We start from the raw sequence: 280,093 nt of genomic DNA, 5'->3' as shown, positions 1-280,093 counted from the left end.
GGAATTTTGTTTTTTGACAGAAATGGTTACCAAATAAAGCATGGTTCCAAATAACAGAATACATAGATATTTAAATCTCCAATGAAAACCTACTTATTTCTCAGTTACCCTGTGGTCAGTGTACCGGTAATTACACCCAATACATTAATATATTATGACAAAACAGAAAAGTCCTATTGGAGTTTGCTTTCCATTGCTTAAAATATGTCACCGACGCTTCATGGCAATATATGTATTGGGACTTCACCTGAAAAAGAAATCTGGATGGAGGACGTTACCAATGAAGAGTTCATATCAGTCCATGTAACGTTCTTGAATGATAGCAAAATAATCATCTGATCAACTAGTCTTACATTAATTTCCATTTCTTATAAAATTTACAAAAGAATGTTTTATTCTAAATCAAAATGTAACCATACAATACTTTCACCTACATCCAACATACATAGAATTTCATTACTTTCAAATGGAAAATTCTTCAGACTAATTGTATCAACATCATATGATAAAAAATATGATGCAAGATCCTATATTTAATAGAGAAATTACTTCAAGTAAAAAGACACTAATGACAAAACCTGATCAGATGATCCAGTCTTGGAACATGACAACAGAAGGAATCCTGATCTGATGATCCAGCCTTGGGACATGACAACAGAAGGAATCCTGATCTGATGATCCAGCCTTGGAATATGACAACAGAAGGAATCCTGATCTGATGATCCAGCCTTGGGACATGACAACAGAAGGAATCCTGATCTGATGATCCAGCCTTGGAACATGACAACAGAAGGAATCCTGATCTGATGATCCAGCCTTGGGACATGACAACAGAAGGAATCCTGATCTGATGATCAAGCCTTGGAACATGACAACAGAAGGAATCCTGATCTGATGATCCAGCCTTGGGACATGACAACAGAAGGAATCCTGATCTGATGATCAAGCCTTGGAACATGACAACAGAAGGAATCCTGATCTGATGATCAAGCCTTGGAACATGACAACAGAAGGAATCCTGATCTGATGACAAAGCCTCAGAACATGACAACAGAAGGAATCCTGATCTGATGACAAAGCCTCAGAACATGACAACAGAAGGAATCCTGATCTGATTATCAAGCCTTGGAACATGACAACAGAAGGAATCCTGATCTGATTATTAAGCCTTGAAACATGACAACAGAAGGAATCCTGATCTGGAGATCCAGCCTTGGAACATGACAACAGAAGGAATCCTGATCGGATGATCAGGCCTCAGAACATGACAACAGAAGGAATCCTGATCTGATGATCAAGCCTAGGAACATGACAACAGAAGGAATCCTGATCTGATGATCAAGCCATGGAACATGACAACAGAAGGAATCCTGATCTGATGACAAAGCCTCGGAACATGACAACAGAAGGAATCCTGATCTGATTATCAAGCCTTGGAACATGACAACAGAAGGAATCCTGATCTGATTATCAAGCCTTGGAACATGACAACAGAAGGAATCCTGATCAGATGATCAGGCCTCAGAACATGACAACAGTAGGAATCCTGATCTGATGATCAAGCCTTGGAACATGACAACAGAAGGAATCCTGATCTGATTATCAAGCCTTGGAACATTACAACAGAAGGAATCCTGATCTGATTATCAAGCCTTGGAACATGACAACAGAAGGAATCCTGATCTGATGATCAGGCCTCAGAACATGACAACAGAAGGAATCCTGATCTGATGATCAAGCCTTGGAACATGACAACAGAAGGAATCCTGATCTGATGATCAAGCCTTGGAACATGACAACAGAAGGAATCCTGATCTGATTATTAAGCCTTGAAACATGACAACAGAAGGAATCCTGATCTGGAGATCCAGCCTTGGAACATGACAACAGAAGGAATCCTGATCTGATGATCAGGCCTCAGAATATGACAACAGAAGGAATCCTGATCTGATGATCAAGCCTTGGAACATGACAACAGAAGGAATCCTGATCTGATGATCAAGCCTTGGAACATGACAACAGAAGGAATCCTGATCTGATGATCAGGCCTCAGAACATGACAACAGAAGGAATCCTGATCTGATTATCAAGCCTTGGAACATGACAACAGAAGGAATCCTGATCTGATAATCAAGCCTTGAAACATGACAACAGAAGGAATCCTGATCTGGAGATCCAGCCTTGAAACATGACAACAGAAGGAATCCTGATCTGGAGATCAAGCCTTGGAACATGACAACAGAAGGAATCCTGATCGGATGATCAGGCCTCAGAACATGACAACAGAAGGAATCCTGATCAGATGATCAGGCCTCAGAACATGACAACAGAAGGAATCCTGATCTGATTATCAAGCCTTGAAACATGACAACAGAAGGAATCCTGATCTGATGATCCAGCCTTGGAACATGACAACAGAAGGAATCCTGATCTGATGATCAGGCCTCAGAACATGACAACAGAAGGAATCCTGATCTGGAGATCCAGCCTTGGAACATGACAACAGAAGGAAACCTGATCTGATTATCAAGCCTTGGAACATGACAACAGAAGGAATCCTGATCTGATGACCAGGCCTCAGAACATGACAACAGAAGGAATCCTGATCTGGAGATCCAGCCTTGGAACATGACAACAGAAGGAAACCTGATCTGATTATCAAGCCTTGGAACATGACAACAGAAGGAATCCTGATCTGATGATCAAGCCTTGGAACATGACAACAGAAGGAATCCTGATCTGATGATCAAGCCTTGGAACATGACAACAGAAGGAATCCTGATCTGATGATCAGGCCTCAGAACATGACAACAGAAGGAATCCTGATCTGATGATCAGGCCTCAGAACATGACAACAGAAGGAATCCTTATCTGATGATCAAGCCTTGGAACATGACAACAGAAGGAATCCTGATCTGATGATCAAGCCTTGGAACATGATAACAAAAGGAATCCTGATCTGATGATAATGTTTAGGAACACAACAGAAGAAAATCCTGCGCAGATGATAATGCTTAGGAATATTACAACATTATAGTCCTAATTAAATAGATAAGATAGTCTCAGTAGTGAAATACAAACAAGTATAAAAAAAACCCTCATGTAACACCAAAATAAAGAGCCAACTTAATCTGACCTGACATAACATGTATGGTTTGGTTGGACACGAGACATGCCCAGTGGACCCGAAATGACATTTACGGTTTGGTTGGACATGAGACATGCCCAGTGGACCTGACATGAGACATGCCCAGTGGACCTGACATGACATGTACGGTTTGGTTGGACATGAGACATGCCCAGTGGACCTGATATGAGACATGCCCAGTGGACCTGACATTACATGTACGGTTTGGTTGGACATGAGACATGCCCAGTGGACCTGACATGACATGTACGGTTGGGTTGGACATGAGACATGCCCAGTGGAACTGACATGACATGTACGGTTTGGTTGGATTCCATCTGGAGAGGAAATTCAGCATGTTTTGGTGTAGGAGCTATACTCTTTTTCAGCAGAGTAAACATAGATTACGAAGGGGAAGCATTAGGATTTGAGAAGAAAGCAATATATTTTAGACAAAGGATAACTGTTTCATTGTTCTGCAGTAAGCCCATCCAGTGACTCTACAAAGGATAACTGTTTCATTGTTCTGCAGTAAGCCCATCCAGTGACTCTACAAAGGATAACTGTTTCATTGTTCTGCAGTAAGCCCATCCAGTGACTCTACAAAGGATAACTGTTTCATTGTTCTGCAGTAAGCCCATCCAGTGACTCTACAAAGGATAACTGTTTCATTGTTCTGCAGTAAGCCCATCCAGTGACTCTACAAAGGATAACTGTTTCATTGTTCTGCAGTAAGCCCATCCAGTGACTCTACAAAGGATAACTGTTTCATTGTTCTGCAGTAAGCCCATCCAGTGACTCTACAAAGGATAACTGTTTCATTGTTCTGCAGTAAGCCCATCCAGTGACTCTACAAAGGATAACTGTTTCATTGTTCTGCAGTAAGCCCATCCAGTGACTCTACAAAGGATAACTGTTTCATTGTTCTGCAGTAAGCCCATCCAGTGACTCTACAAAGGATAACTGTTTCATTGTTCTGCAGTAAGCCCATCCAGTGACTCTAAGTCAGAATTTGTATACTGGTCCTCTGGCTCACTGAAGGATAACAACAACAAGTTTTAACAATAAACATTGATTTATTTACATTTACAGTACTAGACAGCCAATGTAATGATAATACTGTAATTGTAACAGGTACTTCCTGGACTGAATCAATCATATAAGGTGAGGAATAACCAAATACCAATTAATACTAAATGTTTCTGGTAATTATTCCAACATATTTTCTGGCAATTCTTTCAGATTCATAAGATTTGCCAGATCACTTGCAATAATGTCAAATTAATTTACATTCAGAAAGCACTTTACCATTTAAATAAATAATATAGAAAAATAACCATGGCTGACCAAGTACTGTTGTTACAAAGTTTACAAAAACATGGAAATAAGTCACAATTTGAAATCGTCTCTGGAGTTAACAAATCTAAATTTTTCACTATCACAATCAAACCTGCCACTGCTTGAAATCTGAGTCCTGATTCAATTGAAGATTTTATAATTTATCATGAGTATTAACAGTTTTAACAGTTTTCTGCTATCAACATGCTCTTGTTTCATAAAGATCCCGATAGATTTGGTAAACCGCTGAATCAGGACATCCTGGGTGGATTCATGGTGGTTAATCATTGTGCTAATTCGATTCAGCACTACTATCTAATTAATATCAGTTAATCGGTGTGCTAGGACACAGGGGGAGACAACTCAGTCCTTGGTGTGTTGATCCTTGTTTGGTCAGAAGAGCTATACAGTATAGGACGACCACTGCCCAGCAAAGACTGTCGCTCTTCCTCTATCTCCAATTGTCTTCTCCTGCGATTTTTCCTGGTGGATTCTGGGAAATCTGGCTTGCCACGCTCTCTAAGTAACTGAAATATTGACCCTCCAATGAATAAAAATCCCCATAGAAATGTCAGTGCGATATCTGAAAAAAAAAAACCCAGATAATTTGGTTATGTAATAAGAACTTGAATTCTATTAATCATGTTCTTCATACTTCAGTCCATTCAGTGAGAGCTGCTAAATTCTGGAGCATATGGAAAGGATGCTTATATATCATTAAAAACTGGGTGCTAATGATGATTAATTATTATTCAAGACCTCATGATCATTGTCAAAAATAAATGATAGATTAAATTGTGCCTTTGTTTATTTTTTTCCTTCACACATTGTTTCCTTTTTCCTCATTATGACCAATAAATATCCATTAACTTTCTCATTATTTGATCATCAATAGTTTACATGTATTGTCACTGGTTTTTCAAAGAAATATTGAATACATTCAAACGCCTAAGGTCTTAAAGTAACAATGGAGCTCCATTTTAAACACATTTTCAGAGACTAGAATAAGAATTCTTTTTTTTTTAAAGAAAATCAAACTGAGTTTCATAACGTCAGAGAAAATTTATAAAAACAATAATTTGAAACATCAAAAGAAAACAGACACTGTATTACCTGCTGTGAGATAGGGCCCTGTTACTATCACAGACAGGTAGTCTGGAGCTATGGCATGTCGAACAGAATTTAAAATGATGTATTTCAAACCACTCTCCAGGAAAACATCCACAGTGATACAAACCAAGTAGCCTCCCAGAAATGTACACGATAGGATACTCAGCTGAAACATACAAGTTACACAGGATGCTCAGCTGAAACACACAAGTTACACAGGATACTCAGCTGAAACATACAAGTTACACAGGATGCTCAGCTGAAACACACAAGTTACACAGGATACACAGCTGAAACATACAAGTTACACAGGATGCTCAGCTGAAACATGCAAATTACATAGGATACTCAGCTGGAACACACATGTTACACAGGATACTCAGCTGAAACACACAAGTTACACGGGATACACAGCTGAAACATACAAGTTACACAGGATGCTCAGCTGAAACACACAAGTTACACAGGATACTCAGCTGAAACATACAAGTTACACAGGATATTCAGCTGAAACACACAAGTTACACAGGATACTCAGCTGAAACATACAAGTTACATAGGATACTCAGCTGGAACATAAAAGTTACACAGGATACTCAGCTGAAACACACAAGTTACACAGGATACTCAGCTGAAACATACAAGTTACACAGGATGCTCAGCTGAAACACACAAGTTACACAGGATACACAGCTGAAACATACAAGTTACACAGGATGCTCAGCTGAAACATGCAAGTTACATAGGATACTCAGCTGGAACACACATGTTACACAGGATACTCAGCTGAAACACACAAGTTACACAGGATACACAGCTGAAACATACAAGTTACACAGGATGCTCAGCTGAAACACACAAGTTACACAGGATACTCAGCTGAAACATACAAGTTACACAGGATATTCAGCTGAAACATACAAGTTACACAGGATACTCAGCTGAAACATACAAGTTACACAGGATACTCAGCTTAAACACACAAGTTACACAGGATACTCAGCTGGAACACACAAGTTACACAGGATACTCAGCTGAAACATACAAGTTACATAGGATACTCAGCTGAAACATAAAAGTTACACAGGATACTCAGCTGAAACATACAAGTTACACAGGATACTCAGCTGAAACATACAACTTACACAGGATACACAGCTGGAACACACATGTTACACAGGATACTCAGCTGAAACATACAAGTTACACAGGATACTCAGCTGAAACATACATGTTACACAGGATACTCAGCTTGAACACACAAGTTACACAGGATACTCAGCTGAAACATACAAGTTACACAAGATACTCAGCTGAAACATACAAGTTACATAGGATACTCAGCTGAAACATACAAGTTACATAGGATACTCAGCTGAAACATACATGTAACACAGGATACTCAGCTGGAATATAAAAGTTAGACAGGATACTCAGCTGAAACATACATGTAACACAGGATACTCAGCTGAAACACACAAGTTACACAGGATACTCAGCTGGAACATACAAGTTACACAGGATACTCAGCTGAAACATACACGTTACACAAGATACTCAGCTGAAACATACACGTTACACAAGATACTCAGCTGAAACATACATGTAACACAGGATACTCAGCTTGAACACACAAGTTACACAGGATACTCAGCTGGAATATAAAATTTAGACAGGATACTCAGTTGAAACATACATGTAACACAGGATACTCAGCTGAAACACACAAGTTACACAGGATACTCAGCTGGAACATACAAGTTACACAGGATACTCAGATGAAACATACATGTTACACAGGATACTCAGCTTGAACACACAAGTTACACAGGATACTCAGCTGAAACATACAAGTTACACAAGATACTCAGCTGAAACATACAAGTTACATAGGATACTCAGCTGAAACATACATGTAACACAGGATACTCAGCTTGAACACACAAGTTACACAGGATACTCAGCTGGAATATAAAAGTTAGACAGGATACTCAGCTGAAACATACATGTAACACAGGATACTCAGCTGAAACACACAAGTTACACAGGATACTCAGCTGGAACATACAAGTTACACAGGATACTCAGCTGAAACATACACGTTACACAAGATACTCAGCTGAAACATACACGTTACACAAGATACTCAGCTGAAACATACACGTTACACAAGATACTCAGCTGGAACACACATGTTACACAAGATACTCAGCTGAAACATACAAGTTACATAGGATACTCAACTGAAACATACATGTAACACAGGATACTCAGCTTGAACACACAAGTTACACAGGATACTCAGCTGGAATATAAAATTTAGACAGGATACTCAGCTGAAACATACATGTAACACAGGATACTCAGCTGGAACACACAAGTTACACAGGATACTCAGCTGAAACATACAACTTACACAGGATACTCAGCTGAAACATACACGTTACACAAGATACTCAGCTGGAACATACAAGTTACACAGGATACTCAGCTGAAACATACAAGTTACACAGGATACTCAGCTGAAACATACAAGTTACACAGGATACTCAGCTGAAACATACAAGTTACATGTTACCTTTATAGGATACTCATTTTATGAGGGCACAGAGTTGAGGGGTACTATGTTCTGTATCACAACCTCTCTCACCAGGTTTTTAAAAGATCTGGTCAATATTAATGCAATTATAATATTCTCTTTCCTTAGGAGCGAACACATTGTCTTACAGACATTTTCTAGTTTGAAGGATATGTTGATACTTTGATATTGGTGGCCCACAATGCTCCAATCTACTCTATATACATTTCTGTAATACATTTGGGATGCTGATGAATTTACTATGATAAAATACAATACTTACATGTTTGGTGAAGTAGAGCAGAAGTACGGGTATGATGAGCACTCCCACAGTGAATGTCATTCCATAGTTAAACTCACGATTCCAGTAGTTCAAATTTCCTGGTGAGAAAAAAGATTTCTATGCCTACGTAAACTAATTGTCAAGGTTAAAGTGGAAATACAGATTTCTAAAATTACACATAAAGGAAGTCAAGGAACATGTTGGAAGTACAAATTAAATTACATACACCAAAAGGCAAGGCTCATGTTAGAAGTACAAATTTCTATAATTACATATCTCAATAAGCAAGGCTCATGTTTGAAGTACAAATTTCCATAATTACAAACAGATGTAGGCCAGGCTCATGTTAGAAGTACAAATTTCTATAATTACATATCTCAATAGGCAAGGCTCAAGTTAGAAGTACAAGTTTCTATAATTACAAACAGATGTAGGCCAGGCTCATGTTAGAAGTACAAATTTCTATAATTACATATCTCAATAGGCAAGGCTCAAGTTAGAAGTACAAGTTTCTATAATTACAAACAGATGTAGGCCAGGCTCATGTTAGAAGTACAAATTTCTATAATTACATATCTCAATAGGCAAGGCTCAAGTTAGAAGTACAAGTTTCTATAATTACAAACAGATGTAGGCCAGGCTCATGTTAGAAGTACAAATTTCTATAATTACATATCTCAATAGGCAAGGCTCAAGTTAGAAGTACAAGTTTCTATAATTACAAACAGATGTAGGCCAGGCTCATGTTAGAAGTACAAATTTCTATAATTACATATCTCAATAGGCCAGGCTCATGTTAGAAGTACAAATTTCTATAATTACATATCTCAATAGGCCAGGCTCATGTTAGAAGTACAAATTTCTATAATTACATATCTCAATAGGCCAGGCTCATGTTAGAAGTACAAATTTCTATAATTACAAACAGATGTAGGCCAGGCTCATGTTTGAAGTATAAATTTCTATAATTACATACAGATGTAGGCTTAGCTCAAGTTAGAAGTACAAATTTCTATAATTACATATCTCAATAGGCCAGGCTCATGTTAGAAGTACAAATTTCTATAATTACAAACAGATGTAGGCCAGGCTCATGTTTGAAGTATAAATTTCTATAACTACATACAGTTGTAGGCTTAGCTCAAGTTAGAAGTACAAATTTCTATAATTACTTACAGCAATGGGCCAGACTCATGTTAGAAGTACAGAAAATAACTGATTTGATGCTGTTATGTACATTATATTATCCATGCCTTATATTTATATGCCCAAGTTACGGAATGCGTCTATATATATTTATATGCCTAAGTTACGGAATGTGTCTATATAGATTTATATGCCCAAGTTACGGAATGTGTCTAGATATATTTATATGCCCAAGTTACGGAATGTGTCTATACATATTTATATGCCCAAGTTACGGAATGTGTCTATACATATTTATATGCCCAAGTTATGGAATGTGTCTATACATATTTATATGCCCAAGTTACGGAATGTGTCTATATATATTTATATGCCCAAGTTACGGAATGTATCTGTATATATTTATATGCCCAAGTTACGGAATGTGTCTGTATATATTTATATGCCCAAGTTACGGAATGTGTCTATCTGATACTGTTTACAACACATTTATTTCCATCATTTCTGAAACAATATGAGTTTGGTATGTGGAATAGAGAGGGATTGGTATTGGGAATTGCCTACTACAACAAAGAGAACATCATTCTGTACATCACCATTAAGGAAGTGATTAGTTTTGAGAAGAATTGATTTATGGAAGTTTCCCTGTAACGCTAGTTGATGTATTTGTTGGAAGTACAGATTTCGGTAATTATTTGCAGTTAAGACTTTTGTGTATTACTAACTCTTTAGGTCTACACGTACCGCTTAACTTCACTTGAATATCATTATCATAATTTGACAGTATCCAATGTTTCTAAGGTTCGCCCACCAAACTTGTCTGTTGACCATGTTTAATAAGCCCACACCTTGGTAAAGTACCCGTCATTTTCAGTCTGCACATTCTTACTATCTGAGCTCAAAAACTGGTACATTTTCAAAACTGATCAAACATCATCAATTTTATCATCAGAATAAAAGGACTAAGTTTAGTTCAAATGGTGAAGGTTAAAGTTAATTATGAGACACAAATGAAATCTACAAATTTGATTTATAGAGCTCATTAGAGTTTGTATCAGAATTACTGTACAGAAGGGGAAAAGTCTATCATACGTTCATAAGAGGTAATTTTACAGCAATCTGGATTAAGACGCCAATTCAAACCTTCAGACAGAATTTTCCAAAGATATTTCCATTTAAGATCAACAAACATACAAACCCAGTGGACTGAAGAAAACAATACTGGAAATGATGTAGCCACAGGTCAGACTAGTGAACAAGACAGTTATTGTGTGGATTCCGTGACACCACCACAGCGCCAACCATCCTGTAGCCATGACAACTCCAATCACAGCACTCAGAACCATCACCACTGTAAACATTCAGTAGAACCTTTTGATTTTACAATGTCAGAGAGTAAACTTGGTTATCAATTAGATAGTCAATTCTTGCATCTCATCATGACCACACTCCAAACTTAGAGTTTCTTATCAACATAAAATGATACAAAACATATGGGTATTCATCAAGTTTTCTGATTTACTCCAATATCTAATGATGCAATTTCCTTATGTATCAATTATCTGTGTTAATAAGTATATCAAAACCCCTATTTCATGTGTCAGTTCCTTAACCGACTAATGTCAAACCTTTTTAGGTCATTTTTCTCTCTTTTTTTTCTTCTAATTTCTGTGTTTCCCTTGATACTAAAGCCATCAATTTTATATAACCTAAACTTCATTGGAGATTTGATGAGTATAATATCCAGATTTTAGTTTAAACTGGTGTTGGTTAAGTACTGAGAGCTGTGAGAATAATGTCAATATTTCAGTATAATTTGGTGCTGTTTTAATGCTGTAAGTGGTAAGAATAATGTCAATATTTCAGTATAATTTGGTGCTGTTTTAATGCTGTAAGTGGTAAGAATAATGTCAATATTTCAGTATAATTTGGTGCTGTTTTAATGCTGAGAGCTGTGAGAATAATGTCAATATTTCAGTATAATTTGGTACTGTTTTAATGCCGTAAGTGGTGAGAATAATGTCAATATTTCAGTATAATTTGGTGCTGTTTTAATGCTGGGAGTTGAGAGAATAATGTCAATATTTCAGTATAATTTGGTGCTGTTTTAATGCTGGGAGTTGAGAGAATAATGTCAATATTTCAGTATAATTTGGTTCTGTTTTACTATGTCTAACCTACAATTTTTTACAATAGTCAGGATACAGTGGTATACCATCACAGTTTACAACTACACCATCTATTAAAACAAACTTAGAAATACCTCAAACTGGTATCATTGTCATATCTAAAACTGGTATCTATCTAAAACTGGTATCATTGTCATATCTAAAACTGGTATCAATGTCATATCTAAAACTGGTACCAATGTCATATCTAAAACTGGTACCAATGTCATATCTAAAACTGGTACCAATGTCATATCTAAAACTGGTATCATTGTCATATCTAAAACTGGTACCAATGTCATATCTAAAACTGGTACCAATGTCATATCTAAAACTGGTATCATTGTCATATCTAAAACTGGTATCATTGTCATATCTAAAACTGGTATCATTGTCATATCTAAAACTGGTACCAATGTCATATCTAAAACTGGTACCAATGTCATATCTAAAACTGGTATCATATCTAAAACTGGTATCATTGTCATATCTAAAACTGGTACCAATGTCATATCTAAAACTGGTACCAATGTCATATCTAAAACTGGTATCAATGTCATATCTAAAACTGGTACCAATGTCATATCTAAAACTGGTATCATATCTAAAACTGGTATCATTGTCATATATAAAACTGGTATCATTGTCATATCTAAAACTGGTATCATTGTCATATCTAAAACTGGTATCATATAAAACTGGTATGTCATATCTAAAACTGGTATCATATCTAAAACTGGTATCATATCTAAAACTGGTATCATATCTAAAACTGGTATCATTGTCATATCTAAAACTGGTATCATTGTCATATGGTATATATCTAAAACTGGTATCAATGTCATATCTAAAACTGGTATGTCATATATAAAACTGGTATCAATGTCATATCTAAAACTGGTATCATATCTAAAACTGGTATCATTGTCATATCTAAAACTGGTATCATTGTCATATCTAAAACTGGTATCATTGTCATATCTAAAACTGGTATCATTGTCATATCTAAAACTGGTATCATTGTCATATCTAAAACTGGTACCAATGTCATATCTAAAACTGGTATCATATCTAAAACTGGTATCATTGTCATATCTAAAACTGGTACCAATGTCATATCTAAAACTGGTATCATATCTAAAACTGGTATCATTGTCATATATAAAACTGGTATCATTGTCATATCTAAAACTGGTATCATTGTCATATCTAAAACTGGTATCATTGTCATATCTAAAACTGGTACCAATGTCATATCTAAAACTGGTATCATTGTCATATCTAAAACTGGTACCAATGTCATATCTAAAACTGGTACCAATGTCATATCTAAAACTGGTATCAATGTCATATCTAAAACTGGTACCAATGTCATATCTAAAACTGGTACCAATGTCATATCTAAAACTGGTATCATATCTAAAACTGGTATCATTGTCATATCTTAAACTGGTATCAATGTCATATCTAAAACTGGTATAAATGTCATATCTAAAACTGGTACCAATGTCATATCTAAAACTGGTACCAATGTCATATCTAAAACTGGTATAAATGTCATATCTAAAACTGGTATCATATCTAAAACTGGTATCATTGTCATATCTTAAACTGGTATCAATGTCATATCTAAAACTGGTATCAATGTCATATCTAAAACAGGAAAAGCTGAGAAATACTAAAACACTTACCTACAATAGATTGGGTGGTAAGACGTTCGAACAGAATGACAGATATAAGTCCAAAGCCAAGAAATGCTGCCAGGAAGGTGGCTACAAGATAAATGTATATATTACCATAGATACTCATACTCCCTGACAGGAAGGTGGCTACAAGATAAATGTATATATTACCATAGATACTCATACTCCCTGACAGGAAGGTGGCTACAAGATAAATGTATATATTACCATAGATACTCGTACTCCCTGACAGGAAGGTGGCTACAAGATCAATGTATATATTACCATAGATACTCGTACTCCCTGACAGGAAGGTGGCTACAAGATAAATATATATATTACTGTAGATACTCGTACTCCCCGACAGGAAGGTGACTACAAGATCAATGTATATATTACCATAGATACTCATACTCCCCGACAGGAAGGTGACTACAAGATAAATGTATATATTACTGTAGATACTCGTACTCCCTGACAGGAAGGTGGCTACAAGATCAATGTATATATTACCATAGATACTCGTACTCCCTGACAGGAAGGTGGCTACAAGATAAATGTATATATTGCTGTAGATACTCGTACTCCTGATAGGAAGGTGGCTACAAGATAAATATATATATTAATTATAGATACTGGTACTCCCTGACAGGAAGGTGGCTACAAGATAAATGTATATATTACTGTAGGTACACCATTATCACTGACATCACTCAGTGCTGTTTTATGACATAAAGTACTTAATTCATATGATGTGATATTGTATCTCTTATATTAAACATGTTACATGTATTGTGATTAACAAATGACTGTATGTACCATTTTTTCCCAAATTTATCTCAAGTATTTCATAGTCAGATGCAGGGTGCCCTTTTTCTCTTTGGTACCCTTACAACTATTTATACAAAAATGCTTTTATCATTGGGTAAAAGTATTTACATAGAGAGAACATCTAAAATAGATAAAGACAAAAGATAAATCATGAGATAGGCTTCCATACAAAAATCTCCATATCACAAGTTGATATGGAGTTCCAAAAAGTTAATTTTGATAACTTTGTATTTTTGTTTTACATTACTGACTCACATGTCCTAAAGAATCTGTGTCCCAGTATAACCAGGAACAGGCCCAGCATTCCTCCAAATACAGCCAACACTTTCCCTCCAGTTCCTGATAACAAGTAAAGGAGGAAAGAAATATAAGGTTAATATCTTGTGTAGCTTCATTATAAAAAATAATTTATTCCATGATATAAAAAGAAAGTAAGCTACACAAGAGGAAGTAAGTTGTGTGTTTAATATCCACCATAATGATAAATGTCCTAATTTAGAAGATAAAATGAGTAATTATCATGACAAGATACATATAATGTTGACCTAAAATGTCCTATGTAGAGCCTGTAAGTAAATAGAACCACAAACAAGGCTACTGTATTTGTCTGTAAATTTGTTCTGATTTTAACAAACCTGTGATGTCACGATTCATTGATTTATCTATTTATTTATCTATTGATTGATTTATCTATTTATTTATCCATTGATTGATTTATCTATTTATTCGCCTGGTTTTACATCTGCTATTACAGATATAGCAGTGCTACCTGGTGTATTAATGTCATGTTTTAACTATCAAGAGGATTGTTGAAATGAACAATAGAAAACATTTACCACTGTCAAGCATCTCAATTCGTTAACAAATCTTCAAGAAAATTCATAATTTCCATTTGAAATAGTAAAATCAGCATCTGTTATAAAATCTAGCGGAAGTATTTGTAGAAATTTTTGTTATTCATTAAAATGAAAACAAATTCAACACTAAATGCCACATGGAAAAATGACACATGGTAAGATTTAAAGGACATTTTTAATGGCTTTGTACAAACATTATTGCTAGTTTCTTACTGAAAACTGTACCTATCATGTGACACTTGTCAGTATTGTCTAGATCACATGCATATGTGGCGACTGGAACATAGGCTGCCCTCGAATCTGGTCCCAACTTGGTATCTGTGACAATGATGTTGTATATTGTGCCCTGACCAGTATAGGATGACATTGTCAAATCAGAAATGGTCGTTGTTTTGTCATCTGTTAGGCTTCTTAGCTGGAACAAAATATTTGACCTAAATTGATGGATTGACCAATCAGTTTAATTGATTTTTGCCCATTTATTTATGTGAGATACTTCAAAGATATCAATCAAAATATAAATGTGAACATGTTTATCAGAGTGAGATAGATATGACCAACAGATACAGCACTCAATATTCTTATATTGCCAAATCATCATATAGTATCACTATATGTGGAATGAGTATAAGAATGTTTGAGGACAGACAACAGACATCATGAAAAATTTATACTAAATACCTGGAATTCATTCAGCTGAGTAAATTTCACCCACACATATGAATTTGTGATGTATTACATACATATTAAAATTTACAACTGATATCGCAAAATATCATCAGCAAGTACAGTTTGTCAATTGAAATCACAAAATTCACACACACAAAGGATGAATGTGTTTACTTACTGTACTACCAATGCAATATACAACCATTTAAATCTTTGCCTCCTAAGATCCAACAATTAAGTGATAATGCTAATATTTAATTTGTCTTCACACACTGAAATCATTTCTTTTTCTGGACTCCCTATTACAGTATACTACAGTGGACCCTTTATAATCCAGACACCTTTATTTGTTCAGTCAGCAGGCTAATGTATTCAGAGTTATCTCCCTTAACCATATTTAAAAAAAAAAGTATGATCAGTGATTTTTGGGATTCTGATATCTGTGTCCTGAACTCATTATCTCCTTGTGGGACTCACTTAAGAACCCACTATATTTCTTAGTATTTGGCCTCATCAAAATTCTGGAAACGATGTTCTACACTCGTCTAAAAAATCCTACAAAAATGAACATGTAATTTACATTTATGGTATGAAGATCATTATAACCTTCAGGTGGGAGATTCATCGATTTCAAATCACATAGAATAGAGTAATTGAAAAAGTAAAGATACACTGTTTTCTCTCAATTCAACTTCATATGCAGAATGTATTCCTGTAATACAGAAATCTGTGTTATGTTTTTTTTCTGTGTTAATTATACGAAAGTATTGAGAGATGGTGACACCAAATTAATTAAATTTCTCTTTTTACATCTACATCATGTATCATTCATATCAAGTATTAACTTGATTTTTTTGTCCTTATTCACTATTAACTTACTTACACGTAGAAGTTGCTCTATAGAATATTGAATAATTCAGAATTAACTATCAAACATTTGAAAATAAGATCAAATGTTTTCTTTACCTTCATTTCATTTGTCCTGTGTATAAGCAATGATCTGGTAGTAGACACTCTAACTACATACAATGACTAGTATTATACTGAACACCTCTGACAGGTAACAAAACAAGTCCTGACTACTGCGATATACCAATATCAAAAGACATTCCATTCCATTATCAAAAGTCTCTCTGAAACCATTATTCTAATTTTCCAACTCAATAGTACAATAACATTATGGTAATCCATTTTCTAACATATGTATCAGGACTGCAAGTTTTCCATGATGACTGGTATCAGATTATTGCAAGAAATATATATATATTCGAAAATGACACTTACCTTCTTACCATTCTTTAACACATCTGCCACAGTCATCATTTTCTGTATTCCTGCAAAGTGTTTCTGCTGAGAGAAATCCCCACCAGGAAGGTAGTAGACATACATGTCATATTGTAGTGGCTTTGACAAGTGTTCACAATCATCAGGGTCAGGGGCCCTAGATCGACTTCTCCCATGACTTGACCACTGGAACCTAGTCAAAGTCTTAGTGGAGTCAAATGTTAGGTGAAAATTCGGATCATTTTCATACTTAAATTCGAAGTTACAGCCACCTGGAATAGGACCTGTAAGTAAAAAAAGATTTTCTTGTATATGTACTTGAAAAGCTTTCTAATGGTGAGTGATCATGTTCTTATTACTTGTGTGGGAATATCACCAGATCTATTCTACAATAAGTCAAGGAATCAACATATTACCTTTAATTGATAGTAGGCAGGTTTGGCTTATTACAGGACAATAACGCATTTGTTGGATTCTATGGGCCTTATAACCGATAGGAGTCGATTTGGGGATTATATGGGAATTTTAGTGATATGGGAATATGAAGACACTACTGGCGTCGGGATGTAAGCATGTTAATGGTATTTGAATATTGGGATATTAAAAGCCATGTTGCAATATTGTATTATAGGGATGATCCTTAGATAGACTGATGTAGATATAACCTGGTTCAGGGTTAAGCATATACGTACATTCTACATATTATACACCTGAAAAAACAACTTACTTTTCAATGTATACCAGATAACAGTCACTAAAGCCTGAACTGTATGATTGTGATTTGACTTTATGTACCAAGACATATCTGTCTGGCCCATTGACAGTACTGTAGTAACACCAACATCAGTTCCTGTTTCTGTGGAGTCAGGAGACAAGGATGGACTCAGAGATAATGCCAAGGCATCCTTGTGGCTGTGTATTTGACACACAATATGAGTTTTGTCATCTGGAATAGACTGAACTGCAAGATTTACTCTGCTGTTGCCTGGTACTGAGATAGAAGATGGGTTCCCTGGCGTCAAATCTAAAAATACATTTATCAAAACAAAAAAACATATATTTGATATATGAAGGTTCATTGATAGCGAATATAGCCTGCACATACATGTATGTTGTGCCATTTGAAATTGTGAAATAAACCCCCATGGAAATGACTACCAATACACTACCATTTCATTATGTCCCCTTGCTCAATTCATTCAATCATAATTCAATAAAATCAAATGAACCTATTCCTACCGCCCTCGCTTTCAAATCATAATAATGTATTTCATCAAATCCAGTGAAATCCTCTGATCCTAGCATATTTAAATTCTGACATTTGAAGAAGCTCGGAACATTCTTGGATTTCCAAAGATGCACTGAGAGTTCAAGTAATCTTCTCTTTAGAATGGATTTTTATCTTCCGAAATCAAACATTTATGTAATGTTAGAGATCTCAAAAATATATTGTCTACTGTTTACACAAATTGATAATCATACAACTACTTAATATTGCCAATGAAAACAATGAAACATTTTTGTCAGATAAAAAAACATAGGCGTGATGTTTCTGTGCTTTACAAACTTTATTTTAATCTTTCAATGTTGTTCACAAACTTAGTTTATGAAATGCATATATAACATTTACATGAAATACATTTACTGTGAATAACCAACTGGTCGGGTTATTTCTGAAAAGAACTTCAACTTTATACGACTTTTAGCCTGGTAGCAGCGTACACACAGTATCAGTCACTGTCGGTTGTAGAGCAAGCTTACCTATTTCTTTTTCTTCGCTTTGACGAAGGCTTCCCGAGACCGAGCAAGTCAAAATCAGGATGATGACAACACCTGCACTGTGTTCCATTCTTTAAACAGTAACTACCACTAGCTTTTCATCATCCCCACACGGCTGATTTACTAACTACATCAAGGATATAAATAAGACGGATATATTGTTTTCTATTTTGACCGGAAGTAATGTGACCTAAGGGAGATAACGCTGTACGGATATTATTAATCACAGTCCGGTACTGTCTGGGTCGCACGGATTGCCTGGTACTGCCCGATACAGTCATGGATATATAATCCTAGATGTGCATGTGACTTGTCCTGGGAAGGTATTGTACAAGCTGTCAAGTTACTACCATGTACAAGTTGATGTTCTACAGAATGTGTGCGTAAATCCTGGGGTATATTGTTCATGGTTGGGTGGGTGATTATAGGTCAGTTTATTGTTAAGATTATCCTATTCAAAATAAATGAGTATATATATCTTTTTTAAAAATAATTTTTACATTTTAAATATTTCCGTTATTTTTGCTTTTATTTTGATTCCCGATAACTCCACTTTGAGATGACTACAGCATAAAACTTTTTCTCAGCTTTAAAATGAAGTATTATTTTTGTTGAAACGTGGGCTAGTGACCGAGCTACACTTTTTTAGGTGTGATTTCTAGCATGAGGCCCACTGTGTAGCTATGGGTTGGTGCTAGCGGCAATACCTTCCCGAGATGGCGGCGCTGCAGACACGTTGCGCCAACAATCGCGGATAAGCCGAGCGGCATCTAGGTTAGATATTTATGGATACAGCCCCACACCGCCTGGTCTTTTAATTTCATGATTTGAAGCGTCCAAAATGCCTCATGTGTAAATATATTCACAAAATTGATATTGTTTCAGCTATTTGAAATAAGTGATATCGCAACAATGCACTCGGATCGTGTTATTTGCGATACCAGCTGCGCCCGAGCTTTCATTTATATTTATGTGTCAAGAAATATGCACTATATACATAACTGTAAATGAAATTAATATCAAAATCCAGAAATGATGAAAAGATATAAAAAAAAAACCCTGACAGAATCATTACCATTTGATATCACCGATATCGCTACAATGCACTCGGATTATATCATTTACAATACCGGCGGTACCACCCACACGTTTAATGTCTATTCACGCATGAATATCGAAGTCCAAAATGGATTACAAAATATTATAGATTGACCGAATTATCTGTTTAAATTATTATAATTTGAAATCACCGACATAGCAATATTGGGACCTCTTGGGCTTTTATTTCTACCCCTGTATTGTTAAATCTGCATTCTATAAATATATAAATATCGTAATACATAAATGGTGAAAAGATATATTATAAACTGATTGTTCGGTTTTTCAATTTTATTCAGATTTAAATAAATAAAATGGATATGAAAATTCAGAAGTAAAAATAAAGGTCTATTGAACTGTATCAATCTCATAAATAATAACAATGATAAAACATTATCATGGGAAAAAATGACCAAAAAAAAATCTTTCTAACAAAACAAAAAACAAAACAAAAATTAAAAAAAATAGGAATCATGGGCATTTGAAATCAGTATGATTGCAACAAGGGATTGGATCGTGCTATTTGCTATGTCGGGACCGCCATGGGTTTCTTTCTATCCTTGTATCCATTATATTAACAACATGAACACAATGATAATGAAATCATGGATATCACAACGATACGTTTGGGTTGTTATTTACAATTACGACCTTCCGGCCTTTTGATTTTACTCCCGTATCTATTTAACTTTTATGTATTACAACTGGAATATTCATATGTACAAATCAAGAAATGACGAAAGTCATATAACAGCGACGGCGAACGGAGCGCCATCAGAAGGAAATGACTTCACTTGTTACAACCGGCCGTAGTTCATGCGATAAATGTATGCGTTCCTCAAAGATCAATTCTGGAGTCACTTCTTTTCGCAATCTATATTAATTATATCGTTGAAAACATTCAAGTAACAATAAAGTTGTTTGCAGATGACACTTTTAAAAGTTTCTCGCATTTTACAAAACGACCTCTTCTTGATTAAAGAATGGTCTTCTATTTGGATGGTTGATTTTAACCCTGATAAAACGGAGTGTCTCGTAGCGAGTAAAAAAGTAAAAAAGTAAAAAAAAAACCTCCTCATCCGGTTCTCCATTTAAAAAAAGCACTTTTTTTCTAGTGTTACTTCTCGCCAACACATTGGTGTTACTATCTCTGACAAAGCTGATTGGAAACATCACGTCGACATTATTGTTGAACTTGAAGCTATTAGAATAAAATGTGGAGACACTAAACTAGGTAGTCATGATTCCCTTTACCAGGAAACTGGAATTGTGTCATTGTCTGAAAGGAGACGTAAACATAAACTTATCCAGCTTCAGGCCCTGACTGACACTTATTATCAGATATACTACCCAATCGAATTAATTGTATGATCATAATGTCTGCCAATCTTAAAATATTGCTAGTACACAGGCTAGAACCCCAATCTTTAATTAACTCTTTCTTTACCCGTACTATAAACTTACAGAGTAAATTGTCTCCTAATACAAAAAGGAGAATCCTTCCATTTCATTTCTGAAATTACGTCTACATCCTGGAAAATTTAATGTTCCCACAAACTACTTAAGTGGCATTCGTCAATATATTAATTTTATGTACAAACATGTCCATATAGCATACTGCACAGTCAATATATTAATTCTATTACAAACATGTCCTTAGACCTTCTTAACTATGATTCATTGTGTATCGAAGCAGAAACTGCTGATATATATAAAACTATTCAATCATTCATTGTTAAAAAGTAAACGCTTTGATTCTTTGATACTAATTCTCATATACAATTATTTTACAGTTGTCACTTCTTTACGAGGTTAAATAGTGTAATGTACTTTGTATATTAATTCAATAAATCTATTCGACACCACTACTAACCTTCTCTATCCTCTCCCCTCCCTTTTCTTTATCTCTCCACCCCTTCTATATACCATATCATTTTCTCCTGTTTAACCGAATCATTGCTAACTTTTTAATATTACTACTTAATTAATTGCTATCACTACATATATGTAGTATTACTATGTTGCCTAATATTACGACATTGTTACAAATTCTCTGTTGATTTATACAACATGTTGCCTACGGACTGGGTGTTGAGCCCTATACGTACGTCATGTATCTGTCACTCAGTATAACATCAGTTCTGTGTGTTATGCCTTTTTCTAAGAGAAGACGGATTAATAAAAGTACGCAGGTATTTCTTTCTGAATTCTCTCTTCATTGGTCTTTATATAATGTTGTATATGTTTATTTCAACTAATAAAATACTGATAAAACCAATGCACCTTGTTACATGTAAATACCCCAGTGTGAATACAATGTCCCATAGTGCAATAACCGCTCCACTTCAATGGATCGATTGTATAACAGCATCCATACGCCCCTGTCCATGCCGCGATACATGTATTGAACAGGCTGTGAACACAGTTAAAAAATAGACAATATCTAACAATTTCCGTCCTCAATCAAGATTACAAATTCCGCCTACAATCATTGATAAGAAGTAATGTTGGGACCTTCGAACATAGATTACCATACTGACATTTTATTGATACGTGTAGGGAGAGCATTTCGCCTTGTAGCCTACATAATTTATGATGTAATAAAGTTTTTATAAAATGTGATAAATGTTACTTTCACTTTATTTAAGGTTGTTTTATCTATAACCGTTATAAGCATCTTTCGAACTACACCGACGCTTCGCATTGTAAGTTATCATTACCCTATTGCGTGCCCACATATACGAGTTGGAGATAGGACAATGACGGGACATACGAACTAAGGACTGTCACATGATAAGACAACTTCGGTCTGACGTGATATTTCTCCAGGTTGGATCCAATAATAATAATGACATATGTCTTTCTAGAACAGCCAAGAGTGTGGTCACGGAGCTGATTGAACTGGCAACCTACCTTCGGCAGTTGGAGTTCCACAAATGTTGTAGGGTCCCTTTTCACCGATTAAATACAAAAACAACACCATAGACAAGATCGACTATCTTAAAGCAGTCCAGAGGTAGTGATCAGGATGATTTCCATTTTTTAATCATGACTTTATGAAGAACAGTCTTCTTTTGTGAAAACGGGGTTCATCTGAAAAGAATTCAGTTAAGTGATAACTTCTGGATAAAACAAAAAGGCTCTTTTTAGGGCCACCATTTCTCCCAAAACAGTCCGTTTGACGCTCTAATTACGCTTCCCGCCACTTATCCCTTTCTCAGCAGTAGTTTAAGTTCATTTCTAATTCGAAACACTATACAAAGAACGTTAATTATCATCTGAAATTAGTACAAATCCACGTGAATATTTGCAGTTTAATTCAATTAAAGTTATTATCACTAACAAAAATCGACGCAAAAAATGTTATATAACTGACAAATGATTAAACCTGGTATTGAGATCACATGAATTTAAAATGATTATATTTTTTTCAATTTTGATAGTTTTTCGCCATTACAATTGATTTTTATATCATTGTTGTTAATATCCGTCCAAACAATTCATATTAATTTAAGTTAGGTTCTCAACCCTAACTTTATCAACTAGAAGAACCACCATTTAAGACCACTCTCTGTGTCCTGTTGGAAAGATATTTTTCGAACGCAATTAATATAGATTTCCACGAATTCCTACTGAAGAAAGTTTTCATATAAGACCGCTATGCCACACGCGGTCAAATGCCTTATTTACATCACAAAAAACGCTATTATCTCTTTACCATTGTCAGTAGCTTTACCTGTGTCGTGAGATGTACCTAACTATTGGTTTACCGTAAAGTCACCTGCTACAGAACCAAATGGGTGACTTGTAATAACATTATTAGTAATAAGAAAATTATAGACACAGTTTTCATCAATTTTCCAGATTCACACAATAATGATATTAGGAGTTTATTCTTAATATTACTATTAGTTTTTGTAAACAGGAGTAACATTACCTTTTCCACAATTAATTGATAAAGATTTGTTAAATAACATTAATAGAGGATAACAAAGGATGTGTGATACTGCTTTGAGTAGGCATGGACACATGAGACCAGGACCAACTGCTTTGAGTAGGCTTGGACGCATGAGACCAGGACCAACTGCTTTGAGTAGGCTTGGACGCATGAGACCAGGACCAACTGCTTTGAGTAGGCTTGGACGCATGAGATCAGGATTAACTGCTTTGAGTAGGCATGGACACATGAGACCAGGACTAACTGCTTTGAGTAGGTGTGGACACATGAGATCAGGACCAGCTGCTTTGAGTAGGCTTGGACTCAATGCATTATCGTAACTGTTGTATAAGCCTTAATTAAATTAGAATAATATGTAGATATGCTTATAGAATAGAAGTTCTTATAACACATCCAGTAGAGGATTAAAATGTGATGTTTCAACGACTACACCGTCACCATCATCAGATAAATGACCAGAGTGGAGCGTACTAGCACTGACGTAAGTAGTGTACGAGATGGTACGGAATCGACCAACTTTTTTGTTATACTATAATCCTACGTACAATAGGGTCGAAAATAGTGTGACGAAATAGTAAACAGATTATAGAACAAATTACACAAGAGGGTAACAATGCACTGTTCTGTTTAGCACTTGGTCATAGATGTGCAAGAGTCTATGTCTCCCTTCGTCCCTGTCTAGTACTGACCGCTGCGGCGTATCAAGATGGCTTTTTCGAACAACTGCCTCAAATGGTTGTATTCCCTATCGAATATTTTCGAATTTTTCCAGTCAATGATATCATTTTGTTGTGAGGAATGAATACATATTTATTAATCAGGGACTGAGAATGTTTTCGCTCTGATCTAATGAATTTTTTTTCTGCTTGAGATCCCGCGTCTTTCTGATGTTCATTAAGTCGGACCCCGAATGTCTTGCCTTTTCTCCGATATATGATGCGTTGCAGTTTTTAAATTTGATTTTGTATACACATTCTGCTACATTATCTTTGTGTGTTTTATCCTTAGGATGGACAAGGAGTCTCTTGTAAGGTTTCATGACTGTTGCATTGCCATGACCACAGTAAATCCTTTGAATGGTTTCTGACAGGCCTCTGATGTAAGGGATGACAATTTGTCCTTCGATGAAGGTGACCGCGTAGTCATCGAAACGTCACATTCTAATCCTTAACTGGTTGTGTTTTTAGAACTTCTGTTCTACTGACATTACCAACCCGAAGAAAATGTTAAAAATAAAAAGGTGACTATAGTTCAAACGCCACGAACAAATGAAGATAAATCCATTCATCTTGTCATACGTTTTCAATCATAGCGCTATAGCAATATTGACGGTTCTGTAGACACAGTAGCTTTTGTTGTTATATTCATACAGTTATTACCTCAAATAATCCTACGTCAAGGAAACATTGATGATATGGAATGTTTGTACATAACGTATCTTAAGTCACAGTCACAGAGAAATGCTCCGGCGTTTTAGACTCAAAGATATATTTTCCTAAATTAGTTCTTTAGGTATTTAACAGCAGAATAAACTTAAAAACACTGGGACATATATAGTAAAAAGTATAAAAAAAATTGTAAACCTTAAATCAGTATAGCGTTCACAGTTTAGAAGAAAATGAAATTGATCCTCAATGTTATTTGTATTACACACTTCACGTAACCTTTAATTTCTCTGACGGTTTCTATAGCTTCTTTGTTCAATATTTCGACTATGCGAGGTAAGTCTAAAACCACCTGTATTATGTATGAATTGTTAGTAGTCTTTCTGAGATAAAATTGAAGAATAAAGTTATCTATAAGATTAATTGCACAAAAAGCTTTATTGCACTGTTCTGTGACATGGATTTGTGTAACATTGAAATTGTCATTATAATTTTTTAAAAAAAAACGCCCCAATGTAATTAAATTTGTGTACAGTATATAGTTCTGTATTTGATCACTTACAAGTCGGATTGCTAACACGGAATGTATCTGGAGTTGTTCATGCTGAACACCTCATGCTGTTATACAACATTCACCACGTTCAAGCTCCTTGTTATTCTACAAATATGTCTTGTGGCAGTTGTTCTCAGTTGACCTTTCGTGTTGGGTTTGAAGACTACTTTCATCAAGATCAGCTATCTTTTCATCGAAAGGATGGAGTGTTCAATTTAAACGAGATGGAAACTTGTTAAGGTAGTTTGGGTAATGTTGACACAAAGACAGGTGGTTTGTAAGGTATGGATGTCTTAAAGAAGACGGTTCTGGCCACATATTGTTGTTAGAAAAATGTTTTCTAGCTTTCCTTGGATACCGAAGGCAAAGCTGTGTGGTAATACTGGTGGTGATGAGGGCTGTTCTTTTGGTCTGTTTGCTTTTCAGAATTATATATAATACATGTAGGACGCGCTCTATCACACCTGACCATGCATTTAGGAGATGAGAGTCTCCAATCCCGTCTCATTCCCAACGTTCACATTTCCACGCATGGCTCAGTCACATGTATAAAAGTCATGTCTACAGCGTACAACACAAGTCCCCTCCTTCAGAAACATTGTTGCATGTCCGTTAATACTAATAGATTCCACAAGCCTCTTTCCAAGAATCATTGTTACATGTCCCTATGATCAAAAGTCAGATAAGATTAGTACACCAGGTCCAGGTTTGGTGATGGTGACAAACAAAAACAGTGTAAAACACTATCTATTTAACCTATAATTGTACATATACGTATTGTGGTTTTTTTATTTGGTTTCCAGTCTCCCAATTAATATTGAAATCACCATGCGAGGATGTGGGAGTCGCGTCACTAGTTGTCTTGGGGTACACGACATTGTCTTTCTCACTACCTGTTTTTTAGGTGTCAAACTGCCTATAGCATGCACGGGAAAGCTGGCGATTGTTATTGTATTTTATCATATGGGGGCTTGTTCGTGGTAACCTGATTCAGAGTAGTCCGGCAGATGAGAAAAGAGTACAATGTAGCTCCGCCCTCAATTCAAAGATCACTCGAAGGTACTGTCTGACCAATCGGCGAAATGCTTTTTGTGATTGACATTGGTCTGAATTGACGTGTGATCAATGACAAAGTGCGTGTTTCTTGTTACCACAAACTCAAAGGTAAATCTGGACCGCGTGTATTAAAAACATTGCATACTACCATAAATTCTCCTTCTTTAAACAGTTTCACATCGGCTGTAAATTATATTTTGGATAGTGTTTAAACACAAAAAAATATTGCGATGTTTTTTTTATGAATTTATAAACACCTAATCAAACGTACACATACTGGAACTCCATATTACTGACATCAGGACTTCACATAGAAATACGCTCAGTTTATTGTAGTTAGACGACAGCATGGTTACCATGGTGAAGTTTTAAGATGCTGCTCTACATTCTTGTTCGGAACAAATGGAACACTGACGCTCTGTGTCACCAAATCAATGTTATCTTTCTTAATCAAATTGGTAAGCACGTCACGTTGTGGCATATGCATTGCGAAGATTGTTCATCGATTACATCTGAATATATCGGTACAAAGGAACCGTTGTTTTGTGAGATGTAGTAATATTAGTTGTAGACGACAGGAATATTAAGCAGATTTACAAAAGACTTCAGAGTAATCACTACAATCTATCAACATCACTGTCGACAACTTAATCTCATTAAATGTTCTACACGTAGCACAGGGTGCTCGTCGAGGTCGATTTGAGATAAAAGTTCAATTTACTGATAGAATGGTCTTAGCATTCATGTACTGGAAGATTGACGTTATAAATGACACTCATGATGTTGTAGAGGCCTGTGGAAAATCAAGGAATCCGTATTACCAGGGTAAGACGGCATTAAAACAAAGACAACCATACTTTCCATAGTGATGTTCCCCCTGGTCAGAAAGTTCATGTTATCAACAGACACTAACCAAATGTGTAACAGTGGGTTAATTGCCCCACGCTTGCTTTCCTCTCCATATGACTGGTGCACGCTGGTAGTAGCACGTGTGACGTTCGATTCGTGTACACATTACTACTTTCTTCCTTATCTTTGTTTTCGTGAAGGGATTCCAAAATATTTCACGTGTAATGTATTTCAAGACAGAAGTGGATGTGCATTTTAAAAATAGATATCAAGGAAGAAACATATATAATATATATCTGTGACACCCATGTAGACAAATACAATCTGCGGCCATTCTGAGTTTTTTTACCATCGAAAATTCAACAGGACACATGTAGTCAGAGTACATATCTGAGGTGTTCCTGAAGTCAGTGATGTTGTGAAAGTACAGATCTGATGTGTTCCTAATGTCAGTCAGTTGTAAGGGTAGAGATCTGTGGTGTTCCTGATGTCAGTCACGTTGTGAGGTTACAGGTCTGAGGTGTTCCTGATGTCAGTCATGTTGTGAGGGTACAGATCTGAGGTGTTCCTGATGTCAGTGATCAGACATGTGTTCAGTTACATTGTAAAGTAATTGATTACATTACAATTACTTTCAATATTTATGATTACAATTACAATTAAATTACTCATATTTTTCAAATGTAATGATTAAATTATAATTACTTCTAGTATGTAATCATGATTACTTTTGATTACTTCTGATTACTTCATTTCACTGAAATTTTATGATAGGTTAAAAGCGAAATGGAAATCTAAGAAACAAAGCAGAATTTGTGGAATAACTGTTTACTTAAACTGAAATTTCAAATTTAGGTTTTAGATATATATTACATATACATGCTGTATTTTTCTGGTCATACACATTAATGATGTAAATATTCTGATAGGGAAAGTCAAGTTCATCACAACAACAAAATCAAACTGTTCACTAATATAACATGACTAAGGAAGCAGGTTAAGTATTTATTTCAGTATTGCACTTAATATTCATAAGTTTTTCAAAATTGTCGTCCTTTAGACGACACTTCTCTGAAATGAAAACCTTCAAGTGTTTTGATAAGTTCTCACTTGAAACTAACATATACCACCTACCTGTTCAGTGTTCTTAAAAGTTCTCACTTTAAACTTACATATGTATAGCACCTGACCTGTGTTCAGTGTTGTGGAAAGATATTCCTTTTCTGGGCTGCAAAACCCATGTCCACTGTGGTTATAAAAACTCATTATCTCATATTTATCAACTGGTGACCATAGCCCTAGGCACAGGTACAGTCAATTTAAAGGTCTGAGTACAGGTAAACAATTATTTATTAATATAAATGATCCAGTTGCCTTTAAAAATCAATATATTTTTTGTTCTACATTGGCTTTTAAAATCTTTTTGTTGTAGTTTGCCTACGAAGATATAACTTCATAATCATGGTAATGTTAATTGGTCCTCAAGTAATTTAAAACCTGAATTAAAATACAACTAAAACACAAATAATAAATAAATATAGGGAAAAAAATTCAATACATTTAAAGCTATTTTAGACATTCACTAATTTAAATGTAATCATACTTACGTAATCAGAAAGTAATCAAAAAGTAATCAGAATTACAGGAAATTCTAGACCTGTAATTGATTAAATTACATTACAAGTAATCAGATTTTCCATGATTACTGATTACATTTGATTACATGCAAAAATGTAATCAATTACAGCTGATTACAATTACAATTACCACATGTCTGTCAGCGATGTTGTGAGAGTGCAGATCTGAGGTGCTTCTGATGTCAGTCATGTTTTGACGGTACACATCTGAGGTGTTCCCGATGTCAGTCATGTTGTGAGGGTACAGAGCCGAGGTGTTCCTGATGTCAGTCATGTTGTGAGGTTACAGATATGAGGTGTTCCTGATGTCAGTCATGTTGTGAGGGTACAGATCAGAGGTATTTCTGATGTCAGTCATGTTGTGAAGGTACAGATCTGAAGTGTTCCTGATGTCAGTCATGTTGTGAGGGTATATATCTGAGGTGTCAGTAAATGGGTGGGATGTCCTGCAGGAGACCTGTCGGTATACGTTAGTGTGATATAAAGAAAGCTTTAGTCATAAAGAGATTTTCAACGCGTGCACTTTTTAAGGCCGTTATTAGATAATTAACCTTATGTTGATAAAACGTACTTTTTATCCTATTCCACACTGATGTAGTGTTTCAACAACAGTAATATAGTCACAGCCATGATATTGCTTTGTATTTGGAAAACAATACAAACTTAAAATCATACAAGAAGTTAGTTAACGAAATAATGACTTTCTATCAAGTTCTTTTGGTGTTTCTATTGATGGTATATTAAGATGGCGTGTAATGTAAGAAACAAGATGTTCTGAAGTAGGACATTAAAACTGTATTGTGCAAGGCATGTGCTTATTGCATGTACACTTGATAAAACACTTGTGTCTTCATTATGGTAATGATTTATCTTGCTTTCAAATGTAGGTTAAAAAGTTGTTTTTTTTTTTAAAATACCACCAGAAAAGTCTTGTCACAAGGAGCGCACGTGCCATATATGAATGCCCTATGCAGTAGTTGTGGGCAAGGTTAAAGTTGACAACAGACAAACAGACAGCACAAAAACAATATGTTCCCGATCTTTCGATCCGGGACATTAAAATAGAATAATTCCATTTTCTGCCAATTTCGAAAAGACATTATATGTTAGAAGAGGGAGAAGAGATAGGTTTAGATAATGTCGGTACTGATGTTATATAACATTGTTTACTCTTTAGTAATAGGAATTCCTCTCAGTTAAGGTTTGGAAAACAGCCAAAGGAAACTGGCGGCGGTATCATCCGGAGGTTGAGGGGTGCTGGTAATAATTCCTCTGATGATGTAGTTGTATTTATATTATACAGGAACATGTGTTGTTATTATTTATTAATTCGATATCTTAGTAGCATTAACAGACTGAAAGTATTCACTACTTATATATATATATACACTCATATATATATATATATAAAATGACAAATAACGGTTAATCATTTGTTTGGCTTTATAAGCAATATAGATCACAAAGCATGTACAGTTAATTCAATTTTCACAGGTAAGCTCAAGAATACACGTATGTTATAATTAATGACAACATCCATACCACCGAGTCAGGTAGCGTACTTAACACAGAGACTGGTCTAACGAGACACGGTTGTTAACAACTAACAAGTGTCATCGAAAGATTAAGCTTGTTGTAATTGTTGTTACGTAAAAGGAGTATTTTCTATATTAATACATATTTTATTTGCAAAAATGTTTTCAAATTGCACGCATGCTCATTGGTTATCAACAGAACATAAACACATTCATTCAATACAGCATGACACACGTAAGCATCCCTGAACACAATAACTATTTAGCATATAATCACACCACAATATGTAAAACTTCTGCGAACACGATGTGCGGTAAAAAAAATGGCAGGTGTAAAAATTGATAACAGGTATAACAAAAGTACGGTTTTAAAAAATAAAAATGTCATAAAATTAATTCTGTCTATTGTGATTTTTAAGTTTCGTATGAGTATCAGGTAAATTAAACTCTGCTGTGGTCTTGGTACGGTGGGTAAAGCTACATGGCCGTCTTCGGAAAGACATGTTGAAATATCAACTATTGGAATTCATTACTTCGCATGTTTCTTTAGCAAATTGGAAAGATTAAAAAAATCTATGAATAAAAAGAGAAATAGAAAAAAATGAACATCGTCATAGTAATAATTTTCTAGCAGCAATTAACAGAAAAAATCAGATAAAGTATTTGTAATAAAAGATATATAGATAATAATATATTAGAAAAGATTAGAAATGACAGACGTTCTGAATATATTAAGGGATTCTACAAAGTATCAACTATGTTGTATGTAAGTGTTTGATATTTTCAACCACATATTTATGTGGAGATAAACATGTAGATAATAATACATAAATATTTCAATCATAACAATGCATTTTAAAGACAGGAACAGTTTTTAACGGTATAAATGTGTAAACCCTAACACTGAACTGTACGATCAATTCCTACCCTCGTGACAATATTCCGAGTTTGCAGACAGAACTGAAACCCTGACATGACCCGGATTATGTTTAGAGTCTGGACTGAAACATGGAATTAGTTATTTTTGTTTCTAATCGTAACAAAAGGACAACAATGTACAACAATGTTTTGTTATAAGTATATATCTGTAACATAATTAACTCTGTGATTCAGCCGTAAGTGATGTGTCCGCGGTAGTATTCTCTTGGCCATGTCTTATCACTATTTCTACTGATTCCGGTTCCGTTTCTTTAAGAACTCCCTCCGGCTGTTTTTCTGTTTCAGTTTTAGAGGTTTCATCGTTAATATCTAACGTTCTGTCCTCAGTGTTGGACACTGTGTTCTCCGTGTTAGTTTCTACGACTTTGTTTTCAGTTTCATTTGAATTTAATCCGTTTCCTTGTGTGTTCTTCTCATCTTTCGTCCCACTTTTATCGTGTTTTGGCAGATCATGTGTTTCAACATAGTGTTTCAGGAATGCCACCATGCTTCTTTGTCCTTGCTGTAACACGTGAAAAGAATGAGAATTACTTTTCTTATCTGACTCCGTCTTCATCAATAATTCGTTCCAAGAAAATGTGTATATATTTATTTTCTTCCTTTACACATAATAAGCAATATTCTTAGAATTATTGTAAAGTGTCAGTATCATCAGCTAAAAATAAATGTGTTGAAAAACGGAGTATAGAACTGCAATTAATCACTAGTTGATATCATACCTCCACCGTGAAGTCCTTGTCTGCTACCTCCATACCGAAGTCCATCACTCCAACGTGTCCAGTATTTATCCCAACTGACCGGTCGATGTCCTTTTCCTATGAAATTAAGCCATTTTGACGATAAAGCTAATAAGACAAAACTTAAGTCGTACTCATAGGTATTGTTACCCTTCAGAGGAATATATCTTAAACTGGTATAAACGCTCATAAAAAACTGTTTCTGTTAACAGATGATATAATTGATTCCTTCTACAGCTTCACGTCTTAAAAAAGTGGGTTCAAAGACACATAAGTAATGGCCGAGTCTAGAGCGATGAACGCTACACAGCAGTACTTATCTTTTCCACACTGTTGCAAGGGCATTAAACATAGCTATATAAGGAATAGCTGAATCTAGAGGTAAAAACAAATAGGTAATTTCTTCTAGTGTTTCTCAGTACTTAGAAGGGATTCAAATACATTCAGCTCTATAAGTAATGGCCGAGTCTAGAGGGATACACAAATAAGTAACCTCTTAGGCTACTACTTCATGGCTCCTGTAAGGGGATTCAAATAGCTTTATAGATATTGAATAAATACAGAAGGATTCCAGTATATTTTCGCTATGCTCAAGGATGAAAAAAATGGAAAATTGTAGTGACCCAACAAAAAACAAGAATATGAAATAATGACGAAATCCGTGAAATCAAAGTGTTCACCGTTACTATTTCATAATTGAGCAGTGAAATGTACTGATTCCATTTAGTTCTAGTGTTAAACATGATGAAACGATATATTTGATCATCGGGATGATATTTTAACGGTATACCATGCCTATCGTACCTCGACATATCGTCTGCTTCCATTGACGAGTAAAGCATTCTGTAGCGCATGCGTGAATGATTGGAAGTCGGTAATATCCTGTCTGCTGTAACCTAGGTAGCGTTCTAGTAGGTAAACGCCATTACTCTGAGCGAAATCCATAAGTTCTTGGAACTGAATCTGCAATGACAATATTATATATTCAAACTAAATCAACAAGGACTACTCTTGCTGATTGCAACTAGGTAAATGCCACAGAACAATATGATTACGGTCAATAATTGCTCACTGAAATGGATATCACAGAAAACATCCTATCAATATTTACACCTGTCACGAAGGGGCACAAGTGGGACAGTTAATAGCTTTCTCACCTCGCCGTCTTTACTGCTATCCAACAGTTCGAACGCCTTGTCCGCCGTAATGTCAGGACCGAACAAAGTTTCCTTGATTCCGTCCGATAGCTAGGATAAGTAGAGAAAAAGACTTAAACATTCTTCTGCAATATTGCTGGATTTAAAACTGATACACAGGGACGAATTTTGAGAGGCTACCCATATACCCATATACCCCTGTTGCTTTCATCCTTAAAGCAAACGCTTCGCTACGTAGATTACTAGAGGCGGTTTGAACAAAATGAGTAAATATTCCTCCTAGAGTGGTAAAAAGGAATGACTGCAGATAATTCTATTTCTAGCGACAGAAACATTGATTATGAAGGATCAATGAAGGTCTGGTGGTCAGAAATTCTAAACCTTAACTTTTATTCCTGATATGATTGTTTGAAAGGCTAGATTCAACATAGTAAAAGCTTCTTTTCCGCTACAGGCGCGAGAATATGTTTAACAGAAAATATCCATTTCACATACCATTTTTGTTTTTTTTTTCATGAATAACAGGCATTTTTTCTTACTTTCTGTGCGATTTTAGTCAAAGAATAATTTTTGATTGATAAAACAGCAATCTTTATTTCTTCAACAATTGTATGTACATTGATATCTACTGATATCAGTATAAACATTTATTTTTAAATGAGGTCGCCGGAGTTGAAGAGCCCCGGGTTCAGCTCTGAGCAATAAGTTGTCTTCTTGTAAGAGGGCTTGTATACGTCACCCCATTCCATTTGTACAATTATGAATATAAATCACAATTTATATTAAAAAGTTCGATATACAAAAATGTATTTATATATATATATTGCATGATTTAGAAGTATATATAAATACAAAAATCGGTAGATTGATATATGTATTCAAGATAGCTCTAATTGATATGGAATGTCTATTATGTTTTGTGCTTAGTATTTTTTATTTTTGCTTTTTTTTTCAATAAATTCATTAAATGTAATATTATAATACTTATACAATCAGAAAAAAAATACGTTAAAAATAATTTTTCAGTGATTTCACGAGCTTAATACAGCTCGAGAACAAAAGGTTTTGAAGTATTGACTTGGATCCCGTATTTAACACTGTACTAAAATGACTTTTTAGTACTGTGAAGCAAAACATGCGGACGGACTGGCAAACGAAACATAGAGTAACATAGGGATACAACAGTTCTATAAAACGTCCAAACACACGGTGTTTTTGTGTGATCCAAGTCAAACAAACGTAGCTATATGATGTCTAGATAGACGAATCAAAGATGACAAAACGAAAACATTTTATGATAGAACTTTGTCTATTCAATTACCATAATAGACAAGAACCATCTTCAATTAATCTGGAAAAAACAATGGAAGTATGCATTTCATAGGTATGTTAAAATGATTCTAGCCTGGCTATGGATACATACATCAGTGAAAGCTGCCTCCAGTTCGGATTTACTGATACATCCGTTTTTGTTGAGGTCATGTCGCCTTAGAATCTAAACAAAAATAAATAAATAAAATGAATAAAAATGGCCATCCTTAATTTCTAAAAATGATATGTAATTCTACGCCATGTCTATAACCCTGTCTATATTTGTTATTATACAGCAAAGGCAGTAAGATGTTAACTATAACACAATTTCCAGCCGATTAATCTTTTCTTTAAATTTGTTTAATAAAGATAAAAGACCTATGTAATGACAAAACTAATTACCAAAATACATCATAGTCTCTATTTATCTAAATTACTGTAATTGTTTTTGTTGTTATAGTGACACTATCTTTTCTAAGACGCATAGAACATACATGATTACGTTTGTTCTGAATGATTATATACAACCACAAAAATAAGTTTTGTTTATCTTTTTTCCCATATTTGTCTTTAAAATAAGTTTCAACATACTTCGAAAAATTCCGTAAAAGCTTCCATAATTTTCTGGTGTTCTATCTTCGCAATGCTTTGTAACGCTTTCTTCTTCAGTTTTCGCCTAGAAAAAAGCTCAGTACATACAGCTTTCAGTTTCTCCCTACCAACTGCTTTGAGGCCACTCTCAAAATAGTAAATGCTTACGATTTCGCATACTTTAATCTTTAAGTTAGCTCAACAACTCCTTTCTTGATTTCAGTACTTGGTAAAATATGTCTTTTCATTGCAATCTAGTGGAAATTCGTCATATAATAACCAGAAGTAGGTTTTTTAACGGTTAATAAATCTTTTGATGAACTCGGAGGTGATATCAGCTAATACAGATTTTTTATTTTTGAGATTAAAAGGGTTTTCACTTTAAACAGTAACCCACTGGTAATGATACTAATTAATCACTTACAAAATCCTATATAGTATTAAGAAACCTGTAATTTAAACTCGAAATCGATACAGGAAGGGTACATTTCAAACAAAGGAAAGATTTAAACTGATACCCTAAAAAAAAATCCATGGAGAATAAGATCATGCTCCTAAAGGTATTGCTACTTACGACCGGTACAAAACAGATAAAATATACATTAAGTTCGTATTGACTATTAATACCAAACAAAACCAATGAAATCATTTTTCGATATTCCCTATGAACAAATCATACTGGAATAATTACAAATTGGTGTCATAAATTGTGTGTGTCTCGAGCCTTGGAACTTGCCAACCTTTTTACACAGCAGGTTTATCCATTTAACAATCTGGGCTTTTTTGTTTAAATTATTTTGAAGTGAAACTATTTCTTTTGTAAGATTTTGATTACAATGAACATAGTTCAAACTTTCGATAAATATTTCGTAATTGAAATCAAACACGTTGTATCTTCATGTCACACATGGATCACGTTTTTGTTTATCTCACTGGTGAATAACATACATGCTTTGAATTCACCGAAACGTTTGCTGTTTATGTAAGAATGAACTGTATCATCAGCGCTATGATACATTAACAGATGCCAAGTGCACGTTATGAGAATTGCGCAGTGAAATAGTTAAAACCTACTTGGATAGAGAGGTTTTAGGAATCTTTCCCATCTGTTTCCCATATCTCTTTTCCATACTGAATCGGAATAAATCCTCCTCCAGATCCTCGTACTGAAACATACCAAAATTATAAAACGCCAGAACCAATTTTTACATCGAATTACCTTAATGTCAAACAGTCGGATATGTCTTGTCTCAAATATCTAAAAACATAATTAAACAAGAAAACATTGGTGCTATTTCTATAAGAATGATTTTGTAGCTAACCGTTCAGTGTTGTTGTAAGAACATTTAACTGTAGACTCCCCAATCTTGTACATACCACTAGAAATCCTAAAGTTTTAGAGTTCCTGCCCTCAAATCTCCCATCCCGAGCTAGAAGTCCTGGCAATTTGTCCAGAGGTTTGAGTCTCTCCAGAAATGTGTCACCAGGTTCCATTGATAGCCACCAACCTGCAAAACGTTTTTCGTTTATCAGCACTTGTTTAAATACAAAACAAGAAAACTCCTACATGTTAACAAAATTTTAATTGGAAGCCTTTCAATACGTAGAATAAGACAGGTGGGCCTGAAGGTTAGACGTTTACTGCATCATTAATACCTACCATACAAGTATTTGTACGTTTTGTACAGCTATGGTTCTCGAATATATAACTTGTTCAGTGTCAGCAAAAACGTACCATGATAGATATACCAAATTATAACAATGTATCTTTTAATATTTATTGCTTGCTTCAGAAATAATATAAAGTAAAAGTTCACGCTCCAAGGCTAAGTAATCTTATCCTATATTGCGTAATCCCCTTACCGACTTCTCCATAACATTGATATTGGGGCCTTAAAAATTGGAATCGTTAAGGCAGCAAATGTTCAGACAATGTTTAGGAAAGCTCACAATACCATAATAGCAATGTAGAAGAAAGTTGACATTAATCGTAATAACATATAGGAAAGTTAACATTAATCGGGACAATGTATCAGAAAGTTGACATTAATCGTAACAATATATAGGAAAGTTTTCATTAATGATGACAATGTATAGGAAAGTTGACATTACCATCGTAGCAATGTATAGGAAAGTTGACATTACCATCGTAGCAATGTATAGGAAAGTTGACATTACCATCGTAGGAATGTATAGGAAAGTTGACATTAATCGTAACAATGTATAGGAAAGTTGACATTAATCGTAACAATGTATAGGAAAGTTGACATTACCATCGTAACAATGTATAGGAAAGTTGACATTACCATCGTAGCAATGTATAGGAAAGTTGACATTACCATCGTAGCAATGTATAGGAAAGTTGACATTACCATCGTAGCAATGTATAGGAAAGTTGACATTACCATCGTAGCAATGTATAGGAAAGTTGACATTAGTCGTAACAATGTATAGGAAAGTTGACATTACCATCGTAACAATGTATAGGAAAGTTGACATTACCATCGTAGCAATGTATAGGAAAGTTGACATTACCATCGTAACAATGTATAGGAAAGTTGACATTAATCGTAACAATGTATAGGAAAGTTGACATTACCATCGTAACAATGTATAGGAAAGTTGACATTAATCATAACAATGTATAGGAAAGTTGACATTACCATCGTAACAATGTATAGGAAAGTTGACATTACCATCGTAGCAATGTATAGGAAAGTTGACATTAATCGTAACAATGTATAGGAAAGTTGACATTACCATCGTAGCAATGTATAGGAAAGTTGACATTACCATCGTAGCAATGTATAGGAAAGTTGACATTAATCGTAACAATGTATAGGAAAGTTGACATTACCATCGTAACAATGTATAGGAAAGTTGACATTACCATCGTAGCAATGTATAGGAAAGTTGACATTAATCGTAACAATGTATAGGAAAGTTGACATTACCATCGTAACAATGTATAGGAAAGTTGACATTACCATCGTAACAATGTATAGGAAAGTTGACATTAATGATGACAATGTATAGGAAAGTTGACATTACCATCATAGCAATGTATAGGAAAGTTGACATTAATCGTAACAATGTATAGGAAAGTTGACATTGCCATCGTAGCAATGTATAGGAAAGTTGACATTACCATCGTAGCAATGTATAGGAAAGTTGACATTACCATCGTAGCAATGTATAGGAAAGTTGAAATTACCATCGTAGCAGTGTATAGGAAAATTACACATGATCCCACCATCCACAAACACATCCTCGTCACCGGCTTTGTCGTATTTCACTGCGTGAAATAAAACTGAAACAAAACAATGACGTTAACTTATTCCACGCACCAGTTTGTATATCTATATATACGACTAACAATACTTGATTCGGTTAACTATCTAGTTTCCTAATGTACATGACTTCCTACCATTTTCAATAAACAAATGTCGGATTTAAATTTAACCAATTATAATTCTAAAGCTAGGAGGTAATGATAGGCAAGTGAACAGTAGTGTGATTACTATAATAAAAAAAGGCAAATACATACGAAGCAATTTTACCATCGAATGGTACAGAGGATAGTGTAATCTACAGACACGATGATTTATTTAAAGGACCAATTAAGTACGAATTACAGACTTAAGGCAATCTTTGCGTGAATCATATAGCCAGTACCTGGAATGGACATTGACATGCGCACTGCCGTTCGAATCGGCATGTGAGGTGTAGTCTTGGGATGACAATATTCCTCAGTCATGCGGCTGACATTGGTGACGACAACACACAGTTCTACTCCTCTTTTCTTGTATAACTGAAAAAGGTTATAGTTCACCATCAACTTAGGTGCCTCATATAATTCAATGAATAAGACTCTTAGCATCACTGACGAGTCTATGAGGGACAGAACAGCTGTGTGATCCACTAAGCAGCTGTATATTGTGTTCATCATTTGATTATCTTGCGCCGTATACTATAATCATCAACAAACGAGTCATTCACCCGACTCTGTGTATTTATTGGATCTTTGGTGTTGTGGTGGGTGTTGTTTGAATTCCTGTATTTCAGTGTACTTAATTCAAAATTTGTATTGAAAAGAGCAAGTTACTTCCGTGTTCTTTTGTATGATATTTTAAAACTTAAATTATGGTTAATAATTTATGTTATTCTCAACGACATCCAGCGTGTTTACTGCAAATGTTGTTATTTTCTAGGAGAGGATGGAATTGCGAAAGAAAGGAAGTTAAATTGATAGAGAAAAAAATGTACAGTTTCTGACTCTTGAGAAAGAAATAAAACAGCGAGAAGGCAAACTGTACACCATATGAAACACTATTTATTGTATATATTGTATTAATTATATGCTTACAGGTAATCTGAAAAACTAGTATATTTCGAACAACACCCAGAATACTAGAGAGCAATAAAACAACACGGACACAAATTTTGATATGAAATTACCAATGTCTATCGTTATTTAAGTCGCTGGTAGTATGTATCAATACAATTTAGCATCATTTTCTAATTACAAGGGATAAAGTGTTGTTGATTGAATAATGCAGCTTATAACGTGTTGTTTGAGAACGCCTTCCAAAAGAGAAAGGTAGCCAGATGTATAGTAGGCTGAGGACATGGCACTTATTGCATGAGTGGCTATCAGAAAGACACATTTTATTGAACGAAACAATCTTGATTGATTCTTAAGACATCCTTTTTCTGTTCTTTGCGAAATAGAAAAACGCACAAGAGATCATCATTTTCACCTTCACATCTATTTCTCTGCGACTCTATTTCCTTTCAATAAAAATAATGTCATTTTCATATCTGAATTTGAAACTTTGTGATTAAACCATGGCTTAATCATTTTTAACGTATCTGAAAAAAAAATAGATAGGATTGCAATCCAATACTTGCATATTATATAGTTTAGCAAATGCAGAACATCAATATAAAAAAATGCATGTGATGGTAACATTTACCGTAGCTGTCAGACAAAGTGATATTTTCTCAACTAATCACTGTTGGTGTTCTAGTTGGAAAGGCTGCATTAATGTAGTTATATGAATATCTCGACTATCTAATGTATTTTTGATGTGAAATTTTCTTTCCTGCAAGAAACTCCTGCATGTGTTCAATACTCTTTAGAAAGCCTGGCGTGTTAGTTATCTTGTCCTCATTTGAGAACGTGACATTACTTACTAGGATAGAGAAAGATTTACATGTTCGGTGTCGTCGATTAATCAGAAAGACGCTCACCCTTTCGGATGCATGGTCTTATTCTCCTTATAAGGAGTCTCTCTGTAAATCTTTCTTTTATTTATATTTTGCCTACGTTATATTGATTTTGAGTTTAGGTTAAGAATCTGTTGACATGTCTCGGTATTTTCTTGTCGTTCTTGGGTGTTCAAGTGAAATATCACTTCGACAATAACACACTATTTTGCTGCATCTCATCCAAGAAGTTAAATGTTTTTGATACATTAAGTCCGAGAGTCAACTACCACATGTCTATCCTGACATATTCCGGTGTTCTCACTAGGTATCATAGATATGTCACAGACACATGTAGATACAAACGATAGCGAGTGCTGATAAAAACCTATAAAACATTTTCCAATACTTCCTGAAGATCAGACAGATAAAGACATGTGTCTGGACTCTTAGGTCACGAGGGAACACTGTGCAACAGTCAACCCAGTCTTGTGTAATGGAATTATCCATAGAGTAGCAATTGATGATATGCTTAAAATTATTTACCTAAAATTATCAATTCATCTACTCTTCAATTATGACAAAATATGTTTCACATGCTTATTTACACACAAAAGAGATGGACGTCGAATCTAACAAATCTATATTAGTTTTGTTGATGTTATGTATTAAGGTCTTTTGGATATCATATTCTGAACAGTTTTCAATATGTGCGGGTTATAGATTTGTATGATGTGACTACCAGTTATTGAATGAACTCGCACAAAGCTATATATATAAATATGAATACTGCTGTGATGATGTCATTATCCGCATGTGTAGTGTTAACAGATTGTAAATTTATATGTTGGAAGCATCGTTGTGTGACATTTGAAAGTCCCAGTGATATCAATAAGTTTTAGAATATTTCCTTGAATTGGTTTTTCTCGCTTCGTGTCAGTTTGGAGATAGAAGTAATGATTCAGTGTTACCAGCCCACACCATACAGAAAGCTAGTTTATTGAATAAGAATCACATACAAACTAAAATAAATGTATCCCTTGAGAGCGGTGACTCTGAGAGCAACGTAATAGACGAAAGCGAGGAACGAATTTTATCTGTTATCGACCGACAGGAAATTTAAAAAAAAAAAAAAAACTTTGAGTAGGTTTTAGCACGAAAACTTATTCATTTTTGACAAAAGAAACCACATTGTTGAAATTCCTTGCATACAAATATGTATCCTTCTATATATTGTATAAATGTAAGATTGATGACGGGGATATTTACTCACGTACCTAAAACATCAAGTCTGAATAAATAGATGGATATCTTAGACCAGGAATATCGACCCTTAGTTGAACACGGTGGATAAAGAAAGCTGTCATAACGTCAAAAATGTTTTACAGATCAAACTTTTCACATAGCATAGACTAATGGAGACAAAATGTCATATCAACTTCTTACTGAACAAATAATGCTGTTGATAGAAACTGCGAGTCTAGTGAGTGAAAGTAACTGTGAGTATAGTGGTTGATAGTTACTGTGAGTCTAGTGGTTGATAGTTACTGTGAGTCTAGTGGTTGATAGTAACTGTGAGTCTAGTGGTTGATAGAAACTGCGAGTCTAGTGAGTGAAAGTAACTGTGAGTCTAGTGGTTGATAGAAACTGCGAGTCTAGTGAGTGAAAGTAACTTTGAGTCTAGTGAGTGAAAGTAACTGTGAGTCTAGTGGTTGATAGTTACCGTGAGTCTAGTGGTTGATAGTTACTGTGAGTCTAATGGTTGATAGTAACTGTGAGTCTAGTGGTTGATAGAAACTGCGAGTCTAGTGAGTGAAAGTAACTGTGAGTCTAGTGGTTGATAGTAACTGCGAGTCTAGTGAGTGAAAGTAACTTTGAGTCTAGTGGTTGATAGAAACTGTCAGTCTAGTGGTTGATAGAAACTGCGAGTCTAGTGAGTGAAAGTAACTGTGAGTCTAGTGGTTGATAGTAACTGTGAGTCTAGTGGTTGATAGAAACTGCGAGTCTAGTGAGTGAAAGTAACTTTGAGTCTAGTGAGTGAAAGTAACTGTGAGTCTAGTGGCTGATAGTAACCGTAAGTCTAGTGAGTGATAGAAACTGTGAGTCTAGTGGTTGATAGTAATTGTGAGTCTAGTGGGTGATAGTGACTGTGAGTCTAGTGGGTGATAGTGACTGTGAGTCTAGTGGGTGATAGTTACTCTGAGTCTAGCGGTTGATAGTAACTGTGAGTCTAGATGTTAATAGTAACTGTGAGTCTAGTGGGTGATAGTAACTGTGAGTCTAGTGGTTGATAGTAACTGTGAGTCTAGTGGTTGATAGTAATTGTGAGTCTAAATGTTAATAGTAACTGTGAGTCTAGTGGTTGATAGAAACTGTTGGTCTAGTAGTTGATAGTAACCGTGAGTCTAGAGGATGAAAGTAATTGTGAGTCTAGTGGTTGATAGAAACTGCGAGTCTAGTGGGTGAAAGTAACTGTGAGTCTAGTGGCTGATAGTAACTGTGAGTCTAGTGGTTGATAGTAACTGTGAGTCTAGTGGGTGAAAGTAACTGTGAGTCTAGTGAAAGTAACTGTGAGTCTAGTGGGTGAAAGTAACTGTGAGTCTAGTGGGTGAAAGTAACTGCGAGTCTAGTGGGTGAAAGTAACTGTGAGTCTAGTGGCTGATAGTAACTGTGAGTCTAGTGGGTGAAAGTAACTGCGAGTCTAGTGGGTGAAAGTAACTGTGAGTCTAGTGGTTGATAGTAACTGTGAGTCTAGTGGTTGATAGTAACTGTAAGTCTAGTGAGTGATAGAAACTGTGAGTCTAGTGGTTGATAGAAACTGTGAGTCTAGTGGTTGATAGAAACTGTGAGTCTAGTGGTATATAGAAAAGGTGAGTCTAGTGATGGAAAGTAACTGTGAGTCTAGTGGTTGATAGTAACTGTGAGTCTAGTGGTTGATAGTAACTGTGAGTCTAGTGAGTGAAAGTAACTGTGAGTCTAGTGAAAGTAACTTTGAGTCTGAGTGAAAGGTGAGTCTAGTGGTTGATAGTGAGTGAAAGTAACTGTGAGTCTAGTGGTTGATAGTAACTGTGAGTCTAGTGTAAGTCTGTGAGTCTAGTGAGTGATAGTGAAAGTAACTGTGAGTCTAGTGGTTGATAGTAACTGTATTTCTATTGTGTCATTGATTCTTTGAGTCTTGTGGGTGATAGTGACTGTGAGTCTAGTGGGTGAAAGTTACTGAGTCTAGTGGTTGATAGAACTGTGAGTCTTGTGGGTGACTGTGAGTCTAGTGGGTGATAGTAACTGTGAGTCTAGTGGTTGATAGTAACTGTGAGTCTAGTGGTTGATAGTAAGTGTGAGTCTAAATGTTAATAGTAACTGTGAGTCTAGTGGTTGATAGAAACTGTTGGTCTAGTGTTGATAGTTGATAGGATGAAAGTAATTGTGAGTCTAGTGGTTGATAGAAACTGTAAAGTAACTGTGAGTCTAGTGAGTGATAGAAACTGTGAGTCTAGTGGGTGAAAGTAACTGTGAGTCTAGTGGGTGAAAGTAACTGCGAGTCTAGTGGGTGAAAGTAACTGTGAGTCTAGTGGCTGATAGTAACTGTGAGTCTAGTGGTTGATAGTAACTGTGAGTCTAGTGGTTGATAGTAACTGTGAGTCTAGTGGTTGATAGTAACTGTGAGTCTAGTGGTTGATAGTAACTGTGAGTCTAGTGGTTGATAGAAACTGTGAGTCTAGTGGGTGAAAGTAACTGTGAGTCTAGTGGTTGATAGAAACTGTGAGTCTAGTGGTTGATAGAAACTGTGAGTCTAGTGGGTGAAAGTATAGTGGGTGAAAGTAACTGTGAGTCTAGTGGGTGAAAGTAACTGCGAGTCTAGTGGGTGAAAGTAACTGTGAGTCTAGTGGTGATAGAACTGTGAGTCTAGTGGTTGATAGAAACTGTGAGTCTAGTGGGATAGAAACTGTGAGTCTAGTGGGTGAAAGTAACTGTGAGTCTAGTCTAGTGCTGATAGTAACTGTGGTCTGATAGTAACTGTGAGTCTAGTGGTTGATAGAAACTGTGAGTCTAGTGGTTGATAGAAACTGTGAGTCTAGTGGTTGATAGTAACTGTGAGTCTAGTGGTTGATAGTAACTGTGAGTCTAGTGGTTGATAGAAACTGTGAGTCTAGTGGTTGATAGAAACTGTGAGTCTAGTGGTTGATAGAAACTGTGAGTCTAGTGGTTGATAGAAACTGTGAGTCTAGTGGGTGAAAGTAACTGTGAGTCTAGTGGTTGATAGTAACTGTGAGTCTAGTGGTTGATAGAAACTGTGAGTCTAGTGGTTGATAGAAACTGTGAGTCTAGTGGGTGAAAGTAACTGTGAGTCTAGTGGCTGATAGTAACTGTGAGTCTAGTGGGTGAAAGTAACTGAGTCTGGTGAGTGAAAGTAACTGAGTCTAGTGGATGATAGAAACTGTGAGTCTAGTGGGTGAAAGTAACTGTGAGTCTAGTGGGTGAAAGTAAATCTAATTTCAAATCCTGCTATCAACAAATTACAAAAAAAATTGCAGTTTCTGACATTCAATTTCTGTCGCTAATGAGCAATTCGGGACACATTCTGATATCACGACCAGTTACTGAAACAAACTTTATCGATAACCATTTAAGCTGTTTATAGCATACATTAATTTCTGACATTTCAACTTGCTATTTACGTTTTAAGATATGATTATCAAAATTTTGTTCACAGAAGTCGCCGAAGTAGTTCGAATACTTCTTTTCTTTGTTGTTGACTATCAAGCTGGCTCTAAGGTATATATAGCGATTCACGTACATTTCGTCAGTCAACAATAACTCGTCAAACTGCGGCCACTTCATCATTATTTTTTGACATAATACCAATAGAACAGTTGTTATTGTAAATCTAAATGTAGAACGTACAATAAGTTAACTACTTTGAACTTTCCCTAGATAAATGAAGCTGGCGTCGATATTACAGCTAATGAGGAGCCATGCTCTAAACTCATCATTTAAAGTTTGATAAGCATTTTATGCATGAATAGAGAGTATTCCAAATTCTAAACACGTCTTACTTTTGATTCGAAATACGTCAGCATAACTGACAGAAGTAACATTCAACAATGTGATTTACTAAGGCTAGAACACCTCCGCACTAGTTGTCATGATCAGTATTAATGGAGGTGCAATTTGACATCGAGTATCGATCTTGTGTTTAGTTCTCTTATGCTTTATCATCAGGACATTACCAGAACAGACTTAATTGGATTCGTTTGTTTAGTATCTACAACGTTTCTTAAGAATCCTATATCTTTTCATTACCATTAACACTGAATAAATGATCGACAGTACCATTACAGTCAGTCATAAACAACACTAGCACTTCTCTCAAGATAACTAGGCAGAAAAAGATCTTTGACGAAGATCAATGACTAACCGCAGCGAGTACAATGACGAAGCATCCCCTAGAGAACTTTGATGTTTAATGGCAAATCATTCAACTGCTATATTTGATCAAATTTTGTCAGTTCAATAGTAATTGGAAATTGCTCTGAGGACGTTATATGATCCCACACAATTATGCCAGAATGCAATTACTTTAAAGATGGATTTATCTCTAACTATTAATGTTAAGTTCAGCAAGGGAAGGGTTAATTCTTCACACCTTAAAAATCCTTAGTGTCACCTTTTCACAAGGATTCGCAAGTATTAATAACAGACCAGCGGAGCGAAAACTAGCGTTGCTTATGACTTGGGAGCTGCGATTTAAGTACATCTATATAACGGAAGTTAATAGTGTTATCAAAGTGAAATATTATAGGGTTGAATCATTAGTCATGTTTAAACAATCAACACTATTATCCAGATATGTGTCACAGTCCTTGTTTATCAACTTGTGGCATGAAGTGACGATGATATCTGTTGAACATGTATAGTTGAATTCGTGCTACATCAAATATTACCAATTAAAACTATTGACCGGTAAATGGTCAAAATTCAATGTATCCCCTTGGGTATATTTTCAACTTTTGACCAACCTGACCGACTAAATAGTGTTTCATTGTCCGATGATATTTCTGAGCGTGAACAAAGGGCTTTTGTAGAGAGTAAGGCAACTATACCAAATATCTCTTAACCGACGACGTACTTTACATTAAAATAATGTTATACTAGTAGTAGCCGAGAAAATGTTTGTTTAATATCATCATCCTTAATATATTAAAGATATTCTCAATGTAACCATCTTATTAAAAAAAACATATTTCAGTGTCAATACACAAGGATAAATCCGGAACTTGATATAAAATGCAAGATGACACTAACGTAGGGGTAACATTTCGAATCTTTGTCCATCGAAGGGGGAAAGTCAAGTAGAAATGATACGGAAAGAGTGGGCCCGTAATAAGCACCTAAGTGTGTCAACCGGGTACAAATATATAATTTGCTAATAAGTATGACTTTCTTACTTGTGCGAAGGTGACGTCTGGGTCTCCAGCAGCCTTCGCCAGGACTCCTCCAAGCCAGTTAGAGAAACGATTGCCAGGGTTCCAGCCATAATCCTTTCTTAGATTTGGTAACAAACTAAGAACTCCCCATTTATGATCTGAAGATGGAAAACAAAAAAATGGCATATCTAGATATATGATTCATTACATTGTACGTCGAAAGATTCCCAGCTGTTTCCAAAGAAAAAAAAAGAGAGGTAGCTAATTCGAGGGCTAACATATCTATGAGTCAGGGTAAGACGGTATGTCATTGCAATAGTAATTATTCCTGGCTTATTTAACACAACTCAGCCAACTCGGTTAGATAATTTTAACGAAGTGCAGAAATGAAGCAATCAGTGAAAACATTTATTCAATAGTATTTAACTTTGCTGTTGTTGATTTGGACAGACACTTATGGACGAAACTACTTCACTAGAGCTTGAATAAGAATGATCTGTCAAAAGCAGAATCGGTATCAGCGGATCTAATTTTAATTTATACTAATTTGATGTCATAAGCAATTGTACAGTCATCTACAAAAAGAAATTCGTTATTACCATTTCAATGAAATGAATTTCATCAAATTTTGTTACTTTTAATGTCTTTAGAAATACGATAAAATGTTCAACCATTAGATATTGATTAGACCACATTACACGATTCTCTGGAGACACCCTTACCAACACAATGTGATTCGTTATAATGAATATACCTTATTATTAATATAATGTAGCTTCGTGTTGTAACAATTTGCGTACATCTATCTATCTGAAATAATAATATTGGAAGTTGTATGGTACTACTGGAGAAATTTGAAATTCTATTTGCTCAGTTGCGATTATTATGTTCCTGGAAAAAAATCCCAAAGTAAGGAATTGGAATGGAGGGAACTTGTAAAAGGGAGGTCAACTGCAGTCAAACTACTGTAGTGTCAATACATGATAATTGATTTTCCACAACTCGCGCTACAAATGCTCATGCCATTGATCAACATTAACATATTTAATTGATCATCAATACACATGTTCGAGTTATCACTTAATTTCACTAACCTAACAAGATGTTATTTAAATCTTGACTGAGGAAGTCATCTACTTCTTTAGACGTGTAACCAACAGCCACTAAAGCCGCTGTAATTGCCCCGGCACTGGTCCCAGCGAATCGCTTCACATTCTGCATGATCCCAAGGTCCTCGATTACCTAACAACAGAAAACATTACGTTACATAATTGAAGCTTGGCTAAGAGACATACAACAATAACTTATGTTGGCTGAGCTTATCATATGAGTAGTACACTCTCAGATCATTACATCTTGGGAATACAACAAGCATATCGCATTTCTTGCAATTATTATACATACCAATTGTCTCGAGACAAACACGTGTTTTAACAATGCAGATAAAGCAACAAGCTTCCGTATTGAGAACATAACTACCAATTTCATAGAAATGAAAAAATACAATCTACCTGCATAATGATACTTTGTTTTAGAATAATGACAATATTGGCTGTTTAGATTCAAATTGTCAAAACAAACCTTTAATGCACCGCAAAATCCGGCTCCTTCAGCCCCACCGCCTTCAAAAACAAGGTTCTCAAACGGGAAAATGTAATCGCCCAACCCATCGTACTCATCCACGGGAACGCTGTCTTCAATGGTAACTATAATATAAAAACAGAAATTTTAATTATCTGTATCTGTCTGATTGAATGTAAATCACTTCATATGTGTTTGATTTCTGGCCGAAAAATGTTAGATTAGTAACCAAATCCGAAGTGTATATTTCACGTGATATTTTAATTTGTGGGCGTTCTGTATTCTTTTCAAAGCTGTAGCTACTAAGTAAACCACCATAGGTCAATCACATTAGATCCAATAACTACTAAATGTTTATGTTAAATAATGATATCATAGAATACTTAAACCATTGTGCTGCTGCACATTCGATCAAGTTGCCTTCGATGCAATATGTAAAAGCCTGGAGAACGAACAAAAATTAGAAATGATAATTCTACTTATATAGGTTTTATTTGTTATGGTCAATCAAAGCACATGTCGACACTAATATGAGAGGAAATGCCTGAATTATTCATTCTGATTTGCAACACCAGCTAAAGCTGAAATGAGATCAGGCATAACTTTTGAAAGCAGAAGATCGATACCTGTACCTACTGCAACAGAGAAACGATAGCTTAGTTAACACTGTAGGCGGGGAGCTTATTTATGCGCCGAACGGTATCTGTTGCAATTCAAAATGCGTCGACATGTACTCGAATACGGTGTAAGGATGTATCTTGCAATGGTACATTTGTTATATACAAGTGTTATAAGATATAATTACAATGTTGCAATGTATCCTTATAAAAATAAAAATATGTATCCTGAAAAAATATGCAGAATATATCTATGTTTCCTTACAATTACAAAATAAAACATCGCAATACATCAGGTATCCTTTAAAATATCAAAATTTCCTAATACATAACAACAAAATACTACTATGTGTCCTTACAAATGGACAAAATATAACAACTTGTCCTTATAAATGGACAAAATATCCAAATGTATGCGAGCAATATCACAATATAATTAAAATTAAATTGATTAAATTATATTACATCACCATGTACCATAACATATTGACAAAGAGTGTACCCATACAAAAATATTATATTGATAATAATTAGAATATAACAATGCTTGGCTACACAATGACACGAATCACAATGTATCCTTAAGAAATGTAGAAATTTTACTTTGTCTTATAGAATAATCCTACTGCATGTGAACTCACCAGAATCTGGTTCATCTTGTGACGTCACTGATTCCATACGCTGTGCCAGTAATTTGGCATTTTCCTTTTTCTGTTTATCCAAGGCTGTTGATTTTTTATCTCCATGACTCTTTTCCTTTGACTTTTTAGCCTCCTTGCTGGAGTTTGTACCCATAACTGAATTTATCCACCAACAACTAACTGTGAGACAACAACAAATGGAGAATGGATCAGTGCTATTGATTTCTAACAGACTCGGAATGAAAGATTTGCACTTTAATTAGGTTTTCTTTTCGTTATAAATATGCATCAGCTGTAAAAAGAGCCGGTTGTCCTGTGATGTTGTCATACAAGGTGTACACTTCCGTGGCTGGTACTGGTCGGTACACGTCAGTCTCACTTTATCAATGTAATCACACCCTTTCCCTGAACAACTACTCATCGCTTCCATGCTATTCTATCGATTCCTAGCTTCTGTTGGACAAAATTGTTTGTGTTGGCGTCGAAGCCTAATTTGGCTACGCAAATGCGATTAATTATACCCAGAAATCAGCTCTGAACATACAATCGCTGGTTAATAGAGCGAAACATTGTTGATAACGAACTTATTATCGTCGTAATCAGAAGGGCATTCAGATGATACGTACTACGTACTATCCAAGGACCATCTCAGAGTAATTAAAACCTGGCCTTTTCACAGACAGAAGTAGCACCTTTATTCAAATATTGACTTAGTTAATGTATCAGACCAGACAGCTTGTTCCCACCTCTCCAAACACATTCCTACACCCCTATCATAACAAACACAATTGTGTGCTTCCCATATCATCATCATTATACTCCTTACAGGCACCCATCTTCTCAATACTACTTACAGACTCCCATCTTCATAATACTCCTTACAGGCATCAATCTTCTCAATACTCCTTACAGGCATCAATCTTCTCAATACTCCTGACAGGCACCCATCTTCTCAATACTCCTTACAGGCATCAATCTTCTCAATACTCCTGACAGGCACCCATCTTCTCAATACTCCTTACAGGCACCCATCTTCTCAATACTCCTTACAGGCATCAATCTTCATAATACTCCTGACAGGCACCCATCTTCTCAATACTCCTTACAGGCACCCATCTTCTCAATACTCCTTACAGGCATCAATCTTCATAATACTCCTGACAGGCACCCATCTTCTCAATACTCCTTACAGGCATCAATCTTCTCAATACTCCTTACAGGCACCCATCTTCTCAATACTCCTTACAGGCATCAATCTTCATAATACTCCTGACAGGCACCCATCTTCTCAATACTCCTTACAGGCACCCATCTTCTCAATACTCCTTACAGGCATCAATCTTCATAATACTCCTGACAGGCACCCATCTTCTCAATACTCCTTACAGGCACCCATCTTCTCAATACTCCTTACAGGCATCAATCTTCATAATACTCCTGACAGGCACCCATCTTCTCAATACTACTTACAGACTCCCATCTTCACAATACTCCTTACAGACACCTTTCTTCTCAATACTACTTACAGACTCCCATCTTCATAATACTCCTTACAGACACCTTTCTTCTCAATACTACTTACAGACTCCCATCTTCATAATACTCCTTACAGACACCTTTCTTCTCAATACTACTTACAGACTCCCATCTTCATAATACTCCTTACAGACACCTTTCTTCTCAATACTACTTACAGACTCCCATCTTCATAATACTCCTTACAGACACCTTTCTTCTCAATACTACTTACAGACTCCCATCTTCACAATACTCCTTACAGACACCTTTCTTCTCAATACTACTTACAGACTCCCATCTTCATAATACTCCTTACAGACACCTTTCTTCTCAATACTCCTTACAGACACCCATCTTCACAATACTCCTTACAGACACCTTTCTTCTCAATACTCCTTACAGACACCCATCTTCACAATACTCCTTACAGACACCCATCTTCTCAATACTCCTTACAGACACCTGTCTTCTCAATACACATTACAGACACATGTCTTCTTAATAACACTCTCGTACACGTATGGAATTGTACCTTTTTAACACACTACTTCTGGTAACTAAATCAACTGATACCACATGACTTGAGTAAAAGCACGTGGTAGTGTAGCTATTTTTCATTACACAATGTACACACGACAGGACATTTAATCCGAGAAAGTATGTAGGTCACCAACCAGTGCCGTTTTGTCGTGGTAGTAAAGAATGAATCATCATTGATCTCAAATCAGATGATAACTGACAACCAAACAATGTCAGTATGTCCGACAAAAGCCAATTAAAATAAAATGAATATCTGTTATATAATTAATCAACAATCAAATGGCTACATTGGAGGATAAGATGTTACTTTAGGACACATGTGGATGATATTTCCGTGATTGTATTAAAAATCAACATTATCATTTACAGTAGATATATCTTTGTATAAATGCTCAGAAGATAATTGTTGATACTTATTATTGACAAGTTGATATCCCTAACTTGGCGTCTGCATCTTACGGTGTGAGAAGGGTCTGAGAAATATCGGGATCTATGTATCATCCCTCTGTCTACCACACATAGATAAATAGTTTTTTTTTTTTATAAAAACCTATACAATGATTGATTGCTGAAACGCGTTCTAATGAGCTTTCGCATGTATGAGTGTGGGATGAAAAGACAAACTCTTAGCCAGTTTATGTGCACACATAAGTGGGCGTGTACTATAATGGGGTATAATATGACTCATGTGTGGGTAAACAGGCTGTTTAATCAATGGATTAGCAGGACGAATTTTATTATTTTATTTATCTCCAGTGTAACATTCTGACATAATAATCTAATTCTGTACCAGGCTGATACTCAGTGGGAATACGTACTGATAATTACACACAAAGAAAAGGTCAGAATGATTACATCGGCAGTACTAGTGAACGGAGATAGTAGTAGCGACAACGGTCATGGTTTACTATCATGTACTGAAACCATCAGAGCAAATCGTCTCAGATACGGTCTAATTAGAACAATTGTCAAATAACATATGAGATATAGCCATGTGTATGTTTGTTATTCAACAAAGGGATACTCATGTTAAACCCACTGTTCTTTTTCACTTGTTTGTAATACGGAACTATATACACCCTCACTCTACGGGTAGGATATATAGACGATTGGCATATTGTTTAATAAGGAAAAAAATCTTACCTGGCTAACGTCAGCGGTGTGTGTGTACTTATCTCACTCCTTTAAACAGCTGACTCGAGTAATCCAGTCTATCAACAGGTATGCATAGAGTAAAACGTACGGAAGTATGTCAAATACCGCACCTGTATCATACACACCTATAAATAACTTTATCCAGAATATTACAAAATAACACGGATGTATTTTTTCTTCCCTATTATCTCCCCTATGCGATTCCACACATGCTTTAAATTCCTGTGGCGACAGGATGCATTAACAAGGGTAAGTGTCGACTGTCATCCCAAGCCCACAAGCCAGAACACCTCTGCTTGTGGAATAATGTAAACCTTCTCTGCTTGTTGTCCTTTTCAGAAGCCCGCAAGCCTGTTTAACACCAACGCGAACGTAGTCATGCGAGTCATTTTCAACTATCCAATTCCCTCGATAAAGTTGATACATTCGTTACGGTGTGATCCCACTGTCTGTAAGGGATGGAGAACAGCGCTTGCCGACCACTAGTCAGAAGTCTGAAGGCTCACAACTTAGTAACAGACACAATTTGTTGTACAACGTTTGATGCTAATGGCTATATAAATACTCCATCGGGGAAGTCAGTATATCGAGCCAAAGTACATTGTATATGTGATGACATTTCCATAGAACAAATTACAAACAACTCTCAGCTTGTTTTACTTGTAACTCAAGCGTTTCTAGACTAATGAAGATATCAATTTGTATTGACTTACACATGTGGAAGGAGTCCGGAGGTGACGTGTTAGGATATTTACACTGCAGCCAACGTGTATTTATACTCACCATGGTATCGTCTCTGGAAGATATACATTTTATAGTATAAAGCTGTCAATGCGTGCAACATCAACACTAATAGACTGTAACATATTAAAATTAATTAATGTCTCATGGGCAATATAAATGGATAATGCATCTTACTAGGCATTAGTCAATATCATTTGTTGGAGTATTTGATAAAGTTCCAAAATAAATAACGTCATGGATTAAGTCTGTTTCATTTTAATTTTAGAAGCATTTATTCTCTTCTAACATGAAATGGGAAGTATACTTTTTAACACATAGATATTGTATGATGTCTTTTGCGAAAATTCACGGTATGCAATTGCATTTTCAGCACAGCAATCCATTACTGTTGCACTTTTTCCACACAGCAATCCGTTATTGTTGCACTTTTTCATCACAATAATTCGTCACTGTTCATTTTATCAGCTCAATAATCCATTAATATTACACCTTTTCAACACAGCAATCCGTTACTGTTACTTTTTTAGCGCAATATTCCGATATAGTTACATCTATTTAAGCACAATAATTAATTACTGTTACACTTTTTCATCACAACAATCCGTCACTATTACACTTGATCAGCACAACAATCCATTATTGCTAACTTTTTCAGCACAACATTCCGTTTTTGTTACACTTATTAAGCGCAACCATCCGTTACCGTTTCCTAAGTGACGAAGATCATAATTAGCAGTACAAGGTGCTTATTGACTGCACTGTTTGAGCAACTTTTCTTGCCTAAATTGCACAACTGAATTAAATTGATAATTATAAAGTCACTGTACCGAAATGGATCATTGAATATGTCCCGTGCAACGTCAATGGGGGTTAAAATTAGTTTGCTGAAAAGAATTGATTTTTCCCAAAGAGATGTCCCCCTCTTCTCCACCTCTGCGATACTCATAAAAGGACTAGATAATCACAAGACATTGAGTGATTCAATCAACCACTTAAAACATATTCCAAATACAACTTGATATCTTATCTAATCTTAACAATACCAACATGGCAGCATAATCATAATCCAAATTCAGATTCCATAAAACTACGGCAAAATATGCGAGGAAAATAAGGTGGGAATAGTAAGCGTCTTCAGTTTCATCGATGACACTCTTCATGTAAACCTTGCTCAATCTAATTAGTAATGTCTCTTTCTCAAATAAGAACAAGGGATACAACAACGGAACCAACAAGCAAACTAGCAAGCATTCAAAACGTCCAGCTACAAGTCTCACAAAGAAATCGAATATTTCTCAATGAAATCACTCATGGCAAAAATCTTGATGATGAACAAGCACTTGGAAATCGAATCAATTGTGACATGTAAATAACATAGGTCGGAGATGCAGGAATATAGCTATCCAGAAAGAGAAAATTCACATTAGAGAAATTGCAATCTCACGTTTGTCATACAGCTTGGTGGAAAGCTGTCCATGTTCGTTTCGTTGGACGAAAAGCTCACCTAACTTAAATCAACAGTTACCATAAACATAGTTGGACCATTGTTAGAGTAGAAGAAGAAAGAGAACTAGTTCTAAGGCCATTTATATTCAGCTGCCGCTGTGTTTGATTGTAATTGATGCCATGAGCCACGAGTAGATGTAGGAAAGTACAGGGGTGTTTCTGTTTTGAAAGTATGGTGGATTGTTAGCTTGAATAGACTTTTGGAGTAAAATATTGCTGATGCTTATAGCATCCACTCCCTTATTTACACCCTAAACTCGAATTGTTGAAGGATCACGGCCATCTGTACAGTTAAAAACCCTGATTTGTGTCCCATCATAAAAAAATTCATGAAGTCTTCACGGAAGTTTCAGGTCTTTAGAAGCAGATATAGATAATATTCATAAACACCAGGACTTATTCTCCCTGTACATTTTAGGAGTACCATATGCTATGTCCTTTGTTAATATCTTGCATATTAAAAGATTGACTAAATGAAATGACCAACATGTCGTAATCAAATTAAACACATATTTTTGTAATCCAACATATCTTAAGAGTAACTGGTTCCTTCTTCACTTACCCTCTATCAGTGTCAGTTTTAATTTCTGTGCAAACGTTCTAGTAGAAAAAGATTAGTGTATTCCTCAATCATGTTTATAAATCCTTGTTACTACTCAGCTTGCACTGCTTTTTTTAACCAAAATGATATATAAAGGGACTATACTATAAATTGAGGCGAACACTTGCTTAATTGGATTTGTTTATTGTCAGAAATAGAACTTAGCTAGCGACTGTAATATCAAAACACAATGCTACCAGTCTTAAAACTTAAAATTCTAAAATACAAAGATCCTAACGAAGCAAGAAGATTTTTTCCATGAAGGCAAAATGCAACATATATAATCCGTATTCAAACGAACAAACAATTTTCAATCCTGATTTACACTAGTAATTTACAAGCATCATGCGAAATAAAAGTGACGTGTAAGTGATAAGTGACGTGTTATTGTTTACAGGATGATAATGTCCCTTGATAGGATAAACATAAATAGTGATTATAACGACTCTTAAGTGTTAAGACATCTATATATACACACCAGAATCTAAGCGTGTTTTTTCGGTTTTTTCAAAAAGATCATGAAACCCAAAATAGCACTAATATAACGACTTCCCACAGTTATTAACACGAGGATATTACTGATATAGAGTTCCTTCGTATGCACATCTGTTATCTATCATATTAACAGTTATTTAAGTTGATCAAGAAGCATATTAATAAAAGTTTGAATTGCACCATGACTTGGTTATACTTAAAGTGTATATGTATCACTAAACATCTGTAGCCTGATCTAGAAACGACTACGCGACTGTTAGCATTAAACAAACATTAAACCAGCCACGCCATGCTTTGAAGCACACAAATATTTGGAACAGACAATTTGTGAATGCAATCACCGTATGCATAAACTGAGAGTACTGTATATCCCACACGAGTGTTCTGACATCACTATCTGTGTCATATTAATATAGGTTTTGTACATTCTCTGAATGTATTTCATTCATACCATAGTCATGTAAGTGTTTAGGTATAAGGGTCTTAATCCCATAATACTCACGCCGATGTTAGTATTCAATTAGTTATCATCTACGACATAAAAACTAAATATATTAAAAATACAAGGATGAGTTTATAGTTCATCCTTTAGCTACCTGCCTGATCTTCCAATGTAATCAAAGTAAAAATGGAACGGTTGAGAAATAAAGCTTGTAGAGCTGACGTAAAACGTTTTCTTTTAAAACTGTCACCAAGCAAAATTATGCGTTGCTATTCACTATATGATTTTTTCACCAGAGAAAAACTTTCATAAACCTAATAAGTTTCATGCAATATGGTTGAAGATCGATGTTATCTTTACCGGAATAAGGATTGAAAAAAATGCTTTTCAACTCCTAATAAAATATCCTTATATTTTATTTCTGGTCGATACAAATGTAATATTCCGGAACACCTGGTCTTATTCTCCTTGTACTTTTTCAGAAGTTTCTGTGTAAGTCTTTCTTTCGTTAATATTTTGCAATAGTTTTATTGAATTCGAGATTGGATTCTGATTATGTTGATTATGTTGATATGATGGTATTTTCTTGTTGTCATTGTATTCTTTGATAAGAGAAAATGATTTGTGGAAACTCCCTTTATTGGACAATTACGATTGTTCTCGGCGTTATAGATTTAGATTTCATATCTATAACGCGGTTATGTGTTTGAGACCAGTTTTGACGAAAGTGGTGCATATGTAGGTTTTGATGTGAGTTATATAGTTTCGTGTTCGAGACTGGTTTAGGCCTAAATGGTTTTATACGTTTTACGTTTTGAGTGAGGGACATGGTCATATGTAGAGATATGCTTTAGAGTGATGTGACAGCTTTTGGTGTAGTCATACATAAAAGACTATATTAAGAGTCAGCAGCAGTTTTGGTGTGGGGAACAGTATTAGAGACTGGTAGTTAAGGCATCAGTGGCAGGTTTTTGTGTGAGAGGCGTTAATGGAACGGTGTCAAAGGCGCTTTCACTGTTAATTCTTCGTTCCCTCTTCTCAACGAAGTACTTCAAGTAGGCCAAGGTGCTTTGGCGTCCTTGCTGCAATGGAAAGTTTGTAATTTTACAAGTGGTAAATATTTGTGAACACAGAACACATTCCAACCAAGTAATAGGTTTAGCTCATGTTTTGTACATCACCCAAATAGCATAAAATACAAGCTCTTTTACTGAAAACCATTGAATTAGTAAAACTCACTCAACAAAATATTGGATGTTTGGGAATAAGTTAATGCCGAATAACATCTGTCTTTTATCTGCCGTACAACTTAGTTATGTAGACTTAATATTTTTGTTAAGGATGCCAGCTCACATTTTCGACACATCTTGAGTTTCCCTGATAGGCTAAGGAAACATGAAACTCTAAATAACGACAGACAATAGACCTTTCTAACCGTAAACAAGAAGTCGATGTCCTTTTCTTCCAAATCGTAGTTATTGCTTCCAACGTACCCGGTGTTGATGCCAACTGTTCGGTCAATATCGTATCCCTGTCTCAAATATAACATTGTTGTGTTTTTATATTGATAAATACTGTTGTATCACGTAACGTATATTATCACATTATGTTATTTCTGTGTGAAATTTCACCACTGTTTCTGCACTTTTTAACGTTCGTAACAGTATGTACTTTTAGTTTATTGAGACTTTAAATTCCGAGTAATATTTATAAAGAAATATTTTTTACTCAAAAAATAGCTAAGATCGAAGAAATACTGCACTTCCTTCAAAAGCTAAACTTTAACAATATAAAGTATCTCTGATAAAAGCAGATTCGAATATAACGATCTTTCAAGTCACTGCATTTGTGAATTGTAAAGCGTTCGACAGGCATGGCAATTGGAAAAAGGATAACACCATGGCCTCAAGCAGCACAAATTTCTTTACAACTTCCATCATCATTACAAATATTTAAATATATCTCATTCCTTCCTTTAATACCTCCATAAATATTCGGTTTGCATTCAGGAAGACGGCATTGAGACAGTTGGAGAAGAAAGAGGTGACACCATCTATTTCCTGACGTTCATAGCCTGTATACAGTTGTTGTAGATCTATTCCCTCTCTTTGCTCCACAAAATTAACAAGCTCGTCGAATGTCACCTAATCATAACAAAAACTAGTGTGAAAGCTAACTACAAGCACGGAAAGTCTGTGTTATACCGAATTAATTATCTTTCTGAGAAATTCGTCATCTAAGACTTGTAGTTCATATTTTTAAGGTTTCCGTGTAAATTTTCATTTGTTTATTGCCCATGTTTAATGGATTTGGAGTTTGAATCAAAATTTTGTTGAAAAGTCGATATTTTCTTGTTGTTTAGATACATAAAGGTTTTTCATTTTACTAATGTCAGTGAAAACGAATATTTGCTGTGAGCTGCAGAAAATACCAGTACAATGATTTGATATTTTACCTGGCCGTCGCTATTAGCATCTAGGAGATCGAAAGCTTCCTTGGCGCTACATCGCCTCCCATTACCAAATATAATCCGCTTACTCTTGTTAGAGAAATCCGACTGTTAAAGAAATATCCCCAATCGATAACATATTCGGTTATTGTGTTTGGATATTGACATTGTTATAATGATTTATGTGTAATAATACATGCAGATATGACAGATTGGTTGGTAGGTAGTAGGTAGATAGGTAGTAGGTAGATAGGTAGATAGGTAGGTAGGTATGAAATACTAAATAGAAGCATGTACTATCAAAATATGACCATCATTACATAGTTATATGGAATAATTCGCCACAATTAAATATATACAAAAACAAACGTTTGGTCGCTCGAATTCTAGATGTTCACATTTCTAGTTTCGACCGAGGCTGTTGTTGGTCGCTCTAATTCTAGATGTTGACATTTCTAGTTTCGACCGAGGCTGTTGTTGGTCGCTCTAATTCTAGATGTTGACATTTCTAGTTTCGACCGAGGCTGTTGTTGGTCGCTCTAATTCTAGATGTTCACATTTCTAGTTTCGACCGAGGCTGTTGTTGGTCGCTCTAATTCTAGATGTTGACATTTCTAGTTTCGACCGAGGCTATTGTTGGTCGCTCGAATTCTAGATGTTCACATTTCTAGTTTCGACCGAGGCTGTTGTTGGTCGCTCGAATTCTAGATGTTGACATCTCTAGTTTCGACCGAGGTTGTTGTTGGTCGCTTTAATTCTAGATGTTCACATTTCTAGTTTCGACCGTGGCTGTTGTTGGTCGCTCGAATTCTAGATGTTCACATTTCTAGTTTCGACCGAGGCTATTGTTGGTCGCTCGAATTCTAGATGTTCTTAAAACGACCAAGCCGCGGTATATAATTCAAATGATTCAAATTGGAAATGGAAAGTAGTATACAATTACATTGACAGTCAGTTCTGTATATTGTTATACATTGTATCTATTTCCTCTAAATATTAGATTTGTTATTTACTCTTCGTTAACCAAAAACATCTATTTTAGTAAGCGTTTAGATTTTTCCAGGGCCATTTTTCTGCATATAACTGTTTATAAGAAGTTTGTTGCCTACATGAAAATACCTCGTGATCTTACGGTGTTTTAGAAAATATCAGTATATATATATAAATAAACACACCTGTTTCTGTCTGCTACAGAAGAAATGCTTATATCGACCTGACATGCTATACCGAAACATTAATCACGGTTAACTTACGTCGGCAAATACGTTTTCCATTTCTGCAAGGTCAATCTTACCATCCCCATTGAGATCATGTTTCTTTAAAACCTGTTCATGCGCAGGCAGTTCCGGTAGTTAAAGAGACAAACGGATCAATATTACAAACATACATACATACAGTACATTAAACAATGTTAACAACAAGCAAATAATGGCCTTCAGTTACATTAGTTGGATTTTTCCCAGAACAGGATTGACTTTTTTTTGGATTTTTTCAAAAGAGAATAAAATGCAACAAAGCGAATTGGAAAACAATAGAACCGATTTCTGGAAGCCGATGGTACAAACAACAACATTAACGAGGACAATAAAACAGGCAGATTAAATGTACTGCCAGGAGCACCATCCGGGCATGTAACTGTTTATCACTTATACCGTGACATTGGTAGGATGATATCGAGGGAAGTAAACGAGTTCTTGTTCATTAGGTCAGTAGTGATATTGTGCGGTAGATGTAACTATTAATGTCACAGACAGGAAAATTACACGTTATTCCCTACAAGAGAAATAAATCCCATAAAAGCATCTCAACAGAGATAGATCGGTAGCGAGTGCACTACTAACCGCCTTCTCCCCTAAACTGGCCGCCAAGTATCAATATTTGCGGGAAAAATAAATTGTAATAGCATTTCCCGTGAGCAATTTCATCGACAAGATGTTACTACAAAAGGACAACATGTAAATGTTACATACAGGTAGGATGGTATGTGGGTGGGTGACGTATGGGTACATAAGCGGACGAGGGCTTCTAGGTGCGTAGCTGACTTTACACAAATACACAAATTGTTTTCCACGTCATAATTTCTTTCGATCATAAATCTCCTGCCGTGGCTTCTTATTGTACATGTAACTTCGCTTAATCAAAAAATACTGGAAAAGATTAGAATCGGAGACGGACACTACACTAAAAAGGAGAACCTCTAATCCGAAATCCTAGACCCTGTAAACATATATGAGCCACTAAGCTTTAATGCTCTCTTGAGGCATGAGGAAGTCATGTTGGATAAATTGAAAAAGCCAATGGTGGTTTCATACCTTAATAAACTCGTCCACGGCCTTGATGATACATTCTTGTATTTTTTCTCTCCTGATTGTCTTTCTCAAGTCCTCCCTACAAAACATATATCAAACAGCTGACTCTGTCAAAATTAAGTGAATGGTTCTCTAGAATAGTTCAAAAAGCCTGAGCTATGTATTTCTGGCATTGTTGCCATGGTAACAGAAAATATCAAATGCGAAACATCGCCAGTAAAAAATTACAGAACTATCATGAGATCATACAAAGTTGCGTAAAGATCAGTTGATTTGTTTTACAAGTTGTAACCAAGAAAATCTTGTATAGCGTAAATTTAGAGTTTCTGGTATCATTACCATGGTAACAGAAATTTTCTGAAATTGACAACTCATAGCTAGGGCATTTACAAGATATGTGAAAAGTTTCCAAGATGTTGTCCAGAAAAGCCCGTCAGACGGATTGTAAGACACAATCTAATATCCCCCGCTATTGCGTTTCGAGTGGGATAAATGTGTATGTTTACATCCATGTACAAGTGACCAATATGCTGTTTACCTGTCTCAGCTGTACAAACTTTATAGAATGCACCAGGTCTATTTACAGTGTTAACAGGTGTGTACCTCCGTACTATGTAATATTGAAAAACTTGGCTTTACAATGCATATCTATGTTATACTGATTGTGAGATTTGTCTACCTAGCAAGCTTGGAGTCTGGTAATGGTGTCGTCATGATTCCAAACTCGTCTTCAGTTCTGTCCTCAAGGTAGTACTTATACAAATCAGGTCCTGCATCAGACGTCTGCAACATATATTAGTATTTCATTTTTGTTGCAATGCCTATCAGAAATACCAAAAAGCTTGAAAAGGACCCTCTTTGCGCCCCCACCTGCCCAACCCACTCCCATTTGGTCCATCTCTTTAACCGTTAAGTGTAAGACACACATAAGAGTAGGCCACACATAGCAAAGCATACAATAGCAGTTTAGTGACATGGAGAGTTCTGTGTAGATATACCTCACATACATCCTTATAATTCATCAAAATTACGAGAACAAATTACATGAACTACTTAAACATTTCCAATTTTAATACAGATTAACATAAATAATATAAGCGGTATGAGCTTATTTCATTCACTCGTGGTGGCAAGGTGACCCATAGTTATATTCCACCAACCAAAAGTTTTACACGATGACTTCATTAAAGGAAAATGCAGGGCTCCAAGCTCGGATTTATTGACAATCAAATCATTTTCCGAAAGCACAATGAGAACAGGACAGGGTGTCTTGATACGACTAAGTTGGAATTTATCGGCGACAATCAACATGTAAATCTGATGCCAAATTCCAGGTTAACACAGTGAAGAAAGATGACACTACCAGACCTAATTCTATATCCACACCATCCTGACATTACCTGACCTAATTCTATATCCACACCATCCTGACCTTACATGATCTAATTCTATGTCTACATAATACAGACCTTACCTGACCTAATTCTATATCCACACTATCCTGACCTTACATGACCTTATTCTATATCCACACCATCCTGACCTTACATGACCTAATTCTATATCCACACCATCCTGACCTTACATGATCTAATTCTATGTCTACATCATCCAGACCTTGCCTGACCTAATTCTATGTCTACATCATCCTGACCTTACCTCACCTAATTCTATATCCACATCATCCAGACATTACATGACCTAATTCTATATCCACATCATCCTGACCTTACCCGACATGATTCTATAACCACATTATTAATTAAAACATATTTTGCCCTAGTTTTATTAAATATGGGTTTGAATTAAGATTATGTTGGTATTTTCCTGTTGTTTTTAGTGATGCACTCATTTGATAAAATAATAACATCCCTCAGAGAATTGAAAAACGAGTATATTTCTCACATGTCCACATTTCATGCCCCACTGTATATTGCTTAGAATTGTTTTATGTGGGAGACTTGTGCGATAGTAACTAACACGAATCGTCGAGTAAGTTCATTTAACTAAAATTTTAGGGATGGAATGTATAATTACGTTTTTTATCGAAGCAAAAAGATAATTCGGGGCTTCGTGATTTCATCGCCTGTTGGTGACGACGGACTGTCTTGGAGATTCGTCTTAGCTATACACACTGGAATTAGCGGTAGAACGGCTTGGGTCGAAATGAAAAGGAAACAACAAAAAAAAACTGCCAGACAGTTATGAATAATTGATCTTTTCCTCAGTTAGTGTCACTTCCATTGACTCTTTGTATAGATGCGTGGTTGTTATCCTTAAAATGGCACCTATTTCGGTGATGTGTTATCGAGACGTCACTTAACAACAGCTGACGCTCAATTCCCAAGTCTCCCAAACGAACTGCTTCAAATATCAAACCACAATGTCAATTTCCCCTTTTCTATTCATATGATCGAACACTACAGCAAAATCGATAATGAGTGACGTCTGTAACATCCAAAATGACGTGGAGAAACACTGATTTTTTTTTTATTAATCACTTTATTGACATTATCAATAAAACTATCAGTTTCCTTTGGATCGTATGGTCAGTTTTACTATGATTTTGTAGGCGGTAAATCGTGTTATAGAGATGTTATTTACTTCCATAGACCAATTAAGTAGAATATAGTATCAACAGGCAATAATACTGTAACAAAGACTGGCTAATGTCTGGAATACTATACAAAAGGTTGTGTTAAGACGTATTATAATTTTGTATAATGATATGTTAAAATACTATTCTAGGATAAATAGCTGTTGATATCTGATAAAGTCACATGTCTCTCTGACTGGACATGGCTGAGTGGAGTTATCTGTCCGGTCATGTCTCTGAGTAATCCGATTTATTGCGAAAGTCGCCAGGTGGTAGTGATAACACACTTGCCTTTCACATCAGCGATTCGGGTTCGATTCTCCGATTGGACGTGAAAAGGCAAACGTATTACCTGGGGTAATTCGGTTTTTTCTCTTGGTAAGACATATCGCGCGCTTGGTTTTGAGCCAACAAAATGATATATGTTCCCGATTAAAGTAGATTAAAACAAGTTATTTGTAATCCCGAACATCATACATCATACCATCCTTACAATTAGAGTTAAAGCTTAGTGCTCAAGCTTAAACTTTTCCCACATAATTTTGAAAAAATGAAACCATTCTGACATAGTAAGAATATCTAGGTAAAGGGAGACAACTCGTATTAACAATACACCATCAATATGTAACCAATACATACACTGTTATTATGATAGTAAATCAGGAGAGTAACCAGTGAGAACACAGGACCTTTACATAATCTGACATCACACAACAGAACACCTTTGGCTGATCGGTATAAATCTTACCAGGAGAAAGCCTAAAGTTTTACAGTTCCTTTGTCCGAATCGATTTCCTTTACTCATCAGTTTCGGAAGGTGCTCTATACTCTGTATTTTCTTCAGAAAAGAATCCTGTGGTTTCATCGATAACCACCATCCTATGTCAAACACAATATATAGAGAAAACGAAAAAATAACAGTTACAACATTTCTCTAATGTGGTTTTATATAAATAAATCCGGGTATTAATTTTTTCTAAAAATTATTATTGTCTCAATCGGAATGTCAATAAAAATGAGTCAAATATTTTATTCTCCAACTGAAAACGACGGAAAATTATAAAACTTCGCACTATCAAATATCCGTCGGATGAAATAGCTCTTATTAAGGCAATGCAAGGACATTAAAAGTAGGCACCGTACCGTCCGAACTATAATAATTCCGAAATGTGACATTAAATCTACGTACAGTCGACTAAGTACAGGTACATGTTCCTCATCAAAAACGTAGCATTAATTAAAGGTGACAAAATACGTACCATCGAAACAGTGCAGTGGGTAGTTACAGAACAACGCACCATCCACAAAGAAATCTGTGTCACCATTAGACAATGTTTTTTTGACTGGTTCAAACGCACCTGTGAACAAGTAAAGGTCATTATAAGATTGACAGTTTGTAAATTACATCACTACCATCTACTTATTTCTTAAAATACAACTTAAGAGTTAGAGAATTTTAATTTACTGAGTAGTCAGAGAGGGATCTAGCATACATTTTTGTTAATATGATATGGTAGTTAAAACGACGGCGTTCTTGTAATTTCCGATTTAAAAAATGGTACTACCGTTTCCACTAATATACCCAGGTTCAAAAGTCAGTAAACAGATAGGAAAGATAGTATTTTACAAGAGTAAGTAAACAGATAGGAAAAATTGTATTTTACAAGAGTAAGAAAACAGATAGGGAACAATGTGACAATACAATGTATTTTACAACTTATCGGTGTTTGTTATTTCTATGCTGGAAATACACTATCAAGAACTTTAAGGTAAACTAACGTTAACATTATATTTAGTTATACCATTGAAATACATAATCTACATATGATCTTCGACAGAAAACGGGCCCCATTAATTCTATATATAAAGGTATATATAATATATTATGTAAATGATTCGTTAGATCTTCTTGATGAATGGTCACAGTTAGAAAATACTGCTATTTTAAAACACTGTTATTTGGATTTTATATCGAGTGCAAAGGATGAATAAAAGACAGATTTACACTGGAGACTGGAGATATCATTATAATAAAATTATATCGTATGTATTAAATGATTATGACAAAAGTGCTATGACTCGGAATTATAAATTAAAAAAATTGTGTCATCTGCGATTCAAAGGTCAGCAATTTTATTGTAGTAAAGATACAGAATTATCGTTTGCTTGTCATAATGTGATTAGTATTTAATTTTTGCCACAGATTTTTTTTTGTCCCAGCGTGAAGTAAATGTGACCTTGATTCAGTTATGATTACTATGTTAATTTTGTTGTAATTAATTAATTACTGCTTTGCGTCCTCTCAACAGCCAGCGTCATATAAGGACGTGTCAGGTTTGCATGGTAGGGGAAAGCCGGTGTTCCCGGTGGGAAAAACACCGACCTACGGACAGTACCTTAAACGACAGTGCTTGCCTTTACCTGGATAAGAAACAGACATGCGCAGAGCCAGACGTACGCTCATTTTAGGGGTGGTTTTCGGGTGACAATACTCCTCCTGCATATTATTAACGTTGACCATGACAATACACAGTTCCTTCCCGAATTTTTTGTATACCTGAAAATAGTGGTCAACAACTTAAACCGAATGTACAGTATAAATATATGTGACGAGATGGTAAACAGGTTAAAGACCAGATGGAAACAGTGTACTGTACAGATCATTCCACACAGGAAAATCATATCATTGACTGGGAAATTCCCAAAAAGTCGACAGGGAAAATAACCATTTCAGACTGTTGGTTAAGGAAGCCATCTGGATACGTTGTAGTGGGCCAGTACCTAACAGTGTTACCTAACATAGCTAGATCGTGAAATGGTATTACAGGGTGATCTAACATAAAATGAAGTATTTGATGAAGAACCTCTTCGAAGGTAATATCAGGATTGGCTGTCTTCTTCTTCAGAACGTCACCGAAGTATTCAAATAGTCTGTTCCCCGGATGTACACCGAATCGACGTAAAAGGTTGGGAAGGAAGCTCAAGTAGACACAGCGTGCATCTGTAAGGAAATATATCGTAACCTTTATAAACAGCCAGGATTTCCGTCAAATCATTTTATTTAATTCACAACAACCTTAATAAACAGCCAGGATTTCCCCCTCAAATCATTTTATTTCATTCACAACAACCTTAATAAACAGCCAGGATTTCTCTCAAATTATTTTACTTTCATTCACAACAACCTTAATAAACAGCCAGGATTTCTCTTAAATTATTTAATTTCATTCACAACAACCTTAATAAATAGCCAAGATTTTTCTCAAATCAGTTTACTTTTATTCACAACAACCTTAATAAACAGCCAAGATTTTTCTCAAATCAGTTTACTTTCATTCACAACAACCTTAATAAATAGCCAGGATTTCCCTCAAATCAGTTTACTTTCATTCACAACAACCTTAATAAACAGCCAGGATTTCCCTCAAATCATTTTACTTTCATTAACAATAAAGAGTAAACTCACTCCTGCATTTCTAAGTCAGACGAAAAAAACTTTCATGAGTTGGAAAGTAAAAAGGAAGCGATTGAAAGACAACAACCTATGAAATGTATCCTTTTTGTATATTTTCGTATATATATATTTACGTCAAGTACGTGTAGATATTCTGAACAGTGCCAGTATTCTAATGAATTAAAACGTGGCATGCAGGTTACTGCAAACCTCGCGGGGGACCACGAGTATTGTCTTGCCCCTGTTATCTCAAAGCTGGCACAAAAGACACAAAGTTAGAGTTTGACAAAGTAAAGCCAAATGATGAATTAAACTGCATCATACAGCTGTTTCGTTTGATAAGTTTTTTTTTCTTTGTAAAAGGAACAGTTGTCACACATGTTAGTTTCCATTCACAATATCCAATATACCTTAGTGATACTTACCAAACAGGAGACTGCTACTTATATCCTCTCTCACCATGCGTTCCATTTCCTCCACAGTAAGGCCAACAGCCAAACATGTGGCAACTATTGCTCCGAAGCTGGTGCCAGCAAACCGTTTTATATTCGGAAGAATTCCCAGTTTGTCTAAAACCTGTTAAATATAATACGACAACCAATCCTCCAGTGGTTAAAGTTTTATGTCCTACTATCACATACAGGTCAGTTTAAGATGATAAATACTTCAATCTGGTAGAGTTAACAGTGTGACATAGCAAGTCCATGTCATTATGATAGCATCAGAGCATTCCTGGTTTACTTCTTTAAAAATTCTATTCACTGCTGACAGTCAAGCTAGGCACACCATGTCACGACTTCGGTCGTAGTTTGGAGACAGATTAAAAGTTTTTCGTAAATGGATGAAAACTCAACTTGAAGGCCAAAAAGAAGGCAGTCTCAAAGAAGCAGGTTGCTTAGGAAAAATCACAATGTGAACAGCGAGCAGTTGTTACGTACAATCTAGAAGACAGTCTGGAACTTGTCCGCCAGACGTGAATGCTATAGATATACAGTAAACCTCGGATAAGTCGAAGTCGATGGGACCAAGTAAAATATTCGACTTATCCGATGGTTCGACTCAACCGTGCCTGTAATCGAGACATCGTATATTTAAACTGACCCTATTTTCGCCGATCGTGTCTGATAGCAAGGTATACGACATTCGTGTTTTCATTGTACATCGAAATTTTCGCTTTCCTACCTTTAACAAACTCGACATATACTGAGTATTCTGACTGCAATCAGTTATCAAAAGAAAAGGAAATGCTTGGGATGATGAAGGTATTACCTTATGGAAATCAATATCACGTTATCATGTTATTTTCTACGTTACCTTCACACCACCGAGATGAGCAGAACCTTTACTCCCTCCGCCCTCGAACACCAAATTCTCAAATGGGAAATCATGCTCCTTGAGGAAGCCAAAACGCGCCTCCTGTGCACATGCCTTTGACTTCAATGTCCGCTGCTCTGAAAAGCAAAGAGGAACTGTGACTTAGGTTTGAAGCAAAACATATCATAGTTTCAATGATTTGTAAACGAAATTATTAATAAACTTGTTGAGTGAACGATGACAACAGTCAAATCAACAAGCACGACACAAAATACAAACTCCAATCCTAAACCAATTCACTTTGTGTATTTTGAGGTTTACTGTGTTATCCTTCAGGATGTGTATGTAAAGAGTGATGTTTATTTGAGTACTTACCAATTTGCTTCTCTATATCTTTTTCCTCTTCTTCCGTTAGAATTGAATCAAAGTTGAGCCCAGTGTCCCCTCTTGTCTCAGTGCTGTTACTCACGCCCATGTCTTCAATCAGTACAAACTTATACAAGACTCTCAAATCCAATATTCGATACAATATATACGCTGACCAACCATACGGCTATCGCGTCCTTCAAGGATCCGTCAGTGCCAGGAGTTTTAAGAGCGGAAAATCCGCCAAGAAGAAAACAGAAGAGGAATTAAGATGTCCTGATGACTCGATCATTTCCTTCAATTTCGATATTGATATAATTTTGGAATGTCAAATTCATGTCGATACTCTGAACCGTGTCGACATAAATAGGAATAGGATTATCGTACATTCAATTGCCATCTGTAAGACGACATAATCTCTATCTTGATTGTCTTTCATTCATAACTAATGAAATCTTAATAAATAAATGATAATCCAAATTATATATATGATAAAATATATGTAATACGGATACATTTATACAGGTAGCCATCATATATATTTTTAAACAATACAGACGTCAGAAACACACCTTACCTTGGTGATATGTAAAATACAGCTGATACAAATAAATGTACTACAATATCGACTAAGTATTTCCGTTATCAAAAGGAACCGGTTCATGAATCACAGAGTCACTGTATTCCGGTATATGTTTATCGATAAGAAATTTTACAAGATACACCAGTCTATTGCTAAGACATCCTGGGACATAACTTACCAGTACATTCGTGGCAAAATAACCCTTACAATGTACGTGAAAATTAACTTTGTTGTATTCATTCTCGATTTGTTTTGGACGAGATTTCTCATTGCTTATTGTCCTCTCCCCTTTTTGTCTGCAATCAATTTGTTTATAAGTATTTGCATTATAAATCATTGCAATGTAGACAAAAATAGATGCAAAATAAATTTGAAATTCGCATTTTTGAGTCAATTTTGGACGTGGCGGATAATTCAATGATGCAGTTGTCGTTTTTATCATCTTAATCTTACATCTGACTAAGACTGCACAATATGTGTAGTTTAATATGAAAACAAATTCAGTAAATGAAATATCCGGCTTATGAAACAATTGTAAATGGAATGCCTTTTGTTATTAACAACATATCTATGTTGCGATAACATTCCAAAGTCTGGTAGTTTAAAAGGATATCAGATTCTCCAGTAATCTTTAATTGTTTTCCCTTTTGAGGGAGGATGTACATTCCCTGATCAATACACCATTCGTCCAAAAGTATATGTCATGATATCGCTGGAATTATGTCCCTATCTTTGATTGATGCCTACTACATGTATGACTGCAATCTAAATTTAATTATCAGGGATGAGGGGGCCCATAAACTCTTGAACATCTATGACCAGGTTTTAAACAAAACTTAGACGAATCGACTTTTATGGGATAGTATGCATTAATAATATATATATATAATATACGTATGGAAGGCCACCTTTTTTCTGGTCAAACTTTTTACCACTTATACTTGAATAGTTGTACCTGAAAACAAAATTGCTTCACACTGGTCATTTACCTCATGAAGGTGGGATTGTAGTCATTAAAACGTCATATAAATGTTTTAACTGGTTGTGATATAAGAACTTCTTTTCAGCAAAGTTACAAACCCAAGGAAAATTTCCTCCAAGATAGATAATGAATATAAACTAAGTAAAAGAAAGCTAGATTATGGGTATGTATTACTCGTGGTACCAATCCCCAGTGGTCGAGCGTCCGTTGATAATCGGCCGATTTCCCTGCATTAAAGTGTTTATAAGCAACTCTCAAATGTGATATTGTGACCAGCCATAGTACCGTTTCTTGTTTTGATGCATGGTACGGTGTGGAGGTAGGAACACTAGTTAAGAAACCTCCTGGAGACTTGTTGGTTTATTCCTTGTTAGCTTTTGAGATATATTATGGAATCCCTCTAGACGGATGACCTCTTTAAAAGACGCCTCCTCCTGTGAATATGTTGCGCCATTTCTTTAGCTTGGCGTTTTGTGTATAACCAGAAAAGTATATATGTGTTATATATGTCTCTGGTATAACATATTCTCCTACCAATGATGTGTCACGCCATTTCTTTAGCTTGGTGTTTTGTGTATAACCAGAAACGTATATATGTGTTATATGTCTCTGGTATAACATATCCTCCTACCAAAGATGTGTCACGCCATTTCTTTAGCTTGGTTTGTTGTGTATAACATATCCTACCAAAGATGTGTCACGTCATTTCTTTAGCTTGGTTTGTTGTGTATAACATATCCTACCAAAGACGTGTCACGCCATTTCTTTAGCTTTGTCATTTCTTTAATATCTCCTGTTCAATCTGTTACAAGTAATTATGCAAAATATATTGTAGCTTCTGTGAGCAATCTGGCATTGTGTGTTTTATACAGCTAGGTTACACTGTACATGTGATATTTGTACCTCCTGGGGATCTCTTGTGTCAGTCATTTTATTGGTTATGTCTCTATAGATTATGGACTGTTGCTCTGCATTAAACCATGTTTGTGCAATGGGTTATTCCATCTCGGTTACCAACATCACTTCTGTAGTTAACAGAGGCAGTGGCATGTCTTTACGAAAATGATGTTTGTTATCTTTGAAGACTTTTAAAAACAGGTTACACAGCAAGTGGTTATTGTATGTGGTATTTCTTTCAATGAGCTATCAATTTTTCCAAAGTTTTAAAAAGGACGATTTGAAGAGAGTGGGTTTTTTAACTAACGAGAGTGAAGAGAGTGGGTTTTTTATCCATGTGTGTCGAGTGTTTGTAAAATGCCGATGTCTGCACAGTATTTTTTCACATGATATAACGAGTAAAATTTTCACACCTGAGCTATCAATTTTTCCAAAGTTTTAAAAAGGACGATTTGAAGAGAGTGGGTTTTTTAACTAACGAGCAATATGTTGAAATTATTTCTCTTATTACAAATCATAACACTTTACTAATTTATGATCTTCAAAAATTAAATGAATATATCTCCGTTTAAAAATCAAATTATTACACAAACAATCCCGAAGTACTTTTTCATTTTTGTGAAGGTGTGAAATTCTGTCTAGTATCATAATAAACATTCAATATAAGATTGTTTTTTTTCAAGAACCAAAGGCCTTATTGGGAATGAATTTCTGTCAAGAACCAAATTTCTAAGGGTTAAAGGTTTGTCAAGGATTTCTGTAAAGAACCAAAGGCCTTATGGGAATGAATTGGTCAAGAACTGAAGGTCGAAGGATTGAACGTTTTATGACAATAAATTTCTGTTATCACTTAAAGGTTTAAGGGATGAACCTCTAACAAGAAATGAAGGTCATGTAGGGGATGAATTTTTGTCAAGAAAATAAGTACACATGTATTACAGACAGGTAACAATGAACATATAACTTTGTTGACTTGTAAATTGTGTATCTCTACAGACAGACTGATGTGAAATTGAAAAAAAAAAGAACATACACTGGATTCCATTGCTTTATTTTTGTGTTTTAGCTAAAGAAAATGACATGTGCATAAAGAGAGGTAAAATGATTAGAGACTACATCCCGAGGGACTTACTGACCATATATAGTACTTACCTACATATGTAGGTATACATATACAGTGTTAAGCACAGGTGTCAAATCCCTGTGGTGTTAGGGAAAAAAATCTTCAAACTTGTGAAGATGGATATATTAACGAAATGAACAAGACAATACACATTTTTACATTATGTTTCATTCAGAAATACAAATGTCAAAACACCTAAAAAATTTAATACAGCCATTTGGGACTAGTGACTTTAACGGTCTGATGGACCCATACAAGTTTGACCATTATATTCTAGCCAGGTACAATAAACTAGATGTAATGATGTTGCCATAGATAGTATGTATGCTATTTTAAGTCATATTTCTTGAATCTTCATCAAAATGATAAAATAATGGATGATACAAAAGAGTCACATATCGTTCACTAATTTCAGTGAATATTTCAAAGTCTTTTAAAGATGTTTTATGATAAGAGCATTAATTTAACAGTGAACAGAGATTTAGATCACAAAACTTTTGAATTGATTTATAAATGTTTGACTGTTGTATAGTTTTAACAATAGATGTTCTGTGCAAGACCGATGCTGGAAGATCAGTCTCAAATAGTTATTACTGCGAAGTTGTGAAACTGAGAACGGAGACAGCATTTTTATCTGAATAAGAAGCAGTGTCCACTTTAATCATTGACATGACTAGTAATCACATTAGAGGGCCAGTGTTTAGGTACTGCCAGGCATTTTCTGGACATCATCCATTTTTCTTTCTGTCTTTAGGAATTTTCTCGGAGAAATTCAAATCAAATTATCCATTAAAAATTAAAGGTGAGTTTTAAATATACGATCTCAAAATAAGATCAGGACAATATACGGGAGCATACTGTGACTAGTCTTTTATCACTCAAAATAACCGTCTCATGTTATAATCTTGACAGGTCTTTAAGGTGAACCTCTGTATCACATATAAGTTTGATTCAGACTACACATACACACAAAAAATGAAACATAAAACAAAAAAAGTGTTGTTGTGTAGATTTCTGTAAAATAGCGATGAAAATGCTTCGCAATCTGGATCTACATAAGAAAATCTGCAACATTTTTCACATAAAAACACATAAATAAATAAATATGACAAAATCATTGAGGACATTCCAAGTTGATGAGAAGATTATTCTCCTTATCCTCTAAATAAACTATTGGTTTCCTTAGTATATTACACATGTATTTTCTAAGCACTTAATAATTGCGTTGTTTTTTTTTAAATACAAGCCTGATTACACAAGAGGAAAAGTAGTAATTATTTGTGAGCCTCTCATTTTAGGAGAGATATTTAGGTAGTATATACTTGTACACTTACAGCTTGGTCACAACAATATAATGACATTGAATGGCCCACAACAAGTTAATATCAACACACAATTGTACACTGTTACAGTGATCTACTAGCGGCAAAAAGCTCTACAGGTTACTATGGATACATACTTGTATACACTGTTACATATGATATACTGATGAGAAAAAGCTGTATAAAACATACACTTATACAGAGAGCACTTGGTAACCTCCTTCTTCTGTACCATATAATTAAAAATGTTAATATTTCAAATTGAAAATTAAATAGTTAATCTTACGATGCTGCTTAAAACTCAGCAACTTCTGTTAATGATAAGCTAATTGTGTACTGTCAGCTATGTTGACCTTATAGGTATACAGTGTTCTTCAAATATGACTGCCTGTGAGAAATTCAAGATTCAAAATTCACATTTGTCTCATTCTCATTATAAGTATATTAGTGTATAAGTATGATCATATTCTACACATAAATCTTTAACTACTGATAACACACTACATTCTACATTACAACATTAAATGTGGAAAGTTTGAGTGATATTACTTGCCTAAAAATTTACTGAGTTATCGTACTACAGTAAATCTCACTTGCTGGTTTTAATAGGCAGATCAAACAAAAATGTAAGATTTCAAGTTGGATCATTCTGCCCATGAATCAAAAATGTCCTTTCCTAAGATTGACTGACTTGTATTTCAAGCTGTTTAAACGCTTAGTGTCAAATGTTACACAATATAGTCACAACAATTAAGAATCCATCAAATCTGATGAAGAACTATCATTGGTCAGAGTTTCCTGTGGCTCCGCCCTCCTGACTCTTCAGAAACTTGTTATAGGTCTTTTCCTGAGCTTCGTACATCTTATTAAGTTTTTTAATTGCAGATTTTGCGAGTTCCTTTCCCTCAGCATCGTGAGTAGGAATACCCTGAAAAAAGGGATGATTCAGTCAGATAGCTGGGGTTCTCAGACCTGCATAACTCACAGAAACTGGAACTCTACGTTACTAACAACAAAAATAATTATTCCCTTCAGGTTTATAACAGGTACCCCTCCATAAGTTCTTCCTTTATGATTCATTCTCTCATTAAACAAAACAGAAACCCAAATTCCATCATTTTGTTTACCATGTCCTTCATTTTATGAACTCTTTATTTAGCGCCTATACATGTTTCTTTAAAAACTCACCTTGTCATCAAATTGAGAGTATTTACTGGTCTCCTTCCTGAAGAGTTCTGATGGAGGAATTCTCGCTTGTGCCTCTTTAGCCGCCTAATCACACAAAACATACAGGCATTGTAAATATTTTAAGAAACATGCTGAGATAAACAGAAGGAGGAATTCATATGTTGTTCCTAAGCACACAAAACATCAATCTCTTGTGTGGTTATATCCTACAACTACAGATATACCATTCAATGAATTAGGTAACACACAATAAACTACGGCTACAAGTGACTTAGTTGTATTAAAACACAGACAATCCTGTCTATAAAGGTCATTGGTGCATAACATATTCCTGATAAAAGCCATTGGTTTATAACAAATACCTGTCTATTAGGACCACATGTTTATCACAAATACCTGTCAAATAAGACCACATGGTCATAACAAATACCTGTCTAATGAGACCACATGTTTATAACAAATACCTGTCTTAAAAGATCACATGTTTATATCAAATACCTATCTAATAAGACCACAGCTGTAACAAACACCTGTCTTATAAGACCACAGCTATAACAAATACCTGTCTTATAAGACCACAGGTTTATAAAAATACCTGTCTAATAAGACCACAGGTATATAACAAATACCTTTCTTATAAGACCATAGATTTATAACAAATACCTGTCTATTTGTTTTGGTTCCCATCATACTACCAACAGAAGTAAATGTTTTCCCCTCCCCTTGATATGTTACACATTAAAAGTAATTTTCAAAAATCTCAATCAAGATCCATACGTTAATTGTGTTATGTTGGAATACTTTTGATCAATCCTTGTCAATACACTATGTGAAGAAATTATTGAATATTTACTGAAAATCGCGATCATAAAAAACCTATAATTAATTTATACCTTTGCTGCTTCCTGTTCCTTCTTCTTGCGTTCTTTTTCCTTTTGCTTCTGTTCCTGTTGCCTGAGCTTTTCCTCCCTCTCTTTTAGGAGAGTTTCCCGATCAACCAGTTTAATAGCTGTAGGTCTGTCTTCATGGTCCTCTAGTCTCACACCCAGATTTGGCAAAGTATCATCGCGGACTTGGTCACAAATCTTCAGGATGTCAACCACTTTTAAAAACACAATCAGTTAAGCATTACTACAATATTGTTTTTCTAATATAATCTATATAAAAACCCACTGAACATATCTGTAAAGTTTCAAGGAGATCCCGGAAGTTCTACTGAAAGTGATAACAAACTTTAAATGTTGTAATCTAATATGTCACTTACAACCAATGGTTCATGATGATTCAGAGATAACTTGGGCAGTTGTTTACAGAAGTCCCCAAGCTTTAAATGACAAAATTCTATTTTAGCTCAAAATGCTGCACACACAACTTTATATTCTTCTTCAGATTCAGAAAAGCATGGTAAAAAGAATTCAAAATTGTGTACGTGGATATATGAATCAGCGGACGGACTGATATGTAAGACCACAAGCAATGAGCAATTTGAAAAGGCCCTAATCTATAAGCTGTATATCTCTGACAGAAAAATCTGATGAATTACACAAACTACATAGTGAAATAGTAACCATGTACTTTTATACCAACCTTTCTGTTCTCGAGAAACTTTCCTCACATCATCCCGGAACTGAGCGAATGTTTGAAGGTAAGGCATTACGGTTTCTTCCAACTATAGTTAACAAAAAAATGGAAAATACATGTATGAAGGAACCGACTTTATGTGAAATAGACAATATGGCAGGAATTAATTCTCATTTTATTTTTGCATTTGTAATGGAGGAAACTTTTGACGGAAGTTTCCTGAGTTCAGATTAGTAATTCCTGTGAACCGAGTACCGACCTGGTAATAACTCCCATTCTGATAGTTCACTCAGATTTACAATGTCCAGGCAAGAGGAAGAAGGAGGTTTATGACTGATATTTCTACAGACTGGTTGGACCTATTATCACACATCTGCTTATTGCATGAATAAAAACAGCATGCAATTTATTAATCATTGCTTATTCAAAACAAGGCATTATTGAATCAACCATAGCTCCATTTGAATGCCAGTTGATTAAACAGACAATAAAACATAAAACAGATCTATTAATATTTGATATTTAACATTTTTATTATCAAACTTACATCAGTACCAGCCTTTCCACCCTGGGGAAATCCTATTGTTGTATCTGTATCAATGGCACCAAAAATCTGAAAGTTCACCACAAAAGTTCAGCACAATGTTTATCAATTGAAATGTACTTTAGCTTCACTTAAATGTCAAATGTACTTGTTGTTAAAAATATCCTTTTTCTTCTTGCACCTAAAATTTCAGTTTTTATTTTTTTGACTTTTTTGTAATTGGTTATTAATTGTATCAAGGTTAGATAGAAGTAACTCAAACTCTAAGTTAAAGTTTCCCTCACATTCTGGAGAAGGTAAGTAACTATCTTTACTAGCTCATAGGCATAAAAGAAAGGAAAATACAAAAACAGAAAAATAAAAAGAAACCAACTATTACACAAAACCAAAGAAACATGATGAAAGATATAAAGTTTACCTTGAGCATGTCTGTGATGTAGCTTGCCATGTTTTTCAGCAGCATGCGATTGGGGAGGCGTTTGTCCACCTTACATTTGGTGATGTAGATGTTACAGGCAGATATTGCGTCCCTCATCACTTCCATTGTCTGACGAGTGTTGATAGAATCTGTACAAACATAAAATCAACAATCCTGATGAGTTTCTAACATTTATACTATAGAGGTTTATCATGAAACTTGCCTGTTGTATCATGTCATATAGCAATGTCATAAACTTTGTAAAAAATGTGTCATAACAATATTGTGATGTCATAAATAAGTCACTTTTGATGACATCATATAATTGTCTTAGTAGAGTCAAGATAAGTCTGTCTTAATTAATTTGAGAGTTATTGCTTAATTTTTCCAAAATTGCAGTAGATGCAGCATGGAATTGATTAAACTTGTAATATATTTCAAATGACTGAACTTGTCTTATAAATTCTATATCACACGGACACTAATGTAAGGTCCTCTAATTCTAAGTAAAACACCAGACAACAGACTCCACCAGCAATTTTTGCTAAAAGTCTGCTAGAACATTTACAGAAAAATTTCCTGGTACCCCCCTATATTACTAAAATAAACAAAATATATACTATTTACAGGACAACCAGTATCTAGATTTGTTACATTTAGATTCCGTATCACACTGAGGTAAAATCATATTTACAGGATTATGGAATTCTGAAAGCAGACTGTTTTGTTTCAAAGACCAATCAATTAATAGATTTAAGTAAACCGTTAATTCATGCGACGCATACTCACCACACAAGGCTAAGTGTACATCATGTCTCATGGCAAGGTAGCTGTATTTAAATGAAACAGAAAATCAAATCACAGACAATAAAACCTAACATGTATAAATTCAGTCATTTTCTTCCAGATAAATATATTTCTAAGAAAACGGATCAGTTTCATTAATTGCTTGACATTTACCGTGGAAGAGCTCCGTATGAATACATTATGAGATATAAATCAATGGCCACTTTCTCTTACGTTTCATTCATCTGTACTTCATCATCTGTCCACTTCTCAAACGCTGCAACTCCTGTACTAGGGGTCAATCGAAGGACATCTTTAACCGTCAAGAAAAACTCCTAAACAGACAGTGAAAATTTCTTGTGGTTATCTGCTGAATGAATGTATTGCTTCCATCTAACAATTTGTAAATAACAAATAATAACAGTATTGTTGGTCATAACATCACATACCACAGTCATCAATTGTACAAGTATCTGAATGATAAAGATATTACAAGATTAATGTTCAAATAAAAACAACAGTTAAAATACAGGTACAGGTTATGAAATAAATAATGGTTGAATTATGATGACCATTCGACATGTAAATTAATGGGTAAGTTTAATTCCTCTTTGATTTTGATGTAATCATTCCAGATATCAAGTGGACACTGTACAAATGAATCTATAAAATGCCACGACTTAATCAACAAGAGATCCCAGAGCATTCTTGCCACCAGTGCCAATCATATTGTTTGATCTTTAAAAGTTGAATCTTTTCTTTGTTTTCTTCGCTTTTGCTCTGTATTATTTGAAATTTATAAATTCCTCTTGAGAAATAATGATGATAACCTTAAACTGAGGTCAGCCTGTCAGCTATTTTGTTTTTCTGATCAGTTCCAAAACCAAATGGGCATGACTAGAAATTGAATGGAACCAATTAATGAAATAGTATGAAGATCCATTCAAACTCCCACAGAAATAACCACATCAAACTTTCCTAGTCAAAATCCAAGATGGCCACCTGTAAGCCATTTTTTTATGGATCAGTCCCAAAATAAGAAATTATGAAAAATGAAAGCTGGCAATATCAAAAGGCACAACTACAGCACTTACATAATATCTACAGAAAGTTCTGTTGAACTGCGTGAACAGAGCCCAAATTAATATCCCCTGCAACTGTGTTTTGCTGGGGATAATAACAATCTTTCACAGTCAAATTCCAAGATGACTGCCTGGCAGTCATTTCAGTTTTTGATTTAACAACAGAATCTAAAAGGCACAATTAATGACCAAGGGAACCTATATATGAAATTTGAAAATGATCCATCCCGAACTTTTCATGAAAGTGAGAACAAAAATTGTTTCAGAATAGACAGACTGACGGACCCATAACACTGGACAATGCATAAACGGTGATTTGAACAGCCAACCTTCTGATGATAGTGGGCTAATAATAGCACAATAATTTTGTTCTTTCGTTAAAAGTTAAGTCTGCCAAGTGTTACTGACTGAGTAGACCTTATACTTTCAAGTAAAGGGCAATAACTCCAAAATTATTACATGCATTTAAATTGAATAAAAATGAATAATCTACCATTTATCGATGAGTTGACAGTATACACAAGACATTATACATGTTGAGGTTTTCATTGTTCTTCTCTTCCCAGGTTTTTTTTAGATTCTATAACATGCTGTATCTTTCTACCCATACCTGAGGTATAATTCATGGTTTATTTTGAAGTCAATTTCCCATGATGAGATACATTGTAATACTTACCTTGAAATTCTTTTCATACTTAAGTGCCACCTCCATGCTGTTTTCCCCATAGTCTAGCGTGTCTTTCCAGGCATGGAGAAGAAAGAGTAAACGCAGCTGTTGAGAGGTGTGTTTCGTAAGTGCTTCCTTGATGGAAATGAAGTTCTTTAGTGATTTGGACATTTTACATCCGTCGATGGTCAGATGTCCAGAGTGGAGGAAGTAACGGACCCAGTTGTCATTTTGGTAATAGGCCTGCATGAATGAATAAAAATTGAATTAGTGGAATTAACCTATATTTTGTGCACTAGGTCATAATCAGAATATTTCTTGCAGTAAAAGTGCAAACTTGTGAATTATTTCCCAGTGAAACTTCCCACATCAGTATTATAATTAACATGTATTAATATAATTATTCCATATAAGACTGTTAGAAACACCATTAAAGATAAAAAAAATTTTCGGTGAAAATTAAGACACAGAAATTCCTTAAACATGTTAAAAAATTCAATTATAGTTGTGTGATTGGTTGATTTTATCGCCCGATGAACAACCAGGGACATTTTGAGGTAGGGGCTCCTTGTAGTATCTGGTGGCTACTACACTGAATATACAGCTGTATAAGAGGCTGGAAAAAAATTTTGAAAAACAATCAAAAAGTGATGCTTTTCATCTAGGAGTTGGATGTAAGTACTCTGTATCTTTATGTTTTTCATGATCTGAGCTGTAAAGTAACTAAAATTATATACCAAATAGGGTTTTTGTATTTTCTGTGGATGTCGATGTATGGAAAGGTTTCCCTAAAATCTTAAAGGGACTGTCCTCCCTTATAAAACTGATACTACACAATGACCAGACAGTACATTACAAGGCACCACTACAAACCTCTGACTGAGCCAACTCATTGTCATGGTGAGGAAACTTGAGATCAAATCCTCCGGTATGGATATCTAAAGATTCTCCTAGGATGCAGCTTGCCATCACAGAACATTCAATGTGCCAGCCAGGGCGACCCTATGTGGTAAAAATATCTTAATTTGTTTTTTCAAATGTAGAAAATACGTACTTCTTTACAGACAACGCAATCCAGATTTTTGTGATCAACAACCAGTTATCTATCTCAAAGTATAAAGGAACGTAACATGGTGTTGATTTTCTCTTTACTGATAGAACCTTGAGACATTTGTATGTTGCTGTAAAACTTTAAGTTAATCTTATTATAATTGTAAAACAAAAATCTCCATGTTTGAAGTATTTCCACTTCCGACTGCTTACCTTGCCCCATGGAGAATCCCACGATGGTTCACCTGGTTTTGAAGCTTTCCAAAGAGCGAAGTCATTTTGACTTTTCTTCTGTCCTAGCTGAGATTCAGAGACACTGAGTTCACCTTAAATTACAGATAAATTGTGTACTTTTAATGTCTAAAAATAGCACATAGTCTATACTTCATATCATTCATGAGGGATTTAACTCAGCTGTGTTCACTGTCAATGAAAATTGCAAATGTCAATGAAAATAGTGCAAATGTCAATGATGTGCAAAAATCAAACACCCAGCTAACATTTCTACATTGAAAGAAGATCTTCAAGTTCACAATTAATTACAAATTTAACACTCATTAACAATAGTCCATTAAAATGCTATAAACCAATTTTACTGTATACCTGAAGTCATCAATACATATCCGGGTAGATTTTCTAGGTATAGGTGACAGTCAAGGAGAAGACAATAAAACTGATACTAAGTTAAAAAGAATGTATAAATGTGAAGGAATTGAATCAGTATTGATTCTATTGCTCTTTCACATAAACACTGAATAGTTTCTGCATCATCACTAGACACTTATTGACTATCCCCTCTCAGTCTTTTTGGATACAGTGAGAGTCAGTATACCTACATAACAGTACTTTTTGAACTGATATCATTACAACAATGAATTATCAGTAACATTAGAAATACCTGTAATAAGCACTTCCTCTACCTCAAATTCACTTTATATCAACTTATCATATTTACCAGTTATCTATTGTTTAGTAATTATCTAATGAATCACATCCATCAACGCCCATGCTTGATATCTATATATAAACTAAAATACAGAATTACCTTCCCCTTCATTCAGGGCGTTGGCATCACCGACCGCCTCAGGGACCAGCTTGCCGTAGAAATGACCATCAGTGTCTGAGAATTCATTTGTCTTAAAGTACACAGATCCATTGGACTCGTATCTGAAATATTTTCAACAGTCATTAAATAAAATTCCAAGAATGATTTAATTAAGCTTAAGACTACTCAGAAATCTTGATAGAGAATTAGAACTGGAACAGGAGCCCAGATCATGTTATGATTTCAATCAGACTACAGTAATACAATCACTATATCCATCAATACATCTTCTTATGGCCATTTTAGCTCCAGCACTCAAGGGGGACAAAACCAACATTTATATATTAATCACATTTATCTTCCTGGTCCCATGGTTTGTTTTGTTATAAGACACAAGATCAAACAGGCACAATTATGGACCAAGGAAAACCTAAAAATTTGAGAAAGATCCATACAGTACTTCTCAAGAAATAATGATAACAAAAAGTGTTTATGGACGGACGGATGGATAAAAGATCATGGATGTAGGATGATTTGAGTAGTCCATCATCTGATGATGGTGGGCTTAAAATCACAGAATAAAAGGTACATTTATCTAATATAACAAACAAACTTACGCAAAATTATTGTCAATGATCTTCTGGACGTAGTCAATGACTTCAGGGATGTATTCTGTGACCCTGGTCAGGACATCGGCTGGTAGTACCTGAATATACAGCAGGTTTAAACAATGATCCAGTTATCATTCTTAATGGTAGCACCACATGTCAGATATATAGTGTTCAACAAAGCTAAAAGTCATGAATCCAAGGAGTCCACACATCTCTTTACAGACCTGTAGGAGTAAATCCTTAAAGGACAATAACTATAATATCACATCTTTACTGAGTTAATTCTAAACATAGTTATATTTGCTTGTACGTAGAGATAAGTAAGAGTCCCTGTGCTGTACTTACATTGAGAGATTGACCACTGTGTCCCTGTGCTGTACTTACAATGAGAGATTGACCACTGTGTCCCTGTGCTGTACTTACATTGAGAGATTGACCAGTGCGTCCCTGTGCTGTACTTACATTGAGAGATTGACCACTGTGTCCCTGTGCTGTACTTACATTGAGAGATTGACCACTGTGTCCCTGTGCTGTACTTACAAAGAGAGATTGACCACTGTGTCCCTGTGCTGTACTTACATTGAGAGATTGACCACTGTGTCCCTGTGCTGTACTTACATTGAGAGATTGACCAGTGTGTCCCTGTACTGTACTTACATTGAGAGATTGACCACTGTGTCCCTGTGCTGTACTTACATTGAGAGATTGACCACTGTGTCCCTGTGCTGTACTTACATTGAGAGATTGACCACTGTGTCCCTGTGCTGTACTTACAATGAGAGATTGACCAGTGTGTCCCTGTGCTGTACTTACATTGAGAGATTGACCACTGTGTCCCTGTGCTGTACTTACAATGAGAGATTGACCACTGTGTCCCTGTGCTGTACTTACATTGAGAGATTGACCACTGTGTCCCTGTACTTACAATGAGAGATTGACCACTGTGTCCCTGTGCTGTACTTACATTGAGAGATTGACCACTGTGTCCCTGTACTTACATTGAGAGATTGACCACTGTGTCCCTGTACTTACATTGAGAGATTGACCACTGTGTCCCTGTGCTGTACTTACATTGAGAGATTGACCACTGTGTCCCTGTGCTGTACTTACAATGAGAGATTGACCAGTGTGTCCCTGTACTTACAATGAGAGATTGACCACTGTGTCCCTGTACTTACATGGAGAGATTGACCACTGTGTCCCTGTACTTACATTGAGAGATTGACCACTGTGTCCCTGTGCTGTACTTACAATGAGAGATTGACCACTGTGTCCCTGTGCTGTACTTACAATGAGAGATTGACCACTGTGTCCCTGTGCTGTACTTACAATGAGAGATTGACCACTGTGTCCCTGTGCTGTACTTACATTGAGAGATTGACCACTGTATCCCTGTGCTGTACTTACAATGAGAGATTGACCACTGTGTCCCTGTACTTACATTGAGAGATTGACCACTGTGTCCCTGTGCTGTACTTACAATGAGAGATTGACCACTGTGTCCCTGTGCTGTACTTACAATGAGAGATTGACCACTGTGTCCCTGTGCTGTACTTACATCGAGAGATTGACCAGTGTGTCCCTGTGCTTACATTGAGAGATTGACCACTGTGTCCCTGTGCTGTACTTACAAAGAGAGATTGACCACTGTGTCCCTGTGCTGTACTTACAAAGAGAGATTGACCACTGTGTCCCTGTGCTGTACTTACAATGAGAGACTGACCACTGTGTCCCTGTGCTGTACTTACAATGAGAGATTGACCACTGTGTCCCTGTACTTACAATGAGAGATTGACCACTGTGTCCCTGTGCTGTACTTACATCGAGAGATTGACCAGTGTGTCCCTGTACTTACAATGAGAGATTGACCACTGTGTCCCTGTGCTGTACTTACAATGAGAGATTGACCACTGTGTCCCTGTGCTGTACTTACAATGAGAGATTGACCACTGTGTCCCTGTGCTGTACTTACATTGAGAGATTGACCACTGTGTCCCTGTGCTGTACTTACAATGAGAGATTGACCACTGTGTCCCTGTGCTTACATTGAGAGATTGACCACTGTATCCCTGTGCTGTACTGTATCCCTGTGCTGTACTTACATCGAGAGATTGACCACTGTGTCCCTGTGCTGTACTTACATCGAGAGATTGACCAGTGTGTCCCTGTACTTACAAAGAGAGATTGACCACTGTGTCCCTGTGCTGTACTTACAATGAGAGATTGACCACTGTGTCCCTGTGCTGTACTTACATCGAGAGATTGACCAGTGTGTCCCTGTACTTACATTGAGAGATTGACCACTGTGTCCCTGTGCTGTACTTACATTGAGAGATTGACCACTGTGTCCCTGTGCTGTACTTACATCGAGAGATTGACCACTGTGTCCCTGTGCTTACATTGAGTGTCCCTGTGCTGTACTTAGAGAGATTGACCACTGTGTCCCTGTGCTGTACTTACAATGAGAGATTGACCACTGTGTCCCTGTGCTGTACTTACAATGAGAGATTGACCACTGTGTCCCTGTGCTGTACTTACATTGAGAGATTGACCAGTGTGTCCCTGTACTTACAATGAGAGATTGACCACTGTGTCCCTGTGCTGTACTTACAATGAGAGATTGACCACTGTGTCCCTGTGCTGTACTTACATTGAGAGATTGACCACTGTGTCCCTGTGCTGTACTTACATTGAGAGATTGACCACTGTGTCCCTGTGCTGTACTTACAATGAGAGATTGACCACTGTGTCCCTGTGCTGTACTTACAATGAGAGATTGACCACTGTGTCCCTGTGCTGTACTTACATTGAGAGATTGACCAGTGTGTCCCTGTACTTACATTGAGAGATTGACCACTGTGTCCCTGTGCTGTACTTACAATGAGAGATTGACCACTGTGTCCCTGTGCTGTACTTACATTGAGAGATTGACCAGTGTGTCCCTGTACTTACATTGAGAGATTGACCAGTGTGTCCCTGTACTTACAATGAGAGATTGACCACTGTGTCCCTGTGCTGTACTTACAATGAGAGATTGACCACTGTGTCCCTGTGCTGTACTTACAATGAGAGATTGACCACTGTGTCCCTGTGCTGTACTTACAATGAGAGATTGACCACTGTGTCCCTGTGCTTACAATGAGAATGAGAGATTGACCACTGTGTCCCTGTGCTGTACTTACAATGAGAGATTGACCACTGTGTCCCTGTGCTGTACTTACAATGAGAGATTGACCACTGTGTCCCTGTGCTGTACTTACATCGAGAGATTGACCAGTCTGTCCCTGTACTTACAATGAGAGATTGACCACTGTGTCCCTGTGCTGTACTTACAATGAGAGATTGACCAGTGTGTCCCTGTGCTTACATTGAGAGATTGACCACTGTATCCCTGTGTTGTACTTACAATGAGAGATTGACCACTGTGTCCTTGTGCTGTACTTACATTGAGAGATTGACCAATGTGTCCCTGTACTTACATTGAGAGATTGACCACTGCATCCCTGTGCTGTACTTACAATGAGAGATTGACCACTGTGTCCCTGTGCTGTACTTACAATGAGAGATTGACCACTGTGTCCCTGTGCTGTACTTACAATGAGAGATTGACCACTGTGTCCCTGTACTTACATTGAGAGATTGACCACTGCATCCCTGTGCTGTACTTACAATGAGAGATTAACCACGGTGTCCCTGTGCTGTACTTACATTGAGAGATTGACCAGTGTGTTCCTGTGCTTACATTGAGAGACTGACCACTGCATCCCTGTGCTGTACTTACAATGAGAGATTGACCACGGTGTCCCTGTGCTGTACTTACATTGAGAGATTGACCAGTGTGTCCCTGTGCTTACATTGAGAGACTGACCACTGCGTCCCTGTGCTGTACTTACAATGAGAGATTGACCAGTGTGTCCCTGTACTTACATTAAGAGATTCCATGTCCTTGTGATAGTCCTCCTCAAACCGCTTGGGCAGACTTAAGAAGATGGAGTTGTCTGTAACCTCTGACCCATGGTTTTGATCCAACCAATCTGAGATAATGTCCTTCGAAGACTCCAACAGATTCTGTATATATAGTGAAAGAATATTTTGATTACCAAGTAAACATTTGGTATCTGGTTTTATATTTGAACTACAGACAAGTTCTGTATTTCAAAAGTCAACTTCTTTTCCTTTTGCAATAAAATTCTTGTACAGAGTCTGAACCACTTTCAGATCTTGGCTATTTTCTAAAGAAAAATTTGATTGCTGTTCTTGAGTTCTGACCTGGGGTGAAGGTCAGGGTGGCCTGTAGCTGACATAGGTACATGCATACTTGAAAAAATATTTTGTAGCAAAATGAAAGATCTACCCAACTTATCTTCCTTGATCCTGGAGGTGAAGTACAAGATGTTTCCCTTTTTAATCAGAATATTGACTTTTTCAACTAAATGTGCCACATGTTCATTCTTATTCAATATACAAGTTAGTGATAAGTGTTGTACTTTAGAGAGGTTTAAACATGAAGTTTCTCTAATACAAATATACACATAACTTCTGACATTTGTACATGTTTAGGAATCAAGAATTGACATTTCAAGAGAAGAGTTCACTTAAACATAATTCATCGATTGTTACAAAAGGGAGGCAACTCCTCCATATTATTCCTGATTGTCATATTATGCTCGAAAAGTGGCCTCATTCCGACCATTAACTGACAGACTTGCTTCTTGCGCTACATGACTAGTTACCTCATTTTAAGCATTAATTGGATGACTCACCTCCTGTGCTGCCATAATTGCAGTCTTATTCATACCACTAACAAACTTACCTCCCTTGCTGCCTGAATAGCCGCCTCATCTTTTGATTGGTTATTCATCACAGTCTCCAAGTTGTTTACTGCCGCATCAACTTTTGCTTTTTGTCGCTCGTACATTGCTTTCTTGTCTGGATCTGTTTCTTTGGTCAGTTTTATGGAAAATGGCTGCAGCAGAAATAATATAACTTTAAAGAGAAAAGCTGGACTGCAGTAGAAATTATACAACTGTACAACTTTACAGAGAAAGGCTGCAGCAGAGAAGGTACAACTATATTGATAATTTTGAAATTCCTCATTACATTTTAATACAGGATATCTAGATATGAAGTCTCTCACTATCAATAACAGGTTACTCTTCAGGGATAAGGATTACAATGAAACATCTATCATATTCTTCATATGTTTCTCAAAACTGCACTTAAACAGCCTTATACCTTCATGGCCAGCAACGTGTCGTCCATGACCTTTTTCCAAGGGTGACCTTCGCTTATGTAATTTTCCCATAAAAAGTTCTGTCTGGCTCTTCTGATAATCTGAAAGGATATTTAGAAATACATCAGATTTGATTTCCACTTTGCCAGTTATATAATTATCTATGTTTTTGAGATCCACACACAAGATGCATTAATGATAAGTATTGGATAAAACACTTCCTTAACATAATCAGCTGATCTAAACTCCATTCACATTTTTTCTGAAAGATTCCATGGCAATACAGGGTGATATTATTAATGTGATTGAATGCAAATGATATTATTTATTCCCCTTTGTATAAATATTTAAGTAACAAAGTTTAACATATTCATCAGCCAATACTTTACATATGAAAGTTTCATTTTATCCATAATGACGTACTTTGTGGAGGTGAACAGAAAATCTGATTACCTTGTCATCAACATCAGTGATGTTCATACAGTAGAACACATCGTAGTTAAAGTAATCCTGCATCACTCGTCGCAGGATGTCGAAGGACATGTAGGACCTAAAGTCAATACAACAACATAATTTAGGTTATGAAGTGAATTGAGCTTGACAGTATTTCTTTTTTATTCTACAGACAATAAAAATATGTTGTTTTAAGGCTTAAAAAAAAAGGTCTCTAAACTTACAAATTATAAAAATGGCAAGTGCTCAAATTTGTGTAATGTGAAAGAATTTAAATTTTGATGTCAATTTCTTATCCTAATATACTAACTTCGAAACTTTCTGGTACAGTCCTGTTTAATTAACCTTCCAGATTCTAGCACAGAGTTTCTGCATGTAGTCATCCATAATGACTGCTCAGTATCATTTTATATCAATGTTTTAGGTATCAAACTTGTAACATATTTACAGTAGTAAGAGTGTTTTATAATTATAATTATAATGATTGTCCTTTGAACACAATTTTGGAATTACCAAATGAAACTTGAATCTGAAAAAGTTCAAGAAGCTTTTCTTGCAGAATGAGAATGGAAAGAATAAAAAGTCTCTAATTGGAAAGAATTAACGACAAAGGATTTATTATGAGAACATTTGTTGTAGTTTTGTAGGTCCATACCTTGCATGACCCATATGTGAAGCATCATATACTGTCGGTCCACAGCTGTACCACAGAACTCGACGGCCATTCTGGGGCACAAACACTTCCTGTAATGACAAATGATGTCAATAACATAAAGAATTTGTACTTTACAGATAAAAAATTGCATTTATAGATAGACATTTCCACTCAGTCATACATTAAAATGATACAAAGTGAAAACTGATAGAGAAAAAGGTCCAAGGATTTAAAGGCATTGTGCTAATATGAGAATTTCTATATATAGATTTCAGTAGGGTATGTCCTGATATAATGAATATTGAGGATAGATGACAGAGATAATAGGCACCAAACCAATTTGTCATAAAAAACAAAAGACTTTATTTATCTTGCCCATGGGGCCAACTTGGTAGTTTCTTACTCAAAGTAGGGAGATGTGCTGATAGCACAAACAGCTGGCACTTTCTCTGGAATCGTGACAGATCTGGGTGGGCTTATTACCTGACATTGACTTACTGCTAGATATATACGGTACTGTATAAAGTATATGTATAACACCTACATATCACTTGGCATTGTACCAGTACTGTCAGGAAGTATCACAGAAGGAAACCTTAATCACATGTTTTCCTGTATATCTCCCGTTATGGTTTTCTATACTCGGTCAAGACATTGACAACAACTACACAGAACTATCTGGAACAATAAGCCTACTGACTAACACAAGTTTACACAGATGTAATCCAACGTTGCTGTCTTCACACAAAAGAATTCTACTATCCATTAGGTAATATTGGCTCAATTTCTTTAAATGCATGAATTATTTTTTAATACCTTGTTGTATTTTCTTTGTTTCAGATGTACATGTACAAAAAAATTTAAGAAAAATATCAGTAATCTGAAAAATTTGAATTTCAGGAAGTGAATCAATTTTAATATCTGTAGCTACAACCACATATGAAACTGATTAATGCATTTTAAAGAAAGGTAGACAAATCAAGCGAAGTAAATTGGTTCTATAATCTGTTTACCATATTGTCACACTATTTTAGGCTTTAGTGTACAAAGAAATATAATACAAAAAGAATTGGTTGTTTCTTTACCGCCTCATACACTATATACGCAAGTGAATACTGGTCATTTGTCTGATGAAGGTGACAGTGTAGTCATTGAAACGTCACACTCAAATCTTCACTGGTTGTGTTATAAGAACTTTTATTTAATTACTGCTCCCCTAAAACAGTTTTTTTGGATTAAAACAAAACTTTTAAAAAAGGCAATAAATCTGTAATTATGAATATATCAAGCTTAAGTATATTTAATGCAAGTAAAGTTATGCTTCAGATGTGAATTTTTAACAAAGGGCAATAACTCTGTAATTATGGGGTTAAGGGCTATGGATTTGGTACACTGTTCATCATCTTAACATGACTAGTGTATACATAAAGTTTTATAATACTTGCATAACTGTGGGCAAAGTTATGTTCTGGACAAAAAAAGGGTAGATGGAAAGACGGATGAAAGGATGGATAGACCATGTGGTAACTATATGCTCTCCAAAACTGATGTTCTTTAGCATGTATTTTACGAAGTCCGTATTTAGCATAATCTATTTTTAAATTGATGTGAAAATCTAATTGTTGAATTGCATGTTTAATCTTTCGTCAACATTTCATATTTAAAGTAAATTTATATAAAAAAATCATGAAAATCATCGGTTTCACCTGTTTTTCTGCTTGATTGGCATGTCAATTATTTAGGGAAAGGAATATAGTCCACAGAATGCTTTGGCTTTCAAACCAACACACAGCTAACAGGCCAGCATTGTCAACACAAAACCAAATAAAATTTCAAGTTCTTTAATAATTTTACTGTATAACATAAAGTATATTGTTTCTTGTTAGAAGCTAAGAAAATAGAATAGTTCTTAATATGTTTAAATTACCAAAATTAAAAATTTCAAATTAAAAGTTAGAGAAATAGTAAGCTTTGAAACTAAAACATTTGCTAGTAAACCGCCTGAGTTCTTTATAATATCAAGAAGCCAGGAAACTAGTGCTGTTTGTATATTTGTTTGCTGGCTTCATCACCTATGAACATCCTGGGTCATTTTGAGACAGGTCTCCTTATAGTACCTGGTGGCCTTTTTTAAAACATATGAGGCCAGTTGTTTGTGATCCAGAGTTATTAGATAAGGTGTTTAACCCAAGGACACAATCATGGCAGCAAAGATCAGTCCATTTATAAGATTCCAGAAAAACACAAACAATCTTATGTAGAGAAGGTTGAACAACGCATCTCAGAGAAAGCATGGTAGACACTTTACCAACAGAGCCAACGCGAACCCTTGGAAATAGTGCAATTACAGTTCGGAAATAGTGTTTATGCATTTAAATACCTAGGGGAGTAGTTGATTCATAAAGTAAACAGCAACAGCTTAGTTAAATAAGTAAACAGCCTGGGGGAACAGTCAGTTACACTGGTAAACAGACAGGGGAACAGTCAGTTACACTGGTAAACAGCTGGGGGAATAGTCAGTTACATTGGTAAACAGCTGGGGGAATAGTCAGTTACATTGGTACACAGCTTGGGGAATAGTCAGTTACACTGGTAAACAGCTTGGGGATAGTCAGTTACATTGGTAAACAGATCAGGGAATAGTCAGTTACATTGGTAAACAGCTGAGGGAAATAGTCAGTTACATTGGTAAACAGATCAGGGAATAGTCAGTTACATTGGTAAACAGCTTGGGGAATAGTCAGTTACATTGGTAAACAGCTGGGGGAATAGTCAGTTACATTGGCAAACAGCTGGGGGAATAGTCAGTTACACTGGTAAACAGCTTGGGGAATAGTCAGTTACACTGGTAAACAGCTGGGGGAATAGTCAGTTACATTGGTAAACAGCTGGGGGAATAGTCAGTTACATTGGTAAACAGCTGGGGGAATAGTCAGTTACATTGGTAAACAGGTGGGGGAATAGTCAGTTACATTGGGTAAACAGCTGGGGGAATAGTCAGTTACATTGGCAAACAGCTGGGGGAATAGTCAGTTACATTGTTAAACAGCTGGGGGAATAGTCAGTTACATTGGTAAACAGCTGGGGGAATAGTCAGTTACATTGGTAAACAGCTGGGGGAATAGTCAGTTACATTGGTAAACAGCTGGGGGAATAGTCAGTTACATTGGCAAACAGGTGGGGGAATAGTCAGTTACATTGGTAAACAGCTGGGGGAATAGTCAACATTGGTAAACAGCTGGGGGAATAGTCAGTTACATTGGCAAACAGCTGGGGGAATAGTCAGTTACTAAACAGCTGGGGGAATAGTCAGTTACACTGGTACACAGCTTGGGGAATAGTCAGTTACATTGGTAAACAGCTGGGGGAATAGTCAGTTACATTGGTAAACAGCTGGGGGAATAGTCAGTTACAATGGTAAACAGCTGGGGGAATAGTCAGTTACATTGGTAAACAGCTGGGGGAATAGTCAGTTAAACAGTTAATAGTCAGTTACATTGGTAAACAGCTGGGGGAATAGTCAGTTACAGTGGTAAACAGCTGGGGGAATAGTCAGTCATTGGCAAACAGTAGTCAGTTACATTGGTAAACAGCTGGGGGAATAGTCAGTTACAGTTACATTGGTAAACAGCTCAGTTACATTGGTAAACAGCTGGGGGAATAGTCAGTTACATTGGCAAACAGCTGGGGGAATAGTCAGTTACAATGGTAAACAGCTGGGGGAATAGTCAGTTACATTGGCAAACAGCTGGGGGAATAGTCAGTTACATTGGTAAACAGCTGGGGGAATAGTCAGTTACATTGGTAAACAGCTGGGGGAATAGTCAGTTACATTGGTAAACAGCTGGGGGAATAGTCAGTTACATTGGTAAACAGCTGGGAGAATAGTCAGTTACATTGGCAAACAGCTGGGGGAATAGTCAGTTACATTGGCAAACAGCTGGGGGAATAGTCAGTTACATTGGTAAACAGCTGGGGGAATAGTACATTGGCAAACAGGGGGGAATAGTCAGTTACATTGGTAAACAGCTGGGGGAATAGTCAGTTACATTGGAAAACAGCTGGGGGAATAGTCAGTTACATTGGTAAACAGCTGGGGAATAGTCAGTTACATTGGTAAAGTCAGCATTGGGCTGGGGGAATAGTCAGTTACATTGGTAAATAGCTGGGGGAATAGTCAGTTACATTGGTAAACAGCTGGGGGAATAGTCAGTTACACTGGTACACAGCTTGGGGAATAGTCAGTTACATTGGTAAACAGCTGGGGGAATAGTCAGTTACATTGGCAAACAGCTGGGGGAATAGTCAGTTACATTGGTAAACAGCTGGGGGAATAGTCAGTTACATTGGTAAACAGGTGGGGGAATAGTCAGTTACATTGGTAAACAGACAGGGGAATAGTCAGTTACATTGGTAAACAGCTTGGGGAATAGTCAGTTACATTGGTAAACAGACAGGGGAATAGTCAGTTACACTGGTAAACAGCTTGGGGAATAGTCAGTTACATTGGTAAACAGCTTGGGGATAGTCAGTTACACTGGTAAACAGCTGGGGGAATAGTCAGTTACATTGGTAAATAGCTGGGGGAATAGTCAGTTACATTGGTAAACAGCTGGGGGAATAGTCAGTTACATTGGTAAACAGCTGGGGGAATAGTCACAGCTGGGGGAATAGTCAGTTACATTGGTAAACAGCTGGGGGAATAGTCAGTTACATTGGTAAACAGTTACATTGGTAAACAGCTGGGGGAATAGTCAGTTACATTGGTAAACAGCTGGGGGAATAGTCAGTTACATTGGCAAACAGGTGGGGGAATAGTCAGTTACATTGGTAAACAGCTGGGGGAATAGTCAGTTACATTGGCAAACAGCTGGGGGAATAGTCAGTTACATTGGTAAACAGCTGGGGGAATAGTCAGTTACATTGGTAAACAGCTGGGGGAATAGTCAGTTACATTGGTAAACAGCTGGGGGAATAGTCAGGGGCTGGGGGAATAGTCAGAAGTTGGCAAACAGTTAGTCAGTTAATAGTCAGTTACATTGGTAAACAGCTGGGGGAATAGTCAGTTACATTGGTAAACAGCTGGGGGAATAGTCAACATTGGTAAACAGCTGGGGGAATAGTCAGTTACATTGGTAAACAGCTGGGGGAATAGTCAGTTACATTGGTAAACAGCTGGGGGAATAGTCAGTTACATTGGTAAACAGCTGGGGGAATAGTCAGTTACATTGGCAAACAGCTGGGGGAATAGTCAGTTACATTGGTAAACAGCTTGGGGATAGTCATTTACACTGGTAAACAGCTGGGGGAATAGTCAGTTACACTGGTAAACAGCTGGGGGAATAGTCAGTTACATTGGTAAACAGCTGAGGGAAATAGTCAGTTACATTGGTAAACAGATCAGGGAATAGTCAGTTACATTGGTAAACAGATCAGGGAATAGTCAGTTACATTGGTAATCAGATCAGGGAATAGTCAGTTACATTGGTAAACAGCTGGGAGGATAGTGGTTTAAATCAGTAAATAACGAGGGGATTTCTCTGCTACATTGGTAAAAAGTCTGACACACCGACTGTTTCAAGGTAAATATTGAAAGTAATGATAAGTAAGAGTTAAAGTGACCTTAACCCAAAAACCCTGAGAGTTTGTCCAAGCTTATTTGATGCTTTATAAGTGTGTGAAGTTTGAAGATAATTCCTCGAGAAAGGAAGGCACTTTCACAGATGAAGGGATGGACAAATCTAGATGAAAACTACAGTCCCCCTCCCTAAAATACTGAAAATACATGAAAGCATCCATAATATTATGTAATAATTGTCTTTATCAGTATAAAATTACAGATAAGCTACAATTAAAATTTGTGGCATGTGAAAAAATTATAAAAAAGGCAAGCCACCATTTGATTTGCTTCTTCTAACTTATTATGAAAAAAAACCACATCTAGTTATACCACAAAAGTAAACAACTAAGAAAACAAGTCGTCAGTTATGATGGTAAACAGCTGTTGTTCATTGTTTGCATGTATATTTATTTATTTTTATTTACTATTGTATTTATTCAGCAGTTATGGCGCAGTACCGAGCCCTATATGACTACCTCCCTGACACTGAGGCATATAGTTACATGGCACTACGCGTCAACAATTTCATAGACAAGGTGAAGGACGTAGGAAATGGCTGGTTGATGGGATTTAACACAAACAGTGGAGATTTTGGAATATTTCCAGCATCTTATGCAGAAAAGATAGAGAAGCTATCGGTAAAGTCCGATATCGCTGGCCGTCTCCTTCTCCTTCCGGACAATCCAACAGCGCCTCCGAGCCAAAAAGTCCGCGAGGAAATTCGGAGAATGAAGGAAGCAGTCAGTAATGATCAAATGGTAAATGAAGAGACTCGGACAACCATCAAAATCGAACCCACTCCTGCTACTGAATCTGAAGACTGTACCATTGAGAAGATAGACATGACAGCTCTTAAAGCTGAAATTAATCGGCAGCTGATGTTAAAGAGGAATACAGATGAAGAACCTAGCGAGGTGATACAGGAACCGGATGACACAGACATGCCTTCTAGACCATCTATCTCTTCCCCAAAACTCATAGATTCCACTTTAAAACCTGACATTTCTGATCCAAAACCCGAAATAACACATCCAAAACCTTTGATTTCAGGTCCTAAGCCTTTAATTTCTTCACCAAAACCTGTAATATCATCACCTAAACCAGTGATTTCTTCACCAAAACCAGTGATTTCTTCACCAAAACCTGTAATTTCTTCACCAAAACCTGTAATTTCTACTCCAAAACCTTTGATTTCTACACCTAAGCTTGTTTCATCCTCAAAACCTGTAGAATCATTACCGAATATTTCCTCTCAAAAACCTACACCATCTCCTAAACTGAAACATGAAAAACCACCTGGGTTATCACTACCTCCTAAGGTGGAGAAGGCAGAACCACCAAAGGATCTTCCCCTCCCCAATCCTCCTTCACCAGTTCACAACAAACTAGTTATAGGCAACCCTGTTCCCCTCGAGCCTTTAACCGACAATTACCCTGTGCCTTTACAGCCTATTGGTAAACAACCATCAGAAGATCTTCCCCTCCCCAATCCTCCTTCACCAGTTCACAACAAACTAGTTATAGGCAACCCTGTTCCCCTCGAGCCTTTAACCGACAATTACCCAGTGCCTTTACAGCCTATTGGTAAACAACCATCAGAAGATCTTCCCCTCCCCAATCCTCCTTCACCAGTTCACAACAAACTAGTTATAGGCAACCCTGTTCCCCTCGAGCCTTTAACCGACAATTACCCAGTGCCTTTACAGCCTATTGGTAACCATGACAATTACCATCCTCCACCTATAATCCCTCCTGTTAATGTTCCTGTACCATCTTCACCCGTTCACCTTCCATCTCATACTATCCAACCCAGTTCACATCCTACAATAAGTGCCCCTATTCTTCAGGATTCAATTGGAGACAGCTATCCGGTACCCTTACGACCTATAGGTCAACCTATTGCTAAGTCCCCTCCCCCTAAACCTAAAGTCCCTCAGCCTATAATCCCTGTACCTGTAGTAGAAACACAAGCTGTACATGTACAGGACCCAAGTAAACCAATTATAAGTGAACCCATCCCAATACAGGATCCAAACAAACCAGTTATAAGTGCCCCAATTCCTATCCCTCTTACTGGCCATCAACCACCTAACCTTCCAACACAAGAAGATCCTGTTCTAGATATCCCACTGGAGACTGACAAAGACACTAAAACTCTTGTCAGTGATGAAAAAGCCAAGGCTGACAAGAAGCCGAAAAAAGAGAAAAAAGTGAAACCAGTCAAAGAAAAGAAAGTGAAAGAGAAGAAAATGAAAAAAAAGAAACCTCCACGAGACCTCAGAGTGAGTTTGTATAGCTGTATTGCCAACTGTTCTGCCAAGACCCATATGAAGACAGTCCTCCTTGGCATTCTTGGTGGACTCATATCCGGAGGGATAGTGTTTGTCCTTCTAGCATTCAGCTTCAGTTATGACCTTGATATAGCAGGCTGGATAGCTCTTGGTATCACATTGGTCTTTTCTTTCTTCCTTGCTTTGTCAGCAACATTCCGTTGTCTAGTCCTTCTCATGCTTCCCACCCTGGTGACAGGACGAGGACGCGCAGCTATTCTAGCATTCATTTTTGCCATTCTTTTGACTGGACCGGTATTAAACATTTCATCCAATGCTCAGGAAGTTTCTGGCAGTATGGCCTGTACGACAGAACTCATAGCAAATCAAACCAAAGCTCTGAAACATCAACTAGTAGAGCCTTTAATCAAGATTGCACAGAGGATCAACGATTCATTTCAAGCTGTCAAAGATCTTGCAGATTCATTCTTGACAGTTATAGATCCTATTATCAATACAATCGAACAGTTCCAGTCCGCAGCACAGAAAGCATTTGATAAACTACAAGAACTTTCTGTGGTAAGTACACTTACCACTGAGTAAACCTGTTGCTTAGTTCACTTGATGTAAAAGGTCATCAGTTTTAATCATAAAATTTTTGTAGAATTTTCATTTTTAGTTCCATTACCTAAATGTAAGGATAAGAATCTTATTTCTTCTGATCCCAAATATTAGGTTTCTTTGTTTTATCCATTTATCTAGGAGAGCCTGTTTCTTTCCTTCTTCTATCTTATCTATTGATCTAGAAGAGGATTTCTGGTTTGTTCATTATAATCAATTAGTCTGGAAGATGAGTCTGGTTAATTTATTTTCATTCATTTATCTGGAAGGTAAGTGTGGTTCCTTTAATCTATCTATTTATCTGGAAGGGTATCTTATTTAACTATCCATTTTTCTGAAACTTCCCTCTTGTTTCATTATTGGTTTGTCTAAACTGTAAACCTAACTTATCACTTTTTTCAGCAATGCAAGTCCTTTATAACAGGAGCCCACTCTACCTGTGTATCTGCCATCAATTCAGCCAAGACATCTTGTGAGGACTTCTTCAATTCTATAGACCCCACAGATGATATAGTGAATGGTATTGAGGACTTGGGCAAGTCTCTAGGAATTGGGAAACGTAGAAAACGAGCTGCTCATGACAAATCATCCAAACAGATATTATCTAGGAAAGGAAAACTAATGCAAATTTTCCAGTCTGAAGGGATGTTACCTAGTAATGCAAAACTAATGCAGCTTCTTCAGCCTGAAACGATGTTACCTAGTAATACAAAACTAATGCAGCTTCTCCAGTCACAAGTAGAACAATCTTGTGAAAATGCCAACTCTAAAAATCTCACACGTCAATGCATTGGAGGTCTTGTCAATCGATCAAGGTATGTTTTGCATTACTATGGCATCTATCAATATAGGAAATTTGTGATTACTTAAAAAAAGTTAAGTTGGTCTTCAAAACTGATTATAACTGTTCCTGATGTGAACTAGAATGGTTCAATGTTTTATCTACATGGTTCAATTCTTTAATTATTATGAGGACTGAATAAAATCATGAAAAAAAATCATTGGAAATCAAGTTCATAGGCAATGCAGAAGTCTGTTTATTGACTTCCAAGAGAAAAAATATTTTTTTTGATTCAAGATTTTTGTAAAATAAAAAAAAACTGAACCTATCAAAAGAGCATCCATTAAAATATATGACATCTAGATGTTTCTCATGTGTACTGAATTCTCGTGAATAATAAATTTGGTGAATGCTAAATTTGATGAATACTGAGTTTTTATGAATGCTACTACATAATGCATAATTTATTTGTACACATATTTGAGTGTCGCTAAGTCACTTTATTAGACCAACCTGATATTGGCCATATAAGCTTAAGTTGTGGGAAGTGATAATAATCTGATATTTCTTTATATTTGCTCAGTCTTTATATATTTCAAAATAATTATTTTCTACCTAACATAGAGAAAATAATGTTCAAACAAATCATAGAACATTTTCTAAATACATACAGATTTGATAGCTACAGTAGAAGGACTGACTAGATATTAGATGAACAGGGGCTTGGTATATTTAATTGCAAACAATTGATTTAATGAAATGAGTTGATGATATTTAACATTGTAGGCGAGGACTCTTGGAGAATGTCTGTGTTGTATTGGATATAAGTGGACTTTGTGGTGCTCTGAACATAGCTGGCCCAGTATGTGGTGTTCTTGATACGTTTGCAAATCTTGCAAATGATTCAGTGCAAGAGGTGAAGAATCTTCTGGATCGAATAACTAACTTTTTTGTGTTTGGCCTCAACACAACCTTCGATATCAGTGGAGATATCAACTCATCCCAGACAGGTGAACAGATCATAAATAATGTCAAAGCAGACATTTCATCAAAAACCACTGTTGTGCTTTATTATGCTAAAATCATTGGCCAGGTGCTGGCATGTTCACTGATTTTCCTGCTTCTGAGGTCATTCTTATACCTCAGTAAATGGAGAGCGAAGGAATCCTACGACAATATCTACATCACTAAAGAGTTTGTAAGATATGATGCTAAACGCAAGAAATCAGGAAAAGAGCACATTCTTCCACTGGAATCTAGAGAGAAACGAAAATACATTGTAACAAACTCCATTCTAATGGCACCAGCAGAGCTTCAAACATGTCAGAAAGGATTTACTGTGATTGTTAGAAGTCTTGGGATAGCTACGATGATTTTCCTAATTGACTATGCTCTCTACTACATCCTGGTTCTTATTGAAACCTATGGCAATATCAACATCAATGTGTCTGGTACAAGTACGATCATGTTGAATGTTGAAGGGAATAGCATTATGGCAATGGTTCTACGACAGCTGTCATCTGCTGTTGCCATTGACTACAACTACAACATTGACTTCAACATGACTGTATGTTTACCGCACCCAAATGCACCAGACACAAGAAACATCTACCTGATTGTGTTCTTGTATCTTATGGCATTTGTGTTTATGTTTATGCAGGCCTATGGTCTACGTATAAGAAGGAAAGTTGCAGCACATTTCTATCCTGAAGTGGAGTTTGACAGAATACAATATCTTCACTCCAAGATTCGCATCAAAAGAAGAACGATAATAGGTTGGCTTGCCCATCTTTTGACCTCAAGGAAGAAGGAAAAGGATGTTTCAGAAAGGATGACCTTTGGATCTTGGTGTTACTACACTTTTCCATTCCTTGCCAGTCTCTGTGATTGTAAGCCTGCAAAAACCATCTGTTTGAACTGTGACCGGGAGAGTGATGGTTTGTTAACATTCCACATATGTCAGACAAAGAAATGTGATGCTGTTTATTGTTCCCCTTGTTTCGACGAGATGGACAGACGATGTCAAATTTGTCAAAAAAAATATAATTTTTAAATGGTGCTGAAATATATAACATCCAGAAACAGAGTGTAAGACAATGTACTTATTTACCGTGGACTGAGATGTTGACACATTGTCTAAGATGTTGACAAACAATTTCAGCTTCATCAATGACTATGATATACAGGACAATTATTGTACCTGTATCTGAAAAGTACATATCAATCATAAAATAGCAACAAGTAATATGTGTATCAACAAATCAACATCACTTGAAATGAATACTGGGACCTATTCACTCAGTCGGAAATTCCCATAAACAGTTTAAAAAAAATGTTTAATGACTTAAGCAGTGTGCACGGAAGGGAGATAACTGTTTTATCACTAAAGCATTCTAAGACAATTCTTTAAAATGACAGGATACAGGGAGACAACTGCTTAATGATTAGAATTCAGTAGGATCTTTTAGTTAAGATGTATATACAATGTAATAATATATCTTGTTATATAATTTTCATGTTTAAACCTAATTTATTCATGTAAAAGAGGTATCATTAAAGGATAAATTGATTAAAATATGTACATGTGTTAGCCAAACTGAGTTTTTATAAGGGAAGTAACTCTGTCCTTCTTGTCACCAGAAAGTGTTATTTTGATAATTATTGATCTACATCAGAATTACATTTTAACACAGAGCTTACTTAGAAAAAAATTGTATCATATCTAAACACACAGCTTACTGTTAAATTGTGTTTCATTGCTATTGTAATACAAATCCATAAATAGGCAGTCTTGTGTTAAATCATCATAATATGAAACCTATAACAACAAACTGACATTAAAACATCCACGCTTGATTAACAAAATTTACATATTTTTTACTGAATAATTCATGAGATCTACGTAAACATATCCTGAGATCTTATCTGCCTGCTTCATAGTGACAAATAAACAAACAACATCATCTAGATTCTGTATATACTGTTGACAAAACATGCTTCACTCAATACACATCATAACTATTCCTACAACTTCCCAAAAAGAAACAATGATATAAAATTGTCTTTCTCTCCTATCCTCCAAAGGTATAAAGATGTATTTTCACAAAATTTATAAAAAGGCATTTTTTTTTCTGTGTGAAATATTTCCTAAAATTTACCATTTTTACAAGTGGAAGAATTTCTGGTGGTACAATAAAATTTTGTACATATAAGTTTTGCTTTTGGTATACTGGTATTCCAATCCATGTACTGAATCACAAGAGTTTTTAAAATGAAAATAAATCAATAAATACAACCTATTGTGGATGTCATAAGATGAACATGAAAGAATATCATCATCTATATTAAATTAATTTACCATTTTCATCTTTTGTGATAATATGACCATTTAAGATTTTCAGCACTTGTCTTTTGTCTTTTAGTTTGTTTGATGTTATTTCCTTTTGGATGGCTGCGTCTTTCACCAGTTGATGGCCCTGATGACCTTTCATGTGTTGACAAGCCGTTAAAATTGTAAAAATAATCTTATAAATAAATTTGTGCTATAACAAAATTTTGAAAATAAGGAGCCAAAGAGACTTTGTGAGAGACATATGCCTACCATTTTTGCAATACCTGGAAATATTTTTGAACATTTGAACAATAAAATCTTTAAAAAATTTTTCCATTTCAGTTCACTTCACAAAGTTTTCATTTACAATGTACAAAGTTTATAAAAATGATATCTTAGGCTCATTAAAAAATTCTTCAATGAACCAGACACATATAAAGCTCATTTTCTATATATCTGATATACACCTTGTTTTTCTATAAATCTAGGATATACTTTGATTTTATATAGATCTGATATATACCTTCATTTTCTATATACATGTAATAACACCTTATTCTCTATATGTCTGAGATAAAGTTGAGAACGTAACTGTAGATTAAGTTCTGGTGACAACACTAGTGAGTGTCAGTTAGATTATAGCCCCTATAACCACAGTGTCACAGCTGTACAAGATGGCAGCTATTGTGGCCAAACATTTACAGTAAACCATTGTGGTCAGATCTTCTCAGTGAATAGAACTCTGGATCTGTTGAGTATATATAGGAAATTGGAATTTGATTACTTAATTTTGGTGGTGATTGATAAGCTGAAGTGATTTTGAATGGTCATTATATACTGTCAGAATCACATATGATGGTCTATTGTATCACAGAACAGTGAGTTCTCATTCTGTCCTTTAGACCACTTGACCATCTGATGACACTACAGATTGACAATTCATCACATTTGTATATCTGGACATTGTCATGCCTTGGTTTTGATTGGTTAAAAGTCCTGTTACACAATGACTTGCTGGTGTTAATTAACAGCTATAAGATTACTGGGCAAGAGTATGTCACTAGACACAGAATCTGAATCGCTGAAACTACATGGTAACATCCAATGTGTCATTAAATAGCAGGGTATATCACAGACCTGGGTTGTAGTAAGCTGTCAGTAAAACAAGGGTATATAATTGACCTAGGTTGTAGCTGGCTGTCAGTAAAACAACAGGGTATATCACAGTCCTGGGTTGTAGTGAGCTGTCAGTAAAACAAAAGGGTATATCACAGACCTGGGTTGTAGTGAGCTGTCAGTAAAACAGCAGGGTATATAATTGACCTGGGTTGTAGTGAGCTGTCAGTAAAACAACAGGGTATATCACAGACCTAGGTTGTAGCTGGCTGTCAGTTAAACAACAGGGTATATCACAGACCTGGGTTGTAGCTGGTTGTCAGTAAAACAACAGGGTATATCACAGACCTGGGTTGTAGTGAGCTGTCAGTAAAACAACAGGGTATATCACAGACCTGAGTTGTAGTGAGCTGTCAGTAAAACAACAGGGTATATCACAGACCTAGGTTGTAGCTGGCTGTCAGTAAAACAACAGGGTATATCACAGACCTGGGTTGTAGTGAGCTGTCAGTAAAACAACAGGGTATATCATAGACCTAGGTTGTAGTGAGCTGTCAGTAAAACAACAGGGTATATCACAGACCTAGGTTGTAGCTGGCTGTCAGTAAAACAACAGGGTATATCACAGACCTAGGTTGTAGTGAGCTGTCAGTAAAACAACAGGGTACATCACAGACCTAGGTTGTAGCTGGCTGTCAGTAAAACAATAGGGTATATCACAGACCTGGGTTGGAGTGAGCTGTCAGTAAAACAGCAGGGTACATCACAGACCTGGGCTGTTTTCGTCTATTTGTCAATCAACAGGGTATATCATAATCCTGGGTTGTAGCAGGCTGTGTGTAAACCAACAGGGTATATCACAGAATTGGGTTGTTGTGGGCTGTCAGTAACACAGCCAGTACATCATAGACTTGGGTTGTTGTGGGCTGTCAGTAACACAGCAAATACATCACAGAATTGGGTTGTTGTGGGCTGTCAGTAACACAGCCAGTACATCATAGACTTGGGTTGTTGTGGGCTGTCAGTAACACAGCCAGTACATCACAGAATTGGGTTGTTGTGGGCTGTCAGTAACACAGCAAGTACATCACAGAATTGGGTTGTTGTGGGCTGTCAGTAACACAGCCAGTACATCATAGACTTGGGTTGTTGTGGGCTGTCAGTAACACAGCCAGTACATCACAGAATTGGGTTATGGTGGGCTGTCAGTAACACAGCAAATACATCACAGACTTGGGTTGTTGCGGGCTGTCAGTAACACAGCCAGTACATCACAGAATTGGGTTGTTGTGGGCTGTCAGTAACACAGCCAGTACATCACAGACTTGGGTTGTTGTGGGCTGTCAGTAACACAGCAAGTACATCATAGATTTGGATTGTTGTGGGCTGTCAGTAACACAGCCAGTACATCACAGAATTGGGTTGTTGTGGGCTGTCAGTAACACAGCAAGTACATCACAGACTTGGGTTGTTGTGGGCTGTCAGTAACACAGCAAGTACATCATAGATTTGGGTTGTTGTGGGCTGTCAGTAACACAGCAAGTACATCACAGACTGTGGTTGTTGGCTGTCAGTAACACAGCAAGTACATCATAGATTTGGGTTGTTGTGGGCTGTCAGTAACACAGCAAGTACATCACAGACTTGGGTTGTTTTCACAGATTTGGGTTGTTGTGGGCTGTCAGTAACACAGCCAGTACATCACAGATTTGGGTTGTTGCGCGCTGTCAGTAACACAGCAAACTGTATCCCAGACTTTGGTTGTTGCAGGCTTTCATTGACAGCAAACTGTATCCCAGATTTGGGTTGTTGTGGGCTGTCAGTAACACAGCCAGCACATCCCAGATTTGGGTTGTTGCGGGCTTTCATTGACAGCAAACTGTATCCCAGATTTGGGTTGTTGTTGGCTATGAGTAAACAACATGGTACACCACTGACCTTGAACGTTCTCAAAATATCATATTACTCTACATCAGTTGATATATCTGTCTAGGTAAATTGGATTCCTTAATTAATTAGCAGTGACATGTGGAGGAAATTTGGTAAATGCAGATTGGACAGACTAAAATTAAAAGTACACAGCACAGCATGAGTCAAGGCTGAGAAAAAGGTGGATTGATAATCTATAATGTAATCAGTTCCATAGTACAAGCTTATTACCAACATTTTTATACAAGTTTTCATTTGCTTCAAAGATATGCATCTCGTGTTTCATGTGATGAAACTCCTACACAACTGTGACAAAGGTCTCAGAATGAACTGTCCAATATTAATTGAAAGTGGCATTAATAGCCTTTCAATAATCATTTCAGCATGAAAACACACACTATTGTGTTTATTTTTATGGAATCTTTCTGTTATCTAAATTAAAATTGAAAAAAAATCCAAAAAAACAAAACAAAACAAAATGAGAATTTTTTTGATATTTGCTCTTGTTAAACTTTTGTATGATCTTGATCATCAATGAACAGATTTCTAGTTTCCCCGCTTTATCTTTGCTCAATCTAATGGCTGCTCTTATGACTATGCTGTTTAACAAAAGTCTTACTCTGATTTTGCTAAGGATTAAAATATTGATTTCCATTCACGATAAAATCTTTTACTAGTATTCTGATTTCACTTCAGATCCTTACGTAAGTATTAATACTCAGTTCAGAATATAGCATTTCTACGTTGTTAAATTGTTGAAAGTTTAAAATCAAAATTTAGACAGTGACATGATTAAGTGAAATGTTTTTCTTTCCCCACCCAGCTGCATGGAGTGGTACTTGTATTGTACAAAATAAACCTATTATGGAGCTGCAGTCCTTTAAAAGAAAGCTTAAAAAATTTGTAGACATTTAATCATGAGGAAGACCCATTCCAATCTGTGTGGGACATAAAGACACATTCCTGCTCTGGTTAGGACATAAGACACATTCCCATTCTAAGTGGGACATAAGACACATTCCAATCTGTGTGGGACATAAAGACACATTCCTGCTCTGGTTAGGACATAAGACACATTCCCATTCTAAGTGGGACATAAGACACATTCCAATCTGTGTGGGACATAAAGACACATTCCTGCTCTGGTTAGGACATAAGACACATTCCCATTCTAAGTGGGACATAAGACACATTCCAATCTGTGTGGGACATAAAGACACATTCCTGCTCTGGTTAGGACATAAGACACATTCCCATTCTAAGTGGGACATAAGACACATTCCAATCTGTGTGGGACATAAAGACACATTCCTGCTCTGGGTAGGACATAAGACACATTCCCAATCTAAGTGGGACACAAAGAGTCATTCCCAATCTGTGTGGGACATAAAGACACATTCCTGCTCTGGTTAGGACATAAGACACATTCCCATTCTAAGTGGGACATGAAGACACAATCCCAATCTGTGTGGGACATAAAGACACATTCCTGCTCTGGTTAGGACATAAGACACATTCCCAATCTAAGTGGGACACAAAGAGTCATTCCCAATCTGTGTGGGACATAAAGACACATTCCTGCTCTGGTTAGGACATAAGACACATTCCCATTCTAAGTGGGACATGAAGACACAATCCCAATCTGAGTGGGACATAAAGACACATTCCTGCTCTGGTTAGGACATAAGACACATTCCCATTCTAAGTGGGACACAAAGAGTCATTCCCAATCTGTGTGGGACATAAAGACACATTCCTGCTCTGGTTAGGACATAAGACACATTACTATTCTAAGTGGGACACAAAGAGTCATTCCCAATCTGTGTGGGACACAAAGACACATTCCTGCTCTGGTTAGGACATAAGACACATTCCCATTCTAAGTGGGACACAAAGAGTCATTCCCAATCTGTGTGGGACATAAAGACACATTCCTGCTCTGGTTAGGACATAAGACACATTCCCATTCTAAGTGGGACACAAAGAGTCATTCCCAATCTGAGTGGGACATTAAGACACATTCCTGCTCTGGGTAGGACATAAGACACATTACTATTCTGAGTGGGACATAAGACACATTCCCAATCTGAGTGGGACATAAAGACATCTTCCTGCTCTGGGTAGGACATAAGACACATTCCTATTCTGAGTGGGACATGAAGACACATTCCCAATCTGAGTGGGACACAAAGAGTCATTCCCAATCTGAGTGGGACATTAAGACACATTCCTGCTCTGGTTAGGACATAAGACACATTCCCATTCTAAGTGGGACACAAAGAGTCATTCCCAATCTGGGTAGGACATAAGACACATTCCTATTCTGAGTCGGACATAAGACACATTCCCAATCTGAGTGGGACATAAAGACATCTTCCTGCTCTGGGTAGGACATAAGACACATTCCTATTCTGAGTGGGACATGAAGACACATTCCCAATCTGAGTGGGACATTAAGACACATTCCTGCTCTGATTAGGACATAAGACACATTCCTATTCTGAGTGGGACATGAAGACACATTCCCATTCTGGATGGGACATAAGACATATTCCCAATCTGAGTGAGATTTAAAGACACATTCTCATTCTGGGTGGGACATAAGACATAGACATACTTTGGGGAGGACAAGATACATTCCCATTCTAGGCAGGATATAAAGACACATTTCCATTCTGAGTGGTCTATGAAGACAATCGTCTTCTGGGAACTATGGCTTCACTTCTGTAGTGCTGCAGCATATTTCAATTATTTCCATTTAAACTGATCAAAGAACATGAAGGAAAATATCACCATTGAATTTTGTTGTCGTAAATAAAACATGAAAATATAAATGAAGCATATCTAAAACCAGCGCCTTGGGTGAAGTTGACGCATCAGTAGTGTTGACAATAGATGTTGACGTGGACCGACTGTGTGTCATAGTGTACTGGTAGGTACCACATCTTCATGAATATTGTACAACCCACAGCTACAAAACCCTGTCTCTAGCTGTGACAACAACACGATTAGTACCCTAATGTAACGTCTTCAACATGGTTGTCACTGGCAACGCCATTCTGTTGAGCAGTTTAAAAAAAATTAAACCTACAATTTTTGAAGCTCAACTGTAATAAAACAGTCATTTTATGTACACAAAGAATACTTCATCTATTTTGTTTTTCATTTTTTAAAAAGGAGTAGTTGGATATCTAAACAGTGAGGGAAAACTGATATAAAATTTGTCAAAATATAAACACACTTGAAGAAGAAACAATAGAAACAGACATATAGAAAGTAATTATACACCTAAAGGGCCTCTCTTAGAGAGATACTGCTAGTCCAGTGGTCTTTGTGAAACCAAATGGAGCACAGCTTCTACAGGAGTCCCTCACAGATGAAGAGAAATACATCTTATTCAGGAGTTCATCACAGGTCAAGGCAGAAACATGTACTTTAGGAGTTCCTTACAAATCAAGGGGAACACAGCTACTTCAAGAGTCCCTCAAAGATCAAGGGAGATTCATCTATTTTGTGAGTCCTCCACAGATCAAGGGAGATATAGCTACTTTAGGAATCTGACACAAATCAATGACCTTGTTACACTGTATCATAATGTTTTGAAACATTAGGTATTTGATCAACAGTGTACTTTTCTTTAATATCAGTCTGGTCCTCCTTATATATTTAAGCATGAGTCTTGTCCTTCAACGTAAATCTAGTCTCCCTCCACTTACCCTTCAATACCAGTGTAGCTTCACTAATTAACCCCTAAAATAGCAGTGTAGACTCCCTCCCTACCTGTTCAATACCAGTGTAGACTCCCTCCCTACCTGTTAAATACCAGTGTAGACTCCCTCCCAACCCGTTCAATACCAGTGTAGACTCCCTCATTCACCCCTAAAATATCAGTGTAGACTCCCTCCCAACCTGTTCAGTACCAGTGTAGACTCCCTCCCTACCTGTTAAATACCAGTGTAGACTCCCTCATTCACCCCTAAAATATCAGTGTAGACTCCCTCCCAACCTGTTAAATACCAGAGTAAACTCCCTCCCTACCTGTTAAATACCAGTGTAGACTCCCTCCCTACCTGTTAAATACCAGTGTAGACTCCCTCCCTACCTGTTAAATACCAGTGTAGACTCCCTCCCTACCTGTTAAATACCAGTGTAGACTCCCCCATTCACCCCTAAAATATCAGTGTAGACTCCCTCCCAACCTGTTAAATACCAGTGTAGACTCCCTCCCTACCTGTTAAATACCAGTGTAGACTCCCTCCCTACCTGTTAAATACCAGTGTAGACTCCCTCCCTACCTGTTAAATACCAGTGTAGACTCCCTCATTCACCCCTAAAATATCAGTGTAGACTCCCTCCCAACCTGTTAAATACCAGTGTAGACTCCCTCCCAACCTGTTAAATACCAGTGTAGACTCCTTCCCAACCTGTTAAATACCAGTGTAGACTCCTTCCCAACCTGTTAAATACCAGTGTAGACTCCTTCCCAACCTGTTAAATATCAGTTTAGCTTAACTCTTTACCAACTGAAATTAATTCTGCCTCTTAAAATATAAGTGTACCCTCCCTACCCCCTTCATATCAGTGTAACCTTACTCCTTCTAATATCAGTGTAGCCTTACTCCCTACCCCCTACATATGTATGTAGTGTACATAGTGTACCCACCCTACCCTCTGAAATATCTGTGTTGTCCCACTTCATGTCCCTTTAAACATCAGTGTAGCCTCACTCCCTACCCCCTAAAATATCAGTGTACCCTCCCTACCCTTTAAACATCAGTGTAGCCTCACTCCCTACCCCCTAAAATATCAGTGTACCCTCCCTACCCTTTAAACATCAGTGTAGCCTCACTCCCTACCCCCTAAAATATCAGTGTACCCTCCCTACCTTTTAAACATCAGTGTAGCCTCACTCCCTACCCCCTAAAATATCAGTGTACCCTCCCTACCCTTTAAACATCAGTGTAGCCTCACTCCCTACCCCCTAAAATATCAGTGTACCCTCCCTACCCTTTAAACATCAGTGTAGCCTCACTCCCTACCCCCTAAAATATCAGTGTACCCTCCCTACCCTTTAAACATCAGTGTAGCCTCACTCCCTACCCCCTAAAATATCAGTGTACCCTCCCTACCCTTTAAACATCAGAGTAGCCTCACTCCCTACCCCCTAAAATATCAGTGTACCCTCCCTACCCTTTAAACATCAGTGTAGCCTCACTCCCTACCCCCTAAAATATCAGTGTACCCTCCCTACTCTTTAAACATCAGAGTAGCCTCACTCCCTACCCCCTTAAATATCAGTGTACCCTCCCTACCCTTTAAACATCAGAGTAGCCTCACTCCCTACCCCCTAAAATATCAGTGTACCCTCCCTACCCTTTAATCATCAGTGTAGCCTCACTCCCTACCCCCTAAAATATCAGTGTACCCTCCCTACCCTTTAAACATCAGTGTAGCCTCACTCCCTACCCCCTAAAATATCAGTGTACCCTCCCTACCCTTTAAACATCAGTGTAGCCTCACTCCCTACCCCCTAAAATATCAGTGTACCCTCCCTACCCTTTAAACATCAGTGTAGCCTCACTCCTTACCCCCTAAAATATCAGTGTACCCTCCCTACCCTTTAAACATCAGTGTAGCCTCACTCCCTACCCCCTAAAATATCAGTGTACCCTCCCTACCCTTTAAACATCAGAGTAGCCTCACTCCCTACCCCCTAAAATATCAGTGTACCCTCCCTACCCTTTAAACATCAGAGTAGCCTCACCCTCTTTCATTCGTATAAGTATGTATTCATCTTGCTTCTCTTAAAAGCCATTTGGTTTCTATGTAGCTACTACTGATAATTGTTCAGTGTTTTGAAACTTAGGAAAAGTCATTTAAATACTGATATTTCTCATTTAGTTTTGCTGAAATAGATTACACTTAAATTGATTCCAGATATGTATTTTATAGTAAATAGGGGAGGTAACTCTGGTGATACTGAGAGGACTGGTATAATTGATTAGTGTGGGAGAGGTCTCAGCTGGGCTATCAGTACAGAGCAGAGAATGTTGGCTTCTGATTGGTTGCTGACATACACACGTTTGAATGTGTCCTATTATTAAACAAGGATAGCACATGGCCTAGTCAGTCACTGCCAGTCACAGTGTGTGTAGTAAAAACTCTCTGTGAGAAAAATATTGCATATCAGTTGATATTTTACCTGTCTGTATGTAGGTATCTACTGAGTAGCCGCAGTTAAAAGGCTGCCACGTTTGGCAGTTATTTTATATGTAAAAGTTGATTATATATTTTGATGTTGTTTGCTAGTGAGCTGCCTACTCAATGTATGGAAATCCTACTTGTCTGTTTCCCCGGCACCTAATGGATTTAATGCCTATATTCTGGTGTCTCGTGTTTCTTTTCGTGGACGTAACTAAACAGGATCGAAGTGATGACATGTGGGAAGCCCTAACGTGTAAGTAAAAAAAAAAAACCATCAAAACAACAACAAACATTCAGTTCACTTATTGACTCCTAACTTGACCTATTTGCAGTGCGATGGTTGACCGCTAGGAGGGGTTTTGTTGGGGATTAATTTACCATGTGATTTGTTCTCCTCAATATCACTCAGGTGGAATAATGATGTAACGTCCTGAAAGCCAATATATTACTGGTGCATATCTGTTTCCTTAGAGTGCTAGTAGAGTAAGGGGCTGGTAACAGTGTTGATCTAACGCCTGCAGTATTGATTGATATGGTAGGGATATAAAGGTGTCAATATGTGTTTGTAATGGTATAAAAGTGAGATGCTCTGTACTGAACCACACTGAACAGTTATACACATTAAAACACACCAAAAAATATTCAGACATTCAAACAGTACAAACCATCAAAAATTTTGTTTCATAACTGGAAAGAACTGAACAAACATCAACAGCTTGAAACATAACAGAATATACCAGCACTAAATACCTAAAGTGTTTTTGTTGCACCTGTAGGTGTTTGTTTGTACAACATACACCTAAAGAGAAACTACAATGAAAGGTCCACCCTATATTAAGTGGTCCTGTTTCTCTGGTACTCCAGTAAACACAGGCTACTTCATCATTCCATTGGTTACATAACATGTCAAAATGCCTGACAGAGTATGTATGTAGTTCCTCCTTCTGAATCAATAACTAAATTAACTCCTATGAGGCGTGAAGCAATGTTTATAAATGGTTATACTAGAACAGCACAATTAACACCAAACAATTGATGTTCTATAGATATTTGATGTGGATGAAAACCATACCACTGTAGACAGTTTTCTGTTAATTAGTCTTTCTTATGCATCGTTGTCAGCAGATCTACAATAGCATTAATAATACTCAAACATCATCATCATTTACAACACCCTCAAGGATACTCAAACATCATCATTTACAACATCCTCAATGAAACACAAACACCACCATCCTTTACAACACCCTCAATGATACTCAAACATCATTTACAACATCCTTAACGATACTCAAACATCATTTACAACATCCTCAACGATACTCAAACATCATTTACAACATCCTCAATGATACTCAAACATCATTTACAACATCCTCAACGATACTCAAACATCATTTACAACATCCTCAACGATACTCAAACATCATTTACAACATCCTCAATGATACTCAAACATCATTTACAACATCCTCAACGATACTCAAACATCATTTACAACATCCTCAATGATACTCAAACATCATTTACAACATCCTCAATGATACTCAAACATCATTTACAACATCATTTACAACATCCTCAATGATACTCAAACATCATTTACAACACCCTCAATGATACTCAAACACCATAATCATATACAACATCCTCAACAATACTCAAACACCACCATAATTTACAACACCCTCAGTGATACTCACTATAAAGTACAACATTTCTGACATGATACTTTAATAGCATCACCAAATGCAGAGAATCATGTCAATATTTTTTTTATTTTTCTCAAGGACATGTTGGGAAGTAGGAACTTGCTGTATATAAAATAAATATTTTGAATATCAACACAGCTGAACGATGTTTGGAGAAATTTTTTGCAGTGATGCAGTTTACTCTGTAGTATATTTTGATCTAGATGCTTGGCTGATCCCATCTGGTGAACAAACAGATATCCAACTACAACAACAGATTTCTATATATGGAGATTGATATACATCCAGACATGTATACCTGAATGGTATAAAGGTAGACAGGTATCAACCTACACCTGATTGGTATAAAGGTATCCACCTACACCTGAATGGTATAAAGGTAGACAGGTGCTCATCTACACCTGAATGGTATAAATGTAGACAGGTATCCACCTACACCTGGTTGGTATACAGGTAGACAGGTGCTCACCTACACCTGATTGGTATACAGGTAGACAGGTATCCACCTTCACCTGGTTGGTCACATGTAGACAGGTATCCACCTTCACCTGGTTGGTCACAGGTAGACAGGTAGACATCTACACCTGATTGGTATAAACGTATCCACTTACATAAAGATTGGTATACAGGTAGACAGGTATCCACCAACTCCTGGTTGGCATACAGGTAGGTGGGTACACACCTACATGTACACCTGGACAAATCTACTTGGTAATGATCTAAGGAGTCTGCTGTTAAATCTAGATGCAAAATCCCTATAATATTGTTCGATAAAAGTGCAGATCAATACTCCACAATGTATCACATTACCTTAAAGTACTAAAATGAGTACAAACCTCTGACAATAGCGCTATGTAGGTAACCTACAGGTAGAAATAACTACAATAAGTAAAGAAAAATCCCCGGATGACACCTCTGATGACATAATGACCTGAAACAACCCTAATTTTACCTCACCGACGCCCAAACTGACATCAATACCCCTGGTTAAAACACAGACTATTTAAATATCACAATGGATTTCCTCATTTTCCTTGTGTAATCAGGGTATGTGATATCAAAACTGGAAATATAATAGGGACATAGTACTCCCCTTCAGTTCTAAACAAATGTGAGCTGTCAATAAACAAAAATTAGTGTCTTGCAGGTCTAAATTTGTACAATCTTTTATCAGGAAAGTGTACTTGACAAAACTTGTATTGGGCTAGTTAGATACAGTCAGATACACATTGGTGAACAACAACACAGTGTGACAGCCTTCAAAATTTACACCAGTAAAGTGATCATTCCAACTGTAATAAAATGTTATGCAGAAGATCTCACAAGAGATCAAATCAGCCATTTTGACAGCTTCAAATTAAGGTTAGCCAACTGATCATGACATCGCAATTTCTATTTGTACATTCAAGCACCATTCCACTCAGTCCTCCCCTCCCTGCCCCCCCCCACCCCTTCTTCTTCTCAATTTAAAAATTTAAAAATACCACTGGAAACATACTGTGCATGCAGATATATCTGTAGATATGGTGATGCTTTCTCATGTTTTTGGAGGGTATTTTTTCCTGTTATACCTGTGTCTATACCTGACAGAGAACCAAGGTCAGGGCTGGTGTATATATTATTCATTGGTGTTTCTAGCTAGGTCCTATAAGATAAGATGATATACTAACGATTTTCTTTCAGATTTTCATTAGCTACAGCTCTATATCCCACTACGCAGTACACCCACCTCTAACAATGGTTTTGACAAGCTATATATTGTGATAAATTCATGATTGCCATGACAACAGTTTTCAAGATTTGCCTCATTGAAAGACATAAGTCAGCTTGTCTCCACATTTAAGTAAAAGCAAATTTTAATAGAAGCCCCAGGAGATATCCAAAATATAAATATTGTAAATAAATCAATATTATCAGTATAGTTTGTATCATTTAATCTCCATAGCAACATTCTTAAAATTATATTTCACATCTGTAAAGTTGTGATGTCAGTAGGTGCTGTTTGATCAGTGCTATTTAAGTACACACATAATCACACAATCTCCCCGATCTATTACAAAATTCATGACAACCATAAGAATCACTTTCAGAATATATCTTCAATCATTTACGTGCCACTAAGTGCTTGTTAGCCCCATTCATTCTGGGATTAGCTCCAGGAGCAATATTGTAAATATTTACACTTCATTATTAAGGATTGAATCATGTAACACAATTTCCCCTCCACTGCAAACATATCTGTGATACGGAAATCAACGGTGATCATATAAACTCTTCGACTGATAAACAAAGCTTCTATAATCCTTTAGAAAACAAAGCCTTATTTCATTGAGAATGATATTTACATTAGACAAGCTTTTGTTTGACTATTACGGATCCTGTGACAGCCAGTACTGAGGCTGTAAAAAAATAGTTATTGTGACCACCACCCATCTAGCTACGAAACAAAATCAATACACGGAAAATATGAGTACCGTAATTCCCTTTTACACTGAACTTTTATTACACCAAATGAATAATTACACAAGATTAACATGTGCGCTCCTCAGCAACATTACCGCCTGTGTAACGATATCCTCATGCGTTACCTGATCGCCCAGCGACAGGATAAACACACTGTTTTGTTCCAAGACACTGAAAACTGAGTCAGTTATATCACAGGCAATTGCAGTTACTAGTGCAAACAGACTGCAACGGATCAGATCTGGAAACTCAACACTAAATATATAGTTTCAATAGAAATGATGAGGATTGGAGATGAATTATTAAAAACACGATGAGAGGATGATAAGCTTAATCCATCTCAGGCAAAACGTGTTTAGCTTCTGCTTGAAACCAAGAGAAAAATCAATGAAAAAGCAATCCAATTACGTGGAGAGAATTACTGTGTTCCTTCTCCAACACCTGGAGGTTCATGTACGGAAGATCATATCACTAACTTAATGTTTACCAGGACATCTAAGTAAATCTTTAATTTGCAAAATCTATCTGTCCATCAGCTTCATTACATGTCCTCGTGGACAAATAAACAACATATCTACAGTCCTCGTGGACAAATAAACAACACATCTACAGTCCTCGTGAACAAATAAACAACACATCTACAGTCCTCGTGGACAAATAAACAACATATCTACAGTCCTCGTGGACAAATAAACAACACATCTACAGTCCTCGTGGACAAATAAACAACACATCTACAGTCCTCGTGGACAAATAAACAACACATCTACAGTCCTTGTGGACAAATAAACAACACATCTACAGTCCTCGTGGACAAATAAACAACACATCTACAGTCCTCGTGGACAAATAAACAACACATCTACAGTCCTTGTGGACAAATAAACAACACATCTACAGTCCTCGTGGACAAATAAACAACACATCTACAGTCCTCGTGGACAAATAAACAACACATCTACAGTCCTCGTGGACAAATAAACAACACATCTACAGTCCTCGTGGACAAATAAACATCTACAATTTATCTCAAAATAACTCCATCTTTTCAATTTAAACACATCAATTTTTATATCTATGTAAAAACTATTTACTTTATTTAAAATTTAAAAATTAAAGCATGCTGTTCATTTGTGTTGGTTGATGGTACATATAACTATATCAACTTTAAAAGTGTGTTTTTCTGGATTAGAAATAAAGGAAGGCAACCAAATAATGCAATGGAATACTTCATCTAACATTTCGAAGAATCAAATTATTTGGAGTCTGAAATGAAATATTCCGGCTGATATCCATCAAGTTGGATAATATAAAGGACAAATTGAAATTTAAATATTTCAGTAAAAACAAAAGAATTTCAATGTATGTTATACTTTTTATCTAGACTGATGCAGTTTTTTGGGGGTTCTATTAAACAAATTTTTCTAACTTTAAATTTTTTGACATTAGAAACTCAAATATTCCATTACTTTTTCAAGAAAATACATTAAATAGCACTTTGGGATCTCAAGACAGAATGCTGTGCAGTAACAATATAGCAATTTCAAAGACTTGGCCTCCACCATGTTGTTTTAATCACTATGGTAAATTGGGTCATTTCTGTCATTTTTGTTTTCATAAAGGTAATGACCTTGGCCTATGAATATTTCCTCCCAAGACAGAGTAATGGATTAGAGCATGTCTGTTATGTAAAGCACTGACCTTGACCTTCCACTGTTTCCTGCCCATTTTTGTACAAAGGTACTGACCTTCAACTATGTATCCAACCAATTTTTTTCATAAAGGTAATGACCTTGACCTGTGAATGTTTCCTACCCAAGACCAAGTAACATCAAATTAGAGCATGTTTGTTAGATCTGGCATCAGATAAGAATATATATAATTCATAGATTACCACCAGTAGTGACATTTCATGTCCTTATACTGGTTAAGTCAGTTCATCAGCATTTTCTTACCCACATGTCTCACCTAGATATATATGTTGATAACGCTAACTGCCGTTAGATGTCTGTAACTGAGGAGCCAAGGTATTTTTCAATCTTCTACACATATTAAATGCTTCTCTTGAGGACTTCATAGTTTTCACACAAGAAGTTCTCAGCAATTAATCATAGATACACCTAGCTATCCTTTTCATAGAGGCAAGGGGAAGAAATACATTAACACTACACATAGGCACAGCTGTCAAAGATCATAGACAGCTAAAAAACACTCTCTAAAGGTCAGTGTCTTTATTTTGAATCAATCTGACATTTATTTGTAAATGTAAGTTGTGGATAGACACATGAAAGTTAAGTACATGTGTAAACTGTTGTTATCTACATCATATAAACCCTATGAATTTTACTGAAACACAAACTCAGGATAATTACAGTCAATACTTATCCTCATTGTTTATGAAAGATACCTATAAGGTTGTTTATTTATTTTTAAGATTTTTACTTTACTTTCCAAAATATTCTATAAAATTGTTTTCTGTACATTATTTCCTGCTAATCAAGTTCTGAAAAGTTCTTCAGCTTGAAAAAATACAAATATCTTGTGTTTGCTATTATTTAAGATATGGTGTTTACTACTGTTTAAGATATGGTGTTTACTGCTGTTTAAGAGATGGTGTTTACTACTGTTCAAGAGTTGTTGTCTAGTTTAAGAGTTGTTGCCTAGAAATGATTTAAAGATTTTTCTCCCTTTTATATATGCAAATAAAGATATCATTTGTAACTTACAATGTCAAGTTCTAATAACTGGTAAATGGTTACATCTGACAGAATAAATACAACTTGTAGGTTATACCTGACAGAATAAATACAACTTGTAGGTTACACCTGACAGAATGCATACAACTTGTAGGTTACACCTGACAGAATGCATACAACTTGTAGGTTACACCTGACAGAATAAGTACAACTTGAAGGTTACGCCTGACAGAATAAATAGAACTGGAAGGTTATGCCTGACAGAATAAACACAGCTGGAAGGTTACACCTGACAGAATAAATACAACTTGTAGGTTACACCTGACAGAATAAATACAACTGGAAGGTTACACCTTACAGAATAAATACAACTAGAAGGTTACACCTGACAGAATAAATACAACTGGAAGGTTACACATGACAGAATAAATACAACTAGAAGGTTACACCTGACAGAATAAATGCAACCTGACTGAATAAACACCAAAGTGTGTAAGACAAACTAAATGACATTCAAATCCATGACAACGCATTCTTTGATACATAATGTAGCCAGTTAATGTTCCCTTCGAGACAGATTAAAAAAACCAACATATTTTCATCGTTCTCATCACCATGACAACATAGCCGGGACCGGGATACTGTGCCTCTGTCAACTGTCACATAACGAGAACCAAACAGCATCTCAATGGTACCAACGGGTCATCGGGTGCATCCATCAAACGTTTCAAAATGCGACAATGACTTTCATGAGGGTCCCTTATAATGATAAAACAGCTAGTTCATCGTATCAAAGAAGTTTTATGGAAGAAAACTCCACAAGATCTGACTATTGACAACGCAATGAAGAGTTACTAGCCTTCCTATGGGACAAATTTCATGCCAGTTTTCCTTAATACTATCCCCTTAAAAGAAGGCAATCAAGTCAATATGACTTGAAAGTTCTGAAAAGTTTTTGTAAATGTTAAGGAACAGTACAAGTGAAAAGAAATGTCAGCTGCTCAAGATAGCAGTCCTTAAAGGCAGGTCTCCCAGTCTGAATAGTGTCTCTTTGGGATACTGCAGAAAGACAAGCCAGGTTTAGTCCAGACTTTAGCATTAAAATCAATCTAAGTGACTCCTTCATGGAAAGCTCTGTACTGGAAAGTAATTTAGCATAACAAGATTATAGATCCATCATTTCCATAGAAAATGTATGCTAACTGCAAGGCTCTAGTAGTGAGAGCACATGGCTATCACACACAAGTCCCCAACATCAACCAAAAGAGTCAGAAAAGGTAGGGTTATTGATAGGGTACAACTACTGGGGTCAGGAAAGTAGGGTTATTGATGGGGTACAACTACTGGAGTCAGGAAAGTAGGGTTATTGATGGGGTACAACTACTGGGGTCAGGAAAGTAGGGTTATTGATGGGGTACAACTACTGGGGTCAGGAAAGTAGGGTTATAGTTAGGTTACAACTACTGGGGTCAGGAAAGTAGGGTTATAGGTGAGGTATTACCATGGTAACTACAAGGGTCGAGAAAGGTAGAGTTATAGAAGGGAGTACAGCTACAACACCTAGAAGGGTTGAGAAAGGTAGGGTTATAGATGGGGTAGAAAAGAGAACAAGCACAAAGCTATCAGAGTCGAAATATTGATGAGGTAGGCCATCAGAGGTTACAGGGGTTGGGGTGTACAAGTACACTAAAGGAAGCAAAATCAACAGTGTCCAAAATACCTGTAGGGTTAATATGTTCTGTGTCAATAGCTTTCTTACATCCTGCAGATGATAAAGAAGTGATGAAGACTGGCGTTAACATACCAGCAATGTACACTGTTAGGATATGATGGAAATTGTCACCAGGAATATAAAAAATCCTAGTTTGAAGGGCGCAATAAATTCAGCTCTCACTAGAAACATTAGATATATTCTTGTTTGGTAATTTTTTTTGTAGTTAAAAATTCCCATGTATTTATTGGCTTGACATGTCTGTGAGGGGGTCAATGCTGTACTCTAATGATTGTGGAAAGTGTACTTTCAGCAGCGATAAAATGTTTCTGTTCGGTTGTTTATTTTGGTCACTGTAAATGTTTCGCTATATATGGAGCAGCCGGTTTGGTATAAACAATGCAGAAGTACCAAAACACTAGTACCTGTACCAACTGTCTAGCTAAGTTCAAATCCATACAGCATGGAGAATGACCTTGACCTTACTGACCTCTGACTAAGGTGACTATCTATCAAGTTGAGGCTTCAATGTCCATCCATCTGCACTTTTCTCTCGGAAATCATACGTTTGGTCATGATGTGAGCGGCGATTTGGCAAACCTACCAATTTTCTAACTCCAGCAGGGCTATTGAAAACCTCCCCCGACATTATTTATTATCTTATTCAGAATGCAGTAATGTTCTGTTTGTTTTCCCTGGTCACTTAACAATGACCACAATGATGACCAATCCAAAACAATAACTGCCAAATTATGTCCATCTCCTCTACCAAATCTTTATATATCTGCATGTTGGGCTATTTCGACAACAGCCGATGCCCTCCTATTGACTTGTGTGCCGAGGCACCATTGATTGTCCGTGAGACAGGACGACTGATTGGTCGACATCACAGACAATCGACACGAAATTGATCTCTGGTGCCAGGAAATTACAGGAAGGGTGGTTAATAATGAGCCAGTACTCGCCCCATTGTGCCGTGTGTTTAGGGGTGAAAAGGGTCCTATTTTAATCACTAAACTGTACAAGAAAATGAGAGTGATATGCCTATCAGGAGGGGGTAACAGAGCAGAAGAATAGGTGAATAGGAATGGAAAAGAAGGCGAGGTCAGTAAGAACATCAAAAAACAGTAGAAATTAATTCCTCATATTAGTACAATAATTACCAAGTTATTAAAAATGTCAGGGAGGACATGTAAAGCTTGTGTTTTAATGGTGCATCAAGACTTCGACTGCCTGGTCAGAGGAAATGGTGAAAGCCTAGAAAAAAAATTAATATCCCCTGTTAATATAATAATGATGGCTTGATTATTTAAATTAGCACAGCAGGAAGATGCGTGAAATTTGTCTTTTATTAATGGAGTATAGAGGACACAAAAAAGTCCCTGCGTGGACACCAAAGATAATTGAAACACCCTGATAAATATCTCAAATAGGGTTAAATCACAATGTCGCTCCAGATGGTGATTCCTGCACATGACTGTTCCCATGTTACAAGGCTTTTGTGTGGATCAATAAGGTATCAGTACGAGTAGTTGTAGGGATTTACCATAGCTCCCTAACTCTCTAAATTACATATTACTTGGTGCAAATTCACTAACTGCCCTCAGGGTGTTGTTACAGGGGATCTAATCCCTCGCTGATGGGGGAATACAAGATTGTTTTATCTCAAAACTTAATTTTACTTGAAGCAAGGGCACTTTTGATGCCGGGTTTTGTATTGACCTTATCGTTGCTTCAACTCAAGAACACTGTTGTGACCCTTACAGTGAATCTCTGGTCAAGATATGGCCAGAATTCAGTGTATGAAGATCAAAGTCAAAATTCTTGACAAGTGCTTGCATCAGGAAATGAAACTGGTAGACACTGATTCAACTTCATACTAAAAGCTGTTGGCTGAAGTATTGTTTCAAAACTATCATTTTCATACCTGAATTTGAGGTCAAGGTCAAAGTTCAAAGAGAGGTTGTTCCATTATGATATAGAACAAAGTCCTTAAGTCTGCATTGATGAAAAAGTGACCATAAAATGGTCTGAAACTTGAATGGTCAAGTATAACAGATAGGAAAAAGTCCAAATGTCTATGATAGACCAGGTACCATTGTCAGGTCAGATGTAAGGGGTCTGTAATAGACCAGGTACCATGGACAGGTCAGATGTAAGGGGTCTGTAATAGACCAGGTACCATGGACAGGTCAGATGTAAGGGGTCTGTAATAGACCAGGTACCATGGACAGGTCAGATGTAAGGGGTCTCTAATAGACCAGGTACCATGGACAGGTCAAATGTAAGGGGTCTGTAATAGACCAGGTACCATGGACAGGTCAGATGTAAGGGGTCTGTAATAGACCAGGTACCATGGACAGGTCAGATGTAACGGGTCTGTAATAGACCAGGTACCATGGACAGGTCAGATGTAAGGGGTCTGTAATAGACCAGGTACTATGGACTGGTCAGATGTATGGGGTCTGCAATAGACCAGGTACCATGGTCTGGTCAAATGTAACAGGTCTGTAATAGACCAGGTACCATGGACTGGTCAGATGTAACAGGTCTGTAATAGACCAGGTACCATGGTCCCGTCAAATGTAAGGGGTCTGTAATAGACCAGGTACCATGGACAGGTCAGATGTAAGGGGTCTGTAATAGACCAGGTACTATGGACAGGTCAGATGTAAGGGGTCTGTAATAGACCAGGTACCATGGTCTGGTCAGATGTAAGGGGTCTGTAATAGACCAGGTACCATGGACAGGTCAGATGTAACAGGTCTGTAACAGACCAGGTACCATGGACAGGTCAGATGTAAGGGGTCTGTAATAGACCAGGTACCATGGTCTGGTCAGATGTAAGGGGTCTGTAACAGACCAGGTACCATGGACAGGTCAGATGTAACGGGTCTGTAATAGACCAGGTACTGTGGACAGGTCAGATGTAAGGGGTCTGTAATAAACCAGGTACCATGGACAGGTCAGATGTAAGGGGTCTGTAATAGACCAGGTACCATGGACTGGTCAGATGTAAGGGGTCTGTAATAGACCAGGTACCAAGGACAAGTCAGATGTAAGGGGTCTGTAATAGATCAGGTACCATGGACAGGTCAGATGTAAGGGGTCTGTAATAGACCAGGTACCATGGACAGGTCAGATGTAACGGGTCTGTAATAGACCAGGTACCATGGACAGGTCAGATGTAAGGGGTCTGTAATAGACCAGGTACCATGGTCCGGTCAAATGTAAGGGGTCTGTAATAGACCAGGTACCATGGTCCGGTCAGATGTAAGGGGTCTGTAATAGACCAGGTACCATGGACAGGTCAGATGTAACGGGTCTGTAATAGACCAGGTACCATGGACAGGTCAAATGTAATGGGTCTGTAATAGACCAGGTACCATGGACAGGTCAGATGTAAGGGGTCTGTAATAGACCAGGTACCATGGACTGGTCAGATGTAAGGGGTCTGTAATAGACCAGGTACCATGGTCCGGTCAAATGTAAGGGGTCTGTAATAGACCAGGCACCATGGTCCGGTCAGATGTAAGGGGTCTGTAATAGACCAGGTACCATGGTCCAGTCAAATGTAAGGGGTCTGTAATAGACCAGGTACTATGGACTGGTCAGATGTAAGGGGTCTGTAATAAACCAGGTACGTAGACCGGTCAGACATAAGGGATTGGTAACAGACCTGACATTGTGTACTGCCGACATTGCCTTGGCCAGTATCTGAATCAGTCTAACCATTATGGACAAGCAGTTACATCCCTAAGTTTACTCACAACCAATGATTGATTTTCCCAATTAGTAGGATGGACTGTCTCAATTTACCATCCTGGATGTGCTTATCTGTATTGTCAGCTTGTGAGACTGTGCAAGTTACTCTCAAAAAGAGACTAAGAATAGGGCAGTCAGAAAGAGACAGAGAATGGGATTTTCAGAAAGAGGCTCAGAATGGGACTTTCAGAAAGAGGCTAGAATGGGACCCTTTAAAAGAAACAGAGAATGGGACACCAAGAAAGAGGCTCAGAATGGGACTCTTAAAAACACAATTCTGAACACTGTTAACTTTGAATTACTTGCTCAAAATATTTTGTGTATACAACTTATTGAATTGCTGTTCTTTGCACAATTATTTCAAAACACCTCTGAATTTCCAATCTGCACATGCTGTTCAGTATATCCAATGTTACTTTTTGATGATTCAATTTACTGTAATTGGAATACTTTTAACTTTTCCCAAGTGAATTTAAAGGTGATGTGGTGTACACCAGTAGCTCGGAAACTCAGATACATTGTTGGCTAATATTGGAATGCTGTTGTATATATCCAATATTTAGCCCACCCCTGGTAATAAGCCCATCCACATAAATTGTTGTTTGGTAAATTAAAAAACCAAAGCTATTTCATTGTCCAGCCTACGCATCTGATTTGAATAAGAAGTCATGTTTTCCTGTCCTCGCTCATTGCAGAATGATATCGTAATACTGTTTTCCCCACAACAACCATATTTTTGGTACAGTTACTAAAACCCAAATGTTAACCTCATTGTGACTATAGGTTTAGACACTGATCTAAATTTCTTTAACACCCTGTGTGGTCAGTATAACCTGTGGTCACTTCCCTAGTGGTCACCTCAAGGATCTGGTCAAGTATGTTTTTTACAATCTGTAAGAGAGAAGTCTCTGTGCCATTAGTCTGTCTGGCTCTGTGAATTAGCCCAAGTCTACACTGGTATGATGTCTGTTAGCGGACTGCCAGAAACACTTCCATGTATGCTTATAATGATAGGCACTGTTATCTTTATCTATAAAGAACCTACAACATCCAGCAAAGATGCATGCAAAAACCTAATTTTTAAAATCAATCGGACTCTATAAAACATGCAAAACTCATTCATTTTCTTCACAAATTCTCACTTGTTTCATTTGGAGTCGGAGTATTCCTAAGCATTTCTGTAATAAGATAGCCTTTCTACAGAAAACTAGAGTAAATAGTCCCGTCATTATGATGGTAAGGTTCTCACTGTTGATAAGTACACAATACAGACCTAACAAGTTGACTAATTCAATAAATAAATAGTTACTTTAGCAGAAAGAGCTATTGTATTGTTGACAAAGTGTTGTATGGAGGGATATAACAAACAGTCTTATAGTAACAGAGAAAAGCAGTACATCAATATTGTCCTGTCAAAGGTCCCCCCAGGGAATATCTTGCTACATAAGATGACCAGTAACAGGAGACATTTACCTTAAGGTGTGCAGATTATATCATATGTTTTAGATCCAAACCTGATTACAAAATACAGAGAGATTAACTCAGGTTATTTCCATTCTCTGTGGGTGGTCAAGCGTATCACCAGACATGTCCCAAAGAATTCGGACATTAACAACAGCTTGAGAGGAGATTATGCCTTTAAGGTATGGAACTATATCTATAACATTCTATCAAAAATCAAACCCAGGACTTTGGTGCTCTAGGTAAATTCTCTACCTCATAGAGCTACCTCATCAGCTTAATATACTTGAAACAATTCTAGATATATTTAGATATAGACCCCAAATACTACAAAACCTTCAATAACAGCTGGACGTTCAAACCTGAGACCACTGAAATCTAGACTGATGTTCTAACTAACCTATCCCTTACTGTTTAATAACTATAGGAGTATTTAGTCCAGGCTGAACTCCAGACACAGCACTAAAACACAATAGGCTCTATATCTATAAAGACACAGCTTTCTACAGTATCATCAGCAATCCCTACTGGGCTGTATAGGACTGGCAGCCATTTTTATGATACACTGTTGCCATCTATTGGGAAACATCAATACAGTCATTCATGTATATATATATTATATACAGCCTTGATACGTGGAGTTTAACTACAACCTCAATCAGGAATTAAAATTTCATGTAGTCATAAACTTTTACATTTGAACACATTAAATGTCTCAGCCAAAAATTTACTCTTTTTTTTTTTTTTTAGCATTTTTCTTTCTTCAAATCACATACCAGTGGAGTCCATTTCATAAAAGATTGAACTTATCTGTTTTAGTTCTACATCTGTAAACATGTTTACAACAATGTGAATGTTTGTGATCAATCACAACACAGATGATCCTCGAAAACATGTTTACAACCTGATCAGCAGGCAACAGGCAATCTGATTGCAGACAACAGACAGACAATCTGATTAGCAGACAACAGACAGACAATCTGATCAGCAGGCAACAGACAATCTGATCAGCAGACAACAAGCAGACAAGAGACAATCTGATCAGCAGACAGACAATCTGATTGCAGACAACAGACAGACAATCTGATTAGCAGACAACAGACAATCTGAATGCAAACAACAGACAGACAATCTGATTAGCAGTCAAGACATACAAACTGATCAGTAGACAACAGAGAGACAATCTGAATAGCAAACAACTGACTTTCTGATCAGCAGACAACAGACAGACATTCTGATCAGCAGTCACCTCTCTGCTAAAGGCTGTAAAAGTGGATGTAAGCTTGTTAAATAAATAAATTAGCAGACAACAGACAGACATTTTGATCAGCAGACATTAATAGACCGACATTCCAAACAGTAGACAGGTCATCTGAGGCAGTCAGCACACGTGAAATAAAAATTTAATGATATTCATGTCTGAAATGCAGACATGCATTTCCGATAATACTACAGGATGATACCTAAAGCCGGCAATGTGAAACAGCTTGAAGGCAATCGGATTCTTTCCAGCTAAATTTTGTTTCGTGTAAAAAATTGATTGTTTTCTGGAGAACTCATTGGTATCATCTAAAAACGACAAAAAAAAATCCCTAAAATCAAATGTTTCATAATAGTTTGCTACACATATGTGTACACTTAGCTTATATCACATGCCATTTCAAAGATAATAGCTTGCAATTGTAGGGAGGCATTAAAATTTGCATGACAACAGAATATGTTACCAAGGAAACAGCCTAGAAAAGTACATCTCATAGCTAAAGCACACTGAGGTCTAATGGAATACAAATAAGATAGAGAAAAGTATCATTGTACTTTTATGTGGACACATGTTGTGTGTTACATGACAGATCTAAAACCATTAAAAATATCTGAAAGAGTATAAAAGAAAGTAGACAGTATGATAAAAATAAACAAGTTGGAGAATTTTCTACAGCTCAGTTTTACACTTATTAAAACACGATGTTATATTTTTACGGGGTAAAATTGACAAATTGTGTTTTGCTTTTGTCATGAATGCTAAATGTCACTAAGATCTACCATAACAACACTATTTAATAATAGCTTTATGCTGTGCAGTGTAAAGTGCATCTGTTTTCCATGTGTGTAGGGCACCTGAGGTGATGATTACACAGGTGACCTGCACTACTACATCAGAGTATTGGTGTAATCCCTAGATCAGCACAGTTGCTCCTCAGAGTACATGCGAACTTTCTAGTAACCTGGACTGCGTATATATAAATACACTGTAATATGATTTATACTGTAAGGTTTTTTGTCTCTGGTTTACAGAGTGAAAGTGAAATATTGATTCTAAAATAAGATCTTGGTGTTATTTTGAGCGTTGTAATATACAAAATAAAAGGCCTTCAACACAATTTATCTTAGCCATATTAATGGTACGGACAACATCTACCAAATACTACAAAAAGTAAATTTGTTACTAACTAATGACCTTTAATAAATCAGAAATTTACTAGTGATTTTAATAGACCTGTCTGAGATTATCTCACTTCCCAAGAAATTATTTTCCTTTTCTGAGATATCTTAATCCTCACAAAAAATTATCTCCCTTCAAAGTTCCTAAAGCTTATTTCCCACCAAAGAGATGATCTCCCTTTTTTGAGATAATCTTGGTCCTCATTAGAAATTTTCTTCCTTCCCAAGAAATGAAAACTCTCCACTGAGATAATCTCTGTCCCCTACCTCTACCCTATCACTTCCTGGTCCTTTATGATGTACGTCAAGAATCTATAACATAGATTAAGCTATTACATCGATGGAACAGGACCTTAGAGAAGCTCACAAAATATCAATCATTGAATACTATGATGTTTGACTGTTGTAAAATCCAGCATACACAGCTGATGTTTACCAACATCACCAGAAAAAGTGTCATTTTCCTTCCAATTAGTGTCCAGGGGGACATGATTGTTCTGTATATGAGCCTTGTAATTTAAATCTGTTGCAGTATTTATCTCCCATCATTTTGCTTTTATTGATGATGTCTTCTATAGGATGGTGTTCTACATGAATACCTTGACCAATGGAGCACAATTATCAGATAATTGGAGTGAGTACCAAACTAAGCAAGATTTTTGCCTGACGTTAACTGATTTCTTAAGTCCTTGGCAGAAATGGGATGTATAAGTGGTTTCATGCATGCAGAAAATGCATATTTTAATTTTGTTGTTAATTTCCTGACTTCTCATCACTTCAGCTACCAAACGACAAATAACATAGACACTCATTTGTTCTTAACATGTAAATTAACAGAAGCAGTTAAAATTTCAAGCCATATTTGTACTTTCAAGCTCAAATTCACTTCCTGTTGTGTTGGAGATATTTTGAAATCACCATTAAGGAAATCTTTGTGAAATAAAGCCTTACATTTAATCACATTCGTACAAAAAATACTGTGACTTAAACAAGACAAAAATTAGAGAGTGTATGGCTGACGAGATCTCACTGCCTGTCCCTCACATTATAGCTTCATGTGGGCCAAGTACATGTGAAATTTATCATGCAACATTGCACATGCTTTTGATAAAAGTTTGCTTTCTTCTGCAGCAGAAAATCATGTTGAATGCTGTCCTTCTGTTGGTAAATCAGGCATGGATGTCAAGCTGAATTATAATCAGCAACGCCAGCAGGCCTGGTAGGTCCATTGTCAAACCCTGTAAAACCTCAGGTTAATGCCTCACAAGCTGCCTCAGACAAATGACTATAGCATGATTCCAGTGCTATAAAATACAATGATCATCAAATACAAGCTTCCCTAGTTCTGTAGCATGGTAATGTCAGGTGCAATGCCTTGTAAATCTTTGTTATTCGCCTCAAACACATGCGACCAACCAAAAAAAACTGAGGAAATATGAAAGTACATGGGAGCTTAAGGTGGTGCTGTGCGACTGTTCTGTGGAGATACCAGCATAATGGATGGTAACTTCACCACAGCTCAGACATAGATCTATCTTGCATTTGTAACAGATGACACAACAGTTTGTCATAACTCTGTTGACAATTCCCCAACATTGAAGTTGGTGTAGATATCTCACACACATGATCAGAGAATATATCTGGGTCGTCAGGGACCTTAGTGGCCTTTGGGCCGGTCAGTCCCCTATCATTTTTCTACCAATATAGAGATCATAAATTGCAGTAACTGAGGTTTAATAGAATGCTTATACCATACAAGCCTAGAATTAATACACATCCTATGATTAGGAAGATTTCAACCAGTCCATGAGACTATCTAATAATAGGTGTATTTAGCTTTTGTAAGACTATACTGTTTGAACCATAATTATAATAATCTACTACATGGTTACTCAACTAGTGTCTTCAGCAGTCTTCAAACATCTTTATAATTATACAGGGGCCTGAACTATCCCTGTCATTTGATTTATCCCTTTAAAATTTCCTTAAATTACAACATAATGTAGACAATTCTTCAATTCTCTAAATTATCATCTTGATGTACAGTCATTAATCGATTGTCGAGTTTAAGCAAGTCGAAATCTGCTGAATTTCCACATCTGTTCTCACTTTTCGCCCTCCTTTATAACCTCTTTATGATCCCTATGTGAATGGGACCCTCTCTCGACATATTCCATACCTGTTCCTGATGTTTTACATATACTGATGTTTGATTGACATATCATAAGCTTTGTTGACTTCAGCCCAGCATGTTCACGTAAGCAGAAGTAGATTTTTTGTTAGTGATCTTTGATCCTGACTTCAGCTTCCTGAAACCTGCCTGGACACTTAAGTAAACAAACAGGTATTAACCTGACGGTGAGGTATAACTCTACTGAAGACATATTAGTATGGTCGTTACACATCGATCGATACAATCACCTTTACTGGTCAAATCCTCATATCTTAAACAGAAATCATTAATTTTTTATTTCTAATTTTACCTGAATCTGAAAATAATACATGGCACATATATGATTATGTTAAATCTGTGTATTAGAAGACAGCTAGGTGAGGGAGACGAACACTGATTGTCATTTCCTCAATATCTGCTCATCAGTTTCAATATCTGAGTACACTGCAAGTTTACCGATGGATATTTTACATTGTCACATCATCCTCTTTACAACAGGAGACAAAAGCCTGGTTGAGCTAGATCTAATCCTTGTCATCTTGTTAATGTAAAGGTACTGTTTGTTATAAATAGATACACAACGGCCCATGTTTTTTCTAATTATAATGTACATCGATGCTAGTCAATACACAGGTAGTAGTTACTAGCAAGTCTAAAGGGCTACTGGTAGTATCTCCTATGATATTACAGGCGATGTAATTATCCAAGTTAATATGATGCTCCATGGGTATGCAGATAATTCACCTTAATGTGATAGAACAATGCTAGGATAACCAAGAGTTGCTAGGCAACCCAACAAAAAAAATGAAAAATAATTTTCTCAAGAAGCCAAATTTTATGGAAATTTGATGAAGTATATGGTATCTTGTTGTTGTTTTTTTTTTTTGTCAGCATTTAAGCATCGTGCAGTTACGATGGGTAGTAAGTCGGTAACTAGTTGAAATCATATAAAAAAAATAGCTAGTACAAAGCAACAAAGAAAGGAATCGCTATAAAAAAAATGAGATTCCAGAGGGATCGTGGGGGCCCACCGTTGACAGTCACATAGCTAATGTATAAGAAATTACAGAACACCATGTTCAGTGGATGGTCACATTATTGAATGGTGACTTATAACTAAGGTCTTGTGACTTACAACTAATGAAGCAAACCTATTTCTATTGAGGAAACTTTTATCGGCGTGAGTGTTTTGACACCACACATTTCATTAAATGTAAATTATACTGAAAAACGCCTCATCTAATAAAGATTACATCAGCATTTGTAGGAAATTCTCATTTCTCTTTGGAAACAAGTAGAAACAGGAAATAGCTTTCCTGTAATGTCTGTGGATGATGAGAAGTTACAACTATTCTATACTCACACACAGAAATCATACAACCAACTTCATTCAAACTTTCAACGAACTGTCCAATTTTCTCAATTTCAAATTTTCTTCTGATCATGTAGAAGATTTCCAAGCGCAATGTAATTAAATGTGGGAAAGAAACCATAACCTTTGAAAGGCCCGCTGAATTGATTTCTTGTATAGGTCTCCAAAATGTCTATTCCATTTATATCTGTGGGTTGTATATAATGTTTTTACACAAAATGTACTATCTAATACATTTTTTATTCCACCCATCCATATTTGACTTTGGCAAAGAATTTACAGAGAGCAATATAAATCTATTTACTCTTGTTACACGTAGTCAACGTCGTTTAAAGCTATGTTTTTGATTGCTCTCCATTAAAGCCATATAAGTTGGTGTATATATAATGTTAGCCATATTGTCTTGTCATGCAGACATCTAAAACTATAATGATGTTTTGCAGTTTTATCTATATGACTGATATACATAACAATGACATTAAACAATGTTTTTCAGATGGTTTCAATAGTCTTCAAAATGTTTTAATAAACACCGGGCAATAAACTTGACACCCAGCTTCCTTCAAATGACATTTACACTAATATGGTATTCAGCAAGTTTCTTTTTTCTTTTTTTCTTTTTTTTTCAAATAGCATATATTCATCAGCTGAAGAAATCTTTCAGTTGACATCTGCCCTGTAGATTAATATTAGTCTGCTTCAGATAAACATTAATTATTGAGAGCAGTTCTAACAGATCACAGTGAGATAAGACACTGGTGACTCAGTATTAAGGCAGAGTTAGATGTAAGTCAACTACAAGTGGATTAGCCCAGTAACATGTATAGCCCTGTGACTTTATGACCATTAACTTTAACAACTTTATCTCATTTTATATCAACAATCTGATTAAGATTATTTTTACACCTCCTCCCAAATGATTTGAACATCTCCAAAGATGTAGTGCATGTACTTTTGTACTAATTGGTTATTCAAACAAACATGAAACAAACTTCTCAGTGACTTTGCTGAATAATCCTTTAGTAAACTGCAAGGCAGGCAGGACCTGGAGGTTACACCTATTGGGGATGTTCCACTCTCCACCCCCATTCCCCCCACCTATCGGGGATGTTCCACTCTCCACCCCCCTTTCCCCCAAGCTTCCCTCAGCAGGGCCCTGATTATTACCTTGTTTCCGTATGATGTCAGCCTCCTGATAAGACAGAGAAGGGATTTATCTGGAGGTGATGATAACCTAACACCAGGCCTACCCAACATGGCACCAAATCTATCACAGCCTACAAGTCCTGACAGAGGAGAAGCAGACATTTGTATCATTTGATGGCCACCATTTGTATCAACTGTATCCTCATATCCTCTCGACCTGATGAAATATTGCTAGTCTACTAGCCCCTACACAAACAATATGCTGTCAGCATCTCAGCAAGAATGTCTCTGTTAAATGCCAGGATGAAAGGGAAACCCTCTGTTTCTACACCCAGTATCCATCACCATGCACAAACTGATTGGTGACCTCTTATCTTGTGTTCAGGTCATGACCTTGATCAAGTTGCATCGAGGTCATGAGTCAGGCAGCATTGTAATTCAAATCAATTTTCATATTTTCCTTTACCAGTTTGATTCTTTCAAAATTTTTTGAATGAAGAAGATTATGAGAAAGCTATTTCTTACCATTTTATTCTACAGAAATTTTGTATTTACACACTGTTCTAATTATAGGTAGTAGGGTAATTATTTATTTTGGACAAGAAGAAATTGGAGTTAAGGGAGAACCATGTCAGTGTCATGTCTCCAGATGAGATTTGATCCTGGTATAATTAATAGCAGTGCACCACATGGGCCTGTGTTGTTAATATTGATATATAAGGGGTATATACAGTACTAGTATATATAGGCAATTGATATTGATGAGAAAGCAGTGATAAAACGGTCGGAGACACTCTTCTGTCAATGTGATCTGTGATTTAGCCTGTAACCATCAGCTGAAGACATGACCACATTTTTCAGCGGTAAGAAAACTACCGTTTTGTCTATGATTTACTTAGGTGTGTCATGGTATAATTGTATTTCAATAGCTAGTCAAATCAGTGCAGCTTATTTCCCATAATTACTGACATATATGTATGACTAAGGGAGCAATGAACATAGATTTCTGTGAAAGTCTACCTAGTACACTGTGTAATTGCTAAAGCGCCCCCATCCTTTACAGATACTCTGCCATTCTTCAGTAAGTTCCTGATATTTCTCCTTACGAAATCACCACCATTACCGATGGCTTTCATACAGTTCTTTTCCAGCTAAGTCCCTCCTAAACAAATTACATGAAAATAAATACAGTCGTTAATAACACTATTACGATCCGTTTCTCTCCTACCACAGGAAGTGGTCTAAGATACATTCCTCCATTAATGCAGTGATCATGCCTGATCAAGCAAGTTTAGTGGCTTTAAGGAGAGAACAGGAAAGAAATCAAATTAAACGACTCAGACATAACCTAGTTACGCTTAACCATTTAACTGTACATGTTTAACCGATAGTCCTCAGCTTTTTAACCCTAGCGTCTCTGCCTTCTACCTCATCAACAATACGACACCAATGTATGACCTATAGTCCAATATACTGCTCACCAATCACTGTGCCCTAGCATCTCTGCCTTTTACCTCATCATTTTCCTTTTTCACAAAGGCTTTGAGAACAAAACCACGACAATATATGACCTATAGTCCAGTATATTGCTCACCAACCACTGTGCTCTAGCTTTGAGTATCCAACCCTTCTTGACAAGTCTTCATACCTTTTTTGTATCTTAAACACTATGTCATATTTCTCAGATTTATAACTGCTATAAAATATATCAAGGCAGGACTTAACATGGATTTCACATATTGTCAGATCACATTCTATATCTAGTAAAACTTGTCAGGATATTTATACCATATTTATGTTGCAATAAGCCCAGGGGACAAATTCAATGCTTTTAACTTATTGTTAAAATAGTATTTGTTGGTATAGCTACTGAACAGCTGAAGATATGGGTGGGCTTATTGTCAGAAATGTTTTTTCTGGATAAATAAAGTGTTTAACATTCGTTGGTCATTCACAGACATAGGACCAGTAAGAGTCTTTGCCAGAGGCAGGTCCTGGCTTCATTTTAATGTTTCAGAAAGAACTACTAGTATATAACATCAATCAGAACAGCAGTGATTTCAAAGGTTATACAACGTGTGCCATCTGTGGAATCTTTATCATTTTTCTATAGAAAATATTCTGGTTGAGCCATCTTGGCATGTTTAAATTGGAACACATCGAAATTTAACAAAGTTAAGATTTAAGCCATCAAAATCAAGTAATCTGTTGGTAAATTTGACAAACACATGGACAGGAAACAACATCAGTAAATGAATTGTAAGGTATAGATTAGGTATCTTAACTAACCCCACCATAATTTCTTATCAAATGAAACATAAACAGCAGCCATCCATATATAGGTGTAAAATAATGCAGCTTGCAAAAAATATAACTGCTGTTAATTTCAATTGTTAATCAGGACTTTTTATAACATTTAATCTACTGAAATACTACATGCCTGTATCGTCTTATCCTATCAAATATTGCTCATATTTTGTATTGATGTCAGCCATCCATGATAAAAGCTAGCTGTTCTGTACTTTCACAAAACCAGTTGCCTTTTCTGTACGAACGGACTCAAATAAACAACATCTTATAGTGTATTGATCACACTATTGAACATAAGGTTCATGACATTAGTAAGATATGATGTACTGATGAATCATCAGAAGATCAGTTTTTAAACAAGTCCAATACTTTTTCAAATAGCCACATTGATTGACAAGAAAATGGAGTCATTGCCCCATTCATCGCTTTGAGCTTCCTAATCACTGGAACAAACCAGTGGACATATCCAAACCTAAGTTTTATACAACATTTCATAATCTCCAATATCACTAGACATACCTAATCATATAGATGTCACCTATATCAGTGACTCTGACCTACGATTGTATCGGACATTTCCTTAGCTAGATATCTTTATAGATCTCAACATTCCTCCATCAAACATATAAAATAACACTCTAAGTGTCAAAACTAGATATTGAACTTTTGGAAAATCATTCATCCGTATGGTCGTTTATCATTATTTGACAAAATGTCAGCCAGGGAATCACATGTGGGCATATTAGCTGTCAAGTGTTACATCGTATGATCATTACAATATACATACCTGTGCAAAGGTGTGAAGAAATTTTAAATGAGATATTTTATAACCCCCAGGTAAGTTTTGTATTGACTATAGATCTGAAGACTGCTATAAGGTATAACTAAAATCAGGGGTTTTCTCAAGTCTGAAATCCTCTAGTCTTCAGAATTAATATGATGATCACCTCTACCTTATTGCCTTGGACTGATTCATAGGTGTATTCGAAATTATACATGAAAAAGGACAGGTAGACATTTTTGTAGGGGTGTCGGGGATAAAGAGGACTGATATTGTATTTATTGACTATACTCTTGTGACTCCAATACAAAAGCATGTTATAGGTTAACATGATTCATGAGTGAAGAAGTTGCCCCCGCAAAATAAAAACATGACAAAATACCCAACAGTACTCTGATTTGTCCCATTAACATAAAGATACAAATCTGTATGAATGACAGATGGTCTTGTGTCGATATTACCATCCCGTGTCTGATCAGGTGATCAACGGACTGGGAACCATTATATCTATATACCTACTTCTACAATTAAACAAAAAAGTGTTAACAGATGTTATTTCAGTGATAGAGAAGTCGCTGTTACAAGCTTATCCAAATCAACATGTAATTGAGTTTTCATGTTAGATACTTTCCCAGACAAGTAACGAAGAAAACACAATGCCAGTATGCTCTATCACTTTGAGTCAGATCTTTCCCTTTATTGACCATGTTTTCTATTGAGTATGACTGTTTTCACAGCTGGACGATGATGAGAGTCTAATTTCTCGTGGCCTCGGGCAGGTGATTTTTAAATTGATTTGGTCATTTTGATGTTTTATTAGATGGTACATTCTGTATAACAGTGTTCTGCATGGGGAAGTTCCCCTTGGATCTTAAACAAGCCACATGGACCTAGTTACAAATTGAAATGCCATGTTTTCTAAAAATATGTGATAGTGTTAAAAAGTCAACAGCAGACATTGTCCTTGTATGCCCTCCATATTGTCTCTCGCTTCATTTGCCTCTGAAACATGACTTCTAGTTATCAAATCTCTCAAACTTGATCAAGAGTCAGTTGTGTTGAAAACTAAAGCTTGTCAGATAAATTTCATGTCTAATTACGTTTCAAATATTTCTTTTAAAAAAGTAAAAAAAAATGCAAAATTTTAAATCTTGAAATGTTTATGAAAGTAATGAAGGTTAACATGAATTCTATGAAAAAATCTTCACTCTATCAGGCTTAATTAGGCTCTAGATATTTAGCAGAAATCAGTCATGTTGTAATAAGTGTCGTGTTTTCTTGGCTCTTTACTCAAGTGTTCATCAACATGATATAGAAACGGTGAGTTAATCACAAAAGACTTTGTACATGAGGAAGCCAATAATTAACTGTTGATCTTCGATGCCAATCCGATCCGAGTAATGAGAGTGGAAACAGCCACAACCAAATAAAAATAATGTGTGAAAGACAGGACGTGGCACTCTCAATAACGGAAGGAAGCATGACCAACAACAATATACACACAAACAAAGAAGTCAGGCAATCTTGTATAATCACAAGTAATTAACAACTGCATGATTCCACCTGCAAGGACAGATCAGCACGGGGCCTAAATATCTCTGCATGTGCATCATGTGCATGCTGTTGAGCACGTAAATTGGCGCGACAGTTGAAAATGTCTCAAAGTTGGTGACAGGTTTTTGTCATTCTGTCATAAAGCATTTTCCACGGGTGATGTTTTATGGAACAGCATGGAAGAAGAAGACTAAGTTTTCCATGTGTGTGCTGCTGGTGTGCAGCATGTCGCGAACCCATGAGGGAAAAATCTGTTAATAGTGATTTACGATGCGGGGGTATCCGGTCTGAGGGGATACTATAATGATTCAACCTTCCTAATCTGGGCGTCGGGTCTCCGAATGGTGTGCCAAGCAGGATTTCAACGTGTGTTGGAGACAAAGGAAATTTCCAAGGGGCCCACTAGGGGACATTGTTAGTCAGGATTAGGCAAATAATTTTTTTTGTTTAAATCAATTCGATTGATGGTTGAGGTGTTAGGAATGTTGTAATAGAGATGTGTGCTTGGAAAACCTTACACACAATTTGAAGATTTTATTTTGGTTTGGAAAAAAAATTATATAGATACGCAAGTTATCTACGCCACTAACAAACATTAAAGTCTGTGCTCCTTCGTCTAAGAATAGTAACATCTACAGTGCTAATAATTAATCTAAGAACATTTTTAGATATTTTCAAGAGAAATATGGATTAAAACCATGTTTATGTCCAAGTAGAATCTAATTCTTGAGGTTAGAAAGCATTTCATTTTGAATATACATCTCATTAAAAAATGTATTAACAATGTAATACATTATAGGTTAAAAAATAATGTTAAAAATCATAAAAAAAGTTATGTGTGATAAAATTTATTGATAATAATCCTAGCTTAAAATCTCCCCTAACACTGTAAACAATGACAAAGACCCTCCATTTGAATGCCACAGATGGTTACAGACATTCCATCACTGTCATGCTAATTATTAGCCAATCAAAAAAAAAAACCTAATTTCATTGTCAGTGATGGTAACAGTGATGGTAAAAAGCCTCGGGAGGTCACATGACCATGTTGCACCAATGCCAAATTCCACTTCACCATAGCGACCAATGCATCTGGATACAGTCAGCAACAATGATGACAAAACATTAGGTGAAATCTTGTCTGCTACTTCAGGCAAATTTGGTGGAGAGGCATATGACAGATGGACAGAGAGAAAGAGCGAGAGATTTAAGGGAGTCACAGACCGCTGCTGGTCATTAAAAAACACTAGTGTGAATACACCTCTGCTTCAAATCATTGGTGGTAACACACTACTATCAGATAGCGATGATCATCTCAATTATCTGTAGGCACGCTTTATCAATGAGCACAAATCAATGCACAAGTTAATATAGCAATTCCTGACGTTTTCTGTCATCGTTTCGATAAGAAAAGCAGACATGGAACCATATGGAAAAAACCTCTAACGTATCACCAAACTGACTTTCTTGTTATGAATTTACAAAAACAAATCTGATGTTTTGTGTGAGTTAACAAGTTCATTTTAACACGAGGTTAAGGATGTGGTAATCACAAGCTACAAGCTTCAAAATCCAAATATGTTTTCACTTCCTGATCATACCAGTCAGATGCACATGCATGCATACTGATAAGGAAAACGGAGATTACTATTCATTCTGAGATTATAAAAAATATCTGTCGTCTGCCATATGTGTGCAATCAACTGAAGTGTGGTATGACTACACATCAATTAGATGGGAAATTCATGGAGTTGTCGTAGATGGCAAGGTCATATTTTGATTACAGCATGTCCATATTTAACCATCATGATAACCCACTTCATCAATGTCACCAAAATGTTTGTTCCTCTGAATTACATCTGACAAATAACCGGATAAAACAAAACATAACATTACATAATAATAACACTTATTTCATATTTTTCGACTCTATTCAACATATTTTCTGTAAATATGAAACCCATATATAAAGATAATTTAGTGTTTCTGAAGGCACAAATCATCAGTTGTCTGTGTCCTAATACTGACACTTCTATAGGGCTGTCATTGACTTCTCTTACTATCACCCCTGTATGTCATTTTAGACAGATCGAGATCATTGTAGAAAGTCAAGTCTATTTCTAAAAATAGGGTGCTTAAGTGTAAACCAGTTGATAATGTAATTTGTAGGTAAGTGACAGTATTACATGTTTATGAGGAGAAATTTGTGGCTATCAACATTTAAATGGCTGCTTGGCATGACTGAGAATGAAACATGAGAAACTGCTGAATGAACACCAGATGCTAAGAACATGTACGAGTTCTCAGAACAAATTTGAACAGACCATATGTCACTGTAAGAAAAATGTAGCTGCTGAAAAGTTATATGATAGCAACATTAATATTTGTTACTTAAGTTACGAAAATAATTACCAGAAAATCCTATTGTTTCTTGCTTTACATATAGCCCCAGTGTATAAGAATGGATGGGTGGTCTAGTGGGTAACACACCTCCTGATCTCATGTGATGACAGCTTGGTCACCTGCCTGACCACATCTATTTTCTCCCATTCTGTCCACTATTAATTAAGATCTAATGCTTTTAACCTTTTCTACTCACACATATTAGGTATGACACGTTATAAAGATATTTAAGATTTTGTGAAAGAGAAAAGGTAATTGAGAGGAAAATATTTTATGACTGCGATAAAATTTGAATTGATATAGTGTCATGTGGTCACATCGTCCAAACTACCAACTCCCCCCCCCCCACCTCCTCCTCCTCCTCAATCCCTCAGATGATTCCTTACTTCAGTCTTCTCCTTTAACAAAATTCTGAATTCATTGAAGATTACTTTAAAACACAGAGCACTATATCTAGCTGTATACACCCAGACTAGCCTCCATACAAGGTAATGATCATTTGTTTCTGGTGTTCCTAACATATATGGGAAGAGCTGTGACAAATGAGGGAGGAAATTGAACAAACCAGTCGGACAGACTGCATCCATACATCTAAGGTTATATGATTACCATCATTTCCTTCTACACTGCTATACATTACAAACAACCTCTGGTTATAGTGTTACTAAGGCTCCCTCAGGTCAATACATTACTATAGCAACATCACAGGTCACAATGTTACTTTAGTGACATCAGGTCTCAATGTTACTTTAGTGACATCAGGTCACAATGTTACTATAGCAACATCAGGTCACAATGTTACTATAGCAACATCAGGTCACAGTGTTCTTAAAACTAACATTTTCCACAATCCCAGCATAAAAATGTAAAGATTAACTTAAACTTGGGAGATGACACCTTTCCTATATCTTAACTAATAAACAACGGAGATACTTAGAACAAAATACTTCAAATTTTAAGTCTTATGAACTAGATTTTCATCTGTTCAGTTTTCATGTGTAAATATCCTTTCTATTAGGTTTTTATGTGCAATCAATTAGGAAATAGACACAACTGTTAAAGTCTGCATAAAACTGAATCTCCCCTGAAGCATATGTAAATACAATCATTTCTCTCCCTGAGTTAGTGTAAATAAAATGAACGGGAATGAAATCATATGAGTGTGACTTTTTTAACAGTACCATACAGCATTTAATCATATGCATTAGTTAATTATATAGCACATCTGAAAATGTACCTTTGGGATGTATAGATATGCTAGGCAGAAAGAATAGTATGTACAAAGAGTTTTCAAAATCTATTTCAGCACGTCTAAAGTGCCAAATCTAGAGTCAAACTTAAAACTGCAACGGTAACAACAAGTGTTACCTGGTGATCAATACTGGTATATTGTCTCTAGGCTATTTTCAGGACACCTCAAAGGTATACACTCAAACCTAATGCCCTAATCAACCAATAATAAGCAGTATTGATAGGATCATTCTTATTTTCAAATGAAGATATATTTCTTAATGTGCCTGGCTGCATTCCAAGCATTCAGCTAACTCATCAAGGCAATGTACAGGTGGAAAGTGCTATGGTAGATAACCTCAAATTTTGAAACACAAGTCACACACTGTCCCTTGACACATGAACACCAAGTATTCATGCCTAACTAATCTAGATAAACATTATATCATAATCTTTGCTTATAAAATCAGTTGCTGCTCTTGAAAATTGTATAAGTAATAACTGAAATCAAGGTGATTATGATCATCAAATATTTCCCTAAAACAGATCAATACATGACCTGATACATGTCAAAGAAATACAGCCTTGAGGTGACTTTTGGATTTCAAAACTTAAAGACATTTACAGTCTGTGGTACATTGTAAGTTAATTGCCACTGGTCAAGCACCATATCCATAGTGAAATTTACTGGACATACACCTCCAGAACAATGGTCAGTGATTTTATGGGTGAACATTACATTTGTAATGGTCACTGACTTTCCATGTACAGATCTTTATTAGTGACTATTTGTCATGGTCATTGGTCAGGTATCATTGGTCACTTTGTACACTGACCATGCTATCAAAATACCTGTAGCCTTCAGGTCACTATCACAGTGTGGTCATTTTCTTTGAAGAATAATACAATTTTTGTTATAGATTTGCTTCAAGCAATAGCCAGACTTGTCCAAATACTTGAATAGACGATAATACCAGGTTGAAGGAGTCTTTGCCTATTGTTACCTCCCTTGTATTGACAAAGTCATTCACAAGCTTGTAATCAGGAATGAAATCATCACATGGTATTAAACATCCACTTGAAATCTGTCAGCCTGACGGTTACACTGAAAATTGTGTTGGATCACTACAAATGGAAGATTCTTTCCAAAAATTGTCAAAAGAGCAGCATGTCCGAATTCAATAGCTGTAGAGAAAGCTACATGATGAAGCACCCTTTAATCAGTAGTTTTGCTTTTTAATTCTTTTTTTCTCAAAAAAAAACTCACATATTCACAATGAGCTAATAAATTTTGCTTCAGTTAACTGATTCATCCAATATGCCAGTAACAAAAAGTATTTCACATGAAAGAAATGACCAAAGATAAAAGAGAATCTTGCAGCAATGAGCAGTATTGCCTTCTATCTGATTGTGAGGGAGGAAGCAGTGAAAAGGCTGGCTCTGACAATCCTCACACTTAGTTTCTCACTGTATAACCCTTACCTCAGCTTGGGAAGGTGGTACCTATCAAATGAGAATGGTATATCCTGCAACATGCAATTGAAATTGCATGGTGTATCTCATGGGTTGTCATGGTTATCAACTGACTGATCCAGCTCCCTCACAGGTTTGTAAACTATACATACACCCTGTGTCTTTTCTAAGACCTTGTAATAACAGCTTACGAGAGACAGGGAATTCCTGGCCATAGGGTGCATGTCTATTTGAAATAAAGCGTAAAAATAAATTGCTTCTCTCTTGAAAATCCATGGGTGTCATTTTCGTTCCATTTTTTTCAAACAATACAGACAAGGTCTGAACGCACTAAACAAAAATGTCTAGGAAGCCCAGAGTAATTGCCACCTGCTCTAATCCGGGGGAGAGATCAATTGTATCTGCCTTCCTGGCTATCCTAGTGCCTTGAATGTAAAACAAGGTGAGGAGACTATCCATTCCTGAGTCTCCTTATTACATACTTTTTCTGTTCCACCTTTCTTCATCGCTAAATCTCTCTGACCTCATTTTATAAACTTTCTTTTTCTGTTCCATGGTTCTTTCTTGCTAAATCTCTCTGACCCCATTTTATATACTTCCTTTTTCTGTTCCACCTGTCTTCATTGCTAAATCTCTGTGACCTCGTTTTATATATTTTTTTTCTGTTCCACCTTTCTCCATTGCTAAATCTCTCTAACCTTTATACTATTCCACCTCCCTTTTCTACTGAATCTCTGTGACCTCCTTTTCGCGCAATGTTCATGCTCTCTTCACCAGGGATGATGGCAGTCAAAACATGTATAATTCAAAACATTAGTTCAGTCATATTGATTCTCTGTAAAATTTTTTGTCAAAGATTGTTATGAAACAAAAACAGCAAAATGATCCCAGAAAGGAATTTACAATATGTATGACAGTTGAGGAAACAGATAAGACAATGGTTAAATGAGCCAATTGTTCATTCTGCAATACAAAGTGTACAAATATTTCAAAGCAGCAGCTGCACAGCCTGTATACCCATAGGTAATAACTGATGGGAACATAGACCATACATTCCAACTCATTTGACTTTCAATCTGTATGTAACTTACCCAAATTAGTTTGATTTAGCTTTTTACAGAACAGAAAGCAGTACACGTATTTACTGAAACAGCTGAGAGACTGAACTTGCCACTTCTTACTGAGAACATGAAATTGCTTTAGCTTTGCCTATTTTACCTGTCAAGTATCATAGGCAAAGCTAAAGACACTTACCCATATGAAACACTTGGTTTCACTTTTGTAAGTGACTTTTTATAAACCTTACTTTAGTTCAAATTTTGCCATCATATTATAAGTGTAAGATTTTGTATCCAGACCAGCATTTCTTTTTTTCATTATCTTTTCATAAAGGCTTTGACTTGTAATTAAAAAAAAAAGTTGCAATGAGGAAAAGATATAGAAAGTATTCCAGATACCAGCAGCTTTGCTGTAGGGACCAGGGACCTTTCCAGACATGTCAACAAGGCTATAGTTACCTGGGACCTTTAAGGTTGTGTTAGTATGGGTAAAGGTTAACAAGGCTTCAGAGGCAAGGGAACCCTGAGGACATGTTAGCATGGTTGAAGGTTGTAGGGAACTTTTAGAAAAAACAAGTGAGGCCAGTAGCCAATGTGGAGTCACTCATACTAAAAAACAACTCTTTCTTCATGAAAGAAGACCATAGGGAGGGATAGGTGACCTTAACCTTTGATTATGTTCAGAGCTTTGTGGTGATTTACACATCTAGAAAACATTATGGCTGAAAATGCTAGGTTATCACACCTATGGGGACACTGCGCTCCAGGTTTATAAAACGAAGTGATGGTGGAAAAGCTGGATCCTTAAATTGTTATTACAAGTATATGTTTCTATAAGGAAATAAAAAGGCAGGTTTTCTAGAGATTTGGTATAAGTTTCTATTTGGAAATAAAAAGACAGGTTTACTAGAGATTTGGTATAAGTTTCTATTTGGAAATAAAAAGACAGGTTTACTAGAGATTTGGTATAAGTTTCTATTAGGAAATAAAAAGACAGGTTTACTAGAGATTTGGTATAAGTTTCTATTTGGAAATAAAAAGACAGGTTTACTAGAGATTTGGTATAAGTTTCTATTTGGAAATAAAAAGACAGGTTTACTAGAGATTTGGTATACTATGTAAGTGCCTGAAGTTTTCATTATTATAGTAATTATTATCTGTACCATGGTCTGTATTACCTGTATGCAAGGTGTAAATACACATACCAGGATTACAGGAGGTTCTGTTCAAACCTTTCTATCATCTTTAGTGATAAAAAATGTCACATTCCCTGTAACACTGTCTCTTACTGTCTCTTATGTGTGGATAAAATAACAGGTTCATGACATTTAACAATGACGAGAGGATTGCTGTAAGGGTAAGTAGGTACTTAATACAGAGATTAGAATCAGTCACAGTTTCACAGACATCACCAGAGGTCACAAATACACAAGTGATTGTATCTATTTAAAACTATGAAAACAATATGTATACCAAGAATGAAATTTTTCAACAAACATTAACACTTCTGTAGAGGTTTGAGTAGAAACAGAATTATTCCTACAGGATGACTTGGTTAAGTACCCAGGGATCTCCAACTCTGGTTACTTAACGTAGAGGCCCAGTAAAGGCCAATGGTAGAATTTACAAGCATTTTGACATGGATGGACTTAAAACCAGACAAAGCTCACTGTCAGAAGTATATAATTCTAGTTTCTAAAAGTTCTTCAATAATATATACATTCTTGTCTCTAAAAAACTAGAATAGCAACTGGATTCTGTTACTAACAGACTATATCTGTAGCAAAAAATTATTTTGATTTTTAAAAAACAACATATGAGTGAAATTTGTGATTAATTTCCAAGGGTATTGTATCCCTGGCTCATTAAAAATCTGATCACGCTACTTCAAACAGAGGAGAACGCTGTCTGTGGCCTAACATATTAATATAAAATTCCACCACTTCACCTTACTGTCAGTAATAACATTATTATTGAAAATGCAAGCTAATCAGAAATAACAATCAAGACCTAATCATATGGAATCCATCAAATATTCATTGTAAGGCAACAAAAATGTCTGCCTATTTTGAAAAACCAAAAAATCCAAAATCTGCAATCATTTGAAGCAATAACCAAATTCTGTTCCGAAGCTAACAGGGCACCTACAACCTATATTTCAAACACTGTGATAACTTTAACTTGTTAATTGTCTGAAGTATTCAAACAATTCTTTTTGATAAATTAATTGCTATAAACGCAAATGATGACTTTCTGATGGGATAATTAACACTGTCGTTACACCACTGTCATGTATAATACAATTCGTCTCTGAATTACTCTTATCATGTTAATCTCTATGAAATTGTTCAAAAATCTCATAAGAGAAAGTTACTTCTGATCTTCCCTGACCTGTCCACAGCAATGTAACAATACAACAGATATCTCTGTTCAATGTACACCATGTGGTATTAAAATCCTGCTACTACCATCAGCACCCAGCTCTGGGAGCTGGGGTTACGTAGCATTGCAGGCATAACTGAAGCACTGGAAAATACATGCATACTGAGTGCACCAGGGGATTTCAAGTCTAAAGAGGCCTCAGGTCTATTTCAATTATATACAGATTAATTGTATACCACATTTAAGTGTGAGGTATAGGTCATTTTCTACCTGGGGAATACAAATCTTCCAGCACAGTGCTGTTTATGGAACGGTGATATTAGAAACAATTTGGCGTACGTTTTTTTTAGGTTTTCAGAGTACAGTGCTTCTTCCCCTGTCAACATTTATTAAGTCATAGAACTTGCTGTATATACCAACAGACTAGGAGAGTACGTTCCTAGAAAACTTAGGGTTGAAGTTACTCAAATATGCTTTGGCTGTCAAAAAATGGAATCCTTTACCCTTCTGCTTGGTGTAAATGTTTTATCAATGTTCAATAAGTGCTCCCTCATTCATGCACTGGTGCTGAGTGAAGATGTTCCCTCATTCATGCACTGGTGCTGAGTGAAGATGTTCCCTCATTCATGCACTGGTGCTGAGCGAAGATGTTCCCTCATTCATGCACTGGTGCTGAGTGAAGGTGTTCCCTTAATAATGAAGTGGTGCTGAGTGAAGGTGTTCCCTCAATAATGAAGTAGTGTTGAGTGAAGGTGTTCCCTTAATAATGAAAAAGTGTTGAGTGAAGATGTTCCCTCAATAATGAAATGGTGCTGAGTGAAGGTGTTCACTTGATAATGAAATGGGGCTGAGTGAAGGTGTTCCCTCAACCATGAAGTGGTGCTGAGTGAAGGTGTTCCCTTAATAATGAAGTAGTGTTGAGTGAAGGTGTTCCCTCAACAATGAAGTGGTGCTGAGTGAAGGTGTTCCCTTAATAATGAAGTAGTGTTGAGTGAAGGTGTTCCCTTAATAATGAAGTGGTGCTGAGTGAAGGTGTTCACTTGATAATGAACTGGAGCTTGGTGACAATGTTCCATCAACATTGCACTGGTGCTGAGTGATGATGCAGTGGTTAAGTTAGAGCGTTGTTTAAAATGCATTCTACAAAACATATATCTTAGAACTAACATTATGTATGTTAACCTTTAAAATTGGAATAAAATGCAATGTTTTGAACCTGTAAATTATATCTTCCTTGTGCATTTCAGTTTTGAAAAATTTGAAGTCTCAATAAAATACAGGCATGAAAAAGGTGTGGAAAAGAATTACTAAAGGATCTCATTTTAAAGCTATTGAAGACCTTCTTCAAATTACCCAGTTGAAATATTTATAACTCAAGATCTCAAGTTTGTTGTAACATAGATAACCCATTTCCTATTTTTCCTTGATGAAGGTTTTCTCCAGTAAAATTGTAATAATGTCTGCACAGTTGTTCATGGCTATAAAATACACCTACATCTACCAGAGGTAAAGATTGATAGCTTTTCATTGGTGATCCAAATTCTTCAGATGTACAGAAGCTGGGACACATTCCAGTTTTATCCACAACACACAGATCTGCAGTTGGCAAGATCTAAGAATATCGAGTGAATATGAGGCCCAAGAAAAGACAAATATATGACAAAGTAAATAAAAAAATTCACAAATCTTCAGATAATATCCCAACACCTGAATATGTTCTGCAATGGTGAAATACAATGCAAGGAAGAAACAATAAGTCTATAGATGAGGGAAATATAGCAAGGAAGTTGGGGATGGCAATGAAGAGATCATTAGAGAAACAATGGTGCAGACAAGGAGAGGAAATAGTGGGGATAAGGGAGAGGCAATAAAGAAAATGGAGAGAGATTTGGAAACATTTTACTTGTAGGATTTAATAACAGATTTGTAATATAAGATGCAAATATACTGAGGAAGTAAGGAAAAGACTGAAACAATTTTAACATAGCGTAGAGCACTTTAACAAAAATTTTCTATCGCTAAATATGTTAAGGTGTGTCTGACAAAGAAACATGTTTTATGCTTGTTAGTATACCTGTTGGTTCCATTGTTGTAGAATTGTTCTCATTTGAGAACATGACATTACCAATTTGGCCTCACCATGATTTATGCAGTAGGTGTCTTCGATAAAACACTTACACTTCTTGAACACCTGGTCTTATTCTCCTTGTACTTTTCAGGAGCCTCGGTGTAATCTTTCTTTTGTTCATATTGTGCTCTTGTTTTATTGAATTTGAGTCTGGATTCTGATTACGTTCGCATGTTGGTATTTTCTTGTCGTTTTTGCTGACAAGCATTTCTCCTCTAGGTGTATACATAGGATTGCCAAGACAGGATTGAAAAAAAAGCATTACATTCTGTTTGTGAAAATCTCTACAGAATTGTCAGATTGAAACTGGTTATATTTCAAAGTTATAAATGCAGTAAGACATTGAGTTTCCATATTAATACCTGTACAGTTGTCTTAATGGATTAATACCAGAGAGTGGTTTCATCATGTTCTATTAGAAAGCTCAACTGGTGATGGAACCAAAGCAAGCTACAATGACAAGACTCATAAAATCTCCTTCATCTTATCCACTCTATCAAATACCACATACTCAAAAACACAGCATTGTTTTGACATTTCTAACCACACCTGTTTTAATATAGATCTTAAATATGTCCAACTTTGTCCATTCATAAATCTTGAAATTAGATATTTTTCTAGAAAGCTTTCTTCTGCAGCTATACTTTGATACTGACAATGCTCTGTATTCAGGAAAGAACACCAGCACTATCTATTGATTTTTCTTGTTTACACAAGTGACAATTTATAGATACAAAATGGCTGCATTGCATGTTAGGAAGATGAGGACTATATACCTTCCAACCACCTATCCTTTTGATGTAGGATCTAGCTTAGGATCCTAATAGTAAAGCTGTAATCTCAAATTAACGTTACAGCTCGTATGGATCGAAGCTGTATAAATTTTAAATATTTTCTAAAAAATTTTGGACATATCGTGCGGGAATGCAACAAAATAATAGAATAGAGTATCATCTTCATTATCCCCATATTAAGAGATTATACAGAATTGGCTGCAATGTAAATAAAGGTAATTGATATTTTAATCCCGATACAATTTTTTTATTATTCAATATGTCATTGTCTATAACATTAAACTAGCTCCAACTTGAGAACAATGACATGACCGTCGACAGCAGGACATCAAAGGCAGCCAATGTGTAACCCACGCTATCATGTCGTCCTATAACAGTTCAATCATGACACCGCAATAACATATAGCCACAATCATTTGAAAGACAATATGCTCATTTTTCTCCTTTGAACATTTAAGAATTTTTTTCAGACTTCATTTTGACAATCTGAAATGAAAGTCAGAAACTAATGAACTCCTGGGGTAGTTGAGGAAATAGCGTTAATTCTTCATAGTATCATTAGTAAGAGGTAAGAATCTGATGAGTATTAAAGATTATTGCTTCAAGTTATATATATTCTGATTATCATTTTAAATCAGTCTTAAGTTAAATGTTGGAAGAACTGGAAATAAGACTGTGAACGGTATCGTTACAATGATAAAACATGACCAGGAAAAATGTCATGGCTGTGATATCAAAACGAAAAATGTCATAGCTGTGATATCAAAACGAAAAATGTCATAGCTGTGATATCAAAGCAAACATCTTTGAAGCATTTGTTTCATTACGAAAACACTACTTTATCTGAAGTTTTTTAACAGTATTTCTCTTGATGTACAGAGTCTCTGGCTCTCATACTACACCATAATGGCTAGTCAAATGCTCCTGTGTCGACAGATGGACAAGTTGCATGTGGTCAATTCCCATGAAACAATATAATTATGATATTGCAGAAAAAAGTATATGACCAATGGTAATTTCATCATTGATTGAAAAAAAGTAGTCGACCGAAAGAAGGAATGTCTGCATTACTATTCCCATGAAATGGTTATGTAATAATAAAAGGAATTTATTTGTGCCATACATGAATTCATATGTACGTGAATATTTCTTATGCCTGTAATGGGAAATATAGCCTTTAATATTGAAAATTTCTTATTTCTAGTCAGTCAAAACAAAACTAGAAAAATTACATTCTCTGTGTCAAATAAAGGGAATCTTTCATGATGTGATCTGTACAGTGGCAGACCTTTGGCAAAACTATCTGGTGTGTCACTGCAATCAACTGACTAAAGATTAGTCTTATGACAGTCAGGTCATTCAAATTGGTTGTAATAAATAACTGCCTGTTTAATCCTTCAAATCTAGGTTGTTCCTTGTCAGAGATGGAACCAATGAGGTAATAGAAATTACTGAAGGACAAAACATACTAAAAACCTATTCCACTGCAGGCATCAATACTTAAAGCACAATCATAAATATTGCTACTGTGTTACAAAAGTCAAATACTTTCCATTTTATTTCAATCTAGTAGCTTAAAGGCAAACTTTTTAGCATGCAAAATTTTGACTGTCTGTGACCTTTAAAATTCATTGAAGGGTGGCAGGTGGCGGAGGTCAGTCCTCATTATGCAAAACTAACTGCCAAACTCGGGAGCCAATCTCAGGGAAAACCACAATACAATCGTAAGTAAACATTGTACGACTGCCAAGCAGACGACAACCCTTTGCAAGCAGATGAACTTGCAATTGTACCCAGTACTTGGTCGCTTGTGTCCCTCAAGGAACAGTTATCTCAATTACCGAGTCCTTTTCAGCTTTTGTAAATCCTACAGTGTCATTGGTTGGCCTGTCACTCAAGCTGGCTTTCTCTGACGGCACCTCCTGACTCCCAACATACGTGGCGTCCACTTAAGTCACATTCATTGCTTATAAAGCTCCAGTATGTCCATACAAAAGAATTTATGAGATAAACCTTGTCCAGCTTGATTCTTAGAAAGGCGAATACAAAGGTAAAGAAATGGATTCTTGTTTACTGGTCATATCAATTATCAAGTTATACAACAATCCCACGAGATAAATTCAATTTTTTTAGCTTCTATTGTAAAAGATAAGAGACAAGTATCTAAGTTAAAAATTCTAAAATCAAAATCTAACCTTTCATGATTCCTGAAATTTGATTGAGTGACATATATATTGCATAATACATAAAACATTACCTCTGATTGGTTATTATTACAACAATTTAACTTGATAATTACGACAATGGAGTTACATTATCATGACAATGGAGCTACGTTATTACGACAATGGAGCTACATTATTATGACAATGGAGCTACATTATTATGAGCTACATTATTAAGACAATGGAGCTACATTATTATGACAATGGAGCTACATTATTATGACAATGGAGCTACATTATTAAGACAATGGAGCTACATTATTAAGACCAATAAAACTGTTAAAACAAGTAAGCCTTATTTACTAGATATAAATCATATGAAAACATGAAATCTTGTCCAGATTGAACACAATTGCACACAAAAGACAACAGTCAGGATATCAACATATGGTCAAGTGCCTGAATCAGTGTGGAGGATCTTGTTCATTAGATCTGCTCCAGTTAATAACTCTCTGATAAGTCATGACAAACTAGTATTTAATTCCATGAGTTTTACACTAGATTGATACTTATTTCCTCTGAAATATGCTTATTCAGATCCCATGCTGAACAGATGATCTGATACTTAAATTCATTAATATTCATACTTTGTTTTTTATATCAAGTGTTTAGAACAGACTTTTTAATAATTAATGTTTAAATGTTTCAAAGTACATCTGAACCTCCTATTCCTGTGACCACACAAAATTATAACTGCCGTAGAAAAATTCACATCAACGCCATAAAACGACAAATGCCAGTCAATTATATGGCTATTCCGAAATTAAATTCTTTTGGATTTTATTTTTTAACACTTTGAGGCAAATTTAATGACAGGTTAATATCTATAAGACCTTTTAGAATGGAACTGTTAACTGAACTATAGAGTTTGAAATTTTACATTTCTGCAAGCACTTTTGTTCTAGGACCTACTATTGTCGAGTGATAAGAATGGTTCACACAACAGTATAGTAGATATGTCTAAAGCTACACCTTGGTGTAGACAGAAACCGTTGTAAAAGTGTTTTATCATTCTTATTCTCTATGCACATGTGTTAGATAATGCCAGCCATATTGGACAGACAGAAATTCTAAACCTCTGGTACAACGGACATGAAATCCTTTAACCTTATAAGGACACACAATTAAATAGGTATAACAAGACATGAAAAATCAACTTGGTATAATGTTTAGTTCTATATGTTTATAAATTTGTGCTTTATCTCAGAGTGGTGTGATAACACTTATATTAGCCACTCTATGCAACTGATGCACTTCTTTAATTTTTTAATTAAGTTTGCCATGCTGTCTCCAAATTTTACAATTTTACGAATTACAACAAAACTGTAGGGGACCCCAATGAAATCAGGGTTGGTGGATTTATACATAGAACTTTTATGTCATGTAGACATAGATTATATGGTGTGTAAATATAATTAATGGATGGATGGACAGACAGACAAAAATCAAATATAATTAATGGAAGATGGACTGAGACTATCAATTCAATGGATGGACAGACAGACAGACAAAAATCAAACAGCTTGATGTATAGTTTAACACAGACAAAATTGCTATCGATCAATTTCTTCATAGCGATCCATAAAATACATTGAATCATGTAAAAATCACACACACTCAATGACCAGACATACAGAAACAAAGCACATTACAAGTCTGTCCAGTCGAGGCACAGAATCAAACTTATTATTGCATGTAAAGTGATACACTTTTGAAAGCCCTGGAGGCTCATTCAAGTGTAGCTATAAAACATTCAGCTTTCAAAATGTTTAATCAAGATAATGCTGAGCTTGGTGCAATATTGACCACAGTTCATTTCGCACCTAAGTACGATGTAGTGATCTACAGCTGACAGTGATGATCAAGATCACATGACCACCGAGTCGTATAAGGTGGCAATTGGTATCACACTCAATCTATCGTACCATATCACCTGTTCATCCACGATCTACCCGAATGGACTATGGCCATGATCTGTCAGCAGAGTCTCAGGCTCAAGGGTCAATATGGCCATTATCAGCCTCTCATAGTGGGGGCAAAAAAACACAATTAATGTAAATGTACCGTAAACACTCCAATGAAACAAAATGATAAAAAACATTGTTTTTATTCCCAAGACAGACATACACTCTATTTACAAACATTCCGAAACATCTGATTCCCAGGGTAGAAATTGTGTGACAGAACATACTGTCTAAGGTACATTATAGAATTCCCGAACTCATTAACAAGGTAATGTCCTATCAGAGAAGTAAAAAATATCTTTTATTTATAGTAAATGTATCCGTGAATATTAAATGAATATTTACTGGGTATGATTGGTTGATAATGATATAGACAAGTGCAAAAATATACATATATTATAAATATTTCATGTCTACAAACCTTACTATAACACCACAAGAAATCTATTAGTCACAAAATTGATGCGCATGTTATGAAGATGACAATTATGTCACATACAAGCCAAATGGACTTATGAACTAAAAGTCATTATTTCAGCTTTGGGATTGGTTTTGATATTCATAATAATGAAAAGTCAGTCTTATCATGGCCAATAAACACACAATGTATAGTTACAGAGATATTTAACGGTGAAAACCAGCGTAAGTAACACGAACATCACATATCATGCATGAGAGATGTAACATAAAAATATTCCTACTGGACAAAGATGTTAGTGGTATCTTTGATTAAAATGATATTTCGAAGGAAACAGGTGAAGAAAATGATGTATGGTTCCCTGCAATTGTTTTCATCATGTAATTGTAAAAGACTTTCAAGGCCTGCCTAGATACAGTTCGTGTAAAAGCCTTAGAGAATACACTCCACTAAACAACTTCAGAAGCACTGATACCATACTCCTTTATGACAGCTAATTCTAGTTAGGGTTATCTATGGGCACATGAATACCACAAATTTACTAGCAGTGATGTTTTGAATTTGAAATAATTCATATTGCCAAAATTTCATATCTTGATTTGTTCAAGGCCTCAAGCATATAGCAAATATCAGATAGAAATGTAGGATAAAACCTCAGCAGGTCTTTGTGGTTTGTTCTGCATAATGAGGAAAAAAAGGGTAAATTACAATATGTTTGGCTTATCATTAAAAAGACCACCAGGAGAAAAACAATCAATTCCTAAGAAATTGGAAATTATTTATTTTCTCCTAGTTCAATGACTACTGTCTTTTAAATTAAGATATCAATTTGAACAGGCATCTGCTAGCTGTTTATTACAGATAACTTGATGTTTATGCATTAGAAGAACAAATTATGATTCTGTAGTCACAAGCCAGATACTTAAGTTTGACTTTTTAATTGACTGTGGCAAGATTTTCTTTTCTGGTGTAAATGGTGTATGTGTACACAGGGGAGATAACTCAACCAACATTTGTAGGAAAGATGTGAAACGATATGCAAACTGCTTATTCTAGTCTTGTACAGATAAAATTGAGAGGTGATGATAAAATTTCAACTAATTAGTCATCTTCCATTAAAGATTGGAAATATTTGTTGTCTCCCTTAGTTGTAAAGCTCGGCAATGATCGTAATCATCGATGAAACAGAGGTCATCATTTATTCAATGCCTCCACAAGAATTCAGACCTATGGCCTCTGGCTTACTAGTCTTATACGTAACCTTTCAAACTAAAGAGAAAGTCTCTCCAAGTTAGCAGTATATTGCAACAAATATTTACCGATGTCACCATTGAGTATTGTTCATGTAGAAGCCAATATGGTACAGATCGGATGATCCTGTGAAAATTAGGTCAATGATTCTTCATTACAGCAATCATAATATCAGTGTTAAAATAGGACAACAAATTCAATCAGGAATGTTTTTCTCTGATTTCATCACATTATCATCTTACAGAGTCATCAGGGAAGTTAATGTTAATGAACAATAAGTAGTTCATGGTTCTTCATTTATCTCATGATATTAAGTTTAAAACAACCTTAGATCATGAAAAATATTATTGATTTTCAAGAAAGAATACATTTAGTTCTTAAGAAAAATTAAATTAATTTTTGAGCAACAAACTTGCGTTCATAAAGTACTGATCCCCAAATGAAAGTGACACTTTTAATCCTGTTTTCCCATTGACTGAGTACATATCACAGACTGTTAGAATCCTGCACGGCTGTCAGCCAAAATTGGTCACACCTTTCTGACAATAAATGCCTTGGAAACAAAGAATAACACCTATTAAATTAACTTCTGAATAGTCAGTGCTGGGCAAACCAAAATCAGGAAAGAAGAAATTCGTCAACATTTCCGAGGCCTAGGTGAAGAAATGGACACTTTGCTTTAGGTTTCCAAGGAAATAAGATGATTTGATTTTCAATCCGCAATGTTTTTTCTCTGATTACTTGCAGGAAACTAAGGAATCTGTCTTTCACAAGATGTGTAACTCCGACAATGTTGGCCCTGAGCAGCTTTTAAAATTTTGCACAGCTTTCTCATCACAAATGCTGTAACATTATAAGGTACAGCTTTGATCCAATGAAAAAGGCTGTAACATTAAAATACAGTTTTAAAACCAATCAAAAATGCTATGCAATAAAATGCTATTTCAGCCAACCAGAAAAGCTGTACATTAAAATGCAACTTTCTTTTAATCAGAAATGCTATCATATGCTATAACATTACTACAAAATTAACTTAAATTTTATCGTTAATATAAACCATACAAAGGTTTAAGACATTTCTATGCTTAGTAAATAAATTCCCCGGTACTGTCTGCTATCACTTGATTTCTTAAGTACTAGGTGTTTTTAGGTTATTCTATGTAAGAAAGTTGGATTGGTTTTTTTCCCTCTCTCTTGATTTTCTCTATGTGTAGATAATATTGAATACTAAAATAACCTATAAGCTCAATAACAATGTAATTTCTCCTAAATAACCCAGAAGAAAGAGAGTTCAGTATGTGTCCTTGCAAGTGCTTAATTGTTAATTTTTACACAAAGACATATCTCAGAAGTCATTGTTTCCAAGACAACCTGACACATGAAACTCATCACATTTGAATATTAATCCATTTAAACTATCAACCTCGACCTCTGTCTGAACAGACTACCAATCACCCCCCGCAAGTCGATTACTGTCACAACGCGCTACAAGTTTAACTCAGATTGTCATCAAGCTTCCAATATGTGCTAGCAAGGTTCTTTAATGAATACTGGACAAACACAAGATCAAACATGAACCTTTAATGAAAATTGATTCTGTATCAGAGTCATCAGCAGAAAGTGTTAGACTGGCGTCCAGAACTGGACAGTCAACTGACCGCCATCTGGTATAAAGAAAAAAATGAACTCAATAGAAGAAAAGTAGCCTGAGGGCTGATTTAAAAAGTAGAGATAGAATTATAGGAAATATTTCACTCACAAGATGAGCTGGCGGGATCTGTAGCGTGTAATTATCACAAAATTTGCAATCAACCGTGAGACAAAGGGGAGGGAACTGGGCTGACTGAATCGAGGAAACCCCTTATTATCAACTCGGTAAAGCATGAGGGGAGTGCATCAATTTTCTATTGAAACTATCAGGTTTCCTTGAAAATGGTTAAACTGATGGACAATGGATTTCAAACAATTAGTTAGATACCGTAACAAAACATGACCATCACTTGGATTGGCTGAAGGCTCTTTGTGTTGCAGTGCCAATGGGCGGAGATGAAAAGTTAAGAGAGCTTACATTGATAGACAGACGGACATGTTAAAACTGACATATGACAAGGGACGTATATTTCACGATCATGACAGAACATTGATCATCAATTTCCTCCCTTGCTTGTAGTGTTTCTGCCCTTTGTTAAGAATGTGTTGTGACGACCGTCATGTCGTCTGTGCACCAGTCGCTCCCCATTGTAATGACATGACTGTGGTCATGTCAAAAAGAAAAAAAAATCATGGAAATTTTCATAAAATTGAAAATCTCTGTGAGTTAATGAATTTCATATAAAAACTTTATCAATTATTATATAAAATGTATAAAAATAGCCACTCGGGAAAAGTATGATGAATAAAATAGAACACCTTTTCAGATGAACCTAAATACGATACCTCACAACAGGCTACAGATAAACCCAAACATGCTCCCACACAACAGTTTTCAGATAAACCCAAACTAGCTCCCACACAACAGTTTTTAGATAAACCCAAACTAGCTACCACACAACAGTTTACAGATAAACCCAAACATGCTCCCACACAACAGTTTTCAGATAAACCCAAACATGCTCCCACACAACAGTTTTCAGATAAACCCAAACATGCTCCCACACAACAGTTTTCAGATAAACCCAAACTGGCTACCACACAACAGTTTTCAGATAAACCCAAACTAGCTCCCACACAACAGTTTTCAGATAAACCCAAACTAGCTCCCACACAACAGTTTTCAGATAAACCCAAACTGGCTACCACACAACAGTTTTCAGATAAACCCAAACTAGCTCCCACACAACAGTTTTCAGATGAACCCAAACTAGCTCCCACACAACAGTTTTCAGATAAACCCAAACATGCTACCACACAACAGTTTTCAGATAAACCTAAACTGGCTGATGTCTGACTGCCATCATTCTGCTGATGTGTTTTGTTCAAGCAGGAAATAGACTTCCAAATATTAAATTAGGAGGAGATTATTAAGGATTTGATTACATTCTTCAGCTGAGACACTAGAATAGGGCTGGAATTTTACTAAACACTTTAAACATTATTTTCATACAAAAATTAGCTTGAGCCTTCACGCTGAAAACATGAATCTCTTCAGCAAACTCATTTTGATTTATTTTCAAAGAAAAGAGGTTTCTATCACACTTGAATAACTATAAAGTACGTGATTTATATTCTAATGTGGAGATATGTTCATCAATGCTGAGATGAAAGGTAATCACAAACATATACGACACTATTGTCAATGAAACAGTTGAGTGCACTGCATGTCATCATGACTTGCTAAAGTTAATTTTTTAACACTTTCCACCTGTCCCTTCTAGTAATACCCACCAATAAAGGCCTTTTACCTTGTAGCAACTTCCATTGATGAAAGTCTTGTACCTCCTAGTAATACCCACCAATGGAGGCCTTGTACCCCCTAATAATTCCGACCAATGAAGGCCTTGTACCCCCCAGTAATACCCACCAATGGAGGCCTTGTACCCCCTAGTAATACCCACCAATGGAGGCCTTGTACCCCCTAGTAATACACCAGTGGAGGCCTTCTACCCCCTCGTAATTCCCACCAATGAAGGCCTTGTACCCCCCAGTAATACCCACCAATGGAGGCCTTGTACCCCCTAGTAATACCCACCAATGAAGGCCTTGTACCCCCTAGTAATACCCACCAATGGAGGCCTTGTACCCCCTAGTAATACCCACCAATGGAGGCCTTGTACCCCCTTATAATACCCACCAATGGAGGCCATGTACCCTCTAGTAATACCCACCAATGAAGGCCTTGTACCCCCTCGTAATTCCCACCAATGGAGGCCCTGTACTCCCCAGTAAAACCCATCAATGGAGGCCTTGTACCCCCTAGTAATACCCACTAATGAAGGCCTTGTACCTCCTAGTAATACCCACCAATGGAGGCCTTGTACCCCCTAGTAATACCCACCAATGGAGGCCTTGTACTCCCCAGTAATACCCATCAATGGAGGCCTTGTACCCCCTAGTAATACCCACTAATGAAGGCCTTGTACCTCCTAGTAATACCCACCAATGGAGGCCATGTACCCTCTAGTAATACCCATCAATGGAGGCCATGTACCCTCTAGTAATACCCACCAATGGAGGCCTTGTACTCCCCAGTAATACCCATCAATGGAGGCCTTGTACCCTCTAGTAATACCCACTAATGAAGGCCTTGTACCTCCTAGTAATACCCACCAATGGAGGTCATGTACCCTCTAGAAATACCCACCAATGAAGGCCTTGTACTCCCCAGTAATACCCATCAATGGAGGCCTTGTACCCCCTAGTAATACCCACCAATGGAGGCCATGTACCCTCTAGTAATACCCACCAATGAAGGCCTTGTACCTCCTAGTAATAACCACCAATGGAGGCCTTGTACCCCCTAGTAATACCCACCAATGAAGGCCTTGTACCAAAGAAGGCTATGTAGCTAAAACCTTGTATTCTCTAGCTGTCTGATGGATGTCATATCCAATAACAGGACAGTAACCGCTCTTCAGCTATGTTTGCGACCTTGGGAATCATTTGAAGGTCACGGACCAATCATTTTTCTGTCAAGGAGAAATATTTCTAGAAAGTGAGTAGAAACCTTGAAAAGTGTTTATGTAGACTGTTTTGTGTAATCTAATGGAGTGAATGATTGAAGATCGCTTTACCTTAGAAACAAGCGAAGTTTCATACTTGTAAGTTTTCCAAAGAATTAACTGTTGAAAATTTAAAGCGAGCTGCAATTTCATTTTAAACGTGAAAATATTAAAATTAACTGCAACCTCACTGGTGTAGACTGACAGGGAAATCTACATTGATTAGTTTCCATGGAAATTAATCCCCATCCCCAATATAAAAGAAAGAGAGAAAAAATGCAGACTGGACAAAATATTTTTCCAGCAAGGCCATGGATGTGTAAAAACATATATTTTTAGCCTTGAGAATAATGTGAAATACGGCTGGTCAATCTACTTTGAGAGACTTTTAAAAAATCCTTGGTAACTTCTACATGCTGATTCTTTTGATCAACCTTGAAAACTGTTAGCATTAGGACAAGAGCTAACTGCCCCGTAGTTAGTCTTACGACTGTATTTTAAGATAGTTTTTCATTTGTAACCTTGGAAACTGTTAAAACATTACATCACATGATGTTAAGTCCGCACCAAGGCCACACATTAGAAAATGCATTAAACAGCATGCAATACTGGATCGGAGTGTCTGCCACATTAGAGGTTATAGTCTCACTTTGTGAGGTCCCCATACTTAAACTTGCCTATACTTAAATGGAGATTCATTTCAACTATGATAGAAACCAATTAAATACGGTTATGAAAACGAGGCATTTCTCAATCATAAAAACAGAATGAAGACATTGCACATGAATGAAACTCTTAAGAATATTGGATAAATAAATGCCAATCACTATTCTAATGAAAATTAATTTCAACAGAATACATCTATATTTTTGACATTTGTAGGGAAGTAGAAAACATACCATAACCTGAACAGATTTTATTAATAAACCCTGACTGATTCTTTGGATTAACAATACGTCCCAGTTCTATCAAATATCCAAGCTTATTTAATCTCTGCCATCAAGGAGTGGCTAGGGATTCGCTTCAAGACAATCCTACTTCCAAGGCCTGTGGAAAATATCTCCATCCCACACTTCTGAATTCAACGTCTAATTTGTTAACCTCAGATTGAAATATTCTATTCTGAAACAATTCTATGGTATACTTAAGTGTAATCGTTATATGGAAATGTACTTGACATGCTAATTCAGCATAATTTTACTGAGTAGAACGATAACAATAAATAAGAACAATAGGCTGATCAACTGTTTCTGTAGTTCCAAGATACAGGCATCAAACATTCTGCTTGTCAATGAATGACGGCTGAGCATTTCGAACAGCTTGATGCCATCCAAGAACTTTGAAGTTTTGATGTTTTCAAGGACTCCCATTAAACAGTTTCAGTATATATTCCCTCGCTGACTTCGAACATGTCAACATGACGATAAGTTTACAGTTCACATCCCTGGGAGCATCTATCGAATTGCGTAATAGGAGCATAATTTCATTGCTGTTAATATTTGATAAGTAAGTCGTGTGATAGAGTTTTAATGATGAAATTTACTCATAATATCTTTTCCTTCCAAGCCAATCCCATTATGCTTACCTCAAAACTGCAAACCCTCAATTTGTTATTGTCACCACAGTCATAAATTCAGGTTTCATTACAACAATTAACAATATTTATTTGCTAGTTCGCAATTTTATTTTACATAATCTAGCTTAATCTTTCATTTTATTGTAAATTATTTTCTACTGCTGCTAAAATGAAGAATCATTAACAGAAAAGCAGGTACAATTATGGTCAAATTACACTTATTAATATGAAAATCCATCAGCAGTATGGACATTTTCTAAGTTTTATAAAATTTAGAGAATCAAGTCGCAAGTTTTGTATTCTTTTTTCTCATTTATCCAGGAAGCTGACATTAAGGCTCCTGATATCTAAGGAGGTACAAGTATCCATGCGAGATTACTACTTCATTCTTTCCCAGATTAATGCACAACAACATATGTTTAAAATGCTTGAAATTGTGCTAGAAGGAAATCATATGGGACACAATTACTATCTGGCCATGGGCACAGGGCATTGATACTACAAACAACAGCAGCGCCAAATACTAATACCAGAATATTCAAAGCATTAAGTGTTTTGTTCCAATAACTATTGTCTCATTAAATCTATTTCACTTTTCAAAGCAGTAACATTGAAAATACCTCAGTGAAAAATATAGCATTTCTTTTAAGATTCCCTTAAAAAATTAAATACTTTAATGATAAAAGTAGAACTACAAACTGTATTTATTTTACAAGGTGTCAGGAAACTGGAGTAACACAGGAGTGCCAAAATGGTTGATAAGGTGACTCCACATGTTTTTTACTTCTGTTTGAGGAATCGAGCCGCGAACATCTAAATGAAAGGCCAACGCATTCCCATTGCCTAATCAAACCACCAGACCAATGATAAAATGATCGAAACTAATTTTCAGTAGTCTGATATCAATTTAGCAATGCTTCAGTATAGTAGAAATGTGTGGAAAATCATAACATTCCAGAGAAGCCACTAGTAACTCTCCGACTTGAGCTGCCTGCCTGTCAGTGAAGCAATACTTAAAAGTTACACATTTAATTTGTTCTGTGAAGTCCATAAACTGTTATCATTTCTATGGAAGAGCACCTAACCTACCACAAAACCCCCACTGCCTATGTTCGTAACGTCATTCATCACATTGACTTTAGAACAATATGCCCTTTAAGAGTGCTACAGGAATAGTGTATTGGTAATGGGGGATCTCCAAATTACTCTGTTAATTCAATTTTCCTAATAAAATTGTAGGAATCATTTTGCAACAGTGCTGTTGTTATCTGTAAGAATCGTCCCAATACCCCCCCTGTAGTTGGTGTTCATCTGTTGCTACTATACTGTATCCCACACTGCTCTTAACAAAAGATCGCACCAAAAGATAAAACGATATGGCTAAAACTATCTCTTCTTCAATATGCCATCAAGTTAGGCAAATTTTTTTGGCATTAAGTTGCCATCGGAAGCAATCTCCAGTTTTTCTGGCTTATTGAAACGACAGAATGTTATTTTCAATATATGTATGCAATGAAGTGTACAATAGGGGAGTCACTTGCTTCTATGAGTCACAGTATATTGAAGCATCAGAACGGCATTTGGGAAACGGTCTGATCTCGCAAAACAGTTTGGTTAATAACATGACCATCACAATACACCTACTTGCATAATGGCTAATTCTTGATTTGATTTGCATGGAATGAGATCAAATGAGGATCTCAGGGAATCCAAAAGACACTACCATTTACTACAGCTACAGCTGCTGTTTCCATCATAAACAATACCTAGAGACATAAGGAAATATCAATATTGGCCAAAATTCAATTTCTACCACTGTTAAAAGAGGAGGGTTGAATTGAGGAAGTTGATGTACTAATTATTTTATTTGATTTACTTTATATGATGAAGGCATGTGTGTTCTGTCTAAATCTACCCACTGCTGTGTATATAATAAGGGGAGTGGACCTTGGCCGACCAGGACAAGCCTCAGATGTATGTGTCAGTCAAACCAGTTCTGACACAATACAGCTAATACAATTTCATATGGAATTGTTTTCTTTGAGGTCGATTTCTGTCGTAACACAGGACTTTTTTTTCTATGGGTTTTGTTATATCTTTCATCTTTATCGGAAAATTCTATCCTCCATTTCTCCAAACCTGAGTGATTAAAATCATAAAGTGATCTGTAATGATACCTATCAATTTATCTACAATATAAAGCCGTTATTCATTATAATTTGACTGGTTATACAGATATATGATTATAACTTAATACATGTGGAAAAACTAATGCAAACACAACCATAGCAACTAATGCCAGCAACAATCTGAGCTCATCATTCTAAACAATGGTGGTTCAAGGGTGGCGCAGTGGTAACACATTCTCTTTTTTAAAACAGACATCCAAGGTTTGATTCCCCAAGCGGACATGAAAAGGTATGAGTGTCACCTGCCATACCACATTGGTTTAATCTTGACTTCCTTACACTGTAAGACACCTTGCACGTTTCCACCGCAGTTAACAAGATTAATATAAGCTAAAAGCTTGTTTTGCAACTGTTGTGAAATAAATAACGTTTATATTATATATATAAACATTGATAGTGTATAATAATGCACTAATGATTAGGAATGTTCTACAGCTAATTGTTTTTACTTTATTTATATCATCATGATTTCCAGATCATATGTGAAGTGGTGTCTGTACCAGGTACTTTAAATATTTTTGAAACATGATTCTCTCTACCCTATTTTCACTTTGGAATTGTAAGGGAATAATAATGCATATAGATAGATGAGCACATAGTCAAACTGGCCTAAAACAACATTTGACAAGCTACCTACATGATAAGCTAGTGTCCAATTAACCAAGGGCCTGACTGACATGATAGTCTAGAGTAAGGTTTTCTGTCCCTCAATTCACCTGATTGGTATTTTGTTACTGGGATTCCATAGTAGCCTGTAATTTGCATGTGAATGGTACCCTTGAACTTTTGCCAATCTGACGAAGACTTGGCCTAGACCAGACGTCCAGTGAACCAATCACCAGCCCCCTGTTTTGCTCTCCTTCCGCGATATCATAATATATTTGACAATATAGGTTGGATGTTCTCCTCCCTGTCTGATAGGAGCCTGTCTCCTTCATGCCACCCTATCATCAACTAAACCTAAATACACTATCTTAACATGCTTAAAACTTGTACCATATTTGGTCAACCACTCCCTTTGACTAGAAACATTGTTTTACAGGGCAAACCTTTCTCAGATTTCCATGGAATTTCAGCAAGTTTGAACAATTTGAAAAAAAAAAAAAAAAAATTTCATACCAAATACAAGAGATTATGAAATCTATTACAAGTATTACTGAATATGATAGGGGAAAAACATTTGTTTATAGAACAGAGAGGTTTGGGGATAAACTGAATAAAGAAAAATCTAAAGGTATTTCAGTTGTAGAGAAATATGGAAGTACAAAGACTCCAATTTGATTAATGTCACAATCTAACATAAAAAAGTTGCTGTCTCCTCTATAAATAATTTTCTTTAAAAACAAATAATCCTTTAAGGCTGTTCTCATGCAGTCCAAAATATTTAAAACAGTAAAAACCTATCTTGAATCACTCCAGGGGTGAGCTTTTGGGGGGTTAGGGAACATCCGTTCTTATCACACATATATCTTAATGTAAATGGGCAGCAATTCACAATCCAATTTATACCTGCCATTTTTAATTTAGATATGAGGTCATATGACTGACAAGATGTGTGATATGAGGTCACATGATTTCTAAGATGTTAGATATGAGGTCACATGATTTCTATGATGTGAGATAAAGTATCACATGACTACTAAGATGGAGGAGTTTATAATTTGATTCACTGCCGCCATATTCTTGTATAACTCCTTGATATAAATTGAGGAGAAAAAGGGATGGGGAAGCTGCTGATAAAAGAGGGATATCTTATAACTCAGGTGTCAGCTGCTTAGGAAAGGGAACAGGGCGGAACACCCACATGTACAAAGACAGAGATTAGATCATGTTTATATACATTCATCTTAACATAGTATAACTGACAGGCCAGGTTAAACAGATGAATTATTGGTATATTTTGGGGGAAAAGAAAATTCTGAATTCCAATGCCTTGTACTAAGTACAACCTAGTGTGGTTCAAGAAGCTCTCATAAAGCAACGAAACAAAAACTATATTTTATATATCATATACATAGGCATGCATGTCCTTAAATACCATTGCTTCCACAGCTTGTGTTCAAGAATAAATGTACTTTAAAGCTTTAAATTCAATACTATAACCATTTTTATCAAAGATTTGCCATCCTCTGAACTTTATGGGAGATCTGTAAAACTACAGCTGGCATACTCTTGTTGTCAAATTGTCAGTATGAAACAGTAATAATATCCAATATAACAAGACATGTTACATGTGTGATAGAAATAGACAGCCATCACATTCACACTTTACCACCTAAATCTTAACTATTTCTTCTAAACAAAATTTACAAAAAGCTATCAAAGTTGGAATCAGATCAAAAACTTTGCTGAAGAACAATTCCCATGGTAATTCAAAGTACAAAAGTCACTGTTGTATTCTGACAAAAGCATGAGGTTATACAGATGACAAGGGATCACCCAGCTTAACTGAATTATACCATATTCAAAAAGCAGTAAAGCTATCAGGCACATCTTGTCAAGGTTCCCCTGAAACCACAGCTTTATCAGTTTCATAACTGATGTTTAAGTATTTTGGGACTTCCAATCAAATGTGTATAATCTATGAATGAAAGCATCATCAGCTTTGGGTATGATATTGAACAAATGCACCACAGAATATGGATGATTTTAACAACCACCTTGTGTGTCAGAGCTGTCCCATTTGCATGAATGAATGAAAATTTTTAAAGAAGAAGAAAATTGGCTTTTATATCTCTTGGGTGTGATAGTGCGGAGTTACCTCCCCTATAACCCGGTTAATCCGTCAGAAGGGTTTGGGGCAAAGCTCTATGATAAGTGATTATAGCACGGATAAAAAAACAGTCCAATGAAAACAAAGAGCAGTTAGGCACCAGATTCACAAGTTTGGAATCATTGGATTTGTTCCATCTTCAATATGGCTGGACTTGTGACCTTGGTGTTGAGAATTATATATCAGCTGATGTGATGATGAAATAGAAAAATATTCTACCATCAAAACTATTTATCATCAGGGATAGGTTCAGTCCAAATGAATAAATACAGAGGAAACATGGGATCTATTAGACAGGTCTACAACAAATTCAATTTTGGGGTTATAAACAAAAAAGTTTTTTTTTTAATACAGCTGGACTGTATATTCCATTCCATTCAAAATATTATGATAAACACACTTCTTCCTCCTGAGGTTATGAAGTTGAATATCTATACCTGAAACATAATCCTTTGCCTTGTTATACACATAAATATACATCATACCACAAATACACTCAAACAATCAAAAGTTTTATCACAGCTATTTCATTTCACTATCTAATATCATTTTCATTCTGGAAATGTAATGAGCCAAAAAAATGTTAGTAAAACCACCTACAGTCCCCTAGAATCTGTGATAACCTTTACCGATAATCATGTAAATGTTTTCTGGTTTGCCCCTACAGCCTGACAGCTAGGGTAAACCACTTAGTTCCTGGGTCATATAGGGTTACACAGTAATATCTTCACCACAGGAAGATCAGTTCATTCAGGAATGTTGACTTTGGAAATCAAAACAACCATGAAATGGGATAACAAGGGAGACTTTTGGATACTGAACCTGGAATTTTAGGTTTGTGGAAATGCCTGAAGTCTTAACAATATCCAGACATTTGACTGCCAATATGTACAAAATTTCATTAAAGGCATAATTGAAAACAAACTCAATGCCCTTTTATAACTTTGGTGAGGACATTAACTTGAAAAGCATTGTCACACAAATGACTGGAAGGTGATAATCATTAGCACCAGCAACACAGTTTAATGAAGTAGAATTTTGCACTTGTAAACTAAGGTCACTGAATACTTCAGAATCATCAAAACTGTGGTAATAAACCAGGACAGATCTATCTGTTACAGTATCTCAGGAAAGTTTAGAATTTATGCAAGAAAGGCCAATTAAAGAGATATTGAAATCTAACACAGAGGAAGAACAACCTGCTCTGTGGAAGTAAAACCTGGTTCAATTTAGGAAACCTGGCCAAAGGCATTAAACACTGGCTCAGAGAAATTAAACCTAGCCCAGAGGAAATGTAACCTAGAACATAGTAGGACCTTACTTAGAGGGAGTACAACATGTCTAGAAAGACGTGACTCAGAGAGATTAAAACATAGCTCAGAGGTGGTAAAACATAGCTCAAAGGAAACCTGGTCAGAAGCAGTAAACCCTGGCTCAAAGGAAGTACAACCTGCTCAGAGGAAGTAAAACATGGCCTAAAGAATGAAAAGCATGGTTCAGAGAAATTAAACCTGGCCCAGAGGAAATGTAAGCTAGCCATATGAAGTAAAACCTTACAAGTACAACATGTCTAGACAAAGTTAGACCTGACTCAGAGGAATTAAAACATAGCTCAGAAGAAGTAAAACCTGAGGAAGTAAAACCTAGACCAGAGAAATGAAAACATAGCACACGGGGAGTAAACCTGGTCAGTCAGTACCCTAGTGCTGTGATTCCTTTAACATCTGTTAACCATCCCCGTAGGCTAATGATCAATTGAGACAATTAGCACCAAACACCATATAACTATGTGCCAAAATAAATCCAACCACTAAAGTGGAATTATTTAGATTCAAAATAAACTTTAAGAATATTATCGAGAATCATTCAACATTGCTTTTAGAAATAATATCCTTCAGGAATGGAATTCAAAGAGCAGTAAGCTTTGACAGTACCATGTCTATCCCCTACAGTTTCAATTGGGATTTTTCATCACCAGCTGTTCTAAGAACCTCAGAAAAACATATTCAAAATGATTTTTTTTATTTCTCTCTTTTCATTACTCTAAACTTATATAATGCAGAGCTATACAAAGGATTTAAAATCAAAGTGAGGATTGAGTACAGACTGTGAAGTCTCTTGTGTAGACGTCAGATCCTCTCACAGAAATGGTGCTACGTAACTATTGACATCAATGTAATTAACAATCACTATTGATCAGACAAACATTCCATTTTCATACACAACATAGCGCCCCATTTCATGCAATGTAACCCAAACCCTGTGATCAATTTTATTCCCTTTGAAGACAAACCAGAAATTGCTCACAATACAAGCAAAAGGCTTTACTCACTTCATTACACAACATTTTGGAGTATTTGCTGTAGCACCAGAAATATTAGCTATTAATTGTTGAGTGTTTATACCCTGGCATACTCTCCTAATTAAATCAATGCTTGATTTAATGCCTGTATCCAAATAAAACTGTTGCAGTGGGATCTTTACAAATAAAACTTCCCCCTCAAGCTTTCAAGTGAAGCAGAGCTGCATTGACAAAAACCTCCGCAGCAGCTCTATAGTGACCCAGTACAAAGACTCAACAGGTCTCATGTTGTCTCTTTACAAAACTTGGCTTCAGTTAATTTTCTTATAAGCCTATCCAGTATTCCTCACTATGGCATCATCCTTATTTTACTGCTCACTTGTAGTCATGGTGATCACTAAGCTTGACCTGTAGTCATGGTGATCACTAAGCTTGACCTGTAGTCATGGTGATCACTAAGCTTGACCTGTAGTCATGGTGATCACTAAGCCTGACCTGTAGTCATGGTGATCACTAAGCCTGACCTGTAGTCATGGTGATCACTTAGCCTGACCTGTAGTCATGGTGATCACTAAGCTTGACCTGTAGTCATGGTGATCACTAAGCCTGACCTGTAGTCATGGTGATCACTAAGCTTGACCTGTAGTCATGGTGATCACTAAGCTTGACCTGTAGTCATGGTGATCACTAAGCTTGACCTGTAGTCATGGTGATCACTAAGCCTGACCTGTAGTCATGGTGATCACTAAGCCTGACCTGTAGTCATGGTGATCACTTAGCCTGACCTGTAGTCATGGTGATCACTAAGCCTGACCTGTAGTCATGGTGATCACTAAGCTTGACCTGTAGTCATGGTGATCACTAAGCTTGACCTGTAGTCATGGTGATCACTAAGCTTGACCTGTAGTCATGGTAATCACTAAGCTTGACCTGTAGTCATGGTGATCACTAAGCTTGACCTGTAGTCATGCTGATCACTAAGTGTGACATTGTGATCATTATAAGCCTGACCAGCAGCCATGGTAATCACTATGAAAAATTTCTGTGACATGACTGTTAAAAGTACTTCAATGATATGTAGGACTGCATTCAATTTTAACTATACGTATCTAGAATTCATTACTCAACTTTTCTAAGACATTCCTTTAAGTATCTTTTAAATGAACAACATGTTTTTCTCTCAGAAGTTCTTGACATTTGTCTGTTTTCTATACATGTGTAAACATGTATGCCATGATATATGAATATTTTTCCTGGAAATGCCAATATAACAAATCACATCACAGAGCCACAAGTTAGGCACCAAGAAATTGTCAGCATTCATCACAAACAAGCTGGGACCTTCACTAATTAGGAATGATCTATTATCTAGTACCTTGGCTCAGATCCCTTCACCTACCAAATTAGAAAATTAGGGAAGCATCCAATCAGGCAGGTCAGGACTGTGAGGTGATTGATCAGAGTTACTCCCTGTAAAATCAATCAAGGCTTGATTTGTTAAACCTGTTCATTGCAGCGGCAATTATAGTCATGTTTGACACTGTGACATGGTACCGAATAAAACATCTCCCCGATGGATATATCACCCTACAAAGTCCAATACCAACCATATATAAAGCAAGGCAGCCTGATCACAATTATGGTATTGGTCAGTCACATGTGGATTAGATGACAGGGAGTACTTGTTGATAAATGATCCAGAAAAGTGACAGTTCTCTTAAGGATTACACAGATCACTCAGAACAATTACCAATTCTAGTCCAAAGTGAAAACAGTTTGACTACTAGAGATCTCAGGGTAAGATTTTTTTCATCAAAACACCCTGTTGTGCTGTTCAGGGTCATCATAAATACCACTTTAAGAGAACTTTGCTATGTGAAACAACTCATTGGAACAAATGGCTAAACCTGAGAATGACACATCAGAAAAGGCACCATAGCATACTGAGAGTAATATTACAGGTCATATAACTCCTAGCTTCCTGGTCACATGACATGTTGATGATCCAACCATGACGCAAATCTCAAAGTGATATTATTTCATTTCAGAATATTTTGTCATCAAGATCTTGATGACAACAGAAATTGGGCAACAGGCATAGCCTATAAAAACCGTCTCGATACTTTGACAAAAATGACTACACATCAATCAAATGATCAGAAAGTGACATCATGTGACGAAGATGTCAATCACATGACATTGTGGATATGGATGCTAAGATGCATGGTCAGCATCAGAATATCTATGTAGAGGACCGCCATAATGTAAAGCCTCAGTAACAGATTATCCGCAAATATTTTTAAATTTCTTAATTATTGTATGAGCATTGCAAATATATCAAATCATTAATTCCATTTCTAAAAACTGCTGAAAAAGAAAACACTATTTGTGTTCCATAGATCGACACCCTGTATTTGCTTTACCTGCTACACTTTGTAGCGAATGAATGTTATTATCAGGGGGACTGTTGTAGTGGCTCTGCTGTCATGACACCCTTGATAATGAAGCTCTGTTGTCATGGAGCCTTATCGTCATGGAGCCCTGATCATTGAGTTCTGTTGTCACAAGCCCTGTTGTCATGGAGCCCTGATCATTGAGTTCTGTTGTCACAAGCCCTGTTGTCATGGAGCTCTATTGTCTTGGTTTAAATACATCACACCTAGTTTAGATTTACATCTCACTTACCTGCAAAGACAACAAAAAACAACAAAATATTAACAATACTGGAAATAATTCGAGGAAAAGCAAGGAGATATTATATCAGAAAACACTAAACAGTTTTCAGTGAATGCAGCCATTAAACAATTAATTTGATTAAATTTTGTAGATAAAACAAGCGAACAATTTATCATCTCTGGGGAAGCCACTAAATAGTGAGCTACTTTATCTTTTCTACTGAAGACTTATCCTGAAGTTCATCACTTAACATTTTATTGATGCTTAATGATAATCAGAACCTAACACATCTGATGTGATCTTTTCAATTTAGAAGCAACCAATGCCTCATGTACAAATCATTATTATGACCTATCGGGAGAATTAAAGGTCAACACCTTCTTTCATCTCTAATTTCTGCAATGAGCATGATTCAGCTGACACTAATGAGTAATCCTATTAGACTCTGACACACACCTGTCTTTTTGTTTTATACATTCGACAATTCAACCTATGTTTCATGCATTAAGAGGATGGAAATCATTTCAGTTGTGTAATTTTAATACCCAACCTGTAAAAGTAGTTAGTTTGATAACTAAACCAAGTATCTCTAATTATAAAACTGCTGATACAGAAAAGGTGCTTTCTGCTCATGCAGATTTTTTTTCCTTCTATTTTCCCCCTATTCTAATATTACACAGTTCTCTTATTTGGAGAAGAAATTTGACCATTTTGGAAGTTCCAAAAAGAACAGCAAATCATTTTAATATACATCCAATAACATCACAGATCCAATCCCTAAAATTTGAGCAACACTTTGTAACGAAGAGACCAGTCTGTTGACTCTCCTAGAGAATCCCATCTGACCGAGAGCCCCGTCATTCAAGCCATAGCACGGTGAAGTGGTACGCTGAATTTCAAAATTTATTTCCTGTGGCATTCAGCACAAGCGAGATTAAACCAATGGATGACCGTTATAAATTACTGGGTCCCAGACAAGTCACTATCAGTAACAGAGCAAACACGATTCTCAGTTGCTTTTGTTTTGTCAATATCCAATGATTTAAGTGTTTTTGTGACCTTTCTAAAATAGGCCGAGGATGTCTACATTTATGTATAAGGTCACAAGTTATATGATAACTATTATAATTGATGATCCTGTAAAAAGTCAATTAATTCAAAATTAAGAGATAGATACTTAAATCATCAAGCATGTCTCACTATCAGGAGATTTTCAAAGACTGCCCATACAGAATATTTTAAAGGTTAAATACAGTTTTTGCAGTTATGAAAATCATCCTTTTTTTTTCCCTTCAGGAAAGATAAAATTGTATTTCTCGTAGTCATACTTCTAAAAAAATCTTTCATATTACCTAGCACTTCTTATGAGTTTATCTTAAAAGAGATTTCTTTATAATCCTGATAGTTCCTGACCATTTTAAGGTGGTTAAAACAAGATGTAGCATTTAACCCGATTTTTGAATCAATCTTTGTATTTTATCCAAAAAAAAAATAATCTGAAGGGAAAAGCAGAGAGATAATGGAAGACAAAACGTCTTATATGATAACTAGATCAATGACAACTAACATGAAAACAAACAATAGTTTGAGGTTGATAGTCTCCTATGTAAATGACCCGAATCTCAATTGTCTGAATCATCCATTCAATGTGTGTGTTCTGACAAAATTCTTGACAACAGCATTCCTCTCAGTCTTGTTATGGCTGCTCTCTCATCTTTCCATTTGGTGACACAGCTATTTAAAAATCCTCAAAATTACACCCCTTTCCATGGAAACAATCGTCTGTGTCCCTTCACCAAATTTGAGATACTTTAATTTTATAATTAATCAGCATCAGCCATTCCAGAAGCACTAATCAAATGTACTGGTGGTTTAACTAATCATCAGGGCAGTAGCTCATCTTAACAACTATAGCTTTGGCCAGGTAACAAACCCCAAATAGTACCAAGTACTTTTACCAATATCCCCCTCCTTAAACCTCTGATCTAAGTCATGTGACCCCTGTAGTGTCAGCCCATCCCTAAACCTCTGATCTAAGTCATGTGACCCTGTAGTGTCAGCCCATCCCTAAACCTCTGATCTAAGTCATGTGACCCTGTAGTGTCAGCCAATCCCTAAACCTCTGATCTAAGTCATGTGACTGCAGTGTCTGCCAATCCCTAAACCTCTGATCTAAGTCATGTGACCCTGTAGTGTCAGCCCATCCCTAAACCTCTGATCTAAGTCATGTGACCCCTGTAGTGTCAGCCAATCCCTAAACCTCTGATCTAAGTCATGTGACCCCTGTAGTGTCAGCCAATCCCTAAACCTCTGATCTAAGTCATGTGACCCTGTAGTGTCAGCCAATCCCTAAACCTCTGACCTAAGTCATGTGACCCTGTAGTGTCAGTCAATCCCTAAACCTCTGACCTAAGTCATGTGACCCTGTAGTGTCAGCCAATCCCTAAACCTCTGACCTAAGTCATGTGACCCTGTAGTGTCAGCCAATCCCTAAACCTCTGATCTAAGTCATGTGACCCCTGTAGTGTCAGCCAATCCCTAAACCTCTGATCTAAGTCATGTGACCCTGGTAGTTTTATCCTTATTACAATTAAGTATTTGGCTCTTCCTCTTTCTTTCAAACAATTTATCACTTTCTTGTATTTGAAATTTAGAATCCCAGAGCTAAATTACTCCTGTAATAAGGAATTCTGTCCCCTGGGATCGCTTCTGTATTTAACAACACTATCTTGTTTAACATATCTACAGAAGACAATACATTAGCTACATATGTGAAGCATATTACTACCAGCATCTCTGTTTCAAACTCAATTTCATAGGAATTCCACCAAAACCTGCTTCCAAGAAATTTGATTGGCTTCAAATTTTACTGAATTATCAGAACAATTGTAAAATGTGACAATACCATTACAAGTTTTTACCGAGTTTTCTGTCTAATAAACACTGACTTTAATGTTATCTGGCAGCCTTAGAATGGGCCCTAGTTCAATTATCTGTGAAAAATGTTGTTTGAAACTGAATAGAGATTATTCTGATTTTATAAACTGTCATATTATCGGATAACTTTATCCTGTTCTACCAATTAGGTCAGAGATTGATAGCACGATGAACCTGCCTGTTGTCAATTTCATCAAGGAAGGTTAAATAGAATTGAAATATTTTGTAGAAATACTTCAAGATCTGGATTTAGGAAGGGTTAGTGATTCGCTGCTTCATCACAAATCTTTATAATGACTAGACTGATATTGGTGTCCACTGATACACTGATCGTTTTGGTGTCTGTTCACACATCAACATCCGTACATCAACATCTGACATTTCTATGTATATCAAATTAGATTAACAGTATAGACTTCAACACGATCAATTTATTTTTGTTTACACTGTATCTGTTACTGTGTATATTTTCTACGATTCTCCATGTAAATAGTGTTGGTAAGATGGTAATGAATCTCCATTAATGGTATTAGCATATTGTGAAAAACAGCACTGTGGCTGATGGAGATATTCACATCTCGTGATGTTGAGGCTGGGCCTACAACTTATGTGTAAAACGAAGCATTACCAATATTAATTTCTTTTTTATGTAAATATGAATATCACAAGTCGTAATCAGGATGTAGCCATGTTGATCACTGATCAGGTTGTGATAAATAGCACCATTTGTATCGACACGTCACAATGAAACATAATCAAGACAAAGATGTAAATTGTATGTAAAACATGAATTCATTTTTTATAATCATTTCTTTTCTATGTAAATACAAAGATGGAAACTTCCATCACCACGCAACACGACTACTTATTCATTAGAGTTCTACAGTAAGCAGCGCCTTGTATAACAATGATATATAGAACAAGTCTAGTGATTTCCCCTTGCGATTGTTTGTCGGGCATGCATTTGTCACCATCAAAGAACACATGCGTCGCTGATGAAACACATGCGACACTGACCCAGGGCGGGATATAAGGAGAGGACGCACGGAGAAACCCCATGAAAATAGATTAGTACTAACACTAGTATTGAATCTTGTGCTGCTGCGGCCAGTTCTATAGAATCACAAGACAATTGGAGACAAGATAAAATCAACTGGCAGACAGCAAACGTCTTGTCACAGCAGTGAGAGAATAGATATGGATGGCAAATGTCATATCAAATCATTTACATATCCAAGCGACATTCTTTTATCGGAGGTAATTCTAGAGATCAACATAAAAATGTATAGTTTGAGTTGTATGGAGTTGGCTGTTCCGATATATCTGATGTTTTGCAGTGACTTTGTATTATACTATGATGACGGGGAGACCCCATCAGATCACCAGTGTGTCTGACAGTAAGACGCTAATACGACAGTCTGTTATAGTGAATGTTAGGCAGTTATTGATGGATTGTAAACCCGACATTTACATCAGAAATTATACCATTATGTACGATAGGATGAACTGCAGATATACATCTCTGATAGTTTTCGCAGACGTTTCCGGTGATTTCTATTTTGAGAATGTATACTTTTACGTGCTGTGCTTCTATCAGAGGTAATACAGCCAGCTAAAAATTTTAAGTAAATACAACAAGCGATCTTGATATGACAAGATAAACTTGTATATAAATAATCGAGATATTTTTATTACTAATGTTTTGAACGTTGTTATCCTATAGTTTTTTTTTTTTTTTATAGAAGTTTTGTGAATATACTGAAAATTTGTATAGCAATACATTGCTACTCACTATTTTTGTCTCAAAATATCAAAAAATCACTTCCTAGACTCAAGTATTACAAACTAAAAACCCCTGTGAAACGTTCTGTAGCTAAATCAGATCTCTAACTGTCAGCAAATGCCTTAAGTGATAAGGATTTGGAATCAAGGTTTTGAAACACTTTACTATGAGCTGGATAGGATTATAACCAGAAGACATCCTACTATCGCTATCATCAAAGAATCAAATAAGGAATGTAAAAATTACACTACAAAAGCAAGAAAATGTTTTGAGACAGTCCCTGAAGTAAATGCAAAAGGTTTTGAGACAGCCCTTAACAATAAAAAAAGTCACACTTTTCCCTAGAAAACATCATTAGCTGGTAGAAACAGGTGCCATAGTGTCATATGGCAGGGGAATAAAATTCAGAATCTCTCGGCCTCATTCAAACATCAATGCCATTGAAACACTATCTAGAAATGCAGCAGCTATTGGCCAATACATGCCACTAATCTACTATTAACAGCACCAGCACCACTAACATACAACCATATTTAGCAATTAAAACTTTACGTATCTCTGCTATGTACTGTTACACAACACAAACAATGTACTAGAAAATAGACGTAGTGGTATATAGTCAACATAGGTTCAGGAAAATCATTGATGCAGCTGAACGACTGGCAAACCTTACACTGGCAAACCTTACACATAGCCCATTTATTGTCATGTATCATTTGATGCAATGCTTTATAGAATGATGTCTCTATTTTTTTCGCGTTCCTATCTATTGTCATTGTAACTTGTCATGTGATTTCAATATGTATCTTACTGATAAGTATCCTGATTCTGAACACATGTTGCTTCCTGTTATGTCTTCAAATGATGGCTATAGAAAGTTTGAATATTCAAAGCATGAGATTATTATCGCACAGAATAAATATCAAAAGATCCATGTTTGTTTCACATCGTAAATAATGGTCACACAGATGTTTCCTCACAGATTTATCATTTTACTGCAATTCAAAGTTGAATACAATTTACATAAGTTTTCTATAATCAGTGGAAGATCCACAATCACAGTACTGTCCGTTGTGTCTAAGTATTGTCTGCCGAGTCAAACCATTCAACTTGTCCACAATCACAGTACTGTCCGTTGTGTCTAAGTATTGTCTGCCGAGTCAAACCATTCAACTTGTCCAAAGTCACAGTACTGGCCGTTGTGTCTAAGTATTGTCTGCCGAGTCAAACCATTCAACTTGTCCAAAGTCACAGTACTGGCCGTTGTGTCTGAGTATTGTCTGCCGAGTCAAACCATTCAACTTGTCCACAATCACAGTACTGTCCGTTGTGTCTAAGTATTGTCTGCCGAGTCAAACCATTCAACTTGTCCACAATCACAGTACTGTCCGTTGTGTCTAAGTATTGTCTGCCGAGTCAAACCATTCAACTTGTCCACAATCACAGTACTGTCTGTTGTGTCTAAGTATTGTCTGCCGAGTCAAACCATTCAACTTGTCCACAATCACAGTACTGGCCGTTGTGTCTAAGTATTGTCTGCCGAGTCAAACCATTCAACTTGTCCAAAGTCACAGTTACTGTCCGTTGTGTCTAAGTATTGTCTGCCGAGTCAAACCATTCAACTTGTCCAAAGTCACAGTACTGGCCGTTGTGTCTAAGTATTGTCTGCCGAGTCAAATCATTCAACTTGTCAAAAGTCACAGTACTGTCTGTAGAGTCAAACCATTCAACTTGTCCAAAGTCACAGTACTGTCCGTTGTGTCTAAGTATTGTCTGCCGAGTCAAACCATTCAACTTGTCCAAAGTCACAGTACTGTCTGTCAAGTTGAACATTTCCACTTGTCAATAGTAACAGTACTGTTTGTCGAGTCAAATCTTTCTACTTGTCCAAAGTCTCAGTACTGTCTGTAGAGTCAAACCTTTTAGCATGGAGTGTTTTCCCTCACATATACAACATGTCCCTTGATATTCAACGGGCGTACGAAAAATAAAGAAAAAGAATGAGATTTTCTGGTTATGTGTTATATTCTCTGTGAAGTTATAATCTTTCATTTTGACAACTGAGTGTCCCAAGTTCAATTCCAGAGAATCCTTTTTTATTTGCATGTTTATTGTTATCAAATATTCAAATTTCAACCATACAGCTATACGGTTTGATCCTGACAAAGATATTACACTATTTTGTAAACTATACTTACAGCATTTAAGCATATGTTTAGATTGTCCCGATAAAAATTCTTTGAATTTATGTATGACTGTAATGACAATGACATAGAGTTATTCAAAGTATTCTAGCTAATTTTAGTGTATCCTGATTATTTAAGAAAAATGATTTAGACTAATTAATGATTTAGAAAACTTTCTGTATCTCAGCGAACAAAATCTTATATATCTACCAGAGTGTACCTAGTGCAAATACTGATTTAAAAATCTGGTTACAAAACGATTCACCATACTGGCATCCTCATAAAATCTATAGCATACACATCACCATCAAAACAGGCACACAATTCTGACTATCCAAAATCATCAAAACTGAGGAGACATTTCTTATTATCCAAGTTCCACACTTGATGATGAGCACTGAAAGTAAAATTGTCAAAATGATAGAATGTCTGTCACATCTGGTGAGCACCTTCTGAACAAACCTGATCTTATCTTGCGACAACTAATGAATGCAGGAGCTATAAGATCTCCAAGTGTTAGCTTATCAAAAGTAATTGATACAATTTATAAAAACAATAGCCATCAAACATTGATCAAACAGGATGACAGGGATAGAAACAAAAACTAGCTGTAATGAAATCAAATCAAGGTCAGGAAGATGCTTGAGAGCTCAAGGAGCAGTGGTAACAGAGACAAGATTACACGCAATGTGAAATCAAATCGACCACTGGTGTGCCTCCACTCCACTTCTGAAACGCTTCTTGCATATGTCATTTGGAAAGCAAACTTGACATGTCTACTTTCCTGGTACCGTAGCAACAGAACAATTCACCAATGCAAAGAGGGAAAGGCTTGGTGGAGAACTATACACATAGACCCCTGTAAGGATGCTTGTTCTAATAGTTGACATGCCAGCATCAAGCTGCTTACGTGAAGAAAACACATGCCCATTAAAACATGGAGAGGTCTACTGATCCAACGCTCCTGTCTCAGTCAACAGCCAATTATAGGCTTCCGTTTGTTGGCAAATTTTCTCACTTAGATATGTAAATTTGTCCAATCAATAATCGGTATCAGTTCAAAGAATTCATTAACCAAGGCATGTACTTGACACCCATACCTGAGAAGCTCTGATTATATTCAACACAAAAGTTTTGGACCAGTGTGGATAATCTAGGTTTCTACTATTACTGTACACCAATCGTGATGATATCTACACAGATATTGATGGGCTGGTACAATATACACATCTGTTCTCTATATACCTGTAGTAAAAAAGCTGTTACAACAATGATACATAATGTACTCTCAGATGATCCCGATCAATTAGCAGGCTATTTTGGGTGTAATATTACATCATACAAAGTAATATGTCATTAAAATTTAAATTCCATGAGTTGGATGTTAATTTACATTTCATTGCTTCTCTTGTGTAAATATTCTACGCAATATGACTTTTTTACAAGCCAGGTGGCCAGGTGGCAAAGTGATAACATACTCACTTTCACCTAGCTGACGAGAGTTCAATTTTTCAATTGGATGTGAAAACATATGAGGTTTCCTGCCTGACCACCTCGAGGGTTTAAATTCCACCAGTTCTCCAGTTCTAAACCCAAATCCCTTGTGTCCTTTTCTAAAGGCCACCAAGAATGATTGATATAAGTAGGTATTTCAAATTGTTTCTTAACAAATTAAGTTTATATTTATGTAAGTTTCAATCCCAATAGATGATGTCACTTTCACGTCTATTGATTGCTAGGTTTTGCTATTTGAGTTAATTTATACTTTGTTATAAAAACTACAACTGCCTGAAAAGCATTGGCAGACCGATTAAAGCCTTTCTTTTTTCCATTATACACAGCTGACATATCAAACGTCCTGTCATAAAGAATCTGATCAAATGATGTTCTGAGCTCAAGATGGCAAAAGTCATACAGTAAAGACACATAAACCGTACCAAATTGTTTCAGACCCTGAATTACCATTGTGGATTCAAAGTTTCATTTACAGCTAGCAGACTCAGTGATACTTTGACTTTTCAATACTAATCAATTCTCTACTCCCTTGACTGTATCCCGACACTGAAATGACAGAATAAACCTAGGCTGGAGAAGACATGACGTGATGCTTCATGTCTTCAGAGAACTGAGCAGTTATGATTGCTTTACAATAAGAAGTCAGCCTTATCATTGTATGGTGCCTGCTTCCTCACGTAACACAACTTATCCATGGTCTTACCGGTCTTCTATTTGATGAAATCTGTTTGATTGTCATTCCATCGCAAAAAGCTGAACTTTTGGTGCTGGTCTGGTTTTTTCCTGTTGTGCAAAATTAAATCTATAGCTTATTTGATATGTTGTATCTGAAAGGTTTGACATATGACAATTAGGCCCTGCATACTATCTTTATGATGTGCTCTGTATATGATCTCTTTATGACAAGCCTTGTACACATGCTCTGTATGATAAGCAATGTACACAAGCTCTGTATCAAAAGCCCTGTGCACACACTCTGTATGACAAGCCCTGTACACACACTCTGTATGACAAGCCCTGTACATACACTCTGTATGACAAGCTCTGAACATACCCCCTGTATGACAAGCCCTGTACATACACTCTGTATGATAAGCCCTGAACATGCTCTCTGTATGACAAGCCCTATACACACACTCTGTATGATAAGCCCTTTGGACACTAACATTATGAGAATCCCTATATATGATGTGACAAGTCAGTTACCCACTATTTTTATATCCCTTTAAGAGAGTGCAGATCTATTATGTATTAAATATAATAGATTTTTAAAACTTTTATGACAGAGCAATCAATTGATCACTCCAAGATAAAACAAAACAGTGTAATATTTCAAACCAAATCTTGTCAAGTTAGTTTATTCTTTTACAAATTGATATGTGTTTTGTTTGAAAGTGTCTAGTATTGATAATGGGATTAAAACCCCATCTCTCTAATCAAATTTTACTCAAGCTATTGTCTGCAATCTCTGTACCCAAAGTAGCATTAAAGCAATGTAGTCTACAGTCTGCAATCAGGTTTTTACACACAGACAATATGGCAGCGAACAAAGTATATATACGTTGCTAGGTGATTACTGACCAATGACTTAGGACACTAGGGACCTTGTAACTACAGACAGGACATCATACATGTTTCTATCTACAAGGATTTTCTAGACAGCACTGATTTATGAAATGTTGGGATTTTTTTATATATATAAAAGTTTGCATTTACAAATACAGTCAATATCTTCAGTAACTCTTCTTTCATGTAGACTTTAGATCTTATGAATTATTGAAACTAAAAACAGCATCTCCTGACGGCTTCAAGATGCTGACACCATATATAACATTATTGGCCATTTACACCTGATGGTCTTGCACAGAAAATGTATATACAAAAGTATTTTCTATTAGATAGTGTTCAGCGTGATGTCCTTAGTATTAAGCAGTCTTGTGTCTGGTATGTAGTCATATGTTTTCACATGTACTTACACCAGCCCCTTTGCTGGCATGACTTCTGCACAGAAACTTGTGTGCCAGTTTCTGAAGGATTTTCTTGGCATCAAATTCTTTTTTCTCGTCTTTTAATCAAATCTTCCTACTCTAAAAAGGGGTTAAGATGTGACCAAGAAAAACCCTAGCACCTTAAGTCTTAATGGGTTAAAGCTAACATCAGATTTTTTTTTCTCCATACAATCATTACATTACCTGATGTCGAAAATTTGTCAAAACTCTGGAGTGCTTACCAAGTGTCAGTGTGGTAACTAGGGGATACAAGAACTGGCCCTTATGTTACTGACACCTGCCTTGTAGTCTGGTTAGTTTATCTTATAGTCCTATCAAGTCCTCCTCAGATCTGCTGTCAGGACAACCTTAATGGACAGTAAAACCACCTCAGTGGTCTTAATTACCATGACAAAGAATACAGAAATCCAAATATGTAAATCTACAATTCAGAAAAAAATCGGTAAAAAACGGTGTAGCAAAACATGAATAAGATGTCTGGGCCTTGGCACTAGACATGGGAGTATAGGAGGAAGAGCTAATGCACTCGACTGAATAATGTATGATCTGGCCACAGAAATTCTAATCCTAAGGAAAATTGAACAAGCATGAGGGGTGTTTCGTAATTGATTTCCCCTCCCTCCTCCCTTCCCATTCCTATTACAATGTCACTTTCCTCTTACAGGGCCTTTGTACAAAGTGACCTCCAATACACTTTCATTTAAAAATCAAGCAATCGGTCGCAATAAACTTGTTTAGCTGGACTTTTGTGGTTTACATAGATTGGTTTAAAATGTCCAAGCCTACCGCCTGGGTGGGTGTATTTTCATCATTCTCTAGGTTATAATATTTGTGTCTGTGTAAAAAAATCTTGTGATATCACAAGTTGTTTACGATGTCTGTCAAAAGTACATGTGACCGAGATGTCAAGCTTGCCCTCATGAAGATGCCAATTTGCGTGTACATTGATCTTTATCCATACACATCATTCTATGTCCTCTAATTAAGGATACACTATCTTCTATTTTTTGTGTAAGGTTTTTAATCAGGGTTTAATTCAAACTCTTTGTCCCTTCATGGCGTTCCCTTGACAACACAGTTTATATTAATTGTTACATACCCTTGGTAATGAAGATAAAGTATGTTTGAAGTATATCAACAATTATATAGAAGAGTTCCATGTCAAGGGACATTATTCCTGATATACACCCTCTTTGAGAGAAGGAAAACAAGTGACAATTAAGTGTAGGAGTTGCCAATCTCCTAAAGCTGTGTCCCACTGGCTGTGTTGTTAGTCTTCATTAATTTTGAAACAATGTTTATCTGTCTACTAGGGGGTTTGTGTTGGATCCATTAATATAGGACGGTCGTCTAGACTGATATATCCAGCACCAAGTGTGTCCTTACTGGCTACCTCCACAATTGTACTATACAAACTCCCAGCAGATTAGAAATATCCAAAACAGAAATCAAGACAAATAAATCTCTCATATTCTGTTTTTTAAAACAATATCAGATTGGCTGTCCTCCAAGATGAAATCTGTATCAATGATTTAAGCGTATATGTAGGGTTTAACACCTGGAGCTCTTTTTCCATGTTAAAATAAATGTCAATTTTTTTCCCAAACACAAGATAAATTTTATTACTGCTTTATGTATAAAGTTCCTTATGACAGATATAACCTGTTCCCTATATGGCTAAAATTCCATGTTCCACATCCAATGAACATAAGTGTGATATTCACTTTGTTCCTATACAGTAAAATTCCATGTTCCAATCCTATACTATAACATCTATTTCCATGTAACTTATGAGGTCCTAACGACAGTCTGGATCTGTCTTACACTAAATAAATGCAGCAATAAACCAGCTTCATGTCTCAGCTAATCTTCAAACTTTTATGTTCATGGGTTTATGTTGTACAATAATTTTTGGCTGTGCTATATGAGGAATTTGTCCAGAACCTAAAGGTAACATCAACTACTGTCCGTCTCTACCTGGACTTAATTACAGGACATCAATAATGTACAGTGTTAAGTCTGGTCCGGATGACGAGGTGTGATCAATGATTAGGCCAGCCATCGGCCATTGTGTCCACTATGCTGATTAGGCCAAGCACACACAGCCCTAATCATTGGTCATGTGACTTCTCTACACCTCCACATATCTACGGTAAATACCCTGAAACAAATTACCACTCTATTTCATTTCCTTTTAAAGGTCATCATACTTGCCTTACATCAGGCAGCAGGAAACAAAGTAGATGTTCTCAACTGATACAATTTTGCTGGTCCTCTTTTTGCCATACATACATATATATTTATATATACAAACATATATATTTTATCATGAATTCATCATTGAGTTCTCTATTCTTAGATTCATGTTCCCTATCCCTCCATGACCTAGCTCTTCTATTTCCTATTCATTTTCATTTCTATCTTTTTATTGACATTCTTAGTACTTGCAGACAGCACCAATTGATCAGATCTGAACCGTAAGATTTCACTCTGTTCAATTTTTATTCTAGGTCTGGTATCCTTTCCCTCTATCAACAATACCAATAAACTATTAGTTTAGACAACATTATCCACTTCCTGTTTAATGTCAGTCTACTTTCTATTTGGCTTCAGTTTACTTCCTGTTTGACTTCAGCCCACTTCTTGTTTAACTGTAGAGGACTTCCTGTTTAACGTCAGTCTACTTTCTGTTTAACTTCAGTCTACTTTCTGTTTAACGTCAGTCTACTTCCTGTTTAACTTCTGTTTACTTCCTGTATCCCGCTTTACTATGTGACTTTAGTTCACTCTCTGTTTATAGCTGCATTCTACTTCCTGTTTAACTTTGATCTACTTCCTGTTTTACTTAAGTTCAATTCTAGCTTAACTGCAGTCTTTGTTTTTTACCTTTCTGTTCTATTCACTTTTCTACATCATCTATCAAACACAACCAACAAAGTAACAAACCTAAACAACATTGGGTCAAAGATACACAACACAAAAACAGTAATTATGAAAACCTGTGAAGAAGCCATCATGATTCAGGGAAGTTTTCCTCAATAAAATTTCCTATTCATGTGACTATAACCTCACAGAAAGGTTATTGTTGTGAACGATTAGTAACATCTATTTCTACTTTCCACCCAAATATGCTCTTTGCACTTCCTGTAGAAAGCCATTTTCAAAGGTGTTAATGCCTTAGAATAAATGAGGTTAATGAGAGCCAATGATAATTGTGTGGTCGGGTCTATTGACCACATGTAATGTGCCAGCCTAATCTTCAAGTCTGCTTCTTGGCAAATGGAGGAGACGTATAAAGCTCCAGTCGTGATAAGGTGCAGAAATATTTGCAATATACATACCGCATTGGGAAAATTTATATTACACACAGACAGATCTATACATCCCAATAGTATGTTCCTGATATGGTAAAATCAAAGGGATAAAGGATGAGTTTTATTGAATTTGTGTTTGGATTATGATTATGTTGACATATTGATAGTTTCTTGATGCTACTGAGATATTGTCTGAAGTCTGCAGTATTGTCTATAGTATTGTCTGTAGTATTGTCTGTAGTAGTCTATAGTATTGTCTATAGTATTGTCAAAAGTATTGTCTGTAGTAGTCTATAGTATTGTCTATAGTATTGTCTATAGTATTGTCTGTAGTAGTCTATAGTATTGTCTGTAGTATTGTCAAAAGTATTGTCTGTAGTAGTCTATTGTCAAAAGTATTGTCTGTAGTAGTCTATAGTATTGTCTATAATATTGTCAAAAGTATTGTCTGTAGTAGTCTATAGTATTGTCTATAGTATTGTCTGTAGTAGTCTATAGTATTGTCTATAGTATTGTCTGTAGTAGTCTATAGTATTGTCTATAGTATTGTCTATATTATTGTCTGTAGTAGTCTATAGCATTGTCTATAATATTGTCAAAAGTATTGTCTATAGTAGTCTATAGTATTGTCTACCTGAGCATTCTTCTATCATCAAAAGTCCTAAAACTGCTATCATAGCTCTGCAGTATCCTCTACAACATAGTCCTCATTTCTCAATGATGATGATGATGATGATGATGATGATGATGATGATGATGATGATGATGATGATGATGATGATGATGATGATGATGATGGGGCCAACAGGTTTATGTAAACACATTAGTCAAACAAGAAAATAAACATTTCACGCAGTCATTTCTAACCAACAAATAAACATTTTGGGCAGTCATTTCTAACCAACAAATAAACATTTCACGCAGTCATTTCTAACCAACAAATAAACATTTCACGCAGTCATTTCTAACCAACAAATAAACATTTTGGGCAGTCATTTCTAACCAACAAATAAACATTTCACGCAGTCATTTCTAACCAACAAATAAACATTTCACGCAGTCATTTCTAACCAACAAATAAACATTTTGGGCAGTCATTTCTAACCAACAAATAAACATTTCACGCAGTCATTTCTAACCAACAAATAAATATTTTGGGCAGTCATTTCTAACCAACAAATAAACATTTTGGGCAGTCATTTCTAACCAACAAATAAACATTTCACGCAGTCATTTCTAACCAACAAATAAACATTTCACGCAGTCATTTCTAACCAACAAATAAACATTTTGGGCAGTCATTTCTAACCAACAAATAAACATTTCACGCAGTCATTTCTAACCAACAAATAAACATTTCACGCAGTCATTTCTAACCAACAAATAAAAAAGGTTTTGTGTATTGGAAATAAAATTCAAGGCCTTTTACAAATAGGATATTAAAAATGAATTTTTAATATTTCTGGAATGCACAATCTCTCCATTAGGTAATTCACCACACAGGCTGTGATCAATTGTCTTGTGATCTTTCTCTTGTTTGTCAGTGTTCTACCAGTACAATGGAAATGACAAATGTTTCCCATCCTCCACACAGTAGGAAATGCAGGATGTCATAAGGCTAGAGGTATAAAGCACTAGTAATCCCTCATTACATTTTAGGATAAAGATGTTTAATGTGTTTAAGACCTACACAATCTGTGGTAAATGTCCTGGGTTGTCTGAACTCTTAATTAAAATATCATGTTTTTGTTGTACTTTTACTTGACCACTTCAGTGGCAGGTGTCTTCTTTACAAATATCTCCGTAGCTGTTTGGTCCGTAGATCTTGACAAGTAGGCTTGTACTTCTGGATAATAAGCATGTTCTCTGAGATTAAAAAGACCCATGATAAGGCAAAACAACGGAATATACATCAAATAAATTACTTTAATTAATTGAACTTTAAAAGGTCATCTGGACTATCAAATGAAAACAATTTCAATATACTTCAATTTTTACAGTTCTTTGAGTAACCTAATTAAATTATGTCTCTTTAAAGTGCAATTACTGAGCCACTACGAGAAAATTTCAATTAAAGTTCACGTCATAGATGCAAAAAAATCTTGAAACCTCAACAGATTTATGGGAAACATAATGATAATTTATCAATACCATCTCCAGTGGAGGGCAACCTTATATCAAGTGGAAGCATTTAAACAAATTATCCAATATTTGTTAAATTGCTACACATAGTCAATTCTGAACTTGAAATAACCACGGATAATGAAACAGACATCAAAATTGTAGTATGTTTTTATTGAAATATGTAGTGTAGTCCACTGTAACTCTGACAGTAGTGGGAATCCCTCCGTCATTGTTCCAGGATAACACTAGACAGTAGTGGGATTCCCTCAGTCATTGTTCCAGGATAACACTAGACAGTAGTGGGATTCCCTCTGTCATTGTTCCAGGATAACACTAGACAGTAGTGGGATTCCCTCTGTCATTGTTCCAGGATAACACTAGACAGTAGTGGGATTCCCTCCGGGATTCCCTCCGTCATTGTTCCAGGATAACACTAGACAGTAGTGGGATTCCCTCCGTCATTGTTCCAGGATAACACTAGACAGTAGTGGGATTCCCTCCGTCATTGTTCCAGGATAACACTAGACAGTAGTGGGATTCCCTCTGTCATTGTTCCAGGATAACACTAGACAGTAGTGGGATTCCCTCCGTCATTGTTCCAGGATAACATTAGACAGTAGTGGGATTCCCTCATTGTTCATTGTTCCCTCCGTCATTGTTGTTAACACTAGGATAACATTAGACAGTAGTGGGATTCCCTCTGTCATTGTTCCAGGATAACATTAGACAGTAGTGGGATTCCCTCCGTCATTGTTCCAGGATAACACTAGACAGTAGTGGGATTCCCTCTGTCATTGTTCCAGGATAACACTAGACAGTAGTGGGATTCCCTCTGTCATTGTTCCAGGATAACACTAGACAGTAGTGGGATTCCCTCTGTCATTGTTCCAGGATAACACTAGACATTAGTGGGATTCCCTCTGTCATTGTTCCAGGATAACACTAGACAGTAGTGGGATTCCCTCTGTCATTGTTCCAGGATAACACTAGACAGTAGTGGGATTCCCTCTGTCATTGTTCCAGGATAACACTAGACAGTAGTGGGATTCCCTCCGTCATTGTTCCAGGATAACACTAGACAGTAGTGGGATTCCCTCCGTCATTGTTCCAGGATAACATTAGACAGTAGTGGGATTCCCTCCGTCATTGTTCCAGGATAACATTAGACAGTAGTGGGATTCCCTCCGTCATTGTTCCAGGATAACATTAGACAGTAGTGGGATTCCCTCCGTCATTGTTCCAGGATAACATTAGACAGTAGTGGGATTCCCTCTGTCATTGTTCCAGGATAACACTAGACAGTAGTGGGATTCCCTCCGTCATTGTTCCAGGATAACACTAGACAGTAGTGGGATTCCCTCCGTCATTGTTCCAGGATAACACTAGACAGTAGTGGGATTCCCTCCGTCATTGTTCCAGGATAACATTAGACAGTAGTGGGATTCCCTCCGTCATTGTTCCAGGATAACACTAGACAGTAGTGGGATTCCCTCCGTCATTGTTCCAGGATAACATTAGACAGTAGTGGGATTCCCTCTGTCATTGTTCCAGGATAACACTAGACAGTAGTGGGATTCCCTCTGTCATTGTTCCAGGATAACACTAGACAGTAGTGGGATTCCCTCTGTCATTGTTCCAGGATAACACTGACAGTAGTGGGATCCATTGGGATAACACTAGACAGTAGTGGGATTCCCTCCGTCATTGTTCCAGGATAACACTAGACAGTAGTGGGATTCCCTCAGTCATGTTCCAGGATAACACTAGACAGTAGTGGGATTCCCTCTGTCATTGTTCCAGGATAACACTAGACAGTAGTGGGATTCCCTCTGTCATTGTTCCAGGATAACACTAGACAGTAGTGGGATTCCCTCTGTCATTGTTCCAGGATAACACTAGACAGTAGTGGGATTCCCTCCGTCATTGTTCCAGGATAACACTAGACAGTAGTGGGATTCCCTCTGTCATTGTTCCAGGATAACATTAGACAGTAGTGGGATTCCCTCTGTCATTGTTCCAGGATAACACTAGACAGTAGTGGGATTCCCTCTGTCATTGTTCCAGGATAACATTAGACAGTAGTGGGATTCCCTCTGTCATTGTTCCAGGATAACATTAGACAGTAGTGGGATTCCCTCCGTCATTGTTCCAGGATAACACTAGACAGTAGTGGGATTCCCTCTGTCATTGCTCCAGGATAACACTAGACAGTAGTGGGATTCCCTCTGTCATTGCTCCAGGATAACATTAGACAGTAGTGGGATTCCCTCCGTCATTGTTCCAGGATAACACTAGACAGTAGTGGGATTCCCTCTGTCATTGCTCCAGGATAACATTTGACAGTAGATTGATTCCATCCATCTTTGTATTTAGCCTGTAATCCTTTAGTTGTTTTTACATATAAACTACCACTAATCAATGAAGTGAAATAAAAGTCCAAATACTTATGATTAAAAACCTACAAATCATAATTTCCCCAGATTTATACTTTTACAAAGGATTACAATAACTGAGGACAGTGTTATAATTCATTTTCAAAACTAATTTTTGTTTTTTTTTTAATCATGACATATTCATTTCTCATTCAATGATATAACAGTACTATATATTTCTTAGAAAAAAAGTCTGATATGATAACAGTATCTCCGATTTCACATGATACATCATATTCTGATTAAGGTATCTGACAGGGTTGGCCCACTTATGTGTAGCATCGCTCTACTGTATCATTCAATACACGGAAAATATTATAAAGTAATAATTCATATTTAAAAAGCTCTGTCAGAAGTATCTAATAGTTACCACCGGCAAATTCTAGTGTGTACGTCACTTCTGTGGAATGATGGATGTTTTCGGTAATGGTGTTCTTTCAAGGCTACACCTCTCATCAAAATATGACATATAGCTGAGCTACCATACTACAGTTTAAAAGATTAAATTATAATTTGATGTGAATATATGGATGGGTAGCATAGAGTAATAATGACACAGGCAGGCTTAATCACCACCCAACTGTTCTCTCATCTTTACTCTTCAAACTTGGATAATCGTTTGGGAGTCTTAAATTATTTAAGGACCAATCTACCATATTGTTTAGGTTGATGTCTGAGAGATGTGGTGTAGGGCAAGGCTAGAGACCTAATCAAGCCCTATACGATTTAGTATTCACAACTCTATAGTTCTGTATCCTCTACCCTACACAACCCTGTCCAGTACTTCTGATATGGTCATTTTGACCATACCTCTCTTATTGTGGCAGGGCTACTGATGAAACAAAAGATTCTGGATCATCTCAAATGGATTAATGTCGTCTCTGTAAACATGTTTTCTGATCATTATCCGTTGATAGACATAAGTATATTTTTCAGCAATATTTAATTATTATTATATATAAAAACCTTTAAAACTGGGGATGGGATGTCAGTGTATGCTGTTTCATATTTTAAACAAACAAACATTGTAAGCAGCATATCCTTTTTTTAATTTCTATTTCAAAAATGGTCAAGTATGACCTTTGACTCTTCAACCTTGACCAATGTAAAGAACTTGATGTGTTGCTAGCAGGTCTAATATGAACTAAATCTGTTCCAGGTTTCATGAAATATTTTCTAAATTCAAATGTATACCTAACCAATCTTAACTAAAAAATTAAAGAAGGGGAGGAGAAGACAGGGTGTTATAAAAAAATCTTGCTTAAAAACATTTGATTCATTTTCATTAATTCACAACTTTCAAAGGAATTGTTTATTTTGGAACATTTGTCCTTGAGCTCAAGGCTAGAACACTATACATAGGGACCTGTCTACCTGGTTTCAATGTATAAGCATTAAACATCATGGTACTTCCATATGTAGCATTTGTCATCAGTATCAGTGACAATAACATAAAGATACTGTACCCAAAGTCAGGGTTCACCTTCCTACTGGAATATAGACAAAAAAAACTGTTTGGAAAATTTGTGAGGCAAACAGAGAGAAGGTTTATAGCATGGCAGGCTGAAGTTAACGAAAACTTATGTGTGACATCATCCCTGGAAATGAAGGCCACAAGGACACAATTAGCATATGACCCAACAATATCTCAATTACTGGCGGCCATATTTTTGTTGCCACAGTAATTCCTGCTCGTAAACTTGGTTACTAGAAAGCCATTTTAAAACTTTATTTCAGCACTTGAACACTTTCTATTTTTGTTTTCTTGCTAAAAAGAAAAAACTAAATAGTTGAAAGAAGAAATTAATCTGACAGCTGATGATTCAAAATTACTAGACCGCGCTGACGTTTCCCATAAACCTGCATTAAAGTGAAAACATAAAACTAACAAGGGCACTCGAGTACACCGCCCCTTGAGACAAAGAAGGTGTCTGAGAGTGAAGATGAGGAGGGGAGATTCCACTGTCCACTAGTGCTATGTGTCGTCATACAGACAGCGTTCCCTGTCATGAAAATATTCCCACTTTGTCACAAGTGAGAATTGTCACATCTTAATGACCACGCTAAAGTAGGAAGGAGTACTTTCCATGACACGGTCATTATACTAATATCAACTTTAATATAATGATCATAAATAAAGTTAATGTATCACTGTAATCAAACCTGGTTATTTCCCCTTGATTAGAATTCTTCTTTGATTACAATCTATAGCACATACAGCACAGGCATAATCCATTCACAAAATTTGAAATTAATATAAAAAGCCATCTGCTGCTGATATGTCACTAAGGCAGATACTAGTTTGTGCTATTCAGTGAGACAATACTTTTATTATAATCTGAATTTATGAATTATTGACGCCAAAACAGCTTTGTGTTAACTAAGAATAAAGAGAAACAAGTTAAGACAGATGAGAACACGGAAATGAGAAGTTAGCAGTTCAACATCAATTGCGCTTTTTACGATAAAAATATCAAGAAAAATCTCCATGAAACGGATTGATTGTTTTATCCGTGGAGGTCTTTCCAGAAGTAGTGTTATCAACATCGGTGGACAAGTCTTCATTTCATTCTTGTTAAGATTATGAAGCCACAGCCTATCATACGATGTCAACAATATGCTGCGCAGGTCGTTAAACAGTTTGTCTCTCATTAGGGTACCTGGCGGATCCTGGAAAACACATCAATTTTCATAGTATTATATAGTTAAAGGAATGTTTAGCAATTTGCTAACCTTTTACGTTAATCAGCCATGACCATCAACTACAGGGTATTAAACTGACTAAGGTATAAACCCTGTGGAGACTTCATCTTATCTGTGAAGGCTCCGAGCCAATGACTGTCAAAATGCATTTGGATACCTTTCTGTTACAAGCCATAAAAACAAATGATTTTTTTTTGAAGATCCCCAATTCAGGGAGGTGTGAACAACGCTTTGTCTGTGACCCCCTGCTGGCAAGGTATCGACTACATCAACACACCCTTAAGATTCAAATACTGTCAGCTTTAAGTTAATTTTGAACATTATTTCAAGATGTGAAATTACAACTGAATGTATGAAAATGTTAACAAATAAAAGAAAACATCTACAGAAATTTTCAAATGTTTTGTTGGGAGGGAAAAAAGACTGTTTTTTAAAAGCTACAACTAATGATATAATAAGCTGATTAGAGTCAAAATAATGAGGCCTTACCTATATATTTAAATATAAAGAAACCATTAAACAGAAATAAGCATCTCACAGAGGAGCTGCCCTTCCTGTCAGTTCACTATGATATCCCATAATATATCTTTGGGATACTGTTTTTCCTATCCCATGAACTCTGTGATGCCAAGAAACCTATAGGAGCCAAGATAACGATGGTCGAGTATCGGACAGTAGTGACCAGGAGATGGTGAATTTAATTATCGGTAGATATTAACAGTAGCCAGGGACCATTATCCCTCCAGGAGTAGGTTAGGCACCCTCCCTGGAGGAGCTTACGGCTAGAAACATGTGATGAGTGTCTTCTTTCTACACCAGTAAATAACTCTAGGGAGATTTTCTTTCTACTGTATTTATCGTATCTTCAGGGGATAGTCTGCTCCAGGATTTTGTCTGTCTCAAATTTGACTCATTTTCCTTCCGATATTACCCAGAAGTAGGGTCAAATGCTGATTAATTTGACCAATCAAATTTCAGCACACCATTTAATCCATTCAATATGCATAGACATTGGTCCCTTGGTATGAAATTTTCTCAGTATCATCCTCTGTTCTGGAAGGCTGATATTGCTCTGAGTTAGGTCAAGTGCACGATGATTTGATTTACTTAACCAACACTAATCAGCTGTGACCACAGGTCGAAGTGTCTTTCTGTGAAATGATAGGTCATTATGGCAGTGATTCTCTCGTGTGTAAAATAAACAGACATTCTGTTGTGTGGACAATATCATCAGGCACATAATCTACTGTCAGCAACATTGTCTTTTCATTCCACAATTTGTGTCTAATTGCAGCTAACATCTGGACTTGGCTATTAACAAATCGTTAATTATTTTTAATAATTTTTTCAGATTTATCATTTCACTTTTGATAGATTGATTTGTAGAGGCAATGTCACAGTTGTTTCAGAAAGTCGTATTGACTGCTGTAAAACCTTCAGCATGATTCTGGTAAATCCCTAAAGCTGATTTTAGAATGTAAACTGAAGAGTGAGTCTAAAGAGACTACTTAAAACTCTATCATCAAAGCCTGCTAGATCAAAGAAGCTGTGAAATTCAAACAAACGATTAATAAAAATGTTGTTGTGTTCTAGTGTGAAACAGTCACTATAATGGCCACCATCTTGACTTTAGTCTAACTATCCCATTGTTACTACAGAGTGGTATTAGATATACTATTGTTAAACCCACAGACATTACTTAATAACCATCTATTTTGACAAAACAAAAACACAAAAACAAAAAAACAAAACAAAACACAAAACAAAGCAAAATCAAGTATGAAGATATTTCCCTGAACTGTCAAACAGTCAGAGGCAAGGAGAACTATGCCTTCTCAATTTTTTTAAAACTCCTGAAAGGAGATTTTCATTGTTAATAACAGTTTTATGAATCTATCACCTGTATACAGATATTGGAAATTAATCTTAGAAAAAAAATTTTTCAATGTAATAAACATCTTATACCTACTCTGACAGAATATTGTGAATCTCACAACACCAGCATGTAAGTTATATGTTATTACATCATGGTCATGTAAAACCATTAGAAGACATCTAAATCCTGTAGACAATCACTCAAACACAAGCACAAAAGCCATTCAATAATAAAGTGTTCAATTCTCAAACAACTCGGAGAGTTTCCATGGCAACAAAAAAACACGACATCAACAAAACTTATTAATATACGTATGTTTGAATGTACAAAACACTTCTATGATGTCATGGTATAATGTCATCAGATCATTTCAATGTTTGAAAGGAAAGATAAATATTGTCCAGCAGACATGACAGGTGACACAGGAAGACAGCTTTCCTAATCGTAAAAAGCACCATAATGACCCTTTTTACATGCAAAGATAATAAGTTCATCTACTCTAATGGCTAAAGCAATAGAAAACACACATTATAATGAATGCAAACAATTGAAATTACTCGAAAGTGTTGTTGCGTGATGCTAGATAATTCCTGTCACCTAGAAAAACTGTTTGCATTAGGAGTAAAAAAAAACCTTCACTAAAATAACAAAGAATTGTCAGTCTCTCAATAATTCTACACAGATTATATTCATAGAAAATTGTCTAAAAGCCTCATTATCAGTGATGTATGAGCAATTTAAAGGAAATTTACATAAAAAAAGTTTATGACATGATATTTTTGACCTAATTATGGATATCGCAGGTAAGCGAGGACTTATCTGACAGATGTAGCAGGAAACAGGTATAGAACCAGCGTCTCACTAAACATCGTTATCGATTGTACACTGCAGGTGTGACTTATGACACGGAAATCTGTTACGTAAAATGTTATTGATTAACTCATTATGTGCCGACCCTGAAAACTGACTTTGACAAAAACATTTTCATGTATCGAATATATAGACACAGTAATGTGAACACTGCACATATTCAATACAGGCAGTTGTTTTCATTGATCTTAAAATCAAGCATGTCTGCTCGAAACCTATCATTGATATAAAGCATTCCATCACAATGACATATAGGTATATATTGATACATCTCCAACGCCCTCGTTTACAAAAATAATCACATCCATCCCTTTATTGGGCGGGGGAGAGGGGGATTGTAATTCAATCAAAAGTTTACCAATCATCAAACACAAATTCTTCATGTATTGATATTTTTATTTTAACTACACAACATTAATATCAAACTTTTATGTGTTTCAGTACGCTATGGGCAATGGGAGAAGCTCCCGAGAATGTCGCATGAAGCAGAGAGACAGGGCTACATCCGCCAAAACGATATATGTAAAAGTGAGTACAACACACCAATAAAACTGTTAAATGAAGGACTTGTCAATCATTTTTTGAAACAACCAGATCGAGATGGTTTTTCAGGATTTGGTTTTGAAGGATATTATTGTTGGACACAATGGTCCAATGGTAGGTAAATCCTTAGCTGTGACTATATTAAAGATCACGATATTATTGTTGGACACAATGGTCCAATGGTAGGTAAATCCTTAGCTGTGACTATATTAATGATCACGGTTTTCCGTACATGATCTCTAGGTGCAATTAGATCAGATTCGTTTCAGATCTGTAGGTACAAAAGAATAAAAACAAGAATATTCACTGGTGAAGCATTTTAAAATGTCTGATACATGGCATCTTCATTAAAATTGAAATCTGCATATAGATATGTAATCTAATGTAGACACAACATGTTGCCCAGACCAATGGGAATTTCCAAGAAGGAAGAGACAGCAAAGCTGCACGCTATGTTAGTGTTAGATCAATGAAAATTACAAATGGCATCTTTAGGAGCAAATTACAAATTAAATCTAAATGTACAACAGGAAGAGAGATTGTGAGTATGATCAGGTGTTTCATTGTGTTCATATTTTAGCATGTTTAACTTGACAAACATCTTCTCAAGATCTTTAGAAAATTCATAGGAGAAAATGCATCTTCCATATAAATGAGTTTTCAATTTTTGCACTGCAAGAGTGCAGATGATATAGTATTGTATGAGTGGTGTCCCTTAGAAAGACAATTTGTCAACAATGATTAAATTTAAATGAACTTAATTGGCATATGATTTTTCCTTCCTAAAATGTGAAATTTTTCAAACATTTTCATGACATTCACATCTCAAGAATGCTCTCTTTTAAAAATTCCTAACAAAATGAACAGATTTTCAACAGAAATCTTAAAATAGAAATGATTTGGGAACATTATACAAGTGTTAAATCTACAGCTATGGCTTCCCTTTAAAAGATGTCATAGATCCAATATGAATTTTAATGGTCACACCTCAGACATTTTGAGATTTCTCTGGTTAAACTCGATAAATACCATAACTAAGTCTGTTGGAAGTACAAAGAATGTACCAGATTTCCATGGCAACACCACACATGGGCTGAGGATTGACTTTCACTAAAGGAGTTACAAGTAATCCATGGATTAGCTGAAGCACACAATTAGGTCATGATTAGGATGGAAACTATTGAACAGACGTACCTATCTATTTTACCACACTGACCTTGGACAATATTTCATATATGTCTATCGGACAGACAAAAGAACACTTACTGCAAGGTATTATCATTATGCAGCCAGAATATCGGAACATTCACGTAAAACGTGTAAAGCTAACATACAGCCTTAAGGTTACACTTCCATCTATAAGGTACGCCTCTGTGAAGACATCAATCCTCATTCTAACCAATACTTTTCTCATCCCCCACTCTCCTCTAGAATACTGGAGACCTATACCAGAAATCACTTAACATACATTGATAGATGAGCTTGATACCAGCTCATCCATTTGTTTTTTCAGAATCCAACATGTAGAAAAGACAGACAGACCAGTTTTTCAGTTCAAATATTTGTGTATAGTTTAGGATCAGTGTCATAAATCAGCTAGCTTGACTTAAAAATTTGGCACCACTGTGTTTTGGCCAAATTGAGCCACTTAAGGACTAAAGCCGTATGACTGTAACCAAATGGAGGCTATTTCAGTGCCTCTGTTGACGATATACTTGCGATCAATTTCCACACATTTCCTTTTACTATTGCCTACAACACAGCAGACATCATCTCATAAGAAATGGTCTCTACGTGAAAATGTTTTACTGGGAAATTGAATCAAACGTGATCTCTATTGACTTGTGTTGGAGTGGACAGCCGCTGCTTGGCTGCTGCATGGTCAGATCTGACTGGTCTCTGGTCTGATCATGGGATCAAGAGCCTTCGATCAGCTGACGATTGACCTGAGAACAGCAGTCAAGCATTCATGTGACGATTCGTGTACATGTACCTACTATAAAGATTGGGGCTTCTACACATCAGGAAATTGGTATATACTTGTTTCCACTTGTATACTTGAAGACACCATAATTCATACAAAATTCATCAATCTTAAAACTGTCTTCAAAATCAGATGTGTTAGAATAAGAATTGTTAATAGCTGTAATTAATGGTACATCAATATTTATTATCAAGTTTAGGTAACTGTGGCAAAAGTTATCACTTATTTAAAATCTCACTGGTAGCATTTGTTTTCTAAAATTAGGAGCATTCAATATACATCTGAACCAACTACAAGTTAACTTACTTTTATCACAAAGACTGAGGAAATGGTGGACAGTTAAAGCATAAGTCAGATAGGTCCATCAGTAAGGTTACATTTAGGTTAAAGGTTAAAGGTCTAAGTTCGTTCAAGATAAGGTGATATTTCGCTGAGGTGAAGGTTAGAGCTAGTTAACAATTGGAAGGCGCTTGAATGATAAGGTAAAATTCTGATAGAGTTTAAAGGTCAGAGTGTATTCAGATGGAGTTTAAAGGTCAGAGTTTCAGTGACATTTAAATGGATGATATATGACAATAACAGTTCAGGTATACATTGTTAAGATAATGATGTCTCGGACCAGTAGAAGTAGATTATCAGAAAATGCACACCACTGAATACATGGTTTCTTTATACATCATCATTAGGTCGTCTGTGTGTTTTTATCCAATCTTGGTAGCTATGGTAATTTCTTTGAATATGAGTTTAGAGGCTCAGGTTAATCATGTAAGCCCGAGACAATACCCATGATACTGGGCAATTCTGTTATGACAGCAGTAGATCAATGAGTGACACAAGTGCACAGATCTGTTTTCATACTACAGGGTATACATGTATATGTTTATATAGACATTAACACGAACAACAAATCTGTCCAGGTATTGGAATATGGTTAATGATAAAAAAAAAAGTCTGATGCAATCAACGTTACCTGGTAACCATGTAGAAGGCATTAGAATGTCAAGCTTCTCCAAGGCAAATAGGAATAGCTTCATAAAGAATTTACTAAAGTTGTACATTAAGGGCATGATCAACATTGAATGTCCCTATAACGCCTGTTTAATGAGTACATGGTTGTTATATAAATCATAAGCATGGGTGACTGGAAAATGATTTCTAATTCATTGTATCCAAGATGATTCACTCAATGTCAACCAATCAGCCCCCTTCATCAACCAAGGTCCCTGTAATCTCATCCTGTAAACTCTGTCAACCAGTAACTCACTATGGAAACCAGTAACTCACTATGGAAACCAGTAACTCACTATGGAAACCAGTAACTCACTATGGAAACCAGTAACTCACTATGGAAACCAGTCATTCTCTGTCAACCAGTAACTCACTATGGAAACCAGTCATTCTCTGTCAACCAGTAACTCACTATGGAAACCAGTAACTCACTATGGAAACCAGTAACTCACTATGGAAACCAGTAACTCACTATGGAAACCAGTAACTCACTATGGAAACCAGTCATTCTCTGTCAACCAGTAACTCACTATGGAAACCAGACATTCTCTGTCAACCAGTTACTCACTATGGAAACCAGTCATTCTCTGTCAATCAGTCTTTCTCTCTGTCAACAAGTAACCTTCTCTGTCAACCAGTCATCCATTATGTCAACCAGTCACCTCTCTGACAACCAGTCACCCACTCTGTCAACCAGTCATCCATTATGTCAACCAGTCATCCATTATGTCAACCAGTCACCTCTCTGACAACCAGTCACCCACTCTGTCAACCAGTCATCCATTATGTCAACCATTCACCCATTATGTCAACCAGTCACCTCTCTGACAACCAGTCACCCATTATGTCAACCATTCACCCATTATGTCAACCAGTCACCTCTCTGACAACCAGTCACCCACTCTGTCAACCAGTCATCCATTATGTCAACCATTCACCCATTATGTCAACCAGTCACCTCTCTGACAACCAGTCACCCATTATGTCAACCATTCACCCATTATGTCAACCAGTCACCTCTCTGACAACCAGTCACCCACTCTGTCAACCAGTCATCCATTATGTCAACCATTCACCCATTATGTCAACCAGTCACCTCTCTGACAACCAGTCACCCGCTCTGTCAACCAGTCATCCATTATGTCAACCATTCACCCATTATGTCAACCAGTCACCTCTCTGACAACCAGTCACCCACTCTGTCAACCAGTCATCCATTATGTCAACCATTCACCCATTATGTCAACCAGTCACCTCTCTGACAACCAGTCACCCATTATGTCAACCAGTCATCCATTATGTCAACCATTCACCCATTATGTCAACCAGTCACCTCTCTGTCAACCAGTCACCCGCTCTGTCAACCAGTCATCCATTATGTCAACCATTCACCCACTATGTCAACCAGTCACCTCTCTGACAACCAGTCACCCACTATGTCAGCTAGTCACCCATTATGTCAACCAGTCACCCTCTCTGTCAACCAGTAACCCTCTCTGTCAACTAGTCACCCACTATGACAACTGGCAACTTTATTTGTCAATCAGACTACATTTCATGTCAATCAGTCAGCTTCCTTTTCTACAATTTACTCATCATTTTAACCTTACAAAGTATTAGTGTGCGGCTTAAGTTAAAGAATACCTCAAGCAAATAACACAAAATATGGTGCCATACACAGACAAATTGTCTCCCTTTGTATCTAGACAAAAGGCCTGGAGAAACTGTCTAGAGATAAATTTTGTCTGTTATACTATTTGAAAACAGTAACCATAAAAACATATATAAAGATTTTTCGGAGACTTCAATAAATGTACCTATCAATTCTTATCTGAATCAGAAACATATATCTTTTATAGTTAAAACCATCAGACAACTCTAACCTTCCCTGTAAACACCTTAATACTAATTAGACAGGTAGGGTAACTATCTGGAATGTTTTACAAAGAACTTACTAATTAGACAGGTAAGATAAATTTGAGATTTCTATATAAAGGCCCCCAATCAGACGACCAGTCCCTGTACAGACGCTTCTAATTAGACAGACCAGGTAAGATAGAGATCACCTATGATGATGTTAGCAGTTCCTTACAATATGTCTACTGTATATCAGATATCAAACAGGCCTTCAGTAATCAGATTTTCTTCATGAAAACATTAATAATAAAATGTATTTTTCAATTTTCAGCCAGTTACTGAAATTACAATGCCATAGCTCATAGCTTTCTAATTTAACATACAGAGACTCATCAAAAGGACAATTTACTGAGTGTCCTGTACTACACACACTATAATGACATCTGGACTTGCTGGTATTGAGGTATAACAAAACAGACGCGGATATCCTCATGGTAACACATAGTGCATTGAGTATATCCATGTGATTTTTACTTCATTCTCTCCTTTGAAAATTTTCCTTTGAAAAGTCATATGCATTAAAGGTTTCCTTTGAAAAGTCATATGCATTAAAGGTTTCCTTTAAAAAGTCATATGCATTAAAGGTTTTTTGCTATATTAAAAGTGAATTTGTATTTTAAAATGTAAACATTTTTATAGCAGAACATCTTTTAATTTGGTAGTTTTGATTTCTCATCACTGAATTACTGAAAACAAATAACAGTGTCATTTTTCAAGCACGACTAAAGTAAAGTCTCTGCATCTATCAATATATCTCCACCCCGAATCACCTTGTAGACGTGACAGATGTTAAAGCTGGAGACTTAACCCCTTTAAAGAGGTTAAAAAAATCTACCTCGGAGACCTATAGAAGTACTCAAGTACATTATAATACTGACTGTTAGTGAATTTTATTTTAACAACTTCTCCATTTCTTTTTCTTTCTCATGCATGCCTCATTGATAACACGTCAATTTATTATCATTTGCTGCTTTTATCATAAAACATGGCTAGGCATGGCAAGACAGATGAGCTAAATGAAATAGAAATCCCCAAAGTTTAATGTCAACTTAAACAACAATGGTTCAAGATAAAACACTGGTAAAGGTCCATTACTCCACAGCTTCTTTGTTGGTGACAGTTAACCCAGGCATTCACACAATGGATATTGATATCAAGGAAGTGACAAATTCATATCAAACTTCAAAAAATTAATTACTGGCAAAAATGTTATTTCCTTGGCTAATGGACATAGCAAGGAGCTTAATTTCACTATAGAAGAATCATCTTGGTTTTCGTTACGTTCCGATATGAGGGAACCTCTTGGAGCTATAAATGAAATATTCACGTTTGTCTGCCGTAAAAACATGGAGACGCGTGACGGGACAAAAGCCGGTAAATCAGAGACGTATCCCGGCCAATCTCGGCCTTTTGTCAGATTTTATTTGTGAAAATAATAGGCGATTATGCTAATTGCAACAACTCTGACTAACACATGTGCTTCAGCTAAAGTATCGTGAAGATATCAAACAACACACTTAACCATACGCAAGGTTTTTTATATTTTGAATTCCCTTAGAGCCATGATTATCACTGCAACCAATAGTGGCTTTTCATCAGGCCATGGAAACCACGGTGACAAAGAAGAGCGATATCACATATTTCCACAAGATAGGGTTATGATTGTGGGAGCAAAAATTACAGGAATCCCGCCAAGATCACACCCAGTAAATTTCAGCTGGTTTTATTATAGAGAGACAGCTTTTGTGTTGTGTCATGTATTAAAATCATATATTTCCTTTGACAATCGATTGGCTAAAAAATTGTACACTGTGGCTGTCATGGTGATAAATCTTGATTTTGTTTTCTTTTCCTTTTTCATAAAAGAGATAAAGGAAGCTAGAAATATGAAATATTAATCTGCTAATGTAGAGTGTGCTTGGGTTTTAGAGTTGAACATATGGTTGTAGCAGCATGTCTAACAGGGTGAGGAGAAAATTGATATTTGACTGCTATCCAATGGCCTCTAACAACTCAAGTCTTTCCTAGCAAATTGAATACAAGCATTACAGATAGAAAAAACCGCATTCTTCCATAAATCAATAATGAAATATCGAACAAGAAAAATAGACATCTTATATACCTCAATGGTGAAATTAGCATTTTACTATAATTCTTTAAAAAAACTGAACATAATTACAATATTTGATGTCAACAAAATATTTCTGTCATTCAATACTTCCTATCTTCTTTATATGTAGACAATATGGCGGGATATCTGTGTTATCTTTTAGTATTTTTTATTTCAAGACACTGAGCTGCTCGTTGACTACACTCATCCACATCTTATCACAGATTCATGATGAAAATAGGTTCCGAAATTCTTACATAGCAGAAATTATTCTGGAGCCAAATACACAGCTTATCCAAAGCGGCACGTTGTCTGCATAAATGTATTGTCATTGTCTTTTTTTAAAAAAAAAAATTAAAGGGAAACAACTCCTATGTTTTAAAATCAATATATTGATCAAACAGCTGATACACGAACATCGTGTAATACATTTCCTTAGTAAAACGGACAGATTTATTTTCCTGTAGGTATGCTTTGTTTAACGAGTGAACATGTATTGTGAGTTGGATGTTCTTGACAATAACGTGACAGTTCCCGGATACTATTTTAGGAAGGAAACAGTCCATTCACTAACAAAACAGGATGTCATTCCAGTTAGGTTTACTGACCCAATCACAAACTCACAGCGGATCGTCCTGATTTCCGGGGGGCCAGCAAAGCACCATTCACTATGCTTATGCAAGTGGAATGGTCTGATAAACATGGCATATTCATAACACTGTTTTCATGTCCTCAAAACAAAACCATTGATTATTGATGCATGTACAGAAACCTTTTCAGCACAGATCATTCTGTATATCTTTAGTTATAGACAGACTATATTAATGGTGATTAGGTACTTATTAATCATCAATTAAGTAAAACTGATGTCAGATTGGAATGCAGGTTTTAAGGAAATGAAATGTTAGACCAGTTGCTGTACCACAGGAAGTGCCTGTAACGTTTTGTTCTGACAATACCTTAATCGCCTTCTCATAATCCCTGTAACACAGTGTAACACAGCTTACAATACACAACAAGCATACCAACTCCTCAAACACTCTTCCTTTTCAAAAATATACAATAAAAAAATCAATTTTTTATTTTCAAATTGTATCTACGTGTCTTCTCAAGACAAGCATACAACCTTGGTCCTCCTGCCCCTAGGTTGAATTTCATTATAAAACAATGTTTATGAGGCATTACAAATGGAATAAAAAAAGTTATTCTCAGTCTAATTTCGTCTCTAAATTATCATGAATAAAATATCAGATGTATTTTCAAGGAAAAGGGCAGTATCTGCAAGCACTGGCCCGAAACCCTGCTATTGATTTTGGACCATAGCTTAAATATGTATTGTCGTGTGATCGTGATGTTCAACGGTGGTATTACAGTGGTAATTGTAATCTTCTTCCAAGGTCGCCTATGGTTCAGTCGAATGGTTGTAAGTTATACAACCAGTCCTCCTTCTTTTTTACACTCTCCAAGGGCAATACATTTCCCAAGGTCGATAGTCATTTAATGAATGGCCATACCATGCCCATCACCTTAATTCTGTTGATACAATTAGATGTTTTGGTGTTTGAGGAAGCAGAAACCCTTGACTCGAATAGGAAGTGCAGTAGTATGTCTTTGATGTAAATAGGTTTTACTTCAATATCAAAATAATATACAATTGAATTCTGCCTTTTGTGTGCAAACAATAACAGCTTACACTCTTCAACTATTAGAACTGACACATCAACTTCTAATGTTCTGAAGTACCAAGACATTGTGTTTTACATCAAAGCGCTTCTGTAACCAAGAAAGCTTCTATACAGCGACAGGTAGAAATTGATGTCTCACTTGAGAGATATTGCTGATACCGATTTTCTATACTGACGAACGAAACAACCCTGCAATCAATGCAAGGCCATCACACTTCTAATGCCCAAATATGTAAATGACAATTTTATCACTAAAGGTAAGCAGTAAGTCTTAAAGCAGGCTATTCTGATCATCTGTGACAACGACAAAAGGTAAATAAATCTGACGTGTTCTGTGCCTTTTATGGAGCACTTTCCTGTTCATCTCGGTGGTATACATCTGTCAGTGTTGATTATAAAACATCTAACTATTAACTATACCTTAACATGTGTCAGTCTTACAACATCATAATTAGGAGTCTGTGTAACCACACCTTACCTACACTTTAAATCACCATATACCAATCATAGTAAAACTTCAGTATAATGATAAATGTCCATCACTACAAGTATTTACTAAGTGATGTTATGGATAACATGTAAACATTCAATAGTATAAAAGTGTCTTCTTTCTGTCGTTGAGTGATTTCCATTAATACCTATGTATATCTGAATGTTTTTTCTTCCGGTCCTAAATAAATGAGTTTTAGGTTTTCGATTGAAGTGTAACTGGATAAATTGCCTTTAACGACCTACAGTCACCTGTTTACCAGGAACTCTGACATCTTACTCATTAAAGTGACATCTCTTTAATGTCATGTGACAGTGTTACAGACTTAACTAGGCCAGTCATATGATCCTCATTATTATAAGTATACCATGAAGCCATTTAGGTGGCAACAGTGGTGTGGCATTTATACGCATATTGTAGACTTGTATTTCATCTTTTTCAATACGTTTGAAAATATACAGATCTGCTGTGTACTAAAATATTAGATAGAATTCACCACACCACATCAGTACAGATCTGAGTAATGATGTTTGGTCCCTTGAGTCTGGGGTCAAAGTAATAAGCCAACCCCTGACTTTGTGTTAGAGGTAATGGTGTTTGACCCTCAGGTCTAGTATTAAGCCCACCCTTACTTTGTATTAGAGGTAATGGTGTTTGACCCTCAGGTCTAGTATTAAGCCCACCCTTACTTTGTATTAGAGGTAATGGTGTTTGACCCCTCAGGTCTAGTATTAAGCCCACCCTGACTTTGTGTTAGAGGTAATGGTGTTTGACCCTCAGGTCTAGTATTAAGCCCACCCTTACTTTGTATTAGAGGTAATGGTGTTTGACCCTCAGGTCTAGTATTAAGCCCACCCTTACTTTGTATTAGAGGTAATGGTGTTTGACCCCTCAGGTCTAGTATTAAGCCCACCCTTACTTTGTGTTAGAGGTAATGGTGTTTGACCCCTCAGGTCTAGTATTAAGCCCACCCCTGACTTTGTGTTAGAAGCAATAGTGTTTGGTCCAAGGGCTTATTGCAGGATATATATGGTGACTGAACTAAGCTGTGCCAGTTCATTAAGACATCTACACCTTAATAATCTGCAACACATAATCTAGTCCATTGTTTACCTACATTGGACCAAAGATGGAATTAAATTCACCAATCCAATTTTAGCAATATACATCCAAAACGATCAGAACCCAAGTAAACATTATCATTAGCAAGGTTCCAGTCAGGATTTATTACCGAAAAAGAGCATTTAAACGATAGTTAACATTGTGTTTATGAAGGACATTTGCATATAGATCTCTAGGCCTTGGAGGAAAACAGCAATTCACCAAATTACACATAATGACCCTCCTTAGCACTTACAAGTAAATGACTGGGTATTGATTGTGTGTCGTACAGGACTCCGCACACTACTAAGAATTCCTGTTGTCTTCATATAGCTTCCAATTGTGACCTGAATCACATTAATGGAGGACATCAAAACCATGATTTTCCCCCTTTAATTCTGAGGTAGGTGTTCCACAGAACATAAATGTTTCCTTCAATTTAGTACGGTTTAGAGAATTTTTTATTTACATGTAAGTTCATAAAACATTTTCATCAAAGAATCAGGAGTATTTTGTGCTGTCATACATACATACGATTCTCATCCAGGCAAGGCTGCAGATTAGCATGGTAAATTAAGTACGCAGACGCCCTAATTATCACACAAAGTTTAGAAAACTCTTTAACTGCTGGCATCACAACACATCAACATGCATATATGTATACAGCCACATGTAGATTTAAGACAGGCACCACATGTGCTAGTAGGAATAATCTACTGCAGTTTAATCTTACTAGTTAACCAGAAGTACACATATTTAAAACAAATCTGTGTAATTGTCTATTAAATTGGGAGCACTATTAAGCAGAATATGCCTGTGGTTTACTAAGAAGGAGCAATAATGTATATTCAGATGATAAAGTTAGTGGCCCTTTACTCCTATCCCAGTGCCCTCTCTTCTCATCCCTCAATCCCTGGTGATTTGTAACTATTATCATACTAATGGCTAATCTATACAACACACTATCTCTTCAAGTCTGTCAAACAGCAAGGAAGCACTCTTGGTCGTCAAACGAAGGGCAGATCGCAATGAAGATTCTGCAGGACATATTAACCATACAAAATGTGTAGTGGACCGAATTGATCTGTATGTATGTGTCACATCCATTTTCTTCAGATCCAAATCAGACAAATGCATTTTTATCGTCTCTCACCCTAACCTTAAATTTGTGTGTTTATCGGAAAATTTTCCATAAGAAGGTTGATTAAACTGATATTATTAACAAATCCTTCTTTTTAAGTATACCCAAGAAAACTTGTAGAGCTTGATAAACGGACATTTGTGTGTGGAAAGCACAACTGTAAGGCAGCAACTTTTCTGTAATAAATTTCTGTTGATATCCATACGTAGGTATATTACTTCTTGGTGGAATGTGTTATCCATGCTTGACTTATTTCTGTGCTGTCTGTAAACTGTTCCAGGAATCTAAAGATCTCCATCAGGGGAGATAAACAGAGACATTAATGTCACGGAGACAAATTACTTACTGACAATTACAAACATTTCTATAATATTTACAAAAAACTCACCAAACATATTCCTGCTTTGGTAAAATTAGGACCATTTGCAGGAAGGGTGTAGAATGGGAAAAATACATGTAGATAAAGGATTTATCATTTGACACTTTTAGGCGACAAAACAAACAGTAAACTGAATCAGATAATGAAGAAAGACACCGATTTATAAAATTTCAAAACATATTTCATTTTTCGACTTTGAGATAGGTGAAGTTTTGTCTAATAATGCTCCAGTGGTTTAGTGTTGTTCAGTGTGTTGAATGCTTACTGTCAGTGATGGTTGTAGTGATGATAATTAAAGGTTATAAGGTGACTACAGCCAATCTAGGCCAGTAGGTATACTGCAGGTATTTATGGGCAGTGACAACTATTTTGGGAATTGATCATTACAAGCCCAGCAACGTGAGTATATTCCACCCTGGTGACTCTTGCCCAGATAAATTACAGCTCTACACCAAATCTTCCCACTTTATGGTGACTGAACCAGCAGACAATTGCTATAAAGGACAGCCATTTAACCCTTATAACTGATGTCTGACCTTGACTTTCACCTCAAACAACTTGTGTCCAGTCTGGTGCCCAATAGAAATCTTGGACAGTTTATGGTCATTCTCAGAACATATTGGAGTTAAGGCTCTGCACTCCAAAACCCTAGTAACAGGTAACCCCGAACATCTGCTTTGACAAGGCTTCTGACAGACACTTGTGTTTTCTAATTTTTTTCCTATAAAAAAAAACAGTAAGTCGACATATATTTCCCATTAAGATCTACCAGAGCCTCGCACTTTTCCCCTGTTGATCCTTTAGACCTGTAGTGGACAGACACCCTCAGTACAATCAAAGACATAAGACATAAAGTAAATTGTTGTCATGGCGTCCAGAAGAAGGTTATGAGACAATTTAGCGCAAAACTTTCCCAAGTTGACCACAAAAATCTATCACATACAGATGCCTTCACAGGTGATGACAGATACAAGACATAACACACAGAAAATGGCTACTTTTCCATAAAGCTTTTTTTTTGTCTGATTCTTCGTCTGAGAATCAAGAAACCTCTGATAGTTATTGGGTATTTAGTGCCACACTTGTGTAAGCAATGTACCGAAGGGGACTTGATTTACAATCCTGAAACATAAACTCAAGTGTGATGATGGCTTCCCAGAGAGCTTGTGTTAAGGGTATATCTTAACGGGAGGGCAACACTTTGATGAGGGTCCAGTGTTAAGGAGGGTGCAGGACCCTGCAGCTGCATCAGTGATATGCTTACATTCAGCGTGGATTTAGCGGGTGTTTAACACTCTGCATGTTAATTGGATTGTGTAGCATAGAGCAATAAAAGCAGCATGCAAACGCTGATGTTGAAAATCAGCACAGAGATCTTGTCACCAACAGTTACATAATGTAGCCATAAGGACCGTTGATTCATAGCAATAATATTTTAACCCCAAAATAATATGAGAGGCTTAACCTTTGCTAATTAGGATGGCAGAGCAAATCAAAAGAAATATGCAAGAACAGGAGAGATATTACTTTGATCATGAAAAAAAGCTATTTACAGACAACATAATTAACCGTTAGTCATACTGAGAAATAACGCAGAAATGGGGCACAATTCAACTTTGACACAATTCATGAAATTGATCAGTGTCCTTGACAATGATCCATATTCATAAACCACAGCATAATATAATGATTGATTACAAAGACAAACTAATATCCTGAAAAAAAAAGAATCATATTTCAACAAATTTTTCAAAAATCTAATATTTAATTCCAGTTAAACATGATTAAGTTTGCATCTTATGACCAATATCATGAGTCCAGATGTGTAAAACAGATGTTCTGAAACCTGATTGACAGTCAGGACTAGAAATGAATAACTTGATAAAAATTTCTTCTGCATTCACCTCAAAAAGTTACCGTTATAGAGGTAAGGGTATGGCTACAACACAACACAGACAGACCAACATAAAACCGACAACTCTATTAAAAATTTAAACACATACTGATTAAGCCAAATGCAAAAAGATTTACATTCTAACTCTGGACTTAATTGAAAACTGGCTAGGAAAATCTAATGTTCAGTTAAAGATGCAGCAAGGAAACCTCAAAAAACACTTTTCTTTCAAAAATATAACATATGGGAAGAGACAAAATCAGCTTATGACATGGGATGAGTGTTTTTAATACACCTGCTACCAAGAGATTAGTGTGATAACAGAAAAAAGTTACGCTTACATCTGCATCCAACTAATGTTTGCCTATAGGCTGACCCTGATACAAAAACTAAAGCACTTGTGTGACTTTGAGTAACCAGATTTTGCATTTTGCTCCTATGGATTCATCCTTAACAATGTAATATCCGTCTTTGGAAAATTTCTTTAACTTCAGAATTTGAAGTTTCAATGGAAAAAGAAAAAAAATCTGATATGTTACATTAGAAAAACAAGTAAACAAACTTATTATTTTTGAAATATTTTGGGGAAAAAACACACTACATATTGTGTATAGGATATCAGCACACCACAGCAAATAGATTCCTTATTTTGAATTACTATAAAAATCAAATTATATTATTTGACTAGAGACAGGACAATCTATATCATTGTGTGCTTTAATGTGATATATATCATATCCTTGTTGGGAAGCACAAACAAAATTTCTCATAGTTCTTCAATTTTTAGTATATTAAAACCATTTTTCAAGAATAGATTTGTCATTTTTGGAAAGAAATGATATAAATTAAATGGCAATGATAATTAACAACAATATATCATTTCTTTTGTGACAACATGTACAAGATGTCTGTCTGACAGAAGACAGTTTATTGATACATGGCAATGAACCAAACTGTTTTCTTTTTAAAATAAGAGCCGAGAGAGAAGATAGATCTAGGATACACAGCGACAATAAGAGAACTGTTTTCACATCTTTAGGTTCCAAACATGGACCATGGTCAGACAATGCCTACAGATCAATCACTTTAAAAATGGATGCTTGATGACTCAGGGAAAGTGCAATTATCAAAAAAACAATGCTTCTGACAAAAGGGAAGTAGTGATGTTGTGTAAAAGTAAGGGAAACTGTAGCTGTTAATTTGATAATGTACACATGGTGTAGAACTCTCAAATCCAAGTAGGATATTTAACAGCCACACGATGTCAGTCAACCCAATAATGCAGGTTATACAGTTGAGTTCTCACAATGCATCTATTTACAGGAAGTTCTGTCACCTGTTCACACATAATAATCCAATTAAAGTGATCTAATTTGATTACCACAGTCTCAGACACTTCTGCACTCTGATTTACTGGAGCTTAGTTTTATGTAATGGTTTGTCTCAAAGCTTATCCTTTGGTAACAAACTGTAGTATATATTTGTACACAATCTAATGACAGTTACGCACAATATACATGAGGGACTGCAAGAGTTTTAGACAAATACTGATTTCATTTAAAGTTACATTTTGAGTTTTTTATGAGAATCTGTGCAAAAAAAGGGAGGGTGGGGAACAAAATGTTTGATAGAATTTTTTCTCAAATCTAAGGTAATAATCTGGATCAGAACATTGTGTTTCTGAAGTTCATCAGGTCGTGATACCTAATTAAGACACTAGAATAAGTCATCCTTCTGGTGAGCTCTTCAGTAGCACAGAGTTCTGAGTCACTGACCTGTAATGTTTGTGACCAACAGGAAAAATAACAAAACAATATGATTCAGCTGAGTATAGATGCTGGGACTTTGGTGTTTAAAAGATTACTTAACTGAATCATCACCATAATCAGGATAAAATTTAAACCATTGTTAATTTGATAAAAAAAAAAGCCTAACAACATCCTCAAATTCAGATTTTCAAAGCAAGCAATCTGTAAAATATTTATCCATATTTTACCTAATGAAAGTCAAATTGCAAGTTAACTGTCACACCATGATCACTTCCCACTCATTTTCTGCTGAAATTAACAACAGGAAGGGACAGAAAAGCATTTATTGGAAGATGATTTGAAAAATGGCCATAGTGATCAGGGTAATTATAGAATATTTAGTATGCGCCAACAGCATGACATGTGCTTGGAATCTGTAACGCCACCATAAAAGTGCCTAATAATACCTTGTAGGTAAGCTGAGGGCGGGGGACAGGTGCTACCTGACCTGTCATCACGTCATAGGTAGCTTCAGGGGTCGGGGACAGGTGCTACATGATCTATCATTAACAAAATTGATACCATATTACCACATTCAACATCAGCCACACTACATTATGGCAAGTGATGGGTGATTTTATGCTCTAACAGCCATTTATGGCCCAAATCCATCATATAAAAATGATAATTTTCCTTCCATTATTATGTCAACACAGGGTGGGGTGACAATCTTTGGAATTAAAATAGATAAGCCCGCTGATTAGTTCCACTGTCCATGTATAACTTGGAGGGATGTTTTATTCCCTGCTCTCCCCCTAATTTTTATACAGCTATCTTAATTCTTGTGCTAAATCTGAAAACGGATATCAATTCATTGTTACAACGATGTATAACTTGAGGCTATTGATGATGACAGACATATTAACATGACTGCCAAATCACATTACATGTAAGAATATGAAAACAAAGACCAAAAAAAAGCCACTTTCCCGAGCATATGGTAATGAAAATCAAAATTGGACAAAAGTATAAAAATTTGGAAATAATTGTTAATAATAGTAGATCGAAAACAATATGGATAAGAAACCTGGAACACAATTACGAAGGCATTATGGAACTATTAAATCTGATATCCCTGATTAATCAATATTAATTGGCCCTTTAAATGCACAGTGATATCATCAGTATGTTTTAAGTTAATCCACCTCCTAATAGTATCTGGCCACTAAACCTGATTGTCGCACTAATGATATAGGTGAACCCTCCATTAATTGAAGTATAATGATATCGTCACATCTTGTTGAAAGGTGTAAATCGAGGGCCGAGACTGTGGCATTATACTATGATTCAGCCATCACTCTCATACCAAACCTTATTCATAATTTAGCCTCGAGATACAAAGCATCAGAATTCACACGACAAAAAGAACAACTGCTCTGATAATTTAGTCCCCAGTCCAAGTTATCTCTTACATTTCACAACATCGAACATCAAATATTTTCCGTGTTCATTAATGCTTTTTTTTCTGTTTTGATCACTTTGAAAACGAAATCTTTATATGGATAAACAATTTTAAGAGACTTTTTTCTCTCTGAAAAAAAACATGATTTACCGTAGCCAGGAAGTACACATATCTTGAAGATCTAACGTCTCTTGTTTATCTTTTCTCCAGCATCAAGGAAGCTGTTGTAACTCAATACACACCCACTCCATAACACAAACACACACACAAGAAAACCTAACCATTCATCATTTCCTTATTAATAAAGATGGAACTTATTCCAGAAGTGTAGGACCAACCAGTAATGTATATAGATAGAGACAACAATATAGCTACCCTGGATAGCTTCCTGAAACCTCCCATAATATATATAAAAAAATAATCATGTCAGGTCTTGTGTCCATATAATGAAATATCAATATTACGTCAAGTGATTCTTTCTTTTGAAATATTTATATCAGGTCATGTGACCTGTATACTACTGCAAGAGCATGTGATACCTATATGTTGAAATACCAATATCAGGTCATATGACCTTTATATATAAATGAAATGTCAGTTTCAATTTATAGGATATATTGTGACTGTTAGGCAACACTCCAATTGTTACCATCACATATCTCACCATAGAACTATGATAAAATTAGGTTCTATAGAAATTTTATTCCAGAAACATTTGTTCAGTTGATATGGTTTAATGGTATGAACTTAGGGTTCACAGCATAAATAAGTTGTTAGGGAAACATTCACATGTCATATTACACTACAGAGTGTGTACTGGCCACCATAAATGCTCTACCTGTTCTGGTACCGAATGTGATGATGAGAGAAAGCAAGGGTTCTACTTAGCGGCAGGTCTGACTTCTACTACTATGAATTGGTATTTTTTGTACCATTGTACCATTGTACCATTTATACCATTGTAAGACAAGTAATAACTACATAACACAAACAACTAATTATCAAAATTCTTCTCTGTACAAAAACTCCTAACAACCAATACCACACAGCCATGAAATGTGTCCGTCATTAGAGATATGTGTATAACAGAATACAGAAACGAGTGTTTTATTGAAAACAGAATGTTGTGTACACACACTATGACATAGTTAGGATCATTCCCGTTAATCACATTTGTCACATTATTAGTCAAAAACAATGCCGGGAAGTGACAAACAGACACAATTACATCTAGAAATGCACACATGTATGGACAGGTTTATCCTCCACATCCGGGAAACATTTTCTGTATGAGGTACTCTGTTGCTAATAAACAGCTGTCTGGTAGTAAGATGTGGCTATTTACTGAGTTGATATTGTGACGAGTAATGTAAAAATATGATCTCCTTAAAAACTTAACTGATTAGGTCATCAATGAAAGAAAAATGTCAAACTTGGACAAAATGTGATAAGAAATACAATTTATAACATGGAGTAAATACATTATGATTTTCTAGATGTTTAGATCTGGATCCCAGTAGTATCAACAATGGTTAATTTCTGTCATCAACATAATTTTACATACATTGAACCTTATCTTTTTGATATACCAGCTTAATGTGAAACTGGCAAAAATCTCATATATATGAACAATATTAAATATACGCTGGCTAAGCCTTTTTTATAAGAATTGGATTCGACTAATACTGTCCTATTCTTCACATTTATTGATGCAAATGTCAGAAACTCGTCCCTTATAAAGTCCTCACTCGGACCAGAACTCCAAACACTAGATGGAAATGACTTAATTATCAAGGGTAAAAAGATTCAATTAGTCAAGTAATCTCCTCATCCAAACGACAAAGCCTAGCCAAGATCAGCCAATCACTGTACAGCACAACAACACATTGTCAAGCATCACAATGACTTAGATTTCATGCACAAATGAGTCTGCCGAAACTGACATATATTGTGTAAGATAGAACATAATTGATATTCTACCTGACAATGGAACAGGAGCTTTTAGTAGCAAAGGATAAGTAACCAGGACTAATACTGACAATGGAACCAGTTCTCATACATGAACCAGTTCTAACAATGAGACTAGAACGAGTTCTCATACACGACCAGTTCTAACAATGAGACTAGAACGAGTTCTCATACACGAACCAGTTCTAACAATAAGACTAGAACGAGTTCTCATACACGAACCAGTTCTAACAATGAGACTAGAACGAGTTCTCTCATACACGAACCAGTTCTAACAATGAGACTAGAACGAGTTCTCTCATACACGAACCAGTTCTAACAATGAGACTAGAACGAGTTCTCTCATACACGAACCAGTTCTAACAATGAGACTAGAACGAGTTCTCTCATACACGAACCAGTTCTAACAATGACACTAGAATGAGTTCTCATACACGAACCAGTTCAGATTATCGTGATGGAACCTGAGTTTTCATATGGGAACCATCTCATACATGAATCAGTTCTGATAATGACACAGAAACCCATTCTGATAATGACAATGGAACAAGTTCTCATTCAGGAACCAGTACTGACATTTAAAAGAACCATCTCATACAGGAACAAGTTCTGTTAATGATACTAACATCAGTTCTCACACCACAACTGGCATTGATGACTATACTGGAACCAGTTACAGTAACTAAGACTGACAATAAACCAGTAATGATTGATTGTAAGCAGTCCAGTAAGCTTAAACCTTTTATTATGTATAATTAATTCTTTGAAATCTCTACAATACCTGCATGCATACACTAAACATGATCGCTGATGTAAAGTAAGACATTTGGCTTATTAAGGCACTAGTATAGAATTTGTTGGCATGAACTTTTTTGAAGGTACAGTATTGTTTTTATTATTGGCATTTTTATAGAAATCTCAGAATGTTTGGGTGCACTTTATTAAAAAACATGGATTTATTGCTGGGTAATCTGATATGTAAGGCTTTGCAGTTATCATTTACATCAGGTTTACCTTTCAAATATCTCATTTCCCAGTGAACAGACCATCTCATATCCAACTTCTGAGTGAAAAAAAGGTATCTGTGCTGTAAGCACTGTGATGAATTCATGTTACACAAAGGAGCAAGCTTAATTAATTAAGGAAAACATTAGTCAGCAAAGGTATCCAGTTTGAAAATGCTTTAATTAAAAAGTCAAAATAGAATTTGAAATAAACTCTTCCACCAATTTGTAACCTAATCAATTTTGCTGCAGGCAGAAATAGCTAAACTAATTTGTAAAACATTACACTCTGTACCCATAAAAGGTGGAATAAATCTACAGATGCTATCTTTTCTATGTACATTATCATGTCTATACCAAGATTTTACTATACACACCCTGGTGGAGACAACAGATCCTCAAAAGTACACTGTTAATACATATCACAGCTTTACTTGTCTCATTTAACAATCCTCTAATACTTTAATCTATCCTGCAAAAACATTACATACAAGTTTTTAATAATGTGAAGATGTCTGTATAGCTACATACTGTGTGGTATGACATTGACACTGGTGCTGTATAAAGTAAATGATTTTGTTTTATAAATGTAATACTTTGTTGTATAAATGTAATACTTTGTTGTATAAATGTAATACTTTGTTGTATAAATGTAATGCTTTGTTGTATGAAGTGTTATACTTCGCTGTATGGAATGTGATACTTCTTTGTATAAATGTAATACTTTGTTGAAATGAATGTGATGTGTGAGAGATACATTTGTAGTTGAATTTTTACATCACTAGCTGATAATGAACCCCAAAGAATGATTGTTTGCAAGAAATCGAAAATGAGAATTTTTTTCCATCAATGAAATGGTAATAGATTAGATATCAAGGACTTGTAAGCAGTAATTAGATATGAATTACTGGATATTTATAACAATTTGTAGCTCTATCCATGCATGTGCTCTCTCTTCTACAGACACTTCAATAAAGCACCAAAAAATAGCCATTCAACCAATACAAATTGATTGAATTTACAAATACACAGCCAATTTAACTTTGGGAAAGGGCCTGTTGTGATTGTGTTTTCTCAATAATATTCCTAAATAGACGACTCTTTGTTCCTGCTACTGAGATCAGCTTCTTCGTTTTTGCCTCTTAAAACTGGAGTTAAAATAGATTGCACCATCTTTCTTCAACAACTCGTTGAAAAAATATAATGGCTTGAATGCTAAAGGAGGAGTCACCAAGGTTTTCGTAACAGTCAATCAATTCATTTTAGAAGGGTGCATTTTTTACAGCTGACTTTTAAACCTCAGTGCTCTTTCGAGGATTACTGCAAGGGAAACTACTCAATACAGAATTTCAGACTTGCTAAAAGCTATCAGGGGATGAACGTTATGGACTGATCCATTCCATATGTTCTCAGATTTTAGCGACACTTTGCCAAAAGCACTAGACCTGAGGTGAAAAAGCAATCCTGTATGTAAAATGGTTCAATAAAGTGGGTTTTGCTTACAGTCGCCTTTTGAACTTTAAAACACGTTCGCTTCCGTGGTAATCATCTCCGCAATATCTCCAACATGAGATTTAATTTTGTGGGAGAACAAACATATCAAAAATCTTACATCTGTAAACAATCTAATCCTTTGGTAATAGCTACCATTATTAAATACTCAGACATATAATTTAATTAGAAAAGAAATATGCATATCATTTGGTAAAATCTAACAGCTTATAAATATGTATGAGGATGATAAATTACTCTGCCATGTGAAGAGGTACAAACACCTAGAGGACTTAGATCCCATCTGTATCACAGGAATGTTTTCACAGAGCAAACGAGATATTGATGATAAAGACAACACATTTTCATTCCTAACCTAAATATACAAGGATGTCTATGTAGTCTTGGTTGTGCTCTGACACAAAGTCAGCTGTGAGGTTATTCATATATACACTCCCGAGTCCAGAATGAAGGCAAAAAACAATGTAATGTCCAACACAGATACAGTTCTATTGTACTGTGTAATGTCTATTCTAGAAATGCATTTAAAAGATACCACTTGATAGTAAGACAATGCATTACAATTGGTTTTTTTATATTATTATTCTTTTTATGTTGAAGTGCGCACATCAAATTTTAATTTCTATTAAGGTATTGGCCAAATTACTATTGATAAATTAAATATTCATGTTCAGGGAAAATGGTCTCGAGTGAACACTGATAATTAGCTTCATTACTAAAGCCCCTAGCCTCTAAATGAACAAATATCAATATATTGTTGCACTGCCATCTTATTTGGCAATATATTGACTATCTATTGGTATATCAAACATAGAAGGAAATTTGGAAAGGATTATAAAACCATACACTTTGATAATTGTGATTCAATAACTAAAACTAGGGACAGTTTTTCCCTCCTACAAATCTTATTATGAGATGCACCAGGGACATTTTTCTCTGCTACAGATCAAACATCTTGACTCTGGGCATACAAACAAACATGATAACCTTCCCTAAATATTCCCACGAGCACTTCCAAAAGATAAAATAGCATATCTTATAAATTTAAATTAGGATGTTAAAGCTAAATCTGATAAAAAGTACATAACCTTTAGAAAAAAGTCATTCAATATATCTGAACGGGTTTTATCTCAAATAACAACACCGACCAGAACAAATGGTATCTCAGTCATTTTTTGAGAATCTTTAATATTTAAAAAGCAATTTAATTTACTGTTCTATTTAATCTATGCATACCATAAATTATTTAATAAAACAGTCACAATTTTCATAACTTAAGGTTCCTTCTGATAATTATAAAAAATTAATTTCCTAAAACAGCTTCTATCCATACACACTGTATCTATACAATACTTGGTACTGAATTTTAAAAAATCTGCGGGTCAAAGCAGGAATTCATACTAGTGATTATATAGACTCGCCTGTTTCCCATAAATATCATATTATAGAAATTAAAAGGCTTGAAAGTGGATGTGATATCAGGCATATGCTTAATCATTTCATGTAAAATGAAACTGTCTAGACCTGCAAAAAAATCTAATTCAAAATGCTGGCAATTTCTGTAGGGATGATGATGGTTGTGTAACAGTAAGCGATATTCCTGTGATCAGCCTTACTTCTTGATGATTAATGTAACAGTCGCCATTACAATGATACAGGTATGCTACATCAGAGCAGGTAAATGTCCCCTCCGACCCTAATCAATGTGGTATGAGGCAGAACAAAACAATTTTATGACTGTGTTATGAGACAACAGATGATCCCCGAAGGTAAAACAAAGGGATGGAATTATAGCCAAGCCTGAAAGCTATAACATTCCCAATATATAACAAGGCAAGACAGAATGGCCATGTTGAATTAACCTGCGCTAGACACATGATATTGTGACAGCTTTCTATACATTGGAGAAGAAACAGATCACTTTCAAATTATTATTTTTATTGTGAAAGGCAGTTTTTTTTTTATTTGTTTTTTTTTTTTTTTTAAAGCAGGGCTGGAGATCATATGGCACTTCATCCATCTATTGTTTAATCCAATTATTTTGAATTTTGTTGACATTCACAACATGTCATTGTACACCATCATGAACACTTCATATAAATCTAGACCAGACATTTTGTGTAAACTTCTACAAGAGGTATTGATAAGACTAAAAAGAGATTGATTTTTATACTGCAAATGTTTTTAAACAAATCTCATGCTTAGTGGAAAACTGACTATCCATAGTGACAATTTTTTTTATCTTATTCCTATTGGATTAAAATTTCTAAATACACACATACATACTATATATATCAGGATCACAGCATAAAGTATGGTGGTGTGTATCATGTTAGGCACAGTAAGTATCCCCATTCCAGCACCTTATATACTTAGTAATTTCCCTAAAAATCTAATATAAAGATACAAAAATATGACAGAATAAACAATATTTTAATCTCTTAAAACCATTTCATGACGAGCTAGCAGCTAAATAACATATAAATTACATTTTATTCCATTTAAATCTGACTGTTAACAGACTCTAAAACAAATTTCCATGGGAAAATATGCAACCAAAACTGGATTTGGTTGCTAAGCAACAAAGTGTATGCCATTGAAGCAACATGTACCTTTCACGTTTCAACTTAAACTCTCCTAATTTATTACATAAACATCATAAACATTTTTGCACATGTTTTATAAGAAGTGGCATCCTAACCATTTTGAATCCAAACTATAAAATTCTACAGTATATAATGGATTAGGCAGAAGACAAAAAATTCATGTATTTAATTAAGTACCTTCTTAAACATGGACCGTGATCAGAGAATTTTCTGAGTGATATAGATAAATACTAAAGCATACAATCAGTGGTATCGAGGCATGTTGATCTTCAGACTTAAGTTAGTTTGTATATTACCACAGGATGCGCTTTAATGTGACTAAATGCACAATAAACTAATGTAAAACAGTTGTCAGAAAATATGCCTATCTTGTTTCCTTTCTGAGAACATGTCCAAAAAAAACAGAAAAAAGAATCTTAAATATGCATTCTCTTTAATAAAAAAAACCAGACTGATAAAGTCAATCATAAGATGAATGCTAAATGTCTATTTCATCCTCATACCCATACTCTTGATCTACACACAGACAAGGAACTCCTTCAAAACATCATCAAAAATCTTCAATTACAGAGACATTTATTTGAAGATTGTGATAATGAAGGGTACTACTATAGAGCACAAGATTATGTTGGTGAAAAATGAAGACAGAACACCTCGTTTCTACTGGGGAAAAATTAGATACAGTACTAAGGTTTAGCATCAGTCATGTAGCATCTTTATCACCAACGGGTCTCAACTACAAAACTTTAACTCAGTTATAAGGAGATGGGCATGCATAATTGACAATGTATTTTGTCTTTAATTATAGAAAACTAATAGGATCACAATGCTGTGCTAATGGTTCACAAATACGAAAAAATACAACAATGTCATCTGGTCAAGGTCACAAAAAACAGGCGACATTTTGAAACCAAATTGGACCCAACAGTTAAATGTTCCAAATGTCAAGTACCAATATTTATAGTCTGAAAAGGAGTAAAAAGGAGTATTTATGTACAAGATAAGACACTTCAATAAGATATATAGAAAAACAATTATCAATATTAATGTAAAATGTTTGTACACAAATATAATTCATAATATCAATGATACGAACAAATATGAAATTTTTTTGTATTATTAAGAAATGTTCTTACAAGTGTTTCATGTTGTTTTTGTATATAATTTCAGGATACCTAAATCTGTCGATTACGAGACGGTTAATCAAGAAATTGTTTTCATAGAATACCCTACAAACAGATTACCTCTCAGATTTGGTGGATTACCATTCCGTTTTTGTAGATTAAACTACCGTTTTGGATGGCTGCAAGTGACTTTGTCTATAGCTTTTTAATACAATTTATTTTCAAACTGGAGCACAATTTGTAGCCAGATTTACAACAATTTGTAGTCAAATAGCTCTCGACAGCTACCTGTTACCATCATTGTAATCCTTTTATGCATATGACATAGGGGCACAGAGTTAAATCAGCTGCCTTAATCAAATCAATAGTTTCTTCGATCAAATAATGTAAATCTATTCTCCCTTGATGCAAACAAGGTTGAAATCAGAATTTATATGTTTAAACGAAGGATTTGGTATCAAAATTAATGAAGGCTTCTCAGGTACATCTCTTAACTGATGGGTTAATGCCACCCGTTGATGAACACTTTAAATTAACTAGAGTTATATCCCCTGCCAAGTGCTCTCCAGCAGAGGGATCGACAATTTCCTGACAATTAAAGAGGTACAATCAAAACTAATGTCTCTTCATTAAGATTTGATATATATATTACACCTGGTAAAATTCCTGACACTAACCTGAGTACACAGCTAAACTAAAACTAATCCACATTTAACATCTCTGTAATTAAACTACATCTGTAAGATAATTAAATTTTTACGAAGACCTTTCAAGGTAACCTGAAATCACCTGAAAAAATCGAACATTTCATTGATACGTTATTTCGGTTTAAGTGTTCCCAATCACAATCAATGAGATTTTTTGTTTTCAAATTAATACTATTAGAAAAGAATGAAACTGCTTTTAAAACATCGCAAGATTACACATATTCTCCTTCACTAAGGCAGTGATTGGACTGGCATGTTATTCCTTCAGCTTTTAACAAACTACATGTAGTTTAATGGATATGACAGCAACTGTTTCCCATACCTGCCAACACTTTTGAAATTCCACAGAGATTGCACACATTTAAATGTCAAGACTTAAAGAACACATATAGATGCTTTTCTGATGGCCTGAACAGCTTTTAATTATAACATTTTTCAATAATTTCAGTCTCAAACATTCAGTTCCTAGATAGGATTGGTAAGCAAATATCTCGGATGCTAACCATAAAGAGACCTAGAGTCCTGGTAACCAAGAATTATTTTTCTAAATCACCCATCATAATTTCTGATTTCAAACTTACAGATGTCAATTTTTTTTCTCTAGTCACTAGGCTGTGGAATCCTACAACACTCTAAAAAATAGAATCATCGATATTAAAATTTAAACTTTTTCCTGGAGAAATTTTGCTTGACTGATATCCAGACAACCAAGTGATGAGAGAGTTTGTCAGCTATTATAGTAACCATACTGTCCCCCTGGTATTCACAATACATCATCAGGTTCACCATGGCGCTTGAAATTACATATGTCCCAGCTAAAACACTGTAACTAAACAGTTTAGTAAAATTGATTACTAGAAACAAATACTTCAGAAAGCTCCATCACTGTTTCTAGTCACCAAGATAAGATAACCAAACAAAAACATCGAAACAAAAAAATACAAAAAAATTATATTACAATAAAAAGTGTACGTTACATGACCATGTTAAAATCTATAGGAATATGACGGTACAGAAGCAGCTAAGGCCATGAAAATTTCATGATTATTGATATACTGAACAGTTTTTCTATAATATCAAATCTATCACCATCAACACTTAAAAAAAAATTATTTCATTTTCAACAATAGTTTTCAAAATGTAATACAAAATATCAGATATAAACTGCTAGGTCTGTTGTAGGCAGTAAAGCCCATCTGTGATAATTAAGCAATTTATATACAGTTTTCAAAAGCATTGTGAAACAGACTTCCTGAATGTATATGCCGTGGTATAATTGCTATGTAATACGTAGTGAACGTGTTATTGCAAATGGCGGGTTCTGTTCATACTCTTGAGAGCCAGATTCAGTCACAATGGAGAAATCCAGACTCCCTTGTGGTCCCATTACTATCCTGGTCATGTTTTTATTTCATTTTCACAAAACTGTTTTGTGTGTTTTCTTAAGAAACAGATTACAGTATGGTCAGTGACCATTTGCTCTGTATAGCCATGTTCATGTTTTCTAAAGTAGACTCATATTGATCTATTTTTTACACCAAGCTAAGCAAATTTTCATGCCAGTTTTCCAACTGGCCACAAAATTAGGGAAAGGACCCAAAAAAAGAATCTACGAGATAAGATAAAAAAATATGTTGCTGGTAATCTGTAATAAGTTCATTTAAAATCCTACAATGTTTGAATACATACAAACATATTTACTAATCAGAGCTGGAAATATCATGCTAGTTTTGTTTATCAGATGTTTCATAAAGCTGTTAATTCTGAACTTAATTCAATGACTAGCATGGTAAGATAGGAAATTGAGTAAGGTATGAATGGGTTTGTATGCTGCAGATAACACACAAGAAGACATCAGCACTTGTATAGTGACAAAGATAGGATAGTACAGCATCCCATTATAATGCTTCTGCTCGAGTGACAACTAAACCGGAGCTTTAAATATCAGTTCTCGGGCTGTGCTTCACCGTTACTTTCTAATTCCTTTTCTTAGTAAAGATTAAGAGTTTATATGAACTCTGGCCTAACAGTGCAAACCTACACAGCTTCATTCTACCATAGTTAAAGACCAAATACAGTACAGTATATAGAATTTACAATACACAGATGTATCGTCATACCACTGAGACTTTGTATCAAACGAAAACTTCTCTGATTTTTTACTTCAGATTATAATCAGTTGACAGCAGTGAACAATTAATGTATAGTATTCCTGTATTAACAACAGCTCCAAAAAACTGAAACCCGAGAAAATAACGGAAATGAAATCACTAACCATTAATCAATTAATTTACTCAAAATGGTATAAACAGGCAATGTTTCAAAAAGTCATATGGAATTTCAGTGAATATATATCAATTTTGTCATAAATCATTGCATGCTTGTCAAATTATCTCAATGAAGGTATTTAATGGGTGAGGTGGGAATACAGATTAAGCTATGTGTATACTGTGAATACAGGACTCTCCACAGGCTTCATAAAGATGTTTGTATTAATGCTTGAAGAGCTAGAGGTACTGTCACTGTTTGAACTTACTGACACGTTACTTCATAATATTGTATTATTCTCCTTCCATTGTTATTTTTTTCTTTTTCAATTTCCTTTTTTTTTTTTTTCCAGAATTCTTTTTATCTGATTTCAATGCTACATTAAACAGAGATATGGCTGACGACACTCTAAACGTTTGAATGGTTTCGAACATTTTCATTGTCGTTGGCATGTAATTTTTATACAAAATTGGTAACATCAATTTTTCAGAACTTTCCTTTATATCGCAGAGAGTGTATCTGTTCTGTTAAATGAAAACAGGATTAATGATATTTTATGTATAATAAAATATAAATAAAAATCTTGATGCTGTAACTCAAAGATATCTGAAAAAACTGAAAAGAAAGATTTTTAAAAATCATGATAAAATTTTGTAAAATATCAGTTTATCATTGTTCTAACTTAAAATATGATAAAGTATTAATACCCCCTCCCACCCCCTATGAATAAGAATATATGAATTTTAAAGAAATCAGAATCAGAGTTATTGTGAAAACTTTCAGCAGCCCAAGCAGCTGATCTGTGATACTGTAATATGGTCGTAAATAGAAGCTGTGATTTCTGTTTGGAATGTTAACAAGTATTGTGTAAAGTTACTTTTGTGTAAAAAGTACTTGCGTCATTGATATCTTGCCAGTTATCTACCATTATGACTACTGGGGATGTATTATTAACACACAGTAACTCACAATCATGAAACCAGTGCTAGTAACCCAGACTTTTCCTGAGCTACAGAGCTGGGTAAAAGCAATTGTCCACTCATCTGGACAAATAGATTTGGCTGACAGATGAACAAGTGATTCTCTGACCAAGATCATGCACTTTATTCAAAGCCAGTGTTCCGGGTTAATGAAAGTAAGGGGAAAATCATTGCCAGCTGTATGAGAATGAAAGTTTGGCAGATTTTTTTTACCAGTCTAACAAAGAACACTATTGATTGATTGTAATGGTCTAATCCTTATATCTTAGTATTTTATATCATATCGCTTCACTGAAAACTTTTATGCAATTACATGACTACAAATATAAGGACATGTTGGCTGAATTTTCCATTGATATTATGACCTAGGTACAGATTTATAATATAACATATACATTTTCAGAATTATATAAATTTTCTGGACTAGCAGATTTTTTTCCTGGAGTACAAGTCCGACAGTTACAGAAATAATCCTCAATCCTGTATACACACTGAAATCCAGTCTAAATATCACCCTGTACTTGTTACTAAATACTACATCAACTGAAACTGATTTCCACTTCCATTATCAGTCCAAACTGATTTGTACCTGAATATTCAGTCAGAGGGTCATTTGGAATATCCCTATCAACCATTCATACATATAACAGTGATATATTACACTCTTGAAACATCAGCATAGCAGACAATTTCAAATTGTGTCCATTTATAAGCTAAAACAATTTAACAAATCATCAAAGGAGCCACTATCTAGATATAGGGAACAATGAGGTTGGCCATTTTGATTTCTCATGAGTTTTGCCAGTCATTTTTGGCCTGTATCTTCAAGCCATCGTATAAAGAAAGCACCAGCAAGGCTAGCTTTCCCAGATACTATTACAGAGGCATTGTGTCTCGCGAGAGATCTTTCTCAGTCAGCTCTGCACAACAAGTGTAGAAAAGATTTAGTAACAAACATAAATATTTATAGAAAACACATCTTTGTAATTCAATAGAACTGTGATGGGAGGGACCCTTGGGAGGATACTCACTCAGATAACATCTTTTTTCTCCCCCCTAGGAAACATTACAACACAAACATCAAGTCTATCTAAAACGCTTCACAATGCAGTAATGATCAATTCCAATGTACAGATCAAACAGTCATTTTAAAGATAAGAAAAATATTTCCACACTATTAGCTGTAAATATAGGTTATTTTCCATTCTCCTAAGTGAGAAGAGTACAAATTCCTCCTTGGTGAAATCAAACATCGAGGCAGGTATACAATTTAGAGTCACTAAAACAAGTACCGTATAACGTACATTATTTTACTATTAACATTTTTCTTGGTATTACTTAGATTGCTTTCTAGCTTGAAGCATGAAATGTAAGTTAATATTATCATGTTCTCAGAAATATTAGTCACCATGGCGATATGGAGGAAAAAAGTTGTATGTCTCCTAGGGATTTGTAATTAGAAGGCGAAAGTCTATACACACCTTCACCGTCAAACCCAAAGGACATACTTCAAATTGTCGCTGAAAATTTCAAATTTGTTGCTTTTAATTCTACAGCAGCTTTAAAAGGTTTTCTCAAGCTCAGAACTTGAAAGTTGAGCTTAGTGACAAACGATTAAAGTTGGAAGACGACACGTACAAAGAATAGACATCATTTATGTATCCAGGTGCTGAGAACATTTTCTGTATACGACCCTGTGCCCTTATCAATATTTGATGAGGACAATCTACTTAGTTTCTGTGAAATGTGCATGCAGTTCGGCTACGTGCAAGTTATAACGGACTCCTGATATATGTTAACTGCATTTCCTGAGTATCTTTAGAACTCCTTAAGGAGACAGATATAACAAGTCAAACATAAATACCATTTTAAAGAACTGCACAATGAGGATTTTGTTCACCTTTTTTCCTGTAATTTTCCATAGTGTTGCTGAGAGAAGCATTTACACTTGTTCCATTAGGGCAGAGTAAAGTGCATCTCAATTAGCTGAGTACTCACACTGATAGGGTCAGTATCGGGCTTTACTATCATCCTCCGAGACATAAATTTAATGAAAAATCTACAAAATAGCTATTAGCTTTCCACCTTGTGACCATATATGGGTCTAAACTGCCTTTAATCTCAATCGTAATGGGTCTTGTTGGTCTCCAGCATATTAAACATGATCACAGTAAGATACTTCGTCACTAATATCATACATTCTGATTTTTATCATCACAGATTATATATTTCTTCATCATCGTGAAGAAAAATGGAAATCACCTCAGGTCATACAGTTAAAACAGTTAGTTTTTACTAGTTCTACTTTTATCAATGACCTTAAGTGTGTTTTAGAATTTCTTAAGTATGTCCAGTATAAATAGAATCAAATCACTTTTCAATATCTCTGAAGATCAACCACACAAGCAACTTAAGAAGAATATTTTTGCTTTTAACTTTAGCCTAGTAAGCAATTGAAGAAGAATTTCTTCAAATTTTAGCCCATTAAGCAATTGAAAAAGAATTATTTTAACTTTAGCCCAATTAGTAATATAAGATGTCACATTATTATAAGAACTTTCATTCAATTCCTTTGTGTGGCCCGTATTTATGATGTTTACAAAAAGTATCAATCCAATAAGAAAATAACCTATATTTCCTTTCTTTTATTTTCAGCAAATTCGGTCAGCAAATATCACGGTTTTCTATACAAGCAGAAGGATGACACAAAAATACTTCCGATTTATGATCTAGACGGCTGGATAGCAGGCATACAAACAATGGTAAGTCATTCTGTTTACTCCAAAACTGACGTTCCTATTCTTCATTATACCATGAGAAGTAATTTCTATTGAGTGTATGGTGATAACATATTGAGAGGGGGAGAGTGGTTTAATTACCTATTTATTTATTTAATAAATATTCAAAGAAGTTCTAAAGCAAATTGAAACAAGGTTTATGAAGTAATAGAAAGACTACAGGGGCTACATGATCAGGTTAAATGTTAAAGTAGACAAAACTACCACAGGTATTCCATTATAGGTATCCCAACATATCCAACCCTTAATAAGTCTTGGTCAATGAAAGAAAATTTTTTCTGTTCACTGAACTTTCTTATGTTCCATAGACATCAGATAAGGTCAATCTCATAATGACCGGATATTATTCAGGGAAAACAACTCTTATTCAAGTGTTCCTGATCAAAATAAACTACAAAGAAATAGCCAATCAACAAGTGAAGAGTTTAAGGAAACCTAATCATTGAAGCCTGGTCAGTGCTTGGATGGGCAATGTCAGTCAAATTGTTATACTGCAAGCACATGTCTCCAGCAGAAGTGACAAAAGATTTCCCTGATGCTGATGGGTCTTACATACCCTAACTTCCTGTTTGTTGTCAAGAAGAGCAGGTGCTAACTTAAGAAGGTGATTGACAACACACTACTAGACATGATCTATTATTGCAGTCCACCTTTCTTGTTCTTTAAACTCATCATGGGTGTAATGTTGACCTGTGACGTACAGATTACACTGACTGCAGCTGTTCCAGGTAGTGATACATTGACCACTCCTTGTTATTACAGCTGTGTTTATATTCAGGAAGTGTCCACATAATTCATCGTGCCTAAAAATGCCAGATTTACTAATCAACTATAGAATTATCTAAATTATTTATGTACAGGAATTTTATGTCTTCTGATATAACTCATAATGTCATTCTTTGACTAATTTGTTTTTAACGTCTTCCTGAATATTTTCAATATAATCATACATCACCTCTATCTGTCATTACTAATTACTGAGAGCTATCAGCTAAAAATGGTGAAATGAATCCCTACTTTGAATTATTATGTTGATTACAAAATTATTCAAAATCCAGATATCCAAATGTGATTTATATTTTATCCATACAAGTGTAATGAGACTGCTATGAACATCTCTTTTCTTCATCAGAGCCAATATTTCATTTTGTACCTTTTGTTAAACACTAGATCATACAGCATTTGTTCTACCTTCTAGCTATTTAACACTACTTCAGCTGAAATATATCAGGCATCCAACAGTTGCCCAGCTTATTAACCTAAACTAGTGTTGCTTCTGTATAATTTTACAAGGAATTTCATAAATAAATAAAACTAATTAAGGAGTATAAAGCCTTGTTACACCATCAGCCAAACAAATATTTGTTTATCAGGGTGATTCTCCGCTGCTATTGTAAAGAGTCTAGTAGCCTTCTCTCTATCAAGCAATCTCTCAAATTGAATTTTCTGCTCCAAATGCTTCAGAAAATTATCCAGGAAAATAGCCTGTAGAAAAATTTACATTTTAATCAAGAGTTTTACTGATTTTCTGGGAAATTAAACAAATGAGTTACTGAGAAGCTTGTTTCCTTGCAGCAATGGATTTTTTTTTATATTACTTTAATTCAAGTCCTAACAACATCATGTAATTTGATTTTTTTCATTCAAAGCTATAAACCATAATTACAGAAACTGTACACCACTATCTCTACAGCCTTTTTTTTAATACAATCTAGAGCTCATATCATTGATTATAACTTTTCACATAAAACTTCTAAATAGAAAATAATTTGAAAAAGTTGTACTTTTTAAAATTTAAAATGTGAATGTCTATTATGAATCAACACAATTATACATATGTTTATTTTCTCCCAGTCTTTATCCATCCCTACATATTTTACTCCTAAATATCCCAGTCTTTATCCATCCCTACATATTTTACTCCTAAATATCCGAGTCTTTCAGTAGATTTTATGTGTTTGATATAGATCATTAATAAAACATGGTGGTAGTAGCCATTAGTAGGATGACACTCTCAATAACACCTGATTCCATGGTAACTTATGATATGATACCTTTGAGAATCAGTGGTAACAGCAATTTTATCAGTATTTTAGTTCTAAGAACTATAATCCTACTCAAACAGTCAAAATATATTTTTTATTTTTATTTTGTAAAATCTTACTGCATTTCTTTTAGCCAGGCATTGCATGACAACAGCACATTCACCTTGTATTCACACTTACTAAAACTAAGTCTGAATGGCGTTTCACACTTTAGGAAGTTTCCACTGCAAAAAGCAGATGGCTCCCTTGATGGCCTGGAATATACCAATAGGAACGCTCCATTTCTGACATCAATATAGCCTTCCCTTTGGACAGTTTAGTAGTCAGCAACCGCAACCGTGAGAAGCCTACAGGAGCCGCAATCTTCAATCACACAAATTAATTAGAAAGTGTATCGTACACACTGAAATATACATATAGCACCCAAGGGAACAAGATTTCATTTTGTTTGAAATTAAAGTCTATCATTGTGGACAAAAACGAAAAAAAATAAAGTACAACCATACACAGTGCTTCAGACAACCAAGCATAAAATTATCATGGCATCTCATTTTTGGCATATCAATCACCAATATCTATCTCTCTTCATCAGACTCACACAGACGTAAATTTTTCATTTTCCTAACAACAAAATGGACATGATATCAATTTAACAAGATGATACATCAAGTATCAAAATAACCAAAACAAGTTTTTTTTTTTTTTTAAATCAGTGTAGAGAAAAAAAATACGAAACATACTGTAACTGATATCGATAAATTTTGTACCTAACAATATCAACCAGAGGCGTCCAAAGAACCCGTACAAATGATGTCCATGATGGGAGCATAAAACACAAAAACTGCCTGCCTAAACTACTGGCTGTCAGATCCGATCACCGCTGTAATACAGTGACTTATCAAACATCACAGCTACATGAAGCACCCATGCATCACCGTGCTCAATTATGCCATGATTAGACTATATTTTTGTATTATATTGTACGACTTGTTCTACCACAATTCTAGGTATTTGTCTGTGATGTGATGTAATTGTGCAGCAATTGCTCATAATTGAGACCAAAAATAATGGACGAGAAATGCAAAAACACAATCTGTCCCTCGATATATCAAATTTTCAAAGAAACGTCTCTTATGAAATTAGGCTGAAAGGTATTTGTGATGAGTTAATGAAATTTTCATGCACATGACATAAATCAAAATTTAGGATTACCTTTTTTTCCTGTATTTTTGTTCCTTTTTTATATCTAAGATTATGAATTTATTAGTTTTCTAACTAATCTAACTAGCTTGATATTTTCCAATAATGTATGCACATCTACATAACATCTTCATATTACATTATAAAACAGCAATCTTATTACCAGCTTGATGTCTTCCGAAAATGTTTCCACGTCTATATAAGATATACTACAATATAATAACAGCCACTTCAATAACTACAAAGTTTACTTCTGACATGCAGATTTCAATATAGCTATAAAGCATATATCGTACACCATTCCAAAATCTTTCCTTTTTTTTAGGAAACTTTCTCTCCAAAAGAAAATTTGTACTATTACAGATATTTTCCAGTAACTGGTTAATTTCCAGTAAACTGTACACAGATCAATCCCCAATTGACCACAAATGATATCCTCAAATAAACAAATGTAATATGCTGCCACATTGACCAGATAAACGAAGTAAATCAACCATGCTGGACTTAATTTATCCTCTTCAATCCCTGCAAGTAAATATTCATAACTTGTTTATCTAAATAGAAAGCAGAATGTTAGCTGACCACTTGGGGCTAAAATAACTGGCCCTTCTACATATTAAGTTAATTATTCTCCTCCTGAAAATCCATATACTCTCTATTCTGCGTTATTGATTAGATGAGTTATCCCATGTACAGGAAGATGAATCAGTGAATATGATGTTGCTAGTTAGTTTTAATACTTGTTTATCAGCTATAACTTATGGCATGGTTTACAATGATAATTGTACGTAATAACACACTTAATACATAAGACAAGAAAAACACATGCATTATTCAACAATTCAAGAGATTGGTATAAAGATATGTTCACATCATGTGTCTATTCAACCACACCATTTTACAAATCTTTGTGAAGGAGATTCCTGGGTAACTTTCCATTGCAAAGCATGAAATGAGCTCAAAAAATTTATATAATCATTATTTTCCCCTCTCTCCAAGAAAGAACAAGTGTAGATTGGACAATATTTTAACTCCCTTTCAAAACAGAAGCTTTCAAACAGAGTCATTTCAGGAATTTCTTTGAATAAAGAATGTTTGTTAAACTAGTGCCCTCATGCTCAAACGAAGGCACTTAGTCTGCATGCTAAAGGTCTTGGTTGCCTATACTTTTGTGCAAATTCCCTGATGTTGACTTATCTGTGCTGAAATGCTGTTTCATGGGATTTTTTTTTTTTTGCATAGGCAACATGTTATGGACCCGAGCTGTTAATGGTGATAAGCCAGAACAGTCAAGTCCTTCAGGTCATTGTCATTCTTCAGGATTTCAGAGAGAAAAGGAAAAAACCGCTTTGCCAATTTCATTGTAAAAGGATTTTAGTCAAAGTGATAAAAACAAAAAAAAAATCAAGAAAAAAATCTTAAATGGAAGAAACTATCTCTGATTGGAAAGAAAATTAACACCTATTATGAAATTTTCTTAAACAAATTCCATTGGTCTGTACAGATGTCCTGGAGATTTTTACAGACCATTCATTCTGGCTGGTGTTAGTGGTAACTGCAGTCCATTACCTTAATTGTCTGACAGGCAAACTTAGAGGTGGAAAGAAGGAAGAGTTCTCAGACCTCCGGAACTCCTCCAGGGATAAAGGGACGTTCTTTTGTGTGAACATGTAGCACTACTTCCCCATTTGGAGGAATCTTCTGCATTAGATATATTCACAGTTCAACCTTTAACACACCACCAAGATTCTCTTCAAAAATCACTTTACATGTGGCCATAATGGTGCCCAATAAGACCCAAGACAAATATTTGGCCACTTGGGCTCTTATTATGTCCCTAGACATGGCCTCGGGAGCCAGGGTATAATGACTACTAGGAAACCTCCAGCTGTTGACTGCCATTATCTCACCATATAAATTCTATTAGTCACAACTACAAATAAACAATCAAAGAATTAATCATATTTCACAAAGAAGTAACACAGTACATGCAGATTCTTAAGTTTGTATACTTTTGCCAGAATCTTACAGAGTTATAAATTTATGAGATCAAAGTTTCTCTAACACGCATTAGCTGTCAAACGGGGAAAATAATTATGTTTATTTTGAAATATGAAACTTAGGTATACAAACATCTTTACCACCGCTGTGCATTCAAAAATATTACAGAAACAATATACAAATTTTCAAATATCTAAAGTAACAGCATAACAACAGCAACAGGACTCTGAACATTTTTGTCATAATTGGAAGTGTTCCAAAAGCATGAGAATCGTGCATCTTATACAGCATTAGTGCACGCCTTGTCTTTACAACAATATCAAGACAGCATAACCTTCCATAATTATCAAAATTATATCATCATTTTCGTTTACGAGAAAGTTTACTATAACAAAAAGGGCTACATATCTATTATAACATTTATGTATATATAAAATCAAGATTCTATACTGTGTTGATTGTTATGTAAATGAATATTTTCATGGAAGTCAATAAAGAAAAAAAAATATCAAAAAACAACAATAATAATTTGCTTCATAATACTACTTCCACGAGATAACAAGGGCTGGTCAGAATGAGAATAATTAACACTTCTACTGGAGACAGCAATTGTCCTTTGTCCATCATCAACCAAGGCATTCTACTTCCTCTAATCAATTTCAATCAACCATACAAGCTAGGACAGACAATAGTTCCGAAAATACTTCAGGGCGAAGTTGATAAACCTTTCTGATCCGAATAAAAATGCCCTTAGCTAAGAAGTGCTGATCAAAGCATCAAATTAATGAGAAAAACTTCCAACCAATCTCCAGACTCAGGTGTTGTCAGAATTTCTAATAGGAATATCACTATACCAGTCGATGTTTTCTGATACAATAATGAAACTGTCCGTATTGTTGAAATTCATTCCGGTTTCTTTTAGTTCAATGACTCAGGCAAGTGCATCATGTTTTAATTGTAAATTAACTACCTGTGATCAACTACTCTTCTTGTTTGCATGTACTAAGTTAAAATTGATTTCATAGGGTCTAATTTTGATAATTGATCAAGGGAAAAAATGAAAGCTAAAAGGTATTTTGACAAGTAAGGAATAAAATCGTTGCTTTGAAGATGAAGTGTGTATAAGTTACAGTGTGCACACTTAATAGTGTCCTTGAACAGTATAACACACAACTGTGTCTTATGATAGGCCCAGCCAGTCTGTCTGTTGACAGATCCTTCAGTAAGCCTTATCACTCCTATCAATGCCTGACTGTAAAGTAATCACGCTAATGATACATGTTCTACTTTCATCTCACAAGCTATAACACAACAATAGCTTGCTCCCCCAAATATAGCCATATCCTTGGAATATTCTTTTGAAAAGTTGATTTTTTTCTTATCATTATTAAAAAAAATTCTTTCAAAGTCTTCATTGATCCGCAGCTAATGTGGCAACCTTCAACATATAACATTTGATCAATGAACCTTGTTGAACTGCAAATTGACATGTAACTTTTATTATTAGACATAGACAAGTAATATCCGACATGGCGCCAGTTTCTAGAAAATTTTGCAGAGCAAATCAGAGTTTCTTCCAAATATCTTCTGCAATATTTTCACTATATCAAATTTCAAGTTAGATAAAAAAAGTCTTAGTGGAGTGAGCTAGATACAATAGTATTGTGTACATTTACTATCCACAAATGAGAGTTCCAAGGAGGAAATTTTTAATTGACATTAACAACCCTGTGTGTCTAGTCATATGATTTGCTTAAGCAAGATGACTGCAAATCATTTTGAAATTGATTAAGATGGCTTGACCACCATTTTGGAATCCCATGGTGAGGACTTGAATTTGTCATTATGTTAGACTTATAAATGGTGTTGTTATCACTTCTCTTTTGACCAAGAACAAAACTCTGACCCTATCGTGCTGCTATTCCATGCTGTGACCATAGCCCCTGTCTTTTTTGACGTGGAGACATCATTTTAATAAAATCAGGCCTCAGTGTTAACATTTCCCAGAGAGAAAAATCATGAAACTCTTCTTCATTAAAAAAACCTTAAAAGGACATGGAACATGGGGTCCTTGGAGGGGTGAGATCAAGTCCAATTATGTCATACTGGAAAGTACAAAACGCTGGGCTCTCAGGAAGCATTGTCACATCCTCCTTTCTTGTCCATCCCCTTTTGAATTCTGTCACAATTATAGTGATGGCATATTTGAATTTACTGCTATGTTTAGCTCCCCAAAAGTCATGAGAAATATAAAAATTTTTGTCTTGCTTTATACATGTAAACATTGTACTTCTAAAAGAAAAAGAACACTTTCAACTCATATTCCTGTTGTTAAGCACAATATTCTTAAAATTGTCTGTGAATCTCTACAATTGCAAAATACTAAAACACCATCTAGTAAAATGGTTTTAAGTATAAATCAAAGAATCTGTTAACATTCATCTTTTAATCAACATTTCTTCTTCCTTTTTGTTTTTCTGTCTTCATTGCAGTGATAGAAGTGAGGACACAGACAAAATGGTTTTATTGATCTGTAAGGGCGGTGCTATCTTAATTTAATGATGGCAGGTGACCTTTTCGTTATTGTTTTTGTGAAGAGAAATTAGAGATTAGCAGCAGGTTTCATGTACTTACCTAATTAAAGTCTAATTTACCAGCCATAGGTGGTTGTCTGGTATACAATATTCTTCTTTAGGACCCACAATCAGACCTCCAGCCCTGTAGTCATTGGTCACTGTACCTCATAAAGTTACCCTCAGAAATGTGTGAATGGAACCTTGAAGTACCCTCATAAATGTGTACATGGTACCATGAGGTATCCTTAGGAAAATGTAAATTGTACCTAAAGGTTCCCTAAGGAAAATGTACATCATACCTGAAGTACCTTCAGAAATATGTACAGGTACCTAAATGTTCCTTAAGGAAAATGTACATCATACCTTGAAGTACCCTCAGAAATATGTACATGGTACCTTACGATTTCCTAAGGAAAATTTACATCATACCTTACATATGGAGATGAATCCTTTATTGATCATTAACAAAATCCTTTATAGCAATAAGATTGGAAATAAAAGCATGAAACAGCCTTCCTGTCCTCTAAAGTCAGTCAATATCCATAACAGGGATGACTAGCTACTTGGTGAGGATATTTCCCCTTTGAATTTATAGATATTAATGTTCCTTCACTACACTATCAGGATTAATTAAGAAACTCAAGCAGCTTCCTAACTGAAGAAAATCTGAGCACAGCCATTTTTCACAAGTGATTAGGAGTCAACAGTATCATTTACTCTGATTAGATCACTTGGAAATTCTGTGTTAAAGTATGGTAACTAAACACCTCACTTAAACAGGTTTCTGTTCCAGATAAAAACTGCAAATATCACTTGTTTCTATAACTAAGAGCGTTCAAAAAACTTGCTTGTTTCTGTCCCTAAGAGTGTCTGAAATCTTTGCTTGTTTCTGTCCCTAAGAGTGTCTGAAATCTTTGCTTGTTTCTGTCCCTAAGAGTGTCTGAAATCTTTGCTTGTTTCTGTCCCTAAGAGTGTCTGAAATCTTTGCTTGTTTCTGTCCCTAAGAGTGTCTGAAATCTTTGCTTGTTTCTGTCCCTAAGAGTGTCTGAAATTTTTGCTTGTTTCTGTCCCTTAGAGTGTCTGAAATCTTTGCTTGTCTTTGTCCCAAAGAGTGACCAAAATTATTGCTTGTTTCTGTCCAAAACACCATGCTTTTTAATTCCTTATTTGTGGGCAAACATCTCACTTATGTCCATTCTTAATAGTGACATGAAGCAGATAATGTACCTGATTTCAGGAGCAGAACATAACTGTTAAAAATCACAAAATTTATTGATTCTGTCCCTAAAATTTAGAGTGTCTGAAATCAAGAGTGTCTGAAATCTTTGCTTGTTTCTCTCCCAAGAGTGTCTGAAATTTTTGAAGAGTGTCTGAAATTTAGGGTCATTACTTCTGCCCATCTAATTTTTGACATTGATTTTGACAGATTTGTTCCCTCAGTTGTATTGACAAATTTCAACAATTTTGGCCCTTAGCATCACTGACAATTCCAGGATAGCCAGCTGTATGCTGTAGGTTCATTCATTGTAGCATTACTGTATCTAATTCTGAATTTGCACCGAAAGGTGCTATTCACCATATGTCTTTCTTCACAATCCCTTGAACAAGTACTGAAGACCAAAGCTAATGAAAATCAACCAAAAACTGAGATGTAATGGATTGGAAGGGGAGGCAGGTGGGGAGGAGGGTTGTCGAGTGTTTCAAAAACTAATCGTTTCCTAAATTTTCACCTATTCCAGACTAAATCAAAAGAAAATTAATTTTCTCTATATTATACAACTAAATATAAGATATGTTACCCGCTGGTGTGTTAAAGCAATTGCGACTTGCACCTATCCCTTCCCATCAAGCACCTCTTTCAATCAGTATACCACCATAAATTCCAATCTCTCTATATCGATAGGTGTGACATTCTCACATGCTTTGATCTTCAATCAATACAAATCAGCGATTTCTGTTACGAAAGAGCTGCGAGCTGAAAATTAGCCAGCCCTTGAGGAAATGTGTGCGTAAATATTCACTCAAAACTGACTGATACCAAACAACTTTGACAAATTGTTTTTAAATTTGCTTTGATTTCCTGGCGGGATTTTGTCAAGTTTCAGTGCCATTTTTACAATTTCCAGGATTCAATTGCTTCCTGTCTGCAATTGAACTTCCCAATTACTTGATCATTACTGTTTTCTGTCCATTTTTTCCACCTGATAATTTGTCTTTGTATCTGAGCCAATCTGAATTGTTTAAGCCAAATGGAACATTATAACCACCAATAAGTGTTATAGAAAGACTTAACTTGTGTCGCGCCAACTTCAGCTTTTCTATGTCATACTGTCAAAGCATGGAGTGTTTTGAGTAATAGAAAACAAGTGGCAATTACAAAAGCTAACAAACTGATCAAATTTCCTCCAGCTAATCTGCAATGACCTTCAAATTTTTTCTCTGCAATTTACCAAGAAATTTTGAGTGATAATCTCTTGTGATGATAAATAAAATTATTTTTTGATGTAATTAAACAATTGCATTCAACAATGGCATGGACACATAAATCAGAATTACAGCAAGACAGAAATGTTTTCTTAATAATCATTACTTGAAGAATTATTTAATTTCATCTGCTCCACACATGCAACAGTGGTTTCGTATACTGACATCTCTGATGCCTTGGGGAAATAATTTTATAGTAAAGAAATTCTAACAGCAATGACAAGTATTGTATTCAAGCCAAATAAACTGCCAGGTATATTTTTTATTATACAGGTATTGTAATGGACCTGTATAATTTTATTGTATGATACAAGTCTTGACTGACCCTTTACAATATCTTCTTAATTTGGTTATGATTAGAATATTGAATTGCCATCAAACTGTACTCCTTCATAACCACAAAATAGTCTCTTTGAGAATATCACTGATGCCAAAGCAATAATTTAAACAAACAATGAACATGAAAATTAAACCTGCATCATGCCTACATTTACTGACAGAAATTTAGAATTGATGTATATGTGCAATTCAACAATGGTTTTAGTTCTAAAATGCTGGTTTACCACTCCATATGCAAACCCTGCCATAAATGAGTTTTTTCATTGAATTTGAAAATCCCCGTAAATTCTACCCACATGAGTAATATAATTACCGCTATCATTCCTTTAATGTACACGATACATCTTGTGCAATGCTGTAATTGTTTGTAATAAGTAGTAAATGTGTTACATATCTGTACAGCACTGTTCTAAATCCATATTACAATGTCTCACCACTTCCTTGCCAGCATATTAATGCTAAATAACCCCATTAGCATTGTTTTTACAAATTTTTGTTGTATTCCTCTCTGTCTTTTATTGATCTTTTTATTAAGTTTGAAGAGGTAACAACGATCTGCAATATGTAACATTTAAATTGATCCGCTAAATTTACTGTGATTCTGACTTCTTCATACTGTTACCAATGTATTTCAGTTTATCTTCCTTAATGTTCCATGGGAGCAGAGCCCTCGCAGACATGAAAGTCTGAATCCTAAATGTTATTTTATTCAAATAGTTTTTAAATAAGAAATCTATTTCAACATCTGCTGTTAGTTCTGAGATACATATATAATGCAAATTTTATTCAAATATTTCAGATTCCGGGAAACATGAAAGGATTCAACACCAGAAACGACAGTATACCTTTACCACCTATAGATGTGATGCCTCCAATTATGATCGGAGATATTATAGACGGTATCCAAATGTATACTGTGACAGGTAAGAACCATCATAACATTATCATCACAGACAATCTTAGAAAAAATCTAACAAAAATTTATAATGGTTTTCATACACATTATCAAAAACACATAAATAAAAAAGCATAAACTAAAAATCGTTAACCACAGTAAAAAAAGTTTCTAAATTACCATGAACAAAGTTATAAACTTAAAACTTTAAAGGCCTTAATTACAGTTTAATACCATGAAACAAAGTCAAAATGTGACTAAAAACTGGAAAACCTTATCTACATATAAAAGTTTCTAACTCTTTTAATCATGAAACAAAATTCATAAAGGTCACTTAAAACTGAATATTTATAATTAGTGTGAAATTTTCTTAGATAAAATGAAACAAAGCTATAATTGTGACAGATACTGTGACTTATAGTTCCAATAAATACTTTGACCTTTGATCAAGAGCATACGATATCTTTCAGAACAGACAAATAGACAAAAAGACGCCTCAGTGAACATATACACAGACACATAATCATTCTTTTACTAATTACAACTATACCCTGCAGATGGTCACCAACAAAAATGATGTGGCTCGCACGGAAATATACATACATACTACAGATCTATTATAGCATTGCCATGGAACTCTTCAGGGATCTATGGTATCCATGGTAACTCCAAGTGGTCATCGACAGGGGTGTGAAATTGAATTGGACAGATTTTAGGAGTGAAGCCATTTATAATTTTTGCCAACAACACAATGCCAAATTGTTCTCCATTACGTGACAATGATGAAAAATTACCAACAGAAAAAACTGAAATTAGAAGCAAAGAAAACTGCTTGTAGCAAAAATAGAAAGATGTCTCTGTCTCCAAAATGATATATGTAATTCTTTTTCCACTAGAATTTATTCATCGGAACTCCGAGTGAGGACACAAGATCTATTGCCTCCATTAGTAAAAAAGTTATAATTACTTCTCAAGCTTGACGGGTTTTAAGGCGACATGCGTGAAACTTAATGACAGTGGTAGGTTTCAACTCATCATTTTCAATCGCAGACAAAAAATGACACTAACTTTGGGGAAAGAAGCATAATCACATTCATTTATTTGTCATCATTTGTGAATCATGAAACGAAGACATAAATTATCTTTGATAATATTACAAGTCTTGGCATGTTGAGGAAAGAGACAGTCGCATCCTCTTTTGTAGAATGTCTAAAATTAATTTTCATTTGTAAAGAGATTGAAAGTTCCTTATAATTATGCTAATCTTTCAATCAACATCTCCATAGACATTCACATAATATCGGAATATTGAATCCAAAAAGATTTCGTAACCAATAATAGTTGATATCACTTCTACCCATCTTCCATTGGTATATTATTCTAATCAAACCTCATTTCAAAAATAAAAAATCAGAGAAAGAAAAACCTATGGAGCCTGTTTTTCAAAAGAATATTAATTAATTATGTGATATTTTGTGAACATAGCAGAAAATGACTCATTTTCAAGGAGATAGGAAACACTGCTGCTACAGAAAATGTGAGGTGCACTTTGTAGATTGGTTTGTAGGATCACTGAAAATTGCTGACAGCACCTACTTAACAATTAAAATTGGCAAATAATTTGTTCAAACTATTGATACAGGTCCATACCTCCAGGCAAACTTCAGGGATATTTTCAACCTCCCTTCATCAATAAACTAGATAAAAAAACTTTTATAAAAGGAACCTGGACATCAAACAGAATACGTTGTTAATTACAAAGTGGTTTTAAGTGAAATCTTTTTACCAGTGATTAGCAGTTCTCCACTGGAGGTTTAGTCGTGTTTACTAGCATCATTGTAACGCAGATGGATGTAATCAATACACCCCAAAGGTGTTTTCATGCATCATAGTTATCTCCCTTGCATAGATAAAAAAAAAGTCTTCAGAAATTTGTTTTTAAAAAAACAGTAAAAAATTATGAGATTAATGATTTAAACAAAGAAAACACATTGTAAAAAGAAACTCAAACAGCCAATCCAAGCAATGTACAGTATTCTGAAACCGTCCTTTTACATCTTCAAGATTTTGTAAATGTGCCTTTATTTAAAAGAAGGATCTAATACATGCAGTCTGGACATCACCTCATTCTATAGCGACCTGTCAAAGTAAATTTTTAAATCACAATTTTCAGCACAAGTATTAGCTGCCTGGGTGTGGATGTCCATTAGTTACTGGTCTATACAGTAAATTACCTCCATCCAAGAATCACAAAAAACAATGTTGTACAACTATATTCTCTCCCAAGGGCAATGAACATGCAAAATGCATTCAAATAAATCGACTGATCATTTTTTTCCATTACATTGATACAATTTGCTGCTGAAACGACAGATGAAATCTACATCTAGAGGGATTTAATCCCCATCTTACAGCCATACTTTCGACTCCCATTTTGGATATTTCATTTCTGAAATATTCAGCACTATTCCAACACATATGTATCACAGTACAGGGTTTATTTGTTTTTATATATACTGTACTCAGCTTTTTGGCAAAACATTTATCAACAAGCAAGTGAGGATTTGATCAAGGTCACAGAGGTCATACTCTATTTTTTACACGTAAAACATGAAAATATTGTGATGAGCAGAATGACTGGTTTTTCAAATGGAAATTCACTGTCTGAAATCAGTCAAGTTGCATTTATCATTGGAAAAGCACTTAACAGTTTTAGCATTTTAATAGAGATCTACAAATTATCAACACAACACTCACAAAATGTCTGCCACACAGCTGCCAACCTCCATACATTTAAATTTATAGCTTCCCAATACAGTATTATTAATTTTTGTGGACAAGCAGACATGTTTCTATCAGCAATATCTCAGGGCTAATGGAGTTATTAGAATCTCAGCACTAAGATGAGACAACAAAATCTTTCACCACTAAGAAATATGGAGAAAGCAATCTGATATCGCAATACCTGTTCAGCTTCAATAATTTGAAATTTTACCAAGTAGATTTGACTTTTATTTTAACTATGAAATTCTATATTTCTCGTCCACTTATTTCCCCTGATACGTCAATCCTGAAATGATGATTTCAGCATTTATAGGAGAGCAGAGACTGTAAGATGCGAAAAAGAACATTCATTTTCCTGTTTGTAGCCGACGATGTAATACCCACATAGACAAAAACACATCTTTTCAAACTAAATGCTTCTGGCAGTTCAAAATGAAATTATGTATCTTGAGAAATAAATCTGATTATGAATGTGCTCTCATACAAAATCAGTTTTAACTTAGAAAATTAAAGATACTCTGATTAGACAGAAATTTTTTATGTATCATACATTACTGATTCACTGCTGGGGTTGACAATATTTGAACTGTAACAAAAAGCCCCTTTGATTACCCCCTCCCTCTCCTTTCCCTATCTCACATCCCCACTCATGCCTCTTTCCATTTCCACACTGAAAGTGAAAGTTTACATTTCTAGAATTTTAGCAAAAAATTATCCCAAAATAAGATATAATTCAATCTTAAAATTTGAGTAATTTAATTTAATACCTTTTAAATTCAATTAACCAAGCAAGTACTGGGGGCTTCTCTTTGTTAACATGTGGTATTAAATATCTTAAGATCTTCATTTCTAGTAAATGGTACAAAATTCTAAGTGAGAAGTCATCATTTCATTAGAAATACAAATCCTTTTTCAAAGATAAACCTGTAGGTGAAACTTTACACGTAAATTGGAATGCACATCACATTTAATTTGAAAGTTGGTAAATCATAATAATACTATGGATGTCATATTTCCATCAATCCTATAATTTACATTTCAAGGCTGAATCCACAAAAAAATATATATATAATTCAATGCATCCTGAATTAACTGAAAAATTGAATTTTTAGTTTTTTATCTAACTTTTTTTCAGCTTATTTCAAACATCCAAAGTTGATCTGTAACCCAATAGCACGGATCGGCATAACCCTAGGTAAAGGCCTTTACATACAAATGGGGTCAGACCCGGTGACCATGTACCAACAGATAGCAATGCATGCCAAGGACTTATCCCCAATCTGGAGACCAGGAAGCTGTATTCCTAACATGGGTAAGTATAGAGGGGTTTCCGTGACAGTCGTAGTGGTAGCTTTGAACTTTGATTAACGTATCCAATGATTATATGCCAAAGCAAGAAAGTAACAGGAAATCTCTCTTTTTTTCTGTTTTTTTAAGTGCATGACACAAAAATTTAAAAAAAGAATGTCTAAGAAACATCAAAACTAGAAACCTTTGAAGTAATTATTAATCAGGATGATCCTATTATATTCTATCACCTTAGATGAGCTCAGAAAATACAAGATAACTATGACCATCAGCTCATTATATTGAACGAAGGAACAAAGGGGACTGATTCTGGTGTAAGATCAGCTGTCCATGTTTTATCTATGATGTCAGAAAACATTTTAAGCAAAAATTACTATGACTAAGTAAATTTTTAGGGATTCTATATAAACAAGCACATGTTTAAGACATGAAAGTCCCCATTCCAATGCAAACCAGAATCTGATTAGATGTAGAACTTGATGTTATGATACTATAGGGTAAAATCTCTGGACTGAACAGACCTATCATAAATTCTAGAGAGAAAAAATCTTAGTACAGCCTTTTGGCGAGGGAATATGTGTCCCTCTCCTTTATAATTGAAGGTGTCATATACTTTTCAGCTGACCTAAAATACATTTAACTCGACCTTGACCTTACTGATGCTGGACAGTGGAGGTGAGAGATTGATTATCTCACACAAATACTACAGTAATTATCAGAATGTGTCTTGCCTTCCATCCTCAATCAAATCTGTGACCAAATTTCTGAAATGTGACATAATTATCCGACAGCAGGTGCCAATCAATGTCCGTTCTCTTGTCAAAAGATTAACATGCGACACCTTGAAACTCCCTCCGGAGATGTGTGTCTGCCGAGAGAGCTGGCCAGGCAAAGACATTCACCTTAATAGTATTCACCCTCACACTGACATTGTAAAGATCTTTATATTTTATCCATGAACTCTTTGTGTCCAGTATATGGATGAATTATGTATCATTACATTGTAGTTCATGATTCTCTTTCATCTTTCAATTAGCACACTTTCAATTATTTACTTTGGTGTGACACAGTAACCAATAGCTACCGATGATAGCGCCTACCCAGTACAACGTAAGGGCATATTCTTCACCCTCTCATGAAATTTAGATCTGACAGTTGGCCATACTTTACTACAAGCTATCAGGTGACCCACGTTTACTATATAAGGACTGTTTAAGGCTAATATGGGGAATGTCAATATGAAGCTAGAGAAAAATATGAAGCAACACTACTCTTGTACTGTCTAGCCATGTAATGGTCGCGGCACATGCAAAGGTCTACCAACATGGCCAATTGCTGGTTAGGATTAGCCCCTATTACATTCGCTTTAAATCAAACCAACATGGAAAAGAAGCCAAGAAATGGTTGGTTTTCTCACTTCTTGTTCCTGGAATCTTCTCCGTGACGCACCATTATGGTAATAGGAGAATTCTAAATTAAAGCACCAAGGAGACGTAACAAGTGCCAGCTGTAATTCAGTGGAATTGTAGGAAAAGTGTGTGGAATGGGCTGGTCAGTTGTTTTATAGACAAAGGTCATTCTCAGGTTTAGTCACCCATATTGGTCAGGTATTTTTAATCTCTCTGAAGATCAGTGTTAAACAACAAACAGGTTGACAAGTGCACATTTAATTTTAACATCAAACGAAAGAGACCGGTAGATTTTAGAAATGGAAATGTATCATTTAGAAATCTATCAATTCAGTGATTTTTTATCCTTAAGATTCCATGTTATCAGTGACAGACATACAGCAGAATTAAAAATTAATCTCATTCCAACAAGAAAATGTTACAGGGACAAAAAAATATTCAAAATTCAAAATAACGAAATTTTAACATTGGTGTATCTAATTACACCATGAGTGAGAGTTCAAACAACTAAGCTCTGCAAATGTTAATTTGCTTAGAAAAACACAGAAAAATATAATTAAACAATTGCAAGGTAATGAATGAGGTCATCAACATAATTACAAGGTGAGAAACATTTTAATCTTCTTGGGGGAAATACAGATCCTCATTTAACTCATCAAGTCAACATTCAGTTTCAGTAATTTGTGTACTCTATGAAAAGAAGAGTTCCAAATTACAATCAGTACCAATTTTCCTTAGAGCAATTTTTATTTTCCAGGGATTCAATTAAAAACATTTAAAGTATTCCAGAAAGTGGATTGTGCTGCAGTTAGAAATAATGTCAAATACAGCACAGACAAAGTGGCATGGCATTACAGCACAGTGACAAAAACCATATCACAGAATTGTTTATTTAGGAAATTCACTTGCTCTTCGCAATACATTCATCAACTTAATAATAAATCAAGTTGATCGGTCCAAACTAATTAACTTGGCTATGCCTCTGGTTTAGCCAGCATGTTTTGTGACAGAGACCAGACTTCACTTCGGTAAATGCAGACAAATATCACTTCTTCTGTATATAGTACCTATGTAGCCAGATAAATGTATGGGGATCATGGATTCTCGTTAAAGAAGATTAATCATCAATATTATGAATTATTCGGAATAACAGCATTAAACCTGACTATTTGGGAGAAATTATTCCAAGTCATTTTGATATGAATCTATAATTTCATGAACTGAAAACCGGTTTTTAATTTCGAAAAAAAAATATCTAAATTTAAAAGACAGAATCTCTCAAGAGTTGTAGATGCTATTTTTAGCCAAAGTAAAGCTATAAAACACTAGTTAAAGGTGAATTAATTATTAACAGCTACGACTACTGCAACAGAACAATGAATCATGCTTGATGACCTCAGTGATGCGGAACATATTGTCGCCATACTAGACTGATTTTTAAGTGCATTAAAACCTTGTAAATGAGAGAAATCAGACAAAAGAAGATGCATGTTTGAAAACCAAGCCATTTCTGTAACAGGGGGTTCAGTCAACTCCCAAGCACATGTACATGATGTTATCGGTAGAAGATCACATTCAAACACAAACTTTTATTAGGAGTAACACTGGACTCCTAAAATCAAATTGAGAAGGAAAAATATCAAATCCCAATAAATCTAATAGGATTTCAGTAAAATTATATGATAACACAATATGTGCTAATTGTCAATGATGGCTACTGTTTTGTCTCCTCGTGCTGTGTGTTGTCAATATGGCTGCAACCTGGCTCATTGCCAACACTACTATAAATACAAGAAGTTCTGTTTCATATTTAGTATTTTGCTTTCAGCCACTGACAGCAGACTGAATTTGTCTTTTACCATTTATGTATAAGTGACTTGATTATGTAATACCAAACTTAGTTCTATCATTCAAATTTTGATAATCTAAATTAATATCTTAGAGTCACTAGGTTACAAGATCCATTTTCCAGGTCAAAGTCAATTAATTGAACTTATGTGTGAAGGACAAACAGAAACTTTCCTACATGTATTAAAATGAAAATGGACTCTATTTAAAGTAACAACTTTGACAAATGATTAAACCACTTTTTCCAGGAAGATTCAATCAAAGAGGGAGAAGAAATCTCAGATTGTCTAGCTTACTACCTATTTGTTGTGTAACAAAATATTGATAACATTTTCTGCTCATAAATTTTACAAACAATTCATTTGTCAGACACAATCAGTGGAATTAATGAAAAATATTTTCCTTGCTCTTCCAACCCTCCTAAACTAGCTCTTAAAACAGATCAGATATAGGTTATTTCATCAGAACTCTACTACCATGGCAACCAAGTATCCAGAAACATATATTTTGATCTATATGTCAATCACTGCAAAAACAGATCTCGTTAGGAGTTTTGGGTTCAGTCATTTTTCTACTTTTTGGTACATTTCAAGTGGTTTACAAAAGGTTACAGAAAGTAGACTTGATCAAACGTGAAAATGACAAAATGGTTGCCATTTCAAGTAAGATTATTGGGTATCAGTAGGAAAATAAAGATGTTTAAAGAAGAGAATCCCACGACTATATAGACATAACACACCAAAATGATCTGCAATCTGATATCTCTCAAGAGAGTTTTACTCTTCATAATTTTGAACCATTCATGATAAATTACAGTCTGATTTCTAGTTGAAGAGATGACAATGCGAGGCAATGACTCTTCAATCAGTGAGGAAACAATTACACAGCCAACTATTACACGTAAAGAAACCTCCCATCTAACCGTGAAAAATGTATTTGCTGATATCTGAGCAGAAAGAAATAACTATTTTTGGATATTGACACCACAAAAGACATAAACAAATCACCAACCATCCCATCCTTTTACCAACAAATCACCGACCATCCCATCCTTGTAACAAGCTAGCCTCCACGTAAAACTGGTTATCAGCGATAACTGCTAAAACGTACACAATACTTTCCTACCTATATTATATCAGAAAAGAAAACATTTCCATAAAAGACTTTTGCCTAGATGCTAATTCTCGATAATTTTGCAAACAAACAAATTCTGCACAACTTTGATGTAAAATATTTTGTCCTGTTGACTTTGAGTTACATTTTCTGCCGCCAACTGTCTCATAAGTAGCATTTCAAATCTACAACTGATAAAATTATTAGGTATGTATAGACCTACACTGGGGCTAGTTGAGGTATACAAATACATTAATAATATTATGCATAGTTATACATCTATGATGAAAATGCAGAAAGACAGACAATAAACATATTGTCTTTGGTAACACTTCTTGCCCACAATCTAAGGGAGTAGCACTTCAACACTATATCCTGACAAGACAAACCACAGTCTGAAACCTCACTTAACACCACTTGTATTTTATATCTTTGTATAAATACACACCTGAAGATTCCAATAAACAGAGTATCTTGTTCTGGACTATATAATGATAACATGAGCTATTCATCAGTGCCAAGATTTCGCCTTCTCAACATGTTGATTTGGATTTTTGTGGGAGAACACATACTCAAATCTTGCAGCACCTTCTCCACACAAATATTTGATAGTATTTATCTTATCTTTACTGGTCTGTGTTTTGTTTGGAACATGACAGACAGTTAAAAGTGAACTGATATTCATTTAATGTTTCAGAAAATAAAGATTACATCAGTGTAACAATATGTCAGAAAAGTGACTCCCTGACTCAAGTTTGTAAAACATGCCCATGGTTACATAAAAATCACATGCCCTTTTCATGAACTTTAAGCAAAATGGTTTCAATTTGATACGAGTCCTGATAGAAGAAAAGGAAATGTTTGTTAAGACTCATTCAAGAGTTCATTTTTCAATGATGGAGTTTGTTGCCCAAAAACCATACCATACCATTATGCAATTATTAACATGTAAACATGATTCCATTTCAATCTTACTAAAAGCAATTGCCTATAGTAAACAAACGTAATGAAGAAGCTGATTTATGATTCCTGATTTACTTCTCAAAGAATTTTTCTAGGGAGCTAAACCTTGAATGTGCCATTTCATGCTTATTTATGACTGATCTGGCTCCAACTCAGACTAAACAACTATAGTAACATTGCAGCCTGAAGTTTCCATGTAAAATTCATCAATGTCCCACCAGTTTTTATAAAGGCAATGAGTCTGACAAGACAATGGTCAGTGGGTATCTACAATACAATATATTAACAGTACTTATATATACCTTGTAACTGTTACATACAAAACATGTCTTCACAACCAATTCCAAATCTCAATGAGACATTGTTCATTGTATTGTCTTTCTATCATTTCAGGTCTCCACTATTTCCGAAATCTTTCTAAAGACTTGCCATGTGAGAAAATATACCCAGTATTCCTTATGTATGACAATGAGGGGAAACTTGGCGCCTTCGGCTGGTCTTTCCAAGGAAAGCCAATGGATGTCTCAAGCAGCAAGATCAGTTGGTTTCGCATGACTCCACAAACATATGCTGTAAGTAAATTTCTTTCATCTGTCAGCAAACCAAGGTTTAGGTTCAATTTATTTTCAAAATTTGTCCCCTTCTACCACCATTAAAGCAAATTGGTAAACAGTTATTCCGAAATCTTTGACTTTGAGTACACAAGTTACCCTAAAATTAATATCTAGATCCAAAAGTGGGGTGTGAAATTGTTATGCATTTCATGCGAGACTATGCATCAGCAATTTAATAGTCAATTTCCTATACATTTAGACAAATATTTTTAGATCCATGTTGTACTATGGTGTAATACCATGTCATATGGCTGCATACAAATCGGGAAATTTCTGCCACTAAATGGTATCAGAAATCATGCTGGGCATTGCTTAATTGTCACTGATAGTAATAAGTTTGGACTCCATATTTGCCAAAGTAACATCGTATTGACTCCTAGATACCCCAAATACAATTTTCTTGACTCAACTGGTCCTGTATGTCACATTATTTTATAGGCTTACTGATCACTAAAATTGCATAGACCATGAACAATTCAACATGGTCTTAAGCTCAACAACCATCAAAGTTCTGTGAATTTTTGCTCCACATCAGTCGAAAAGCTTGCTTATCTGCCTTTGGTAACTTATTGACACCCGAATCCGTGTGACATTTAGTGTGCCCATATCCTTGGAATAGATCTGCTCAACACAAGAGTCTGGTTTCCTGTTACACCTTCACCACCAGGTCAGGAGTTCCAAGCATATGCTTTTGTCAAATTTTAATGAACTTAGTCCCTTATTACTCTTTATCAAAATGCATCTCTCAGAGCCACTAATGGGGCTGCCATATCTAAACTGATCCCTTAAGTGTTTAAAGTGGAAATAAATCAGAAACCAGTGGCATGTAAACCTACACAGAATTCATCAAGTCTTTGAAAAATATTCAAATTAATTCTAATAAAATTATAAAACAGAGGAAGACAACTTTTGTAAATATATTAATATGACATTTTTCTATTGTTTCACTTTCCTGATATTACAGACAGAATGTAACATCTGTCCAAGTTTAGACACAATGGTAATCTTAACTCCTATATGACATTAGATTTGTAACACTATAAATCTAGATCTAGGCGATGATATTTCCTCTTATTCCTAAAATAGTATCAAACATCTCTTCACTCTCCAGACAAAGATAAATCAAATTTCCAGAAAACACCTTTAAAGTTTCTCAATCATGGTCTGGATTGGATGTTAATATTACAGCTTACAGCCAACGTATCAATAAAACGTTGAAAAGTCTTGTAATCTGTCTGAAAGTAGAAACAATCTCACAAAGTTTACAGAAACATAAACTTTAACATAAGTCTTTATTAAATGATCGTGTAAATAATGACCTTGACCTTTACCAGACTGCCTGTAGCTTTCTATATTGGCAATCTGACTGCTTCTTTCTTTGAGGTTTAATGCCCTCACAAGATAAGAGTATGACGATGTCTGATGATGTCAGAATCAAAACAATTTAATTAACAGTATATTAAATCTTATATAAAGGGACATTCATATGGAGTTTTTATCCAATTTCTAATAAGATGTTTTTTCTGAATTTAAAGTAAGGACAGGTATTTTATTGTTGTTTTAAAACCTGGAGATATAAGCTACAAAATATTGTACTAAAACTTCATAAGGAAATTCTACTTCTTCGTACTGATGAGTACAATACCTTACTATAATGCCTCTATAGAGAGCTAAAAGCACTTACTCTAAAGACGACTACTTCCTTATTAGGGCGACGTCATTACTTTATTCATATATGATCCATGATCATCACTTACTGGCATTTTTATACTACTAAGGCTTCCTTCAGCTTTGAAGACTGAAGAAAAAATTTGAAAAACAAAAAACAATAACAAAAGTTTTTTTTTTATTAATTTGCAGATATGTATGAAATAGGTGAAGGTTAAAGGATTTGTTTCAGGTATCAATCTTCAAAACATATGGTTGCACTACTTTTCATAATTGAAATTTAGGAACTTGATTTTATCAATCTATGGTCACACTATGCATCGTAAATCAACAATAAATCCAGAGATGGAGTAATGGAGGTTATAGTTCATAGAATGGTCAAACCAGTAGTCCATCCTTTAATTTGACCCTAATGGTTATTAATTCATATCAACAGAGGTGATTTCAATATGATTAATCAGAGGCAGAATCATAAACATGTCCCATACATCAGTAGAGTCTGGCCCAGGTCCTGTTCTCCATGTACCATTAGGCCCATATCTCACAGCCATAGTAGGCCAACTTTCTCCATATAGCATCAGGCCATCAGCATCAACACACTCAAAATGTCAACAACTTCACTCTAATAATGTACAATTTGTACATATATAATTTGTTCCTCCCAATTTTCTGATCTAAATTATTCATCTGCTTTATATCCTTTTGTAGAGCTGTAGCATGCGAATAATTACTATGACAAATAATTCATGTAGAGTCGAATAATGTCGAACAATATAGATAAAATCATAATTGTAAGAGAGATTAAGATCTTCAAAAGTAGGTGCAGATAGCTGTTTATAGTTCGTGACTATGAAACAGTATGATAAAAGAATTGTTGATGGACTTTGAACTTCCATACAGTGTTGTCACCTCCCAGCTAAAAACAAAATATCAAACTAAATACATTTTACAAATAAATACAGACATAATGATTCAATTTGGAAAACAAATACTACGCATATATCTAAATCCCTCATAATTTCCTTTTTTATTTTTCATCATGTAAAATACATTTTAAGGCCATATGGCATTTGATAATATGTATGTATGAATTTGACATATAAATGAACAAAGGTGATTGTCTCCCCTGAACCTATTATGTGATAACAATGTACAATGTCTCTTCTACATCCTGTAGCGACATTATACATATCCAACAGACACATTCAAGCACCTCATAATCATCCGGTGTTCCATGTAAAATGCCAAAAACCACAGAAAAATGTTGACCAGAATAAATTATATACGTTACATATGATGACATTTTGCCTTCCAGGTCACATTCATCGTAAAAATATAAAAGAGATTTCAACAAATAAATGACAGAGAAAAGTTATTTGCTGCCAGGAAATGGATATCATTTTGCATGCATCATATCTTGTGTGGTTCTTCACAATTTTAATTGATCTAATTAAGTCACATTTCTTCCGTTCCTCATCGGTAATACGTTTTTGGAAAACAATTTTTCTTCCCTTAGAGTTCCTTCTACCTCGTATTTGTCTTTAAGATTAATTTTCTAGATTCCACTCTGAACTTAGCTAAGCATTTACAAGGTAGCAGGGCCCAAAGTCATCATTCTCAAAGACAAATGTACGTGCTTGATCAATCCGCTTTCGGACAAAATGTTTTTATCTTTACCGTCAAACATCTACTAGTAGTTACTCTGACCTTCAGATCAAATTATCGGTAACCTTGGCTGTTAAATCAATCGTCAAATAGGCATAATGTCTTGCATATTATGATGACAAGTATGATAAATGTCTTCTTAACCTCATAAAGTTCTGTCTCATCAGAGACATTGAATTTGAATAAAACCTTTAAGTATAACCCCATATTACTTCAAAATTACTTCACCCAGAAAAACAAATACTTGAAATATATGGATGAAATTCTATTTTGATATGCAAGTAGGGACTAAGTTATAAAGCCAAATTAAAAAGATAGAAGTTTTCATCATAATGAGGTTTGACTGGATGCATTCAAAGTGCCAAGAACAATTAATTTCACATGGTAAATTAACAATTTGCAACAGTTATATTGTTGTATTTCCAAAAGTTGATAGAAAATTCTATTTTCGTCAATATTAACTATGCAAAGCTTTCATAAATATACACAAGATACAGAGAAATACACCTATAATTTAGTTGAATTATATTTTGTATGGATCCACATATATGTAATGACAGTGAGCTCCATGGTTCTCACTGTAACAATAAATAATGAAACTAAGGGATATTGCACTTATATATAAATTCACTTTCCTGGAAAATATCGACCTTTCCATCCATTACAAGAGAGTGTTGAATCACCCCTGGGTTCTAGGTAAGTTGTGTAATCATACGGAGAAGTGAAATTAGATTTATATTTACAGCAAGGTGTGAGATTACTTATTGGATGATTTGGCAGTCAAATAAGGCAGCAAACACAATATTTGGTACAAGTACTTCTAATGGTCGCCAAGGGTGCTTCATCTCCACAGTAACAGACCGACATTTGCATTTCGACTTTGTCAGTTCCCTTCGCAAATCTATAACCCTGATAGTTGCGCAGTAAAACTTGAACAATTATTCCACAGCTTTGTATAATAAAACAGATAATGATCTCAAGAGGCAAAAGTTTGCTTACTTTCCTAAAAACCTTAAGTATTTCAATATCAGTAAACATACAAGTTAAAAGATAAAGAGTAAATTAAGAAACTCTAGCATCAAACTTTTTTATCAAATTATTTAATCGAACTGGAGGTATGGTAAGGGGACAGAACGTCAGAGAACATGTCAGGAAGGACTATGTTAGTATGGTAAGGGGCACACTTGACAAAAGCAGAATATACATACAAGGGACAGAATGTCAGAGAACATGTCAGGAAGGAGAAGACATACAGGGGACAGAATGTCAGAGAACATGTCAGGAAGGACTGTGTTAGTATGGTGAGGGGAACGCTTGACAAAAGGAGAAGACATACAGGGGACAGAATGTAAGAGAACATGTCAGGAAGGACTGTGTTAGTATGGTGAGGGGAACGCTTGACAATAGGAGAATCATAAAGGGGACAAACTGTCAGAGAACATGTCAGTAAGGACTGTGTTAGAATAGTGAGGGGAACACTTGACAAAAGGAGAAGACATACAGGAGACAGACTGTCAAAGAACATGTCAGGAAGGACTGTGTTAGTATGGTGAGGGGAACGCTTGACAATAGGAGAATCATAAAGGGGACAAACTGTCAGAGAACATGTCAGGAAGGACTGTGTTAGTATGGCCAGAGGAACTACATTTGTCAAATGGATAACTGATAATAAAGAGCTCCAACTACAGACAAACACTTGGGCTAAAGAGTTAATTACACTGTCAAGCTGTTTTATAGAGCACAGACAAACTAATCTTCCATTTTGGACCAGTTTACATATGTACTGATTTAACCTTTTCGTCCTCAGACAGTTACTCCACAAATCTACCATCAGTACTTTTTAGCTCTATTGCAGAACATGTTGACCTTGTGTCTTGTAGGTCTTTCTGTCTGGCACTTTAAAGCTTGCACTATGACTGAATTATTTTTAGTAAAGCTTTTAATGACTTTAATTTTACCTAGCCATCATGAAATTAATTTCAAATTTCTTTTCTTATTTGCCAAAGTTTACCAAAAAATAATTATCCGAAGGCAGGGTTAGTCTTTTCCACCACAGAACTTCGGGTTGAAAGGTAATAGATGTTGCTGTATTCAATTCTTTAACAAGTTTTGTGTCCTGTTTAAATATCCCATCAATTCATTAAATTCAAAACTAAAACATCAGCTGACAGACACGGCCCCTAGACAGTCATTTTTCATACCAGATATACCAAAATCTATCTATACAAGTGTAGAAAACATGGATCATTTGAACATTACTGGAATCAAAGACAAAAATCATGATTTGGCCAAGACAGCAGAACATTCCAAGATCTGATTAAAAACAGCAAAAAAAATCAAACAGATTATTCAATGAATGAAATAATTAAAATTTAAAAGCTGTGAGTCAATGTGAGATGTGGCATAAATAGGATCAGAAAGGAGATAATGATGAGATTGTGACAAAAGATTTGTAAATCCATAACAGATGTTTACATGTTTTCCTATGTTTATATCTGTATACAAACCTAAAAGTGTACCTGATTTACCTATGTTTAGCAGTGTTTTTATCTGTGTTTAACAGTGTATATTCCTGTACCATATGAACATCACTATCTCAAAAACAAGGAGTGCCAAACTTGTATGTCTATTAACTGGATAAAGCTTTGTAGAGTTCCACAACACTACACAAGCTTTTTATACAATATATTATCTGTATCCTATGATTTTTAAATCTATTTCAAAAAGCATGCTTGCCAACCTTCCCTCTTTAGGAGAGAAACCCTTGATTTTGGATATCTTATTTTATTATTTTCAATAAGTGAATTTATGTAACTATTCTCATATGCTAAGATCTGGTGATTTCATTTGAATGAACAACCTAAAAATGTTATTTACAATGTTATTTCTTTACTGAAGGGTATATATATACACACATTTTATTTATGTTTATATATTTGAGCATGTAAAATGTCTGCCATGAAAATGTTAAATAGTTGTGAAGTATGTGACAGTGAAGGTATTTCCATTAGGGTATAACATACCCTTTGGTTTTCTTTTACTAATTTCCTTAGAAAGACATTATATGCCACTCTAAGCTTCTGGACTCAATCTTGACAGCATAATTTTAAAAGTGAAATGTTAATTTTTTGTTGCTAAGTGGCCCATGTTTTTTCTATCTTTGCAGTTCGTATTTGATACCAGAGTGTTACCAACGTGCATGTTTCACGATGACTTTCGGATTTTCGGGATACATATATGGTTACAGTCTCACACCTCAGAGAAAATGAAATGCCCAATAGTGATAGAGGAGCCCTCGACTGGGTCGCCAGGGAACAAACCGAGCACCATCAACTACACCAATGGCCCACAACCTCCCGTCATTACACCCCAGCCAGATGATGACATCAACGCAGCACAATCTGTGTCATCGCCATCATGGATTCTCCTGTGTGTTGCTACATTAACTGTGTTACAACTCAGAACTAAACTCAACCTTCTATCATAACAGTAAACTTCTGGTTTGTAAAAACCGGTCAAGATTGATGTTTAAAAATCTGTTTCTGGTTGTTTCAAGTCTTTCAACATAAGCCTGTTATGAATGTTTATAACAGACATCTATGTTCTATGAATATTCATAATCCAATTGCTGTAGGAGTTCTAACGAACAGATCAAACATTCAAAGTAAGAAACTACAGACAGTCTCAGTCAAATTCTCTTGTAAAGTTACAGCTAAATATTTGCTACCAATGAAGTGACCATATCCTCACATGGAAAAAATGTTACAAAAGTGATAGCAAGTGACTAGCTTTGAAATATAATACAGAGGAATTAAAACAAATGGATAAGAACAGTTCAAACAAATGGGTTTATAAGAACAATTGTGTTGTTTGACTTTTGAATGACATGGGGCTGAGGTTCAAAAGCAAGCGCTTTGCTAAACTAGAGTTCTAGATCTGTTATAAGGGAGATAACCCTGTGAATACAAAGATTTCACTGACAGAGAAGAAGTTGGATTATACAGTCAAATGACAGACTACTTGTCAAATGCTATTTCTTCGTGTAATTTTTAAAAAATTCAGAAAATTTTCCCATTTTTAATCAAATTGATAGCTTGAGTATATTGGACAAACACCAATGTCAAATGTCATTTGTCATTTAATGCTAATTAATGTGTTGCAAAAACTGTTGTGTTTAATACACATTTTTAATGCTTAAGGACAGAAAACTTACACCTACACTGACAAACACTAAGCATGTTTAAATTTTGAAACTAATAATTTGCTTAGAAATCATTGAATCATTCCAGAAGTAGGGCTTATCCATTCCTCTCTCTGTATATTACATTCATATAAAACCTGATCATCTTTTGCCAGAATGACAAAATACCTTGTTGAAATACAACCGATATGGTTTGGGGGAGATCACATTCAGTCATTAAATTGTAATCAAGCTTTCTGAGAAGCCGGGTTTTGTTTTTGTCATTTTATATCAATCCGAATTAACACGATATCAAGCTATAAACAAAAAAATTAAGAACGTTTAACTTAAAACATAATAAAGATCTGAGTATCATTTTTATTGATACTGCAGAAAATGTCAAAGTTTATACACAAGAACAAAAATCAATGATTTTACACATCAGCAGTGACTTAAAAAAAAAAAGAATTTTCTGCTTCTGTTGACACATTTATCATTGTACCAGATACTTATGGTGCTATACCTTTGTGACCATGCATCAAATTTCACCGGATATTTAGTTCATTCTGACTCATCATCACAGACATTTTCTTTAATTTTCATCAGCTTTTTTTTATGCGGTCACAAACCTCTCAAACTATCACAACAGAAATAAAATTGGTTTTCCTTTGATAAGGACGACCAATTCTTGTCTGGTCATTTTTATCTACAGCTTCATGTAAACATTTTTCCTGGTCCAATTTTTAAATTGATTTTATATCAATATGAAAAAATAGATGTATGTTTACCTCATAAATCATGTGACCACTCAGAACAATATACAATAATTTTCAGTTACCCTTTATATAATATATTATACAAATATAATATTTTATTGAATCATTGACACTGAAAAGTTGAAATATCAAGATCAAATTTTAACTCATATTTCTGCTTGCAATGATGGGCGGCTGAATATAAAGCAGAGAACTAGGAGCTTTGTATTCAGTAAACAAATCGTCCCAGTTTCATACTTGTTTTCATTCATCAAATTATCAACAACAACAACAAAAATCATGAATTTATCACCCATTAGTAGATGTAGCATTATGCATGGTAACTATTTGCCTTTCACACAACTTTCAGTCCTTTTTCAACTTCTTTTTTTCATGATTACAAATGATAAAATTTCCAAATATATTCTACCATTCTTCCCTCATCATAATGTGAAGCTTCAAGGTAGTAAATTTGAAAAAAAAGCGAACAGAAAGAGACATCTAATTTTAACAAATATCTTTAAAACCACTGGTTTTATACCTTCAAAACATTTATTTCAAACCAAACCATCTGGAATCAACCAGAACAGGAAATTGAATAGAACTCAATTTAAGTACATCTGTTAACACAACGTAAAATGATGTCTAAAACACTGTTGTGAGAAAGCTGATTTACCAATATGAACTATTTATTTTTTGAGAATCTATTACATGTACTTCTAGAAAAGCTACACATTGGTTGGTTTTTCTTTGTAATCATCAGAAAGATTTAAAGAAGAAGGACAGAGAGTACTTAATGATAATGTTTTTTGTAAGTGTCCCCACATGTGTGTAATCCTGATCCCTAAGTGCCCACACAACCACTCGGTACACTATCATCTCCATATGTAAATTACCCATCATTCTCTTATGATCATTACCCACAATCCACGTACATAAGGCCCATTATCCAACTTTCTTATATTTCCATCTGTAAATATTTCAAATGTTTAAATGAATGGTATTGATGATGTTTAATCAGACAAGGACCAGCTTTTTCTTGAAAATGTATTATCGATTCTAAGGCGCCAATGAAATATGTCTTTGTTTGTAATTGATATTTTTGCCGAGCAAATTTACAGTCAAAGGGAAGCAACTGGAACAACATCAGCATGTTATTAATGACATTATTAGCAGTAATCAAATATTATTATATATATACTTAAATTTGATATCTCACTGAAAACATTCATCAGACCCAAAAACACTACCACTGCTCAACAATTCAAAAATGTTTCATGTAGTGAAATGAAATTATATAAAACTAAAAATATTTGATTTAATATTGAGCAATATCAAAAACTTGAGTAAAAAGAATAATTATTCATGACAACTATGACTGTGCTGATAAAACTTTGTTGGAGAGTGTACGATGAAAATACACTTAATCAAGTCAGAATACAGGACGGACAGTAAACCACACAGGTGAAATGTATATAGCTGTATATGTTGATATGTACAACGACGTACCTAAAATTGACTGCAAATCATTCTGCCTTAGAACCTTATTTACGTATCTTTGTTGATATGGCAAAATATCATTAGTAACTGGAGATGTGATCTTCATGGTACATTTCTATAAAGAATTTAGTACCTCTATTAGTATATAGTGAGTGCTATTGATTCGAAACATTTTAATGTTGACATGTATTTGAACATTGAAGGCATAAAATTGTACATTGATGTGTTTAGTGTTATCAGTAACTCATAACAGCTACCTTGTCCAAACATTTATCTAGATTAACATTGGTTCCCTGCTGTAGGTGTTATACTGTTAATTATCATAAGTATCAAATCCATTAGGATTTTACTTTTAGTTCATCAGAATTAAAACATTAAATACAATTTTTTCAAACTAAACTTTGCATATAATTTCCAGAATCACAGAAAATAGTGTCTCTGGTAAGCTTTTAAAAACTTTAAAAGGGATTGTAAAAAAAATCAATTTAAACAGATTCCCAAAGTTTTATTTAGAATTTTATGACATTTTTTTCTATTTAATGTTTTGACACTTACTTGGTGTAATGTCTGTGTTTGTTTTAATCATGCGTTTATTTGATATTTTGTCAGGTGACATCTACTTAAATGTATCGTCTGTGATATTGAACCTTTCTTTTCTTTATCATTGCTATTCTGTTTTGTGTCGAGATTTCAATTGAGCCCTATGTACTATAGAGTTACCTACAAAAGGTTACGTAATATATTGTGAGAAAGTAATGTTCAAGTGATTGAATTTTTTGTTTGTTTATTAACTGTGAATTTCATAAACTCAAAATATTGGAAATTCAGCAAAAATTTTAATATCGATAAATCATGAACTCTAATATTGATAAATCGTGAACTCTTATATCTATAAATCATGAACTCTAATATCGATAAATCATGAACTCTAATATTGATAAATCGTGAACTCTTATATCTATAAATCATGAACTCTAATATCGATAAATCATGAACTCTAATATTGATAAATCGTGAACTCTTATATCTATAAATCATGAACTCTAATATCGATAAATCATGAACTCTAATATTGATAAATCGTGAACTCTTATATCTATTAATCATGAACTTTTTACTGTTTGCTATAATCACTTTGAGATAACTTACTCCATCAGAATATAAGCTTCAAATATAGAAAGAGCTTAGCTTTGAAAAAAAAATAAAGTGAAGTATTTTTGAATTAATAACAACTTGGCTTATGTAATTTTGCCCACATTTCATATCTGTGATGCATTTAATCATCCTCGTCATTTGAAAAAAGAAAAAAAAAGAGAGAAAAAAACAATTTAACATAAAAAAACATCATTTTTTTCAATTTTTAATATGATACACTGCTTTTAGGAAGAAATTTCTAAAAACAGTTAATTTTTTAACATGGTTACATGTTACAAGAAAAATAACTGCTTTAGTGGGCAGGAAGTGGTGGTATAGCTATGTAGATGTTTGTATCAATTATTATTGACCACAATTTATTTCTTTGTACTTGTGGCTATTTATCAATATGAATGTCATTCAGTTATGTTCCTGGCATATGTTGCTGCTAGAGAGATATGAAGAATCAGATAGTTTTGGTGGTACAAATATATAGATTTATCTTAATTATTTCACAGTTGTCATCTTAATAAACCTTTACAGAAATTTCTGTTTGTTAATTGGTCCATTTGAGTTTGATTCAAAATTAAGTTTGACAAACACACTAAAAGTAGTGGTTTGGGTGTGACCTCAGTATACATAGTGGTGTACATCAAATTGTCTATCAGCCCAGGACTACTAGCGACTAAAGTTCTTTAAGCAACACTGTATTCAGACGTAGTAGACTTTTACAGGCTTATTACAAAAGTGAACAATCTAAAACTATGTGGTTAATTTAAACGAAACATTTTGTTAAGAAAACATTAAATGCACGAAAAGCTCACTTACTTCAAAAGGGTATTAAATACTGATTTGATTAACCACAACCTCTTTTTCACAAAAGTTTCTACACAACAAAAGCATTTTAAGGATATTCATAACCATGCTCAAGCGTTACAATGCCTAAGATCAAATTTTGTTGCTAAGATATAATGGGACAGTCATTGTTTGCTAAGTGAGTCTTTCCTAGTAGTATAAATGTAATGCGTTTTTATGTTTATCTATATATGTATCTGTACTATCGGAAGATTTATGCAAAATCTGCGCTCAAATAGAATAGATTTTAAGTAATTATATGGTGGGAGAAAAAGAGAATATAGTTCTGAAGACAAGTAGTACATATAGTTAGGTATGTACCACAACTACAAAAACTAGTAAACTTTGTTTTACAATGATGATTATAAGTTAAACCTTATTATACTGCTGCCATAGTACAGTAAAACCTTAATATACTGCCACCATTTATCCTTACTCAATTACCATCATGTTTCAGTGAAACCTGGCGCAGGTTAAAAGTTGACCTTAACATATGCCAACGTCTAGAGGTGTGGTAAAATGAGAGGCATTATATCAAGGTTTTTTATTGCATGATATCAGATTATCTCCCTTTGATAAATGTTGGTCTCCATATAATGTGGTCACTTTCAGGACTTTGAAATAATAAAATCACCTTGTAATATCTATTGCTGTTCAGGAATTTTACCTAAAGATATGCTCAGCAATCAGAGAGTGATAAACAAATATCAACATGCTTTTGTCTGTATACAAAGGCATAAAATATAAAATGGTAGTTTAGTGCAATTAGTTCATATCTAATTGACATAGTTTGTTATAATAACAATTTTGGTGCGAGGGATATAATCTAATTATTAACAAAATTGATTTGTGTAGTCATGGTAACTGTTGTATTTTGTCTAGAATGATTCTGACTGGACACTATTCTGGTGCAAAGTATTTACACTGTACCTATGTATAATTTAGTGTTCAGTGTACATAATCTATATACATTTGCAATGAATCTTCAAAGTAACAAATTTTGAAGCATTTGAGAAAGTTGGCATATAGACACTTGAATGTGTGTATGTGTATCACACAATTTCATTGGTTAAATTACTGACCAATCAGATCTTATAACTTGGCAAGATTTTGTGATGCTATTTTCAAAATGTGTGTCTGCCTTAACTGTTGGGATAAATGGTTGAATGCTGACCCTAAGCACGTGATATATTGTACGAATGGATGTAAAGTAAGGCTGTTGAATATTTGAGTGACAGAGTTGAGAGACAGTATTTTAATGCGAATTCATGCTAGTTTTTGTTACCATGTGTTTGTAAAAATAAAAATCAAGTTGTGGATATAATGTTGTATATGATTCAAGGATATGTGAATAAACTACAACTTTACAACACCAGTCTTCTGTTTTCTGTAATGGCTAGTATAACACCACAATCTATTCTAACTTACAATAATGTTTTTCTCTTTGAATGACAGGGTCTACTTTTAACACTAATACTTGGAAATGTATTTTCAACAAGAATTCCCAAAAACTGATTATGTTCCTATAACAGCAATACTAGAGTGGTTCTAGATACAAATACATTTATGCTTTCTTACCAGAAATATTCATCATATGAACTGAATTTCAGTTCTGACTCAAAATCATGCTTCACCATTTATTGACTGATACTAGAATATTCTGTCTAGGTTAATGCCAATCTCAAATTCCTGTAGAATTGATGAAAGGGTGAAACTGAAAGTACAATGGTGAAACAATCAAGGCACCGTAATAGACTATTTAGTCACTGAGTACTGAATGGTTAATGCAGCTCATATTTATTCCTAAAGAGAAATACAAGTAAGAAAGCGCTGATGATATAAATTGTGGTTTGTTGACTGCAACTTTTTACAAACAGTAAAACTCATTTGTGTCGAACACACTTGAATCAAATACATCAGATAAGTTGTATGTTTTGTTTGTTCCCAATTTTTTCTCCTCTTTATCTAAGTAGATTAAACATGGATGACTCGAACACTGTTGAGTCAAATCCAGCATTTGTGTACTCAAACCTTCAGTAGACTAAACATGACAGCTTACTCAAACCTTCAGTAGTGTGGAACATGACAGTCCACTCAAACCTTCAGTAGAGTGGAACATGACAGCCCACTCAAACCTTCAGTAGACTGAACATGACAGCTCACTCAAATGTTCAGTAGACTAAACATGACAGCCTACTCAAACCCTCAGTAATGTGGAACATGACAGCTTACTCAAACCTTTAGTAGTGTGGAACATGACAGTCCACTCAAACCTTCAGTAGACTGAACATGACAGCCTACTCAAACCTTCAGTAGACTGAACATGACAGCTTACTCAAACCTTCAGTAGTGTGGAACATGACAGCACACTCAATCCTTCAGTAGTATGGAACATGACAGCACACTCAATCCTTCAGTAGTATGGAACATGACAGCCCACTCAAACCTTCAGTTGACTTAACATGACAGCCTACTCAAACATTCAGTAGACTGAACATGACAGCCCACTCAAACCTCCAGTAGACTGAACATGACAGCCCACTCAAACCTTCAGTAGACTTAACATGACAGCCTACTCAAACCTTCAGTAGACTGAACATGACAGCTTACTCAAACCTGCAGTAGTGTGGAACATGACAGCACACTCAAACATTCAGCAAACTGAGCATGACAGCTCACTCAAACCTTCAGTAATGTGGAACATGACAGCCCACTCAAATCTTCAGTGGTGTGGAACATGACAGCACACTCAAACCTTCAGTAGACTGAACATGACAGCTTACTCAAACCTTCAGTAGACTGAACATGACAGCTGACTCAAACCTTCAGTAGACTGAACATGACAGCTGACTCAAACCTTCAGTAGTGTGGAACATGACAGTCCACTCAATCCTTCAGTAGTATGGAACATGACAGCCCACTCAAACCTTCAGTAGTGTGGAACATGACAGCCCACTCAAACCTTCAGTAGTGTGGAACATGACAGCCCACTCAAACCTTCAGCAGTGTGGAACAAGACAGTTTAATCAAACCTTCATTCGTGCAGAACATGACAGTCCACTCAAACCTTCAGTAGTGTGGAACATGACAGTCCACTCAAACCTTCAGTAGTGCAGAACATGACAGTCCACTCAAACCTTCATTCGTGCAGAACATGACAGTCCACTCAAACCTTCAGTAGACTGAACATGACAGCCCACTCAAACCTTCATTCGTGCAGAACATGACAGTCCACTCAAACCTTCTTTAGAGTGGTACATAACTGACTCAAGTCTTCAGTAGAGTTGAATATGACAGCTTAAGAGAGCCGTTGATGATGTGACAACAACTGAGTAAGGCCAAATGAAGCAACCAGATCTAAGTTCAGAGTTCACATATTTCTTTGATTTAGTAAAACAAAACCAATATATAGGATCTGAAATACATGTCAAGTTTCAATTTCATAATGAGCATACCCCATTTTTTCTAACGTGTACAACTTTTCAGAAAAGATGTCATCAAATGAAAGTCACTTATTCTTTCTTAAAATTCTTCAAATAACCACCTTTCTTTGTGTAACTCATCAATGTCCAAATTAACTAGAGTAAATAAACAATCTACAGACATGGTATGATTTATGTAATTATAAATCAGACAAATGTCTTAATCAGTGTTCAAGTGTCCTAACATAAGGAAATTAATGTCCTACCTTTTGACGAGTCAGGCTATTGTAGAACTTCAGCTTGACATCATCAGTACCTTCGGGGGCTTTCCATGGGGGTTGCACTCTCTTAGCTTCAAAAAGAAGTGATAAATTCAACTGTGCATTTATTTTCTGGTTGTTTTTTAATTGAAAAGAACACTTACAAAGAATTCTTTTGCAATTACCAAATATAAAGATCACTCAAGTGAGGCAATGAAGTCTGGTCTTTAGAAAGAGCAATAAGATTGTGAGAAACTGTGGGGCACAGTCCTTAGGAAGTACATAAATTTGTGTGACATGGTTCTTGGAGAGGTCAATAAGAACCAGGTCCTAAGGCAGGGATGTTAAGACTTTGTCACATGTCTCTTAGAAATGGCTGTTATATTGTTGGACCAGATATTAAGACAGGGCTGTTAGATTGCTTAACCAGGTCCTTATAAAGGAATGTTAAGATTGTGTGACAAGGTCCTTGGAAAAGAGCTTTAAGACTGTTGAATCAGGTCCTTAGAAAGGGCTGTTGACATGGTCCTCAGCACCTCAATTACTTTGGTCTGGAAATACAAATTCATCAAGGCATTATAGATGATACAAACTCCCTTACTCCATTAACCCCTGTGGATGATACAGCTTCTTACTGGAAGTCAGAGGTTGGACTTACTTTAAGCTTTGGTTTGTTCCGAAGAAGAGTGACAATGGCTGTGATTAAGTACATGTTCATAGTAGCAGTGACCAATTTTGACACCAGCAAGTTGATATGTAAACTCATACAAGAGATAAAAGCTATGAGTACAGTAGTGCATTTTGCCCTGGAAGCAATTAAGTCAAATATCTATTTATAGTAAAACTAAACTATCACCTCAAACTTGACTTCAAAAGGTCGTGATGCTGACTTGTACACGAGATGATACTTGCGAGTAAGTGTATGAAGAGTTGGGATAAACAGATGATTAAACTGAGTTCAGTAGAGCAAGGATGCCAAATATCTTTTCAAAGTAACAGTAGCCACAATTTTAACCCCTGGTGGTCATACAAGAGATGACGACTGAGTTAGTAAATGAATTCTGTACAGCATTGACATCATTGGGTGATGAACAAGTACATACATACATCCACGCAGTTAGATCCTTATATACCCTTGCCATCTTGTTGCAAGTGGATAAAAATGGTCTGCAACACACTGTTATGTAATGTTACATTTAAAAAAGTTTTTACAAGTACTTGTCCATCATGTGTTTGTGACTGAAACAGATTGTCAAGAACCATCACAACCATATACAGGATGAAATAAATATACATTCTCGCGGATTTAATTAATCATACATATTAATATGAATCACAATAATATCTTCTGAACTTTCCTGGTTGCTTCGGGACCCCATAGTGAAAGTTTACAATAGCCTGTTGCATCCTGGGATCGATAGGTCAATGGGTTAAATTCCAGAATGACTGCTATGCTTTTTTTTACGAAAGAATGGATTGTGTAACTTAAAAGAATAAATAGGAGGCTATCAGAATTTTATCAGCATGCAAGGGCCTTAACAGTACAGACACTGATGGAGATATTGTTAAGTAAACTGTATGTAATGTCACACCCTATTTCTGTGTGTAGACAATCTTTGAAGGCTCCTGAGCCAAATAAGTTTGATAATTGCTATTTTACATTTTTGAAACACATCAATGAAATAAAGGACTATCTTGATAAATTAGCTTCTGTTTTCTGTTTTATCAACAAACTTTGATCAAAATAATGGTTACCACAATATAAGAAATGTGCAGCTTATATTCTGATGCCTCTTATATACAGATCAAATTTAAAAAATCACTAAAAACCAGTCCTGTGGCTTATACTCGAGTGCAGTTTATAGACCAGAAAATATGGTATATGTAATAAATGTGTTCTAGATAAATCAAACCAATTTTGCTACATTGTAACAGCTACTTGGATAAAGCATGGTGCTTCTAGTTTTGTTAACATGATAATCATGTGTTTTATATTTTAGGTGGTCTGTTTTTTAATTGGTCCATTTTTTAGTTGGTCATGGGTATTGTATCAATTTTGTTTGTTTAAACTGACCACAGGAAAGATATTCTGGTGCTGAAAATATTTTAAAAGGTCATTAGAAAGTGCTCTTTAAAGGAACAGAACATTTGCAATTCATCTGAAAAATTAATTCTGTAGAATACTGTTAATTTTATTTCCTAATTTCAGAAGTAGGTTAATACAACAACAAAAAAAGAATGAAAACATTTTTTGAAGTTTATAGTTTGAAATAGCACTATTCACCAGAAACTTGAAGACCTCAGAGTGCTATTCCATCAATATTTTGGGTCTCATTGATTGACACTACTTACTAGTCATCTTTGGTTTTCGCACAAATGTCTCAATCTGCTGTGTGCAAAAGGTGTTTTTCACCACAATGGGAATCAATGCTTTAGAAGATAATGTTTGTGAAGAAAGATTAAATGTCTCCAAAAGGACAGCCTTCAAAGCCATCAATCAATTAACACTCTGAAACAGAAAATAAAAGCAACATGTTTTGGGCTGAAATAAAACTACATATTGGTTTCCATTAAATTAACCAGGCAAACCTATACTTTTTGTTCTATATTAAATACAAAAATAAATGCTTGTGATATTAACAGAAACAAATTACTGATATAAGTAAATTACTTGGATCTAGTTATCTATCTGAACGAAAACACTTTTAATTTGTTTTAAACATACATTAATAAACAATTTTTATCAACTTTTTACATTTTGTTTCTCCCATTACAAACAACATGTTTGTTTAATATAATCTATGTCACTGAATAGTGCCTGCTTCTGGCTTAGGTGTTAAAATAATCAAGTAAGAACCTGACAAGTGATCATGTAGGACAGTTATATATTTCATTTTGTATCTGTTTTACATTCTGATGTAATTTATGAAATACTTGTGTCTTGATACAGGGGCAGATTGCCTTTAAAACATGACAATCCACCTGTCTGTGATACATTATTTACTAGATTCTATCTTCCACACTGAGTAATAATCCAAATTATTGTTCATCTTTTATTTCTGTCTACATTGTTTCTGTCTTTGTTAGTGCCCTATTGTCCCTTCTATTTTTATTTGTATTATTTGTATGTTCTAGGTATGTGATGTAATTTATGTAATAATTGTGTCTTGATAAAGGGGCAGGTTGCCTCGAAAATTTGACAATTTGCTTGTAAATACTGTTGATATTACTTCCTAGATCATTTATATATATTAACATGTATATAAATATACACAAGTCATATAAAAAAAATCCATACACACACTAGTAAAAATAGCAATGAAACAAAAACAGAAAGCTAGATTTTAGACGTTTTGATAGATAAAATCTCAAAGAGAAACAACATATAATTATTTTGTTTTCAATCCAAAATATTAACCAGAACCATAACTAACTAATAAAAGTGCATACTGTACAACAGGTTGGTTACATCAAATACAAAATTAACCTATACATGACATGTCGAACTTCGGAATATTCATTGCACTCTCGTCAAGAAAAATTCACATTTTTTCTGTAAAGAAAGTTCTACTAGCATACAAACTTATCCATCTGTCACATAGTCAGTCACTAATCCGTTTCCACTTCATTATCTACAGATCTACATAGTGGAGATACAGCAGTCGCGAGAGCGAAACAAACAAAAATATCAGGTATACATGTTGTACAGAGTCTACTTACATTAAGGTCCAATTCCGTTACGATATGATATTAACTCATACTTACTCATAATTATACTTAACGAAACTTTGGAAAGTTTTGAAACTGAAACTACAAGCAAATTAAGGCCATCCACGATCACCATTTCGGGAACACAACAGCTTTCAGAGGGAATGATGCAACTTTTCTGAATAAATTAGAGCATCATCTCTTCTGAAATAGCTAGGTCGGCTGCTCATGAGCCCTGTCTACTCACCCAGTGTGTTTGTCATGCCTGCCACTACTGAATACGGGTTATGGGAAACAACTTTTATATACCGCCAGATGTAACGACGTGAGCAGGTGATGAAATCAAGACACTTCCGTTCCGGATATAGTATACGGCGCAAGTAGATGTCGCGCTAATTATACTACCTTGTATTCGTTAATCAACAACGATTTTTTACAGCAAACGAACATGCAAATATATCGTGACCTTGTTCTGCACTTAAGGTATTTAGTGTATTATTGTTGCATATGACTTTTCGTCCTTAATATTCATGAAATAGCTGAATTCGTGACGAACCCACTCGGGATTAACATTTGGGTTCTCTCTCATGTTATTAAAGAACTCTTCATTCCGAAAGTGATATCTGAGCGGGAAAATCAAAAGGCAAACCAACTCGAACACACCAGCAGAATAATGAAATTAATCGATAAAACGAAATTCGTTATCATGGTCATAAGTCGAATATAGAGAAAATAAGCAAATATGAATTATCTGTTTTGGGATTGATATGTATAATGTAGTATTAGGTAAAGTCGCATTACTCATATATTAGTAGAATTGTGTTACACATGATTAATATAGCAACTGAAGCATGTTTTCTTTTCTTTCAATTAAATTTTTTTTATCGATATAATGACGTAGTTTTTGTTTTTGGTTATTAATCGTATTTATTGATTAACACTATATGAATTATTACTTTGTCAGTAAGGAAATGGTATAATATATATAATGGAATACAATTGTGAATTATATAATTATAAAACCTATGGGTATCTTGCTTATTGTTAATTCACTAGGCCTTTGTAGATGGCATGGTGTTTCATAAGTTATCATGATTGTCTATTTCAACTCCGATACCTGCATCAGATGTCTTATAGAATGCAGACACAATTAACCGAAGCTTCGTGTAATCTATATTTCAGCGGCAATATCATTAGCATGAACACACAATATTTTTGGTGGGTTTTTTCGAAAACAACTAGCCTAACTCAATTGAGTGCAGACTTTGAATTCATTTTGATGCCTTCAATATCGTCCCGAGCCGCTTCACCCTGCACAGGGCAATATGGGGGCGGGGCGTCCATATTCAGCATGGGGGGCAGGGGCGGATACAGGAATTTAAGTTAGGGGGGGCGTTATAATTAACTTACTTAACTCTTTCTGTCGTTATGTGATCAACTATAATAAAGTTACTGTATACTTGAAAATTAGCCCAACTTAAGTCATCTATAGCTGTTTAGAACAGTGATAGTCATAACATACGACCAAGACCATCCAGTATACTTCTGTAACTCACCCTTACTCTGCAATTTTAGGGGGGGCATTTCTCCCCCCACGACCCCCTTTAAATCCGCCCCTGGGGGGGGGGGGGGGGGGGGGGGGGCAAAAGTTTTTGCCAAAATCGGCACAATTTAGGAGCAAATGTGAGTATAACACCGATTGCCATCATTCTTCTACACATTGTTATAGACCACGGAACACAGCAAGATCTGCTCTTTCATATGGTCCTTACCACTTTTTACCAATTCCTTTAGTTTTCTCAAACACTTCGACAATGTTTTCTGTTTGACCACTTTTCCCTTGCTCTGCATGTTTGAAGTTTCATTTCTCCGTAAATTGACCTTTTTAACTGACGCAAAGGACTGAGCAAATTTATTCTTTCTTCCTGAATAGATATATTTAATAATTTTTTAGATCGTGTGTCTTATTCGAACGTTTCAAGCTCCTAAATTGTGCCGATTTTAGCCTAAAATTCCGCGCCCCCCCCCCCCCTCCCACGCTGAATATGCCCCCACCCCTCATATTGCCCTGTACACGATGCGCTTACATGAGTTTCGAGGCAGCCATTTTCTCGAGCCGCTCATATCATTTGGTTGCTCGAACATATAGTACTTTGTTTTTTTTCCTTTCATTTCAACAATACTACATGCCAATCCATGTATAATATTAAAATATATTTTGTGTCTTCTACTCTGGAAAATAGATAAAAGATAATAAGCAAATCTACAGAAGTCTCAACAAGGAAAGAATAAAATATATCGATTCTAAAATTACACAAATCATTGTTAAGATAATTTTTTGTTTCGAATTGATCGACGAATAAGTTACAGACAGAAAGATGAAAAACAACTCCAGTTGAATAATTTGTGTGATGAAAATAGATAACAAAGAAATGTAGCCCATATGAGAGGGAAATTATCATTCACAACATGATTTGGTCAGTTTCGGTTGTTATAGAGACCTCATCGGAAAATATTCTATTTTCTTTGTACAGTATGGAGCTAGACATGCATATTATTTTGTCTGTCAGTGTATGTGACACTGACTTAGATTTACATGATGGGTGTTGTCGATGAAGCAGAAGACGCTTACTCTTCCGAACATATGGTCTTATTCTCCTTGTAAATCTTTGTGTTACTATGTTGACCCAGTGTTAATTTGAGTTTAAATTATGATTATGTTGACATGTTGGTATCATATTATATTTTCGTTTGATATTGACTCCAAAGATGATGCTACAAGTTGAAAAAATAGTTTCTATGTTTATGCAGACCTAGGTGTTTAAAACCAATTTTTGAACGACACTAGTGTACATCGAGTCCATTTCACTATGTAATTTAAATTTTTGGGTTTTTTTTTCAATTTTACAGAACTACAAATCATTCCAGGTAAAACTTATAAAAACATATTCTGTGTTTTCTACTCTTCCTGTATTAGATTGGTGGAAATTGACACAAGATAATAAGCAAATCAACAGAAGGAGAGATTGAAATATATCGATTCTAAAATTATACATATATCATTTTTAAAACAAATTTCTGGTTCGAATTGATCGACGAATAAGTTACAGACAGAAAGATGAAAAACACCTCCATTTGAATAGTTTGTGTGATGAAAATAGATAACAAAGAAATGTAGCCCATATGAGAGAGAAATCTGATGGTCATTCACAACATGATTTTCATTTCAAAATGATCAGTTTTAAATGACTTTTCCGTTCTAGTGGTGTTTCTTTGTAACATCTGAGGTCTTCTGGGTCGCTCTAGACAAACTCGGACGTTGAGTAACTTTGGGCTAATGCTCTAAAGTTTTGATATTCAAATCTTGAATCACGTGCAATGAAGAAAGAAGTGCAATTGCATTACCCGAAATATTCATCATTTAAGATGAGCAAGTTTGAGTGTATTTTTATCATATTGTGATGAATAAATTTCAATATATATTTATGTATTTGTTTGGTTGTACTTTGTCAACATAGTCAGGAACGTATACTCTTAGGATTTAAGTTTCAAGCAAGAAGGCGTTAACTGCCAGACAAACTCGTTTTATATATAGGGTTTCAAAAGATGCAGGTTGATAAAAAATATTGGTCAGTTTCGGTTGTTGTAGAGACCTCATCGGGAAATATTCTATTTTCTTTGTACAGTATGGAACTAGACATGCATGTTCATTATTTTGCCTGTCAGTGTAGTTTACCTTGTTCTTATTTAACAATGTGACACTGACTTACTTAGATTTAAATGATGGGTGTTGTCGATGAAGCAGAAGACGCTTACTCTTCCGAACATATGGTCTTATTCTCCTTGTAAATCTTTGTGTTAATATGTTGACCCAGTTTTAATTTGAGTTTTAATTATGATTATGTTGAAATGTTGGTATCATATTATAGATACGTGTAATATTGACTCCAAAGATGATGCTACCAGTCGAAAAAATGTTTTTAAGTTTAATCAGATCTAGGTGTTTATAATCAATTTTTGAACGTCACCGGTGTACATAGAGTCCATTTCACTATGTAATTCAAAATTTTTGTTCTTTTTTGTTTACAATTTTACAGAACTACAAATCATTCCAGGTCTAATACATAAAAACATATTCTGTGTTTTCTGCTCTTCCAGTAATAGATTGGTGGAAATTGACACAAGATAATGAGCAAATCAACAGAAGGAGAGATTGAAATATATCGATTCTAAAATTATACATATATCATTTTTAAAACAAATTTCTGGTTCGAATTGATCGACGAATAAGTTACAGACAGAAAGATGAAAAACAACTCCATTTGAATAATTTGTGTGATGAAAATAGATAACAAAGAAATGTAACCCATATGAGAGAGAAATCTGATACAAGTCGAAAAATATTTTCTATGTTTATGCAGATCTAGGTGCGTTACCGGCGCACATAGAGTCCATTACACTAAGTAATTCTTAATCAAAACGTGTTTAAATAATTGTACACTTTGAATTTTCCCGCCATTTCCTTTAGTTCCACGTGTTTATACTCGCGTCTAATGCTACATCGATATATCTGGATTTATTTGAGTATCTTTTATACTTTGATTAGGCTTTGAACATTTTCTAATCCCTACCCGTTTTTTATGGTACATTTTATATTTATGTTTAAAATACCCAAGTATATTTTGATACATACATAAAAGCGAAAAGTTTCTTCTACCGGAAGTACCATTATCATTTCTTCCTTTTTACTAGTGTCCGCCATATTGGAGACAGCATGAGCACACCGGTGTTCATCGATTTGCCTATTCCTGAACAGGTGATACATTTATCTTACGCTTAAACTGTCACTGTAATATGAAAAACATAACCTTTCAAGAAAATGACATCAAAGTGCTGCTAAACGTTCGCAACATAAGTTCAGTCTACGCCATATGATAGCTTGAAAATTCCGGGGGGGGGGGGGGGTGTTACAATTGTTATAAAAATGTGTTTCCACGATAACCATTTGAATGAAATTTGCAAATGATGTGATAAGTTTGCGATTATTTAAAAAAATAAGTCGACACGGAATTCCTCATATGTACAATAATACAGTGGCTGTTGGGTCACGGGAGGGAAAATTGAAGCTTATTTTATTGCAGATGTTTGAAGTGACTTAAAGTGTCTATATTTCAAAATGACCCTGCATTTGAGTATATGTAAATAATTCATTACTGTAAAAAACACAACACAAATCAGTAACTATCTCTCAAATGCAGGACTATTGCCCATATGCAGGGTTGTGTCAAACCTGTTAAATATTACCTTTATTTGTACTGGTTGCCAACTTATTACGATGCTAAGCATGTGTCACCATTATACCATTTGCTTGTTAAGATGATCATATTTCAGCAAACATATTCAAGAAAGATAATGCTTCATTACAAATTTCTGGAAAGCAATATAATTTACTTACATGAGAGTGATCTCTGTTTTATTAAAAACATAGTCAGTGCATAATAAAAATGGATATTGGTATGAAAAAATCAAGATTTTCAGCATAAATTATCAAGAATATTAAATATATGTAAAAGCAGTATCAACAACTCAATTCTTTTAGCTGTAAAAAATCAAAAAGGGGCAATTATTTCCTTTTTATTTCTTTTTATTTATTATTATAATTTTTTTTAGCATCATTTAGCTGAAATAATTATTTAAAAATATAGAAATTGTCAATAAATCATTGGACTGTATTTCTATCTTTATGTATACATGTATTTATCCATTTATTTATATGGAAGCTTAAATAAATCTTTATAAAAATGACTTGAATAAATACTTCATATCTCTTTTGACCTTTTTCTTCTCAAACATTGCACAATACTTACTTATGAATAAAGAATCAATTGCCAATTGTGAAATCAACCTATTTTCAAAAATTCAGATTTTAGCAAATCAAAATTTTGAGCAAGAGCTAGCCCTAATAATTATCAGGTTCTTGTATGGACATCGAACCAGAATTATTAACTTATTTGTGTGATGGAATGTTTGTGAAGTGAGTCTTAAATTATAGAACGCACATCATGTCACATGACTTGTATATTGTAAGATACATTTTTTTAAAATGCTTGTCATTTACTGTTTTTAGGCTCAGGAACTACGAATATTCCTGAAATCTCTGGGTGCTTCTATATCAGAGGAACCTTCCGAAGATGGAATACACACGGATCTTAGAAATATCATTGAAGCAACAAATGTCTGCTGGACAGAAATCAACAATGAAACAGGTGGAATGACATTTCTTTGTACTGTTAAATACATCACTGAAGTTATATTCAATTTAAGTTTAAACAAGAATTGGTAGTTTCTAGGCTTTGTATTTTATCATTATTTTGTTAAATGTAATGATGTTGCACGACTTATTTTGCATCTAGCAATATTACTGCCATTTTTTAGCAGATACTGATACAACAGAAAGGGTTGTGTACTTTGCCAATTTTTGGAGATATGATATATACTGCAGCTTTTTAACTATATAGAAAATCTGAATGGTGTGAAACTTTATGATTACAATTGATAGTTATAAGATCTTTGATGTCATGCTTTTAAGAAAAACATTAATTTATGAATATAAGATAATATCAATCTTTCTACAAATAAATTGTACTTAATGTTCATGCTAAATGCTACATTTTAGTGCAGACATACATTAATTTTAGGTTTGTTTATATTGATCTTTTTGTATTTCAATGTGGACAGATCTGGAAATGATCTTCAACAGCATCATATCCCTGATCCTAGTCTTGCCACAGGAGGAAATGACTGAACCGATCACCATGTTCTGTGAGAAAGTTGGAAAGCAACAACAGAAAGCAGACAAAAGATCACAGAACAGAATCAAAGTGTAAGGCAAAACATTATCACAGAATTCATAGTCGTGTGACAGCTGTAATAACAGTATCGCAGAATTTGTGCAGTCATATCATAGCTATAATTAAGTCTACAGTATCACAGAATTATTACGGCCAAGTCACAAAGACCAGCTGTAATTACAATATCACAGAATTAGTACAGTCAAGTCACAAAGACCTGCTGTAATATAGCCTACAGTAGATTTATGACCACATTTTCTTATTTCTATGAATGTAACAAAAAAGTGAAACTTAGGGTTTAATGTTAGATAATATGGATTGCATAGTTATATGATTATGTAAGTGATAGCTAGTGTTAAGCTCTATTTCACAAATATGGTGCATAAATATGGTTTACCTAAACCTGGTAATATTTCACTTTTTTATGTAGATTTGACAAAGTAACACTTTGATGCTATTCCTCCTTTCAGATTGTCTAATTTGTTTTATGGTATGGAAGAGAAATCTGCACTACGAGCTGATGTTTATGTAGCTATGATAAAATTAGCACACCAATCAGACCTCATCCAAATGGTGGATACAGACTTAGATAAGGTAAACAAATAAACTCCTGATGTCATGGTTCACATGCCAGAAGTACCTTCTCCCGACTCTGATATTTCAGTGCAATATTGTGAATTTCAAATGTGACAGGTACCAGTCTGAATTAATGATAACAATGTTATATTTATATTTCAGGTGAAGAAGTGGACATCAATGTGGGACATCAGTGCTAAAAAATTACAAAATCTGCTTAGAAATCTACATGATGCACTTATAGACTCAAAATTAAGGTGAGTTCAGGTGCAGTCTAAAATAGAAGCCAGACAGAAATAGAAAATGTTTCATGAAATTTTTTATTTTGTTTTAGCATGGTACAGCATCATGAAAAATTCTCATTTGCATTGCATTCAGCTTGTGAGAAAAATCAGTGGTGCAATATTAAAACTGGTAACCAATGTGTCCAATACCTGGTGTTAGGCACTAAATAATCCAGTGACACCACTAGTAAACCTTGCTAAGTCCAACTTGTCAAAAAAGTTCTTACAAACATAGAATATAAAGAAATGTCTATAAATTGGATTTCAGTACTTCAAAACTGCTGCAGTTCAGTTGTCTTGAGCTGTAGTCACAGAAATAATGATGTTTTCCATCATTATCAATTGTACTGTTATCTGTGATTGTTATTTGTATTTAATTTTGAATTTTAGTAATTGAAATATCAATTGTATATTGTAGATAATTTCTTATGTAGAATGAAATATATTGAAAATTGAATAGTAGAAACATTTAGATAAATATAACTTTCACAGAGAAATACTCAGAAAATGAAGAATCACCGATAATGTGATTGCTTTTGCCAAGAAACCTGAAACTAGGGGGAGGGAATGTTTTTAAAATGAAAATGGCCCTCTTGCGCTTTGAAAGTGACCTCAGAATTAAATAAGGTTAAAATCTAGTTTACTTGCCTGACGGAGCATCATGAAAATTTCTTGCTGGCAATATTTTTGGCTTTTGAGAAAAATCAGTGTTGCTATGTAAAATTTTCTGGTGACCAAGGTGTCCAACTCCACTATCGTTGGGTACTAAATATAATCCAGTGACACTACAGAATTCACTGTTAATATCCATCAGCAACAAGTTTTCTTTGGTATGTTCTCTATCTTGTCTGATCTCTATCTCCTGCACATCTTGTCACTGGAACTTTATATTTAGGGTATAGGTACACATCTGTGTTTCGCGTGTTAAAAAAGAATTACTCTATTCTTCATTTTGATCTTTAATCAACACCAAAGAAAAAATTTCCAAGGTCTATCTCTTACACTCTTTGTCACTTGAACTGGATATTTGGGGTATGGGTTCACCTTTGTGAGATAAGTGTGTCATAAATCAAATGTAGGTCACTCTGACTCAGGTTTTTGCCATTGACCTATATTTAAGAAAAAAGTTTGTTCAAGTTATATCTCCAACACAGCTAGTCACTGGAACTTCTTACTAGCAGCATGGATTCACTTAAGGTGTACATTCACGACATGCAGTTTCACATTTGATTGATTACCATAATTAGCTGAATTGTATTGACTGTACCATTTAACATAGAAAAAATTAACAACATTGGTATGATATTGATAATTTGAGTCTAAACCTTTAGGCCATCCTGGTGTCATCAGAAATAAAATTTGTATGAGTGTTGAACACAGAGAATTTTTGGTGGTCAGGTGGTCAAATAGTCAATTTAGAATGCCAATTTGGCTGGCAGCCAGCTCTTACGGAAAACCACCTTGTATTTAACACTCTATCCTTCTTCCTTGATCTTGCAATTGCTATACTATTGCCTCACTGATTATAAAAGGTCGTAATCTTGGTGGAAATCTTTTAAAGTATAACTTTGTTTTGTAGTGAAAATGCTACCAAAGTGATGATAGATTTACTCGGCTCCTACACTGAAGATAATGCATCCCAAGCTCGAGATGACGCCCACAGGTATGTATCCTACCCACATTGTTATTTAATACCAGTAATACCAGTTGTGTTTAGGGTGTAATAGAGAGAGGACAGCAATTTGTAAGCCAGGTATTAAATTTGCATTGGTTATATACAGGTGAGTGTAATATTGTGGTGGATGAGATTTGATGAAATTACCATCTATTTAATAGGTCCTTAAAGGCAGCATCACATGATGTCATACAGAGTTGTATATTCTGTATGATGTTATTGATTGACTCATAGACTGGTGCTAGATAAACCTGAGAGTATCCAAGGTGTCCGTCACTGTTAACCAGTGGATCCCATTTTGGCTCTCAGATAGTTTTTGTGCAATACTTTAACAGTTTAAATTGGACAAACTATCATAAGTGTAGTGTCAAAGTGTAGGAATAAACTACATGAATTTCTGCAATGGTGAAAGTGAAAAAGTCCATGTTTGCCAAAACCGACAACAAAAAAAGCCCTGTATTAATACTGAAATTAAACATACATATTTACAGGCTAATCAGCTAAACACTCTATGATTTGAGCATGCCACTTGTGATATATCATCTGATGGTATAGAAATATCTGATGATGTAATTGCCAGAAGATGTTTATGGGGTTTTTGTTCTATATTCTATTATGTTAAAGATGTTTTGTTACTTTGTTAAGATAATGAGAGAACATTTTTGTTTTGTAGGTGTATAGTAACACATTTAGGAGATCCCAACACGTTTCTTATGGACCACCTCCTGACTTTAAAACCAGTCAAGTTTCTGGAAGGAGAGCTTATCCATGATGTAAGTTTGTCCTTGTTGAAGGATATCCATTCAGTAATCCTTAAATTTTTAATTTCAACAGATGTTAACTCTTTTGGTAAGGACAAAATCAGGTCTTCTACCACAATAGGTGGAATATTCAACTTCCTGGTACTAAACACTCGCACAGACAGCAAGGACCGACACATGTTTGAATTTTTGTTTCTATTTTTATTTGGAGAACCAACTGATAGTACACTGACAAGACTGCTCATTCTATTTCAAAGAAATGTGCAAGAGTTATTGACTCAAGTGAGTAACAAGGAATGATTGATGAGTGAAATGAATGGACAATTTGGTGTATAGGACACTTCATGCACTTGCAGAATATATGTTGAAGTATTGAAATCATGCTATGAAAAAAACCCTACAAAAGTTCTGATATAACACCATATGCACAGATTTTCTTTTTTTATTAAAGTGAAAATGATTTTACAATGTTTTTGTATTTTCAGCTTTTGACGATATTTGTTTCTGGGAAGATATCCCAATATCAGCAGTTCTACAAGAATAATACAGATTTTGTGAAATCTCTGTGTAAGTTGAACATCTTTTTTAAGAAAATTTGTTTTCAACATTCCTTGAAAGTGGATGCAGTGACATGTCTACATGTATGTTACAGTCTTATGTTATTGTTGCCTTTGATTATTGTCATAGTGATTTGAACCAATTAAATAAAGACAAACAAAACTTGGCTCTAACAGTTAATCTTTATACTGTCATAACATATTTCATCAATAATCGAGACTTTGTAAGATAGATTGGGTTGGTAGAGTCTTTTATATCGAAACAATTTTGTGGTTTTCAAATAGACCTTGTAGAGACATCTGTGGAGTATATATCTTTAAACCATATAGATCTACATACCCAACTTCCCAGTTTTCACTACTGTTTCTACTGGAAACAATGGACATACATTTCTTGTCACTTTTTTATCTTTTATTTGATTAAGAATAGCATCAGGTGATGTTATACAGAGTTGTATATTCTGTATGATATGACACACAAAACACATAGACTGGTGCTAGATAAACCTGAGAGTATCCAAGGTGTCCGTCACTGTTAACCAGTGGATCCCATTTTGGCTCTCAGACATATAAGAAAAGAGGTACAATGAATACTCAAGATAAAGCAAAATATTGCTATAACTTACAGATAAAGAAATTTATTTGGCTCTTCAGGCTACCTTGTTTGGATGTCTTCACATTTGTAAATACACTCTAGAAGTCATTTAGATATATCACACAGTTAATGTAGGCCATTAGAGGTATTTTCCCTGTTATTGTCCAAGCTGGAATATTTTGTATATTCTGAAACAAAACTGCTCAATATTCTTTTGAAATTGTTGTAATGTGTTTACTGCAGAATTGAGAATTTTCATTTGTGATTTGAAGATGATAGATATTTACAACAGCTTTCTTTTATTTCTCCTGTTTGTTTTTACTTTTTATCTAGATCCTACTTCTGGTCTGTATATTAGGAGTATAGTTACCAGAACATATGTTCAATGATCACAACTATTGCTGTTTAAAGAAAAAATCTGTAGGTGATTTGGAATTTTGTTTCCTGACAACACCCTGGTTTGTTTGAAGAAAGTGTTTAGGAACAATAAGGCCACAATCTAGATATGTAATGTGCCATCTCACTAAACAGCCATGAGCTAGCCAAAATAGCATGACACTTTGTAGCTACATGATCACATTATTGTGATCAAGGAAGTCATATTCTAGATGAATAATTGCGAGAAAGAAATTCCAAACAGTAAAAGCAATCATAAAGCATGATGATACTGAAATACTAGAAAAGATTTGTAAGACAGGGTTGTCCCTTCTCTTATCCCACTGATGCAGAATTGGATGCAACACATTTGAATGGGACAGATGAAAATTGGTTACTCATTTAAATGGCAGAGGTGTTTTAAAAGTTGCAATTAGTAGCTTGTTATAATGGATGTAATTGTATTTTGGATATTGTCAGCACCATGTGATGTCATACAGACATCTATATCCTGTAAGACTTTACAATGGTGCTAGATAAACCTGAGACTATCCAAGGTGTCCATCACTGTCAACCAGTGGATCCCATTTTGGCTCTCAGACATGTTAGACAAGAGTAACAAGGAAAGATCAAGATAATGGAAAGCTATAACTTGTCTGATACTCCTTTTAACTGAGAGTTTCTTCATTGAGATTTCTTCTGACATGCCAGAACAGTAGGA

The 280,093-nt window shown here is 35.5% G+C and overlaps 5 protein-coding genes across 5 annotated transcripts in view; 2 read left to right on the top strand and 3 right to left on the bottom strand.

Moving 5' to 3' along the window:
• Window positions 1-4,183: 4,183 nt before the first annotated feature.
• On the bottom strand, window positions 4,184-19,011 carry LOC132548364 (transmembrane 7 superfamily member 3-like). Its single transcript, XM_060212223.1, has 10 exons — window positions 18,835-19,011; window positions 17,801-18,097; window positions 17,074-17,357; window positions 15,346-15,535; window positions 14,519-14,602; window positions 13,442-13,522; window positions 10,781-10,933; window positions 8,437-8,534; window positions 5,579-5,741; window positions 4,184-5,048 (listed from the first exon to the last, which is right to left on the bottom strand). The coding sequence occupies exons 1-10, from the start codon at window positions 18,920-18,922 to the stop codon at window positions 4,807-4,809; spliced, it is 1,680 nt and encodes a 559-aa protein (XP_060068206.1). The 5' UTR covers window positions 18,923-19,011; the 3' UTR covers window positions 4,184-4,806.
• Window positions 19,012-30,813: 11,802 nt separating this feature from the next.
• Window positions 30,814-54,039, bottom strand: LOC132548370 (uncharacterized). Its single transcript, XM_060212232.1, has 15 exons — window positions 53,332-54,039; window positions 50,131-50,310; window positions 48,873-48,997; window positions 48,386-48,533; window positions 47,313-47,449; window positions 39,334-39,469; window positions 38,873-38,968; window positions 37,036-37,166; window positions 36,733-36,824; window positions 35,659-35,743; window positions 35,180-35,251; window positions 33,757-33,846; window positions 33,404-33,562; window positions 32,582-32,677; window positions 30,814-32,364 (listed from the first exon to the last, which is right to left on the bottom strand). The coding sequence occupies exons 2-15, from the start codon at window positions 50,282-50,284 to the stop codon at window positions 32,020-32,022; spliced, it is 1,866 nt and encodes a 621-aa protein (XP_060068215.1). The 5' UTR covers window positions 50,285-50,310; window positions 53,332-54,039; the 3' UTR covers window positions 30,814-32,019.
• A 19,076-nt stretch (window positions 54,040-73,115) lies between these two features.
• Window positions 73,116-268,006, bottom strand: LOC132548352 (cysteine--tRNA ligase, cytoplasmic-like). Its single transcript, XM_060212208.1, has 21 exons — window positions 267,946-268,006; window positions 266,343-266,499; window positions 263,997-264,082; window positions 89,840-89,928; window positions 89,185-89,281; window positions 88,734-88,832; window positions 88,312-88,464; window positions 87,426-87,566; window positions 83,505-83,593; window positions 82,888-83,009; window positions 82,056-82,168; window positions 81,666-81,794; window positions 80,802-81,035; window positions 79,278-79,378; window positions 79,047-79,087; window positions 78,258-78,406; window positions 77,843-77,908; window positions 77,302-77,383; window positions 76,608-76,816; window positions 75,715-75,798; window positions 73,116-75,454 (listed from the first exon to the last, which is right to left on the bottom strand). The coding sequence occupies exons 2-21, from the start codon at window positions 266,482-266,484 to the stop codon at window positions 75,308-75,310; spliced, it is 2,373 nt and encodes a 790-aa protein (XP_060068191.1). The 5' UTR covers window positions 266,485-266,499; window positions 267,946-268,006; the 3' UTR covers window positions 73,116-75,307.
• Window positions 111,832-255,371, top strand: LOC132548456 (uncharacterized). The gene is made up of 7 exons (XM_060212323.1): window positions 111,832-111,964; window positions 194,985-195,071; window positions 226,830-226,936; window positions 238,417-238,540; window positions 242,432-242,608; window positions 248,331-248,509; window positions 255,051-255,371. The coding sequence occupies exons 1-7, from the start codon at window positions 111,832-111,834 to the stop codon at window positions 255,369-255,371; spliced, it is 1,128 nt and encodes a 375-aa protein (XP_060068306.1).
• A 4,453-nt stretch (window positions 268,007-272,459) lies between the features above and the next one.
• Window positions 272,460-280,093, top strand: part of LOC132548351 (eukaryotic translation initiation factor 3 subunit M-like) — a 9,809-nt gene continuing 2,175 nt past the window's right edge. The window contains exons 1-8 of the mRNA XM_060212207.1: window positions 272,460-272,514; window positions 273,826-273,964; window positions 274,437-274,581; window positions 275,020-275,143; window positions 275,288-275,382; window positions 276,989-277,072; window positions 277,758-277,857; window positions 278,331-278,412. Of these exons, the coding sequence (XP_060068190.1) occupies window positions 272,473-272,514; window positions 273,826-273,964; window positions 274,437-274,581; window positions 275,020-275,143; window positions 275,288-275,382; window positions 276,989-277,072; window positions 277,758-277,857; window positions 278,331-278,412 (811 nt within the window). The 5' untranslated portion in view covers window positions 272,460-272,472. The remainder of the gene's footprint in view (window positions 272,515-273,825; window positions 273,965-274,436; window positions 274,582-275,019; window positions 275,144-275,287; window positions 275,383-276,988; window positions 277,073-277,757; window positions 277,858-278,330; window positions 278,413-280,093) is intronic.

Source organism: Ylistrum balloti, unplaced genomic scaffold (assembly GCF_031769215.1).
Source record: "Ylistrum balloti isolate Yb309-2 unplaced genomic scaffold, AGI_CSIRO_Ybal_v1 Utg370010, whole genome shotgun sequence".
In the NCBI taxonomy this organism is placed as follows: Eukaryota; Metazoa; Mollusca; class Bivalvia; order Pectinida; family Pectinidae; genus Ylistrum; species Ylistrum balloti.
This window is presented reverse-complemented; position numbering and strand designations above follow the sequence as displayed.

Excerpts from the sequence above, each read along its gene's own strand:
- LOC132548370 (XM_060212232.1), bottom strand. The coding sequence starts at position 50,284 with ATGGGTACAAACTCCAGCAAGGAGGCTAAAAAGTCAAAGGAAAAGAGT. Across the intron at positions 48,998-50,130 it reads ACAAGATGAACCAGATTCTG|TTACCATTGAAGACAGCGTT; the intron begins GTGAGTTCACAT and ends TTTATATTATAG. Across the intron at positions 38,969-39,333 it reads CATGTCAATGTCCATTCCAG|TTTTATTTCACGCAGTGAAA; the intron begins GTACTGGCTATA and ends GTTTTGTTTCAG.
- LOC132548364 (XM_060212223.1), bottom strand. The coding sequence starts at position 18,922 with ATGGAACACAGTGCAGGTGTTGTCATCATCCTGATTTTGACTTGCTCG. Across the intron at positions 15,536-17,073 it reads TGTTAAAGAATGGTAAGAAG|CTAAGAAGCCTAACAGATGA; the intron begins GTAAGTGTCATT and ends ATTTTGTTCCAG. Across the intron at positions 14,603-15,345 it reads TGACAAGTGTCACATGATAG|GAACTGGAGGGAAAGTGTTG; the intron begins GTACAGTTTTCA and ends ACTTGTTATCAG.
- LOC132548352 (XM_060212208.1), bottom strand. The coding sequence starts at position 266,484 with ATGGCTTTGAAGGCTGTCCTTTTGGAGACATTTAATCTTTCTTCACAA. Across the intron at positions 79,088-79,277 it reads GAAGTACAGATGAATGAAAC|CTACCTTGCCATGAGACATG; the intron begins GTAAGAGAAAGT and ends ATTTAAATACAG. Across the intron at positions 75,799-76,607 it reads AGGAACAGGAAGCAGCAAAG|GCGGCTAAAGAGGCACAAGC; the intron begins GTATAAATTAAT and ends TTGTGTGATTAG.
- LOC132548456 (XM_060212323.1), top strand. The coding sequence starts at position 111,832 with ATGTATGGAAATCCTACTTGTCTGTTTCCCCGGCACCTAATGGATTTA. Across the intron at positions 195,072-226,829 it reads CCAAAACGATATATGTAAAA|CAAATTCGGTCAGCAAATAT; the intron begins GTGAGTACAACA and ends TTTTATTTTCAG. Across the intron at positions 238,541-242,431 it reads CCAAATGTATACTGTGACAG|CTTATTTCAAACATCCAAAG; the intron begins GTAAGAACCATC and ends ACTTTTTTTCAG.